Below are 288,358 nucleotides of genomic sequence, written 5' to 3' on the forward strand. Positions count from 1 at the left end.
TCTCTCTCTCTCTCCCTCCCTCTGTGTGTGTCTGCACACGCGTGCCCACACGCGTGTGTACCATTCTTGAATTATTTCCATCCTTAAGCCAATGTTATCTTGGAGTCTGTTTTCCCTTTGTTGCCCTCTGGGTGAGGTTGTTCTATGTGGTGGTCTCTTATTTATGCTTGGTGATTGTTGTTCTTCTGCCCATACTGGGTCGGCAAGGATCTTTTATAGGGCTGGGTTTCTTCTAACATATTCTTTGAGTTTTTCCTTGTCTGGGAAGACTCTTACTTCTCCATCTATCTTGATCGATAATTTGGCTGGGTAGAGTATTCTTGGGTTTGCATTGTTTTCCTTCAATTATTGGAATATGTAACTCCATTCTCTCCTCTTCTTCATAGTTTCTGCTGATAGGTCTTAACACATTCTTATTTGGGAACCTTTATATGTTATTGTTTGTTTTACTCTAGCTGCTCTCATGATTTTCTCCTTTTCCTCAAAGTTCAAGAGTTTAACTAGTATGTGCCTTGGTGACTTCTTCTTGGGATTCCGTCTAGATGGTATTCTTTCAGTCTCCTGAATGATTGCCTTGTTTTCTTTCATTATGCTGGGGAAGTTTTCCTCCAGGAATTCTCTCACTATTCTTGCAGATGACTTCTTTGTTATATCTTTCTCTGGTAAGCCAATAATTCTAATGTTGTTCCACTTCATAGCATCAGACATAGCTCTTAGGTTTTCTTCTGCTTCTCTGATGATCTTATTAGATTTTTGTTCACGTTTTTAAAAGTCTGCTTGGCTGTCCTCCAAGTCACTGATGCAGTTCTCTGCTTCCTCCAGTATATTCTCGAGGTCCATGTTTCTGCTACTGGTTTTTGTTATCTCCTCCCTAAGCTCCTGTATTTCCCTTTGGTGTATGGCCTTTATCTCCTTTATCATTTCATCCTTTTTTCTGTATTGTTTCCCTCATATCCTGTATGACTCCAGGAAGCATTCTGAACATTTCTTTCTGTGGCAGCTCAATGTCTGCTTCTTCTACGCATGTCATTATGTTCGGGACACCTTCTGCCATTGGCTTTTGTTTCTCCTGTTTTTTTTTTTCGTTGAGGTTGTTAGGGCTGATGGCTGTTTGCATTGTGATGTTTTAGAGGAGCCAGGTGTCATTTTCCAAGGGGTCGAAGAGCACTGGCTCTCTCTGGGAGACTTGTAGGAATGCTTCTTTGAACTGCCTATAACGAATTTCACTAAGGAATTAACCTACCACTTTATTCTCCTGTGGCTTCTCTCTCAGGGGAGTTCCCCAGAAGGCTGGTGAGTTTCCTGCTTTGGTGTTGCAGAGGTTGGGCAGAGGTTTCTGCAGCAGCTTGGAACATTGTCGTGTGTTGACCGAGCTGCCTTAGGCCCCCAGGCACACAGGCAGGAATTCCTTTCTTAGAAGTTGGGTGGAGTATACCCTGGCGGAGGTCAGGGCTTTCTGCACCCTCTGGCTAACTGCACAGGGTGGAGCCCACCCAGCTGGGTGTGGCACAGGTGTAAATACCCTAGGCTAAGGGGAGTGGTCTGGAAGTCAGCAGGGGAGTGTGAGAGAACAGGAAAGAGACAAAGAGAGAAAAAAAAATTAAAAAGTAAGCCCACTGAGACTGTGGAGGGAGGAGGGGATATAGAGAAGAGAGGGAAACAAAAGTAACAATGTAGCTGAGTCCCAATCCCTGCCTGTGGAGCTGCAAGGGTTTAGCCCCTGACCCTAGGCGGTGGCAAGCTGTAGCTGTGTTGAGATTCAGCCCTCTTATGGGCTCCAAATGGTCCCGCCTCCAGCAGAACCAGTGACAGGGCTAAAATCAAGCCCTAGCTGGCCTCCACTGTGGTAAGCCAAAAGGCCCCAACCCCTCAAAACCTTGTGGATCTGTGCCTACTTATCTTTATGATGCTCCTCCTGCATTCCAGGAGTGTTGAATTTCCCTCTAAGCAACTCTCCTGGACTGAATTCTGTGGAGTCCCTCTGTTATGTGTTACTCCGTTGCCATCTTCCCAGAAGTCGGGCTTGTTTTGTTAAATGAAATAATTGTTATGTTTTAAGTGTCTAATATGCTGGAATCATATTAATTGCATTACTTCATTTCATCCTCATAAAATCCTGAATGGTCCCCAGAGCCCCAGAGTCAAAGCCAGTTCCTGTTCCATCTTAGTGGTCACCTGTCGCCTCATTCTCTTCCAACATGACAGATACCACTGTGTCCTTCGCCAAGGACTTCTGGGCAGGTGGAGTGGTCGCAGCCATCTCCAAGACGGTGGTAGCGTTCATTGAACGGGTCAAGCTGCTACTGCAGGTGCAGCACGCCAGCAAGCAAATCACCGCATATAAGCAGCACAAGGGCATCTTCGACTGCGTGGTTTGCATTCCCAAGGAGCAGGGAGTCCTGTCCTTCTGGCGTGGTAACCTGGACAATGTCGTCCGATACTTCCCTACCCAGGCTCTCAACTTTGCCTTCAAAGATAAATACAAGCAGCTCTTCCTGGGTGTTGTGGACAAGAGGACCCAGTTCTGGTACCATTTTGAATGGAACCTGGCATCGGGCGATGCCGCGGGGGCCACATCTTTGTGCTTTGTGTACCTTCTTGATTTTTCCCGTACCCATCTAGCAGCTGATGTGGGCAAAGCCAGTGCCAAATGGGAGTTCAAAGGCTTCGGTGACTGCTTGGTTAAAATCACCAAGTCTGATGGGATTAGGACCTGTACTAGGGCTTCAACGTGTCTATGCAGGGGATGATCATCTGCCAGGCTGCCTACTTCGGCATCTATGACACCACAAAGGGAATGCTTCCAGATCCCAAGAACACCCACATCTTCGTCAGCTGGATGATTGCACGGTCCGTCACAGTCGTGGCTAGTTGACTTCCTACCCATTTGACACTGTTCGTCGCCGAATGATGATGCAGTTGGGGTGCAAAGGAACTGATATCATGTACACCGGCCGGCTAGACTGCTGGAGGAAGATCGGTGGGGATGAAGGGAGCAAAGCGTTCTTCAAGGGCGCCTGGTCCAATGTGCTCAGAGGCATGGGTGGTGCCTTTGTGCTGGTCTTGTACGACAAAATCAAGAATTATACATAAGTTATTTCCTAGTGGGTTTCCCCCGTGAATGGGCATGTTGTATTATAGAACATATCTGAAGCATTCTTGGCAGATGGTTGGCTGTCTAGATCAATGGCAACTACCTACTGGTTGAAAATGGGAAGCAATAACATTCATCTGACCAGTTTTCTCTTAAAGCCTTTTCCACGATGATCATGATGATGATGGGACTCAATTCTATTTTTTCATTTCAGTCACTCCTAATAAATAAATAAATTTGAAGAAATAAAAAAATATCTGAAACGCAAAAAACAAATCAAAACAAAACATGAATGGTAGCACTCAATCAGCCCCTTCTAAGTTTAGGAAGCAGAGTTTCAAAGATGTCAAAGCATTTGCTTACAGTCACACAGGGAAGCAGGATAGAGCACCGGCTTTGTATCCCTACTGCCTCTATTAGAATTCTCGTTCCATCATTTCTGAGCTCTGGAGCCTTGGGAAAGTTATTTAATGTCATTCAGCTTTATTTGCCTCATCTGTGAAGTGGAGGACTAAGTTAAATACTCCATGCATGGTGCTCAGCACAATACCTGGTACATAGTAAGTACTTTATAAATGTTAATGGGGACTAAAAGTAATTGAATATTGTATCTGATGCAGCCATTGTATATTATTTTTTATTATTATAAGTGGTATCACATTAAAATCATTTTATTGAGGGTTCTTACAACTTTTACCACAATTCATACATATATCCATTTTGTCAAACACATCTGTACATATATTGTGATCACCTTTTCAAAACATATTCTTTCTACTGAGCCCCTGGCATCAGCTCCTCATTTCCCCCTTCCCTGCTTTACCCTTCCTCCCTCGTGTACCCTTGATAAGTTATAAATTATTCTTTTTCCCCCCATGTCTTACACCAACTGCTGTCTCATTTCACCCACTTTTCTGTTGTTCGTCCCCCTGGCAGGGGGCCATATGTCAATCACTGTGATTGCTTCTCCCTTACTCCCCTCCTCCAACCCTTACCCTCCTAGTATCACTGCTCCCCTTATTGGTCCTGAGTGGTTTATCTGTTCTGGATTCCCTGTGTTGTGAGCTCTTATCTGTACCAGTATACATGTTCTGGTCTAACCAGATTTGTGAGATAGAATTGGGGTCATGATAGTGGTGGGCAAGGAAGCATTAAAGAACCAGAGGAAGGTTGTGTGTTTCATCAGTGCTATACTGCACCCTGTCTGGCTCTTCTCTTCCTTGTGGCTATTTTGACAGGGGAATGTCCAATTGACTACTGATGGGCTTTGGGTCTACTCTGCCCTCACCCTCATTCCCATTGATATGCTTTTTGTTTGTTTTGTTTTGTCTTTGATGCCTGGTACCTGATCCCATCAACAGCTCATGATCACACAGGCTGGGGTGCTCCTTCCATGTGGGCTTTGTTTCTTCTCAGCTAGATGGCCGCTTGTTATATTCAAGTCTTTAAGACCCAAGGTGCTATATCTTTTGATAGCCAGATACCATCAACTTTCTATCCACATTTGCTTATGCACCCATTTTGTCTTCAGCAATCGTGTCAGGGAAGGTGAGCATCACAGAGTGCTGTTAGTAGAACAAAGTGTTCTTGTGTTGATGGAGTTCTTGGGTGGAGGCCCAATGTGTGTCTGCTATCATAATACTTTATAAATAAACATATGTACATAGCTCTATTCCCCTGTCATTGTATTTACATATATACATGCCTGTATTTAGACCTCTATAACTGTCCTCTGCCTCTCAGTTCTTTCCTCTATTTCCTTTTACTTTCTTCTCATCCCACTTTCATGTTTGGTCTTCATTCAGGTTTTGGTAATTCCTCTTAGCTACATTGCCCTTGATTGAGCTCCCCCCTCCCCAAACATCCTATACTCTCCTCACCATCAGTTTTAGATCACTTATTCTTCCCTTGTTCTTGGGTGTGTTGGCACCCCTTCCGTTCTCCCCATATCTCCCTCTCCCATGTCCCCCCACACACACCACACCCCAGAGAAATGCATTTCAGAGGGCAGTACTGAAGCTGCAGCTCAGGAAAGGGGGCGCATCTGATCAGGAGCAAATAAAGAGGGAAGGAGAGAGTGGAACACACCCTGACCCACCAAGCCCTGAGGACAATATTCCAACGCAGAGCAGCCAAAGCACAGGGTCACAGGGCTGGGCCTACCATGAGACAGGATGATGTGTCCCCCACTGACTCATAGCGCCAAGAGGGACAGCATTGGGGACACAGTGTGGGAGATGTGCCTGATCTGACCCCTCCACACCGGGGTGAACACTAAGGGTATACAGTAGAGCAGCAAGCGGAACAAAGCAATGAAGTCCCCAAGGAATGCCAAAGGTGGACTTGGGGGCCAGGGCGTGGCACCCCAGCAGACTCTACTGGAAAACACTCATAGAGGTCAACAGACACAACCGGGACTGTTTGAGGACTTTTCCGTTTTTATAGCTGGTTTTTATTTATTTATTTATTTCTATTTTGTTGTTGATTTATTTTTTATCTTCTTTTTTGTTGTGTTTTCTCTGCTTTGTTTTGGGGCATATTGTTGTCTATGTATGTCTATCTGAATAACAACCTGGAGGAGAGAACAATGGGACCAATGGTTCTGGGGGAACACGGGAGAAGTATCACATATTTGAATTTAGATTTGATCTGATGCAAAGTCCCTGCCTTTTTTCTCTCTTCAACACTTAATTTTGGGGGACTGAAAAAGATAGATGAAATTGTTTGACCTTCAGAAAATAATCTTGCCAATTTGTCTAGATTATATTCCACTAGTGAACAGTTTAAGCTTTCTATTATTTATCATGAAAGTTTACTTCTCACTTATATTCCATGTCTTATATGGATTGGCAAGAATGGCAGGGGCTTGGGGATTGTTTATCATGCTCTCCAGGCGTCTAGGCTGATGGAGGTCTATCCTGACAAGTGGTTTCCATGATCACAAAGCCAGGAAAAAAGGGAGTTGGTGACTTGGGCCCTGGGTCTGGTTCTGACTAGTCAAGGCAAACCACACCACCGTGGCTGACTATAAGTAGGCAGGGGGAAGTGCAATTTTCTGGATTTGGAAAAGTGGAGAATTAGATGTTACTATGCAGTCTTAGTGATTACTACATCAATAGTGGGAACATTTTTAGTTTCTTATTTTTATTTATTTTTTATTTCTAAAACTGCTTTCTTTTTATAAATCATTTTATTGGGGCTCTTACAGCTCTTATAACATGTCATACAATTGTATCGAGCATATTTGTATATATGTTGCATTTTCTAAACATTCACTTTCTATTTGAGCCCTTGTCATCAGCTTCTCTTTTTTGCCCCCCATCCCCTCCCACCCTTGTGACCCCTTGATAAATTATTATTGTTTTATCTTCCTTTCTTACATGTATAGATTCTTCTGGCAAAGCCTAAAAATAGTTTCATAGAAGCACTTCTCTTTTGGAGAAGTATACCAGTGTTACCTGGATACATTTCCAAAATCATGTGCCCAGTGACATCCAATGATCCAAGGCTCAGGCCCTGGGCATGTGTTATTTAAGTGGCTCTTGTTTGGATCTTGTTTTACTCATATCTGTTTTTCAGGATCACTCTTAAGACAAAAGGGAAGAACAGAAATAGAGTGGGCATCAAGGGAGAAACCATGACCCAAGTTTAGCAGGATTTTCAGCTCCGGCATAAGTTATGCTTATAGGAGAAGTCAGGCATCTGAGCAGGATCAGCTAACTTGTGGTCAAATGATCTGGGCCCATTTCCATAAGGGAATGCAGATCCTCCTGAGAAAGACATCATCTTAAGTTAAGGGGGACTTTTTTCCCTCCCATTTTTGTTGGAAACATTTCAGTCATACAATGTTATCCACCACCTAGAGTCAGTAAGTGCTATCACTTTGCTGCATTTGATTTATTTGTTAAGTATGTTGCCATCTAATGATAGTCTTTATCCGAATCACTAATTACATTGAGGGAGAAAGTGTTGCCACATATCAATTTTCTGATTCTATGATCCCTTCTATATTTATTACCTCTCACTGTCATTGAGTCTATTCCGACTCATTGTGACCCAGGATGGAATTGTTCCTGTGACTGTACATCTTTACAGGAATAGAAAGGCTTATCTTTATCCCAAGGAGCAGTTGCCTGGTGGTTTCGAACTTTCCATGTTGCAGTTAGCAGCCCAACACGTGACCCACTATGCCACCAGGGCTCCTCATTTATTACCAAGTGAGGTAGTTATATAATTCCATGTCCAACTGAAGATGTATAAAAGTGTGGGGGTCAGTCTCAGTTTAAGTCATGAAAAAATAATAATGATTTATAAATTATCAAGGGCTCATAAGGCAGGGCCAGTTGGGGAGGGAGGGGGAAGTGAGAAGCTCATATCAAGGGCTCAAGTAGAAAGCAAATGTCTTGAGTGATGGCAACACATGTAGAAATGTGCTGACACAATGGATGGGTGTATGGATTGCGGTAAGAGTTGTATGAGCCCCCAATAAAATGATTTAAAAAAAAAAAAGAAAGTTTATGGGGTGGAGTCTAGCCTGTCAGGTCACAGTCTGATGGTATCTCCTTGTGGGTGTGGTCTTCTCATAAGGAAGGCCTTAGGAACCTCCCACCCTCCTCTGCCCTCACCTTCCTGCTAGCAAGCCATGCAGGGACCTGCCAGAGCCCCGGAGATGCGTCCACTGCCATTGAATTCATGGTCTTTACACCCACTGGCTGTGATCTTTGCATTCTACATCATTGCATGTGGCTCTGTGAGTCTGAAGAGGGACTTATGGATTATTATCGGATTTATGGATTTGAGTTGGACTGGGCTGGGATATTTTCCTGATATACAATTAATTTTTGATATAAAGATCTTTGTTATACATATTTGAATGTCTCTGGATTTGTTTCTCTAGTCAGCCTGGCCTGACACACTGAGTAATCTTCTATAAAGGAATTGTGGTAGTTATATCATCTCATGTCAACATGATAAATACGTGTAGGGATTGTGTCTGGCCTGTCAGTCAGAGCACAGTCTGATGATGCCTCCTTGTGGTCTTCTCATGAGCACTCCGGGAGCTCCTCGGTTTTTCTCCAAAGGTGGTACACACTCTCTCTCTGCCTTGGTTTCCTGTTGACAAGCCACATGGAGCCTTGCTGCGATCAGTGAGCAGCCTTTCTCTGTTTCATCTTGCTCAGAGAGTTGGAGGAGCCACGTGGAGATCCATGCCCATGTTGAGATGCTTCCACTGCCGTTGAATCCACAAGACATCTCACCCACCAGCCTGTGATCTTCCTGCATCTGGCATTGCCTATGCTGAGTGAGTCTGAAGAGGAATTGATGAACTAATATCGGACTTGTGGGTTAATATCAGACTTATGGACTTGATCTGGACTAGATTGGGATGTCTTCTTAATACACAATTACTCTTCCATATAAAGCTCTTTACATATATGAATGCCCCTGGATTAGTTTCTCTAGTCAACACGGAGTAGCACAGAAATCCTGGTGGTTCAGTGGTTAAATGATTGCTACCAGAAGGACGCAGTTTGAACCAAGCAGCTGCTATTCAGGGGGAAAAGATGAGACAGTTGTTTTCTGTAAAGTTTACAGCCTGGAAACCCTCTGGGGGATGTCCTGCTGTCTTCTAGGGCCACTGTGAGTCGGAACCACCTCCACGGCTGGGAGTTAGGTTTGGGTTGGGTTTCATCTTCTGTGAAAAGGAGGTTTCTCTTATCAGTTGGCAATGACAATTTCCCCCCGATAAACAGAAAAAATACTTAATTCTCTCCATTAGGGCAGCCTTTTCAGGAGTTTATGTTTGGCTTGCAGTTCACAAGTGACCGACATTGTAGTGGACAGATCATTTGAATATAGCTGGGGCATTTGCATATTGTTCTACAGCTCAGCCCACAGACAAAATGACAGAACTCAGTAACTGCTGAGAAATACGGCGTAAAAAGTATAATGGCTTTAGAATGGGAAGTGGCAGCAGCCTTTGGAAGTATTGGACAGGACCGGTGGTGTAGACCCTGGCAACTTGTATCAACACTGGCACCTTCTGGTAGTTCCCAGTAACTGCAGTGCCAGCAGCGAGCTGTTGTTTTGATCCCTTGCAACACCAGGGGAAATTACCAGCAAAGACGCAAAATGGTGTCAACCAAGTGGGTAACCAAGGGAATCACTCTGCAGAGGACACATGAGGCGGCCCCTGGGGCACCCACGGCTGTTCAGTAGGGAAGCTAGAGTGCTCGAAGTGCAAACTCGAAGCCAGCGACATACTGATTAGTGACTTGCTGCCGCCCTATTCTGTACCCCGGCTGGTATGACCCAGGGGGGAAAGTTCCCTGTGGAACCAAGAGCAGAAAATGGAGAAGAAAGGGTTCTTTCAGGCAAAGGAAACTCAAGGAGGAAAGTGATGAATTGTTATTGATGTTAGGTTTCTCTGAGTCATTTTTCAGCAGACTCCATACGGCAGAGTAGAACTCTCCCTTTTCACAGCTTTAAAGATTTTTCTTTTCTTTTCCCTCATAATAGTCTAATAGGTACACAATCCACACATCATACAATTCAATAGTTCAATAACATCGAGAAGATTTGTAAAACCATTATCACATTTTCTTCTTTCTTGTACTCGTTGTTATTGGCTCCCCTCCCCCCAGCTTCCCCTGCCATGCCCCCAAGACCCCATCAACGCAATTATTGTCTGTGTAGATGCACCCATCCTGTTGTGTATTGGGCAGTGATCAGCATGGTCAGCAGTTCCAAACCACCATCCGTCTGGGGGACAAAGGCTTGGGTTTCTATTCCCATAAAGCAATGGTTCTCAACCTGTGGGTCACGACCCCTTTGGGGTTGAACGACCCTTTCACAGGGGTCGCCCGTTTCATAACAGTAGCAAAATTAGTTATGAAGTAGCAATGAAAATCACGTTGTGCTTGGGGTCACCACCACATGAGGAACTACTAAAGGTGAAAGCATTCGGAAGGTTGAGAACCACTGCTTAGTCACAGTCTTAGAAACTCACCGGGGGAGTATGAGTCGGCATTGACTCAGTGGCAGCGAGTTTGGTTTTTCATAGATGACAGTCCAACAAACAAACAAAAACTCACTGCCATTGAGTTGATGCCGACTCATGGAGATGACCATCTAGGGCAGGTTAGGACTGCCCTGTGAGTTCCCAAGACTGTAACTCTTTATGGAAGAGAGAGCTCCATTTTCCTCCTGAGGCGTGGCTGGTGGCCTTGAATTGCTGACCTTGTAGTTAGCAGTCCACTGGGTAACTACGATGACACCAGGTCTCCGTGGATGACAGTGGAAGCTCAAAATCCACTCATAGGGCCACACGTGGATCCAGCCTATGGAGAGCCCTCTGACTGCAGCCAAGGGATGTGAATAGTATTTTAGAAAAATAATTAAAGTATATATATAAAGTATACATTTATATATACATTTCTGATGAAAATACATTCATTTATACACATATATATTCGCTTAATTTTTTAAAAGTCATTTTAATGGGGGCTGATACAACTCTTATCACAATCCATACATGCATCCAATGTGTCAAGCACATTTGTACATTGTTGCCATCATCATTCTCAAAACATTTGCTTTCTACTTGATCCCTTGGTATCAGTACCTCATTTTTCCCCTCCCTCTCTGTCCACTTCCCTCATGAACTCTTGATAATTTAAAAATTATTATTATTATGTCATGTCTTATACTGTTTGATGTCTCCCTTCACCCACATTTCTGTTGCCTGTCCCTCAGGAAGGAGGTTATATGTAGATCCTTGTAATCAGTTCCCCCTTTTTACCCCACATTTCCTCCACTCTCCCGGTATCACCACTCTCACCATTGGTCCTGAAGGGTTCATCTGTCCTTGATTCCCTGTGTTTCCATTTCCTATCTGTACCAGTGTACATCCTCTGGTCTAGCTGGATTTGTAATGTAGAATTGGGATCATGATAATGGGAGGGAAGAAGCATTAAAGAACTAGAGGGGAAAAAAAAGAACTAGAGGAAAGTTGTATATTTCATCGTTGTTACATCGCACCCTGACTGGTTCATCTCCTACCTTCTTAAGGGGATGTCCAATTGCCTGAGATGGGCTTTGATCAAGCCGTATGTACCAGGCCTCTTACACCCTCCTGGCCACTGATTTTGGATCACTTGTTGTTCCCTTGTCCCTGGGTTTGTTAACACCCACTTCCTCCCCTCCCCCCACCCCATCGCATTCTCCTCCATATTGTTTATCCAGCCTATCTTATCTAGATAGACCTGCAGAGATAATAATATGCACAAAAACAAGACAGAGCAAAACAAAACAACAACAAAACCAATGATAAGAGAAAAGTCTGTAAATAGTTCAAGGTCTGTTTGTTGACCTTTAGGATGTTTTCAAGTTGAGTCTGATGAGGTGCCACTCCCTGGACCCAAAGTCTATTTTTAGTAGTCCTTCGGGACTTCCTTGCTCTGCTCCCCTTGCTGTTCTGTTGCACACCCTTAGTGTTTTGTCTTGATGTGGTGGGGTCAGATCGGGCACAATTCCCATATTATATCTCCAGTGTTGTCCCCTGTAGGTTAGTGAGGGATGTCATGTCTCATAGTGGGCTGGCTGCTCTGTGCTTTGGCTGCTCTGAACAGGGATATTTCCTCAAGACTTGGTGGGTCAGGATGTGCTCCTCTCTCTCTTCCTCCGTCTTCATTTGCTCCCGTGTGCTCTGATCAAACATGACCCTCTCCCTGAGCTGCAGCTTCAGTGCTGTCCTTGAAGTAACAGCTGTCCACGTAGTTGGGATTGGGGCCAGTCCGTGAATAGTATTTTATCAGAAAGAGAACATAAAGTTGATTAAGGCAGATGTAGCTAGGGTAAAATATAGTATCTTATCTGATCTCTCTTCGACCCATTTTAAAGTTGTTTTAGTTTTTAAACCTTAGGGGAAATACACCTGGATTCAGTTTCTGTTGAATCCCCTCTGACCACAGACCAGGGATGTGAGTAGCCTGGCTCTCATGCAGACAACATTGCAAAGTTGATTATTGCAGATGCAGGTAGGTTAAATATTCACACCTTAACATGGGAACTCCTTTTTTACTTATTTTTAATTTGTTCTACTTTTTAATATTTTCTGTTTTCCTTTCAATTGAAGTTTTTATCTTGTTGGTTTTTTGTTGTTGTTGTATGTTTTCCTGCACATGAAATTCAGGGTACGTAAATCTGTAGCGATAGTAAATGGATTAATGGTTTCTTGGGAGTATGGCAGGAGAGGTTGTGGGCAAATAGGGAGCTAATGACAATGAAGACAAGAAAGAAGAAAATGTTCTCAAATCGTGGTGATGATCGTACAACTGTTGGTAATATGACTGAACTATTGAATTGTATGATATGTGAATTATATGCCAATAAAGCTGTTAAAATATTTTTCTGAGGATTTGTCATTCCCACGGGCAGGAAGTTAATTGTTGGCTCACAATACAGACTTGACTGTCCACAGTTTTGTGACTATAAGGAAAACAAGCAGAACAGTTGGTGGTATTGAAAAAAACAAAAAGCTTTTTCTCATAATAGTTCCTGTGATCCTTAATTTTAACCAGAACTGACTTCAATGGTTTATATGGAAGCCAATTACTTGAAGTTTGAAATAAAATTTCCACAAGTAGAAGGTTACAAATAGAGTTTGTTTTGCCCAAACTGATTTACAACCCAAAGCACCTAGCCAGGAGAGCAAAGAGTGAGGTATGGAAGCCAGAGCAGAAGATGATGTTGTCTAAGTCTTTAAGTGGTCCAACACAAATTTTAAACTTTATCCTAGACCCCCTGTCACTTCCTTTCTGTTTTTTTTTTTAATATGGAACGCTTCACGAATTTGCGTGTCATCCTTGCGCAGGGGCCATGCTAATCTTCTCTGTATCGTTCCAATTTTAGTATATGTGCTGCCGAAGCGAGCACTCCTTTCTGTTTTATACTGGTTTATGCTAATTACCCTAATCACTCCATTGTAACAATCTACCCTACTCTGTGCTCTTCAACCAAAATTCTTCACCCCCAAATTGCTTACATTTCTCTCCTGGAAAGACGAACATGAGCCCTGGAGCGCCAAGATGTGAATGCAACAAACTGGCGTCAAGGAGGGAATCAACAGAGAGGCTTGAGGGGTCGGCCCCAATCCCAACTACGTGGACAGCACCACTACGCCACCCCCACAGAAGAATTCACTTCAGGGACAGCACTGACGCTACAGCTCAGGGAGAGGGACGTGTCTCTCACATGTCTCAAACACAGGAATAAATGAAGGGGAAGGAAGAGAGAGTAGAGCACATCCTGACCCACCATGCCCTGAGGACGATATTCCTGCTCAGAGCAGTCGATGGACAGAGAGGACTATAGGGCCAGCCCACTACCAGACAATGCACCCCTTGATAGCACTCCAGGGAGCAACCCTGGAGACGCAGTGTGGGAACTGTGCCCAATCTGACCCCACCACACCAAGGTAAAACTCTATGGGCGTGCAACAGATCAGCAAGGGAAGCAGAGCAAGGAAGCCCCTAGGGAATACCAAAAATAGACTTTGGGGTCAGGGCATGGCACCGCATTACACCTGACTAGAAAGCACTCCTAAAGGTCAACACACAGACCTTGAACTATTTGCAGGTGCTTTTTTTGTTGTTTTGTTTTCTCTTGTTGCTTTGTTTTGCTCTGTATTGTTTTTTGTGCATATTATTATCTCTGCAGGTCTATCTAATTAAAATAGATGGGATAAACAATCTGGAAGTGAATACAACGGGACAGACAGTTCCAGGGGGAAATGGGAGAGGGGAAGGTGGGGGAAAGGAAGTGGTGTTAACAAACCCAGGGACAAGGGAACAATAAGTGATCTAAAATCAATGGCACGGAGTGGGTAGGAGGCCTAGTAGGGCTTAATCAAGGGCAGTATAACCAAGACTAATTACTGAGACCCAAATGGAGGCTGAGCATGACAGTGAGACAAGAGGAAAGTAAAAGGAAATAGAGGAAAGAGCTAGGAGGCAAAGGGCATTTATAGAGGTCTTAATATAGGCATGTACATATGTAAATATATTTATATATGACAATGGGGAACTAGATCTATGTGCATGTATTTATAGGTTTAGTCTTAAGGTAGCAGATGGACATTGGGCCTCTACTCAAGTACTCCCTTAATGCAAGAGCACTGTGTTCTATTAAATTGGCATTCCATGATGCTCACCTTCCCAACATGAACCTCAAAGACAAAGTGGGTGCATAAGCAAATGTGGCGAAGAAAGTCAATGGAGCCCGGCCATCAAAAGATATGGCATCTGGGGTCTTAAAGGCTTGAAGATAAACAATTGGCTATCAAGCTGAGAAGCAACTAAGCCTACATGGAAGAAGCACACCAGCCTGTGTGATCATGAGGTATTGATAAATCAGGTATCAGGCATCAAAGAACAAAAAAATCATATCACTGTAAATAAGGGGAGTGTGGAGTGGAGACCTAAAACCTATCTGTGGGCAACTGTACATCCCCTACAGAAGGGTCACTGGGAGGAGATGAGTCAGTCAGGGTGCAGGGTAGCAACGATGAAATGTATAACTTTTCTCTAGTTCTTTCATGCTTTCTGCCTCCCACTATCATGATCCCAATTCTACCTACAAATCTGGCTAGACCAGAGGATGTACACTGGTACAGATAAGAGCTGGAAACACAGGGAATACAGGACAGAGAAAACCTTCGGGATCAATAATGAGAGTAGCAATACCAGGAGGTAAGGGAAAGGTGGGGGGCAAAAGGGAGAACCAATCACAATGATCTACATATAACCCCCTCCCCGGGGGAAGGCAACAGAAAAGTGGGTGAAAGAAGAAACCAGACAGGGTAAGACATGAAAAAATAATAATTTATAAATTATCAAGGGTTCATGAGGGAGGGAAGGTGGGGAAAGAGGAGTAAAAATGAGGAGCTGATTTCAAGGGCTGAAGTAAAAAATGTTTTAAGAATGATGATGGCAACAAATGTACAAATGTGCTTGATACAATGAATGGATGTATGGATTGTGCTAAGAGTTGTGCAAGCCCCAATAAAATGATTTATAGACAAGAAAAAGAAAGAAAAAAAGAAGTCCCATGGAGCGAGGCCAGGTGAATAAGGTGTGTGGGGTAGGAGATGCATGCTGTTTTCCACCAAAAACTGGCAAACTGAGATGGCTGCATGAGCAGCTGCATTATCGTGGTGACAAAACCAGTCACCCATCAGCCACAAATCAGACCGTTTTTGTCACACACTGTTTCAGAACCTCTAAATAGAAAGCTTGATTAACAGTCTGACTTGGTGGAACCAACTTCAAATGAACTATCCCCCTCACATTAAAAAAAAAACACAAATGAGCACCATCTTTGATTTCACTTAGTGAGTTTTTGGGATGGAGGTGAAGATGGCATCTTTTACTGGCTTGATTGATGTTTGCTTTGGGGGTCATAAGAACAGCACCATGTCTTGTCACCAGTAATGACCTTGGGGAAATTTTTTGGGGTTGCTTCAGAGCTGTTCTTTCAAAGCACAACATGTTTCCAGTCAATGCTTGTTTTCCTGGTCAGAACCTGAGGCACAAATTTCGCAGTGACCCTTTTCATTCCCAGATCGTCTGTTAAAATTCGCTGAACTGAACTCCAAGATAGTCCAGATAACTTCCCCATCTTTTCAGTGCTCTTCTCCATCTTAGAGCACTAGTGCACGGATTTTGTTGACATTTTCATCCATTCAGGAAGTTGACATGTCCAGAATGAGGTTTGTCATCAATCAGCATTTCACCTATTTTTGAAACTTGAGTTTTCCCCTTAGAACTGTCCTTGTAAGCTGTGTTCAATATCAAAACATTTTCTGCAGGATTTTCCCCCAAGCAGGAAACAAAATTTCATAACCTCACACTGTTCTCTTAAATTGACCATCACAAAAATGAGGTTAGAGCAAAACTGCTTTTACGAAAAAATTCACTGTGACCAGAGAGAACCTTCCCATGTGATGCCACTGTGTGCACTGACTCAGAGCAAGTTGGTTGATGCTCACTTGGTGCACAAAAGGCATACTATGAAATCTCTGCTCCTCCCTGTGCAACTCCGGGTTTTATTGGGTACCCTTCATATTCTTCTCTAATACACAGAGCAATTCTTGAGTATAAACTATATACAGGTCAGAAAGCAAGTCTTGGCATGTTTTTCAAAATTTTGAAATCAAACAAAATATCTTTTCTAACTATAGTGGAATAAAACTAGAAATCCATGATAGAAAGAAAAATGGAAAATTCACAAATAAATTGAATGAAATATTAAGCAGTTCTTGGTCTAAGAAGAAATTGCAAGGGAAATTAGAAAATACTTAGGAAGAAATTAAAATTAAAACTTGTCAATGTAGTGAAGGCAGGACTCAAAGTTAAATTTACAGTTGTAAATGTCTACATTAAAATATAAGATTTTAAGCAGTAACTTAGTTTACTACTTTGATAAACTCGAGAAAGAAAACAAAGTGCAAAGCTATAAGAAGGAAGGCATCAAGGATTAAAACAGAGATAAATAAACTGAAGAATAGGAAACAATCTCAAGAACACGAAAAACTCATTGCCGTTGTGTTGATTCCAAGACAGAGCAAACATTTATGACAGTGTCGAAATGCCTTTTGGGGTCTCCAGAAAGTGCCATCATTTCCCCATGGAGCAGCTGCTGGTTTCAAACTACTGACCTTACGGTTAGCAGTCCAACATGTAACCCATTACACCATGAGAGCTCCTTCATGGAAAATAATCTAGAGAAGAAATTAAATCCAAAGTTGGTTGTTGGGAAAGACCAACAGATTTTAGAAAGCTTTATGTAGACAAAAACAGAGAGAGAGAGAGAGAGAGAGAGAGAGAGAGAGAGAGAGAGAGAGAGAGAGAGAAAGAAGAGGCAAATAAGAAATAAAAAGTGAAAATGGGCATGCACTACAGAGCTTATGAAATAAAAACATGTAAAGAGAATACTATGAACTATGGTGTATAACAAATTAGATAACAGATGAAATGGACAAATTCCTTGAAGCACACAAGCTACCTAAATTGACTCAAGAAGAAAGTGTAAATATTAACAAATATACAGCAAATGAAGAATTTGAATCAGTAAAACCTCCCAACAAAGAAAAGTCCTAAGAGTAAATTTAACCAGGGAAGTGGAAAAGGTATAAAATGAAAACTATAAAAATTACTGAGAGAAATGAAAGAAAACCTAAGTAATTGGAAAGACATCCCGTGTTCATACATTGGAAGACATAATATTGTCTAGATGTCAATACTACTCAAAGCAACGTAGATTCAACACAACCCCTATCAAAATTCCCAAAGCTCTAAATGCAGAAGTGGAATTCAACCTTCAAATTCATATGGAACTACAAGGGGCCCCAAATAGTTAAAACAATCATGGAAAAGAACAGTAAAGTAGAAGACGCTCACATCTCAATTCAAAACACACTACAAAACTACAGTAATCAAAACAATGTGATACTGGTATAAGAATAGACCTAGACTATATAGAGACATATAGGAATAGGAATGAGCCTTCAGAAATAATTTAATATACCGATAGTCAATTGATTTTCAATATAGTTCCAAATATATTCAGCAATAGAAAGAAGAATTTCCTTAACAAATTGTGCTGGGATAAATGGATCTCTACATGCAAAAGAATGAAGTTTGACTATATGAAAATTAACTAAAAATGGAACAAGAATGTAAATGTAATACATAAAACCCTTAGAACAAAACAAAGGAGCAATGCTTTGGGATCTGTTTCATGACAATGGATTCTTAGATATGACATCAAAAGAAATAATAGATAAATTATAGTTTATCAAAATTTTAAACTTTTGCACATTTGGAACATTATCAAGAAAATGAAAGGGTGAACTACAGAATGGGAAAAATATTTGGAGACCACATATCAGATATTTTAATATCTAGAGCCAATAGTTCTCTCAGGCTGCTCTAATACGCATGGCCCTTTAACATTCGGTCACAGGTGACATTGAGTCTTAGCGTTCAGTGTCCGTCCATCTCAGTCATACTACTATTCTTCAGCACAGTGTTCATCCCCTCAACTGTTCTGTCATTCGGTATTCTCAAGATCACCAGTTCTAATTTTTTACAGAGGTAGTTAACCCAGTGTCATTTGTGATAGAGGTGAAGGAGAGCTCATCTCTTTTTAAAATGTGTGTATTTCCTAAAAGGGAGGAGTGTGTCCCTTCTCTCTCCTTCTGCCTTGCAGAACTCAGCAAGAAGCTAGGTGGCAACATGGGAATATGGTTCTTAGAGTCCAAGTCCTAGCATCTCAAAGCAGCATAGAGGAGCAGATTTACTGATCAGTTTAACAAAAACAAAAACAAGCCCACTGCGACTGGGTCTATTCCAACTCTTAGTGACTGTTGATACAGGTTTATACACACTCTAAAACCATAAATCCTTATGGGAGCAGCATCCTCTTTTTGTCCTCCTGAGTGGCTGGTAGATTTGAGTCACCGATCTTGCCGTTAGCAGCCCGATGCCTAATCCCCAATGCCGCTCATCACTTTGACTACTCAATGTTCATGAACACCTTTCTATACCTATTTGAATTTCCAAACACCAATAACAAATTGCAGGTCTCCTTTAGTCAAATGGAACTATATCAAAAGCAAACAAAAAATGCCATGAGTCAATTATTTGACTCACAGAAACCCTATACTTAGTATAAATAAAAACCTTCTCACTGTTTCCTCACAACTGGATGAGACAAAGTCCCAAATGTAATTCCATTAGAATCTCTGGAGGGTGTTAATTACGCCTCATGTTCAGAGTCTCTCTTGAATATTGAGTAGCCTATGGATGAAGTTGTAAAGTTCACCTTGCTATTAATTCCTAAAATTACAGTAGGAAAGGAAGAGAGGCGCAAGAAATTAATTAACATGTAAGAAAACACAAAAACAAACATACATATACAAGCAGGAAAGAACATGTGCTCACTATTAAAATCCTTTATTTTATTTCCACTGCTGTCTGGTCATGAGGTTATAGTTGAAATTGGTAATTTCCTTCTTCCCGTACTAATTTCATGTTTCCTTTGCCCTGAGACAGCACCTATCCAGGCGGTATGATCCAAACCTTTATCCCTGAAGTATCTGAATCTTCAGTGATCCTATATGGCTTTGGTTACTGTAGTTGACCAGTAACTTTTACTACCAGCAATGGACAAGAGCCCTAGTGGTGCAGTGGGCTTGGTATTTGGCTGTTAACCACAAGGTCAGTAGTTCAAACTCACCAGCTCTTTTGCAAGGAACAGATGAGACTGTCTGTTCCACTAAAACTTTATTTTCTGAGAAACTCTAAATAGGGTCACTGTAAATCCAAATCAGCTCGATGGCAGTGGATTTGGGATCTGCAATGGGGATAATATGCGGGCTCCGTGGCATCGCCAGGCTTCACTGTCCTCACTATGTCATAGTAAACCAGCTTCCCTGCGGAGCAGTCACTCCAGCCAGCAGCATAACTCCCTTCTTTGCCCAGTGGAAGAGTGTCATAAGGAATCAAAAGTGGCTGTTTCAACTTAAAAAAATCATTTTATTGGGGGCTCATACGATTCTTATCACAATCCATACATCCATCCATTGTGTCAGCATATATACACATTTGTTGCCATCATCATTCTCAAAACATTTGCCTTCTACTTGAGCCCTTAATATCTGCTGCTCATTTCCCCCCACCCTCTTGAACCCTTCACCATTCATATATTATTATTATTATTATTTTGTCATATATTACACTGTCTGACGTCTCACCCTGCCCTCTTCTCTACTGTTTACCCCCCAGGGAGGAGGCTCTACGTAGATTCTTGTAATCAGTTCCCCCTTTCTACCCCACTGCTTCAACTTTTAAGCCAATGGAATGGCCAGACTTTCATTCAAGGGACTGAAGACCTCCGAATTGGCAAATTTGGGTTAATGAGAGAAAAATTCTGTAATAAGCATAATAATAAGAGATATCACTGTCTTCACTTGTTGATCCTCTCTCGATCTGTGTATTCTGGCTGTGGGAGAAGTAGCACCATATGGTGGTTGATGGTTCAGAGCATGTATTGCATCTTGTAATATTGTTTCTCAGCTAATTCTGCAACAGTCGTTAGTATGTCATTCCATTGTTCTGTTGGCTAGCTGCTTCTGGATGGTGGGATGTTTGCTACAATGAGCCGTTCTAAGGGAGGAGAGTGGGTGGGAGAGGGTATGGGGTGGGATTGATGAGTGGTTTGAACTGTTAAGAACTGATAGTCTGCACTGTAACCCCTCCCACTTAATTTGCAATAAAAAATTCATTAAAAAAGAAACAAACAAACACTTCGTGGTTCCTATGGTTGTAAACCTTAAGTTATATTTCCCACGTGAACTGTGTTGGCCAGAAAATATGAAAAATCACCCAAAGAAGTTGTGTTGTGTGTGAGTCAGTGAGTACGGCATTTTGTAGCGATGCTGGAAGAAAACAATGGGTAGGAAAGGCAAGCTCACACCCCAACTGGTATCTATTTCAGTGCAAACAAATAATTTTCCCTTCCATAGGAGAAGGGGTGGACTACAATCAATCTACCTACAGGTAACTGGCAATTCCCTTGTGGGATTGATGCCATATTGAAGACCGGGTCTAAATTCGGGTAATGTGGGGAGTCCCCGTGGCAATAGCCACAAGTCATTAGAAACTCCCCTGAAATCATAGGCATGGGCTGGAGGGGCCTCAGACAGCAGTAGTGGCTGTTGTGAGGTTCTGAGTTTATGCAACTTGCTTGCACCTTCTTAAGTCTAATTTGAATATAGTACTGCTATTCGATAATGGATTGCTAATACATATCCCTGACCTTCTTGGCAGGTGGGTCAGATAACACTCATTCATAATGGCAAGTTCAGACCACATATTCATTTAGGACCCCATGATTAGACATTCAATTTCTATCAGGGCTCAGTAGGAAGCTATGAGCTGCATCTTCAAAGGAGAGTAATTATCAGCAGAGAAGGGCATGGATCTGTTCCCAAATTCTACCTGCTTGATCTGTAATGCTCCTGTTGAGACTTGCAAGGAACCATTAAGCATTCTTCCAAGGAGTCTGGCACTCAGAGCAGCACTGGAGAGCCTGAAACAGCAAGGGGCCTCTCACCATTGACTGGGCCTCCAAGGGAGTCCTCTCTTGCTGTACACCTCCCTAAAAAGCAGCAGCCAAGCGAGTTACTTGGTAACTTGTAGTCTAAATGTAGTCTGTGTTACCTACGAAATTTAAAGAAGCACAGGACTGGCACACAGTTGATCCTGAACATGTAGAGCAATGAGACCCTAATGATACTTAGTAATATAGTGACCAGATAGGACTTTGTTGGTTTGTTTGTTGCCATCATTCCTCATCAAAATGGCACATTTTTTGTTAGGTAGGCACTTTTTTTTGAATGGTATATGTATGTAGGACCAGGCAAAGAGGTATATAGTAGATATATTTTTTTAATATATCATTCTTAGTCTTAGGGAACTTCCTTCTCTAGGTTAAGTGGTTCTGATGATCAGAAATCAGTCACCAGATAGAGAAAAGAGAACATATTCAAAAAATGGAATGAGCAGAAGCAAAGATCTATAAGTATGGTGAGTGTGTTAGTCTGGGTTGATTAGAGAAACAAATTCATAGACACTCATATGTGTATAAGAAAGAGCTTTGTATATAAAGAGTAAACATCCCAGCCCAGCCCAGATCAAGTTTGTAAGTCTGATATTAGTCCATATGTCCGATACCAGTCTAGGAATTCCTCTTCAGACCCATATAGCACATGCAATGATGCCTAATGTAGAAAGATGACAGGCCAGTGTAAAGTCTGTGGATCCAGTGGTGGTAGAAGCATCTCAGCGCTGGCGTGGGTCCCCACGTGGCTCCTCCAGCTCCAGGGCTCTGGCTCTATCAGTGTAGCTCCATGTAGCTTGTCAACAGGAATGGCTCACAAGGAGACAAACAGAGAGTGTGGGTCTGGCCTCCAGTGAGCTATTTATCTCCGTAGCACCTCCAAATGAGGTCATCAAGCTGCAATCTAATTGACAGGCTAGACTCCACCCCTTCACAAGTTGACAGGAGCTTTTGTAACTGCCACGGTGAGTTTTGGGAACTCCAGTTAGTTCAGTAAAGCCGGAAGTAGAGCTGAGAATGAGGAAAATGGAGAGCGGAGTAGAGGAAACTTGGGAAGATTGGATAGAGCGGTACTGTGTGAAGCTCCATGTATTACACTGAGGAATGTGAACCTAAGCTGATGGCTGAGGGAGACTAGTGATTATTTTTTGCAGGGTTAGTTGGTGATCTACTGGGTGTCATATTCTAGGACAAGGAGGAGGCAGAATTGGAGATGGGCAATACTGGATGGAGCAGGGTTATTTGAGAGTTTGTGGTTGTTGTTTAGATGCCTTTGAATCGGTTCCAACTCATAGCAACCCTATGGCTAGCAGAAAGAAACACTGCTCAGTCCTTTGTCGTCCTCACAATCATTATGTTTGACTGCACTGTTGCAGCCACTGTGTCCATCCATATTGTTGAGGGTCTTCCCCTGATTTACCGACCCTCTACTTTACCAAGCACTATGGCTTTCTCCAGGGATGGAGGATTTGTCCCAAGAATGTGAGATGAAGCTTTGCCATTCTCGCTTTTGGGAAACATTATTCCAAGACAGACTTATTGGTCTTCTGGAAGTCCATGATTTGAAGGGTGTTTGAATTAGTCTGGGTACTTTAGAGAAACAAATCCACAGAAACTCACGAATAAGAGAGAGTTTTATATAAAGGTTAAGTGTGCGTCAAGAAAACATCCCAACCCAGTGCTGCCCAAGCCCACAAGTCCAACATTAACCCATATGTCCAACACCAATCCACAAAGTCCTCCTCCATCTCACAAAACACATGCAATGATGCCGACTGCAGGAGGAAAGCCAGTCAGTGAATATGTAAGCATCTCAGCGCTGGCAGGGGTCTCCACCCAGCTGCTCCAGCACTCAGGGCTGCATCGGGGTAGGTCCAGGTGCTTCTCCTTGGGGATTTCTTGCAGGAAGTGAGCCTTGCCAATTAAAACAGGGAACTGCCTAAGCAGCTTCATCCTGGTCCGACCATCAGAAAGCAAGAGACCTGAGAACTTGAAAGGTGAGGCTCATCTAGCCATTTATCCCTCCACCCTTCAATAAACCCCCCATGTGTTTATCAGCCAGGTTGGCACAATAAACTAATACCTCAGAGTTTAAGTGTCATTGTCTAGGAGGATCCCATCAGTCTCTTTCAGACCAGTAAGGAGAACCTGTACTAGCCTGCAGAACTGAATACTGAAATACTTGGCAGGGCAGAAAAGATGCATGCAAGTGGAACATACATCAGTGACCTCTGAGTCATTACAGACAATGTGACACCAAGAGACTGGTGAACTTAGGGCAGTGTGGCAACCTCTAGGCCTTCCTTGAGGCGGTTGACTCAGGGATTGGAGCTCCTTTTGTGGGAGCGTTCTGCCACCTAGTGTCTATATGCACCTACTTCTTTTGTGCTGATTCAGACGATTAGAGGAAGGCCGAGGGATGTTGGGCCATGTTGTCATTTGTCTGTTCATTCACTTATTCATTCCTCGGAGACATTCTAGCTGAGGACCCTCTCTATGAGGATAAGTCAAAAAGTGTTGTTCCAAAAGTTATAGAATCATTAATCAAACAAAAATATTTTTTAAATGGGAAGCCATTGGTTTTGGACAGGTCCTCCATCTAAAGCTGTCTACTTCTGAAGGTGATATTGCCACCGCTAACTCTTCTCCGAAGAATTCTGAGCTCCTCATTTTGCACCAGGTAAAAAGACAGTTTTTGCATCATTGAGCAGCACAAATCATTACCCTTTTCAATGGTCTTTGAGTTTGGGGAACAAGCAGAAGTCGGGTCAAGTTCAGGCTGTAGCAAATAAGGTTTCCCAACAACATTTCTAACAAGACAACTCTTGCTCCCTTTTAAGAATGAGTAGATGGTCAGTGTAAGACATGAAATAATAATGATAACTTATAAACCATCAAGGATTCATGAGGGAGGGGAAAATGAGAAACTGATACCAAAGGCTCAAGTAGAAAGAAAATGTTTTGAGAATGATGATGGCAACAAATGTACAAATGTGCTTGACACAATGGATGGATGGATGGATGGATTGTGATAACAGTTGTATGTGCCCCCAGTAACATGACTGAAGAAAGAAAAAAAAAGAATGAGCAGATGCATTATCGCAATAGGAAAAAAGTTATTTGGTGCAATTTTTCTGTCCCTTTTTATGACCAGTACAGTTTTCTTTTTTCATAGAATTTCTTCCAAATAAGCCCTAATGATCTTCTTTCAAGAAAAGCTATAATGGACAGTGTAAGGTACATAATAATAACAATATGTCATTGATAAGGGACTCAAGAGGGTGGAAGGGTGGGGAAGGGAAGGGAAAAAAAGGAGCATATACCAAGGGTTCAAGTAGAAAATATTTTGGAAATTATGATGGCAACATATGTACAAATATGCTTGATACAATCGATGTATTTTAATGTTATAAGAACCCCCAATAAAATGACTTGAAAAAAGCTATAAAGACAACTCTTTTGGAATTCCAAAAGACAGTCTTTCATACCCTTCTGAGCTGACCTCTCTGCCTTACATTTAACTGGTCCAACAAATCCCTTTGGAAGCTACTGTTTTAGATTGGACTTTCCTCTTCTTCCAGGGCACCCTAATGAGACAGGTTTATTTTTGAAAGAGCTTGCCTGCAGCTACCCGCCCTCTGGTCAGGCTGATGTGCTTTGTTTGGAGTAAATCCACGCATGTGCAACCTGGAGCCCTAGTAGTAGCTACTTTTCTGGGCATTTGGTGTTACAGGTGGGTTTCATTCTACTTATTTTAAACGCACAAACAATGCATACTGTGTGCTTTATACAATCACTATTTACTTAGATTTGCCCATATTTAGTGTTTTTATTGTTCTTCATTTATCCTAGAAAGAGAAACAGAAGCATGTCCACATGATTGTTCCAAGTAGCTTTATAGGTAATAGCCAAAAAGTAGAAACAACCCACCTGTGAATAAATGAACTGTGGTCTGTCCACACAATGAAGTAGTGCTCAGCAATGACAAAGAAATGAAGTGTTGCTACATTCCAGGACATAAATGAACCTCAAAATAACGATTCTGTGGAAGTAGCCAGGCAATCAAGAGGCCATGTTGCTTCATTTTATTTCTATAGAGCTTTTAAAATGCAGATTGTTGAACTATATAGTACTCATTTTGGTGTTTTGGCTGCCCAGAATGTGCACACCTTTCATTTAAGGGGAATCCCAAATTAAAAGGCAATACAACGGAAGCTGAAATAGGCAGGCATTTTCTTTCCCCATCTCTTGCATTTGTAAGATGGGCACATCTTTGGGATGCTTGTCAGATATTCCTACATGAAATTTTGAGCCTTAATGGGGTCCAGTTTGAGATTATTGGTCGTTGCTGTACTAGAACCCAGGATTAACACTAGTGTAGGTCTTTCTAAGTGTATGAAGGTCCCAAGGTTGGGAAGGTCAGCAGTTGGTTAGAGTTGACCAGCCTTTAACATCCATGCAATTGTACAGTTATAATATAAAAAGATCACAGTGAAGTCATGGATGGTAGGAGAGAGAGTGAAATAAAGGAGTCAGACACATTTTACAGTAGCATGCTCACCTCTGGAATGGTCATGGTCTCAGCAGCCAGGTCCTGGCAGAGAGCGGGAGGAAGAGGAGGGAGGAGAGAGTTTCACCTTTTTACTCCTGGCCAAGGCCTATATATACTTAGGGGCATGATTATAGGTGATCACATGCATCACAAGGAGGGGATGTACTATAGGCATAGGCATCACCGGAAGAGGATGAGCTAGGGGTGTACATGTAATAGGAAGGGGTGGGACTGGGGTACACATGTGACAAAATTGATGGAACCTAACCTTGGTCATCCTTGAGTGGGCTCGACCTTGCTTCTAGGCTCTCCTTCAAGGAAGCAATCCACTACCCTTATCAGAAGGGAGTGGGCCCTTCTTAGAGTGGGACAGACCATACAGTCTGATTGCTCTAGATGGCTGATAACCTTTAGGAAGGATAACCTCTAAGCAGCTTTCAATGACCTTCAAGTACACAGTCATTTACCACGTGTAGCAAGCAGTGTTTTGGGTTTGGCATGTTTGGAGGAGACAACCTGGGGAGAAATCTTTTTGTATCCCACAAGCAGTAAGACAGTAAGGGTGGCAAGTGACGGGGTGAGGGTCAGTATCCAAACAGATTATTCCTATGTCAGTGCATCTTTCCTCCCTGAAATCCCAAACTGAACAACCCACTGCCATCAGGTTGCTTCTGACTCAACAACCCAACTAAGTTCATTCCTGTCTCTTCTCCTGCAGACATTCTCTAAATACTGCCAACTGTTTCTTGACCTTCTGTCCCAGACACGACTCTTATGACTATTACTCACCATTACCCAGTTTTCCCTTCCTTCCTAGGTAGCTGGTAGTCTTCATTTCCAAGCTCTCTTAGGCAGGGGCATGTGCTAAGTCCAACTGAGGCAGTGAAAAGACATTGTGTATTTCACTGATGTTTCCTTTCCTGAAACTTGAGGGCGAAACGATCCTATCCAAGACAGCATTTCATAAACTCTCTTTGTTCAAATTAACCACAACCTGTGTCCGGGCCTTGACAAATGTGAGCAGTGGTGTTAGAAAGGGGGTATAGATAACATCAGCCCCAGGAACACAGGACGAGAATCTAGTTATCAGACTTTGAGGTTAAAGGCAATGATAGTAATCACAGGAGCATTCAAGAAGCACGTAGAATATTATAGCAAGCCGTTAATGAAAATCTCCCCTGGTACACATGGAACGAGGTACTCAAAGAAGGCAAAGACTTTGGGACAATGATGGCCTGAAATAAAAAGATGTATGATGATGATGATGATGATGATGATGATAACATCAATGATGATGATAAAAAAAGAAAAACCAAACTCACTGCCACTGACTTGATTTCCACTCAGAGCAACCCTGTGGGACAGAGTCGAACTACCCCTGTGGGTTTCTGAGACTGAATCTTCAAAAGAGTAGAAAGACTTATCTTTTCTTCAGGAGTGGCTGTTGGCTTTAAGATGCTGACCTTTCAGTTAGCAACCCAACTCGTGTCCACTATGTCACCAGACGTCCTGCATGATGACGCTCATATAGCATTTGCAGGTGCCAAGTACTATTGTAAGCATTTATAGTAACTTATTTTATGAAAGGACAACAAAGAAATCAAAGGCCAGCAAGCACCTTAAACAGAAGTCATTAGGTGGGTTGGCTCAGCTCAGTTGGGAGAGCACACATTTCTCTAGTCGTCTGTTAGGTTGACTGAGGGCGGCTTCTTTCGCCTAGCTCTGCTCACATGTCTGGTTGCTCTCAGCGGGGACAATGCAAAAGGCCGTGGATACAGGGAGGGAATGATGATGACTAGCTCGTAACTGTCTTAGGTTCTAAGAAGTAGATCATTGAAATGGGATTCTGGGATTGCAAGGATCACCTGTTAGTGTTTGACCTCCCATGGACCTCCTTACAGATAGACTAGGGTCACTAGAAATCTTTAGCATGGTGTGGCACCATGACTATTTAAATGATCACCTGTGATTGTTTGGGAGGAAGTCGAAGGGAAGTCTTTGGGACATTAAGTTACCATTGTCCTCACTCACCATTGCTGGCACGGTGAGTTCAAGATCGGTAAGCTGAGACGGCAGCTTCTGACCGTTCTCGAGAGCTCACGGAAGTACAATGATGAGCCTAGAATTTAAACTCTCTGCTCAAGGAATAGACGCAAAGCCAGACAACTTTTATGGTTTCACACTTGGGGTCCAGGTCCTAAGGCAGACATGTCTAAGAATAAAGTCCCCAAACTGAATTATGTGATATAATTTAAATATAAGTTGAATATACTCATTGCCATTGAGCTCATTCCAACTCATAGCAGCCCTATAAAACAGGGTAGAACTTTCCCTATGAGTTTCCAATACTGTAATCCTTTATAGGAGTAGAAAACCTGATCTTTCTCCCAGGGTGGTTTTGAACTGCTGACCTTGCAGTTTTGTTAGTTCATAGAGTGTGAGATCCTGAATCTCCCTGAACTTCTCTTGTCAGTGGAAATGACAGTTACTCACCTCTCTGAGGAGTCATCTTCCCGCTTACAGATGCTGTAATGATACCACCTGACACGGCTTGTTTACAAGGGGAGGCCTATGTCCATCATGACTTATGCTGCACTCTTTGTTGCCTGGAGATCGCATACCACCAATTAAACGTAATGTCCCCAGAGGGAGAGTTTCAAGGTCTGTATTAAAAGAATGATAACCAGTAGGAAATCACATGTGGCAATGAGTTCTAAGTAGTTAGAATAAGATGAATGGAATATAATACTGGATTACGGAAGATATTGAAGCAGGTATACTTACCTGAGATTCTGGATTAGGTATGTGTTCCTAGTCAGCTCTAAGTGGTTCTGAGTGTTTTCTTGACTGCCAAACTAACATCTTAATTCAAGGGTAGCCTACTATCAATGAGGTTGAATGCCATCACATGTAGATGAAAAACTCCAAATGTTTAATGGGATAAGAATGTTCAAGTGAATTAATTTTGTTCAAGCCATTGTCCCTCCCCTTTCCAAATCCACAAATATGCTTGATACAACTGATATATGAATTGTTATAAGAGCTGTAAGAGCTCCTAATGATTGATTGATTGATCTGTTTATTTATTAAATCATTTTACTGTGGGGCTCTTAGAATTCTTATAACATTGCATACATCGGTTGTATGAAGCATATTTGTACATATGTTGCTGTCATCATTCCCGAAGCATTTTCTCTTTGAGCCCTTGGTATAGGCTCTTTCCCCACCTGCCTCGTGAATTCTTGATCAATTATATATTTTTATTGTTATTTTATATCTTACACTGTCTATTGTCTCCTCTCAACCACATTTCTCTTGTTTGTCCCCTTTGGAGGGGGGTTATACATCTCATCTTGTGATGAGTTCCCCGTTTCTCAACCTTCCCCCTCCCTGACCATCCATATACATGCCTATAGCTATACCTCTATAAATAGCTGTGCCTCCTATTTCTTTCCTCGATTTCCTCTCACCTTCTTCCTGTCCCAATGTCACTCTCACCCTCCATTCAGTTCTCAGTATTTCCTCTAGGACACATTGCTCTTGATCAAGCCCCATGTGGCATTACACACCCTCCTCACCATTAATTTTAGATCTCTTGTTGCTCCCCATCTCTGAGTTTGTTGGCTCCCCACTCCCTTCCCCGGCCCCTCCTCTTCCATGTCCCCACCCCCAGAACTGCAGGTCCCGTAGTTTTCTCCTTAGGATTGTTTGTCCTGCCTACCTGACTTAATTAAAGTTTATTGTACTAACCTGGCTGATAAACACAGGTGGGGTTAATTGAAGGGCGGAAGGATAAATGGCTCAGGGAGCCTCGCCTTTCTAGTTCTTGGGTCTCTTGCTTTGTGATGGTCAGACCAGGATGCAGCTGCCTTAGCCAGTTTCCTGCTTCAGTTTGCAAGGCTCACTTCCTGCAAGACATTCCTGAGGAGAAGCCACCTGGACCTACCCCGATGCAGCCCTGGGTGTTGGAGAAACTGTGTGAAGACCCCTGCCAATGCTGAGATGTTTACACATTCACTTATTTGGCTTTCCTCCTGCAGTCGGCATCATAGTGTGTGTTTTGTGAGATGAGGAAGGACTTTGTGGATTCCTGTTGGACATATGGGTTAATGTTGGACTTGTGGGCTTGGGCAGCACTGGGTTGGGCTGTTTTCTTCACATGCACTTAACCTTTATATAAAGCTCTCTCTTATACATGAGTTTTTGTAGATTTATATCCCAAAAGTACCCAGTTAACACATTATCTTATATAGATAGACATACAGTGAAAGAAAAAAAACCCAACATAATAAAACAGACAAAGCAAAACAGAACAAAAAGAAAGAAAATGATTAACCGGTATTAAAGAAAGAAAAGAAAGTGATGGTAGCAGCAATTGCACAATTATGCTTGGTCTAATTGAATTATGGATTGTTAGAATATCTGTAAGAGCTCCCAATAAAAATGATAAGAAAAAAAACAAAAGAATGCATTGCTTTTTTATTGTACAGTTACTGGATTAGTTTACTTTATTTAAATCTTTCTTTTTTGCATTACTGGTGGTCAGAAAATATGGCATGTAAATATTCTACTGTAGATCATGGTAATGACCTTGTTTTGTTGTGTATTGAACCCAAACTCAGCAAAGACAGAGGAAGAGTGAAAACAGGAGTTTCTCTGGTAGTAGTTTATGACTCGGGGAAAACACAGTACGGAGCAAGTTGTTGGACTGATCTAGCACAAGACTCAGCAAACTGTGGCCCTCAAGCCATATTTCGCTCTTTCAGTGCGTACTTGAAGCTTTGAGGTAAAATTGAAAATGAAAATAAAACTATGAGAGTTTCATTTATAAGAACTTAAAAGGATTTTCTTTAGATAATGATGATCTCCTTTGTTTGTAAATATGTATTTATGACTCTTGACTAATTCTTAAATTGTCAGGATTGGCTCTTCCATCTCCAAAGTTTGCCTGCCCCTGACCAGTGTAAAGACATTACATAATGCTTATGTCAGAAGCACAAACATATGAAGAAAGTGTATTTTAAATGATTTACAATAGATCCAAGAAAGTAAGTTCATCTTAATTGGGAGATGGATTCTAAAATCTGAGCCAAATGGGTAGTGTGGCATTTAGTGTGGCAGAGTTGGTCTAAAAAGAACAAAATTGAAGTTCAACTATGAGGTACTTCACTAAGTATTCTCACATTATCTACACAAGAAATTAAATGTAAGGAATACAGAACATTATCACTTACCTTCCAACAGCAAAAACAGTGAACCTACAGTAATTCTATGATTTGCATAATAATTTCCCAAGACTCTTTTGTTGACAGTGTCATGTGACACAACTGGAGAAGCCCATTTTGGAAGTCAAGTTCATGTGGACACTGGAAGACAGACAACATTTTAAAGAGAGTATCTTCCATGAAAACAGCAAACATCGATGTGACAAAACAATGGGTGTAATAATTGAGGAATGGAAAAACTGATCTGCTCTGTAAATTTTCCCCTAATTCACAATAAAAAGTAAACTAACAAACAAAGCCAGTAAGAGATTATAATGCATAAAGCCTAAGGTCTGATTCTGCATTTCCTTAATCATAACCCAAAGTGGTCATGATAAACTAGGGTCGAATTATTACAAAAGAATGCTTACATTAGTTACATTGTGATTCCAAAATCCTTCAGGACACACAGTTTAAGTGCCTGCCAAGTTTAAAATAATGATTTCTCTTGTATATGGGCCAACATCTCCAGGCTGAAGGATTTTGACATTGTTTTTAAAGATCACATTTTGAAAAATGAGTTTCCTAGCTTTCATAATCTGAAATGTTGCCAATGTTAATTCGACTCTTTACCAGTTCCTAAAAACCATATCTACAAAGTTGATGTAGATACATTAAAATAATGAATAATTTTAGCACCTCACCTCCAGATCCTGGCTACAGGGAAGCAGTGGGCATCTGGTGCTTTTTAGGTGTGCATTTTAGATCGATCTATTTGGTGAAACACAATAATGTTGCTCAAGTAAAGTAGATTAAAGATTAAAGGACTCAGAAATCCCAGAGTCCACATATAGAGAGAACTCCAATAAGTCAGACGCAAAAGAACAAATATTGTATGATCCCACTTACATGAAATATCTAAATAAACAAATGCATAGAGAACAAAAGTTGTTAGAGAGTGCCGAAGTCGTGGGGAAGGTGAAATGGGGGGCTAATGCGTAAGGGACGCGGAATTTGGTTGAGACAATGAGAAACTTTTGAACCCTGTTGGAGGGGATGAAATAAATAGTTGTGCTGGTGAATATAATTAATATCACTGAATCATACAGTACTTAAGATGACTGAAATGGCAAACATTTCAGCCTATATATGAGAATTAGTATTTTAAAAATGCTCCTGGCATTTCTGTTCATATGTGCCTGAGTTTATTCCAGACAAAACATGCTTAAACATGTCTCTACTCACAAACATAACACGATTTAAAGATGATGGGCTCACATGAATTTGTACTGTATGTACCCGTTTAAATAAAATGTAAAAATAGATTAAAAATTGTTTTAAAACATGTCTCTACAGTCCCTAGATGGCTGCAGAAGTTTTCTCAGTCGCACACTTAGTCTTGCTACAATGCCTTTTAAAAAAACGAAGAAGAGTTTTTGTGCGTGTGTAAACACAACTTTCAGGTCAGGGCTCACACAAATGTTTCACAAAACTCAAGTGTACTCGCAAGCGATTGAAGCTTTGCAGCAGAATGTATGAGCATGCTGACTCACATCAAAGAGTCGTTTTCAGGTGGGGCAGGCATTTTAAGGAAGGTCAGGAAGACCTCAAAGATGAGCCAAGAGAGGACAAGCTGTCAACCCCGGAGAGACAAAGAGGTTCTGTCTGACGTCCCACAGTCTGTAGAGCTACCATCGGTCTGCTGGCCACGGACACCGGCACCTCCCATGGTTCTGCAGTTCAATTTTAAGTGAACATTTTGGCCTCAGCCAAAAGAGTTACATGAAGATTGGCTAGCTTACAAAACAGACCTTTCTATCAGTTTTTTAAGCAAGATTGAAGCTAAGGAAGGGAATTCTATAGAATGAATCTCGATTTTTGCAATAGGATCCAGAGAACCAGGTCCATTCAGAACAATGGCTTTGAAGGGTCTGCTGGGCTAGTTCAACTCAAGACATAGTGTGTTAGTCTGGGAACTTTAGAAAAACAAATCCACCGAATTTCACGCATAAGAGAGGGTTTTATATAAAGGTTAAGTGCGCATCAAGAAAACATCCCAACCCAGTGCTCCCCAAGCCCACAAGTCCAACATTAGCCCATATCTCCAACACCAATCCACAAAGTTCTCCTCCATCTTACAAAACACACACAATGACTCCGACTGCAGGAGGAAAGCTGAATCAGTGAACCTGTATGTAAGTGTCTCAGCACTGGCAGGGGTGTCCACACGGCTGCTCCAGCACCCAGGGCTGCATCGGGGTAGGTCCATGAGGATTCTGCTCAGGGATGTCTTGCAGGAAGTGAGCCTTGCCAGCTAAAGCAGGGAGCTGGCTAAGGCAGCTGCAGCCTGGTGTGACCATCACAAAGCAAGAGACCCAAGAACTAGAAAGACGAGGCTCCCTGAGCCATTTATCCCTCCGCCCTTCAATTAACCCCACCTGTGTTTATCGGCCAGGTTGGCACAATAAACTCACTACCTCACAGAGAGACCAGCTCACAAATTTTGGTGACTGTTTCAGGAGACTCCCAAGGGGTGATCTTAATAAATTTTCTTAAAGAACCCAGGACAATCTTTGAGGGCTTACTGGGCAGTTTTTTAAAAATGAAAACTGCATCGTGAGAAAAAGGTAGAAAAGTTGCTCCAAGGAATTGTTTTCCATCACAGCAACGCACCTGCTCATTCTTCAAGGAAAAGTTTACTGAATCCACTCGACAGTTCTAATCTTGCCTCTTCAGATTTCTTTTTGTCCCTAAAACTGAAATAACTTTGAAAGGGAATAGGATTTGAATCCCTTAAGGATGCCCATCCTGCCGTTGTGATGTTGTGTCAATTGAAGAACATGGAATTCTTCAGGGAAGCTTAGCGAGATGGAAACACTGCCTTCAGAGTGTGCAGGCAGGGATGTGGGACATGTTGAAAAACAACAGCATCCTCTTTTGTTATTTTTGACAGTTTTCCCGTGACTTTGTAGCTGTCTTAAAAACCTACTTTCCTGCTCAACACCCACATCCTCAAGTCATTTCTGATTGGTACCAACCCTATGGGACAACGCAGAACTGGTTCAGAGAGCCTCCTGTTTCTTCTGCTGAGTGGCGCATTGGTTTGAATGTCAGGTAAGCAGCCCAACTTGTCACCCAGATGCCACCAGCACGCCTTACCCGCACATTCCACAACACAATGATTCTTTAAAGATATAAACAAATGTGATGGGTGGGGAGCTCAGCATACCTGACAGGCTAAGTTCAAAATGAGCCACACTGAGACACAGAATCAATATTCCATTGTATGTGTGTGCTACATCTTGTTTATTCATTCATCTGTTGATGGACACTTGGATTATTCCCATATTTTGACTACTCTATTCTGTACTGCCATAAGCTTTGGTGTAAAAGTCTGTTTTCAGAAGTATCTGAATTCTTGCTTTCAGTTCTTTTGGACATATACTTTGGAGTAGAATTGCTGAGTCACATATAATATTAGGTTCAACTTTATGAGGAATTGCCTAACTGTTTTCCATGGCGACTATCCTGTTTTACATTCCCATGAACAATGGAGGAGGGGTCCAATTTCTCCACATACTCCCCGACAGCTGTTGTTTTCCTCTTTTTAAAAAATCATAGTTACTTTAGTGGATGTTTTGATATTTAATTGCTTGAGTTTTGGCTGCATTGGGATCATGCCTCGTCCCCTTTTGTTCTGTAATGTAGTGTGTTACATTGATCAACTTCTAAATGCTGATCCACCTTTGTTTGATAAGCTTTTGTATCTAGGTTGCTAGCTGTTTGTTCAGAATTTTTGCTTCTATGTTCATAAATGATTCTGGTTGGTAATGTGCTTGCCTGACTCGTGTATCAAAGTAATGCTAACCTCATAAAATGAGGCAGGAACGGTTCCCTCTTCAATTTGCTTGGAAAGTTTTTAAAAGATTGATGGTCTCTTCTAAAAATATTCATTAGGGTTCACTAGTGAAGTCATGTGCTTCAGGACTTTTCTTTATTGGGAAGTATTTTGATTTCTGACTCAATCGCTTCACTGGTTATGAATTTGTTGACATTTCTATTTCTAATTTAAATAAATGTAGGAAGTCTATGTGTTGTAGGCATTTGTTCATTTTATCTAGGCTACTTAATTTGTTGACAGTTACTCATAGTAGCTCTCTTATTTTGGCCCTCTTTTTATTTTTGTAGGGTCAGTTGTATGTCTCCAATTTCATTCTAGTTTTCCCTCTGGTCTGTTTGAAATGAACTTGTCTGTCACTAAAGACTCCAAGTCCACTTCAGTTTTACTTTGCATCCTTTTGTAGCTGCGTAAAGCAATATTTAGGGGTAAAGAACTTGGAGGGTTTTTGTCCCTATGGAGCAATTTTAATTAAAAAATATATTTGTCCTAATTTTTATTTATTTTAAATTTTATTATTATTTTTAATCGTTTCATTGGAGGCTCTTATAGCTCTTATAATATCCCATACACCAATTGTTTCAAGCATATTTGTACATATGTTGCCATCATCATTTTCTATTAGAGCCCTTCGTATCAGCTATTTTCCAACCCTTTCCCCCTTCCCACCCTCGTGACCCCTTGATAACTTATAAATTACTGTTGTTTTCATGTCTTTCACTGACTGCTGTCTCCTTTCACCCATGTTTCTGTTGTTCATTCCCCCCTGAGGGGTGGGCAAATTTTGCATCGATCATTTCTATTGGTTCTCCCTTCTTCCCCACCTCTCCTCCCACCTTCTCCCAACCTTCCTGGTATTGCTACTCCCAATTCTGCTCCTGAGGGGTTTATCTGACCTGGTTTCCGTGTATCATGAGCTGTTATCTTTACCAGTGTACATGCTCCAGTCTAGCCAGAACTGAAAGGCAGTATTGGGTCATTATAGTGGGGGGTGAGGAAACCTCAAAGAACCAGAGGAATATTGCGTGTTTCTTCAATGCTATATTGTGCCCTGGCTGACTCATCCCTTCCTTGTGACCCTTCTGTGAGTGGATGTCCTACTGTCTACAGATGGGTTTTGGGTCTCTGCTCTGACCCCCCTCATTTTCAATATGTTTTCTTTGTTTGTTTGAAGTCTTCTGGTGCCTGTTACCTGATTCCATGGACACCTCATGATTGCACAGACTGTTGTACTTCTTCCATGTGGGCTTTTTGCTTCTCTGCTAGATGACTACTTATTTAACTTCAAGACTTTAAGACACCTGAGCTATATCTTTTGATAACCGGGCACCATCAGCTTTCTTCACCACATTTGCTTATGCACCCGTTGTCTTCAGCGATCATGCAGGAAGGGTGAGCATCACAGAATGCTAGCTTGTTAGAACAGAGTGTTCTTGCATTGAGGGAGGGCTTGAGCAGAGACCCAAAATCTGTCCACTTCCTCAATGTATTGCCATATAAATAAATATATGCACCTAGGCCAATGCCTCTATTTTTATGAATTAATATATTTATATAAGTTCACACCTATGTTTTTTTAATCATTTTATTGGGGGCTCATATAACTCTTATCACAATCCATATATACATCCATTGTGTGTCAAGCACATTTGTACACGTGTTGCCCTCATCATCCTCAAAACATTTGCTTTCTACTTGAGCCCTTGGTATCAGCTCCTCACACACCTCTGTTTATATTCATATCCATAGCTTTGCTTTCTAGATCTTTCTTCTGTTTCCTTTTACCTTCCTCCTTTCCCACCATCATACTTGCCCTTCTTCTGCCACTTAGTAATTCCTCTCAGCTAGATTGCTGTTGCTCCAACACCCCCAGGATCTCTATGTCCTCCTCATTGTTGCTTTTGATTTTTAGTCATTCCACTGTCTATGGTATTGTTTGCTCACTGCTCCCTTCCCCTGCCTCCTCCTCCTCCCCAGGTCCTGCTAGATGGCTGCTCCTGTTGCTGTCTGTGTGCCCTTTGGGTGCCATGTTCCCAGGAAACCGAGGGGCCCTGAGCTCTTTCTCTGTGTGACTGGTAAGAATGGATTCTGGGATCACCTGTGGCCAATGATGGTGGTGGGTCAGGCCGCTGTGTAGGTGAAGTGCTGTGGTGACTCAGGGGCAAGAGGCGGTGTGGGGCCTCAGAGGGTGTGCTGAGGCCCACGACTGTAGGTGTCCCACTGGACTGGGTTGGGGCGGGTCTAGACTGGACTGTCTGGCCACAATTTGCAGTCTTTTAAAGACTCTCAATGGAGCCCCAAACTGGTAGAGCCAGTTAGGGTTTGGACTGTGGCTTTCAGCCCCTAGCTTTTCCTGTTTTATGTCAAAATCCTAGGCTGTGCTCCAGGGATCAGCTGTCTGCCTGTCTTGTTATGCTAATATCATGCTAATAGACCAAGCCCAGGTTCCTGGTGGCTTGCATTAAAAGTTACTATGCAAAGGAATACAGCCTGTAATTGTGTTTTTTGGGGGGTTTTTTTTGGATTTGTGTTTTCTTTTTATAATGGGTTTGTAGCTGACTATGCTGTGCTGTCCCCCAGGGAAGGGGGACAAGATTAGCCGAGTGATTTGGGGGCTGACTGGATCTGGACTCTCCCCTGGCTGCACTCCTATGTCACTTCTGGATCTCCTACACAGCTATGACATGGGTAAATATCCCAGGGGCTCCTCAATTGCTGTAAATTAGTGACTATCGATTGATATCCAGCTGGTAGGCAGGAACTGGGGAGAGGGGGGAAGGGGGTTGCTGGGGAAGGAGAATACAAGAGTGGGATGGATGACAGAGAAGGGAACTATGGTGTGAGCTCTTGCGGCTAGTTCTCAGGCTCTCCATGAGCCTGGGATTATGACCACCTTTAGACAGCAGCCTGGGGGAAATTACTGCACACTGAGCGTCTCATATCTTGGGTGTAGGAAGGGGTAGTGGATGCTGTCCCACTGGATCTGGTGAGGGATTAGCAGAGCCTGAGCACAGATTCAGTGAATTTAGAGCATTTCGGTAAGTTCTCCAATAGCCCCAAGGGCAAAAATCACAGGGGGAGTTCTGAACCAGATCCTAGTGCACTGAATCTACTTTTAGCACCCAGCCTCCCAATATTGGTCTCCTGACCTCCTAATCTTGTGATCTAACAACAGGAATGCCGGGTGGGTGATTCTTCCTGGACACCATCTTGAATCCTCCCTTTTCTAATTTTTAATATTGGCATCTTTTATTTTTTTGTCAATTAACTAGAGGATTGTTGAGCAAAACAACAGACAGATGCTTAACTAAAAAAATAGATAAATAAAACCACAAAAAAAGCCCCACCATTGAAGCTTGGCATGTTAATTTTGTGGTATTTAATGCATATTATATGGTAATATACAATACATTCAAATAGACAAACCCAAAGCTTGAAAGAAAATCCTAGAACAAAAAATCATATCATTGTGTACCCACCTCCCCGGTATGATCACTGAAGACACATGGGTGCATAAGCAAATGTGGTGAAGAAAGCTGATGGTGCCTGCTATCAAAAGATAATAGCGTCTAGGGTCTTAAAGGCTTGAAGGTAAGCAAGCAGCCATCTGGCTCAGAAGCAACAAAGCCCACATGAAAGAAGTACACCAGCCTGTGTCATCACGAGGTGTTGAAGGGATCAGGTATCAGGCATCATCAGAACAAAAAATCCTATCATTGTGAATGAGTGTGGAGTGGAGACCCAAAGCCCATTTGTAGGCAACTGGACATCCCCTTACGGAAGGGTTGTGGGGAGGAGACCAGCCAGTCAGCATGCAGTGTAGCAATGATGAAACATACAAGTTTCCTCTAGTTCCTAAATGCTTCCCCCCCCCCCGCCCCGCACACACACACTATCATGATCCCAAATCTACCTTACAAATCTGTCTAGAGAAGAGGATGTACCTGGTGCAGATAGGAAATGGAAACACAGGGAATCCAGGACGGATGATCCCTCAGGACCAGTGGGGAGAGTGGCGATACAGGAGGGTGGAGTGAGGGTGGGGTGGAAAGAGGGAACCGATTACAAGTATCTACATGTGACCTCCTCCCTGGGGGATGGACAACTGAAAAGTGGGTGAAGGGAGACTTTGGACAGTGTAAGATATGACAAAATAATAATAATTTATAAAATATCAAGGGTTCATGAGTGAGGGTGGAGCAGGGAGGGAATTGGAAAAATGAGGAGCTGATACCAGGGGCTTAGGTGGAGAGCAAGTGATTTGAGAATGATGAGGGCAATGAATGTACAAATGTGCTTTACACAATTGATGTATGTATGGATTGTGATAAGAGTTGTATAAGTCCCCAATAAAATGATTTTTTTTTAAAAGAAAGAAAATCCTGGGAAAAGATACTTTGAGCAAAAATATCTTTGTATAAAAACTATGACATTTTCCTGAGAATCTAGAAAGGCATGCACCTGGCCGGGTCCAGGTTATGGTCACTGAAGCCTTAGCAGCCTATGAGCGCTCACTTAGGATGGATCTTCCAGCCCCACAAGCTTCATTTGTTAGCAGGAAATGAAATCCCAGGCAGTCTTGTGAACCGCCTGGCTGAGTACTGAAAGCTTGCCCCACCTGCACTTGGGCGATCAGAAGAAGACTCTGAAGTATACAGACCGCCCACTTGGATTCCTTCATTAGTGACATGAAGAACATGCTCTCAAATAAATCCTTATGTGGTTGGCCTTTGAGGTTATGTAATCTAAACACTCGTGCATGGTATATATGGGCCCAAATGTTTATTCCCAGTGTGTCTTGAAACAAACAAAAATGTTGGAATGAAAAATTCATCTACTCTGGAATAATTATACTGGCAACAGTAACATTGTTGGCTTTTTTAGACATCTTTGAGCAAATTTATTAACTAATTTCACAGGGCGCATGATTCTTATATTGGCTTAATCTGATAGATGGTATTCTTTAGTTTGAGACCTATAAGGAAAAATAACGCAGAATCACACTCTCCTAGAAATTTAGAAAAGTTAATGTCTATCAAATCATAGTCTATATTATAGTAAACCATGAAAAGGTGTAACTAAGAAAAGTCATGATAAACTTTGATGGTGGCTGCATGTAAAAATCACGGTTTCCAAACTCAATTATATACTCTGCACTGCTGAGAAATCTTCATGTGTTTACACGGTTCATTCTGATTCTGATTCTTTTAATTCAGAGAAAATAGCAGGCATTAGACAAAAGTCCCCACCCTTTCTGTCACCTCAAAATTTAACTATTAAAAAATAAATAAACCAAACCCACCCCCATCAAGTCCATTCTGAGTCACAGCAACCCTCTGGGACAGCCGTGTTTCCGCAGTGCCAGTGTCAGTACGCACAGTAGCTCCCATGACCCTAGGACCAAGTCCACATGCCGTACAGGACTACGGTGTTCTACATGATCTGGCCTTTCACACCACTCCACGCATACCCCCTACCAATCCCTACACTTAAACTGGTGTTTTTTTTTTCCTTTTAAGATCACTGCCACATTTTCATTTCCTTGAACTTGCAACAACTTCAACCAATGAATCCCTTAACTCCTGCAGGTCCATTTTTTCCTCCCTCAGGGAAGTGTGCCCTCATCAGTTAAGTTCCCTGCCCTAATAATGAATACTTACCAAGCACTTGCTTAAGAACTATCTAGTTTAATTTACATGACACCTTTATGAGATAGGTATTATTACCCCATTTGATAGCATAAGAGAACCAAGGCACATAGGTTTTCTTATCTTGTCCAGGATCACCAGTGTAAAGAAAGTTTTGCCTGAATCCTTACTCTCCTTTCTTGTTTTATACTCCATTGGCCATTCCAACCACAGAGCGAGGACACCTTACGGAAGCTGATCTAGACTGAGTTAATAAAGGGATTGGACATCTGAGAAGGTAAGTATGTCTCATGGGTCACGATAATTGCCTTTGCCCCTTTGCACACAGATGAAAGTAGCAGCAATGTCAGAGTTGCAACTGAAACATGGTGCTGGACTCTGGCCCTCACTGCCATTGACAGCTGTGCCTTTGGTTGACTGTTTCATTAGTGTGTTCCGCCTGTACAATCTTGGTGCTAAGAAGAACTAAAAATAATAAGAGAGAACCACTGTGAGATTGCATTTGAAGGAATAGATATATTTTTCCCAGAGAATATTTTAATCTATCCCTTCTTCCATTCTTGCTGGCAGCAAGTTCTCCTTGGACATCCCTACCTTTGCCCAGGAATTTTCCTGTTGGTTTCAGGTAGTTGAAATTACTGCCCCTCTATCTGGTACAGCTACACAAAGGAGAAACATACATACATGCCCAGAACATGAAAACCTTCTTAACACATTATTTCCATGAATGTGACAGCTAATCCAGAAACCATGATCTTAGTGTGAGTGTTGTAAGTCATGAAAGAGACAAGGCCATGGACACAAGAAACATCAGGAAAGAAGGCTGCTTCTCACTTGACTACGTGGCTCCCTTTGCTACGGGAAGAAAGTGAAGAACGTATTGTAACATCCAATCTCACACAATCCTGGGAAAAAATGTTCTGCTCTGAACACATGTGGATGGCATGATTTTGTGGATATTATGTAGTCAATAAAATCTCTTAAGAACCTCTAAATGAAGGCTTCCCACACCCCATGTATCTGCCCAGAGCTGAAAAAGTCCGAGGTTGTGGAGTGAAAGTGGGGAACTGTATTCTGTCCCCGTGACATGTTTCCCCTCACAGTTCCCATCTCTCCATCTGGGATCGCGCTCTGCCACTTTGCTCTTCCCTGGTCCCTAGCATTTAAGCACATATCCCTAATAGATCTTTGTAAAATTGCTTTGACTTATCCTGACTGCAGGAACCAAGAACCCACTGGGGCCCTACTGTCCTCCAAGCAGTTTCGTCCCAAAGAACGGATCATAGCAGATGTGTAGACTTACTAGCAATGGTACAGCCTCTGTAGTTTCTTTGTGCTCGGCACAAGTGAAATATTCTATTTACTGAAGTGTTCCACATTTAAGACAACTAGAGTTAGGATCTATCAATTCATTTTATTCACCAGATATTTACTGAACAAATACTATATGCCGGGTGCATTGTTAGTTACAGAGATAAATGAGAAAACATAATAAATTCGTTGCAGTCAAGGACCTCATAGGATATACGTTAAAAATTAAACAACCAACAATGCACCCACTTAATTATTTGAGAAATAAGAGGCTGTTTAGCACCATGGAAAGAATGAAATTCTCCAATGACTAATTACATCATCTTAGATTTATGGAGGTCACATATAATATGTTGTACCTGAAATCACTAACATTAGAGATGTTTCTCTTTTTCTAATTAAATACTTTTATTGGGGGCCCTTACATCTCTTATCACAATCCATACACCCATCCATTGTGTCAAGCACATTTGTACATATGCTGCCATCATCATTTTCAGGACATTTTCTTTCTGCTTGAGCCCTTGGTCTCAGCTCCTCCATTTGCCCTCTCCCTCCCCTGTCCACCCTCCCTCACAAACCCTTGAAAAGTAATCTATTATTATTTTCATATCTTACATCATCCTCTGTTGTCCTTCACCTCCTTTTCTGTTGTTCACTCCCCTAGGAGGGGGTTATATGTTGATCCTTGTAACCAATTCCCCCTTTCTCTGCCCACCGTTCCTTATCCTCTGGTATCTCTATTCTCATTGTTGGCCCTGAGGGGTTTGTCCATCTTGGATTCCATGTTTGGGGCTCTTATCTATAGCAGAGTGCATATGTTAAGTGCATATGGTCTAATCTGATTGCAATGTAGAATTGAGATCATGATATTGGAGGGGGTGGCAAAGAAGGAAGCATTAAGGAACTAGAGGAAAGTTGTGTGTTTCATCGGTGTCATACTGCACCCTGACTGGCTCATCTCTTCCTTGTGACCCTTCTGTGAGAGGAGTTCAATGGTCTACAAATGGGTTTTGGGGTCTCCACTCCATGCCCCTGCCCCCTTCACATTGGATATGATTTTGTTCTGGGTCTTTGATGCCTGATACCTGATCCCATTGATACCTTGTGATCGTACATGCTGATGGGCTTCTTCCATGTGGGCTTTGTTGCTTCTCAGCTAGATGGCCGCTTGTTTATCTTCAAGCCTTTAAGACCCCAGATGCTGTATCTTTTGATAGCGAGGCAACATCAGCTTTCTTCACCACATTTGCTTATGCACCCGTTTTGTCTTCAGTGAGAATGTGGGGAAGGTGAGCATCATAGAATGCCAGATTGTTAGAACAAAGTGTTCTTGTGTTGAGGGAGTACTTGAGTGGAGGCCCAATGTCCATCTGCAATCATAATTCTTTTTTTAAAACATTTTATTAGGGCCTCATACAAGTCTTATCACAATCCATGCATATACGCAATCATAATTTTTAACATATAAATATAAGTACATAGATCACCTCATTATATAAAAATATATTTACATATATTTAATATATGTAATATTATATAGATATATGCCTGAATTTAGACCTCTATAAATATTCTTTGCCTCCTGGTTCTTTCCTCTATTTCTTTTTACTTTCCTCTTGTCCCATCATCATGTTTGGCCTTCATTTGGGTTTAGTAATTCCTTGCTCCTACATTGCCCTTGAATAAGCCCCACTAGGCATCCTACGACCTTCTCACCACTGATTTTAGTTCACTTGTTCCCTTGTCCCTGGGTTGGTTCCCCACCCCCTTCCTTTCTCCCACTTCCCTTTCTTCCATAACCTCCCCCCCCCCCATCATCAGTCCCGTTCTATCATCTCCAAATTGGTTATCTGTTCTATCTTATCTAGATAGACATGCAGAAACATTAATAAGCGCAAAACCCAGGCAAAGTCAAACAACAAAAAAAGTTAAAACCAGCAAAACAATAACAACAACCAAACAAACAAACATACCCCCAAACAAAATAACAACCAAAAAGAAAGCCACTGACAAAATTGAAAAAGCCTATAAATAGTTCAAGGTCTGTTTGTTGGTCTTTATGAGTGTTTTCCAGTCAAGTCTGATGAGGTGCCACACCCTGTCTCCAAAATCTATTTTTGGTATTCCCTGGGAATTTCATCACTTTGCTGCCCTTGCTGCTCTGTTGCATGCCCTTAGTGTTTCACCCCAGTGATAGGGTCGGATTGGGCACAGTTCCCACACTGTGTCTGCAGTGTTGTGCCCAGTGGTGCTATGGTTCAGTGAAGGACGCCATGTCTCGTGGTGGGGCCGGAGCTATGGTCCTGTCTGTGCATTGTCTGCTCCGACAGGAATATCGCGCTAGGGGCTTGGTGGGCCAAGATATGTCCCCTCCCTTTCCATCCATCTTCGTTTCTCCTCTGTGCTCTAATTAGGCGTGTCCCTCTCCCCAATAAAGCAGTTTCTTAAAGGAGATGTCAATTTCTCCCAAACACTAAAACATAAAACTACTGTCTCGGTAACTTAACATTGCTTCTCCTCACACAGATGGATGGTCCTGCAAATACTTATTTTTTAGCTTTCATCACAGTAGGCAAAAATGATCTGGGTGCTGCAGGCTGTATTTGAAGGAGAGATTTTATTCATGACAGTGAGCCTACTGTCTTTTTGACACACCAGAGTCTTATCAAATGTCAAAATAAAACATTCATTACGTTTTTATAGTTACCTGAATCCATCTCCCTATGCACAGCCCATACAGACAATAAAATCAGACATAATAGAATTATTTTTCTTATGTATATCAACCATTCCTAGAAAGAAAAATAAATGGATGGAAATAAAATAAAGTACATATAAAATTAAATCGTGTGTAACATGTACAGTGATAAAGCTTGCTTCTTCACGACAGAAACTAGATGATTGAGTAGACAGTGGCTAGCAATTGAGGAATTTTCTCCTTGAATGTTGCTGGATGTGCAAAAAAGAATTGAGTCAGAGCCAGGTGCAGAAAGTCAGGATAGGAACTGGTCTGGATCAGCCAGAGATCTTAGACTTCATTTGGGTTTTCTAAAATACCTTTGTCTGCAGAAGAGAAAATAATGCCATCTTCCCATCCTAACTCACACCGTTGAATGTCAATTTAAGCTAATTATGAAAAATACCTGAATGGATTCAAAAGAAGCTATGTAATTATGAAGGAAATTAAGTTTTTTTATTGCACTGAATAATGAAGTTGATCATTCAAAGAAAGGTGTTAGACTGACAAGAACACAAAATATACTTCCCTTCTCAAAAGTATTTAAATACAAAGTTGACTTAGGGTATTAGCTGGGGGCTTGTGGTAGCCGACCCTAAGATTCTCATGACTCGAGAATCTTTAGCCCTCGAGCTAATGAAAGCCCTTTGGGTCATTTAGTCAATGACTCCTTCAATTGCCTGTGGGCAGAATAGGAATTAGATATGGCTCAATTTGTTTGCAATTAAGGACAATCTCTTCCCTTTTCCCACCTAAGATTATGTAAGAACTGTATACAGCTCCTTCCTTAGAGGCACTTACTTAGGTTATGATGGTTTGGAAGACACATTTTGCAGCTAAAGAGATCAAACACTCTGTCCAAATAGAATATTTTGAGACCTTTGAGAAATCATGCGTTAGATCACCTAATACCAGTTTCAGGACACGCTCTAGTTGGTATGTTATTATTTCAGTCTTCTGTGAATGATGATGACATCATCAGACTCTCCTGTGATGATGAAATGAGTAGGTAGCTGCAAACATAAATGCTTCTTCAGCCAGTTGCTTCTCTTTATCATTACCAAGGAACAGGATCTTATCTACACAGAAGACGCACAACAGCCTGTGTGATCCAAGGATCGTAAATAAAAGCCAAATCCATAAGAGGGAATGGTGCCAGAACTTAAGTTATGAACATCCAGTTGACTGAAGGACGAGGATGACAGTGGAAGCCCGAGACCCCTGTGCCAGGTACCCCGATGGATTAAGCCTTTGGTAACTCCCCTCTGACCATAGTTGAGAGATGTCATTAGCCTGGCTATCCACACAGAGAAAGGACATCATAAAGTTGATTATGGCAGATGTGCGTAGGTTCAAATGTAACACCTTATCATTGGATTTCCATTTTAATTCATTTTAAAGTTGTTTCCGTTTTTAATGTTGTGTGCTTTCTTTTGGAACTTTTATGTTTCGTCTAGTCATTATAGTTGGTTTTCTTTTTTTTTTTTTTGGCTCAGTCTCCGTAGAGACTGTCAAAATTGCCAATGCCGACTATATTTCACGTCGTCACGGCAGGGTATTGGGAAAAGTTTTCAATTAGCAATAATCGTGCCTCGGATAAACCTCTGCACAAAGCTATAGCTGGTTTTCTGTTTGCTGATTTTTTTGTTCACTTCCTGTTTGTATTGTGTATGATTTTCTATATCTGAAACCCAGGATAGGTTGATGGATAGAGAGAGTAACGGGATTGATAATGGCCTCGGGGCACAGCAGGGGAGAATGGGGGAGGGAATGGGGATCTAAGGACAAGGAGCACAAGAAGAAAATGTTCTGAGGGATCGCAAGGATCAACAGGTAGCAATCCCTCCCACCACTACCACCACCCAGGGGCAAACCACAGAAACCTGGGTGAAGGGAGACAGCGGATGGTGTAAGATGTGAAAATAATCATTTATAATTTGAGGGAAAAAAGAAGAGCTGATACCAAGGGCTCAAGTAGAAAGAAAATGCTCTGGAAATGATGATGGCAACAAAGTCCAAATGTGCTCGATGTTTTGTGATAAGAGCTGTATGAACCCCCAATAAAATTATTTTAAAAAAAAGAAAAGAAATGGATGATGGCAACATATGCACACATATGATTGATACAATGGATGTATGGATTGTTATAAGAACTGTAAGAGCCCCCAATAAAATGATTAAAAAAGAAAGTGTTCTGAAATGGATTGTGATGATGGTTGCACAATCTTCTGAATACAGTTGACTGATTAAATTATATGATATATGAAGTATATCCCAATAAAAACATAATGTATAAAAGGGGATGAGCATTAAAAAAAAGTTTTTAATTTTTTGTTTTGTTTTAAACCTCATTTTCAGGTAAGGTAGCATACATAAAATAGAACATATGTACCTACATATACAGTTTATATTTATGTACACACATCCATAAACCAGTACACACATCCACAAACCCCTTTGAGTAAATAAATACTCTCCCCGACAGAAAAACCAGTGTTCAGATTTCTATGACCCTAACTAGGTTCTTCTCGTTATAGAACTTGATGTACACGCAGACTGCACGGCATGGCCTCTATGCTGTATGTCAGTGTGTCCTCCATTTGCTCACGCATGTTATGGAGTGTGCCTCACATCTTACACATATGTATCTTAAAATATATCATAGCTCTAAGCATAAAACCTAAAGCCTGACAGCTTTTTAGAGGAAAGCTTGGGAGAATGACTATGTAATTTGGAGGAAATAAATTCCTCATGTAAACAGTCACACGAAGTAATAGCGCTGGCCACGCTGCTGCTCCTGCTGCCGCGGTCGCCGCCTCTGGAGGGCTCCGTCTGGGTCTGCGCAGCAGCAGTTCCGTTCGTGGCCGCGCGGTGGCCCCTGACCAGAGCCCCGCCCAAGCCACAGAAAGTTCACCAGTTGTTGGCAGCCTTTTCCTGTGTCAACAATGGGCGATCCTGCATCCAGAGTCGCCAGGCTTCTGGAAGCCTTGCCAGGCTGGAAAGAGCACGTACCAGTAGCGGCTAAACAGCCTGAACCGTCCCCAGAGGGAACACAGATGGATCTATTTGGTGGTAAAACAAACCTCAGCAATTGCTTCTTGGATGGCCATTCAAAGCTTTTAGGATCTCAGATGCCTCTAACCAGTGTAGGATGTAGAATGCCATCTTTATGAGCTGCGTGAAGGGTGTTCAGAAACTCCACGGAGAATATGTATTATGACTAAACACCATGCCAAAATGAACTTGGACAAACTCGTTACGTAACACGTCTGGACAGGATTCCGTTCAGGCACCAGGGAGAAGGCACTGGTTTGACAAGAGCCCCTGTCCGAGCAACATGAATTCTAACACAATTGAAGCAAGTGTGACCATCAAGCAAGAGTGACGCGTGAGTGGGAGAATGACAAAAATCACAAACTGCAGGGACAAAATGAAGCTGGTTTGTTCTCTAATAAAACAGGACCTTCAAGGACCATCAGGAATCACATCTCACAGACCACAGACCTCATTGGTTCAGCTGCCACAATCCTGCCTGAAACACTGACGCTGAGCATCATCTCTCTCCATGGTGTCAAAACCTTGGCAGTCAGGTTGGCTGCTGACAAGCATAGCATTTCCCATGGAAGTGTTAAGCAAGCAGCATCTGATCTTAAATCATTTATTCAATCAATGCTAACGAGAGCTGAAACGTGCCTTTTTGGGTATGATCCCGAAGACAAAGCATACTCGGTGCCATGGCGACCAGGAGGTGCCAGTGGTCCAGTTAAAGCAACAGTTTTTAATTAAAAAAATAATAAATAAATTTAAAAAGCAACAGTTTTTGGGGGTGCTCAAGGCAGTTTTCTCCTTGACTTTCTGCTTATTCCTATGAGAGCATTTTGAGAAAGTTGACTAAAGCATTTGCCCACCCCCCCACCCCGAAAAAAAAATACCCAAGAACTTTCACCAGGGAGTCTTGTTCCACCAGGACAATGTCCCTGCTCAGTTTGCTCCTCAGACAAGGACCGTTTGCAAGAGTTTCTATGGAAAATTATTAGGCATCCACTTGTTTTTGTTGACTAATCTTAAAGACATCTTTAAAAGGCACCTATTTTTCTTCATTTGATACTGTATAAAAGACTTCGCTGACATGGTGGAATTCCCAGGACCCCTCTAGCTCTTTAGAGAGGACTAGACTGAATGTTGGCATCAATGCTTTCAAGGTGCCATGCCCTTGTTGGAGCTTCTGTTGAGAGAGAACGTTTATAGATTTTTTTATTTTAAAAAGTAATAACTATAAAAATGATAAATGACATTTTATTAGCATTTAAAACTTCTCACCCAAAGGCACCATTAAAAAAAGAATCAGTAAGTCGTAGATTGGGAAAACACCTATGCAAAACTTTATCTGATCATGTATTGATACTTTGACTATATTAACAATTATAACACGAACGAACAACCACACAAAAACCCTGTGGATTTTAGGAATACACCAAGGTTGAACAGATATGTCACAAAAGAAAATCTCTCAATGGTTAATAAGCTCAGTATACCAGTTTTTAAATGCTTAGTATTTGTAGAGTATGGTTTTATCCGTCATCTTGGTTTGAACCAGTAGCTATAAGTTAAAAGTGCCTATCTTATGAACAACCTCTAGCTGGGTCTTGCTTTTTGATATGACCCATCAACCTCTATCTTATCATTGGAGTTTTAAGTCAATGTACATCGAATGCCGTCAAATTATTGAATTGTCTGGGCTTTGTTTGCTTTTCCTCTCCTCTCTTTTTGTGCCTTTATTTTCCATTGCTATCTTATTTTGGGTTAGTCTTTCGTAGTCTATTATATCTCATTTAAAATGTTTTTTTGAGTTCTATATTTTTGCCTGTTTGCTTACTTTGTTTTTTGGTTAGTTGCTCTTGGCATTACAATAAATATCCTTCACAAAAAAATAAAAACAATAAATATCCTTCACTTATCACTTACCATCTAGAATTTGTATATTTTACGTCTATATATTTGGCAAAACTCAGATGTGTTTTTATTTTTCTTAAATACTGATTAATGCTTTAAATGTTTAAGAAAAATAAGCTTTATTTACCCATATATCTTAGTTACCTAGTGGTGCTATAACAGTAGTACTGTAAGGTCTCTCTCTCTTGGCTAGATTCCAACCTCAGTCCTTGGCTCCACACAAGAAAGAATTCACGCCGAAGCCTGGCTCGTGATCCAAGTGTATTTAATGAGAGTTAAAAAGAAGCTTCAGGTTTTACGCGGCACCCATAGGATTCCTTTGACCTTGCAGCCTGGCAGAGACTGCTCAGGGTCACGCAAAGATCTCTCTCCCGTTTCCCTCCGAAATCAGACAACCAGACAAGACAAGACAAGCCCCTCTCCCTCTCGGTTCCTGCCTTTTCAAGGATTCCCCGGGGAGGCGTGGCGAACGACCCCAGGTTGATCCCATTGGCTGAATTGCAATCACCTGGCCCAGGTGGGCTGATCCAGGTTTAACGCCCATCCATGCCCACCGCCGGGAAAATCCATCTTTGTCCTATGCTGGCTCTCCTGGGCATGCATCAAAGGACATCCCAATCCCTAGGCTAAGCTGCCTAACAGTACCACGGTAGGCTGCTTTAGCAAACACATTTGTTCTCCTATAGCTTAGGAGGCTAGAAGTCCAAATACAGGGTACCAACTTCGGAGAAATGTGGGATACAAAGATTCCTCCCCAGGTTGTCTCCCCCAAATATATGCCAAACCTAAGATGCTGCTTGCTACACCTGGTAAACGACTGTACACTTGGAGGCCAATGAAAGCAGGGCAGAGGTTATTCTCCCTAAGGGTTATCAACCATCTAGAGCAGGGGTCCTCAAACTGTGGCCAGCGGGCCACATGCTGCCCGCTGAGGACACTTATCTGGCCCGCCGGGTGGGGTGTTTCTGCCCCCTTCAAAATAAGATATGTACAGTGTGCATAGGAATTTGTTCATAGTTTTTGTTTTAACTATAGTCCAGCCCTCGAAAAGGTCTGAGGGACAGTGAACTGGCCCCATTTAAAAAGTTTGAGGACACCTGATCTAGAGCAATCAGCCTATATAGTCTGTCCCTCCCTGTGTAGGATCCACTCCCTTCTGATAAGGGAGTGGATTATTCCCTTGAAGGACAGCCCAAGGGCAAGGTGGAGGCCACTCAAAGGTGACCAAGGTTAGGCTGCCATCCTGAGTCTAGGGTCCGTCCATCTCGTCACATGTGTACCTCTAGGCCCTCCCTTTGCATTATGTGTACACTCCTAGCTCATCCCCTTCCTGTCACGTGTATGCCTATTGTAGAGTATGTGGTTACCTGTAATCACGCCCCTAAGTATAGAGAGCCCTTGGTTAGGAATAAAGAAGAGTTCTCTCATTCCATCAGACCAGGGCTATGACCTCACAACAAAAATAATCTAATCCTCATTAACATACATTAACCCTGTCTTAACACAGAGGTCAGGATTTATAACACATCACAAATGGAAGATAGTTACATCAGATGGCATAGGGAGAATGATTATGTCATTGCATAACTGCTAGACGACTTAGAACCACACCCTCTTCATTAACTCAGTTCAATCATGACACCAGATAACTGTTTGCATGGCTTTCCCACAATTTCTGAAGGTTTCAATTTCCATCTTTATTTACATGTCTTACTCATTGGGCTGATAACCACAGGTCAGCGGTTCAAAACCACCAGCCACTCTGTGGGATAAATATGAGGCTTTCTACTCCTGTAAAGATTTACAGACTTGGAAACTCCAGGGGAAGTTCTTCTCTGTCTGAGGGTCAAGTTGGAATTGACTTGGTGGCAGTGAGTTTATACTTTAAAACTTAACAGTTCTCTGTAGCAAAATCTAAGATATTTCTGAGCTCTTTTAAGAGAGCTTATGGTTTTATCACAGGTTTGATCTTTGAAATTTTTTGTTAATCAGATTCTTTGAGAGGTTGGAAGCAAGAAAGTTTTATCTTCAACACTAAAAAAATCCTGTCTAGTTAATATTTACCAATTTTTCGTTAAGGTTTCTCTCCTCTCTCACGATTTACTATAAATAAGGAACCAGGCAGGACTTCAACACCCTTCCCAAGACTCTCCTTAACGGAATCATCAGTTCGTCATGTCCTATTTCTGTGTTCCTCATTGCTGCGGTGACATACTGCCACATAGGATGAGGACCTCTTTCCCTCCCGCTTACCAGAACGTTTCTCACTTTTCCTTACACCCTCATCCACAGCCCCTTGGAAAATCATCAGGCCTCTGCTACTGGGCTCTGGAAGGCCCCTTTTACCAGGTTCCAAAAGCACTTCTACCGTTTACATGCTTGTTATGTTAGCACCCCATTTCTGATACCAAATCCCGCTCCAGTGACTATGGCAGCATAAGATTATACCCTCAAAGTTAACGGCATAAAACAGCCACATCGGACTCTCATGGGCTCTTTCCACTTGGCTGTGACCCAGTGGGGACTGAGGGGTGCAGCGCCGTGCTTTCGGAGGCCTCAGCTTGAAGGGCGGAAGCCGAATCCTCTGAATCATCCTTCTTAGGTCCAGCAATTGATTCCAGGTGTGAAGTGAAGATTCGGATCCCCTACATATTTATTTTTTTATATCATCTCTCGGCCTACTTAGGACTGCTTCAGGGTGGTGGTTGCTTTCTGAGGGCAATATGGCAGTGGGGGTGGGGTGGGCAGAGAGGGATAAGAGGAGCCAGAGGCGTTTGTGTGTGCTCTCCGAGAACTGCGTCCTGTCCGCCACCTTCCGGGAGCCTTTCCCAGGGCACAGCAGCTGGGAGCAGATGTAGATGCTATCTATTTGGGTTTTCTTTTCCAGGAACAGAGCTGTTTGAGGAAGAAACGCACCAGGGCGATCGTTAATGCTGGGCTACACCGAAGGCAGAGCTCTCAAAGGAGTGCAGAGTTTGAGCTGCAGGATCCCTTGGGCTCCTTTGGCTCTTTTGTGCAGCCTGGCTGCAGTAATGTGCTGGTGCATTTTTAACAACCGACTCTTGAAAGAAAGAGCAAGAAGTGCGGGGAGGAAGAGAGGGAGACAGACACACAGAGAGGAAGAGCAAGCCCTGGTTTCTAGTATTTGCCAATTCCTCTGGTGTGATGTGTCAATGAAAGGGAAGAATTGGGAACAATCAGGTCTCTCAAATCAATATGAGCCAGAACCATCACATTACTGCCTGGGCTCCATCTCTTTCCTGACTCAGCCGAACTCCTTAGTAGCCTTCCAAAAAACTTTGGGATTTAGACAACCTAGTAACCTAGTTTCTGTTACTTATAACCAAAGTACATTTAACTAGAACATCTACTGTGTTAGTCTGGGTACTTTAGAGAAACACATCTACAGAAACTCACATATGTAAGAGAGAGTTTTATATAAAGTTTAAGTGCATATCAAGAAAACATCCCAACCCAGTGCTGCCCAAACCCACAAGTCCAACATTAACCCATATGTCTGACACCAATCCACAAAGTCCTCCTCCATCTCACAAAACACACACTATGACGCCAACTGCAGGAAGAAAGCCGAATCAGTGAAGGTGTAAGCATCTCAGTGATGACAGGGGTCTCCACACGTGGCTGCTCCAGCACCTAGGAGTGCATTGGGGTAGATCCATGTGGCTTCTCCTCAAGGATGTCTTGCAGGAAGTGAGCCTTGCCAGCTGAAGCAGGGACCTGGCTAAGGCAGCTGCACCTTGTTCCGACCATCAGAAAGCAAGAGACCTGAGAACTAGAAAGGTGAGGCTCATCTAGCCACTTATTCCTCTGCCCTTCAATTAACCCCATGTGTTTATCGGCCAGGTTGGCACAATAAACTGACTGCCTCACAATATAATTAAAAGTGTAGAGGAGCTGATATCAGGGGCTTACGTGGAGAGAAAATGTTTTGAGAATGATGAGGGTAACAAATGTACAAATGTGCTTTATAAAATTGATGTATGCATGGATTGTAATAAGAGTTGTATGAGCCCCCAATAAATTTTTTTTTAAGTGTGTTCTAACTTTGGTGGATTTTTCAGTCACATCATATATATATGCAAAATTAATACCTGTTTCATCAAGTGAAATACCTATTTTACCAGCTTCAGAATAACATGTTTTGTCACTACAGTTGTTTAGAATAATAGGATTATTATTGGGGACTCCTGCCCACTTGTGTCCATATTGGAAACAACTTTTAGCTGTGAATGTTCCCAGAGAACTACTTGGTTACATGTTCAGCTGCTAACCTAAAGATCAGCAGTTCAAAACCACCAACTGCACCACGGGAGATCGATGAGGCTTTCTGCTCCTGTAAAGAGTTACAGACTTGGAAACCCACAGGGGCAGTTCTACCCTGTCCTATAGGGTTGCTATGAGTCAGAGTTGATTGGATGACAGTGTGTGAGTGATTGACCAGGTGCGTTGAATAGTGCAAAACAATGAACAGTCTCAGCTGCTGACCCAAACGCTGGAGTTTTGAGTCCACTCAGAGGTGCCTCAGAAGAAACACCTGGTGAACTAGTTTAGAATAATCAGCTTTTGAAAATTCTATCGAGTTCAAGTTGACCCTGGCACAGGGGGCTCCATGATTGGACACCTACTCAATGGCAATTGGTTACCAGGTGAATTAGAGAGGCTCTTGATGACTGCCCGGGGCTTGTTTCTAGGTTCTAGATGGAATGATGTTAGGCATACTGGGCCCCTAACATTTCCTTTATTTTTTATTTATTTATAACATTTCTTTTAAAATGCAGTTCCGGGAAGCTTTACCCTTGGGTTTGGACATGACTGAGAGTATGAGGCAGGCAATTCTTTGTCGGGAAGACTGTCCTGTGTGTTGTGGGAGGTTAGCAGTGTCCCTGGCCTCTATCTGGCCAGTGCTGACTCAGATTGACCCCCTGTGGGCTTCCGAGACTGCAACTGTTTATGGGAGTAGAAAGCCCACTCTTTCTCCTGAGCAGCCGGTAGTTTCAAACTGCTGACTTTGCCGTTAGCAGCCAATGCATAACCACTGCACCACATAGATTCCCCCAAGAAGACGATGGGTCCTGGGATGGGGAGAACTGCCAATATTGGCTGAATGGGAGAGGGCTCATCTAGAAGCCAAAACCTTGACATGGGGCTTCGCTCTCCACACAGGACCCACCAGGTGATTTCATCCGGCCTGAGAGGCTGAGCACTGTTTGGGAGAATTCCCAGAAATGTCTGTTTGCATTGTTCTGTGCTGTCGGCAGGTGTTGCTTTGAAACCTCGCCCATCTCAGCTCCTCTTCTCTCCACCCCCCCCCACTTCTCTCCTTCCAAAGCTCAGCTGGGTCAGCACCTCTGCAGCTATTTCCACCTGCCCAGATAGCTTTCCATCTGCCACTCTTTGAACCTGTACCTGATCAGGTATCATTTTCCTGCCTCTCCAGTTTGACTATACAGTGGATTTGGACCTACTCCCGCCTTTTAAAACTTCCTCTGACTTAAAGATTTATATATAATTATATTATATAAACATCTTATATATATAAATATATATATATCTTTGAACCCTATGAATCAGAGGTCCCATTGACAGCAGTTAACAGCAGACTACTGAAAGGAGAATCCTTTCAGAGAATTATTTGGTCCTAAATGAGCAGACCCACCCCAGGGGCAGCTGTGAGAACTCTATCATATATCCACAACTGCCTGGCACTGTCCATTCCCACACCGTCTTCACCCTTCTTCCTGTTTGCCCCCATTGTTGCAACCACTACGTCAATCCATCTCGTTGAGGGCCTTTTAAAAAATGTTATTGTGGACTGGGTGAAGGCTTACAGAGAATTAAGTTAGCATTCAGCCATCATACACATTTTGTCTCCTTCATTGCAATCCCATCAGACCTCTTTAAAAAATGTTAATGCCTCTCTTGTGCTTGTCAAAAGAATTGAGAACTTTTGATGACAGTTCTACTAGTGTCCTCAGTTTGAAGAAGGAGAGGTTTTAAGGGAAGGAGGGAGCCTTGAACAAACTCACTACCATGGAGCAGATTCCAGCACATAGTTGAGCCTATCAGGGAAGGGTAGACAGAGCGGCTCCTGCAGGTTTCTGGGACTTTAACTCTTTTGGGGAGTAGAAAGCCTCATCTTTCTCCCATGGAATCGCTGGCGGTTTCAAACTGCCAACCATGCAAACTGCCAACCTTGCAGTTAACAGCCCAGTGTGTAACCCGCTCCTCCACCAGAGCTAGAACGTCGAGTTGAGGAAAGAACACGGCTTTAGAATCAGGCAGCTTTGGGTGTGAAGTCAAGCTCCGCACCTTTTTAGATCTTTGACTAATTCACCCATAGTTGGCCCTATTTTCTTCAATCCTTACAATGTATGCATTTAAAAAAGTGTGCATATTAGTAAAGCCTTCTTTTTCCCCGCCTTGTTTCCCAAATATAAAATCAGACAGACACGTTGTCAGTCTTATATTAATTATTCTGGGAATTTCTGTAGCCCTGGAATGGAACCCGTCAGCAGTAAATCTGATAACAAGTTACGAACAGCGCATGGCCTCGTTCTTACTATGTTTTTGAGTATGCTACCACACCTGTGCTATTCATTTACACGGGGAGCATCTAAGAAACAGGGAACTTTAACGTGAAGTATTGCCCAGCTGTGGCCCCCTCATTAGTAAGTCTCCTGACACCTTTGGAAAAGAGCAAATGTGATTCATTTCAGTGATTGCAAGAGAACAGACCCTTCGGGACTTGAACAAAGTCAAGTTTGCCCTTGCAGCTGCAAGTGGTGCCAGCTGAGACCTGGGCCTTCCTTTCTCCCACCTCCGGGGCCCCTAGTGATTCTGGCCACAGTCTGGGAGCTGCAGCTCCACACGCCTCCACGCCCACAACTATTGAAAGATAAGAATAATAACAGCTTTTATTTTTGTTCCACATGATGCATTTTAGCTTTTTTGATGTATTTGGGCCAGGTTTACTGATTACAAAGTATGGGATGGTACAAACCTGGGAACTCACTGAGCTTTGAAAATACTCATGATTTTAAGATTCTTCTTTTTTTAATTAAAAAAAATTTTTTTAAGGTTATTCTCTTTGTTTGCATTTTCCTGGAGATAACCTTGATGTGAAACATGGATGCTCAGGTTGGACTGTGTCGGGATGTTGGTTCTTCCCAGCGCCGCTCGCTCAGCCGTCCTCGGTCTCCTTCTGTGCATCTGTAAAGGTGAAAGCAGCCATCCTCTCTGGAAGGAGAGCCAGGCCCTGTGGCACATCACGCGCGTCTCACTCCCCCAGCCTGGCCACCTTTCTTTGCAAATTTTCTGGTGATTTGACTCTGCAGCCCCACTTGGCCAGACTGGCCAGAAAGCCAGTCTTTCCCCAGGGTTCTGTTGGACAGAGATGCCCCAGAAATCAGAGCTGATCACCTTCCGCTACGGTGTCCTGGTTATGCGTTGGACTGCTTGCCACATGGTCAGCAGTTCAAAACCAGCAGCTCCGATGGGGAAGCATGGAACTTTCTACTCCTGTCTGCAGTTATAGTCTTAGAAACCCACGGGGGTGGCTGTGAGTCAGCACTGATTCGAGGGCAGTGAGTCTGGTGTGGGTTGTTAGGGTTGTCCCGAGGAGGCCTGGTGGCACAATGGTTAAGTGCTCTGCCCCTAACCAAAATGTTGGCGGTCCGACCCCACTCAGCAGCCCCGCGGGACAAAGATCAGCTGCCATAAAGGTCACAGCCTAGGAGACCCTCCAGCTGTGGTTCTCCACCTTCCTCGGGCCGCGACTCTTTCATACAGTGCCTCATGTGGTGCTGACCCCCAACCATCAAATTATTTTCGTTGCTACTTCATCACTGTCATTTTGCTACTGCTATGAATCGGGCAACCCCTGTAAAAGGGTCATTCGACCCCCAAAGGGGTCGCAACCCACAGGTTGAGAAGCGCTGCACTACAGGGTCAGTTCTCCTCGGTCACCTGGCATTGCTATGAGCCCAAATCAACTCGGTGGCACCTGATGACAACAGGAATATTCTCAGGTAGCTAGTTCATTTCTGGCTTGAAGCACTGTTCCCTCCCCCCCACCATCTACCAGTTTGCTGTCCTGTGGTAGTTGGCATGTTGGTATGATGTTGGACTTAATGTCAGGGGTATTTTAAATACCAGGGTAAAGGGTACCTCCCAGACTAAGACTAGAAAGTTAGGCCCGCCAACCTACTTCCAAAAGTTAACCAATGAAACCCTTATGGTTCATTAGAGAATGTTGTTCAACACAGCGCTGGGGGGTGAATCCCGTAGGTTGGAAGGTGACCTCAAACATGCTAATGGTGGTGGAGAGGGTGCAGGATCTGGCAGCCTTTGGATCTCTCATACACAAGGCCTCCAGGAGTCAGAACTAACACGCTGGCAGCTAACATGGGACCATGGGGTTGCTTCCTTCCAGCCTGGTGTCTCAGTTACAGTTCAAGTCTTTTCTTTTTAGTGCTTCCAACAGCACGGAATTACCTCAACACACCACTTTATAAAGCAACGTTGAGGCATGGGTTGTTGAGCAAGCTTCGTAAACTCTAGCACACTGTCAGAAGGTGTTTTCAGGGGCACTGAGACTCTAACCGTCTAAATTGGACAATTCTGAACATCTTTGGGAGAAAATGCACACTCCATGACCAGAAGGTTCTGAGAAAATAATTTATTTATTCAAATGTAAATCACGGAATTAATTTTTTAAACACTTAAAGAGTAACCATTCAAATTTGAGATTCAACAGAAAAAAAAATCAAAGAAGTCCCTCAAAAGTAAACATAAGCCCTTTTCTCTAAACTTTCAAGATAAATATTTCTTTGGTGAAGTCCTGAAACTGTAAGTCTCCCTGCTCCGGGGCAGCTGAGTCAGAATCAACTCGGTGGCAGTGAACTTGGTTTGAGTTTCCTTCCGACCAGACCCAGGACAACTTGAAGTAAGATTCCTACCTGCTGTGCAGCCTCCTTTTTCTTTCTAGAAAACATGTTTCTTTAGGATTTGGGTGTTTTGTTTTGTTGGGTTGTGGCTTTGTTTTGTTTGTTGGCATGGATTGATGAAGAGGTGGCAGCAATGAAATAGTGGAGAAAAATGGAGGTTTCATTGATCAGAGAAGCCCATAGCCTATACACCGACTCTCCTTTATCAAGCATTTTGGGTGACACTTTGAATTTATGGCCATGAAAATAGCTCCGACCGCCAGACTGCTTTGTTCTCTCGTGCCATTTGCCTGGCAGGAATGATCGATGGCTGTGGTTGTTATGGTGATACGTCAGCTTGGCTGGGCCACGGTTTCTCAGTGGTTTGGCAGTCTTTATGGTGTCATTTGACAGTCATGAAATGATGTGATCTGGCAGTGACACAATGATGTAGTCGTCCTTGGCTTTGGAAACTAACCATATCGATCAGAGACGAGTGGGTGTGCATCCAGCCAGTGCAATAAAAAGAATAAAACGGATTTAAACTAGGACTGAAGCAAAATGAAAATATGTGTATATGTAAATGTTTCCCTCTGACTCCCTTTACCATGAATTAAAGAACACCTGGGATTTTCTAGCTTCTTGTAGAGAAAGGAATGGAGTAAGCCTCTTTCATGAATGGATATCCCCTTGTGCTTTGTTTATAAAGCCAGAGAACTTTGTCTCGAGACTCAGCTGGCTGCTATGCTGCGCTAGTGCGAATGGGCAGGAGAAAAGGAGCGGCTATTGGATAGGAGAGCTTTGGCTCCAGCCCCATTATTGGACGTCAGCCCCCCCCCCCACCCGCCCACGTTGGTGATGGTAAGCTGTGGGGCCTTGAGGGTTAGAAAGGCGACAGGCTACGCTGACGGCTGCTTGTCCTTGGATGAAGAAGACCAGCTCTGGGAACCACGACTCGTAGGCCTTTCAATCCAGTGCAGGTCTTTTGTCTTCCTCTCGCCAAGGATTTGAAGACACAAATTTCGGAGCAGGATGCACCAATGTGACTGGGACAGGAAGCAACTTCCATTTCAGTCCCTGCTCCTCGGGCAGTCACTGGGTAGAAGAGGCTGAAAATCGCCCGCATTCCCATTCGATGCCTGGATCCACGTTGTGTTTAAATGCTAATCGTACGCACTGTGCCCCCCTTGAGGAAATACTGGCCACTGTGTGCAGCCTCCTCTCTTTCTACTCCGTCTGCTGCTTCACAGAAAGCTCATTCACTGTGAGGGGCTTGTTTCTGCTTCCTGCTGAGCCAGCCCTCCAGGGTGGCTTTCATTCAGATCCATGTGACTGTTCATTTACCTTAATTAATATCCACTGCGAATCTCTACCCATCTTTTACACCCAAGCCAAACAATATCCTAATGAGAGAAGGGCACAAGACCACACAAACCTGAACACAAGCTGCTTAGTGAAATCTTTTGAGGCTGGTCCATGTAGATCCTCCCCTTGGTCCTTCTGAAGAGTTCTCGGACTGCAATTCTATCTTGCTTTAGCGTCATCAGGAAAAGGGAGACATTGAAGTAGAGGGAATGCCCCTCGGCCCACAACTGGATCTTGTTGCCAAGGCCATTCTTACTGCTCTCTTCTCCCATACGTCATCTGGCACGCGTGGAGTGTTTCTGGCTTCCCCGCCCCCACCCTGGTGCCACACATTCTTTTTGGTTCAGCTGATGACAGTTCTCCTAAACCCCAAATAGATAAGAAATCATTGAGCATGTACATCTGATTGCCACAGATTCAAGGTTCCCTTGAGTCAGTACTGACTCCAGGGCAGTGGGTTGGGTCCTGGGTACCACGTAGCCATTCTCTCAGAGTACCAGCGTCAGGTTTCCCAGGAGACATGGTCTGCCTGTGTGGTGCTTGGTATCCGTTAGTATTTTTAAAGTTGAACTTAAGTGTTATGTTTCTGAGGAAGGAGCCAGGGTAGTAATACTCTCTCAAATTTAGAATCCTACTGGCCTAATAAGAAATCAATCATTATTCCGAACCAAATTATACTCTTTGGTCTGCCAAGAGATCTTGACAGTTTTAATATCTGAGGGTAAGCCTATGTGATAGTCCCAGCAGTATTCTGGTGATAAGATTTTAGTGGGTTTGTTGAGAAGGAAATACTTGTTAAGGTGGCTTTCGTCGTGCCACTCTGCCTCGATGTTATTTTTCTTGTCCTGGAGGATACCCCTCAAGCACTCTTGTGTAATGTTCAGAACTTGACTGGGGGTCCCTCCGAAAATGGCCGCATGGTAGTAAAAGTCCCCCTGGCCAAATGGAATGTACGCTGCTGACTCCTCGCGTCTCTCGTAGGTAAACTCGTTAGGGTTGGCCTTATACCACCAGGCCTGCAGCTGAGCCACCGACCGGCCCAGGGTCTCCACCCCAAAGGTGTCTTGGAAAACCTGGTCCACATCCATGCAGAAGAGGAAGTCGACTTCCTGCTGGATGTGGCCCATGATGTGTTCCCCGATGGTCTTCATGCGCATCATGCTGATGTCCTGCCATCTCCTCTCAGGCTTGACCTCAAACACTTTGAATGACCGAAGAGGACCCAGCTCCACCAAGGGCACCCTGGTGATATCATCCACCATGACATAAAAAATGGCTTTGTGGCCCACCATGAAGTATTTGTCAGCAGACACTATGAACTCCTCTAAGTAATGATCCAGATATCTGCAACAGAGAAGAAAAGGTTCTTGTGAAACTCCTATGTGTCTGCAGGATGCACATGCTGTTAGGATCGCGTTGTCTTATACTTGGCAGTTAGTTGGGGAGTGACGCCCCCCCCCCCTCCATCCTAGATGTGTATCTTGTTAATCTAACACTCTTGACTGGTCTCCACTGATCTTGGAGAAGTGGGATAACTTATCTGACTCTCAGTTTGGAAGATAAATAGGGCACACATAGCCAGCTCCCTCCAGTCCTCTCGTTCCCGGAAGCTGATCCATCGGACAGAGCAAGGGTTCTTAACAGCGATGAGCCTGGCAGCCTGCTTAGGTACAGGTGCTATTCCCAGATCTAGAGACCAGGTGTTTCCCAGTGTTACAGGCACCAAAGTCTTTCTAATTCAGATGCAAATAGTATTCTCCAATACGCGCTTTAACAGGAATGAGGATCATAACTGGCCTTTGTGTTATGGAGTGCAAGTTCATGATCTTTCCTTAAAGGCTCCAGCCTACACCCAACTTGCTACTGTTCTGCTAGACCTCAGAATGATGTGATCTTCTGAGCCTTTGGGGAAGGTATTAGGCCCAACCATCAGCACTCTTACCCTTCTTGGTGCCCTAGAAAGTAGATTCTGGGACACAGCTCTTCCTCTATATTACATTTAAAAAATTATTTACTGGAGGTTCATACAACTCTTATCACAATCCACACATAATCCATTTTATCAAGCACATTTGTATATTTGTTGCTCTCATCATTCTCAAAACATTTGCTTTCTACTTGAGCCCTTGGTATCAGATCTTCATTTTTCCTCTTCCCTCCCCACTCTCCCCTCCCTCATGAACCCTTGATAATTTGTAAATTACTATTATTTTGTCATATCTTACATTGTCCGACATCTCCCTTCACCCACTTTTCTGTTGTCCATCCCCCAGGGAGGGTGTTATATGTAGATCCCTGTAATCGGTTCCCCCTTTCTACCCCACCTTCCCTCCACCCTTCTGGTATTGCGACTCTCAGCACTGGTTCTGAAGGGATCATCTGTCCTGGATTCCCTTTGTTTCCAGTTGCTATCTGTACCAGTGTACATCCTCTGGTCTAGCCGGATTTGTAAGGTAGAACTGGGATCATGATAGTGGAGAGTGGGGAAGCATTAAAGAACTAGAGGAAAGTTGTATGTTTCATTGTTGCTACACTGCACCCTGACTGGCTTGTCTCCTCCCAGTACCCCTTCTGAAAGGGATCTACCATTGCCTACAGATGGGCTTTGGGTACCCAATCTACACGCCCCCCCATTCACTATGATAAGATTTTTGGTTCTGATGATACCTTATACCTGATCCCTTCGACACCTCGTGATCATACAGGCTGGTGTGCTTCTTCCATGTGGGCTTATTGCTTCTGAGCTAGATGGCTGCTTGTTTATCTTCAAGCCTTTAAGATCCCAGATGCTATATCTTTTGATAGCCGGGCACCATCATCTTTCTTCACCACACTTGCTTATGCACCCGCTTTGTCTTCAGTGATTGTATCGGGAAGGTGAGCATTATGGAATGCCAGTTTAATAGAACAAAGTATTCTTGCATTGAGGGAGTACTTGAGTGGAGGCCCAATGTCCATCTGCTACCTTAATACTAAACCTATACATATATCCATATGGATCTATTTCCCATCCTCATATATAAATATATTTACATATGTACATGTCTGTATTTAGACCTCTCTAAGTACCCTTTGCCTTCTAGCCCTTTCCTCTACTTCCTTTTACTTTCCTCTTGTCCCACTATCATGTCAGCCTTCATTTGGGTTTCAGTAATTCCTATCGGTTACATTGCCCTTGATCAATCCCTATCAGGCCTCTTACACCCTTCTTGCCATTGATTTTGGATCACTTGTTTTTCCCTTGTTCCTGGGTTTGTTAACACCATTTCCTTCCCCCGACCTCCCCATCTCCCATGTCCCCCTGGAATCGGTCCCATTGTTTGCTCTTCCATATTGTTTATCCCATATTACATATTTTACCCTGTTGGCCTTCTCCTGATAGGTACCCCAACACAGCAACCCATTATCTATACATCATCCTTACACGATCCATCCAAAGAGCAAACAACCTCAGCTCTAACTTAATTTTAGCCATGAATTAAAAGAAAAAAATACCGCCCACCCCCCCAAAAAATACATTATGTGGGTATCCTTTATAACTCCAAGCTGCAATCTATCTTGTGAAGCCAAGCTATGGGGCACCAAGGAAAAGAAGGAAGGAGACTGCAGGGTGGTTTACTGCAACTTATCCAAACTCAAAATTCATGCTCAGGGGATGATGACTGACTTTAATTTGCTGGTCCGACTCCTGGCCAATTATCATGTTTTATGAGCAATTATGACTTCCCGCTTTTTGTTGCTGCATAAATTGCCTCTGTACAACCAGAATGAAATGTGTTTACAAAGCTGGCTGCTGGGGACCTACGGGTTTCCGGGAAGAATTTGTTAGGCAGAGAAACTGTGCGGGAGCAATCTGGAGGGAGGGGTACACAATGCTGGGGCTGCTGGCCAGGAAATTCTTAAGTACTCTGGAACTTTATGAAAACTCTATTTTGCCCTGAAGCTGAAAAAGAAAGCAAGGCGGGATGAAAAAAAACAAAAACTCTTGTGAGACAGTCACATTGCTCAGAGATGACAGCACTGCCCTTGGCACCACGCATTGTTCTTTGAAAACAAACCCCACATTACCGCACACCCCCTGAAAGTCCAAACCCATTAGTCGTGCAGATTTATTGCCCATGAACACAAACCACACCACTCTCTTGCTTCATCGGCCGAGAGCACAGCACTTTCACCAGGATAATGGGGTTTCAAGTTCAGTCTCACGGGCTTGCAGTCAGAGGGTAAGCGCCATTGTGGGGGTGGCGACAGTGCTCTGTGGAAACCCTCAGTTCAAATCAATTGACACTGTGGCCAACTTGCCCTCTTTTGTGCCGAAGGATTAGAAGAGGTCGGCACCACTCCCAGCTTGAATTGTAGCCGATTCTTCTAGTCCAGATGTCAAAGCTCCACAATCCGCTGTCTCTTGCAGAGGTGCCACTTAGGCCCCTGAGAGCAGTATATTCAGCACTTGATGAGGAGATGTCAACGTCTACACAGCCCACAACGACAATATTCTGAACGTCGGCCGCGGCTGCCCAGCACTGTTTGGGGTTGTTGTCTTTGGAGACCTGTCCCAATCATCACAAGGTGCCCTCTTGGGCTCTCCACCTCAGGCTGAGCTCCAGCGTCTGACAAGGGGCCTTCAGCTTTCTTCACACAACACCAGGGAATCAGCTTTCCCCGCGGCTCTCTCAGAACAGGTGTGAATGGGAAGACTCAGATGGCGGAGCAAACAACTGAACTTTTGCTTGTGATTTGAAGAGTGAAAAAGTTAAATGGGACATTCTCTGAACAGATAAGTAAAAAGAAATAACAAATATTACAGCGACTGCTGCCGTGTCAGAAAGAGCACATATTTATTTGGAGACGTGCTCGGAAGAAGGAAATCTAAGGGGAAGCAAGAGCCGCTTCAGCCATTGGAAGAGAGTTCGGACCAGCCACGTTTTAGATGTGTGATTGACTCAGGAGGGAACACACTGTGATCCCGGTTCTCCAGTAAGCATAGCCCTCGCTGTGCAGTTGATTCCAACTCAGGGTCACTTGCTGTGCAGCCCTCTGCCCTTAGCCCCGAACCTTGAAGGCCTAAGAGCAAGAGTAACATGCATGTAGGCTCTCTAGAAGCTGGCATTCTGGAAATCTCCCAGGAAACAGTCTGGAAATTTCCCCAGGAAGATCAGTGAGGATGTTGTGGGGGGCAGGAGATATAGCAGACTTTTTTTTTTTTTTTGGTCTTGGCATCCCAAGACCTTCACTCATCTATTGTTTAGTCCTCAGTCTTTTGAGACCCGAGCAACAAGAACACAGTAATGATACCTTTTAAACACTCTCTAATTTCATAACTCAGATAATTAAGGAACAGCCTTGGTGAGTTCACATGCGGCCCCAGCAACATTTTGACAATGGATCACACACACAAAAACGAAAGTCTCGTGTTATCAGCAATACCTACCTTCCAATCGCAAAAACCGTCAAGCCCACGGTGATTTTCTGTTTGTCATAATACTTGTTTAAGATGGCTCTGTTGAAAGTGCCTTCCCACACCACGGGGGCCTTCCATTCAGTCATTGTCACCACTTCCGGGCGTTTGCTGAGGACAAAACAGAGTCCAAGGATCAGGACAGCTTGACCAGGGTGAGGCACCCCTGGGGCCAACCCTGATCTGCCATTACTGTCTGTGGGTCCTAAGCTTTAAGCTACCAACGCTGCCTCGATGGTAAGCTGTGTGCAGATCGGCGTCTTCTGGGTGAGGGACAAGAGACTCTGTCCCTGATATCTCTGAGGGTCGTCTTGGGGACCTCTTAGAGACAGCCTTACCCTCAGTCCCCCTGCTGCTGCCTGGCTTGTTCTGCTAATTCCCTTTCTTGTTTCTCCAGACCAGGGGTCCTCAAACTTTTAAAACAGGGGGCCAGTTCACTGTCCCTCAGACCCTTTGGAGGGACAGACTATATTAAAAAAAAAACTATGAACAAATTCCTATGCACACTGCACATTTCTTATTTTGAAGTAAAAAAAACAAACGGGGCAAAACCATCCGGTGGGCGGGATAAATGTCCTCGGTGGGCTGCCTGTAGCCAGCGGGTCGTAGTTTGAGGATGCCTGCTCCAGCCCCTTCCTGAGCTACCAGTGGCCTTCGTGGGCATCATTTATCCCAGTGGGTAGCACCTCCAACTCAAAAGCCCTGAGAATGACTGGAGTGAAGAAGAAAAGGCTGTCTCATTTTGTCTTTTGCTAGAAAAGACTGCTGCGTAAGCAGGGAAGGAAGAGCTTCCACCTAGGGGCCCCGGGCATGATCAGAGGGCCCCAGGAGACAGAGGCCTCGCGTGACCGAAACCAGAACACGGGCCTCTGGGCTCCAGCAAAGACTCCTCCCCAGCAATCAAGGCCTCTTCACTAGCAACACCGGGGGGGGGGGGCGGCACGAGCTCTGCGCCCAGAGAGCTTGGCAGAGACTTGGAGAAGCCAACACAAACACAGGAAGGCCCCCAACAACAATGACAAAAGCACACAACCATAAAGATACGGCACAGGCACAGGGATGGAGGCCAGCATGCCATGCAGACAACTCAGCCCTCAGGAAGTGGTCACATTTCCCCTGCTGTGAAGTCCCTCGATGGAGAGCTCCAGCACAGGCCAGGCACCCTCCTTCGCGGCTGCTTGCACGTCATCGGCCACAGCCTCTTCCCTGCAGCCCAACCAGGGCAAGTGACTCAGGCAGAGTCCTGCGGCCAGAGGAGCCACAGGGCCTGGTGAGACTGGGGCAGTCGAGATGGGCAGCCAGACTGGGTCCTGGAGAACAGGACGGCACAGTCCGCACCACCTTCAGGCAGAACACAGGCTGGAAGGCTGTATGTTCGCAAAATTGCCACCCCTCCATCTGCTGAGTCTTTCCACCTGGGGCTCGGCAGTGCACGCCATCTCCAGCCTTGGCCCCGCCTCAGCGGTGGAAAAGGGAGACCAGCTGTCTCTCAAGGAAGCTATCCGTCTGTCCCCACGTGCTCACTCTGGACCCGCCTCTGCCCTGATCGCATCCCGTGCCCTGCTCCTGGCCCGTGTTCTGGGTGGGGGCCCTCTCAGCTGCGCAGAGTGCTGCTGGCAGCACCTGTCCACGAAAGCTCACTGCCATTGAGTCAATGTGCAGTGAGCCGCTAACCACAAGTCAACAGTTGGTAACCAGCAGCTGCTTCTCAGGAGAAAGACAGGCTTTGTATCCCTGTAAAGAGTTTCCGTCTCAGACCCACAGGGGAGTCGGCACCCTGTCCTAGAGGGTCACTAGGAGGCAGCATAAATTCTGAGCACCCCGTTTGCGGAAGGCTAGGGAAGGATGACCGTGAACACCCTAAATCCACCCCCCCCCCCGGATTGAAAGCATCCACAGAATTGTTTCTGATTATTAACCAGGGGCATAGCAGTCTTGCTCTCAGGAAAAACGAATTACCTCCATTACCTTAGTGACTTACCTAGATGTGTGTCCTTGAGAGAAATCACCACACTGGGGTCACATAGTCTGAAGTTGTACCCTGACTACATTCTTTGGAAGACCGTGGGCTAATCTTATAAGCTCCTCTGTCTAACACAACATACATGTCCCTACCACAGCCCCGACCCTGCTTCTAGAGTCCCACCTGCAACTATGATGTATTGATCTGCTGCCAATCATGCTGTGAGGCAGTTCCCTTTGCCCTCCCGTGTCCTTTTCAAAGCTCTGTCGCTAAGCCAACCATTGGGCTCCGTTGGGACCCCGTGCTAATAGTTTCCCTCATGTGGATGATGTGTCTTTGTCTCAACTCTGTCCTATTTAAGCCTCAATGCTTTCCTCAAGTCACATTCGAGATTGGGGGTCTAAAGCATGCCCCAGATGCACCTGCAGCACAGAGAACAAAGGAGCACTCCGTTGCCTTTGATGGCAAAAGGAGCTCCCCGGGGACTCTGGCCTCAGCCCGGCAGGAGCCTTCACCTGCACTCTCCCGTGTAGTCCTGGCCCGGCCCTGCTCCATCGAGCTCCGTTCTACAGATGGGAAAAGCCGAGGCTCACAGAGGCTCTTTAATTTGACCCAGGGCCCACGGCTGGCTTCTAAGGATGGACACTAAGAAATGCTGAGCCCTCCTGGCTCACTCCTCCGAGGTGGGTGCGATTTGGACCTCCATTCAACTGATGAGAACACCGCCATGCAGAGAGGTCCTGTAACTTGTCCAGGGTCTCCCAGCCAGTCCAGGGCAAAGCTGGGATTTGAGGCCAGAGTTCTGGAATGCCTGCCCTGGGCCACACTACATTGCTTCTTGGATGGGTGTACTTATAAGAATTTACTCTTGCAGATGAAGTGCTGGTCAACCCACATTTGTCCTAATCTAAAGGTGACACGATTTCCCCTAAGCGACCGCAGCATCTTCATCAGTGCCAGTAATAAGTGATGGGTTTTGTTAAGAAGCGTCTGTGGTGCTTTGAGTCAGTGGAACCTTTCGCTTTGTTGAATGGCAGGCTTTCAAACGAAATAAACACACACACACACACAGAGCTAATGTTCCCATTAACTGCTGTTTCTGAAATTAAATGGATACTCTTCCTCTTGTTGTCATCTGTCACCATCTCATTCTGTCATCTACTCCTGCATTTGAGCTGGTCAAGGATCTTTGAGCAGTTCTGGTCCAGCTTCCTGGCTGAATCTGTCAGCTGTGTTTGAACAAGACATTTACATTAAAGAGAGAGCGGATACGGGGAGAGATAAAAAGAAAGAAATTAAAGGAGTGGGAAGAAAAGGAAGGAAAGGGGCAGGTACATTTATTTAACATGTACAGAGCTGCCCTGGTGACCCAGTGGTTACACACTGGGCAGCTAACGCCAAGATCAGCAGTTCAAAACCACGGGCCACTCGCAGGATTAAGACCGGCCTTTCTAGCCTCATAAAAAGTTGCAGCTTCAAACTCACAGGATGAGTCAGAACTGTCCTACAGGGTCACGATGAGTCAGCAATCACTTGATGGCTGTGTGTGTGTGTGTGCGTGTGTGTGCGCATGCGTGCGCACCAGGGAAGGAGCCTTGCCAGCCTGGCGGTTAACTTCTCAGCTGTTGACAAAAGGGTTGGGGGCTCAAGTGAGCCCACCATTCCCCAGCAGGAAGAGGTGGTCGCCTGCTTCCACCTTGGAAGCCCTGTGGGGTAGGTCCGTCCGCCTGGTCCTACTTGTTGGAATCAGCTCAGAAGCAACACATTTAGCTTTTGCACAGGGGCTGAGTCTTAACTTTTCTCCTCTCATTGGATCCTCACAGCCACCCTGTGAAGCTGTCATCGTCCCTGTTCTATAAACAGAGAACCCGAGGGTGGAGCAGGAGCCAGGTCTTTAGAGGAGTGGCCAGGCCGGGCCTTCATTCTCTGAGTGGGCACATCAGACATCTCTGCTTGGTGTCAGGAAAAAGGCCAAGTGCCACGATGGGAAAAATGAGACACCACCCTGTCCCTTGAGATTCTCCCAGACCTGACAGGTGGTTGGCCTCCTGCGTCTCTGTCAACTGTAAGACCACATTTTCACCCCTTCTAGGAAGCTGGAATCTGAAAGCTAGTGGCCATCTGGGATACCTGAGTGGGAAGGACTCCTTTTAGCGAGGAGCAAAAGGAACAAGAGCAATTAAAAATGAATTCCTAATTAAAAATGGAAATGCTCTATCTCCCAGCTGTTAATTGTTAAATTCCCCCGACACCTCCAACACGTCAGTGGCCCTGACTAAGGAGCCAGACAACAGCCTGAAATGCAGGCACGGAGGGAGATGAGATGGGGACCACGCAGATGGCGATGACAAGTCCACGCACGATGAACAGAGGGCCAGTCTTGCCCGGGTCGGAGCTAGCCTTCCCCGATGACACATAACAATGTCACCAAGTCGTAGATGTGAGGTAGCCAAGAGAACCAGACCCACCGCCATGGAGCCAATTCCAACTCAAAGCGATTCTGTCAGAGAAAACAGAAGTGCCCCAGTGGGATGCTGAGGCCGGGACTCTTTAGAGCAGCGGTTCTCAACCTGTGGGTCTCAATCCCTTTGGGGGCCGAACGACCCTTTCACAGGGGTCGCCTGATTCACAACAGTGGCAAAATGACAGTGATGAAGTAGCAACGAAAACAATGTTATGGTTGGGAGACACCACATGAGGAACTATGAAAGGGTGGCACAGCATTAGGAAGGTTGAGCACCCCTGCTTTAGAGGGATAGAAAGCCTCGGGTGTTTCCTGAATAGCTGCTGCTGGTTTCGAACTGCTGACAGAGGGGTCAGCTGCCCAACATATAACCCTCTATACCACCAGGGCTCCTAAGGTCACCAAGAAGGGTCTGTAAAAGGAGGGGAAGTATGGGAAAGCCCCAGAGATGCCCAAATGCCTTCAGGACACCTTGGGGTGAAATGAATTACTTTATGTGAGTGGCCTTTTGCCTTGATTCTTGGGAAAACCCGCTTGAGAAATGTCCCCACCTACACGCTAAGAAGTTCCTTTTATGCACCTCGCAGGGATTGGTCAACGGATGATGAAGATGGGAGGCGTTGTGTCCTATTATGAGAATGACGTGTCTCTCAATATTATGAGATCGAGAGAGGATTGGACTCCTGGTTAGAGTCGTGTCTGGAATGAACGAGAAGTTTATGTATTTAAGCAGAAAACCCCGCAGAAGTTTAGTTTTGTTTCAGTGACCGAGAGAAGCAGGAAGAGAAGCAGCAGCGAAGCGGCAGAGAACCTTCTAAAAGAACTGGAATGTTCGGGCTCAAGCTCCGAAGACAGTGAGCGCAAGGGAGGGGCCCCGTAGCAGGGCGCCTAGCCTGGGGGGCCAAGAGGAGCAGAGAGGACGGCTCTGCACTGAGGAAGAGAGACTTGGCCTGCCTGCTTCCTGATTTCGATCCTGACTTGGTGTCAGTTGATTCTGAGCCCGTTAGGATGGCCTGTTCTGTGAGGCCTGTGTGGCCACTGCAGGAGATGACCAAACCCGGAGGGGCAGGGGAGAAGCCATGGGAAGCATGGCGGGTGTCAGAATGGGTAGAGAGGTTGGCGAGGTGAAAGCATGTCTGACCTCTGCCTCATAGGGATCACCTTTGGGCTGACCTTGACTGATAGGATCTTCTCTGAAGTTAGGTAAGTTCTAGTTCTACGAGGACCACTCCTGCTCTTTCATAACCCCCAACTGTGGTGCATCAGTCCATGCAGCTTCATTACCGGGACCCATGGGCTGTGCACTGAAGGGTGCATGCACACACACAGGGCCTCCCTAACCACACCTGTCCCTAACTAGATTCTTGTGTAGCTTTAAATGCTAGGTATTTATTTACGGTTACATTGTGGTACCCGGGGTGAGGAGAGGAGGTGTGCAAATATCGTGAGTCATGCGATAGGTGAAAGAGGCAGGATCCAGAGGAGAGAAGATGGTGGCGACGTGAATCAGGGCAGGGGCGGCAGAGAGGAAAAGTGGGAGGATGTGAGAAATGATTCGGTGGAAGAATGGCTAGAACCTGTTGATAAGCTGGGGTGGATGACTCTGAACAACCTGGAGCCTGGTTTGGGCCATTTACTGAGATGAGAAATGAGGTGGTCAGAACAGGGTGGAGTTGAGAAATCCATTTGGGTCACATGAGACATTCAGATGTCAAGCAGGCAGTTAGAGCACAGGCCTCCAAAGAATGTTGTGGTGAAGCTCTAAACGTAGGCATCTCAGCCATGGAAATGGGTGGGAGTGCACCTTGCCAGATAGTCTCCATGACAAACAAGGATGTGGGACATAACCCCTAGAAACACTGTTATCTGTTGGTGGGGAAGAGGGAGATGACCCTAGAAAGGCGACTTGCGAGGGGAGGCATAAAAGGGAAGTTAAGAGAATGTCGTTGCATGCGTGACGAGAGATCCTGCAAGGCAGTTGTGGAGAGATAGCCACTTCGTATTGTGTAATATGCTTTGGCATTCTACAGAAATGAAATGCAGCATGACATCACTTCTATAAAAACATATCTACTTGTTCATTCATCGATGTAGCAAATACACCAAGGTGCTCTGAGAAGGCTTAAACCTAGTGCCTCTTCAAACCAATGTTCTTTAAACATCTGCTCGCCATTTGTTAGCCCGAGAAACGGAGTCTTGTACAACACAGAGCGAAAAGAGCAATGCCTGCTGGTCAGGAGCTGTCTCTCCCCTCCACTGCTAGGGATTCAGGCTTGGTCCCTGTCTCCCAGGTCCTGCTCAGCAAAGGACAGTCCCCATCAAACTGACACTGCCCCCCAGAAGAGAACTTGCTCACTGTCTCTGGTCTACCTAGCCTGTTCCTTGGGGCATCTCACACCTCCATCTAAGGGGTTCAGCAAACTAAAAGTGTTCCCATCTCTTTACACTTATAGTGACGGTTTCATATCTCACAGAGGCTGCTCCTGCTGTCCTGTTAGTTGCATGATTCTGTACACGTGGCAGATCAAAACTGCCATCCTGACCCCCACCCCCAGACAATACTAGAACTTGCCGAAAACATATTCAGTCTTTCCAGACCCTAATCTCACCCATAACGGAATGGACCCTAGTTCCTCTACGGCTGCTCCTACTCAGTTTCCCTTTCAAACGTGTCTGCCTCCACCAGCACGATCAATACTTGTGTCAGACAATTCATGTCAGATCTTTTCTAGCCGGCAGATCCCACTGTTTCCTGGACCCTGGTGCCTTCCCAACTCATGTGCCCAGCCCATACCTTCCACTAAGCTCAGGGGAGCCCTGTGACTTTCCACCCAGATGCCCCACATCACCTCCACGTGAGCACATTGGACTGGAGCACAGCCCCTCTCCCACTCCTAGACCTGCGTCCCTTCCTCATTTCCCTTTCCTGGTCAATGGCGCGACCAACCATCATTCTTTCAGGAATTACAGCACCTGCCGACTCACCCCCCGAACCATATCCTTCTCTACGCTGGGGTGATTGAATGTCACCAGTGTTAGCAAGTACTGGTTTTATGTCAACTGGCCCTATAAGATCTTGAGCTTCTTGTGCATAACCATATTGATCAGTTTGTTCTATCTTTTGTGCCTAATCCAATGCCTAGCACAGCATCATTTTACATCAGAACCTAACACGTGTATATACATACATATATATACACATCAAAAACACAATTTTCAGTAAACAACACTTTGATTCTTCATGTGATACTCTCTGATTTTCTGTGTTGCTGTTGTTTTTAAGTTACCTTTAGCACATTAAGCTCACCTTTGAACTAACTTGTGGGTAGTGATCAGTAGTTTGGAAAACACTGTGCCGGCGCATAATAGGACTTTGATAAACAGCTATCACATGCATGTTTAACTAACAAATGTATGGCCTGAGTGATTTTTACCACCGTTCCTATTTTATAGAACTTCCCTGGCTTGACCCCAGTTCTGTGGCTTTCCACAATTCCCTGCGACTTCTCAGGGTCTTCCCTACCCCAGTATTTTGTGATTCATCTGCTGCCATTGGCTAATCAGGGTCCGAATCATTACGTTGCTGAAGCATTTGGGTCAAAAGAAGCAGACTCTCAGATTCTCATCCAAACTAAATGTCTAATATGTACTGAAGCTCTTTCAAATCAAGAAGGTTTTCCATGGCTCTAACATCTTCACAGCCCCCACTTGCTGAGCAATGGTTGTAGTGTTTATGGGACAGCTTCTTGTTTCTTACTATGGTTTAAACCAGTCTGACAGCCGAAGCTCTTCGCCTTCCTTCCCCTTTCCACCGTCTGTGTCTTCCTCTTCTTGTTGGTGACTGTGGCTCCTACGTATGAAGAGAAAGCAAGCACAGTGAGGCAGGGCGGATGGCCTGGGATGTCTACGCAGTCAGGGGACAGTTAGTTAAAATATGCTCATGGACAGAGAACCCGTACAAGCAAACTGGCTGGAGAAAGAAACTTTTCTTTATCAAAATTTTTGTTCTGTGAACAAGCAGCCATCTAGCTCAGAAGCAATAAAGCCCACATGGAAGAAGCACACCAGCCGGTGCGATCACGAGGTGCCAAAGGGACCAGGTATAAGGCATCATGCAAAAAAAGATATATATGTGTGTGTGTGTGTGTGTGTATACACAGTGTGTGTGTGTGTGTGTGTATATACACCATAGTGAATGAAGGGGGAAGTGTAGAGTGGAGACCCAAGGCCCATTTGTCGGCCACTGGAGATCCCCTCATAGAGGGGTTTAGGAGAGGAGATGGGTTAGTCAGGGTGCGATGTAGTATGGATGAAGAACACAGCTTTCCCCCAGATCCTGGATGCTTCCTCCCCCAAACTACCATGATCCAAATTCTACCTTGCAGGACTGGATAGGGCAGAGGTTGTACATGGTGCATATGGGAGCTGGAGGCACAGGGAATCCAGGGTGGACGATACCTTCAGGACCAGGGGTGTGAGGGGTGATGCTGGGAGAGTGGAGGGTGAGTGGGTTGGAAAGGGGGAACTGATTACAAGGATCCACATGTGACCTCCTCCCTGGGAGATGAATGGCAGAGACGGGGTGGGGGGGAAGGGAGACTCCGGATAGGGAAAGATATGACAAAATAACAATCTATAAATTATCAAGGGCTCATGAGGGGGGAGTGGGGAGGGAGGGGAAAAAAGAGGACCTGATTGATGCAGAGGGCTTAAGTGGAAAGCAAATGCTTTGAGAGTGATTAGGGCAAAGAATGTACGGATGTGCTTTATACAATTGATGTATGTATATGCGTGGATTGTGATAAGAGTTGTATGAGCCCCTAATAAAATATAAAAAAAAGAAAAAAACAACAACAAAAAAAACCCTTTTTGTTCTGACAAAAAGATCCCATACTCCCTTTTCTCATTACCCTTCCAAGTCCCAAGGACCCTTCGTTCTTCTAGAGCAGTGGTTTTCAACCTTCCTAATGCTGTCAACCTTTCATACAGTTTCTCATGTTGTGGTGACCCCCCAACCATAAAATCATTTTCATTACTACTTCATCACTGTCATTTTGCTACTGTGATGAACTGGGCGACCCCTGTGAAAGGGTCCTGGGACCTGCAAAGGGGTCGAGACCCACAGGTTGAGAACCACTGTTCTAGAGGGTGAGGGAAGGTTGATAAAATCATACTCATGAGAACGTTTCTGTTTGTTTGTTTAACTGTCTTTCTTGCCGTGTGAACTTCAGCCTGAACTTCAACCCCATGCTAACTGGGTCAGGGTCGGGAAACTTCAAATGTGCTAGTCAGGTTCCCCCTGTGATTTCCATGAGCAAGAAAGATGAGTGATTGAGCGTGTCAGGCCCGGGGCACCCTTCTACTTGGACTCTTCAGAAACATTAGGTGGGGGGACAAGCGGAAGCTATCCAATTGCCTTACCTATTGTTAAACCAGCTGGGAAACCACCAGCCTGGGTGAGTGCTGCCATCCCCAACGTCAATGTTCCTAAGAAAGAAAAACAAGATCACAGACATTTTCAGAAAATGTCACCTTCCCAAAATGGGGTGGGGATGTTCAAACTTTTTATGGCCCCAAACCACTGCCTTAGAGTCGAAGCCGACTCAAAGTGACCCTCTGGGAGATGGTGGGGTGGGTTTCTGAGACTGTAACTTTTTACAGGGTGGAAAGCCCCATCTCTCTCCCGAGGAGAGGCTGGTGGTTTCGAACTGCTGACCTTGTGGTTAGCAGCCCCATGCACAACCACTGCGCCACCAGGGCTCCCTTTTTTTTTTTAATAGCAGAAGACTTCTGTTATGGAAGAAAGAAAGTCCATGAAATAGACAGAAGCAAAGCTGTTGTCACTGAAGTGAAAGAGAAGAAACTTGAAGCTCCTGATGGTCCCCATATGCGAAGAGCTAGTTCTCAGCTCCTCCTGGGAACCCTGCCGGAAGGAACGTTGAAAAACAGAAGGATGAAGGGGATGGAAACCTTGAGGACATCGCCCGAGTCCCGGCTCTCTCATTTACTAGTTGTGTGACTGTGGTGGGTCACTGTCCCTCTCTGAGTCTCAATTTTCTCAATTGAAATGTGTAGTTCATAACAATAGACGTAACATGTAGAGAGCATTATAAGCTCTTATAACACAGGAGCATTATAAGCTGGAAATGACTATAAAAACTTGTTTTAATAATCAACCAATGTATATATATTTTTTAATGGCTGCTTTTGCTGACATGGGAAAATTCACATTGCCTAAAGTTCAGCAGAGACCTAATCTGAAAGCCCGAGGGTCCCTGAACCAGAAGCTCAGGAAAGTCAGAAGTCACCCTGGCCCTCCACGTGTGGACCGTTCCATCCTCTCCCTGTGAGAACCACTACAAGCCAAGGCCCTTCCAGAGAAGAGTAACACATGAAGGCAGATGGGGAATGCAGCTCTTCCGTTGGCCAAATTAGGTGTTGGGATGATTTAGGAACAGATACCATAACTTGAAGATTCTTACTATCAAGTCCCTCTGCTTCCAAGATATGATTGAGATGGCTTGTGCTTTAAAGTAATGTGTGGGTGTAATAAACAGGGAAACCCCACAAGAATACAAAGCAAAGGGAGCAACAAGAAAGACATCTATTTAGACACTCAGGTAGATGCTGTCCTATAGCCTGGGTCATCCCAGCCGCTGTATGAGAATAAAGCTTCGACTTTCATTTCTTTCACAGCTGGTGGATTTGAGCAAGTTTCCAAGGCCCCAAGGCACGCGACCATAAAAGGCAGAATTCAACACCAGGGATGAATGCTATCAGAAACGGAAGCAGGGGAAAATAAAGGCAGGTAAGGACAACACTTTGTTCTGAGCTTTCTGGAAATGAAGGCCCAAATCAGAAAATCATGTCTTCACTGTCTTAAAAAAAATAAATTATTTTTGTTATTAAAAATTTTCAAAGGATGCACACTAGTTCATCAAGAGACTCCAAACTTTTTCCTGATCCTTCACTAAAAAAGAAACCACTCATAGTGACCCTACAGGGTTGGGTAGCACTGCCCTGTGTGTTTCTGAGGCTGTAACTCTTTACAGAAGTAGAAAACCTCGTCTTTCTCCCTGGGAGCAGCCGGTGGCTTCCAACTGCTGACCTCCTGGGTAGTAGCCCAAGGCATAATGATGATGTCATCAGGGCTCCTCCTGATCCTTAATGCCAGAGAAATGCCTGGCATGGTCTTTACACAACATATCATGGGCAGATCAAGGTTATTTCAAACCAGTGAAATGGGAATGTCTTCCCAATGTTATCACTTTAAAGACACCTTGAATGTGAAACCAGGACCCCAAAACATGTACGGTGAACAGAGGGAAGTCTGCAGGGACGGGAGGACTAGGGTCTGGAGCTCTGAGAATCCTATCCACCTATCCGTGTCTCCCTGTGTTTGACCTGGGCTTGATCACTGGCAGTTGTATGACGAATGGACTGCAGAGGCATGAGAAGGCAAACAGCACTACACTCACAAGTGTACATAGAAACAGCAGCAGCGGAAAGTTCCACATATGTACTTACACGTGCTGCAAAAGCATCCATGTGTATGGTACAGTATACAGGTGCACAACTATGAAAATGTCTTAACCAGAAACCTTGAAGGAGTGAGTCTCTGGGCTTTGGGAAGCCGGACTGAATCACCATGGCCTCGGGGAACATCAAGGTCAGTTGGTGCAACAGCTCACAAAGACATTATTCTACATCTTACTCTGCTGCTGGGTAGCAATGACTGGGGCCATTTTAGATGTATCTATTGGTCTCTCCATGCCTGGAGTAGAAGAGAGTGGAGACCATCAAAGGCACAAGGAGACAGTAAGTCCAAAGCACTAATGGGCCCCACAAAGCACAGCCTCCACTAGCCAGAGACTAGAGAAATTCGAAGGTGCCAAGACACCACTACTGATAGTTCTGAATGGGACAAAAAGGTCCTGGCCAGACTAGGGAAAAATGTTGAACAAAATTCAAAATTATAACAAGGACCAGCCTCATTGTTCTGAGAGGCCGATAGGACCCTGTGCTTCCCATGTGGAACCTACCACAACCATCATCCCCACCACCCCTCCCTGGGGCCCCAACTTTCAACAGAAAAACAGGCCTATACAGAAAAATAGGCCTGTACCTTGATTAAAAAAAATACAAACCACCACTCATGAGAATGTATCCTCAGACCAATGAGCCACCCAAGACCAAAAGGGCAACATAAATAAAGCCCAGAGGCAGGGCGGGGCCGGGAAGGACGTGTGGCAATAAGGGAGTCAGGGAGGCAGTGGGGCGAGTGCTGCGACATTGAGGGGGTGGCAGTGAGTGACATGAAACGATCGCACAGTGTTGGATGGAAAATGCCACCCAACCCTCCCCCCCCCCCACACACACACACAGATAGCAGTACAGATCAGAAAAGCAAACCCATTGCCTTAGAGTTGACTCCAACTTCTGGCAACTCCAGAGCATCGCTCCCTCCAGTGTCCAAGGCTGCCTCCTCGATGGGAGCAGACCACCCGGCTTCCTCCCAGGGAGCAGCTGGTGTGTGCAAGGCACCTTCTGGTCAGGAGCCAAGCTCGCGACCCTCTGTGCCACCAGGGCTCCTCAGACCACAGTAGAGCGAGAACTAGGGGTACTTACTTGGCGTGATACAGCCACAGTAAAGAGCCTTCAGGGCTAGAAGCAAACAAGAAAAAAAATCATATTACTTTTAATTCTGGGGGGGAAAAGCTATTCTGAAACCAGTATAATTGAAGCACAGGCTGAGTTTCGAGCTTGGGTCTGGGGTCTCAGCCACTCCCAGGCTCCAGCCTTCCTTCGAGACATTATCAAAGACAACAGGGAGAGTGGAAAGGTGCTCTGGGAGCAGTCACCTTAAGATTCACCAGCACAATGGTTGGGAAGGTGGTCTCCGAACAACGTCATATCATGATTAGAAAAATGACTGCTAACTCCTGCCCTAAGGTGGCTTCTTTGAGGAGAAGTGACTATCCAGGTGGGTCCGCTCTTGCTACCTAATCAGGATGCGGACACCAATTGCCCAGGCTGGGAAAACCACCTCGCTCCAGAACATGTAGTGGTAGTGACCATGCGCTCTAGGGCCCCCTCCAGCTCAGCTGTCCGCAGCCCCAGCAGGCATCTCCTCAACCACTGAAGTCTGTGTGCAGGAACCGACAAGGCTGGGCTCGTGAACACACAGACTCCTCAAAGCGACCGCCCCCACTTAGTCATTCGACACATAGTTGCTGAGCAGGCATGCGATGACATGTGCTATGTTGGCAGAGGGTCAGTCCCCATCCTACGCTCTAAAGCAGTGGTTCTCAGCCTGTGGGTCGCGACCCCTTTGGGGGTTGAACGACCCTTCCGCAGGGGTCGCCTAAGACCATCAGAAAACACATATTTCTGATGATATTAGGAACGGAGACACTGCTCCTCTATCCGTCTCCAGGAGGAGGGTCCGCCCACCGGCTGATACGCCCACGTACGAGTACCCAGTATGAAGAATGTTACCCATGCGATACCATGCTTCAAGACAACATTTCATTTATTGGTAATTAAAATAAATATTTCACAGTATATAATTACATATTGTTTTTGTGATCAATCACTATGCTTTAATTATATTCAATTTGTAACACTGAAAATACATGCTGCCTATCAGAGATTTACATGACGATGCATAACAGTAGCGCAATGACAGTGATGAAGTGACAATGAAAATCATGCTATGGTTGGGGGTCAGCACAACATGAGGGACTGCATGAAAGGGTCGCGGTATTAGGAAGGTTGAGAACCGCTGCTCCAAAGGGATGCCGGCTCTACTCAGATAATCACATTGCTCGTGAGCACATAAAACTCCAAGACATGCTACAAAGAGAAGGCCTCAGTAACTAACTGTGAGCACTTGATGGGAAACCCGGAAGGCTTCCTAGAGGAGGGGGTCATGCTTTAGGTGAGATCTAGGGGAGAAAGGAGGTCCCCCAGGGAAGGGTGGGAAGGGAAAACGTTCTTGGAAGAGCACACACTATGCAATATAAAAGAGAAGAATCCTGAGGGAAGGCTTGTTGGGGGATTTCACCCCAATGGGTTTTAAGCAGTGGAAGGGAGATGTGTTTGCACCTAAACAAGGTTCCTGGAGAACAGACTGCCAGAGTAGATGTAGGGGCGTGGCTGGCACAAAAAGCCTCATCGCAGCCATCTAGTCCATTCTGACTCTTAGTGACCCTACAGGACATGGTAGAACTGATCCTGGGGGCTCCCGAGACTGTAACTCTTTATGGGAGTAGAAAGCTTCATTTTTCTCCTGGGATAAAGCCTAGTCAAAGTCAAAGAATATGGATGGGTGCATTCAACTCTGCCCCGATATTGAAAAAAGCCACCAAAGTCAGCAGCCTTAGGGCTGCGCGTTAGAAGAGTCCAGTGTTTGGAGCTGAGGCGGGGCCACCTCTTCTGTATGCACACATCACACTGTCCCATTTAGATCATAAACCCATGAAGGTAGGGCTTCTACTGGGTTCCCATGATACACCGCTGCAGCACTCAGCGCAGGGCAAGTAGCCCAGGAAGGAGTCCTGGGAAATGAAGCAGAAGATCTTCAAGTCGCTGTTGAGGCATCGCTGTAGTCTCTATGTCTGCAGCTCCGAAGTTGATAGGTGCCATTGGGTCAGTTCTGACCCATAGCGATCTTATACACGACAGGCCAAAACACTGCCTGGTGCCCAGCCATCCTCAGCTTGAGCACCCGTGGGGACAGCCACAGTGTCAGCCCGTGTCCTTGAGGGCCTTCCTCACCGCCCCGCTCCTTGACCAAGCATGCTGTCCTTCTCCAGGGACGGGTCTCTCCTGACAACATGTCCGAAGTGCATGAGATGAAGCCTATCCATCTGGCTAGACTTCCTCCAAGACAGGGACTGTGGTTTAGGTGTTTTCTAGCAGACGTGGCACTTTTAAGATGCCCCCTACCCCACCCCACAGTTCACACGGCTCCATCAAGCCCTCTGTACGCTCCCATTAAACCCTCTGTGCGCTCCTCCGCATCCCTTGTCTAGCTCTCCCATGGGGATGAAGCAGTGACGGCGCCATGGCGTGGGTCAGGTGCACTTTTGCCCTCAACATGACACCCTGGTACTTTAATATCTTAACCAGGTCCTGCATGGCAGATTTTTCCGATGCACACGATCTCCTGACGGCTGTTTCCGTGGGCACTGACTGTGAATCCAAGGGAAACAAAATCCTTGACAGCCTCCATCTGTGACCTCATTGCTCACGGTGCTGTTTGGTGGTCCAGTTGTAAGGGTTTTGTTTCCTTTATCTTGAGCTTCAATCCATACTGATGAGGTAGTGTCATCTACATACGACAGACTGTTGAAGACCTTTCTTCTAATCCTGTACCCTTAGGAATCATCTATGTCCCTGCCCCCCCCCTAAAAAAAACCCCAAACCTCACTGCCACCGAGTAGATTCCATCTAAGGACCCCCAGTTGCATCAATTCCAGACCCCTCATCAACTTGGCCACACTCTCTCTAGCTTGTAGAAAGTTTTTCTTAAAATGAGTTGTTCCTAATGAAACAAAATGGCAATAGTAGAAATAGGTAGACCAGTGCAGCATCCTGGGGATGACCAGCTCCAGGATTCCTCCTCGTCCTCCTTCTCCTCCTGCTGCTGCTGCAGCCTAAATGGTTAGGTCCTCTCCCAATGTCACATTGGACCCTAGAATGTCTGAATTGAAAGATGCGTTCCAGTGGAAAGGCAGGCCATAGAGACGCATCATGGCATAAATGCCAAGGCAAGTCAGTTCACCCTCTTGTGATGATTAGGGAGCATGTCAACTAGACACTCTGGACACGGGTAAGGCAGAGCTCAAACGATCCACCTCCTTGGTGCCATAAGCCCTTTGGCACAAGTTAGAGAGACTGAACAGAGTCAGCTCCTCTTTCTGGCCCTTTGCCTTCTGCCAGAGCTGGATCTTGTGTCTAGTGCCTCAATCTCTTGTTGCCCAGCCTGCCGATCCCAGGAGCTGTCACCAGACTACTGATCGTGGATTCATTTGGCTGACGTTGGAACGTTGCATTCACCAGCCTGTGTTCCCTGCCGGCTTGGCTTTTTCATTCTGCTTGCGGTTCATCAGGAGAAGTCTGACTGGAACTTGACTGCCTGAACCTATTTCTACAATTGTATAAGCCATGTCTCGACATGCACCTCTTTATTCAACACAGACACGTGTCATTAATTTTGCTCCTCTGGAGGACCCAACCTAACACCCTCCTTCGTTGTATAGTGAACGTAAAAGCCGAGCTTCCTTCCGCATGCCTCTTAGTCCTCATGCCTCTGGCCTCCTCATGCCTTCTGAGTCCACGCATTTCTAGAGCTGCTTCCTTAAGCTCCTGTATCCAGGAGAATCACCAGTGAGGTTGCAGTTCAGAAACATTTCATTCATTTTGCTTCTGAGAGTTTAATCCGCCCAAAATTCTTTAGCCAGGCAAAAAAGAATCACCCGTGACTCAGTGTTTTCTGTAGCAAAAGCCAACTATTTTAGTTGCTCTTTTAAACTATGCAAAAATTTTGGGGATTGCAAAAGTTTGGGTGGATTTCTTGTGGATTCTTATCAGAATTTCCTTAAGCCAGTTTCCAGACCTGATCTTACAGTTATATTCAAATGCATGTTGGGCTTCATTTGACTTCATTGTCCCTGAACCACTCGCCTCAAACTACCAAAGTACTGTCTGAAAGTGTAAAGATCAAAAGTGCCCGGTGTGTGTAGACAGAGCCGTCTGGAAGCAGAGCCTGCACCCCGTCTCAAAACCTGGACACGAGTCTAGAATGTGCCCCTGTGGGGGTTTAAGAGTGGCTTTCTAAAGGCAGTTCCTCTGACCTTGATGCCGACCTCACCATTGACCCTAAGGGCAACATTTTTTTTCGCTGAGCCCTGGCAGGCACGTGGACATCACAATCTAGTCCAGAGGACCTTTCGATGCCAGATGTGATAGCTTCATGCACAGCCTTCCCATTGAGTCTTCACCTGGGACCCGCAGGGACAGGCAGGATCCGGGAAGCAAACTTCATAGCAGACCACCTGAAAACACCACCAACAAACCATCCCTCCACTGCCCTGTGACCGTCCTGCAATTACCTGCAGAGCAGGTGTGCTGCAGCTATGCGCCCTTACCCAAGCAGGTGATCGCTCTTGATAAGTCTTTGCTATTAGATCTCCTGAGAAGCTGTGACCCTCCTGCTTAGCTTTCAGCCAATAAGGATTCCGGAGCTTTTAGCTCCTGCTCCGACTGTCTGCAAGTGTTCTTTCCCTCACTGTCCAGCGGAGTGGCCGTGCTCACTCGGTGACTTTGCATGTGTTTCCAGGCCAGACGGTCTCTAGCCCTTAATAAACCTCAGTTGCGTCTACTTGAAGCTGCTCTCCTGATATTGCTCTAGGACAGTATGAAAGCCGAGCTATTGGGAACGTCATGGGAAAGATGATGCGATTCGCTAGTGTTCCTGGGAGAACTCGTGACTAAAGACAGCCAGCTCCCGAGTATACAGGAAGGGTGGAATCCCTTATTTCGAATGTCACTTAACCCTCATTTTCATTCAGCACGGTGACTCAGCTGATGCGAGTAGATCTGAGTTGTGACTTTTGTCCACATAAGTTCATCATGTTTCACAATTACCTGTTGATATACTCCCAGAACACAACGATTGCAGTCGAAATAAACAGCATTGACAGGACCACTTTCCCTTTGACATTCATTATTTTCTCCTGGAAAGGAAGAAGAGAGGGACAAAGGAGATTAAGTGAGTGGAATCCAGACTGAGGTAGGGGTTCTCATAGCGAGAGCCATCCCCATATCCTCTCTAAAAAGATGTGTCGATGTTTTTATATATTTAAAATCATACTTTAATTGTAAATAAAATACTTGGGCATGTGTTAGCAAAGCTTCAAAATATATGAAACAAAGGACTGAATTATATTAATTGATAAAACATGAGATTATTCCTGAGCTTTTCAGTTGCATTTTTACTCCCCCCCCCCACACCAGTTATTTACTTATTTATTTATAAATCATTTTATTGGGGGGCTCATAATATTCTTATCACAATCCATCCATCTATCCATTGTATGAAGAACATATGTACATTTGTCGCCACCGTCATTCTCAAAACATTTGCCTTCTAGACATTGATGAATATTTAACTAGAGCGTGAGAGTTTTCTACCTTAAAGAGTGCAGACACTCACTGGCAAATTAGGTCAATTCAACCACAGTAAAAACTGGAACCTGCGTGAGATAGAAATCTGTCAGAGACGAAAATCTACAATATTTTCCACTAAGAGTATGTGATGGAAAAAGTGATAAGAATGCGCCCAGCCAGAGGAAGGAGGCTTTTTGAGACCCAGCAAACCATGGCAGTCCTGGGGAGTCTGACTCTCCCAGGTCCTACTGTGCTGGAGAGGGTTTGCTGTGTTGGAAAGGCTGCTAAGGCCACTTGAGGCTCAGAGAGACTGCATTTGGATAGACTACAGGCAGTGTCTACCTCTGTACGTATCCCATTGGACTGTGGTGTCTGCTGTGGACAGAGGTCAATAGAGCCGCATGGCTTTGCCAGGAATTTACCTTTTTCCCATCCAAGCTACAATGGGTTCCCATGGGCTCCAGCTGCCTCACAACTCAGACTGCCGTATCTCTCTCTCTGCATGTGACTTCAAAGAACCACTCCATTCTTTTGGCCTGATGCCCTTGATATACTTAACTGTGTGCCCCAAACTCTTGAGAAAGCATCCCTGGGCCATTTACCACCGAGGCCCCCCTAACTTTCCAGCTTCACCCACAAGCAAACACCTGGTGCTCACAGCACCCTACCTGGACCTCTTGATTGCTGTACGGTTAAAGCAGGAGGGCCTCTACAAAGGGGGCATCAAAAAGTTCTTGGAAAAAATGAAATGAAAGGATAGAGGACTTTTCCATGGACTCTGAAGCTCCCTTGCCTGTTGAGCATGTCAGGGCAGGAAGTTGTTTCCTTTCAGTGGCCAGGCAAGGCCTCTCTGAAAGGGCGTCTTTACAGGTGAGTCCTAAGGGATGGACATGGGACAAAAAAGGATGAGACTGTTTCACAGACCAGCGCTTCTCAACCTGTGGGTTGTGACCCACGTGGGGGTCAGACGACCCTTTCACAGGGGTCGCCTAAGACCACAGGAAAACACACATTTCCGATGGTCTTAGGAACTGAGACACCACTCCTCTATCCGTCTCCAGGCAGGTCCACCCACATACGAGTACTCGGCCTGAAGACTCTTACCCATGCTACACCATGCTTCAAGACAAAATTTCATTTATTTGTCATTAGAAATAAATATTTCACAATATTTATTGGGTTTTTCTAAATCATTTTATTCGGGGCTCCTACAACTCGTCACAATCCATATATCCATCCATTGTGTCAGGCACATTTGTTGCCATCATCATTCTCTAAACATTTGCTTGCTACTTGAGCCCTTGGTATCAGCTCATTTTTCTCCTCCCTACCCCCCCCCCCACCGTAGCCATGAACCCTTGATAATTTTTAAATTATTATTATTTTGTCATGTCTTATACTGAGTCTCCCTTCACCCACTTTTCTGTTGTTGGACCCCCCGGGGAGGGGGTTATATGTAGATCCTGGTAATTGGTTCCCCCTTTCTATCCCACCCTCCCTCCACCCTCCTGGTATCGCTACTCCACCCTCCTGGTACTGCCACTCCACCCTTCTGGTATCGCCAACATATTATTTTTGTGATTAATCACTATGCTTTATATTCCATTTGTAACAATGGAAATACATCCTGCATATCAGATATTTACATTATGATTCATAACCGTAGCAAAATTACAGTTATAAATTAGCAATGAAAATAATTGTGATTAATCACTATGCTTTATATTCCATTTGTAACAATGGAAATACATTCTGCATATCAGATATTTACATTATGATTCATAACCGTAGCAAAATTAGTTATCAATTAGCAATGAAAATAATTTTATGGTTGGAGATCACCACCACATGAGAAACTGAATTAAAGGGTCACGACATTAAGAAGGTTAAGAACCACTGGATTAGCCTCCCGTGCTTTGGACATGTTGTCAGGAGAGGCCGGTCCCTGGAGAAGGACATCGTGCTTGGTAAAGCAGAGGGGCAGAGAAAAAGAGGAGGGCGATCGGTGAAACGGATTGGCACAGTAGCTGCAACCACGGACTCAAGCATGGGAACCACTGCGAGGAAGGCGCGGGGCCGGGCAGTGCTTTGTCGTGTTGTGCATCGGGGTTTCTATGAGTCGCAATCGGCTTGACGGCACTCAGCCACAGCAGCAGCAGCTGCCATCCGCCACAGGGAAAAACCCAACCCAACCCACCCTTTTTATGTTAGAAAACAACACACACAATGCTGAACAATGCGGAGCTTCTCCAAGCTCAACTGTTGCTGTGCCTAATAGAAAGGGGCCATGGTGGTGGTAGACAGTAAGAGGGAGTGCTGGGTGTGGAAATGAAGAGAGGGAGTCACAGAGTGTGACGGGACCCAATGTGATGCCCAGAGATCTCTCTGGCATCTGGAGCATGGGAAGAAGGTGAATGGCAAAACCAGGAGAAGGTGAGTCGGCAGATGGAATGGCGTGTGTTAGAAAGGTGTCAGAGGAGATAAGAGAGAAGCTGATTGCTGGAGGGGGACTAAGCAAGCATCTGTTTGAGTAGATAGTAGGAACATTTCCTAAGATGGGTCACATGCGACAGAGGGGGGACAGACTTGGGGGATTAGAATCATGAGTTCCATCTGGGCCATGCCAATGTTGAGATGTGTGTGAACACCTGCCTGGAGAATGTCCCAGTAGACAAGTGCCCTTTCAAGCCTGGAATTCAACAGAGGGATGTGGACCAGACAAGCAAGTTGAAGAGTTGCCCACCTGAAAGGTGTTCATGCTAAGAGAGTGGATGTGACTCCTCGGGAAGACAATGAGAAAGAAACAAGAAAGAAAGGGGGCCCTGCGCTGAACACGCCACCACTCAGAAGGAGGATAGAAGAGGAAATGAGGAGAGGCACTGTAGGGAGGAGACTCGGAAGCAAAGACCTGGGACCTGGAGCCAAACATTCCAAAGAAAGGATGTCTTTGAATAGGTCCTGAGAAATCTCATTTAAGCTCTTGGAAAATCCTGCCTGACCAGAGTGTCTTTGAGGACACGTACACGGGGGCCCTGGACCACAGTGGACTTTTTCTCTTTTTTTGCCTTTGTGAAGCCCTATCCCACCCCCAACTTGCCACTGACCACCAGCTGAGTCCCATTTTCCTCTCAGGTTCCCCATCATTCTATTCACATGGCTTTAGGAAGTGCCTCTCATGATAACATCTGCATACAGCTCCATCCCTTTTACCTGTGAGCTTCCTAAATGCAGCAGTTGTGTCTTATTCGACCTTGAATCCCAAGGGTCCACACAGAGGTGGAGACCCTCAATAAATGTTCAGTGAATGGATACAAAAAAATGGGAGTAACACTGAAATGTGCCCCTTAAGGTGACTGGCTGTTTTCCGATTCTTTTAAACCAGGTTTCTTAGAAGGGAGACACAGACAGTGTAAGACACAAAATAACAACAACAATCTGTAATTGATCAGGATTCACAAGGGAGGGGGTAAAAAGAGGAGCTGATACCAAGGGCGCAAGTAGAAAGAAAATGTTTTGGAAATGTTGACGGCAACCTAAGTACAAGTGTGCTTAATACAATTGAACGATGGATTGTTATAAGATTTGTAAGAGCCCCAATAAAATAATTTTTAGAAAATAAAAATAATATCAACGGATGAACTACTTTCATTTAACTTGATTCTCGTCTCAAGTTTCATAGTTTTACAATCTTCTGTAAAGCATTCTAGAACTACCAGGAAAATGCCTTTAAAGAATGTATAAGGTTCTCAATTTGGTGATTACAAATATTTAAATAAAAACAATTCCCATACTAAGGGGGCGAGGGGAAGAGGTTTCTTAGATTCCTGTCTTGAACCTCATGTGCTGTATCACCTTTCTTATTAAATCCAGTAAAGGGTTAACTCAGTAGATCTAAGCTATTCAAAGAAAGAGTAAGCTGTTGGCCAGCACCAGAGAGATAAGGTCTCAGCCCTTGGGAAATACTGCCTGATCAGAATGCCTTTGTGTACCTGGGGCCTGGAGACAGATTACATTGTTTTTCTTTGTACAATGGGGGCTGGATTCTGAGTAGCTAAATTCAGTCCTCTGGGCTCTGGCAACTGGAAGCTTGTACCCAGTTCCTCCTATACTCTGCCCCAGATGCCTTTAAAATTGCCTTTACCGATTTTAATCTTCATCCAGGCCTGGCATAGTGGATTACATGATGGGCTAGAAGTCAGCAGGTCAAACCCACCAAGTGTCCCAGGAGAAAATTGAGACTGTCTGCTCCTATGGAAGATTTACAGCCTCAGAAACCCAACGTGGTAATCTACTCTGTCCTGCAGGGTCCCCGATGACTGAGAAATGAGGTGGAGTTTTTTGAGTTTCACTATAATAAGCCTCAATAACCTGCCTCTTTCGGTTGGAATGTGATCGGTGGTATTCCAGAGGCCTGGAGAAGATGGACCTGCTGGACCACAGGCAGACCGATCGGGCATCTTCCCTGTAAGCAAGCACTGCATGAGCTGGCACCTATGGCCCAGACAAACACAAAGCATTTGGAAGGCTACATTTAACTCAGCCCACTACTGAAAAAGGCCGAGCAAAATGTATGTCAATAGCCCTTGTGGAGTACTAGGAAGTTGTGGGTCTGGGGCAAACCCTGAAGCTGAGGTCTGGCCTCTCTCCACACTGATGTCTGCTCCCAAGGAAGTGTCGGCTCCTGACAGACTGTGGATCAAAGTGGGGGTTGGAGCCCCAACTCTGACGCCCGCAAAAGTGGGAGACTCTGAGCATGTGGCAGTTCCCCGGAGCTGCATCCACAATGGCAAAAATCTGTCAAGCTTGGAAGAACCAAAAACTTACTTCTTTTTTTAATTCTAAAGTTCCCAACTGCCCGTGAGGCAATTCATAGCCCTTATTCCATGTACTGGGACTGCTTCTACATTTCCTTAGGGAAACAGTGTGGTGTTTGATCATGTGGTGTTGCCACACAGAAGCTTATATAAACTATACGGTATACGAAGGGGGCTCAAAAAAAAATTGTGGAACAATCCCATGCTTTCCCGCCTCTCACAAACCTTTATTCTTTTTTGAAAACTTCTGACATTTCAACAAAATTTCCCCAAATTCTGAATTCCAACTTATCAGACCCCAAGTTTCAGCAAGGAACTGTGAGCCACTGCTAGATTACACCGAATCAATTTCCATGTCTTTCATTTGGGGATAAAAACAGTAGTAATTACAAGAGCTATGTCCATAAAATACTTAGCACTGTGCCTGGCACACCATACCAAAAACCAGACACACTGCTATTGAGTTGATTTCCACTCCTAGTGACTCCAAAGGACAGGGTAGAACTGCCTCTGGGGGCTTCCCAGATTGTACCTCTTTACAGGAGCAGAAAATCTCATCTTTCACCTGCGGAGCAGCTGGGGAGTTCAAACTGCTAACCTTGTGATTAGTAGGCTAACGTGCAATCCCCTACATCACCAGGGCTCTTGATTGACATGATAAAAATGCTCAAAAAATGCTCAGCCCTTAGCACTGGCATCCCTGAAACAGACTCCTGAGCGTATACAGTGAGATCACCTAATGCCTGGTTCTTGCAAATACGCATTTGTATTTGAGGGGAAACTAGGGCTGTCCATCAACAGCTGACTGGATAAACAAACGATGGTACAAACAATCATGAAATGCTCAACAACCTTAAAAGGCAACGATTTATCTGTGAAATACCTCATAACGTGGACGAACCTGAGGGCAATATGCTGAATGAAATTAGTCACATATTAGGGCAAGTATTGCAGGAGACTTAATAATGATACAAAGTCAAGAAAAAAGACAGTAATTATACACTGCCCCCCCTCCATTATTTCACGGTTGCCAGGAGTGACAGAGGAAGGGAGGGTGGGGAAGCCCTAGGAGAGAGGGTAGACAAGTGTCAACTTGGATGAAGGGCAAGAACAAGAAGAGAGAAGTTGGCAAACAAACGATGGAGGGAGGGGAAGACCCTGGGAAGGTTGGCAAGAGTAAAAGAAACAGAGGCCACTGTGAGCAGGTCTCCTACCAAGAGGTGAGTTACCAGCAGATGCTTAGATAGACATGCAGGCTGAGCAGGTGTAGGCGGATATGCCCAAACACACAGAGTTGACATTTGTATATGCGTATTTACCTTTGCTACAAACATACCCATGAATAAGAGAGAGCACACAAGAGGCAAAGTTAGGAAAATGTCTTGGACATAACCGAACACCTCGAGGGAGTGAGTCATTGGGCCTGGGAGAGCAGGGCCATAGAATTAGGAGACACAATGGTCTATTGACATAACATTGCCCCTGGTGACATCGTGGTTACAAGTTGGGCTGCTAACCACGAGGCCAGCAGTTCAAAACCACCAGCCAGTTCTAACTTGTCCTGTGGGGTCACTATGAATCAGAACCGACTCTATGACAGTGAGTTTGGGTTTTTGTCTCTGTTTTGAGTCACAATGTTTTACATCCTTCTCAGATGAGTAGTGACAGGGGCCTTAAATACTCATAAGCAGTTGTCTAAGTTGCAACTATTAGTCTGTCCTCTTCCTAAGGAAAGACAGGGATGAACAGGGAAAGACACGAGGAGGAAACAATTGGTCCAAAGGACCCATAGACGACACAAACATCACCGTCCACAACTCTGAGAGCAGAAGAGCTAGTTGATGCCTGGCCGCCACTACTGACTACTCTGAAAGCCATCCCACTAGACGATCCTGGGTATGGGGGGGGGGGGGCGTGACACAGGCCTCAGAATCATGAAACACATCAGGCTTTCTGGTTGAACAGAGACGAAAGGCCCTCCATCTCCCTTCAGGTCCGGAACGAACTCAGGGTCAGCCACGGTCCCATTTTCAGCCCAGCAATAGGCAAGTCTGCAAGGTCAGTCACAACCCTAGGGAGGCGCCACTCCTTAGCACGTGTGGCCACGTGGGATGCAAAGAGGAAAGGCAGGGACCTGAACTTCCATGTGGGGCTTGTCATCCATGACCTGGTGGCGGGCAGTGAGAAGGAAACCAAACGGATTTCCTCAGTAAATCCCCGCTTCTTTCACAATATGAAGAAGAAAAACCAAAACAGCAGGATTTTGGAATAAGAACACGCTATGCCCTAAAGTACAAATTAGGGACACTACAGGTTTATGTATCTGTTTTACACTCCCAGCCTGCTCAAAAGCTCCTTGGAGGTGGGCTGGACCTTGATGTCTTTCTGCAAGTCTGGGCCCTGCACGTGCTGAGGAGGTAGCTGAGGCCCAAGCGTGCTGCCTATGATAAGACACAGGAAGCAGAGAAATGCACCCCCGCTATGGCCGAGAGCGCTGATGCTTGTATGGGGGAGTCAGACCCGCTCCCCAAACGTGCCGGAGTGCGTGCAGTTGTTTTCTTTCTTCTACTACGGAAATCACCATGGGAGGCGACTCTCAAAGCCCACGTCTGCCTGCACATCACAGTTTGCCCGAAAGGAGCTTGCCTCCTTTCGCTGCAGCCAATGGTCACCCTTGTTTGGAGGCTTATCATTCGAAGCCACTCAAATAAGTCAACTCTGTATTCTTCAGCAAAGCTTTGGAAAGGGCCGTACACAGCCTTCCCAGAAGCACGCTCTCAGTCTCCCAGGAAGGAAGGAAGGAAGGAAGGAAAATAGGAAGGAAGGAAGGAAAATAGGAAGGAAGGAAGGAAAATAGGAAGGAAGGAAGGAAGGAAAATAGGAAGGAAGGAAGGAAGGAAGGAAGGAAGGAAAATAGGAAGGAAGGAAGGAAGGAAGGAAGGGTTGGCAGGGTGGCCTGTAAGCCTTTTAAGATATAATTATTTTTCTCTCTAGACAAAAAGGCGGCATTTGGCAGTCAACATCGTCTAAAAGTCCTTTTTAGTCTTTGTCTTAGAATTGAAAAAAGAAAAAAGGGCATTCTGGAGATAAATGATTGACTATCTTATCTGAGTAGGTAAGAAACACACGTGTTTGCGTTTTCACTGCCTTTTAAAGGGACAGAGCACAGAGTGAGGCTCTACAGGGGAGCATGTGGCGTGGGACACCTTGATGCCACCCTCTGAGAACAGGGTGAGCTCAGTCAGCCCCAGACGCCCAGCCAGGGATGGTCCCAGACCTCTAGCTGTAATCACATTCTCCTGATTTTTCTCTCTGAATGTAGCCAGCCACTTGGCATATGCTGTGGGGCCACACAGTCACCCCCAAACTCAGCTCTAGCAGAGTTCCCGATAAAGCCCCTCCCCCGGGCCTCCAGGACAGCTCTCAGGGGGGGGTGTCACAGGCAGAGGCCCACTTTGTAAGGCTGGCCATTTGTCCCCTGCGCTCTACTCCCATATCCGGTCCCTTTTTGTATGCCCCTGGGGTCTCAGGGAGGCTTTTTCATGTGGTCCATAAATGAATCGCTCCCCCACCTTCTCTCCCACATAGCAACACACACACATACACGCACGCACACACACACACACGCACACACACGCACGCACACGCACACGCACACACAGACCCACGCACGCACGTACACACACACACGCACGCACACACGCACACACAGACACACACGCACGCACACACACACGCACGCACGCACACACACACACACAGACACTCCTAAATTCAGGTATTCTTTCCAAACAGAATTCCTTTCTGAAAGGAATGCAAGTGGGCCCTGTTTTCCCCATCACATTTCAGGGGAAAGGTGACATTCTGCAGAATAACAGTGCACTTGGAGGCCCTGGAAAATCCATTATCTCGCTGAGAGCAGGGTGGGGCAGGGGGAAGGCCAGGGCAGAGGCAACCGAGCCTTCCCCAGCAGCTTCCAGCTTCCCCGAGGCTGAAGACGTCCTCTCTGCCTGTGATGAGTGGCCTCTTCCTGGAACCCACTCCTCCATCAGAGACGCCCCTCTCTGCTCAGTTCTAACCACTCTGGGACTGTGGCCATGGGGCCAGACTGTGCGGGCCTTGGGATCTGTTCACCAGGGTGAACCATAAGCGTCTGGGGAGGGCCAAATGCCTCAGGCGAGCACTGAGGGCGCCAGAAAAGGACACCTGCTCTGTCACAAGTCACAAGATTCAATCAACAACCCCCATAGAGCCAGCAAGCAAGGCCATCATGGAGCTGACAGTCCAACGGGGAACCCAGACCCTCAACAGAGCGAACGTGATCGTGCCAGGGAGTTATGGGTGCAGCAAAGGATAACGAAGGGGGCCAGGGAGCCAGGGAGCGAGGCAGGAACTGATTGAGGGCTGATGACCTTGTATGAAACTCCAATATACAGCCTTCTAAATGCCCCAGGTCGAAATCGGCATCTAAAGACGCGTCCATCAGCATAACGGAATGAGCCCTTGGGCAAGTTCCTGTAACTCTCTGAGCCTCAGTTTCCACTGATCACGTGGAGAATCAGACACCTTCCTCCTAAGGTTCCTGCAAAGACATGAGGAGACCCCACGTGAAGCACTCAGCCCTGCCTGGCAGTCGGGAAACGCTCCACCAATAGCAGCGAAGCCCATGTTGGTGCTTTTGAATGGAAGGGTTCCGAAGCAGGTGGCGCACAGCTCGCTCTCTGAAAGTGCAGCTGAGGGGCCCTGGGAGACTAGATCCACCTGGGCAGCACCTGCGCACAGCAGTTAGGGGCTGGGGCCACAAGTCACCGCCCCCCCCCCCCGGCTGTTACCATAGAGTCACCTCAACTCTACACAGCAGTGAGGAGAGCCTGGCTGCGCAGCCCCAGTCAGTCTGGCACCGACGTGGGGTGGGAGAGGATCGATTTGCCAGTCAGCTCCCGCTCCAGCACCAAGCCAGCTTTGCAAACAGGAGTAGCGGGATTCCCCGGGGGGCCTTGGTCTCCTCCATCAGTGAAAAAGGAGGCTCTTGGACTTCACTCTCTCCCACAAGTTTTTCTGACTGACTCAGGGCAAAAGTGAAAAATAAAGCAAGGGACTGGGAAGCTCATGTCCCCGGAGGGCCGGCTGTTCTTGCAGTCACGTAGAGCTTGTTGCAATTGGTCATGTGAATTCCTAGAAGTGATGCTCAATTGACAGGGCTCCCTACCCAGCATGCATGGAGAACGACGGGCAGGAACTCCAAGGAGCTACTGCCGATCAGGAGTGCCAGGGCCTCTCCTGGCACAGATGCCTTGCAAGGTTGAGTCTTCTCTGGATCTGAGGTTGTGTTGGGAAGCTCCCAATGCTTCCTAGAGAAAGGGACACTGCCCTGGCCCATGAGATCACCCTCTCGTTCTGGTGCATTCCTGGGATGGCAAGCAGAGCCCCAGGGGCTGGCCCCACTATCTGCAGGTCCGCCTGGGTAGGCCCTGCTGACACAACTCATCTTTGACTGTCAGGAGAGGAAGCTGAACAGAGATAACTCCAGTTCCTGCTCAGAGATCACCATGATGCAGGCCTCATAGCCACCTCATGTCCCTAAGCCAAGACTCAAGGGCAGGCCTGTAGTCTACCCCATCACCACCTCCTACGCCCAGCAAGGATCCAAAGGCTGAGTCCTCCAGAGGGCTGGCCCATGGGCAAGAAGTGCCACCTGAGAAAGAAACCACTAAAAGATGTGGGTGTGGTGTGGCCAGTAACAAGAACCTCTCCCAAAGTCTCGGTCAACGAAAGCACCCATTCAGGAGACAGGCTAGAAGCTACAATGACTTCCTTTTATGTTTCTCCCCACTGAAGAGGAGGCGACAGCATCAATGCCAGATTGAGGCAATCAAAGAGCACTCAGCCAAACCACATGCCAGCTTCGCAGAGCAGCCAAGTCATCTTCTTGAGGATCTCTACATTAAAAAAAAGCATTTTATTGGGGGCTCGTACAACTCTTATCACCATTCATACATCCATCCATTGTGTCAAGCACTTTTGTGCATTTGTTTCCCTCATCATTCTCAAAACATATGCTTTCTACTTGAGCTCTTGGTATCAGCTCATTTTTTCCCTTCCCTGCCCACTCCCCCTCTCTCACGAACCCTTAATAATTTATAAATTATTATTTTGTCATATCTTACACCATCCAATGTCTCCCTTCACCCACTTCTCTACTGTCTGTTCCCCAGGAGGAGGTTATATGTAGATCCTTGTAATCAGTTCCCCCTTTCTCCCTCACCTTCCCTCCAGCATCCCATTATCACTATTCTCACTACTGGTCCTGAGGTATTCATATGTCCTGGATTCCCTATGTTTCCAGTTCCTCTCTGTACCAGTGTATATCCTCCGGTCCAGCCGGATTTGTAAGGTAGAATTGGGAGCATGATAGTGCGGGAGAGGAAGCATTCAAGAACTAGAGGAAAATTGTATGTTTCATCATTGCTACAATGCACCCTGACCCCCACACCATTGCTGAAGGCAAAGTGAGTGCATAAGCAAATGTGGTGAAGAAAGCTGATGGTGCCCGGCTAGCAAAAGATATAGCATCTGGGGTCCTATAGGCTGGAAGATAAACAAGTGGCCATCTGAGAAACAACAAAGCCCACAAGGAAGAAGCACACCAGCCTGTGAGATCACAAGGTGTCGAAGGGATCAGGTATCAGGTATCAAAGACCAAAACAAAACAAAAAAATCATTGCATTGTGAAATAGGGGGAGTATGGAGTGGGGACCCAGGGCCCATCTGTGGGAATTGGACACCCCCTTGCAGAGGCTCTCCACATTTTTGTATTAGAATGTTGTCGCATGAAATCGGCGAATTGTGGGGTAGCGTCGGTTTTTATTCTGTTGGTGTGATGCCATTTTTACCTTCATGCTGGATAACGTATTTGCAATTTTTTTCTTTGAAGACATCCCTGACACAAAAGAATACATATTGTATGATTCTGCCTATGGAAAGTATCTGAAATTGGCAATGCATAGAGACCGAAGTTCCTGTGGTGGTTGCCAGGGACTGGAGGGAGGGCAAGAGGAATGGAGAGCCCCTGCTGGAAGGGTGCTGGGTTTCTGTTTGGGGGATGAAACGCCTTTGGAAAGAGAAGGTGGAGATGGGGATACAACATGGGGACTGTAATGAATGCCACTGCGTTGTAACCCTAACAAAAGGGGGGACGTGTACTAACTGGGGCGGAGGGTCAAGCAACGGGTAATAAGGGAGAGCTTGGCCAGTGATGAAAGCAGGTGGTGATACTGAGAGGTTTGCAAGAATTAAAGACAGCAAGGGAAAAATACATATATGATATGGATTGTTGTAAGAGCCCTAATAAAATGACCTTTTTTTTAAAAGAAAAGAATTAAAGGCAGCAGAGGTCATTACTATTATAGAGACAGTCCTGAGATAGTGAGGATCCCTAAGCAGATGGATAGACATGTAGGCTGAACAGATGTGGAGAGTGAGTGCACCCCACGGATATATATAGAGGCTCGACACAGATATGTGCTTAACTACATCCACCAATGTGGTAGAGCATCCAGGGGGGCAAAGTTGTGAAAACCTGTTACACGTCACCAGACACCTGGAGGGAATGAATCTCTGGACCTGCAGAGATCAGAACCTTGGCCTCAGGGCACACCAAGGTCAAGTGACCTTGTTCACAAAGATGACGTTTGATATCCAACTTGGGCGAGTAGTAACTGTAATCTTAAAAGCTTTTGAGCAGTCCTCTGAGGGGCCATTATTGGTCTCTCTGTACCCTAAGGAAAGAGGAGGGATGAAAACGGAAAGCTAGATAGGAACACTTAGTCCAAGGCACTAATGGGCCACACAGACATCGGTCTCTCTCCAAAACCCTGACGTCCGAATGACCGCTGCCAACTGCTCTGATCAACAAGGTCCTGGACAGAGTGGGGGGACAGTGGGGACAGAACTCAAAATTGTGAAAGAGACCCGGCTGACAGGTCAGATGGACTGATGGACCCTCCAAGACCATCGCCCTTGGTCACCCTTTAGATCTGGTACGGAACTCACCCCTGAGTCAATCCTTTGAGGATGACAGAAGGAGAAATGGAAATAACTTTTATTACATTGCATATCGTCTAGCACCAGAACACACACTAAAGAAAGTCTTGATAATTGAAGAAGCTTTCAGTCTGGCAACGCCCCGATCTTTCTCAACAAAGCCAAACCCAAACCCTGGGCGGAACAAAATCCCAACAGCCCTTCCGTTAAGCCTCAAAACAACCCCGACAAAGTCCCCTCTATAATCCTCTCCACTCTGTAGAGGTTGGCAGGAGGTGAGTAACCCACTGAAGATGAGGGCACGGAGTGAGGGAAGTGGGATTCCGAGTCAGGGACTCTGTCCCGCAGTGCCAACTTACAGCCATTATGTTGTACCGATAAGCATGAAGGTTTCTCCTGGGGCTGGTCCCTTGCCTTTCTTTGGGATATCCTCTCATGTTGCCTCACACGATGACACCACAGAAACTGACCCAAGCCACCACCCACTGGCCAAACTCCCCTGAGAGCTAGCTTTTCCTTGGAGGCAGAGCCACCCAGGAGCAGTGAGCCAACTTGCTGGCCAGGTAGGGTGGGGATTCCTCACTCTCCCCTTGCCATTCAGCTCGCCCCAGGTGGGTGCAGCATCCCTGTCTTCTTACCTGTGGAGCAGGGGAAACTGAGTCTTAGCAAAGTCAAGTCACTTGCCTGAGGTCACTTGGATCACTTAGAAGTGGCGGTGCCAGATTTCGAACGCAGGTCACCTGAGTCCCGGGCCAGCTCTGGACCTGAGGATGGGGCTGGGGCTGGGGAAGGAGAATTCCTTATTTCCTCCATCCTCCCTAACTGTACAGCTGCCAAGAAGAAGTGCCCCCTCTCAGAATTCCTGGTGGTGGGAAATGCATGAAGGCTGTTTCCACTGATGGTTTTCATGACAGGGGTCAGAGTGAACCCAGGCAGAGGCAAATAAGAGGCAAGCCTTAGATGAAACCCACCGTTGTGAATCCAGCCACCCCACCGGGAACAGCCCATTCTTGCAGTGCCTTTTCATGAATCCCTTTCAGAAATGGTCGTGCCTCTACCCAACTCCTCTTCTTGCCTGGCTGACCCACAAGTTACTGTGTCCCTCGCTGTGCGAGGGTCTGCTTCCACCCCCACCCCATCCCTGGCCGCTGTCCCTGCCCCCACTCCAGAGAGAGACAAGTGAGCAGAAGGGCGCTGAGCTACTTGGAAAGACTCAATCTTTGCATCCGCCCACAAAACTCCAGGCTTGCCCCCAGCTCTGCCTTATCACTTTGAATCCCAAGCCACTGGCGGGGACCTGCAGCCCTGTGAATTCCTGCCAAGGGGAATGGAACTGACAGGGGGGTGTCCCTGAGCCAGCTCCTGCCTCCAGGTCCAATTCCAGGGGAGTGAAAACTGGGTCCTTTTCCAGAACTACAGGAGGAACCAGCCGGGGGGCGAGGGGGAGGGGAACCAAGGGTCCTCCCTCCCTGTAGACCCACATCGCAGTCTGCTCTCAACCCCACTCCCCACCCCCGCCCCCCAAGGACCTTGGCAGAGTAGAATGAAATCACCTCAACATTTCACCTACCTCATCGTCTGCTGCTTTCTCCCCGGTATAAAAGGCAAAACAACAAAGTTCTCTTGAGTTCCTGTTGCGTAGAAGGAGGCAGGGCGAGGAGGAAGGGAAGGTGCTTCGTTCCAATTCCTGTCAAGAGAATAAACAGCTGTTTCAGGAAGAAGAGGGTAGACGGATCCCTGTGCGGCTAGCGGCTTGGTTCACTGCAGGTCCCTGGACATGGGCTGTGTATCAGGTCTGCTGCCTCAGCTACATGCCAGGGCAGAAGCATTCCTCCCTGAGCCATGAAGGCTCAGTCTGCCGCGCCAAGCAAAACCGCAGCCCCAACTAGGCTTGGCACTGGGGGCGGCAAGGCCACCACCCTTGAGACAGGCACATGGGCTGCCCACGTCACCCACTCCTTGGCACAATGAGAACCACTCTGAATCCAAACCCCAAGTGACAGCCAAAGCAGAGAAAAAGGAAGAAACAAATTTAAGGAGAGGGGTGGGGGAAGGAGAAAGCCCCCAAGACACTTGCTTACATCTTATCTAAATGTTCTTCAAAGTTAAGTCTTTTCTCGGTATCCTTAGGCTGCACTCTGTTGCTTTGTTTTGTTTGGCTATTGTGTTTTTTTTATAGCATGTAATGGAATGCCCTGAGTGGAAAACCAGGCTGGAAGAACTTTGAAAAGTCCTGAAAGCCCAACCCTTCTCCTTGGCGCAGCCAGGCTGAACCCTTCCCACCCCCAACTCCTGCTCCCAGAATAGGTTTCTCCTGCTGGAAGCCACCTTCGAGTAGGAGATTTCCAAATATCAAAACAACTCGAATGTTTTTAGAAAAGAACTCATCCTCAGATCCCCAGTACATAAAAGAGAAGACAGAGAAGGACTTTGGCTGAAGGACAGGGTCTGAGGTAGTTAGTTCATTGTGCCAACCTGGCCCATAAACACATGTGGGGTTCATTGAAGGGCAGAGGGATAAATGGCTCAGTGAGCCTCGCCTTTCTAGTTCTTGGGTCTCTTGCTTTGTGGTGGTCGCACCAGGGTGCAGCTGCCTTAGCAGTTCCCTGCTTCAGCTGGCAAGGCTGACTTCCTGCAAGACACCCCCAAGGAGAAGCCACATGGACCTACCCTCATGCAGCCCTGGGTGCTGGAGCACCAGTGTGGAGACCCCTGCCAGCACTGAGATGCTTACACCCTCACTGATTTGGCTTTCCTCCTGCAGTTGGATCATTACATCATTGCATCTGCTCTGTGAGATGGAGGAGGACTTTGTGGATTGGTGTTGGACATAAGGGTTAATGGGTTAATGTTGGACTTGTGGGTTTGGGCAGCACTAGGTTGGGATGTTTTTCTTGATGCGCACTTAACCTTCATATAAAACTCTCTCTTATACATGAATTTCTGTGGATTTGTTTCTCTAAAGTTCCCAGACGGACACAGGGCCTAATCCTGCCTCCTCTCTCTGTAACCAGATAATCTCAATTTCTTCCACTGGGGTCATGAGCCAGTTGATCTTCTAAGATCTAAAAATTCCTTCTAGAAGTTACTTCAATCCTTCGACTGGTATCAAGCTGAGCAGATGGATGTCGTACACACTGCTACCGCACTCCAGCTCAAGAGCGAAAATAAAGTGTGCACACATGCCCAAGCGACGTGAATGTGAGTGTTCATGGTACGCCTGAAGCCACAATCCCTGACTGACGACGGGTTCCGGTCTATCAGTTCTGACATAAGCCAAATACCATTTTCCCGCCCCTCCTTTTCATTATTATTGCCTTTGATGATCAATATCTTTATAACTCTCTTCTTTAGCGCTTCAAGTTGGAAACATTGTGTCTAACATCACACACATATTTTAACCTTGTTCGGTCGCACATCTGAATGATTTAGAATCAGGAATGAGGTCCATAAGGGTTGTAACCTTTCACCATCTTAATACAGTCTGTTTGCTGAGCAAATAATCTGGGAAACCGGAGTCTATGCTGAAGAACCCAGCATCACAATTGGAGGAAGTCTGATTGAACAAGCTGTGATGTGCACATGACACAACTTGCCTAGCGGAAAGCTCAAAGGTCTTACTTAAAGCACTTGCTGAGGAAAACGGAATTCTGCAGCCTTTAGAATGGATTGAAACTCAAGGTGAAGAAAACAAAAATCCTCACCATTGGGCCCCAAGAGACAACATTGTGCTAAACAGAGAAAGGCTGGAGTTGCCAGGGATTTCATTTTACATGAATCCACCATCAATGCTCACAGAAGCGCAAGTCAAAAAAATCAACCGGCAACCCATCTGCATTGGGCAGACCTGCTGCCCAGACCTCTCTTTGTAAGTATTGAAGAGCAAGGCTGTTACTTTGAGGGCACAGGTGCACCTGCCCCACGCCATGGTATTTTCAGTCACTTCTGCGGCAAGTTGGACAATGAAGAAGGACGACTGCGGAAGAATCGATGCATTTGAGTTGTGGTGTCGGCAAAGAATATTGAAAATGCCTCAAACTGTCAGAAACACACACAAATCTGTCTTAGAAGTACAGCCAGTAGGCTCCTTCAAAGTAAAAGTGACAAGTGCTTTGCACATGTTATCCGGAGAGACCTGCAGGTAGGACTTATTACCGAAGAAAAGATGAGAGCAAAACATACAAAAACTAGAAGACAGAGGGTTTTGAGTGCAGGGTCTCAAATACATCATCAGTTGGGAACTTTTTTGGTAGCCAAGGCCTGGAGCTCTAGTAGTACAACTGGTAAGCGCCTGTCTGCCAACCAAAAGCTCGGTAGTTCGAATCCATCCAATCCAAGCTCTGAGAGAGAAAGACCTGGCGACCTCACCCTGTCGTGATCACAGCCTAAAAAGCCCTGTGGGGCAGTTCTACTTTCTCATATGGGTCCCCGGGAGTTACAATGGACCCAACAGCAGCTTAAAGAGCACAATCACAACAGATACGTCGGGATCAAGTATCATTGTGAATTCCATTTTCAGCAAGGACAATGGGTGCACGACAGCTAGTCACATGAACAAGGATGTATAGAGCCAATGAAGCCAGCCACAAAAGAATATGTACTGAATGGTCCATTATTTAAAGTTCGATGTCCAGGCAAGACTAAACTCAGGGTGGTGGGTGGTTCTGCTGGGGCAGCAATGCCACGGACGGTCCAGAGGGGAGCTTCTGGGGGTGGTGCTGGTGATGTCCTGTTTCTTGATCTGGGTCAGCAGTTCTCAACCTGTGGGTCGAGACCCCTTTGGGGGTCAAACGACCCTTTCACAGGGTCGCCCAAGACCATCAGAAAACACACATTTTCGATGGTCTTAGCAACTGAGACATAACTCCTCTATCCGTCTCTGGGCGGGTCCGCCCACATGCAGATACGCCCACATGCGAGTACCCGTATTGAACACTGTTACCCATGCTACATCATGCGTCAAGACAAAATTTCATTTATTTATTTAGAAATAAACATTTTACGATATTGAGTTACTTATTGTTTTTGTGATTCATCACTATGCTTTAATTAGGTTCAATTTGTAGCAATGAAAATACATCCTGCCTATCAGATATTTACATGATTCATAACAGTAGCAAAATTACAGTTATGAAGAAGCAACGAGAATAATGTTATGGTTGGGGTCGCCACCACATGAGGAGCTATATTCGAGGGTCGCGGCGTGAGGAAGGTGGAGAACCGCTGCTCTGGTGGTGGTCACACAGGTCAATGCATTTTGTGAAGTCACTGCAAATGGCCCTTTGCAGAGAGCCCTCGCATTCTGTCTTCCCCTGCTGCCACTGGGAGACTCCGGACCATGGAAGGGCTCTGCCTTTTCCCTTTCTCTCCAGTTCCAAGCCCCACTGGGCACCTCAGTAAGGACCAAGGGGGAACACGCTGGCATCTGAACCGAGGGTCAGTGGTAAAGGGTGCATTAAGATAAAGGGGGCCTCTCACTGGTTGTGGGCGACGCTGCCCTCGCTCTTCACAGTTTGTGTAAGACCTCCCCTCTTGGTCACAGCGGGGTCTCATGATCACCCATGGAGCGGTCAGGGGAGGGCCCTTCTCTGCCATTTCCACAGACGAGCATAGAAAGAGCCTCAGAGCCTCGGTGATTTGTTACTGGGTCATCCCTTTGGCAATGCTGCTGTTCCTACCAAGCTGCTCTAGAGAACGCCCGCCGGGCCAGGCAGGAGCAGGAATGGATTACTCAGTGAGCAATGCTAGCGCAGACTTAATTTGTGCTTGCTTCTTAATCTGTAGTGAACACTTTCACATGGGCTTCCCATCAAAGACGTGATGAGCGAAACCTTCTGAAACTATTCACTACAGATTCCTTTTGGCTTAGGTAAAAGTAGAGAGAGACCCTGCTCTGCTACTTCTGTGGGTGTGTGTACTACGTTTTCTCAGCGAAGGAGTCTACAGACACAAAATATTTGCTTGCTTGGATAAACTCCTAAGAAAGCGATGTTTTTCTTTTTGGTTTCTTTGGGGTTTTGTGTTTTGTTGTTTTTGTCATACTATGATTGCCAATGTAAACCAGAGTTATTTACAACCAGGGAGAAGCAGATGGATTCTTGGCTCCCAGTCGTTCTAGCCCTAATCCAACAACAACAGCTCTTGGATTCAGCCCTGCTTGATATCTACTTTCACAAAGACAAGGGTGCTGTAGCAAAGTGTGGGGAAGAAAGCAGATGGTGCCAGATATCAATTGGAACAATGCCTAGGGTCTTAAAGGCTTGTATTCAAACAAGCAGCCGTCTAAGTGAGGCAACAACTAAGTACACACAGAACACTAGCCTGTGTGATCCAAAGATGACAATAACAAAATCCAAATATGAGGAAGGGAAGAATCTGAGGGGTCACATTGTGAACACCCAATTTGGACAAGACTGTGGAGGATGTTGGGAACCCCAAATCCATCTGCAGGATATCAAGTCAGATTGAGCCTCTGGAAGATTCCCCCGTTAGCCACAGGTGAGGGATTTGAACAACTTTACTATCAGATAGAGATTAATGTAAACTTGATTATGGTGGATAAAATCATGGTATAATGATACTTGGTCAGTTGCCCTCTCTCTTGACCCAATCTGAATTTGCTCTAGGTTCAAGCATTTCTCAATTGTTCTACCACAGAAATTGCTTCTCTGTTTTTTAAAATATTGTTGGTGGTCTTGTCTTTCTTACTCTTTATTTTTATCTCATAATTATTATGGTTTTCTTCTTTCTGTTTCATTTAGCTTTTGTTTTTTATTGTTTCTGTTAGGTCTCCCCATTTAAGAACATACAAAGAGTGGATGGAGAGAGACAGTAACTGAGGCAATGATTTGTGGGGAATGGGAGGGGGTGGGAAACTGTGAAGGGAATTGGGGAGCAAACAATGAAGGCAGGAGGGGAGATGGAGCTTTAGAACAGACAGTGATGATGCATATATAACTCTTTTTAACGTGATTTGACAATGGAAATGTGTGGTAGGTGAATATTGTATCAAGAAAACTGAAAGTAGGTGAAGGGAGACATCGGACAGGGTAAGATATGACAAAATAATAATTTATAAATTATCAAGGGTTCATGAGGGAGGGGGAGGGGTAAAATGAGGACCTGATGCCAAGGGCTTAAGTGGAGAGCAAATGTTTTGAGAATGATGAGGGCAATTAATGTACAAATGTGCTTTACACAATTGATGTATGTATGGATTGTGATAAGAGTTGTATGAGCCCCTAATAAATTGATTTTTTAAAAACTACTAAAAATGAAACCAAATTTGCCCTATGGTGCCCATGAGTGAGAGAGAAAAGCTTTTGCTTACGGGGCATTGAGCTCCTGAAGGTGATGGAGCCACTTGGAGCAGAATCTCAGCAACAGTTGTGCAACCGGAAGAGTATAGTCAATGGCAAGGAATTATACATGTAGAAGTTGTTGAATTGGAGGATGTTTTGTTGTGTATATTTTTGCCAAAATTTGGGGGGAAATACATGAATAACAAGGAGTACAAGAAAGAAGAAAATGTTCTAAAATGGATTGTGGTAAAGAGTGTGCAACTTTAAAAAAAATCATTTCATTGGGGGCTCTTACGGCTCTTATACCTCAACTGTATCAAACACATTTTGTACAACGCCTCTTGATATGATTGAACTACAGGATTTCATGATCTGTGGGTGAGGTGCCAATAAAACCGTTTTAAAGAAAAAAAAACACAGAAAAACTTGAGCTTGTCCTACTTTGTTTAAGCCTAAATATGGTTAGTGGGTTTAGGGCGCCTACAAAGGCATTCCTGCTAAAGTCTGCAAGGACTAAAGCAATGTGGCTGGTTTCCTCTTCTGTGCGAGGGGGACACGCCTTCTTGCCCACCTCTCAGGGCAATTGTGATAGTAGGTTTCACGCCAGCTTGGCTGGGCCAGCATTCGCCCAGGATGTGATCTAGCACCGCGCGGAGCAGCTCCAGGGCGGGCCCTTCCTCCTGTGAAGCAGCCAAGCAGTTGTGGGAGGGTCGGGTGGAATACCAGGCTCCCTAGTCAGGTCACGGCTTGATACGATTAAGGGCAGTTTCACTTGGGGCGTGGCCTTCTCTTCCCACAGACTGGACCACGTGGAAGCCAGCTCACTTCTATCGCTGCATCTGGATCCTGCCTCTAGTTTGCCGACCTCCGGAGACGTCCCCGGCCCGTCCTAGAAACAGTAGACTGCCACCTTCCTGCTTCACCTTTCGGCTTCCTGTTCCTCAGGCCCTGCTGGTCCACAAGCTAGGGGCAGCCTCCAGTGCACAGCTGATCCACACAGTTGTGCAGGACTGGATTTACTCACTTGTACAACTGTGAGAGCCAGTTTGGGTATAAATCTCTTTCCAAATACATATACATACAAGAGTCATGTCGCTGGTTTTGTTTCTCGAGAACCCAGGTGGACCCAGCCTGGTGGTGATGAGAACAGACCCCCCCACCACCACCAGGCTGCCTGACTTTGTGTGCTGGCTCTGCCCCTGATGCTGGGAAACTTACTCAAATGAAACTAACAGAGATGGAGGCACTGGTGGCTTATGTGTGGGAGACCAGGGTTTGAGTCCTGTCAGGACATCTCATGTGTAGTGAGGCTTGGGTGTTACAGGATAGCTTCCAGATGAAGATGAATTAAGAAGATGATCAGCCAATAAGAACCCTGGACATCACGACAGTCTTAGTCATATCAGAGCATGAGAACCCTGCCTGGTCCTGCACTGTCCTCACCATTGTGACATTGGTTTATTGAGCCCACTGTGTCAATCCGTCTCTTTCCTGCTCATCCTCTGCTTTCCCAAGCATAGTGTCCTTCTCCAGGGACTAGTTCCCCTGGAGAACGGATTGAAAGTTCCTGAGATGAAATCTCACCAGTCTCACTTCTAAGGAGCCTTCTGGCTGTACTTCTTGCAAGACAGATTGCTTGTTCTTTGACTGTCCGTGGTATGTTCAATATTCTTCACCAGCCCTGCATTTCAAATGCATCGATTCTCCTCGAGTCTTTCAGATCCGTTGTCCAGCTTTCACATGCATGTGAGGTCATCGCAAGACCATGACTTGGGTCAGGCGCCCCTTAGGCCTCCAAGTGGCATCTTTGCTAACACTTAAAAAAGGTCTCGCGCGATTGATCTGACCAGTGCAATGTGTTGTTGGATTTCGTGACCGCTGCTTCCATGCGCATTAACTGTGGAGCCAAGGGAAATGAAACCAGCAACTTCAATTGTTGTTCCATTTATCCAGATGTTGTTCACTGGTCCAATGGTGAGGATTTTTCTTCTTTACATGGAATTGCAATCTACAGGCTGCAGAGTAGGATTTTGATCAGCCAGTGCTTCAAGGCCTTTGGGCTTTCCCTGAGTCAAGTGGAGTCATCTGCATATTAATCAGCCTTCCTCCAATCGTGATGCTGTGCTCTTTTTCATAGCGCCTGGTTTCTCAGCTTCTTTGTAGTCACCTCTTACTCGATTGTCTATGTACGGATACCACAGGCGCGCAATGAAATGTTCGGGAATCCTTGTTCGTCTCAATATCCTTAGTCTGTTCTGGTGCACACAACCAAATACTTTTGCCCAGTTAATAAAAGAGAAGTAAACCTATTTCTGGTATTGAGCCACGATCCGGCTGACATTAGCAATGATACCCCTCATGTCACTTCTTTTTTTGAATCCAGCCTGAATTTCTGGCAGCTCCCTGCTGATAAAGCCTGCTTTTGAATCGCTTTTGAATTTTACTTGCTCGTGATAATATATTATTTGCAACAACAACAATGACAAACTATATATATGTATATATATATGATATTGTTTGCTAATTTCTGCATCCTGGGGGGTCACCTCTCTTGGGTCTAGGCGCACAAGTCAGCACAGCAGGAGAAACGGATAGTTGGCAAGTACCACACGCATACTAGCCAGTACTGTGAGAACCAGGGCAGGCACCATTAGAAGCAGGCTTAGCACATCTTCAGTGTGCTCAAGAATTAGTGGTTGCGACGTAGCACCGATGAAGAATACAGCTTTCCTCCCGTTCCAAAATGCTTCCTCCCCCCACCCACTACCATGATCTGAATTCTACCTTGCAAGTCTGGATAGGGCAGAGGTTGTACACTGGTGCAGATAGGAGCTGGAGGCACAGGGAATCCAGGGTGGATGATACCTTCAGGACCAGGGGTGTGAGGGGTGATACTGGGAGGGTAGAAGGTGAGGGGGTTGTCAAGGGGGAACCGATTACAAGGATCCACATGTGACCTCCTCCCTGGAGGATGGACAACAGAAAGGGGGTGAAGGGAGACACCGGATAGGGCAAGATATGACAAAATAATAAATTATAAATTATCAAGGGCTCATGAGGGAGCGGGGAGGGAGGGGAAAAAAAGAGGACCTGATGCAAAGGGCTTAAGTGGAAAGCAAATGCTTTGAAAATGATTAGGGCAAAGAATGTACAGATGTGCTTTATACAATTGATGTATGTATATGTGTGGATTGTGATAAGAGTTGTATGAGCCCCTAATAAAATGTTAAAAAAGAAGAAGAATTAGCGGTCTTCATTAGTTGATGAACCCAACACTGGCATTCATGTGATTAAACAAATGTATATCAAATATAGTTTAACCGCTGCACCCTTGGAGGAAGCAGAAGGGGACATTTCTAGTCTGCTGTTTCCATAACGGTTAAGACTTGCCACAGACATGCAATGTTGGTTCTGTTGCAACGTGCTTTGTGAACGCTCTCCCAGATCTTCCTCACTGCTCAGGATGCACAGCTGTCCAGGGTGAGATGGCAGGCAAGTGCTCTGGGCCTCAGCCTTCAGGAGAAAAGGGGGAAGCTCTTTGGGGGCCCGTGGTGTGACGGTTGTCAGGATTTGAGGACTGATGAGCCTCAGGAGAGGTGAGCAGGAGGGACAACAGGTGAATTCTCTTTGTCAGATGCAGCCTGATGAGGCAGAAGGGAGCTAGACAAATTCAGCATCCCTTTCTGGTAAGCTGCTTCAGCTTTCTGAGTCCGGGGTTTTGATTTTCGTTGATAAAATGGGCTCTGAGATTCTTGGTTTGATGGGGTTATTGTGAGATGGTGAGGCCTTATCGAGAGAATGTGAGGCAGTCTGCTGAAGAAATAGGTTAATAGTAGACCCTCAGCCCTTCCTGGGCTGCCTTTAATTCTCCTTATAAAGAACAGCTTCGGCACTGGGTTCTGATATTTGTGACATGGGAGAACCTGTTTACTATACAAGTTTGTGGTGCTAGAATCAGAAGCTTCTGTTTCCACCCCCCATGCTCCACTCCCCTTAAAAAGTGCATTCATTGAGCATCTCTGGTCATTTTTCATGCAGCTTCTCATTTTGCTCTGTAAGTGCCAACAACATTGTAGCAATTAATGGAATCTCTAATTGCTACAATTAAGACATCCAGAATGCTTCTTAGAAGCCAGGAGGTTGAGATTTCTTCTCATGTATTTTGGACGTGCTATCAGGAGAGATCCCCCTGGAGAAGGACATCGTGCTTGGTAGAGGTAGAGGGACAGTGACAAAGAGGAAGGCCCTCTACAAGAGCGTTGACACCGTGGCTGCATCAATGAGCTTGAACATGACAATGCTGAGACAGGCGCAGGACTGGGCGGTGTTTTGCTTTCTTGTACATAAGGTCGCTCTGGGTTGGAACGGACTCAACGGTGGCTAATTAACAACAGTGGCACCATAGGACATTTATTGGAAAATCTAATGGATGTTGGTGGTACTTCAGGGGACAGGAAACTTGAGAGGCTGTGGGAGAGCAGGAAAGGCTTCTGTCAATTAGCAAAGCACCGGCTTGCTGACAGCCCTCAGAGGACCTGGCTGCTGCCGAGCGCTGCCGGTGAACCGCGCAGCAGAGAAGGGTTTAGCCATTACCACTCCTTACGGGGAGGATTTTATGAGTCCCACTGTAGGGTTTCTTCATACTGTACCTTGTTGTCAGAAATCTAAGTGTGGGCATTATTTTTTCAGAATACGGAATTTCAGGACACAAGCATGATGCTGAATAGTGGACTGACGGCCCTTCATGCATGTGACTTAGCGAAAGATCAGCCCCAAGTCTCCAAAGAGCATGCCGAAAACCCCACAGATGACGGTGGCCGCCCCGAAGGACAGCGGGGTATCACATATGAGCCCGGAGTTTTGGATCTGATGAGCGAGTTGGTGTTCTGAGTCTAGTTCTCGAGATGCGAGCACTCAGTCAAGCCATGCGCAGAGTGCGGCCGCAGCTGCAGAGGATGCGACAGGCCGGTATCGCGCGGACTGGCCTTTTACTTTTCTTCCCCCCAAAGATGTTTTTAAATCACTAGTCGGGTCCTACATTGCCCTCGTAGGTGCTGCTTCACTGCTCCGAGCTCAAGGTCTAAGTCCTTCCAGGAAGAAAGGCATCAGCCTTTCCAGGAAGAAGGGGAGAGTAACCGGGCCATGGTGGCTAAGTGTTCCGTTACTAGTGGGCTTCATACTCCCACAAACTACGTCTTTTAACCAAAGTAGGGACTCCAATGTCTATTATAGAGCAGAAATCTATAGTAAAGATGACTGCGCGAGTCCCCACTGTGAACACTTCCATTCGAAACATCAAGCATCAGCCATTCAGTGTTGTGATGGGCCCATCGATAATCCGGTCAAAAGATCTTCTTTTTCCACATAGTGGCATTTGGCAGAATACTGCCACAACCGCGCTTGCTAAAAGCAGGGAGAGCTTGGAGCCATTGCTGATGAAGGTCAAGGACTGAGGGCTGCAGCCTTCGGAATGGATTAAGACTCGGCGTAAAGAAGCCCAAGGTCCTCACCACTGGACCAAGAGTGGCATCCTGGTGAGTGGAGACGAGGAGACGTTGTCCAGGATTTTGCCTCGCTTTGATCCACAATCAGCGCTCATGGAAGCAGCCGTCAAGAGGACAAAAGACACGTCACCTTAGGTAAAGCCGTGCACAAGGCCGCTTTGGGTTTTGAAAAGCAAGGACATCACTTTGAGGACCGCGGGGCACCTGACCGGAGAGCCGGAATGTTCAGTGGCCTCGTCTGCATATGGAGGTCGAACACTGAAGAGGGAAGACCAAAGGCCACTCCCTGCATCTGACCCGTGGCGCCGAGACAAATACGGAAAGTGCCACGGTCTGCCGAAAGGACAATCTGCTCTGTCTTGGAAGAAGGACAGCCAGAGTGCTCCTGAGAGGCAAGGACACACTATCTTACATACTTTGGACACAGAGAGACCAGTCCCTGGAGAAGGACACCATGTTTGGTAAAGTGGGGGGGCAGCGGAAAAAGAGGACACCGTGGCTGCAGCAGTGGACTCCAGCACAGGACCCGCGGTGGGCAGGGCGCGGGCCTGGGCAGTGTTCTGTTCTGTTGGGCCCAGGGCCACTCTGGGTCGGGCCGACTCGATGGCATGTGACCACAACAGTGACAACGCTACTGATTTGCTTTGATGAGATCGGCTGTGCGACCTACGCAGACTCTGCTTTCTCTTTGTAAATACTCCACTCCACGAACAAAAGGGGGAAAGTAAATGTATACATATATACATAAAACCCAAAAGTTAAATAAAGAATGAAGGGTCGCCGCCTTAAAAACCCTCTAGATTCCTCCCACATCAGACCTAGACTTTGGTCTGAGCGGCTCTAAAAGAAGGAAAACAAACACTGACACAGACTTGGGTTCTTTTGGGACGTTCCAGCTGATTTCAAACAGACGAGCCCCCAAAATTACGCTTACTGCCACCCGCACGGCGTCATCACAGGCCGCTGCAACGAGCCCTCCCGCGCACTGGAGGCACAGCGTGAGGTGACCACGCTGAGGAAGACTATGGTAACTGGCAAGCTAGACTTGGTGCATGTAACATGCATTCTTGGTCTTGAATTTGTTGTGTTTACACACGCATGCAAGGAGTAAATACAATTTTCTTTTCAATTGAGGTGCTGGCTTTAAAGAAAAAGAATAGATTAGTTCCAGGTTTCCATCAGCTGTTAACTATTTTAAAATAGCCATCCATCAATTTGAAGGGGCAAAAAGAAAGCCCATCGCATAAATGGATGCAGCCTTCGAGTTGGCACCTTGAAGGGTCGGGGCTAGAAGAAGCACATCCTGACAGCTCTATCCAAGCACCAAAGAGCAAGTCCTCTTGAGCGCTCCCTCCATCCTGCTCAGCTCCAGGACAGGCCACACAGACGCCAGCCCCAAGCACTCCTGAGGCCTTCTGCCACCTCAAGCTTCCATCCTGAGCCTCGAACACCCTCCCTGGCAAAAGAAAGTCCTTCCCCGAGCCTAAACCCTTTGCTTTTGGCTGTAGGTTGGACTCCTTCTGCACAAAGAAGAAGCCAGCTTTATTTGATACCTTGGTAAGGGATGTGGAGTTTCCATTCAACTGGCAAATTTCTGGGTACAGGTGATAACCAAGCTCGAGCCCCAACCAAAACAATCTTTGCTTTCCATCAACACCTCCCACTTCCCCGGATTCCCTCTTACCACTTCCTCAGGCCAGTGAGCCCAGATGAGGGTAATAGAGAGAGCCCCAGGTGGGCCTTAGCACAATTAGCAATGGGCATCAGAAGGCCCCTTCCTCCTTCTCAAAGGCCTGACCCTCCCCAGGGCAGGAAAAGCCTCAGGGCAGACCTACATCATAAACAGGTGAGAAAGTCAGCTTCCTTCAAGGTCACAATCATGTCCTATTTATAGCCTGCTGCTGTCTACAATGCCTCACTTGACTTTCCAACAACCCCAGAAAGTACACACAGTGAAGATCACAGCACCAACTTTAAAGAAAGGAAATTGAAGATAAGATAGGACCCTTACAGGGTGGTACGGTTGAAGCCATCAGCCCTGGAAGGGAAGGGAAGTTTGGGGGTCTCTCCATGACTCCCACCTTCATCTCTTTCCCCACGGGGAGAAGAAAAACACACTAAGCGAGCAGATCAGTAGCCGTGTTAGAAGGCGGGCGCTGGGGACCAAATGTCACTAAAATAGAGGCACTATCAGAGCAGGGGCTTGCTGTGCCATCTCCTTCACGGCTGGATTTTCACAGAACCTAACACACTTTTGGCATAGTGGATTACATGATGGTCAGCAGTTCGAATCCACCAGCAGTTGCTTGGGAGAACTATTTACAGCTCTGAAAGCCCTCAAGGGGAATCTGTTCTGTCCTATAAGGTCTCTAGAGCCAGAGTTGACTGTAAGTGCTGAGTTTTTTGAGCACACATTAAGTGCTCAGTAGATACCAGTTGAATGAAAGTCTACAAGGCCAAACTAGGTAGGCTAGGTGTGGTGGTTACATAATCTGGTGTCAATTTGAGGATTAAGAGTGAAGAGGTGGAGTCAATGAGGCCTGTCAAGCAGGTGATAGTCAATGAGGCCTCTGTGTGGGCATGGCCTTCTCCTGAGGATTCTGGGAACTCCTGTCTTCCTCCTTGGAGGCAGGAGACACCCTCTCTCTCCCCCCTCACTCTCTGGGAGACATCTCTGAGAAGCCACATGGACCTACCCTGATGGAGCCAGAGCCCTGAGAGCTGGAGAAGCCACGTGGAGACCCCTGCCAGAGCTGAGATGCTTACAACACCACTGGATCCACAAGACTGTCCACCCACTGGTCTGTGATTTTCCTGCATTTGGTGACATTGCATGCATTTCGTGAGACTAAAGAGGACTTCTTAGATTGGTATCAGACATATAGGCTAATATCAGACATATGGGCTTGATCTAGACTGGGCTGGGATGTTATCTTAATGCACAATTGCTCTTTATATAAAGATCTTTTCTTTTTTATTAATCATTTTATTAGGGGCTCATACAACTCTTTTTACAATCCATACATACATCATTTGTGTCCAGCACATTCGTACATATGTTGCCATCATCATTCTCAAAACACCTGCTTTCCATTTGAGGCCTTGGTATCAGCTCCTCATTTTCCCCCTCCCTCCCCCCCCTGCCCCCCTCCCCCTGAACACTTGATAATTTATAAATCATTATTATTTTATCATATCTTTCACCATCCGATGTCTTCCTCACCCAGTTCTCCCCTGTCTGTCCTCCAGGGAGGAGGTTACATGTAGACCTTGTCATCTGTTTCCCCTTTCTCCCTCACCCTCCCTCCACCCTCCCGATATCGTCACTCTCACCACTGTTCCTAAGGAGTTCATCTGTCCTGGATTCCCCGTATTTCCTGTTTCTATCTGTGGCGGTGTACATCTTCTGGTCCAGCCGGATATGTAAGGTAGAATTGGGATCATGATAGTGGGGAGAAGAAGCATTTAAGAACTAGAGGAAAATTGTATGTTTCATTGTTGCTACACTGCATTCTGACTGGTTCGTCACCTCACCACAGCCCTTCTGCAAGGGGGTGTCCAATTTCCCCCAGATGGGCCCTGAGTTCCCACTCTGCACTCCCCCTCATTCACAATGCTATGATTTTTTTGTCTTTGATGCCTGATACCTGATCCCTTTGATGCCTTGTCATCTCACAGGCTGGTGTGGGCTTTGTTGTTTTTCAGTTAGATGGCCCCTTGTTTATCTTCCAGCCTATGGGACCCCAGATTCTATATATTTTGACAACTGGGCATCATCAGCTTTCTTCACCGCACTTGCCCATGCACTTGTTTTATCTTCAGCGTTCGTGTCGGGCTAGGCTGGTGTGCTTCTTCCTTGTGGGCTTTGTTGTTTCTTAGCTAGATGGCTGCCTGATTATCTTCAAGCCTTTAAGACCCCTGATGCTATATCATTTGATAGCTTGGCACCATCACCTTTGTTCACAACTTTTGCTTATGCATCCACTTTGTCCTCAGCGATCAAGTCGGGACAGGCTGGTGTGCTTCTTCCATGTGGGTTTTGTTGTCTCTCAGCTAGCTGGCTGCTTGTTTACCTTCAGGTCTTTAAGACTTCAGGTCCTATATCTTTTGGTATAAAGCTCTTTCTTATACACATATGAGTGTGCATAAATTTGTTTCTCTAGTCTACCCAGACTAACACAATAGGTGTGTGATTACAACCAAGTATAAGACAGTAAGAGTGGTGGGGCCTGTGGTAAACTGGAGAATTTCCCATCAAAAAGAACCTTTAAAAAGAACAAAAAATCATATCATTGTGAATGAGGGGGAGTTCGGAGTGGAGACCCAAAGTCCATCTGTAGGCAACTGGACATCCCCTTACAGAAGGGTCTTGGGAAGGACACGAGTCAGTCAGGGTGCAGTGTAGCAACAATGAAACATACAACTTTCCTCTGGTTCTTTAAAACCTCCTCTTCCTCCTCCCCACCCCACTATCATGACCCAAATTCTACCTTACAAATCTGGCTAGACCAGAGCATGTACACAAGTACAGATAAGAGCTGGAAACACAGGGAATCCAGGACAGATAAGCCCCTCAGGACCAATATTGAGAGTAGCCACACCAGAAGGGGAAGGTGGGGGGAGAAAGAAGGAACCAATCACAATGACCTACTTATAACCCCCTCCCAGGGGGGTGGGTAGCAGTTAAAGGGGCAAACAGAGACATCAGACAGTGCAAGACATGGAAAAATAATAATAATTTATAAATTATCAAAGGTTTGTTAGGGAGAAAGGGTGGGGGAAGGAGGGGGAAAATGAGAAGCTGATACCAAGGGCTCAAGTAGAAAGAAAATGTTTTGAAAATGGTGATGGCAACAAATGTACAAATGTGTTTGACACAATGGATGGATATAGGGATTGTGATAAGAGTTTTAAAAAAAACCCCAATAAAATTTTATATATATATATATATATATATCTTCCTCCTTTCCCCATTCAAACAGCATTACCAAATGTTGGTAAATAGACTATGTTATTGTTTGCCATCAAGTCAATACAGACTCATAGTGACCCTAAATGACAGATAAGAATTGTTCCATAAAGTTTTCTAGGCAATCATCTGGTGGCATAGTGGGTTACATGTTGGGCTGCTAACCACAGGTTCAGCAGTTCAAAACCACCAGCCAGTCCTCAGAGCAAGATGAGGCTTTCTACTTTCGTAAAGAGTTACAGTCTCAGAAAACCCCAGGGACAGCTCTGCCCTGTCCTGTAAGCCACTCCCTGTGAGTTTTGAATGACTCAGTACGTGGTAGTGAGTTTGTTTGTTTGTGAATCGTTACAGGAATGCAACACCAGCCCAGGTCTTGTCTCTCCTGGGGCAGCTACCAGCTTCGAACCGGCGATCATTCCTTAACAGCTGATCTCTTAGCCACTGTGCCACCTGAGTTCCCTGCATGGGTCATAGGTGACCCCCTTTTTAGAGAAAATAGTTTTGTACTGAAAGCCCCCAAATCAGGAGTCCCAAGCTCCTGCTCCGCTGCCGCCAGCCTTTTGTGGTGAAGGCTAGTCCGCTCCCCTTCTCTGCTCTCTCTTTTTAATCATTTTATGGGAGGCTCGTACAGCTCTTATCACAACCCACACATCATCCATCATATCCATCCATTGTGTCAAGCACATTTGTACATTTGTTGCCATCATCATTTTCAAAACATTTTCTTTCTACTTGAGCCCTTGGTATCAGCTCATTTCCTCCCACCCACCACCCACCCCCCACCCCCCCATGAACCCTTGATAATTTATCATCTCTTTTTCTTTTTTTGATATTTTATTAGGGGCTCACACAACTCTTATCACAATCTATGAATATACATACATCAATTGTATAAAGCACATCCGTACATTCTTTGCCTTAATCATTTTCAATGCATTTGCTCTCCACTTAAGCCCTTTGCATTAGGTTCTCTTTTTTTCCCCCCTCTATCATCTCTTTTTCATGTCTTACACTGACCAATGTCTCCCTTCACTCACTTTTATGTTGCCTGCCCCCTTTCTCCCCTTCTCTTGATCTCAGTTGTCTCCTCTGTGTAGTGTGGGGTCCCTACTAGCTCTACCTGGTCCCCTAAAAGAACTCTTCTGACTGGGGGAATCTCAGGAGGTTTCCTGGAGGAAATGACAAGCTGACCACGCTGGGGGAGATGGGCAACCCCATAGCAATTTGCACCTGTTTGGCAGAACAGATACCTAATTTTTTTTGTGTGTGTTTGGGCACCGGGTGTTCAAATGGCTCCTGTAGTTGGTGACTAGGCAGCCACCAGTGTGGAAGTCACACATTTACACTCCTTACTCTTTTTTAATGTTCATCTGCACAACAGCATATTATTCTAAGCACCGTAGTAATGTTCATTCTGTCCATTGATATAAAGAATTAGATGGAGCTGTTTGTAATATTTATTTATTCATTTCATGAAACTCATTATTTTTTGATGAAATAACCATTGCTTTGAGTTTATTGCACATAACGTAAAGGGAAAACATATAACGTAAAGGGAAAACGTACCAAATGACTGGAGGGTGCCACGCTGGCATTCGTTCCAGCTTTATGTTACAGCCCACCTAAATTCCCATCAACTGTGATGAGTGAATTGTGCAATTCCTGAAAGGGTTCAGAGAGCTAAAACTATTGTCAGAATAATTGCTGTAAGTCCAGCAGAAGCAGAAAGGGGTTTTTCAAAGATGCACCTAATATGTTCAGAGAGAAGACGCCTGTCTCTAACAGATGAAACACAATGACTACTGTCTAACTGGTCCACCGCTAAAGGAATGGGCTCCTACTCCAACAGTGAAAAGACGGCTTAGGGAGAAATCACACAGCTGATGATGCTCAGATAAAAGCAAAGACTACTGCAAGTGAAAATGCCAATCAAGAAGCAATATGAAAATACCTTAAATAACAGTTCTATATTTTTGTCTTACATGATTTCATATTTTTCATTCATATTTAAAAACCCTTATAACATAATCTAGTTATGTGTGCCTCTTTCACTGTTCTTATTTAAGACTCACTGTATTAAATAATAAACTTCCTTTCTGCCTATCTTTTCTTATACTTAAAGCAGGCATTAGGGCACAGACTGGTCATTAAATTATTTTAATCCCTCCACTGCCCATACCCCAGGATTCAGAAATCCTCTGAAGCCCAGGCTCAGCCTCAGGAAACGCTGTGGGGTCACCTGATGAACCTACCAGCTTTGACTCTCGGTGAGGGACAACATCATGACCCTCTGGGGAGCCCCATAGGGCCCTCCCAGGGGAGGCCCTGAACCCTCTGGTAACCGAGAAGAGGAAATAGGCTGGCAACTCTGGCATCTAAACAGCCCATTGCTGGGGAAGGGAGGGGACAAAGAGCTGATCCCAAGGGCTCAAGTAGAAAGAATCTGCTTTGAAAATGATGGTGGCAAATGCACAAATGTGATTATGTATGGGTTGTCATAGGAGATGTGAGAGCCCCCAATAAAATGAACAAGATAGGCCCGTTGGAGGGAGAGAAAACCAGGCTTCCCGAGCCCAGGGACTCAGCCTGAAGGGCCCTCCGAGAACTTTGCTTCCATCTTAATTCACTAGAGGCCACAAGATGAACCGAAGCCAGGGCTTCCCTTCCACACGGCTTAGCTGTCTTCCCCCACCCAAAGAACCTGTCGGCCAGATTGGCTTACAATGAAGGTAATAAAAATATTTTAAAATTAATCCAACCAAAGTGCTTTAAAAATCAAAACACAGGGCTCCACAGACCACACGGCCTCCAGCAAGTATCTGTCCCTCTTTGGGCCTCTCGGCTCCTATCCAAGCTTTAACGAAATCGAAGCGGAGCAGCCCGTGATTCCCCATGGCTGCTCACTCCTTTGTTTTCAGGTTGGCAAGGGCTTGGCAGGGACCCATACAGACTTAGTGGCTGGAACAAAACCAACTGTTCTCCCTTGCTCTGCACTCCTGGCTAGTGGAGGCACATCCCCGGAACTCAAACGCCACGCTTCAGAATCTACTGCCCCGCTGAAACGAATGTTCTCCCTGAATTCCCACAGCCCCCCTGTGGCCACTGGTTTTATGTGCCGGGGCTACAGGAAGCTGTTAGGGATCAATGCATGTGTCCACTTCCCCTCCACACGGACGTCCTCAAGAATAGCCAAAAATGGAAACAAAGCAAAACTCAAATCCGCTGCCATCGAGTGGAGTCTGACTCACAAGAACCGGAGAGAGCAGGGTAGAACTGCCCCTGTGCGTTTCTGAGACTGCCACTGTTGTTGGGAGTCAAAAGGCTCCTCTCTCTCCCTGGGTGTGGTTGGTGGCTTGGAACTGCTGCCTTTGCAGCGAATAGGCCCGTGTGTGAACCACTGTGCCTCCAAGGCTCCCAACAGCGAGGGTTAATTAACTTTGAGGTCCCTGGTGCACAGAGGAGGTTCTGGGGAATGGTGGATGGATGGACACACGGACAGACACCAAATGCCAGTCATCTCTACTAGTACTGCCTCTAAGAGCCAACCCCCTGGATACAATTTCAGAGTTAAAGGCAAAAAGGAGAGGAGAGGGGTTGGTTTTCCCTGTGAGAAAAGTTGAGGGAGTCTTTTGGGAATCACTATCTGATCAGGATTTTCTGGAGACGGACTGAAGAGGAGACGGGTTAAATAGGAAGAGAAATATCACCTGGCTCCGGGCTCTATTAGACACCCATGGAGCATGCGGAGCCTTCGGCATGTCCAGTGCAGATGGCCAGCTAGTACTTAGAGCTCAGATCTGGGTGTCACAGAGACGAGAGTGGGTAAGATCATCAAGAGAGAGCAGGGTGTGGAGAGAAAAGAAAAACTGTTATCGGGGACCATTTTGGAAGCGTACCACCTCTGCCTCATTGAAGTGGGCTGGGAAGGAAAGTCTGGTAAAGTCACTGAGGTGAGTAACTATCTCTTTCAAGGATTTTGGGTCTTCAGAAGAACCCAAACAAACAAAGACCATGGATGCAAATGATGGAGGTCAGTGTTTAGACAATTGGATATTCCCATCTGTAGACAAATGGCCATCCCTTCACAGAAGGGTCACAAGGAAAGAAGAGACAGTCAGGGTGCAGCACAGCACCGACGGAGCACACGTTCCTCTAGTTCTTTATTGCTTCCTCCCCACAACTATCATGACCCCATTCCACCTTACAAATCCGGCTACACCGGAGCAGATATCTGTAGATCCAGCTAGACTGGTACACACAAGAGCTCTAGACACACAGAATCCAGGACAGATAAACTCCTCAGGGACAGCAATGGGAGAATCAATAACATGAGGGTAGGGGGAAGGAGGAAAAAAGAGGAACCAATCGCAATGACCAATGTCTAATCCACCGTCCCCCAACTCCGCTCTCCAAGGGGATGGACAACAGTAATGTGGGTGAAGGGAGACAACGGGCAGTGTAAGATATGAAAATAATTTATAATTGATCGGGGATCCATGAGGGTGGAGGGTAATGGGGGAGGGAAAAAGAGGAGCTGATACCAAGGGCTCAAACAGAAAGAAAATATTTTGAAAATAATGATGGCAGCATATGTACAAATGTGCTTGATACAGTTGATGTGTGGATTGCTATAAGAGCTGCAATGGTTTGTTAAAATTATATATATATATATATATATATATATATATATATATATATATATATATATATATGAAGAGTTGGAGGGAGGGCCATCGGCTAGAAAGGCCTGGGGGGAACCCCTGGTAGCGGACTGTGAGGATAGGAAGTAGATAAAGACATGGAAGACTGCGGAGAGGAGTGGGCAGTTGTTGAAATGCTGCCCTGACGGCAGGGGGCGGGGCGGGTCTCTGGGTGCAGAGGACAGGCTCGGGGACTTTTCTCCTGCACAATGAAGAGGCGGCAATGAAGGGTGGGTTTCTGATATGGCTGGGAAGACAAGAAGTTGAGAAGTTCTGATCTCCAAAGAACTCCTGACTATGTGGAGGGTATGGGGGTGGGGGGTGACCGTGTGCGGAGTCTGCAGTGAGGAACCCCGAGAAACCAGCCTGCTGGAGAATCTGCCTTTTATCTGAAAGGTGCTGGGGCCTCTGAATGTTAGGCTATTGGCTCCAGCGAGGGAGCCCTGGTGGTGGCAGTGTGAGGATGGTGTCCCGGTGGGATGATCTCCCAAGAGCCCCTGTAGGAGGCTGCTGAAGCAAGTGGAAGGCTAACTGTCCACAGGAAAGATTTTAAATCAACGGAGTCATTCTGAAGCTGAGCAGCGTGATTTGCGAGAAACGAAGGAAACGGCCTTTGAGACCTCGGACTAAAAACTGCTCTTCCCAAACTTCACTCAAGTACGACCTTCTCAAGTACGACCTTCTCCAGCCGAACGTGACTTTCCTTGTGTGGCTTTGTCCTTTCCATTTCTGCCTTCCTCTGTCTGGATGCCGGCTCTGTGGGCAGAGTGCTATCCCCAGCGTGAACATGCCTAGCACCACCAGCCACGCACCATTGACGTGTTGGCTGTGTTGCCTTTAAAAGGCCCACAGCGTGGAGTCCGGCACCTGGCCATTTATAACTACTTTACAGTCAATTTCCCGGCTGTGAAGAGGCTGTTTCTAAACGCCTCCTCCTATAGGCAAAGGGACACATGGGTATGGACTCTTGTTTAGCCTTGAGCAAGACGCAGAGGCCTGGGGGCACAGTGAGTGAGTTATGCGTTGGTCAGCATTTCCAATCCACCAGCTGTCCTGCTTGAGAAAGAGGAACAGTTTGCTCCCATCAGTTTTTACAGCCTCGGAAACTCTAGGGTCCAGTTCTACTCTGTCCCTACGAGTCCAAACCAACCCGATGGCAGTGGGTTGGTAGGCTCGGCAAGGCTTAGCGCTTCGGTGATTCCAAAGCTGCGTGTGCAGCGCGTGAAGGTGGCTGGGATGAGGAACAGGTGAGTGGGGGCTGGCTCCATTGTTTCAAAGGGAGGGTAGATGAAGAGAGTAGCCAAGGGCGCGTCTCCTAAGTCATAACCAGGGGACTGCCTGTCGGGATAACAGTGACGGGGTGAGTCTAGCCCAGTAACACTCAAAATGTGGCCCAGGCGTGGCCAACAACATCAGCATCACCTGAGAGCTTGTTAGAAATTCAGCGTTCCAAGCAGTACCCTCCTCATCTCCTCGCCCCACCCCTGCCCGGCCTGATGAGTCAGTCTTCGGGTCCAACTCCCAGGTCTCTGGTTAGACTGAGATGGATAGATAGTGTTGCACTGACTGAAACACAGATGAATGTAGGTGTTGATAAGAGCATCATAGGACTACCTTGCAAGATCTAAACACAAGAAAGCCCATTTTGGAAAAGAAAGAAAGTATAATATTTAGGCCCAACTTACATGTTGAACCACTGCCAAGCGCCAACAGATGGTCCGAAGAGTCACCCCAGAAAGTCTGGGGGCCCCCCGAAAAGACTTGGCTGGACGCCGCAGAACTTCCAGAATGCCATCAAGGAGCCAGCTGAACAGCCTATATAAACTCGGGGAGACACGCTGACTTTTCAGGGAGCTCGGAACCAAGGAGACATCAACTCCTGCTCTCTCCAGCTCTCCCTGGAGTGAGTCCACCGATGAAGGCAATGCTTGTTGGGACTACGATGCAGAAATAATGTAGTGTGTTGCCCCTGTACCAGATAGTTGTTTGAAATGATCTTCTAGTCTGAGTTAGTAGATTGTTTGATGTGTGTCTGCAGTGAGTACACCGAAAATGTCACAGAGCGTTAAATAATTACTGATGGTGCCGCTTGTGCCAGGTGTAGCCATCTGTAGCTTGAGGAGCCGATTGGAGACAGCCCAGCAGGCCGTTGGGAATGAGGTCCTAGAGAAAGAGGCTAGGCTAGAGTCCCATTTGAGATCTGCCCTGGCCCAGCAGGGAGGTGGGGCCAGAGCAGGCAGGTCTGCTGGGTGCAAAAGAGGAACAATAACATGTCGAGTGGGGGCGGGCGTGTGAATCCTGGATAGATGCCGCTCTGAGGGCAGAACTACAGACGGAGAAGTGGAAAGCAAGGGAGTCTGACTGCCGGGAGAAGACAGCGACAAGAGGACTGTATTAGAAAGCGCAGGGTAAGCTGTGCTTGAGGTCCAGGCGAGGTTCCTGGTTTGCCTGTAGAAGACCTGGCCTCTGCTGGCCTCCTATTTCCTACTGTCCATTGTTACAGATTCCCCCAGCAGCAGAAACTGTCTCTCAAGGGGCCAACTGTCTGCCTCACCCAGGCCGCCCATGTGCCTGCTCTGGAGCGCCCCATTGGCGAGTCACTGTCATCCACAGGCGCTCGACTCTGGGGCTTCAAGGCCAGGAGTCATCTGTCGGCACAGCCACTGGCACAGCTGCACCAGAAGCCTAGTGGTGGGCTGTTCCCCAGCTCTCCTCGCCAGTCAGGTTGTCGGTGGACTGCTCTGATTGTAAAGCCTATATTCTCAGCATGGAACCGGGCTCTGTCTCCAAGGGCGGTACCAATAGCCACACGGGCTACCTGATGATTGCGGACTTACTTGGTTACTTGCCTGATCTAATTTTCTACTCTGAGAAAGAATTACAGTCTTGGAAACTCACAGAGCCAGCTCTACCCTGTCCTATGGAGTCGGCATCGACTTGATGGCAGTGAGTTTGGCTATGGTTCTGACATTCAGGGACCAGCCTCCCCCCAGTTTTTCCTAGAAGGGGGGAAACCAAGCCCCTTGGGGGAGGTTGACATACCACCCCACCGCCAAGATCACAGGGTGCTCTACCCGTTCCCATTCCAGTTGGCCTTTCTCTGGATCTTAACAGTTCTGACCCGGGTAAAATGCCAACGTCTCTGGCACTTGGCACACAGCAGGAAAGCCTTGCCCACCAGCAATTACCAAGTCAGTAATCTTTTAGAGCAGGAGTCTACAAACTTTTTAAACAGGGGGCCAGTTCACTGTCCCTCAGACCCGTTGGAGGGCCGGACTATAGTTTAAAATAAAACTATGAACAAATTCCTATGCACACTGCACATATCTTAATTTGAACTGAAACACAAACGGGGCCAAAACACCCGGCGGGCTGGATAAATGTCCTGGACAGGCCGCATGTGGCCCGCGGGCCACAGTTTGAGGACCCCTGATTTAGAGGGTATTCACACAGTGCCCAGCCTGAGCTTTGGCTTCTGAGGCACAGAAACAAATCCAACCCATTCCACAATATGCCCCTTCCAGTGGGGGGTTTAGCTGCACAACTGGCCTTGGGCGCTGCCTGGCACTCCCCAGATGCTTCCTGAAGGCAGGCACTTCTGCCTCGGTCTGCCACCTGGGCTGACACCGCCATCGCTCTGTTTTTGCTGTTTGGGTTTTGCATGTTTCCAGCAGGTCATTTCCCCCATCTTGCAGACAACGGAAAGTGGAAGTCCAAGAAGCCCCTGCAAAACCCGGCTAACCATGCACTCGGATCCCCAGCACAGTCTGCTTTCTGCCAGCTGAGGACCAGTGCACAGGCTTGCTAGTGAGCAAAGGACTTCCTTTACAGAGTTCTAAACGGGAAAGCAGGTAGCTTTACTTTCGTTGCTTACGCCAGGAGTTGAGTCACCAAATCAAGTCCCCCGCCAAAAAGAAGTTGTAATTGTATATGCATACATCAGAAAGTAAACAAGGGGATATAAATACATATTTCCTAGGAATTGTCATGAAGGCAGGTGTGTGATTTCTGACCAGGAAATGGCTTTCAAATGCTACCTGAGTTCACCTGGTGAAACCTTTCTGGCGACTTTTTGTTCCTGATCAACATTCTTTCTCTGGGGCTCGCAGTCAGCCTATTTCTCCCTCCCTTTCTTATGTCTGTTCCTTCACCTTCCCCCACCTTCTGAACTAGGTTGTGCGGTAGAGGGAATTGCTTTAGTGATTGGCTTTCTCCCTCAAGGTGAAAAAACAAGGCCTTAATCAGATAAAGAAGTTCTGTGAGGTTCTTTTTTAAGACTTCTTCCAGCTGGGGCCCTTCCAAATTCAGTGGGCTCTGTGCACTACCCAATGGTCCCCGAGGAAACCCTTCACCTCCACTGGCATCTAGGGTCCTTCCTGGGCTGCTTAGAGGTTGTGGAAACTAGACCTTCCAGACTGAGGTGTTGCTGTGTGCTTCCCCCCCCCCGCACCCCCTGTGGACTCCACCTCCCACCCACACTGCTTGGTACCTGTGGCTGACAGCTTCTCAGTTGTCCATTCCCTTATGCAGGCAACAAGGTGCCCCAGCCCCCAGCCCCTCTCACCCTTGCCCTAGGCAGCTCCACTGGGAGTGTCTGCTCCTTTCTTTTGCAACCTCTGTAAAGTTGTTCCCAGGCTGATTCACTCCTCAAAACCTTGGTTAACTCAAAGGAATGCATGTGGCCAGGGGGCATTCAGTCAGGATTTACTGGAAAAATTCTGAAGGCTATTTCATCTTGTTTTTCTTCTCCTCTTCCTTCTCCCCCCTTTCCTCCATTGGATTTTCTCTAGTCTCTTAATAAATGACTCAAGCAAGAAAGGCCTTCCAAGAGATCCCAAGGAGAAAACAATGGTACTGATGGTTGGGGAGGGGGACATGTGGGGGGGGGGAGAGAGGGTAAAACAGAGGGGGGAGACAACAAACCCAGGGACAAGGGAACAACAAGTGATCTAAAATCGATGGCCAGGAGGGCAGAGAATGCCTGGTGGGTTTGATGAAGTACAATGTAGCCAAGAAGAATTACTGAAAGCCGTATGAAGGTCCCCCATGATAATGGGACAAGAGGAAAGTAAAAGGAAATAGAGAAAAGAACTAGGAGGCAAAGGACATTTACAGAGGTCTAAATACAGGCATGTACATATGTAAACATATTTATATATAATGATGAGGACATAGATCTATGTACATATATTTATTTACATGTTAAGTATTAAGGTAGCAGACAGACATTGGACCTCTACTCAAGTACTCCCTTAATGCAAGAACACTTTGTTCTAATAACCGCACATTCCATAATGCTCATCTTTCCCACATGATTGCTGAAGACAAAGTGGGTGCATAAGCAAATGTGGTAAAGAAAGCTGATGGTGCCCAACTATCAAACGATATAGCATCTGGACTCTTAAAGGTTTGAAGATAAACAAGGGGCCACCTAGAAGGGAAGCAACAAAGCCCATATAGAAGAAGCACACCAGCCTGTATAATCAGGCACCAAAAGACCCAAAACAAACAATCATATCTGTAGACAATTGGACATCCCCTCACAGAAGGGTCACCAGAAGGTGTGAGCCAGTCATGGGGCTGTACAGCACTGACAAAACATACAACATTCCTCTAGTTCTTTAACACTTTTCACCCTGCTCCTTCACTATCATGATCCCAATTCGAACTTAACAAATCTGGCTAGACCAGAGCATGTACACCAGTGCAGATAAGAGCTTTCAACACACAGAATCCAGACAGATAAACCCCTAGGAACAATAATGGAAGTAGGGATGCCATGAGGGTAGAGGGAAGGTGGGGAGAGGAAGGGGAAGCCGATCACAATGATCAACATATAATCCCCCCACCAACCACACATACCCAGGGTGATGAACAACAGAAACATGGGTGAAGGGAGACAGCGGGTGGTGTAAGATATGAAAATATGTAAGATATAAATAATAATTTATAATTTCTCAAGGGTTCATGAGGGTGGGAGGGTGGGGGAGGGAGGGAAAAATGAGGAACTGATACCAAGGACTCAAGTAGAAAATGTTTTGAAAAGGATGATGGCAACAGATGTACAAATGTGCTGGACACAATGGATGTATGGATTATTATAAGAGCTGTAAAAGCCCCCAATAAAATGATTTTTTTAAAAGAAAAGCCTTCTAAGAATTAATCTCTAAATAAGAGGTTCCAGGAACCCTAACAGAAAGCCATAGAAAATTAATATTTCTCAGTGTCAACAGCTACCCAACCCACACCAAACCCACTGCCTTTGAATTGACTCCATCACAGTGACCGTACAGAACTGCCCTATGTGGTTTCTAAGGTCATATATCTTTATGAAGGCAGACAGCCACAACCTTCTCCCATGGCATGGCTGGTGGGTTCAAAGGGCCACACTTTCAGTTAGCCGCTGAGCTGAGCACTTTACCCACCATGTCACCAGGGCTCACTCCTTATCCATCTGAGAGATGCCAATCCTAACCACAAGGAGATACCATTTCACTCCCACTAGAAGGGCAGTGTTGTCCACAGAGTTCTGAGTCAGCACCAACTCAATGGCACCCAACAACAACAACAAGCTGGTTAAGATTGTTTTTTTAATTTAAAGGCAGAAAATAACAAATGTTAGTGACAGTGTGAGGAAATGAAACTCCTTATCCATTGCTGGTGGTGATGCAAAACTCTCCAGGTGCTTTGGAGACCAGTTTGGCAGTTCCTTAAAAGTCTAAAATTAAAACTACTATATGCTCCAGCAATATCTATTCGTAGATCTGTGCATGTGCCCCAAAGACTTGAAAGCAGACATTCAAACAGACTTGTACACAGATGTCCACTGCAGCCCTATTCAGCCCAGAGGTGGGATGTCCACCAACAGATGAATGAATAAACAGGACGTGGCACATACGTAGAATGGAAGACTTCTCATCCAGAGGCGAAATGAAGTCTTGATACTTGCTACAGTATGGATGGAGCTGACAGACATTATGCTGAGCAAAATGAGTCAGTCACTCAAGGGCAAAGATTGTATGACTTCTCTTATACGAAAAGGCAAGTGTTTGAAGATCAAAGTTTATTAATAGCTACCCAGGGCGGGAAGGGTGGAAGGGAGGAAGATAGATGATGATGGAAAATCTCATTGATTAAGGGTTGGGTTGCACACTCAGTTATTATACGTGTCAATAAGCCGTGTATTTGTAAAGCATTGGATTGGCACGAGTTGTGTGATAGATATGGTGGTAGTTACATAATTTGGAGTCAATGTGAGGATTCAGAGTGAAGGGGTGGGGTCTAGGCTGTCAATCATGTCACAGCCAATGAGGCCTCTTTGTGGGCATGGCCTTCTCCTGAGGATTCTGGGAACTCCTGTCTTCTTCCTTGGAGGCCAGAGACACACACACACACTCTCTCTCTCTCTCTATCTGCTCACTCCCTGAGAGATGCTCTACTGCCAAGACACATGGCACTACGCTGATATGCCCCGTGCCCTGGGAACTGGACCCCTGCCAGTGCTGAGATGCTTCTACTGCCAGCGGATCCACAAGACTGCATCCAACTGGCCTGTGATCTTCCTGCATTCGGTGTCATTGCATGTCATAGCACATGAGTCAGAAGAGGACTTTATAGATTGGTATCAGACATATGGTCTAAGATCGGACTTACGGACTTGATCCAGACTGGACTGATATGTTTTTTCAATATTCAATTGCTCTTGTATATAAAGTTCTTCCTATACATATATGCGCATTTACGAATTTGTTTCTCTAGTGTACCCGGACCGACAGGGATATCTTCATATTTACAGTGCCCAAAGGAAAGAAGAAGAAGGAAGTTGCTGCTGAAGTTGCTCATGGACAACCAAACACTTGACGGGTTTTGTTTCCTTGGTTTGAAGGTTTGGGGTCATGGTTTTATGGGGCGGTCCCAGCTAATTGGCCCAATAATGTGTTTAATGCAATTGTTCTACCTCCCAGGTCATGGTACAGTGCCTGGCATGTGTTGAAAGCTTGCAGAGTGTGATCTGAGGCACAACAATTGATCTCTGTTTGCCTGAAACAAAAAAGAAAGGAGGGGCTGAGAGGAGGCTGTGGCATGTGTGACTAACCGCCTCCATGAACAGACACCTCCTTTGCCAAGAGGCCAGAAGAACCGGACACAGTCCAGCTACTCCTAGTGAACACTTTGATCAAAGATCTCAAGATCAAGAGTCCTGATCAGAAGGGGGAAATGCAGAACAGAATCTCAAATTCTTGAAGTCTCTAGATGCTTTGAAGCCCTGGGCGTCTGGATGAGCCCCTCACAGGGATGCCCTGAGATCATCTGTAGCAGTTTAAACAAACTGTTAAATGGGAAATCATTAAAACTTCAACCAGACATCTCCCCGGAAGTCTTAAAATTGAGCAATCAAACTCAAACAACCGCATCGTCAACGAGAAGGTTCTTATTCATAACTCCTAGCAACTGAGCAGCAGGTGGAACCGCCCCTCGGGGTTTCCAAGGCTCTCCGTCTTGAGGAAGGCAGACGACCACGTCTCTTCTACAGAGCGGCTGCTCGGTTCAAGCCGCGGGTCTTCTGTTTAGCACCCAAGTGATTTCACCACTGCACATCAGCGTTCATCTTTTCCTGTTCTAACATATTTTTGAGCATTATGTTCTTTTAAGAATTACCTATATGGGATCAAATTGACAAAAGCGACTTGGAAGATTAGATAGGAACCTTGGGGGCAGTGGGTTTGTGTCTGTGAAGGAGGAACAACTCAGACAAGGAAGGAATCACTCAAAGAATGTAGCAACGGTCACTAACTTGCACATGTCGAAACTGCTGCAGTGGTGGGTGTTTTGTTAGATAGGCTAGCTATAGAAACAGAGTTGGAAGATCATGGAATTTTCTCACAAACTTTTGGAAGCCTTTTTGTATATCCAAAAGTCTTAAAAGCAGAGAATAAAAAAATAATAATTACAAAAAGAAAGAGAGAAAAGGAACTCTTAATCCAGCCCACCGTGGAAGTGGTGTCTTTGCTTGTTCTTTCGATGAGACAAACGTGGTTCTCGTTTTCTTGCTATCTGACTCTGGGGAAGCCACCTCACTTGGTCTGTGCCCCAGCTTCCCCTTCTGTACAACAGGGATAACAATTCCCTGGCACACGGAAGGTGGTTAGGAAAGGGCAACTGGCACATTAGCTCGGGTGCTTAAGACATACGCATTGCCTCAACATCATCACAGGGACAGGAGGCAGTTAGAGCTTGCATCTGAGGCAGGCCTGAGTAGTAATGAAATGCGTGGTCTTTGGCAAGTCATTGAAGCCCTCTGAGACTTGGTTTCCACTATAAAGTGAGAATAATGATCTTTCGTTCCCCCTTAGGCCAAGGTAAAAGTAAATGAGATGTGTACCCTGAACAGGCATGGGATGGCATGTGGGAAGGAGTACACCCAGGAGCCCATGTAGATGTAGCAGAGGATATTTCTACATAGGCATTTATTTGTATTTGCTGCAAACACCCAGGTATATAGTAGAGTATAACTCATAACTCACTGCCATTGAGTTGATTCTGGCTCATAGCAACCTTTTATGGCAGAATAGAATTGTCCCAGTGAGTTTCCAACACTGTAATTCTTTACAGGAGTAGAAAGCCCAGTCTTTCTCCTGAGGAGCAGCCAGTGGTTTTGAACTGACCTTGTAGTTAGCCCGATATGTAACTAATGTGCCACCAGGGCTCCTGCAGAGTAAGGCTCACAGGGGGTAAAATTCTGCAAACGTTTTAGCCACAACCAAATACTTGAGGGGATGAGTTTCTGGGCTTGAGAGTTTAGGAGCCTCTAGATCAGCGGTTCTCAACCTGTGGGTTGCAACCCCCTTGGGGGTCAAATGACTCTTTCACTGGGTCACCCGATTCATAACAGACAGTCGCAAAATTACAGTAATGAAGTAGCAACGAAAATAACTGTGGTTGGAGGGTCACCACCACATGAGGAACTGTATGAAAGGGTCGTGGCATTAGGGACATTGAGAACACTGGCCCAGATCAATTGGCATAACATCATCGATAAAGCCAATTTTCTACATCCTACTTTAGTATCACTTTGAAGTCTTAAAATTCTCCAAACGGTCATCTAAGATACAATTATTGATCTCTTCCCATAGAGAGCAAAGAATTGGGGAGGGGGATGATGCTAGGAAACAATTGGTCCAATTGACCATAAGAAACCCAGTCAGGGAACAGAATAACTAGGGGGTGGCCCACTGATTCTACTTACCCCTTCTAATTGACTGGTCAGATCAGGATCACAATAGAAGGTCAACAAGATCCAGAGCCATAAGAATGATCAGATTTACTGGTCTGATGGCTCTTCGCAAGCCTTCAGGCCTGGAAGTGAACCTACTTTTGAAGTTCACCTTTCGGTCAAATAGTAGACAAGACTACACTGAGAACAGTAAGCAAGAATGTGGTCCTCAGAAAAATCAACTCTATGAGATCGGAAGGGTAGCGTTTGCCTCAAAACCAAGTTTAGGAGGCAGGAAGGGGCAGGAAAGGAAGGCCCAGGAAGGAGAAAGGCAGGGAGGACGTGGGACGACGAGTGTAGGGATTGCACCTAATGTTACCAGGCACAATGTGCATCATTGGGAAACTAATTTGCTCGGTAAACTTTCACTCGAGCCACAATAAGATATGCAACACAAACCAGAGCTTACTTTGTGAACACCTAGATGGCAGAAGACTATGGATGACGAGGGAGGCCGAAAATCCATTTGCAGGGTCCCCACATGCATGGAGCCTCCAGTGAATCCCCTCTGACCCAGTCCAGGGACGTGAATAGCTTTCTTAGCAGACAAAGAGCATTATAAATTTGATTACGAAAGATGTAGTTAGGTTAACGTGTAATACCTTATCAATTGCATCTCCCCCTTTTGACCCATTTTCTACAGTTGTTTCGGTTTCCAATATTTTCTACTGTCTTTAAAAAAAAACATTTTATTAGGGGCTCATACAACTCTTATCACAGTCCATACATATACATACATCAATTGTATAAAGCACATCTGTACATTCTTTGCCCTAATCATTATTTTCCTCCTCTTTTCTTTTTTTACATTTTATTAGGGACTCATACAACTCTTATCACAATCCATACATATACATATATCAATTGTATAAAGCACCTCCACACATTCCTTGCCCCAATCATTCTCAAAGCATCCGCTCTCCACTCAAGCCCTTTGCATCAGGTCCTCTTTTTTTCCCCTCCCTCCCCGTTACCCCCTCCCTCATGTGCCCTTGGTAATTTGTACATTGTTATTTTGTCATATCTTGCCCTATCCGGAGTCTCCCTTCCCCCCCTTCCCTGCTGTCCATCTCCCAGGGAGGAGGTCACATGAGGATCCTTGTAATCAGTTCCCCCTTTCCAACCCACTCACCTTCCACTCTCCCAGCATCGCCCCTCACACCCTTGGTCCTGAAGGTATCATCCACCCTGGATTCCCTGTGCCTCCAGCCCTCATATGTACCAGTGTACAACCTCTGCCCTATCCAGCCCTGCAAGGTAGAATTTGGATCATGGTAGTTGGGGGGAGGAAGCATCCAGGATCTGGGGGAAAGCTGTATTCTTCATCGGTACTATCTCGCACCCTGACTGACCCATCTCCTCTCCTAAACCCCCCTATGAGGGGATCTCCAGTGGCCAACACTTGGGCCTTGGGTCTCCACTCTGCACTTCCCCCTTACACACACATACATATATATACATATACACACATATATCTTTTTCTTTTTTTGCATGCCTTATACCTGGTCCCTTTGGCACCTCGTGATTGCACTGGTCGGCGTGCTTCTTCCATGTGGGCTTTTTTGCTTCTGAGCTAGATGACCACTTGTTCACCTTCAAGCCTTTAAGACCCCAGACACTATCTCTTTTGATAACCGGGCACCATCAGCTTTCTTCACCACATTTGCTTATGCACCCATTTGTCTTCAGCGATCCTATCATGGAGGTGTGCAGTCAATGATATGATTTTTTTTGTTCTTTGATGCCTGATAACTGATCCCTTCGGGACCACTCGATCACACAGGCTGGTGTGTTCTTCCATGTGGACTTTGTTGCTTCTGAGCTAGATGGCCGCTTGTTTACCTTCAAGCCTTTAAGACCCCAGTCACTATCTCTTTTGATAGCCAGGCACCATCAGCTTTCTTCACCACATTTACTTGTTCACCCACTTTGGCTCCAGCCGTTGTGTCGGGAGAGTGAGCATCATAGAGTTCCAATTTAATAAAAGAAGGTATTCATGCATTGAGGGAGTGTTTGAGTAGAGGCCCAAGGTCCTTCCACCACCTTAATACTTAACCTATAAATATAGACACATCGATCTACTTCCCCATCCTCCTATATATATTTGCATGTACATGTCTTTGTCTAGACCTCCATAAATGACCTTTGACTCCTAGCTCTTTCCTCCATCTCCCTTGACTTTCCTCCTGCCCTACTACCATGCTTTGTCACCACCTGGGCTAGAGTATACCTCTTCTCTATGCAACCTTACCCTTGATCATTTTGGGTCCCATGTTGTTCCCTTGTCCCTGTGTTTGTTAACACCGCTTCCTTACCCTCCCTACCCCCCACCCCAAGTCCCCCTGGACCTGTCGGTCCCGTTGTTTTTCCTCCAGATAGTTCATCCAGCCTGTCCTATTCAGACAGACCTGTGGAGACACTAACATGCATGAAAACAAGACAGAGGAAAACAAAGCAACAGTATACAACCAGACAACAAAACAACAAAAACAAACCACTGACAAAGAACAGAACAAAACAGTTCACAAGAGAAAAGCTTGTAGTTAGTTCAGGGATCATTTGCTGGCCCTTAGGAGCGTTTTCCAGTCCAGTCTGTTGGGGCACCACGCCCTGGCCCTAAAGTCCACTTTCAGCATTCCCTGGGGACCTTGCCACTCCATTCCCTTGCTGTTCCGCTGCACTCCCCCAGTGATTTGCCTCGGTGTGGTGGGATCAGGTCAGGTGCAATTCCCATACTGTGTCTCTGGTGCTGTCCCCTGTATCGCCCTTAGTCACTGATTGGCATCATTTCTCATAGTGGGGCCAGCCATGTTGTTCTCTCTGTGGACTGGCTGCTCTACTCAGGAACATCATCCTCACGGCCTGGTGGGCCAGGCTGTGTTCCACTCTCTCCTCCTGCCTCTTCATCTGCTTCCGTGTGCTCTGATCAGATATGTCCATCTCCTGGAGCTGCAGAGTCAATGTCGTCCTTTGGAACAAATTCTTTTCGGGGGAAGGGCAGGAATTCTACTGTCTTTTAACTGCAGTTTTTCTGTGTTGTCTAGTCATTGGTTTTGTTTCCTATTGGTGTTTTGTAGGGCTTTCTGTACAGGAAATCCAGGAGAGGTAAAGCTATAGAGACAGGAACTTGATAATAATTATCTAGGGGCATACCAAGTTAGGGTAGGGGAAATGGGAACTGTAGTAAGCACCAGAGGAAAAGTCTCAGCAGTTGATCGTGGTGATGACTGCACACTCTTCCTAATGTGACCGAGCGCTTCAATGGTGTGACATGTGAAGTGTATGCCAAGAAAATGATTTCAAAATAAATAAATAAGCTTGAGGCACCAAAAATAGATACGCAGTCCCAAAGGACAGGAACCAGTTACAGTGTGAGAAACGTCCTGAGGGTCCCAGAGGCAAGTTCTCATTTGGTAAATTATCAAGAAGAAATTAGGTCTACGGATGCAAGAATCATAGGATGAATTCCAAAACTGAGAAGAAAAATAATGTTTGGAGTGGGCTTTAATCTGAGGTCGATCAAGAGACAATAATGGAGAATTGGCTACATTGGTTATTTGTTTCCCAGCAACTGATTTAGACCCTCAGAGGGTCCCCCACTCCTGGAGGAGATTGTGAGGAAGAGATGGATCCTTCTCAAACCGTTACAAAGTGAGAATCCTACAGATCTCTTGATTCATTCAAACATCTACCTGCAGAACTGTTAAGTTAGGAAATTCTGGAGTCTCTGAATCTCAACGACTCTAGAAACTCAATCATGGAGTCGACAGCATCACAGAATTTTAGAGCCACGAGAATAAAGAGCCACTAGAAGGGCTACTGGTTTATTCTCAGTGATGCCCGGGTGAGCAGCCCCACCCTCCTTCCTGCCACTGTTGCCCACACTTGGTGTGCCCACAGTGCAGTGACAAACAAGTGCAGCTTGGTGTGCCCACAGTGCAGTGACAAACAAGTGCAGCTAATAAAGAGCGTGACTTTGTGCGTGGGAAAAGAACAAATAAAGAAATGAACTTGACCTCGAGCACACCCCTTTCTCTCTCTAGTTATCTACCCTTTCCTTTAAAGCAGAGGTCTGGACCAGCCTGGTGATTTTCAAACCGTCTTTCAGAAAATGCCAGCATCCCCCAAGAGTCAGAAGGTCAGAGACCCAAGGGGAGATGGGAGGCCTGAGCAGCAGGACTCAAATTCCCACCTTACCCCCTTCGTGGATCATGCCCCCCTTCAATCTGTGTACAATTACATCTCCTGCTTCCATCGGCTATCTTGTTTGAAGTAAGGTTTTCCTGACTGAGAATAACCTTAAAAGTTCCTAAATTGGATGATCCCCAAGAGCCCTCAAGGGTAAATTTAAAATCTGGAATGGCAGCAGCCTACCTCTATTGAGTATTTTCTTAAACAACTATGTCCAGGGCTGGATGCTGTTCACCAAAATCAAGCTGTCATCATCATTTCAAATCTTTGGTTATGGCCCCAAAGCCATAGGCCCACCCACACCCGCACACCAGCAATGCAATGGAATATCATGCAACCCCCCCTTTTTTTAAAGAAGTTTGGGAAGACCAGTTCATAAAAAGTCAATCACAGTGAGGAGGGTATAGGAGGCCTGGTAGGGCATGATCAAGGATAATGTAACTGAGAGGAATTACTGAAACCCAAATGAAGACTGAGCATGATAGTGATATAAGAGAAGTCAAAGGAAATAGAGGATGCAACTAGGAAGCAAAGGGCATTTATAGAGTTCTAAATACAGGCATGTACATATGTAAATATATATGAGGATGGGGAACTAGATCTATGTGCATATATTTATAGGTTTAGTATTAAGGTGGCAGATAGATATTGGGCCTCCACTCAAGTACTCCCTCAATGCAAGAATACTTTGTTCTATTAAACTGGCATTCCATCATGTTCACCTTCCCAACACAATCACTAAAGACAAAGCAGGTACACAAAGCGGGTACATAAGCAAATGTGGTGAAGAAAGCTGATTGTGCCCAGCTGTCAAAAGATATAGCATCTGGGGTCTTAAAGGCTTGAAGATAAACAAGCGGCCATCTGGCTGAGAAGCAACAAAGCCCCCATGGAAGAAGCACACCAGCCTGTGTGATCACAAGGTACTGAAGGGATCAGTTATTAGGCATCATCAGAAAAAAAATCATATTGTGTGCTCACCTCCTTGATATGATCGCTGAAGACAAATGGGTGAATAAGCAAATGTGGTGAAGAAAGCTGATGGTACCTGGCTATCAAAAGATATAGCATCTGGGGGTCTCAAAGGCTAGAAGCAACAAAGCCCACATGGAAGAAGCACACCAGCCTGTGTCATCATGAGGTGTTGAAAGGATCAGGTATCAGACATCAAAGAACAAAAAATCATATCATTGCGAATGAGGGGGAGTGTAGAGTAGGGCCCTAAAGCCCATCTGTAGGCAACTGGACATCCCCTTGCAGAAGGTTGGCAGGGAGGAGACAAGCCAGTCAGCATGTAGCATAGCAACAATGAAACATACAACTTTCCTCTAGTTCCTACATGCTCTCCCCACCCCACCTCAATTCTACCTTACAAACCTGGCTAGACCAGAGGATGTACACTGGTACAGATAGGTACTAGAAACACAGGGAATTCAGGATGGATGATCCCTTCAGGACCAGTGGTGAGACTGGCCATACCGGGAGGGTAGGCTAGAAAGGGGGAACCAATTACAAGGATCCACATATAACCTCCTCCCTGGAGAAGGGACAACAGAAAAGTGGGTGAAGGGAGATGTTGAACAGTGTAAGATATGACAAAATAATAATTTATAAATTATCAAGGGTTTATAAGGAAGGGGGAGCGGAGAGGGAAAGGGGAAAATGGGGAGCTGATGCCAGGGGCTTAAGTGGAGAGCAAATGTTTTGAGAATGATGGTGGCAACGAATGTACAACTGTTCTTTACACAATTGAGGTATGTATGGATTGTGATAAGAGATGTATGAGCCCCTAATAAAAGGATTTTAATTAATTAAGTCAAATACAAAACTGTAGATGAAATAGGACATCTACTATCGAAACATGAAAACTCCTGGGAGGAATCAGGGGCATGGCACAATGGGCTTGTGGAGGCCTTCTGTCCTTTCTTCTTCTCAACAGTTCCAAATGCCCTGCGATAAGAATCTCTTACTGTGATAACCAGAACAACAAGTTAACTTCAGTGAACACCCCGGGTGATTCTCTGGCACTCCCCCAAAATGCAGTGCTGGTTTTCTCGTAAATGCACGCAGGCGCGCGTTCTGTGTGCAATTCACGAGGAGGAGTAGGACACCCAGGCTCAAACAGAAAGTAAATGTTTAGAAAATAATGATGGCCACTCATGTGGAACTATGCTTGACACAATTGATGTATGGATCGCTATAAGAGCTGTAAGAGCCCCGATACAATGATCTTTAATTGATGAATAAATAAAAACACCCACGCTTAAGGATATCAACTCATGTGTGCACCACGTTGGGCAGTCAACATAAACAATGGGCAACTCCATGCTCCTCTTGAGGAACCTTGTTCTCATCTAGACTCCAATTCCAAGTGAAAATGAAACCGAAAGAAATCCTCTGAGTCTCCCAAGAATCTGCCCAGCTTGGGAAATCTCAAACTGAGGAGCAGAAGAGAACTACTGAAAAGTGTGGAACAGCCAATCCTGCCGAGCCCGCCTCCCGTCCCCCCCTCCCCCCGCCCCCCTCCCACCCCTTGGGACATTAGCTCATTGCTGCTGGGAAAGGGCCTCTGTCAGGGAAGTTGTCCTTCTGCTTCTGGCTCTTGCTCTATGGCAACAAGAAATTAGAAATGTAAGGTGTCCCGACTTTCCATTCCATGATGTTCTATACCACACACACACACACACACACACACACACACACACACACACACACACACACACACTGTTCCCTCATGTCCCTGGGTTCTGCAGTTCACTGCATGATCTCACAAAACTTTAAGGAGATGGTGTGGGTGCTGTTAAGGCCCAAAGCCAAAGGACAAGCAGAGGCGAGCCAAATGCAGGGCCAAGTGTCCAGAGCCTGCAGCCAAATATGTCCAAAAGTCAAAGCAGGTCGTCTTGCTTCTGCCAACGCTCTGTCAGAAAACAGAGGCTCCAAAAGGGCAGGCTTTGATGGAAGAGCGGTTTCCCTCGTTCCGTAGACGGCACCAGCCAGGAAAACTGAAGCCACACCCTCTGGTAGGATGGAGACTAAGGATACCTCCCACCTTATCCTGTAACAGAGAGCTCCCTCCAAAATGAGGTGAACACCACAAATACAGAGGCTAGACTTGGTACATCCCAGAAGCGAGTATGGCTAGAAGGGCCATATTGAGGAATGGCCTACACCTCAGATTCCTTGGCAGAGCCTAATTCACAGCCTAGCAGCGGTCCGTCGTTTGTATTCACTGCAAATTCATTTTCTCCAATACCTTTCATCCCAGAGAGAGGCTGAACGAATACACTGAAAATGATGGTTTGAAGGACAGCCAATGGGCCTGCCTGCCACATGGGCCTGCCTTTCGTGGCTCCTGGTCCCTCAGCTCAGAACTGACTCAAAGACAAAGGGACCGGAAAGTAGCCCCCTGAAAGGATTTGGGGAGCCTGGGACCACCCCCAGAGAAACCCTCATTACATACATGACTCCCGACAGTGTTCTTCGGCGCTTCAATGGTCCTTTTGTACACACAGGAAGGAGGACACCCGTCTTGCTAGTGACTAAGAGTTCAAGGGTGTTGGGTGTACACCGTATGTAGCACAGAGTCTGATGCATAAGAAGAGCCCACAGTTTCCCTGGTTTATTTTCTGAAAGTCCCTGTTCAAGATTCATTCCTGTGACCTCCACATCCAGAAGAAAGGGCAATGGATGAAGTAACACAGAGGCCCGTGGAAACAGCCCAAAGGGCCCAGTGACCGTGTGCACAACTGTCTCCATGACCTTGAAAATAGGAACTAGACGGTGCTGAGCAGCCGCCACCCACTGCTCTCAAAGGGATCGCCGTCGAAGGTTCTGGATGGAGTGGAGGAATTGTGGAACAAAACAGAATCATTTTTTTAAAAAAAGACTAGGCTTACTGCTTGGATAGAGACTGAGAGAACCCCCAAGATTATGGTCCTAGTTGCCTTTCAGGTCTAGATAAGGAACTCACCACCATGGCCCAGTTTTCAACCAAACAATAGAGAGGTCTAGATGAGAGAGAACTAGACACGAGGACTAGTAACACTAAGGAGGAGGCGCACCCTACTTAGAATAATCAAGCACTTGAGATCAAAAGGGCAGCTTTTACCTAAGAACAAAATTCAGAAAGGTTAGGAGATGAGGACTGGAAATGGGAGGTGATACCCTATTGATGTGGTTGCAGTGCACGAAGTGAAACAAAATGTGTAGGAAGCGCTGAGGGGAAACCATCCACCCATTCCCAAGAAAGTTTTAGCAAAGTATTCCTTTGATATATATGCTTCTGTAGGATTGAGCAGGGATTTAGTGAACTCCCAAAAGAGATGTCCAAGCCCTACTCCCAGAACCGGTGAATGTGACCTTGCTTAGAAAAAAAATAAGTTACCTGCAAACGCAGTTAGGGACCTAAAGATGGATCAGATGGATTTCAAGTCTGCCCTAAACTCAGAGGTCAGTGTTCATCGATAAGAGCAAGGCAGAGGGAGTTTTGAGGCAAAGAGAAGGTGGTATGAAGCTTGCGGCAAAGATTGGAGGGCCAGAAAGCCTTCCCGCCTACGATTTCCAGCAGCCATGAGAGAGGCATGAGACAGATTCAGTCTTCAGGGGCAATTGACCCTGCCGGCACCTTAGCCATGTAGCCTCCAGAATACATTGCTCTTGTATTAAGCTATCACTTGTGGCAACGTGTTGTGGCGGTCCTACCAAACTAATACAAAGAGGTACAATGAGGTGAGGACAAGCCCCCTCAGGCCTAGATCTGTTAGGGACAGGGGGTTGTCCCTCCCATGCCCGCAAAGGCTCCCATAGAGATAGAAAAGAAACCAGACAAACAGACACCCGTGAAGACCCCAAACAGCATGCTTGTACTCAAGCCCCCAAACAAGGTGGGAGGTACACCTGGGTGGGCCAAACTAGGCCCAGGATCATGACATCACCCAGGTGGGCCTAACTCAGCCAATGGGGTCAACCAACACCATCAACTAGGCCTGCTCCCAGTCAGGCGGCGGGCTAGAATAAAGGCAGGTGCTTGTGCTGGGACACGCTCTTACCCTGCTCCTGGTCAGAGGCAAGTCGATGGGGAGGGTCTCCTTCCCCACTTGGCATGGGCTTCTGCTCCAGGCCTACTTGGGGCCCACAGTCTCTTGGTCAACATACTCTCAGCCTCGAGGGTTCTTGGGCTTCTGGCATCCCAGGATCCCCCACCAGACCCGCACGCATGGATGCTCTTTCCCACGTGGTTGTTTGGGCCCAGCTGTGAACCGCTTTGAGACTAGCACCTGAAACGGGTCCTGTCCTTCATAAAAACCCACTTGGATTACAAGCCAGCTTCGGCGTGAATTCTTTCTTCGTGCAAAGCCAAGAACCTAGGTATTCCCGACTCCAGAAACCTAACAGATCCAGACAGGAGGACGTGCAGGGAATCCCAGAGGCCCACTACCCATGATATCCCTCCCCCACCCCCACCCCCGGCCCTGCTCTAGCCCCCCCCCCCCACACACACACACAATGCTCTTGCATGGGAAGCCTCTGGATCCACAGAGCAGAGGTGCGGGCTCCATTTTACAGATGAAGAAACAGAGGCTCAAATAGGTTCACCGGCTTGCTTAAGGCCACTGGAAGCTACCCGTTTTACTGACTTCTAAAACTTCTTTGGTCTTGGGGGGAAGTGGGGAGGGTTGGGATGGGGGCAATAGTCCCAGAAAGTCAAGCTCTGCCGATAAGTCCCCTGGTTAGTTAGCTGCTCCCCTCCTGTCTTGTTCACAAGGAAAAGGAAGAGCAGTTGCGTTGAAGCACCCGCAGGGCTTCCAGGCCCTGCACTTGAGTTTCTAGAAAGGAGTGGGTAGGCCTTTGTGCCTACTGTACCCTCTGCCACAGAGCTGCGTGTCCCCTCACGGCCCTCAACCTCCTTCCCCTTCTCCTGTGATAGTTAGGGTTTCTTGTGCCAACCTGGCCAATGAACACATGTGGGATGAATTGAAGGGCGGAGGGATAAATGGCTCGGTGAGCCTCACCTTTCTGGTTCTTGGGTCTCTTGCTCTCTGATGGTCTCAACAGGGTGCAGCTGCTTTAGCTAGTTCTCTGCCTCAGCTGGCAAGGCTCACTTCCTGTGAGACATCCCCAAGGAGAAGCCACATGGACCTATCCAATGCAGTCCTGGGAACTGGAGAAGCCACGTGGAGAACCCTGCCAGCGCTGAGATGCTTACACGCTCACGGATTCGGCTTTCCTCCTGCAGTCGGCGTCATTGCAGGTGTTTTGTGAGTCTGAGGAGGACTTTGTAGATTGGTATTGGACATATGGGTTAATGTCAGACTTATGGGCTTGACTGGACTGGGTTGGGATGCTTTCTTAATGTACAGTTACCTTTTATATAAAACTCTCTCTCTGTACATATGAGGGTCTGTGGATTTGTTTAGTCTACCCAGACTAACACACTTCCCAAAGGAAGTCTTCTCTTTGTGATTCTCCTTGGCAGCGTCCTCTTTTCCTTTAAGCAGGGGGCAGGAACCTTTTTCTGCCAGGAGCCATTTGGACACTGATAGCGTAATTTGTGGTCATACTGGTCAGATAACTCATTAACCCTGTGATGACTGGAACGGCTTTTCTTTGGTTTGGTATGTGATGTGAGCTGGTGTTGATCTTATGAGTCCCTCTAATTAATACATTATGAATTAGCATCTGGCAGACAAGAGCCATGCACTGTATTTGTTTAATTAAAAAGCAGTTGCTCCTCAGGACTCTTCCAGAGACCGGCTCTAAGATCATAAGCAAATGACTTCCGGCCTCACCGCGCCTCCCAGTTCCGAAGCTCCCTCCCTCTGTCTATGGACTAGCATGAGCTGGCAACATGCATCCTGTGACTTTACCATCTCGACAACAAAAACATCTGTGACTCCACATGCAGCTCACTGGCGAAATAAAGCCTCAGCTTCCCCATACAGACGCACGTACGCACACATACGCACACACAGCCAGACACACACATCCCCAAGTCAAAACAAAGGGCTTGGGTAAACTTTACATCCTTCCCACCTCCAGCAATTGTAGTTCTGTGAGGAAGGCTCCTCCCTCTCGTTGCCCTTCACCTACGGCTCTATTTCTGTCCAAGCACACAAACAGGAAGCACGACATCCAAGGGTTGGATGAGCAACTTGTTTCTCTGAAACGGTGGGCTGGAGGGGTGGGGAGGAGTTTCTGAACTTTCTGTCTAAAGCCAGGGCACTCTGCCTCCCCAACATTTCTCAAATACTGGGAGAGTTCATGCACGGCTGGGCTGCCATGCTTCCCCCTGGTCTACTCCCCAGAGGCCCACAGCCTGCGAGTAGACGTCTCTGGGATGTTAGGTTGTGACGCTGGCTCTCATGCTCGACCAGAGACCAAAGTCCCACGTGGACACCGCGCTAGACAGCAGTCAGAACTCCTGGGTCCCAGTCCAGGGACAGTGGACCTTGGGAGAAGAGTAGACCTTGTGGGTCCTGGGTCTCCCTTTCTGAAGACAGCACGGTATGGTGGGGAACACCTGGGTAATGAAGGCAGTTCTCAGGTCTGAGCCCCAGTTTCCTCTCTTATCTGTGGCCCTGGGAAATTTCTTAACTTCCTTGTACCTCAGTTTCCTGGAACCCTTGAAAGAATAACAGTAGCTATCCCCCAGGGGGTTTCCGGGGGATTCGATGGCAGAGCTCCTGTAAAGCACCTGGGACAGTGTCTGGAACAAGCAAAGGCCCAGCCAGGGCGTGCTGCTCATGTTTTATGATGACCCCAGATTCAGAGTCGCTGCCCCTGCTCAGTGTGCCCTGCTTGTAAAAGTGGCCAGTGGAGTTGACACACGTGGGCTCCACAGATTCCTACCTGCAGACCGTGTCTAGCTCCCCTGCTGAGAAAGCCAATCTGAGTGTCAGTCAGGGTCACGCACCAACAGGAAAAGGAAATGGTGGGGGCAAAGGCCGAAAACCTAGGGAGCTGCCCCAAGGCAGCTGGATTTGGGACTGGGTACTGAGCACCAGAGAAGGCCTCCAGCTGGTCCCCCCTCCGGTTGCCTTCTTTTGGAGAGGGGGCACTGAGGCTGCCAGAAGAAGATACCGATGCTGGGTTTGCCTCTGAACCTTGTGGGTCAAAGAGGAGGCTGCTTTTGGTCAATTCAGCCCCGGTAGACTGGAGAAGGGGTGGATTGGTCTGACAGGACTCTTTGTCAATCACCTCCAAACTCAGTCACTGAGTGGATGGCAACTCAACTGCCCCTGAGACTTTCTGAGACTGGAACACTTGACAGGCATAGAAAGCCCCGTCTTTGTCTGAGGAGTGGGCGGTGGTTTCAAACTGCTGACCTTAGGGATCGAAGCCCAACATGAACCCACTACACGACCAGGGGTCCTCCTGGGTATTAAAAAAAAAAATCATCCATTGCCATCCGGACAGGACAGGACAGAAGGGCAGGCCTTTCCATTACCTTAGCCACTGCACCATCACCCACCTCGCTCCCAAATCCCAAACGCATTGCCCTCGAGTTGGTTTCAATTCCCAGGATCCCTGTAGGACAGGGTGTAACTTCCCTATAGGATTCCCAAGGCTGGACTCTTCAAAGAAGCAGATTGCAGTACCTTTCCCCTCACAGTGGCTTCAAATCATCAGCCCTCTGGTTAAGAGTCACCAGTCTTGTCCAGCAGGGTTCCTTACTGAGCCACCAAGACTCCGTGAACACAGAGAAAGGTTTTAAGTACCCTTAACATGAAGGGTGAAGAGACCCTTTCCAGCTGAAGAATTTAAGGTAACATAGACTCGAGGAAAGGTGAACCTTGAACCCTCAACGTTTCCCTTCATTCAATCAACCCAGGCTTATTGTGGGAGGGTCTACTCTCAGTGCTGGGTATTTGGCAGTAAACCAACCAGGGACTCAGTTCTCCTGGAGCTCAGGTGCAAATAGAAAGATATAAAATGAAAGGAAATAATTTCAGGGGGTGAAAATGATGTAAAGCAAATAAATAAATTGACATGTTAAAGCCTGATCGGGAGTTGAGGACATAGGATGAGGCTGTGCTCAGGGATGGCCTCTTGGACCCCCCGTGTCTGGGGTCCAAGGCTCCTCTCCCCAAGCCAGTACATAGTATGCTGGCCTTGGCTTGTATTGACCTGCAAGAGCCAACTGCTAAGTTTATAGGAAGTTGACAAGCCAGTTATTCAACACAACCTTATTAAAAGTGAAAGCATATAAACTTTAAATGAATGGTACTAACTACAGAGGTAACCATCAGTTCATCACTTCCTCATCATCTCGTTTTATGTGGAGGTGATTAATTATTGTAGCCCTTATTATTATTAATTATTGACATTGTGATTACCCATTGGGCTGTGACCCCCTAAGGTCAGCAGCTCGAAACCATGAGCTGCTCCAAGGGAGAGAGGCGAGGCTTTCTACTCAAGTAAAGAGTTACAGTTCCACCCTGTCTTATAGGGTCACTCTAAGTCGGCCATGACTGAATGGTAATGAGTTTAATTTGTTTGTTGGTTGGTTGGTAGACATGATAGAAATTTCTACGTAACAGTGTGCTGGTGCACTCTCTCCCTAACTCATCAAGTTGGTAGCTTGGCATTGGCCACACTGGGAATTGCACCATGGGAATCAGCATTTATCAGAGCCTTGGTGTTTTAAGACGCCAATAACAAAACATTCGCCTGAACCACTGCCTCCGGATCTGACCTTGGCCTTCTGTGGCTATGAAAGTCTGTGTGCCTTGCTGAGAAGGAGCCCAGTGCGCAGCAGATGTGGGGGGTGGGGTGGCCCTTCCAGGCCAGCTGGTAGGAGCTGCGCCCCTAAGGCGTCCACCAGGAGGAAGCCAGTCTGGAATGTAAGTGGTATGTCTGTTCCAGAAAAAGAATTGCTACCTCCAACGGTATTTATGAACAATTCCGTACAACGGCGATTTATTAGTTCCTTCTTTTGTTTTCGTAAATGTCCTGAGGAGGTAGACATTTGAAGAGGTCCCACAGCAGAGCTCTTGGTATAAATGCAGATGATCACTTCTGTATCCCATTCGATGTGCCTAGGTTGAAACCCATCGAGGGTAAAGCAGAGCCCGGCTGCTGGTCATGGTCACGGCCCTCCGGCCCTCGCATTAGTCAGGGGGGAGGGCGGGAAAGGGGGCAGAGTGAGCGTTGGTCTCATGGATGGTTGGTCCGTGCTGTCTGTCCCCTCTGCTGGGACATCCATTCTTCTTTACCCGCTAGGTCCTGCACGGCTCACCTTAAAGGTCATGTCCTGCAGATAATGGCTAGACGCTGATGACATGCACCCTGCGCTTCTGTGTGGTGGGGCTCTGGATGCAATCCAGTCTGACGACTGGCTGAACCATGGATGTCACATGGGCAGGAACCGTGTCCATCTTGCCAGCCGATGCATCACACAGGTGGCTAGCTCAACTGATAGCAGCTGCCTGATACGTTTTTGGAGGCGATGATGAATGAGTCAATGGAGGATCACATCGACAGGGGCTCCTGAATTGCCGAATCAATGCCTGGTTCAAAAGCACAAGTTTCTGGAAACTGTATTTTCTAGAAGGGCAGCGGCTGGGCCTCAAACTGGCGGAAAGTGGTGAGGCTGATTCAGCTTTGGCGTGGCTCCTTCGCTACCCTCTGATAGGCTTCTGGTTTGAGTTCTATTTCCTGTGGGTTTGGACTTTTCCCCCCTGCTTTTTTGTTAATGGCAGGTGTTTGCGGAAAGTTGAAAGAGAAAATGCACCAGGTGACAAGCCTGTGTCATTTTACTGTCAGACCACGTTGAACAGTGCGGTTGAGACCAGACTGCCCAACTGTCAGCTCAGCTCAGCATCCCATCCTGACGGAGAGCCAAGTCCAGGCATCTACAGAGAGGCCTTGGATGGTGCTAGAGTTCACCACTCTTACCTCCAAGCTCAGGGCGCCCTGGCGGGCATAGTGGGATACAAGTTAGGCGCCTAACCACCACTAACCAGCCACTCCAAGGAAGAAAGCTACAAGCTGGGAGACCCACCAGAGCACTTCTGCTCTGTCCTACAGGATCGCTACGGGTCAAAATCGACTCCATTGATAGTAGTGAGTTTGTTTGAGGTTTTTTGAGTTTTCACTCTGAACTAGTCCCAGTGTCTCCCAACTGAGTCCCAGGGTTGCCATGTGGGCAGTGCCAGGCAGCAACGAAGGTCAGCCCAGCTGTGCCCAGCACCCGTCACCTTTGGAACCCCACTCCATGCCCTTCCCAGCACCCCTAAGGAAGGAACACTGTGTGAGGGGCCAGAACCACGGTTCCTTCCATGCCCCTGTTCTGCCACTTCATTCTTAAGAGGCTTTGACCAAATCATTAAACCACAAGAGAGAAATGGGGATTGGAAAAAAAAAAGTCCTGCCCCGCCCACTCCCCAGGGCTCACTGTCGGGTGGATGGGTGATCTCAGTTGATCCCTGTCGAAGGCTGTAACATCCATCCCGGGCCGGACAGTGCTGAAAGGCTCAGTTCCTAACCAAATGCTCAAGCCCACTCTCACTGCCGCTGAGGATTTCCGAAACTGTGACATCTTTTTCTCCCAAGAAAATCATAATTACCGTACACAAAAATTTGGCATTTACACTGCATCTTCAAAGCCTTTCCCTTTAATGGGAAATCTCGCATCATAACATATCAAGATTAAAAGGTTTTAGAGTTTTAAAAAAATCTATCTTGTTGCCTTTATAAAACAAAACAGAAGCAAACACAAGTCAAGAAAATCCGCTCAGACTCGAGGCCCTTCTCTAGAAACCAGCATTGTTAGATACTGTTTCCATGTCGCCAAATCTCATCTAAGTTAGTGCTCCTCCTTCCTCTGGTGTGACCTCAAATTCAGTGACATCTTCCAACATCAGATCGACAAAGTCATCGAAACCAAAACCTAGAAGCCTGGAGACAATTTCCTTATCACTCCCGCACCTTGTGCATTCTTGAGCCTCCCCCACTGTCCACAAGCTCTGGAGCCAGTTCTATGTCAAAAAAAAGGAGTCAGCCTGTAACTCTCTATGGGAGTAAAAAACCTCATCTTTTCTCATGAAGCGGCTGATGGTTTTGAGCTGCTGACTTTGAGACTCACTGCCCAAGGTGTAAGCAAACGCTACGCCATCCTAATCCAAGAGCCTACTTCCATCAAGGCTTACAGCCTCTGAAACTATGGGGCAGTTCTGCTCTGTCCGATGGGGTTGTCCTGCATCAGAGTTGGCTCGACCGCTGGGCTGGAGGAGTTATGAGTATCCTTCCACTTCCCCAGGGTTGTCTTCTCCACACCCAGGGCCAGCTTCCAGGCTCCCCGCCCTGTCCCCCGCCGCCAGACACCATTCAGCATCTGCCTTAGCAACTCACACTCCCATTGGCCTCCGGCCCCTCCATCTTAGGCCACTCAGCCACTGAGTCAGGCCCTGGCCCAAGTGGCAGCTGCAGGCTCCTTTCTGCCATTGGCATCTGCCAACCACATGGCTTTGGCGAGAAGCCACCGGAAACACACCCACAGCCCCAAAGTGGGGCTTCCCCCACCCTGTCAGGGCTGCCGCCTCTCCTTCTTGACAGAAGCTGCATTTCATAATAAAAGTGAGCCTGAAGTTGCCAGGGCGCAGGGCACAGAAGGTCCCGCCGGTGGCCTGCCACTAAAGCCTACCACTTCCCGGCTGGGTCAACCCGCCCTTCGGCTGGAAAGTTAGAAGAGATGGTTTCACTTCCTTTTTGTAGAACTGAAAGGCCTTTTTAGACATAGTGCTGGGCTGTCTGTTGCGAGCACCCAGAGGCAGTCAATTCAGTCTTCCCAGTGTCAGGTTTGTTGCCGGCATTAGCACACTAAGCCGGCTATAATTTGCAATTTTCTCAAGACACCAGAGGTTTTGCTTGTAATATTGAGTACACAGACACCAATGCTATGGCAAAAAGTTCTCTCAAACTTGTGATAGGTGTAAAATACCGAAAAGAGAAAGAATGAGCGATGTCCTTCGTTGGCTGAGAGTCGAGGAGCAGCATGGGGTGCTGTTGCCATGGTCATGGTCAGTCTGTGGGTCTCGGGCCAGAGGAGGCCGAGTGGAAGCCAGCATCGGTGTTTCTGGAAAGGGTGACTCAGAGGTAAGCCTGGGAGGAGCTGCCACTGCCCACGACTCTCCGGGCCACATACGTAGTCTGCGCACTGGTTTACATAGTTGGGTTTCACATGTAACCATTGAACCAGGCCCTCCTCATCAGTGACACCATAAGGTTCTGGAGTGATCAGTAAAAGGTGTCCCTGTTACACCCTTGGTGTGTGTACATCCCGTGCTCGGACATTTCTCTCGGGAGAGTCTTGCTCTCTATAAGAACCATGTGTACAAAATGGTAACATCACTCTTCAACTTGCCAGACTCGCCCACGTGGCCTTCCTCTCTCAGGACTGAAGGTGAAGCTCTTGCCAGTGACTGGACAGGAAGGTGAGGTGGCTTGCCCCCAACCTGATAGTCGTGAAAGATTCAAACTCAAGCGGTGAGTCTCCCATAATGTCATTATTGTTAGGTGCCCCGGAGCTGACACACAGAACAAAGCGCCACCCGGACCTGTATCAGCCTCACAATTGTTCTTATGTTTGAGCCCGTGCTTGCAGCCACGGTGTCCCTCCATTTGGTCAAGGCTTTCCCTCATTTTCACTGCTCCTCTGTTTTACCAAGCATGATGTCCTTCGCCAAGGACTGGTCCCTCCTGATAACATCCTAAAGCACAGGAGACAGGCTCACCATCCTGGCCTCTAAGGAGCATTCCGGCTGTACTTCCGAGACAGACTTGTTTGTGCTCCCGGCAGTCCAAGGTACTTTCTCCGCCAGCACCTTCCTTCAAACGCACCGATTCTTCTTCGGTCTTCCTGATCACAGAGGCCAGACTGAACCACAGAAAGGCCCCTGAATAATGTCTCCCAGGCAGTCGGGGGGGGGGGGGGGAGTTCAAGGGGACCACGCCAAGAGAAGGCTTCAGAGAGAGAGGAAGGTGATTAAGCTGGGCCTTGCAAGTGGACTTGGGGGGTGAAGAGGGCGTGGAGAGGGCATTTCAAGCAAAGAAAGCAGCATGGGGAAAAAACCCACAGACCCATTAAACCAGGAGATCGGTTCAGGAATTGCAGTAGTGCCTTAGGGTGGGGAGAGGGGGTGTGACAAGAAGAGCCCAACTCCTGTCGGACCCTGGATACCATAAAAAGGAGCAAATATAAGGGTGAAAGGAGATGAAGAAGCATTGTGCTAGGGCAGCAGTTGGAGAAATGGAAGAAAGGCCTCTTTGGATTAAATGGCTTGGGCAAAAGTCAGACCAGGTGAGCAAGATGATTTGGGGGGAGGTAAGGCCTACAGTTTCCACCCATCCAATACCCAGGGCCATATGCGTAAGAATAAAAAGATCATTAAGGGGCGGAGAAGATCACGCTGTAAAATTTACAGCGGGTGAGAAGGAGGTGTATGTGTTTCTTTGAATGAACTAATGGCTATTGAATAGTTCTACTTGGTGCTATAAAACTTAAGACTTTATGATAGGAATGAATACTGGGTATTAGAAATTACAGGCAGGGTGGAACTTGGCTTTCAGCCAAGATGCGATTGGGTATGCTCAAAGGAGAACTCGAATTTGAAGGGAAGAAGTAGGTGGCTGGAGTGTAGTTACAGAGGATCTGGGGCTTAGGGGGAAAGCCTAAGCCCCACCCAGGAAGTCAGCGTTCAAGAAGTCATGCAGATCTACCCAGGACTGCATACATTTGAAGAAAAACAATACAAAGGGGAAAATGACTGTTTTGCTTTTGAATTTCAAGCTGGTAGCTGGTCTTTGGGTGCTGTGGAGTAGAGAAAGTCAACACTCATCAGGAGAGCTCATTTTAGGACCCCAGAATTCAAGCGAGCCTGCACTCAATGGGTGGAATGCTGGGGGAAAGGGAGAAAGGGGAAGGTGCGCCAATGAACAGACAGGCTGCATTTGGACACGGTCCATTGGAACGCACTGACCCAGGCCTTGGAGGATACAGATGAGAGAAAACATTATTTTCGGAGATGTGTGGGCCCCAGGGAGCCTTGGTGGTGTACTGGTTGCTTAATCAGCTGCTAGTTACAAGGTCAACAGTTCAAAATCACCAGCCATGCCAAGGGACTTTCTACTCCCATAGAGTTACAGTCACTATGGGTCGGCATCTACTTGATGGCAGTGAGGGAGGTCCAGAGCCTATAGCTAACACCCACTGACCTAGTTTGGTCCCTGGAACTAAGGACTAGACCTGACTAAATTAAAAGAAAGATGTTTCAAACTGTGAGCTGTGTAAATTGCTGCATTCTGATTACTTGTTCTGGAATGGACTTGGTTTATGAATGCAGAATCTCAAAGTTCCAACAGAAGCAGAAAACTCCTCATAGAATGGAATATGCTTGTTCCCTCCGAGTTACTGGTGTGATAAACAAAAAAAAAAACCTAATCCACTCCCATCAAGTCAATTCTGATCCACAGAGACCCATTCATAGAATTTTCCAAGACAGGAGTGGCTAGTGGATTGGAACTGCCAATGAGTTTCAGCCCAATGCCTAATCCACTGGTTTCACGATGGTGGTGTTATTCTGCGCTGCTTCCTCATAGCCACCCTGTGTACAATAGAACAAAGCACTGCTTGAACGGCCCCACCCTCACAATTGTTACTATGTTGCCCATTGCTGCAGTTACTGTATCAATCCATTTCATTGAGGATTTTCCTTTTTTCCCCTCTGATTTTCTACTTTACTAAGCATGATGTCCTTCTCCAGGGACTGAAGTCTCCTGACATGGCCAAAGTACTGAGCAGCAGTTCTCAGCCTATGGGTTGTGACCCCTTTGGGGGTTGAACAACACCTTCACAGGGGTAGCCTGCTTCTTAACAGTAGCAAAATTATGGTTATGAAGTCGCAACGAAGATAATGTTATGGATGGGGGGTCACCACCACATGAGGAAGTGTATGAAAGGGTCATGGCATTAGGAAGGTTGAGAACCACTGTGCTTAGAGACCAAGTCTTGCCATTCTCACTTCTAAGGAGCTTTCTGGCTTTACTTCTTCCAAGGATTTGTTTGTTCTGGCAGTCCCGGAACTCTCAGTATCCTTCCCAAGCACCATAATTAAAATGCATTGATTCATCTTTTGTTTTCCTTATTCCTTGTCCAACTTTCAATGCAAATGAAACCACTGGAAACACGATGCCTTGTGCTAGGCACACCTTCGTTCTCAAAATAACATCCTTGTCCTTCAACACTAAAAAGATCTTAAACAGCAAAGATGGGAAATTCAGACATTTTTGCCTATTTAAAATGAGGGGAGAATGTCGGGCAGTGTAAGATGAGATAAAATAATAATTTATAAATTATTAAGGATTCATGAGGGAGGGGGGAGCAGGAAGGAGGGGGAGAGAAAAAATGAAAATGAGCTGATTCCAGGAACCCAAGTGGAAGGCAAATTTTGAGAGTGTTGAGGGTAACGAATGTATAAGGATGTTTTACTCAATTGATGTATGTATGGATTGTGATAAGAGTTGTATGAGCCCCAATAAAATGATTTTAAAAAAATTTTTTAAGTTTACATTGTAAAAAAAATGAGGGGAGAAAAAAAGTATAGTATTGCTGGCAACTATACATCCATTGGGAACAAGAGACTGTATCCACTGATGCTCTTTCTCCTTTCCTAATAGGTCTGGGGAAGAGACTCAAATCCAAACTCATTGCCGTTGAGTTAACTCTCACTCAGGGAAGATTAGAGCTGCCCCTGTGGGTTTCTGAGTCTGTCATGGTTTATGGGAGTAGAAAGCCTCATCTTTTCCATTGTTGATTGTTTCGAACTGCTAACCTTGTGGTTAGCAGCCCAATGCGTAATCCAGCAGGCCACCAGGGCTCCATTAATTCCCACTGACTGGGTGGGAGTCTGCAAATGAGGTGCTTGTGTCCCACAAAAAGAATGGTATAGCTTGCTAGTAATGTAAAAAAGGTATGTGGTACCCTTGTGAAGACGGGACCATGCAAATGAGGTGTGTGGCACCCTAGCAAGGAGATTGATCGGTTTTGTCATCCCACTAGGTTTAAAGTGAGCCATGAGAGAGGAGAGAAGGTAGAGACCTTTGCACATCCTTTGGACCCAGAATCCCTGAACTAAGAACCTCCTAGACACAGGAGAAAGAGGAGACTGTAACACTGGAGACACATAAGATGCCAGGAAGCAGTAGTAGAGACATGGAGGTAGCAGAGGCAGCAGATCCGGGTCAGCAGGAGAATGTGTGATGGGTGCACTAACTCATGGAGCAAGACAGTGTCGAGCCTCCAGGCAGGAGGCTTGTTGGTGGAATGGGATGTTTCCCGCCACTTGATGACAGAAAAGAACTTTATAATACGTGCCTAGGCAGGACAGAAGCCAGACCACAGGACCAACAGTCAGAGAGAGACCTGCCTATGGGTCATCTGAGAAGAGGCTGCCAAGACTGAAGAACTGTATCCTCAGCCTGAATTATGAACTGTTACTTCCCTAATAAAACCCATACTGGTGAATATGGCCTCTGAATTTTGTGTGGCCATTGCCACAAATTACTGATAATTAAATTAAAGAAATAGAAAGTTCTGTAGGAGGAATGATTAGTGTCAAAATTGGTTACAAGTTTGGCAAGAGCATGTACGTCTAACCTTTGCCTCACAAGAATCAGCTTTGGGCAGTTGCTGCTGAGAATGATTCTCCTTTCTGGTTATGAAGGTAGAGGAGTTCAAATGCTGTCTCTCTGTCACTGTATACAAACCCAGTCAGTATGGTGTTTGGAAAGCCGACTTGGATTTCCATGGTAGAAGATACTGGAAGAGGTGGGACTGGAACAGAAAGACTAGAGCCACTTAGCAGGGGCCTAGGCTGGAGAGGTGTACCTATATGGAGATTCTGAAGAGGTAGATTTGAACAAGCTAGGTCATAGATTCAATGGTCCAGAGCGTAGAGTGGGTAATTCTGTATATGTGCAAAGCTTTAACTTAAACTCTAAACTCCCTGCCACCTAGTAGAGTTCAATTCATGGACACGTTATCAGAGAGAGTAAAATTGCCCCTGTGGGTTTCTGAGGCTGTAAAAATTTACCGGAGCAGAAAGCCTCTTCTTTCTCTCACAAAGTGGCTGGTGGTTTCAAACTGCTGAACTTTGCAGCCAAATTCATAACCCTCCAAGGGTTGCTATGAGTTGCCATCGACTCTACGGCTGTGCATTTGTTTGGTATAGTTTCAGCCAAAGTGGTCATAATGATCGATCTACTATTATCTGTGATGAAGAATTTTGTACATCCTGATGAGCTGTGAGCAGTAGGGAGTCAACAGAAAATTGTGCCGTTGACAAAACCTCCTCATCTTACTTCACTCACCTCCACACTCCAAGTGGACACATCACCCCCAGAAAAATTTACTTCAGAGGACAGCACTGAAGCTGCAGCTCAGGGAGAGGGACATGTGTGATCAGAGCACACAGGAGTAAATAAAGGGGGAGGAAGAGAGAGTGGAGCACACCCTGACCTGCCAGGCCTGGAGGACAATATCCCTGCTAGGAGCAGCCAACACACAGAGAAGACCATGTGGTCGGCCCCACCATGAGACATGACATCCCTCACATACCCATAGCCCTACAGGGGACAACACTGGAGACACAGTGTAGGAATTGCACCCGATCTGACCCAAGGACACCGAGGCAAACCACCAACAGAACAGCAAGGGGAGGAGAGCAAGGAAGTCCCAAAGGAGTACCAAAAATAGACTTTGGGGCCAGGGCATGGCACCCCAGCAGACTCAATCGGAAAAAATACTCTTAAAGGTCAACAAACAGACCTTGAACTATATACAGACTTTTCTTATTTTGTTTTGTTGCTTTGTTTTGTTCTGTCTTGTTTTTGTGTATATTATTATCTCTACAGGTCTATCTAGATAAGATTGGCGGGATGAACAATATGGAGGAGAAAACAATGGGAAGAAGGTTCTGGGAGTACATGAGAGAGGGGGAGGTGGGGGAAAGGAAGTGGTGTTAACAACCCCAGGGACAGAAGAAAGACCTGGTGTACACACGTAAAACCGTGACTCAGCAGCCACTTGGAGGCGTGACCAGTCGTTTCAACCAAGACCAGAGCTGTTTTTGCTGTGCCATGGAGACTGGCGGCGTATCTACAACGTGGAGCCGTTGATGGAGAAGGGGCATCTGGACCATGAGCAGTAGCAGCATGGGCCTGGTGAAGATGCAGTGCTGATCCGGGACGATGCCCGAGAAGGCAAGGACTCCAAGGACAAGCTGGTGCTGGGGTTCACCTTCCCCAAGCCAGTCCTGGCGGTGCGCATGCGCCATGGCAAGATTGTGACGGTGCTGAGGAAGCGCATCTACGGGTACTCCTTCCCTGACCATCCCCGCAAGCTCTTTGAGTTTGACACCGGGGACAACCCCCAAGGGGCCCTGTGAGCTCTGCCCCAGCCTGGAGAAACAATTAGTGTTCCCTGGACACAAGTGCGGGAGTCTGCAGCTGGTGGACCTGGCGAGCACAGAACCTGGTCCTTGACCCGCTCCGTTTACCATCCACAGGCATCAGAGTGATGTAACCTGCTTGTCCCTGACCAGCCAGGCATTGTCGTGGCCTCGGCCTCCCAGAAGAGCACTCTTATTCGTCTTTCAGACACGCGGTCCAAGAAGAATCTGGTGGAACTGCCCGAGGCACGGACCCTGCCACCCTTGACCGCACCAGCTTCAGCTAGCACTCCTTCCTCTGCGCCTCCAGTGATAGGGCTCGGCCCACATCTCTGCTCTCCAGGACACCCGCCTCGTGGGGGCAAGGTGGGGCCTATGATTGGGCAGTACGTGGACTCTCAATGGAGCCTGGCAGGCGTCACGGTGCCTGCAGAGTCTGCCTGCATCTGCGCCTTTGGACGCAACACTTCCAAGAATGTCAACTCTTGTCATTGAGATCCCGGTGCACGCTTCACTGCGCCTGCGCAACCTCAAGAACAGCCTAGACGGAGAGCAGTGGTCTCAAGCGGACGCCAATGGGAAAGCTACTAGAGGCACTGCGACAAGAGCAGGAGGCTGTGTACTAGGGACCTGGGATCTGTATCCCGGACCACACACTGTGGTCAGAACCTGGGGCCCAAAGCCCTCTCCCAGTCCAGAAATCAGGGCATCAGCATGTCCCCAACCCTGGGTCCCAAACTGGGGTATCCCTCACACCCAGTCCTGTGGGACCAGCATGTTCCCCACACCTTGAACCTGAGACCAGGCCAGAGCCACTAAAATGGGGGATTGGAGACCAGAGTCAGCCTGCAACTCAGGACGTGGAGGAACTCCCCTAATCCGTACCTGAAACCCACCTTTCCCCCCATTCTTGGCCCCCAAGCTGAGACTAAATACGAGCATATCTTGATCCCAGCCCCACGGCTTTTCCAGACCCTACCTCGGCTCTGGACCCAGGTCAAGGCATTGCCAAATCTTGAACCCAAGACCCAAGGTGTCCCCTGCTGCCCCCATCTGATGGGAGGAAGGTGTAAGAGGCCTGGTAGGGCTTAATCACGGGCAACGTAATAGAGAGGAATTACTGAAATCCAAATGAAGGCTGAGCATGATAGTGGGACAAGAGGAAAGTCAAAGGAAATAGAGGAAAGAGCTAGGAGGCACAGCGCATATATAGAGGTCTAAATAGAGGCATGTACATATGTAAATATATTTATATATGACGATGGGGAAATAGATCTATGTGCATATATTTATAGGTTTAGTATTAGGGTAACAGATGGATATTTGGCCTCCACTCAAGTACTTCCTCAATGCAAGAACACTTTGTTGTGTTAACCTGGCATTCCATGATGCTCATCTTCCCGACACCCTTGTTTAAGACAAAGTGGGTGCATACGCAAATGTGGTGAAGCTGATGATGCCCAGCTATCAAAAGATATAGCGTCTGGGATCTTAAAGGCCTGAAAGTAAACAACCGGCCAATCTATCTGAGAAGCAACAAAGCCCACATGGAAGAAGCACAACTGTGTGATCATGAGATGATGAGATCAGGCATCATATCATTGTGAATGAGGGGGGAGTGCGGAGTGGGGACTCAAAGCCTATCTGTATGCAATTGGACAACCCCTATAGAAGGGTTGCGTGGAGGAGATGAATCAGTCAGGGTACAGTGTAGCACTGATGAAACATACAAGTTTCCTGTAGTTCTTTAATGCTTCCTCCCCCCCTCCCCCCACTATCATGATCCCAATTCTGCCTTACAAATCCTGCTAGACCAGAGGATGTACGCTGGTACAGATAGGAACTGGAAACACAGGGAATCCAGGACGGATGATCCCTTCAGGACCAGTGGTGAGAAAGGCGATACCGGGAGGGTGGAGGGAAGGTGGGGTTGAAAGGGAGAACCGATCACATGGATCTCCATATAACCCCCTCCCTGGGGGACAGACAACAGAAAAGTGAGTGAAGGGAGACGTCGGACAGTATAAGACATGACAAAATAATAATCTATACATTATCAAGGGTTTGTGAGGGAGGCTGGCAGAGAAGGAGGGGGGAAATGAGAAGCTGATACCAAGGGCTCAAGTAGAAAGCAAATGTTTTGAGAATGATGATGGCAACAAATGCACAAATGTGCTTGACGCAATGGATGCATGTGTGGATTGGGATAAGAGTTGTACAAGCCTCCAATAAAATGATTTTTTTTAAGTGGACACATCCATCCTTCTCTGGAAGCAACCCTTCCCCTGTCCTCTTGTTTCTCCTGGCAGCTTACTTGATACGTTACCCTTTTCTCTCCTGAACTGGGTCTTTCCCCTGAACCTATCCTCATATTTTTTTTTACATCTTAAAACCATTTCCTTCAACCTATCTCCCTAAAATTAGTTCAATCTCTCTCCTGACATTTCAACAAACTTCTTGAAAGAATCGATTGTGATCCTTATCTCCAGTTTTTCTCTTCACCTCTCACCTATCAGCAATCTAACCTGCCTGCCCTCCACTCTGCCGAGACGCTCTTGGTACGCTTCATTGACTTCCTACACACTCAGTACAATTTCTCGTCCTTATTTTCCTGTACTGCTCTGTACCATGTGACAGAGAACTGAACTTATGTGTCATCTGCAAGCATTTCCTCCTGCCATGTTCTCCTTCTCAGCCACTGGCTCCAGTAGCTACAAAGTGACCCAGAACCGAAAGCCAATGTGAGATAACAATGCCCGTTCTGAACCTGAGTTTGCAGTGCCTTTGAGACATTTAGAAGAGATGCTCAATGGGCAGTTAAGCTTATGAATTGGGAGTCTAAAATAGCGATCTAAACTGAAGAAACGGATGATTTTTCTAGAGGTGGCATTTAAAGCCCAGGGTAGGGATGAATGGGCCTGTCTTATAGAGTTGGGTTTCAGGGTTTTCGATCCTTACTTGTAACACAGATAGTTCTTGTGAGCCCAGAGAGTTGTACTCATGTCACTGTTCCAATTAATTTGGTACCTTGCCTCCCAAGTCATGGCTCATTGGTAGTCAATTACACCACCATCTTGTTTCATATCCTGCCCCCTATTCATGTTGCCTTCTCGAAGGACTCTTTTAAAATTCAATCAGAAAAATGGAAAGTAGAAATCCCAATAAGATACCCAACGAAGTCAACTGGCATCACGTAGGTCATTAAGACAATGTCTGTTTGTGTAGAACTGTAAGCTGTGGTGGGGAATAGCTAGGCTCATGTCGTCAGCGCTGGTAAACAGCCATCTGATACACATTTATTGTTCTTTCCCTGTCCAGAGGAAGGAGAGGGGTGGAGGGAGTGGGGGGAATCCGATGCAGGAAATAATTTGTCGAAAGGGCCAATGGCCACATGAACCATAGCCTCCACTACTATGGGCCCAGAACTGGGTGGTACCATTACTGGCTGCTCTGATTGGGACCACAGAAGTCCTGAAAAGAATGGGAGAAAATTGCACAACAAAACACAAAATCATAAAAAACAAAAACAAGAAACCAACTTACTGATCCAGTGGAAGCCCTGAGACAGTGGCCCTTAGAACTGCCCCGGGGAGTCAACTCAGAAACAAACAACAGACAGATGGAGGCAGTGATCAGTAAGAGCCACGAACAAGGTGGTCCTCAGAATAGTGGGCCGTACAAGACCAAAGGGCAACATTTGCTCCCAAACAAAGCTCAGAAGGCAGGGAGGGACAAGAAAGAAGGACTGATAGAGACAGGGAACCCAGGCAGGAAGAAGGAAGTGCAACAAATACCATGAAACAAAATGTGTATAAATTGTTGAACAGAAAACTAATTTGCTCTCTAAACTTTCACGCAAACCACAATTTGAAAAAAAAATTGTTTTTCTTAAAAATAGCTAAAATCAAGAAGACAAAGAAAACCAAATCTTGTCATGCATTGCATCAATCATAACTCTTTCCATTCGCTATGGGAGAGGCCTATGACCGGAAACTTCACTCCAGTGTGAAAGCAAACATTTCCAAGAGACCTATACAAGAATAGGTCTCCAAAAACATTTTTAAACACAACAGCCTTTCAGCAGGAGAATAACAAATTATATACCCGTACAATTAATACTACTCAGCAACTAAAATGAACAAACTACTAAGAGACAAGCACAAATTAATCTTTAAAAATATTAAATTACGGTGACAGAAGCCAGACATGGATGGAGACATTTAGATTATTTCCTGAATGTGCAGTCTAAGAACATGCACTGTTAATTGATGGTGACAAAATCAGAAAATGCTTGCCAGGGGGATAGAAGAACACAAAACTCATTGGAAATTGGAACTTTCTAGAGTGATGGTTAAACTCAATGCCACTGCGTCGAAATCAACTCATAGAAACCCTATGGGGCAGAGTTGAACTGCTCCCTGGGGTTTCTGGGTCTGCATATCTTTACCGGAGCAGACAGCCTTATCTTTCACCTGAGGAGTGGAGTAACTGGTGGGTTTGAACTGCCAACCTTGCAGTAAGCAGTCTATCACTTAATCCACCATGCTACCAAGAATCCAGTGATTACACTGGTGTAGGTAAGTAACTGTCAGAACTCATTGAAATGAACACTTAAAACGTGTGTATTTGGGGGGGAGTATGTAAATTATTATACCTTCATTTAAAAATCTCACTCTAAACTCTCTGCAGCTCACTCTGATTCAATTTGATCCTATAGGACAGAGTGGAACTGTCCTGTGGGTTTTCAAGACTAAATCCTCATGGGAGAAGAAAGCCTCATCTTGCCCCCTTGAGGTGCCTGGTAGGGTTGAACCATTCACCTTAGGGTCAGCAGCCCAATGCTTAGCCTGCTAGGCCACACACGCTCCCCAGTGTAAATTTTTCAATGAAAGATAAGAGTTCTCTAAAGATAAACACTAAGTGTTTATCTCTGAAGATAAACACTTTGTCTAAAGACAAAGAAGATACAAGCAAAAAACACACCATTTCAAATATAATATATACTATAAATATATCATCTGGAATATATCCCAGAGGGTCCAGTTCTCCTTTTAGCCATTTTCTCTCACAGCCTCACCCCAGACTTTATGACATCTACCACAAGAGCAACATAATGGGAAAAGCTCAGTCTTACGAGTCCCACAAACGCCTGCTGCCATGTAGTAGCTGAACGCTTGTGAGCAAGCAGCTTAACGTCTCAAGGCCATAAAATGGGTTCGTGGTACTTCCCCTCAGCAGGAGTTACGAAAATTAGAAAAAGGCTCAACACACAGACCAGTAAATGGTTGTTATTATTATGGTGATGTCATCTCCCATAAGGGCTAGGAACCCAATGAAGTTGGAACAAAAGTCATTCAGGGAAGTCACCCCCCTCATTAACTTCATAATTGAGGTCATCGTTGAGCCCCAAATAAGATCCACCAGCATTTCTCAACAGAGAGAGTGGGTGACGGACGGTCTTGCTCTCTTTGTGGGGCTCGGCTGAGCAAGGGCAGAGCAAGCGCTCAGGCTGGTTGTAGGGCACGCCAATTATTTCTGAGTTCACATTGCAATCAGTTTGCACCCCGAGGTTCCGATAAGAGCTTGGAATTGCTCAAAGGATGGGATTCTCCTTCCTTTTAGAGGATCAGAAGCTGGGCTGGGGACCCTGTTAGGAGAACATAGATGAACTATGTGCCAAGAGCTGGAAGAATGGCTGTGCCGAGCAGCCACGACCAGGCAAAGGCCCTTCCTGGCCCTCAACCATTCTGTCAGAAGTGGCCCGGTTACTTTGGCCAGCTAAGTGCCGCTACAGACAGAGCTGCAGGCCCAGGCACCTTCTTCTGTGTCGCTCACCACCAGAGCCCCGCCCGGGGCTAGAGAGGCACCACTGGGTGGAATGAATGTAAACATTAAATAGTACCAAACCCAAACTCACTGCCATCAAGTCCAGGCTAACTCATGGAACCTTCTAGAGCAGAACTGACCTTGCACTTAGCAGTTCAATGCAGAACCACCAGTCCACCAGGGCTCAGCCCCTTTAAAAAAGTGGTCGATTCTATTGCATGGTTTCTATCTCAGATTCTTTAGTTTACAATTTAATAGTCCTTTCCGTTTGGCATGTCTGTCCCCCAGCCCCCATGTTTGACCTCTAGGGGTTCTGTTTTTATTTACCCAGCTAATTTCCGAGCAGGTTTCCCCCTAGGGGAACTTATCCCAGTCACTGTTCACCTCTTGACCTCAGTTTCTTCCTCAAAAATGACCAGATCAGGCTGGAGCTGAAGAATGAGATAAAGGCAGAAGTAAACCAGCTCTGTCTTCAGTAGGGAGGGGAAAGCCCTGTCCCTCAGGCTCTCTGACCCCACCAAGGTGGTCCTTGAGTCAGGCTCCAGAGCCTCCTAGACACCTTTCAGCTCTACCTTTCCCAGAGCACTTGAGATGAAAAGCAGTGAACTCCCACCCACACCTTGCCCGACACCCCCTCCCCACCCCCAATGTGATAGGGAAAGCAAGGCACACCCGGAAATCACTCCGATCAAGAGAACGAGTTTGTTGTATCTTAAGGCGCCTGCAACCCAGTCACCATAACCTCTACTCCCCTTCTGAAAGGCTTTCTGCATTTCCTTACCGCGAGGGAGGGAGGCTGGGGCAAGGACTCCACAGTGCTAATTCCACAGATGAGGAAACAGCAGTCCCCTGGGACTGTCTCTCCCTGCTGGGGAGCGGCACAGCCAGGGCTCCACCCCCAACTCCCGCCTACCAAGACACTGGGATTTCAGGTAAAAGCTAGGCGGAGGCCCCAAGGCCTATTCCGGAGCCCGGGAAGCAGGAAAAACAAAGCTACAAAAAACAGCCACCTATATACTGTGTGGGTTTGCCTTTGGGCTGAGGACTCTGAGGTCAATGGTTAAAAGCCACCAGCGGGTCCCAGGGAGAAAGAAGAGGCTGGCTGCTTCTGTACATATTTAACAGTTCCAGAAACGCTTCTATAGGGTCGTTTCGAGTTGGGCTCGACTGATGGCAGTGGATTGTTGGTTTGGTGATGGGTGCAAGTGGGCATCGACCTGGCGGCAGCTCCCTCTGGGGGGAAGGGGTCGCACTGACAGCCTTATCTTACTCCTCCCTTCCCCCAGTGGCGGAAAGATTTGGGGAATCCAAGTTCCACGGCTTTCGGGACTCACGTGCTGACATCCTCCCACCCTCGTCGCTTTTTGTTTTGCTTTTTTTACTATTGCCTGGACGTCTTTCAAGAGTGTTCAGCTGTTTTTCTGCCATTTTCTGTTCAGCTGTTTTTCTGCCATTTTCAAGCGCGGGCCGATGCCCGGTTGAGTGGAAACCGAGGGATCGGCTGTCTGGAAGCCCCCCTGCAGCACCCCGAAGCAGCAGAGACGCGGCTGCCAAAGTCAGAGTTTGAAACTTTGCCCGGGCCGTGGTTCTCACTTGGTGCTCAATTCTCCCATCTTTCCTACCTCTCTGGAAACACCCCTGGTACTCCTACGCTCCTCCCAGGCTCCCCCTTCTCCGGGGTACCCTATTTCCGCTCTTGTGCTACAACTCGGTCCTGCCCCCGACACCCGGCAGACTCCTCTCTCCTCGGAGAGCCTTGCTAGGTCCGTCCCAGCCTGTGCCCCGAGACGTTCCTCTTTGTGCGCCCCGCAACGCCCCATCCCCGACCCCGCGGGGTGACCTCGGCCCGCAGTCCCTGCGGCCGGGGTCTGAAAGGCTGGACAGAGGCAAGGAAAGGTACGGGGACAGAGGCTGGGTCCGATGCGGGCACGGAGCAAAAGCGGGCACAGAGGCAGGGGCAGAAGCAGGGCAGGGCCGGAGCCCCGGCGTGCTCCTCTCCCTCCGTGCACCCCAGCCCGCGCCCGGAGCCCAAGCCGCGCCGCGCCGCGCGGAGTCCGCCCCCCAGCCGGCTCGCTCGAGGCTCCGGGGCCTCCGCGGGAGGCGCCCCGCGCGACCCACCCACCTGATCCGCAGAAGCTGGGCTCCCCGGCCGGCGCGCAGCGGGGATCCGGCCGGACCGCGACTCGGTCGCCCGCCCGGGAGGCGCCCTCCGCCGCCCAGCGGTCGCCTGCGCTGCCTGCGCCCGCGCCCGGGTCGGGCGTGCCCGGGCGGGAAGTGCCGCCTGCAGTCCCGCGGGCCGGCGGCCGGGGCCTTTCGCAGGGGAGCGGGCGAGGCGCCGGGGCGCGAGGGCACCGGCGAGCGCTGGACACGGGCGGCGCGCTCCCGCGTCCGCTCCGACCCGCGGCTGCTGGCGCGCAGTCGGTCCCCGCCCCGGAGACAGACAGCTGGGAGGCCGCGGGCGCGCGCGCGCGCGCGCTTGCTTGTGTGTGTGTGTGTGTGTGTGTGTGTGTGTGTGTGTGTGTGTGTGTGTGTGTGTGTGTGTGTGGCGGGTGGGCGGGGCGGTGTAAATAGCATTTTCACTCAAGCAGAAAGAAACCCTGAAACCAGCAAAAAGGAAGAAAAGAGCTCCCAGCCGCCTCCCCGGGATGGTTTGGGGGCCTCCCTCGCCTTCTCCCGCTAGCCCCCAGCGGGGTGGGGGTGGGGGTGAGGGAGTCGGGTGGAGGGAGGCTGTCACCCGGGCCCACCGCCAACACTGGGCAAGCGGGGACCCCGGGGGTCCGTGGCACCGTTTGTTCGTGGGAGGGAAGGGCCGCACGAGAGCTGCCCAGGCTGGGTCCCCGCCGCCCAAGTCCGTCCCGGCGGGCGCTGGAGCGTCCAGCCCAGGTCTTGCCTTGTTTGTAGTGATCTCTCAGCCCAGATTTTTTTTTTCTTCCTGCTGGACTCTGGACAGAAGGCAACACCACCACAATTCTGCTTCGGAGTCCGTGCTTCGCTGAGAACAGAGGTCTGATGGAAAGTTTGGAAGGTGCGCAGAGGCAGCAGGCAGGCCCGCTGATACCACCAGGCTTGAGAGGGTCAAGATTACCCGGGTTTGACAGTGGGTAAAGTGGTGGGAGACTGGCAATGTCCACCCCACACAGGGCGTAGGACTGAGAGCGCCACGGCTATCAGCACAATGCGCCCTATGCTAGGGGACACATTGCACTCTCGTTGTCTCTTGTGAACACACTTGCAATGAGTACAACTTGCACTTTGGACACGTTACCAAAAGGGACCAGTTCCTACAGAAGGACACCATGCTTGGTAAAGCAGAAGTCGGTCAAAAAGAAAAAAAGACCTCAATGAGCTGGATTGACAACGAGGCTATCAACAATGGGCTCAAACACAGCTAGGATTGTGAGGATGGAGCAGAACCAGGCAATGTTTTGTTCTGCTGTACAGAGGGCTGCTAAGACCACTGGTTGGCACCTGGGGCATGGTAGGTGAAGCATCACTCTGCTCACCTCAGGGTCAGCTGTTCGAACCTCCTACTAGCCTCTCAGAGAGGAAAAGAGGAGGCAGTCTGTTCCCTGCCCTCCCCTCAGAAACTCTAAGGAGCAGTTCTGTTCACTAAGATCACCATGGGTGTGAAAGGACTTGGGGGCAGGGGAGAATGGTACCCCAAATAGATTATTGCCCAATTTTCATTATTGCATTTGAGAATGCATTCTTAACACTGGATTCCAAACAATGAGATATATACATTGTTTATATATTTTAATTGCATATATTCTAAACATTAGATATAATTTTAAACAATGTATCAATACACTCTTTATCATTGTATATCATTGTGTGTATATGTGTGTATATATACACACACAATGGCAGTGATTATGGCAGCAGCTGAAATGACGGTCATATCGTGATAAAAATGTTTAAATGACAGGAATATTGAACATGCAAAACCATTACTATGTTACTCATTAAACCTAATGCCAGAGGTTTGGCAACTTAGCATCAGTCCCATTAAGTTAATGCTGTCCACTTGACTTTTATGGGCTTTGTGGCTTTATTTGTATTTACTTTGGAAATTTGGCATGGTTTTAGAGTTGCCTGAGAGCACTATGCGGATAAGGAGGTTCTATGTGACTTTAGGTTTCGGCCTCTGTCAGTCAGGGCTGCTAACCACAAGGCCAGCCGTTCAAAACCATCAGCCACCCCTAGGGAGAAAGACGCGACTTTCTGCTTCCATAAAGATTGTCAGCCTCTTTCCTAGTGAGTCAGAATTGACTCAGAGGCAGTGAGTTTGAGGTCCATTCTGACTATAAATCCTTGCATGTCAGTATGATGATGTGTCTTTGTCTTGTCTCTGTTCTAAGACTTGATCAATGTTCTCCCTAAATTAGATTTGAGAGTTGGGGGTCTCTTATGTACCCTAAAACATGGGACAATTGTGATGAGGGCTCTGAAGGAGAAACAGGTACTAGAAGTTCCTCGTGGCACAAACAGTTAAGCACTCCATTAACTAAATGTGGGCATTTTGAACGCACCTAGAGGTGCCCTGATAGAAGGGCTTGCAATGGACTCCCAAAAAGGGCCCACCTTGAAGGCCGCCTGGGGCAGTTCCGCTCTGACACACATCGAGTTACTGTGAAGCGGCTTTGACTCCATGGGAACTGATCCGTGGGGTGCAAGCGTCTGAGTCTAGGGGAGCAAACACAACACAAATTCAGATGCATTTTATAGAGATCAATTCACTAAGTCTTAAATAGGACAAAGACAATGGTAAATCATAATGGAGATCATGAGCATGAGACCATAATGTGTCCGTGGGTTTCGTGGCCACAACAAGGGACATTTGTCACAAAATCATGACTGGTGGCAGATCGATTCATCTTGACGACAGAAGTAGAAAGGAACCCATACACTATAGTAGGTGAGCGGAACCAATGGTAGGATGGGCTCTTAGGCCCACAGACCACTTGCCTCAGAGTAGAAATCCTGACCTCGCAGCATGGCACTCTAATTTCCACTAAGGACCACACCCAGGCAAGTCCCTGAGGGTGAGGTTGTCCCACCCAGGGCCTGGTAGGTGAATTCATTCTCTCTACAAACACATGCTGCCTGAAGGTCACCCTTTTTTACCAGGATGGTCAGAATGAACTCGGTGGAGGCTATTTGTCAAGATTCAAAATGGAGTTGGGGCTACTAAACCACAGCCTCCTGCAAACCACGTGCTTAGAACTGAAGCAATAATACAGAGCTCGTGTATTTATGGAATGTGATAAGAGTTGTATGAGCCCCCAATAAAATGTAAACAAATAACAAAACATAAATAAAATACGGAGCTCAAGGAGGAGGATGTCCCTGGGCAGACTTGGGAAAGTGATGGATGTGTGTGCGGATGTGTATGGTGAGCCTGCACATCACAACGATGGCATCGTATTGGTGTTGGGATATCCGACCCAGGAAACCCAGGGAAAGACTCAGGTGTGGGGAAATTCAGTGTGGCGCAGAAATTAGCTGCAGGCCTGTCCGGAAAGAATAGACTGAAAGTTCAAACAGTGTCACTGAGCCCAGAGGAATTGAAAACAGATGTGCAAACAGAAACCTTTACACAAATGTTCATAGCAATACTATTCACAATAGCCCAAAAGTGGAAATTCAAATGTAGGTCTACAAGTGTCCATTCAATGGGAGATTATTCAGCCACAGAAAGGAATGAAGCAAAAAAAGTTTTAAATTTTTTTAAAGAATAAAAAAAAAGGAGTGAAGTACTGATACATGTTACTGTATGGAGAGACTAGTCCCCTGGGAAGGACATCATGCTTGGTAAAGTAGAGGGGCAGCAAAACAAAGAAAAAAGACCCTCGACAAGATGTGTTGACACAGGAGCTGCATCAGTGGGTTCAAACAGAAGAACAATTTTGAGGATGGCATGGTGCAGGACTGGGCAGTATTTCGTTCTGATGTACACAAGGGTCGCTATTGGTTGGGCCCTAACAACAACAGCTATATGGATGAACTACTTAGGTAGCTGGATAGGAGTTGGTTCCTTTAGATGCCTAGGGCCCCCTACAGGAAGTTGGAAGCCAATGAAGGATACAGGGCATGTGTCAATTCAGGCCCCGAGCCAGGGGGCAGTACATCTAGGTGGGCGGTACACCTGGGTGGGCCCCAATGTAGGCCAGGTGGGCTTCATTCAGCCAATGGGGTCAACCAGTACCGGCGGCCACGCCTCCCAGGGGCAGGGCCTAAAAAGGAAGGTACTTCAAGACCACCGCCCTCTTCTCCAGCTGCTCCTCAGAGGTCCTGCCTGGCCAGCATGCCTCGGTCCCTCTCTCCCTCCCCCTCAGGCTGCCATGTGGGTGTGCAGTGCCATGAGGGTGCCTATGTTCAGTTTACTGTGATGCCGGAAACTGCTTCTATCCGTTATAAAAACCCATGCCGGAAAGTGCTTCTATCTTATATAAACATCCACTTGGATCACAAACTAGGCTTCGGCATGAATTCTTTCTTGTGGCAAGCCAAGGACCGAGGTATTGAGTACCCGAGGAATCTAACAAACTCTGAAAACATTATCTAAGATGCAAAAGCTAAACACATGAAAGGACACATAGCAGATGATTCCATTTATGTGAAATGCCCAGAATAGGTAAATCCTGGCGATAGGAAGCAGGTTAGAGGTTGCCAGGAGCTGGGGATGGGAAATTATTGCTTCCTGGGCAGGGGACTCCTTTTGGGTTGCTGCATAATGCTCTAATAGTGGTGATATTTGCGTAACATTATGAGTGTACGAATGCTACTAAATTATGGATATTAAAATGATAAAAGCATGAATTTTAACACGTTTTTTAGAAAGTGTTGCTGGGAGATTGGCTATCCATATAAGAAATAAAATAAAATAATATTCCTCTCACATATGTAATACATGGATATGATTCTTAAAAGAAAACAGAAAGTTAAAACTTTTTTTTTAGAAAGTTAAAACTTTTGAATAGTTTAGGATCTATTAAAACACACAGCACTGATGACTGTATGAGAACTTAAATTCTGAGCACCCAGTTGGCAGAAGGCTACAGATAGCAGTGAAAAGCCAAATTCCATGTACAGAGTCCCAGTGTAGTCCAAGCCTGTTTAGAATTCCTTCTGGCCATTAACTAGGGAAGTGAACTCTTGCCCTCAGGCAGAATGCATTGGAAAGTCTCCCTTAAGAGCTTACTTGGGTGTGTCCTAGACAGAGATCAGGACACTGAAGCTCCAGAAGTCATGAGTCATACCCAGAATTCCTTGATCTGAAGTCTTAGGGCTAATGGAGTCATCTCTTCTGTCTAACGCAATGCACCAATCATGGTCCTGTTCTCCCTTCTTTTGTCCCATCTGTGACTGTGACGTGTTGATCTGCTACCAATTATTTAGCTGACAGTTTTCTTTGCCTTCCCTGTCTCTTTAAGTCTCGAAATCTCAGTGAACACTTTGAAGCCATTATGGCCTCTTGAAAATGGTCTCCGTCATTGAGATAATCTGTGTTTGTCTTATTTTTGCCCTATTTGAGACTTGATCTATGTTTTCTTTAAATGATATTTAATATTTTGGGTCTCCTTTAGACCCTAAAATACCCAAAAGAAATAGACTGGCTGGTTGGGCAGAAACGCTGAGGGGAGAGTGTGTCTCTTCCTGGTAGGGAGTTGGGATGAGCATCTATAAGGCTGATAGTGAAAATTGCCTCCTTGAGGCCTTCTTGGGGAAGTGAACTATTAACCAGGTGGGGTACAGTGAGGATCAGAGTCTTAGAATCTGGTGAGCCCTTCCCACAGAAAAATCAGATCCAGGGAATGAGAAACTTACATAGAGCCAGAAAAAAAAAACACATACAAGCCAGGAGACCCCAAGATGACTGCCTTCATCCCTCAATGTGCAAATGAAGAAGTGAGATCCCGATGGGGGACCTCATTCCTCAAAATCACACACTTGGGATTTTCAGAGCTGGTACACATTCCCAGCTCCTTTGCTTGCTCTCAGCATTGAGCAGATAGGGAAATTCCAAAGCCTTGCAAAACCATTGATGCATAAATATGTATGTATACAGAGAAATTGATATCAAGAAAATGACATTCACAGTTGTAGAAGCAGAAAACTCCAAGTCCAGAGAGGTTCCAAATTCATGGATCAGATGTTAGACTACAAGTTTCTCCTGACTTCCCATTTTGGCTGATGGACCCAAGATCAGCATGAAGACTTCAGGCTGGTGGCTGCAAAGCGGAGTGAACCTAAGGTTGGCAGATCAGCTGGCAAGCTGCTGACAACTCTAAGCTTCAGCAGGCAATATAGCAGGTCATTAGCTCAAGTTCAAAGAAACAGAGATCAATGAGCCATGTACAGAATCCAGACCCAGCAAAAAGTAAACAAGCTTTTCCACATTGTCCACTTATATTGAAAGCGGACCTTACCCTGGAGAAAACTTCCTTTCAATTGATTGTATCCATGCAGTGATCTTGGTAAAGGTTTCTATTCCTCCTGTGGCAGTTACATAATCTCCTGTCAACTTGAGTGAAGGAGTGGAGTCTAGCCTGTAAATCAGGTCGCAGCCAAAGAAGCCTCTGTGTGGGCATGGTCTCCTGAGGAGTCTGGGAACTCCTGTCTTCCTTTCTGGAGGCAGGACAGACAGTCTCTCTGCTTCACCCTCCTGCTGACAAGCCACATGGAGCTATGCTGATGACAGTCAAAGCCCTAGAGATGTTTCCACTGCCACCAGATCCACAAGACTTCCCACCCACAGGCCTGTGATCTCCTGCATTAGGCATCATTGCATGTGTTGTGTGAGTCTGAAGGGGAATTTATAGACTGGTATCGGACATATGGACTAATATTGGACTTGGCTGGGATGTTTTCTTAATATACAGTTACTCTTTGATATAAAGCGCTCTCTTATACACATATGACTGTCTCTAGTTTTGTTTCTCTAGTCAACCCAGACTAACACAGCTGCCCAATCTTTTTACAATTGATTGACTGTGATTACAGCCATGGTGTAGTACTTGGTGTTAACTACCAAGCCACTTAGAATTCTGGTCCAGTCAAGCAGACACAAAACATAATATCATGGAGAGTGTTTTAATGATTTTTATCAGGAAGTGGGCAGTGCAAACCTTCTGAGTGGATACACAAGAGAAAGATCTTGCCACCGGTTTCTATAAAAATGACAGCCAGGGCCCTCTATAAGATAGTGTTACTTTGTCACTTGGGATTGCTGTAAGTCAAAATTTGACTTGATGTCATTTAACAATAGAAGTGGTCAAGTTGCCTATGGGCCAGCTTTTAGCCAAATGGTAAACAGATCTCTCAAGTGAACACCATCACCAGGGAAATAAGCCCTCCTTCTAGAAGTCTGGTGGGGGGAGGGGAGCAATGGAATCATCTAGGGGGCTGCAAAATCAGGTGTCTACCTTCTATCACCCATAAATTGCTAGGGGACGGCACGCTGCGTAGGTTGTTTTTTTTTTCCTAATAAGGGGGCACTAGGGCAAATACATTTGGGAGCCTATGCCTAAGAATAGACACCTATATGAGATCAAAGGCCAGGATTAAAGGGGGGGAGCAATATTTTCCCAGGATCAAGCCCAGAAAGCAGGAAGGGAGAGGGAAGAAAGATGAATGAAAAGATAAACATGGATTAGAAGTGGGAAGAGTGCTGTTGCATTGTGTTGTAATCAGTGTCACAAATTATGTATGAAATGTTCGATGGAAGATCAATTTACTCTGCAAACTTTCACCCAAACTACAATAAAAAGTTGTTGTTGGTTGGGGGTGTTTAAGTTCCAGAGAGGTCAGAAAAACATCAAAACTGTATGGAAGAACTGAGCTTTAGGAGACATGAGATCAAGTAAAGAAGACTCGAGAGAGGGCATCAGGCAGGGAGAGCTGTGGATGCAAAGGCACACAAGGAGTAGCTGCAAACGGGCCTTCCAGAAGCCACTGGACATGAGCCCAGTGGATTGAAAAGACCACGCTGAGATTCTTGGAAACTGCAGGGTTGCATATAGACCCCAAATCCAGACTCCAGGAGTGGGTGAGGGGTGGGTGGGAGGAGTGGATAGAGCAAGAGTGGCAAGACTTCATCTTCTATATTTTGGGCCATGTTATCAGAAGAGCCCAGTGCCTGGAAAAGGACAGCATCCTTGGTAGAGTAGGTCAGCAGGAACGAAGTCCTTCAGGGGGGATGGACAGACACAATGGCTACAACAGCAGGCTTAAGCACAGCACAACACTGAGAAAGGCACAGAAATGGGCACAGCTGTACTGGGGGGTGGTCACTATGAGTCTCAGTCAACTGGGCAGCACCTAACAACCCCCACCTCTATTTTAACCTCTTAAGAACTGCCAGGCTGTTTGCCAACCTTACATTCCGACTGGGCCATGGCTACTTTACTCACATTCTCACCAGCAGCACATGAGCATTTGAATTTCTCCACATCCTCACCAACACGTGTTATTTATTAGTTGATATGAAGTGGTATCTTGCTGCAGGTGGGTTTTACATTTCCTAGAGGTTAGTAATGTTGATCTTTTTTTTTAATGTATATCGCTGATTTGTGTATCTTTTATTGGAGATATGGCAGCTCAAACTTTTGGCCAAATTTTTAATTATTTACTAATACGATGATGCTTCCTTTTAATTGTTTATAGGTCTTTTTAAAAATGAGCATGACATGTTCCCTTATATTCCTAGTTTGTCCAGTCCTTTTATCAAAACCAATTCAAGACAGTTGCCATCTCATCAACTCTGACTCCTGGTAACCGGGTGTGTTTCAAAGTAGAACCAGGCTACCAGGTTTTCAGTGACTATGATGGTTCAGAAGTAGTCCCTCAGAGCTATCTTCTGCAACCAGAGTGTTAAATTGCAAACTTGTTCAGAGCTTTAACTGGGAGATCACCTAGTTTACCTCTGGGATTTTATTGAATGTTCACACTTGATAGTCTTGGTAAATTCTTGGTATGCTTTTATGTCTCAGGATTATTATATATCTGAAGTTCTTTAAAAATAGGATTAGTTGGGGGCTTCTGGGAAGATGGTGACTGAGTGACACATCCCAGAGGGACTCTGCAGAAATCAGCCCAGGAGAGTTACTAAGAGGGAAATTCAACACTGCTGGTTCGCAGGAGGAGCATCATAAAGATAAGCAGGCACAGACCCCCAAGGTTTTGAGAGGCTGGGTGGGGGCTTTTGGCTTACCTCATTGGAGGCTGGTTAGGGTTTGACCTTAGCCCCACCACTGTCTCAGCCAGAGCCAGGATCATTTGGAGCCAGTTCAGGGGCTTTAGCTCAAGGGGCTTTAGCTCAACACAGCCACAGCTTGCCACTGCCTCGGGGCACAGATTAAAGCCTTGCAGTCCCACGGGCAGGGATCGGAGCTCAGCTATATTGCTACTTTTGTTTCTCTCTCTTCTCTCTATCCCCCCAGTCTTGATGGGCTTAGTTTTTAATAGTTTCCCCCTCTTTGTCTCTTCCCTGTTCTCTCACACACCAATGCTGACCTCCAGACCACTCCCCTCAGCCTAAAGAATTTACACCTGCCCCCCACCCTATTAGGTGAGCTCCATCCTGTGCAATGTAGGCTGGGGAAATTCTGGCAGACCTCCACCAGGGGATATTTATCCTAACTTTTTACAGGGGAATTCCTGCCTGTGTGGCTTGGGGAGCTCCTATTTTTCCTCTGTGGGCCCATGTGACTGAGGGAACATCCTCCCACCTACCTTAGTGCCTCACACAGCCTAAGGCAGCTTGGCCAACATTTGCCAATGTTACAAGCTGCTGCAGGAACCTCTGCCCAATCGGCACAGTGATCTGCCTGGCCAGGGAAATTTTGCCCACCATTCACGGTGTTCTACACCAAAACAGGCAACCCACCAGCCTTCTGGGGCACTCCCCTTAAGAGTGAAGCCACAGGAGAATAAAGTGGTAGGCTAATTCTATAGTGAAATTAGCTTTAGAATGTTTGAAGGTAAAATCCTACGAGTCTCCCAGAGAGAGCCAGTGTTCTTGGACTCCCTAGAAAATGGTACCTGACTCCTCTAGAATAACACAACCCAAACAGTCATCAGCCCCAAAGAATTCAGCTGAAAAACAGGAGAAACAAAAGGCATGGCAGAAGATGTCCTGAACCTAACAACGTGTACAGAGAAGCAGACATTGATCTGCCACAGAGAGAAATTTTCAGAATTCTGCTTGGAATCATACAGGATATGAGGGAAACAATACAGAAAAAGGATGGAACAATAGAGGAGATAAAGTCTATACACCAAAGGGAAATACAGAGCTTAGGGAGGAGATAACAAAAACAAGTAGCAGACTCACAGACCTTGAGAATCAACTGGAGGAAGCAGAGAACTGTACCTGTGACTTGGAGGAGAGCCAACCAGACTTTAACAAACATGAACAAAAAAAATCTAATAAGATTATCAGAGGAGCTGAAGAAAACCTAAGAGATGTGTCTGATCCTATGAAGAGGAATAACAACAGAATAATTGGATTATCGGAGGAAGACACAACAAGGAAGTCATCAGCAGCAATATTGAGAGAATTCTTGGAGAAAAAGTTCCCCAGCTTAATGAATGAAAACCAGACAACCATTCAGGATGCTGAAAGAACACCAGCTAGACTGAATCCCAAGAAGAAGTCACGAAGCACATAATAGTTCAACTATCCAACTTTGAGTAAAAGAAGAAAATCATGAGAGCAGCTAGGGAAAAAGAATCACATATAAAGGTTCCCAAATAAGAATATGCTCAGACCTATCAGCAGAAACTATGAAGAAAAGGAGACAGTGGAGTAACATATTCCAAAAATTAAAGGAAAACAATGCAAAACTAAGAGTACTCAACCCAGCCAAATTATTGATCAAGATAGATGGAGAAGTAAGAGTTTTCCCAAACAAGGAAAAACTCAAAGAATACATTAGAAGAAACCCAGCCCTACAAAAGATCCTTGTCGACCCAGTATGGGCAGAAGAACAGCACTCACCAAGCATAAATAAGAGACCGCCACATAGAACAACCTCACCCAGAGGACAACAAAGAGAAAACAGACCCCAAGATAGCATTGACTTAAGGGTTGAAGAAGTCAAGAATGATACACACACATGCACAACACAATAATAAGAAAGGAAGGTAGGTAAACACCTAACACCAAAGGTATAAGATGACACCACAGAATCTACAGATGGAGATGATAATCCTGAATATCAATGGACTGAACTCTGGCATTAAAAGACTGAGGCTAGCAGACTGGCTTAGAAAACACAACCCATCAATCTGCTGCCTACAGGAGACACATACCAATGCTACAAACAAAAATAGACTGAGAAGCAAAGGCTGGAAAAAGGCATACCAAGCAAAGAGCAATTCAAAAGAACAGAGGTTGCAATCCTAATCTCAGATAAAATTGACCTTAAAGTGCAAACCATAAAAAGAGATAAGGAGGGACACTATATAATACTCAAGGGAATGGTAGACCAAAAAAAACCCCACTAAACATTGTAAACATATGTTCCCTGAATGTGAGACCACCTAAATATGTCAACCAAACACTCCAAAAGATGAAAAAGAAATCACAGCTTCAACAATTATAGTGGGTGACTTTAATCTACTGCTCTCTGAGAAAGATAGATCACAGGGAAAGAAACCCAACAAGAAGGTTAGAGATTAAAACACTACAATTAGACAATTTGACCTGATAGATATTTACAGAGCTTTTCATCCAAATACAAATATTCACATTCTTTTCAAGCCCACATGACACATATTCGAAGATAGACCTCATGCTGGGGCACAAGGCGAATCTATATAAGTTTAAGCATATTGATATCATACAGATCTCTATCTCTGACCACTGTGCCATAAGGCTGGAAATCAACAAAAGGAAGATGAAGAAAACAAGAGCAAACAATTGGAGGATGAATAACTCTCTATTGCAAAAGGAGTGTGTACTGGCACAGAACAGAGATGAAATAAGGAAATTTCTAGAAACCAACAAGAGTGAGCACACAATGTACCAAAACTTATGGGACACAGCAAAGCAGTTATCAGAGGAAGTTTCATAGCAATACATGCACACCTGAGAAAGGAGGAGAAACTCATGATTGATATGCTGGCACAAAATTTACAACAACTAGAGTAGAGTCACCAGGACGATCCTACTATTAGCAAAATAATAAAAATCAGAGCTGAAATTCAGGAGAGGGAAAATAAGAAAATTATGGAAAAAAAGTAATACTGCTAAAAGTTAGCTCTTTGGAAGGATAAACAGAATTGACAGATCACTGGCAAACCTACCTAAAGAAAGGAGGGAACAAATTTCAATAGCAAGAATGAGGGATGAAAGAGGGGACATTACAACGGACCCTAATGAAATCAAAAGGATAATTACACAGTACTATGAAGAACTGTACTCTAATGAATTCAACAACTTGGGAGACATGGACAAATTCTTGGGGAAAAAATCCCTCCCTTGACTATCCCCAAAGGATGTCAAGAATCTCAACAGACCCACAGCAATAGAAGAAATAGACAAGGTTATCAAGGGATTATCAACAAAAAAATCCCCTGGACCAGATGGCTACATAGAGGAATTCTACCAAGCATTTAGGGAAGAACTAACACCAATCCTACACAAACTCTTTCAGAACATTGAAAAAGATGGCAAACTCCTTTTATGAAACTAGTATAACTCTGATACCAAAACCGGGCAAGGATCCAAGAAGAATCGAGAACTACAGACCAATATCCTTAATGAACATCGATGCAAAATTCCTTAACAAAATACTGGCCAATAGAGGGGAGATACCATGATCACGAAGGTGGTTTTCCCAGGGCGAGGCTTATCCATTGCACTCCGGATGTGCTGACCCCTGCGATTTCCCCAAATGTGGGAAACTCGACTGCATAATTTGTGGTAGTGGGGGACTGCGTTCGCACTCTCCCCTGAAAAAAAAAATACTGGCCAACAGAATACAAAAATAAATAAAACAAATAGTTCACCATGACCAAGTGGGATTCATACCAGGGATGCAGGGATGGTTCAACATACAAAAGGCCATTAGTATCATTTGCCACATTGACATGAAAAACTATAAGAACCACATGATAATATCGATAAATGCAGAGAAAGCATTCGACAACATCCAACACCAATTCCTGTTTAAGACACTTGAGGATATAGGAATGAAAGGAAAATTCCTCAAGACAATAAAAGTTATATATGAAAAACCAACAGCCAACGTGGTAGACAATGGAGAAAAAATGAACACAATCTCACTGAAAAAAGGGGACCAGACAAGGATGCCCCTTGTCCCCACTCTCACTTAACATCATACTGGAGGTTTTAGCTAACAGCATAAGGCAAAGAAAAGACATCAAAGGTATTTGTCTGGGGAAGGAAGGGGTGAAACTATCATTATTTGCTAATGATATAATTTTATACATGGAAAATCCCAAAAGCTCCACAAGGGGAGTACTGGAAGCAATAGAGGAGTTTGGCAGAGTGGCAGGATACAAGATCAACAAACAGAAGCTCATCAGACTGCTATACACATTGGATAAGACCTCAGAAGAGGAGAGTAAAAAGGTTGTACCATTCACAATAGCCAAATACAAATTGAAATCTATATGAGGAAAACTACAGAACACTATTACAATAAACCAAGAGTGAACTCAACAAATGGAAGAATATCCTATGCTCGTGGATTGGAAGGCTCATATAGTAGAGATGTCAGTTCTGCCCAAGGCACTATGTAAGTTTAATGAAATCCCAATACAATTACCCCCATCTTTCTTCAAGAATGTGAAAACTGATTACCAACTTCATATGGAGATGGAAGAAGCCCAGAATTAGCACAGAACTCCTCAAGAAGAAGGACACCATGGGAGAGCTTGCTTTACCTGACTTTAGCACACATAATACACCCACAGTTGTCAAAACCACATGGTATTGGTATAATGACAGATACTCAGACCAATGGAAAAGAACTGAAAACCCAGAAATAAAATCATCAGCATACAGACAACTGATCTTTGATAAGGGCCCCAAAAATATCCCATGGGAAGCAGATGCCCTCCTTAACAAGTGGTGCTAGAAAATATGGATATCTACCTGCAGAAAAATGAAGCAAGACCCTTATCTCACTCCATGCACAAGAATAAACTCAAGTGGATCATAGACCTTGAAGTAAAACCCCAAACTATTAGGGCAATCAAAGAGGGAATTGGGACCAATTTGAGGACTTTGGCACAGGGGATACATAGATTATCAGAAATAGAGAAGGACACAAACACAGAGGAGGCACAAATTGACAAAAGGGATATACTGAAGATAAAACACCTGCATACATCGAAAGAATTCACCGAGAGTAGGAGGAGAGTCCATGGGCTGGGAAAATATCTTTAGCAATGACACATCAGACAAAGACCTTATTGCTGAAATTTACAATACTTTGCAAGGTTACAGTAAGAAAAAAACTTACTGCCCACTGAGGAGGTACGCAAAAGATCTGAACAGAAGTTTCCCAAAGGCAGAAATCTGAAAGGCCAATAAATATATGAGAAAATGTTCCCTATCTTTAGCCATAAGAGAAATGCAAATTAAAATAACAATGAGATACCACCTAACACCCTCAAAGATAGCCCAATTCAAAAATCAGAAAGCAACAAGTTTTGGAGGGGCTGTAGGGACACAGGAACTCTCATCCACTGCTGGTGGAACTGTAGGTATGTACAGTCACTATGGAAATCGACATGGCGATATCTAAAACAGATGGAAATCAAGCTACCGTATGACCCAACAATCCCCCTACTGGGCATGTAATCAGAAGAGGCAAGAAACAAGCCAAGGCCAGACAGCTGTGCTCCAGTGTTCATTGTGGCACAGTTCACATGGGAAGAATTTGGAAAGAATCCAATTTTCTATCAACTGACGGGTGGATTAAAAAACTGTGGTACATACATATAACGGAGTGGTATGCATCGCTAAAAAGCAGTAATGAATGTATGAAGCACATTACCACATGGGAAGAACTAGAGGAAATCATGCTAAACGAAGTAAGCCAAGAACAGAAGGATAAGTTCAACATGAGTCCACTGAGGTAAGCTTTAAAAAAAAATGCAAAAGGGCCATATGAAAAAAGCTACCATATAGAAACATTCCTGAGGTGAGGACCAGGTAGTATGGCAGGGACCAGACCAAATCCAGGGATATATATGGTAGCCAACTAAAAAGGAGGGGGGAAACAGGAAAAAAAGAAAAGAAATAGGTAGCGGGGGCACAGGGCACTAACCCACCTAAGGCGAGTGTATTGTGTGTATCTACACAGGGAAAGAGGGACCAGATTTCAACCCAGTGCTCCAAAATGTGAATGCAACATGCCGGCATGGAGTAGGGAACCAGTGGAGAGGTCTGAGGGGTCAGACCCAATATCTCAACTACTTGGACACCTGCCCCTTCCCCCAGAAGAATTTATTTCTGAGGACAGCATTGAATCTGTAGCTCAGGGAAAGGGACATGTCTGATCAGAGAACAAAGGAGCAAATGAAGGGGGAGGAAGAGAGAGTGGAGCCCACCAAGAATTGAAGACAATATTCCCGCTCAGAGTAGTCAATCCACAGAGAGGACCCTATGGCCAGTCCCACTATGAGGCATGACATTCTTCACTGACCTATAGCCCTACAGGGGACAAGGCTGGAGAAACAGTGTGGGAATCGTGCCCAATCTCATCCCACCACACCGAGGCAAAACCCTAAGGGTGTGCAACAGAACAGCAAGGGGAACAGAGCAATGAAGACCCCAGGGAATACCAAAAATAGACTTTGGGGCCAGGGCTTGGTACCCCATCAGACTCGACCAGAAAACACTCCTAAAGGCCAACAAACAGTCCTTGAGTTAACTACAAACTTTTCTTTTTTGTTGTTGCATTTGTTTTCCCATTGGTTTGTTGCTGTTGTTTTGTTTTCTTTTTTTGCTTGGTTTTGCTCTGTCTTGTTTTTGTGCATGTTATTATCTCCACAGGTCTGTCTAAATAAGATAGGCTGAATGAACAATCTGGGGGAGAAAACAACGGGAGCAACAGTTCCGGGGGGACGTGGGATAGGAGGAAGTGGGGGGAAAGGAAGTGGTGTTAACAAACCCAGGGACAAGGGAACAACAAATGATCCAAATTGGTGGTGAGGAGGGTGTAGGAGTCCTGGTAGGGCGTGACCAAGTGCAATGTAACAGAAAGAAATTACTGAACCCCAAATGAAGGCTGAGCATGATAGTGGGACAAGAAGAAAGTAAAAGGAAATAGAGGAAAGAACTAGGAGGTAAAGGGCATTTGTAGAGGTCTAACTAAATGTATGTACATATATAAATATATTCATAAATGATGATGGGGAAATAGATCTATGTACATATATGTATAAGTTTAGTATTAAGGTAGCAGATGGACATTGGACCTTCACTCAACTACGCCATCAATGCATGAATAGTTCGTTCTATTAAATTGTCATTCCATGATGCTCACCTTCCCAATACAATCACTGAAAACAAAGCGGGTGCACAAGCAAATGTGGTGAAGAAAGCTGATGGTGCCTCACTATCAAAAGATATAGCGTCTGGGATCTTAAAGGCTTGAAGTAAACAAGCGGCCATCTAGCTCAGAAGCAACAAAGCCCACATGGAAGAAGCACACCAGCCTGTGTCATCAGAAGTTTTCGAAGGGATCAGCTTTCAGGCATCAAAGAACAAAAAAATCATATCATTGTGAATGAAGAGGAGTGCATACTGGGGACTCAAAGCTCATCTGCAGGCAATTGGACATCCCTTTACATAAGGGTCATGGGGAGGAGACGAGCCAGTCCCCGTGCAATGTAGCAACGATGAAACATACAACTTTCTTCTAGTTCCTAAATGCTTCCTCCCACACACCCCGCACCCCAAGCCACTATCATGATCCCAATTCTATCTTATAATTCTGGCTAGACCAGAAATGGAAACACAGAGATTCCAAGGATCTACATGCGTGAAGGGACACGTCAGACAGTGTAAGATATGACAAAATAATAATCTATAGACTTTGTTGTTGTTTTTTGTTTGTTTTTTAAACATTTTATTAGAAGCTCATACAACTCTTATCACAATCCATACATACATCAATTGTGTAAAGTACATCCGTACATTCATTGCCCTCATCATTTTCAAAGCATTTGCTCTCCACATAAGCCCTTGGCATCAGGTCCTCTTTTTTCCCCCCTCCCTCCTTGCTACCCTTCCCTCATGAGCCCTTGATAATTTATAATTATTATTTTGTCATATCTTGCCCTGTCCAACGTCTCCCTTCACCCCCTTTCCTGTTTTCCATCCCCCAGGGAGGAGGTCACATGTAGATCCTTGTAATCGGTTCCCTCTTTCCAACCCACTCTCCCTCTACCCTCCCAGTATTGACTTTCTCACCCCAGGTCCTGAAGGGATCATCCGCCCTGGATTCCCAGTGCCTCTAGCTCCTATCTGCACCAGTGTACACCCTTTGGTCTAGCCAGACTTGCAAGGTAGAATTCGGATCATGATAGTGGGGCATGGGGGGAGGGGCAGAGGGAGCATTTAGGAACTGGAGGAAAACTGTATTCTTCATCGGTGCTACATCGCACCCTGACTGACTCATCTCCTCCCCTAGACCCCTCAGTAAGGGGATCTCCAGTGGCCGACAAATGGGCTTTGGGTCTCCACTCTGCACTTCCCCCTTCATTCACTATGGTAAGATTTTTTTGTTCTGATGATGCCTTATACCCGATCCCTTCAACACCTCGCGATCGTACAGGCTGGTGTGCTTCTTCCATGTGGGCTTTGTTGCTTCTGAGCTAGATGGCTGCTTGTTTACCTTCAAGCCTTTAAGATCCCAGACACTATCTCTTTTGATAGCCGGGCACCATCAGCTTCCTTCTCCACATTTGCTTATGCACCTGTTTGTTCTCAGCGATTGTATCATGGAGGTATGCACCCAATGATATGATTTTTTTGTTCTTTGATGCCTAATAACTGATTCCTTCGGAACCTCGTGATCACACAGGCTGGTGTGTTCTTCCATGTGGGCTGTGTTGCTTCTGGACTAGATGGCCACTTGTTTATAATCTATAAATTATCAAGGGTTCATGAGGAAGGGGGCAGCGGGGAGGGAAGGGGGAAAATGTGGAACTGATGCCAGGGGCTTAAGTGGAGAGCAAATATTTTGAGAATGATGAGCGCAGAGAATGTGCAATTGTGCTTTACACAATTTGTGTATGTTTGGATGTGATTAAGAGTTGTATGAGCACCCAATAAAGTGATTAAAAAAATAGGATTAGTCATTATGTTTAGATGTATTTTGTCGAAAGCTTTTTAAAGAGATTTTATTTTGTCTTGCATTTCGTCCAACAAATTCTCAAATGTTTTGTGTTGGGCTGGGTTGTCTAGAGAAACAAAACCAGTGACAAATATTTGTTTAAGAGGGACATTTATATCAGGAAGGCATCCCAGCCCAGTCCATTTCAAGTCCATGAATCCAATGGTAGCCTCATGCCTCTTCAGACTCGTGTAGCTTCAGGCCAATCATATAGAAAGGTGAAGAGGGGAGCAGGGAGCAGGGAGAGCACGGGCTGGTGGGTACAGAGGCAAGTGGACCAAGGTCAGGGGGAACATGGCAGGGCGTCAACAGCTCCCAGCTTGGCTGTCAGGCTCAGTAGCTCACATGGGCCACCTCCCGGAGGCAGATACAAAATCACAGGAAGCGGAAGGGTGAAGGGTCAGAGAAAGCGAGAGGTTCTTACTGTACCTTCTATTAAGAGACTACACCCCAGAGAAGCATCACCAGGCTACTAATTGATCGACAGGATGGGCTCTACCCCTCCACCCATACAGGTACCATCAAGTTGACATAAAATCTAACCACCACATGTTTATTTGTTGATAATAAATTAAAGATGGTCATTTTAAACATTTGTCATCTATGGATAATTTTTATTGATTTTTTAGATGGCTGACTTTTTTTGTTGTTGCTGGAAGCACTTGACCAGAATATTTCAACCTAAATAAGACAATATGAGACATTTGCAGAAAGCTGACTTATTTGAGCTTGTATTGCTGACCTCCCACTGAGAAGCTATATTCCAGGGTCAAGTCTTTCATCCACATCTCTCAGCTCAAGCAACCCCGTTCCATCTTCCTTAACTGCAACACCAAGAGGTGACCCTAAGAGAAACTTTCTCAAAGCTGCCTGGATGCAGGCAATCTTCAGTTGTAAATAGCTTTCCCAAGATCAGTAGGACAAGTAATCCTTAAAAAGCATTCTTTTCATAAGCTTAAAATAATCGTATTAATCCAGGAATAAAAATAATTTTATATTTATTTATAAATAATGATGAGGGCAATGGATGTACAAATGTGCTTTACACAATTGATGTATGTATGGATTGTGATAAGAGTTGTATGAGCCCCTAATAAAACAATTAAAAAATATATAGTTTCATTCTTGTTCTATTTTCATTAATCCCATATCCCTACCCCTTACATTCTCAGCTTTGTTTAAAAGTGATTGTTGATACAACAACTTTAGAAAGCAGTTTGGTAGTTTCTTATAAAATAAATATGCTGTCCAGTAAATTCGCTACTAAGACAAATGACAACAAATAGCTAAACATGATCTGTGCTGGAGTGTTTATAATAGTCTTATTTTTAATAACCAAATTGTACCTGAGACAGGAAAAATTTATCCAACCAATTTTTAGGCACCCATCTGGTGGATCTGAATATTTTTGCTTGTTGAATAAGTGTTTATGCATGTTTAAAGATGTAGAAATTCAAAAGAAATGTTCATCTGTATCACCAACTATCCACTACGGGGAAAAGAAAAACTCTAAGCAGTATATAAAGCATTTGAATATTGAGAAAAAAAGAAACAGCAATTTTTGACCAGGTGGTCTCATATTGATGATTTTTGAAAGGAGCACAGTATTTACTGATGACATTTCTTATTTTTGAGCCAGTCTGTTGTTTAGTTTCAGTTCAGGGTTTAAAGAATATCTCAGGACTAGAATCTTCAGGGAGTCCTCCGGCCACAATTGGTTCCATAAGCCCTGTTTGTTTGTTTTTAAGAGTTTGAGGTTCTGTTCCCCATTTGTCTCCCATTCTATCCAGGGTTCATCTACTGTGGTCCTGATTAGAAGAGTCAGTAGGTGGCTGGGCACCATCTATTTTCTCTGGATCTCAGAGATGAGGAGGCCTCTGTTTGTGTGAACTGTTGTCCCTGTGGATGATTCATAGATTAGTTCTTTGAGTGGTTGGTTTCCTTCTTGCTCTTTTGCTCCAGAGACTAATAGTTGTATCTTGGATGACACTGAAGTTGACTTAACACAAAACCCAAGAATCAGGCTAATATTTTAACTATTGTTGTTGCTCACTGTCCTCAAGTCAGCTCCGACTCAGAGTGACTCTGTGTACAACACAATGAATCCCAGCCTGGTCCCACACCATGCCCACAATTGTTCTCATGTCGAGCCCATTTTTGCAGCCACTGTGTCAATTCATCTTGTCAAGAGCCTTCGTCCTTTTTTGCAGTCAGTTTATTACACGGTGGTGACTTCTGTGTTGCTGGAAGCTATGCCATTGGAGTTTCACATGCCAGCAGGACCAGCCAAGGTGAACAGTTTTCAGCAGAGCATCCAGACTGAGAACAGACTACAAGGAACGAATAGGCAGTCCACTTCTGAGGAATTTGCCCCTGGAAGCCTCCTGGATAGTAGAGTATTTTGACTAGGGAGCTGAAAATGTTGCAAAGATGGAAGGAAAAAATTACCCCACACCCCCAAGACTCTTACAACCTACTTCATTAGCATTGTCATGGAAACAGGGTCAAGACAGTGTTTTTATTTTTTAAAAGCCCCCTAAAACACAGCTTCCAGGAAAACTTTGGAATTCTTGCTTCTCAAAACTGAATGCAGATAAGAAATTTTTCAAGAGTCCAGTGCAGAAGGCAAGACAGCCTCCTCTAAGCTGCTTACTAGTCTATTGTTTGACTTCAGGTAACTTTAGGAAACCAGATTTTTCTGTCTTTTTTTGTGTGACTATAAATCATTTTATTGGGAGCTCATACAACTCTTATCACAATCTATACATCCAACCATGTATCAAGTCCATTTATATATTTGTTGCCATCATCATTTTCAAAACATTTTTTTTTCTACTTGAGCCCTTGGAATCAGTTCCTCAATTTCCCCCTCCCTCTAGGAAACCAGATTCTTCTAGGCTTAAAGTTCAAAAGGACAAGTAAGGGCAAACAGTCTAGGGAGGCCACCTCAACTCAATGATCGACTGAAATCCAGATTTCAGAGGAATTAGGACATTTTCTGTACCATGAACACATTGCTGAAGCTTGATTGCTTATGCCTGATTGGAGTTAAGCCCCCAAATGAAAGGACAATACTTTTGTTAGATTCTCCTGAGGACTAGCTTGACAGGAAGCCTGTCGGATTGCTGTATTTGGCACCCTTCTCCTTATTCCAAACCCCAAAACCCAAACCCTCTGCCATCAAAGTAATCCCGACTTATAGCTGCTGTATGTAGGGTCTGTGATGCTGTAGATTTTTATGTGACGAGATAGCTTCATGTTTCTCCCTCAGATCACTTGGTGGGCTTGAACCATCAAACTTACAGTTAGCTGTTCAATGCTTACCTAACTGTGCTACAAGGGCTCCAAATTCAGTACATTTGAATTCAGACTCTTTCATTTTACCTGTCCTTGATTACACTGGAATCCTGAATGCTGCTGTCAGTTCAACCATCGGCATAACTCACAGAATTTGAGTTGGGGCCCTCCAAATGTCCCTTGTCTTAATAACACTGAAATGAAATGCACGGCCATTAACTTTTCAGAATATATAGAATCAAATGGCACAATTGGTGCAACATGGACCAATGATAACAGCTGGCCCCATCAGCATGTCAGTATTTTTAAAAATCATTTTATTGGGGGCTCATACAGCTCTTATCACAATACACACATACATGCTTTGTGTCAAGCACATTTGTACATTTGTTGCCATCATCATTTTCAAAACATTTTCTTTCTACTTGAGTCCTTGGTATTAGCTCATTTTCCCCCTCCCTCACCTACCCTTCCTCACTCCCTACCTCACCCTTGATAATTTATAAATTATTATTTTTAATGTCTTACACTGACCAATGTCTCCCTTCACCCACTTTTCTGTTGTCTGTCCCACAGGGAGGGGGTTATATGTAGATCCTTGTGATCAGTTCCCCCTTTCTACCCCACCTTCCTCTTCCCCTTCCCTTCCTGGTATGCTCTGTTGGTCCTCAGGGGTTTATCTGTCCTGGATTCCCTGTTTTACTAACTCTTATCTGTACCAGTGTACATCCCCTAGTCTAGCCAGATTTGTAAAGCAGAATTGGGATCATGATAGTTGGGAGTGGCGGGGGGCGGGGGGGAAGAAGCATTAAATAACTAGAGGAAAGTTGTATGTTTCATTGGTGCTATACTGTACCCTGACTGCCTCATCTCTTTCTTGTGACCCTTCTGTAAGGGGATGTCCAATTGTCTACAGATGGGCTTTGGGTCTCTACTCTGCACTCCCCCTCATTCACATAGATATGATTTTTTGATCTGGGTCTTTGATGCCTGATACCTGATCCCATTGACACCTCATGATCACACAGGCTGGTGTGCTTCTTCCATGTGGACTTTGTTACTTCTCAGCTAGATGGCTGCTTGTTTGTCTTCAAGCCTTTAAGACCCCAGACACTGTATCTTTTTATAGTCGGGCACCATCTGTTTTCTTCACTACATTTGCTTATGTACCCTTTTTGTCTTCAGGGATCATGTCAGGAAGGTGAACATCATGGAATGCCAGGTTATTAGAATAAAGTGTTCTCGTGCTGAGGGAGTACTTCAGTAGAGGCCCAGTGTTCATCTACTGCCTTGATACTTACATATAAATATATGTACATAGATCTAGTTCCCTCCTCATCATTATATATAAATATATTTTATATGTACATGCCTGTATTTAGACCTCTATAAATGCACTTTGCTTCCTGGTTCGTTCCTCTATTTCCTTTTACTTTCCTCTTGTCCCACTATCCAGGTTTGGGTTAGCTCCCTACAGAACCAGGAGCTTTGATTTCCTAGATAAAAACTATCCTTGTTAAGGGAGAGAAAAAACTTTCTAAAAGAGATACGTAAGTCTTTTTTTTTTTTTTTGTACAGGAGGAGTTACTTCATCCCTGGGATCAGGGGAGATTTTCCATCTTTCTTTTTTTTCCTGAAAATTGGTTAATTTGGGCAAATCATACCATTCCCCATGGTGAAACCTTTCATAATATTTTCATAACATGCTGGGGAGAGGGTGTTCTCTGTACACCTAAAGACACCTTGCTGCTTTCCCCGGGAGAAGCCTGGCTGGGATCAGTGAGGAGGCGCGAGACCGCGGGAGAGGGCTAATGATTATAGGTGTTTGGCCTGGGTGGCGTTTGAACTTGCTCACACACCCACGATGACAGAGATTTGAAACATGCCTGTGTCCTCATGTCTCTTGGCATGATTGTGGACAGTACTGAGTAGCTGGCTAAGGACATCATGAAAGACATCGGATACTGACACCGTGGTCCTGGGTGTACTTAAAGGGGGGTATACATTTTGTGCTGACCTAGCAGAGCACCTGAAGAACATCAGCCATAATTCAGATAAACTGGTCTTTATGAAGGTGGATTTCATCAGACTAAAAAGTCACAGGGACGACCAGTCCACAGATGAGGTGCAGATAACTTCCACGCTGACTGGAAAGAATGTCCCCATCCTGGAGGATATTTCTGGGACTGGTAAGGCCATGAAAGCTTGTCTTGAGCTCCTTAAGACAGTGCCAAAAGGCAGAGTTTAGGAATCAGTCAATTATGTCCTGGGCAGAGACCTTGCAGTCTCCAGTTGTCTTCCCTAGTAGATAGCTTAGGGATCAGTCGGCTTATGCACCAGGGTAGCCACCTTTTCATCTAAAGCTTCGCACTGTGACGAGGCCAGGTTCTTTCATGAGTGTAACACACACTATGAGCCCGAGTCTTTCTTTTTAAAAAAGAAATCATTTTATTGGGGGCTCTTACAGCTCTTATAACAATCCATACATTGATTGTATCAAACATATTTGTACAAATGTTGCCATCATCATTTTCAAAGCATTTTCTTCCTAATTGAGCCCTTGGTATCAGCTCCTCTTTTGTCCCTCCCTCCCCTACTCTTCCATCCTCATGAACCCTTGCTAAATGATAAATTATTATTATTTACATATCTTATACCAGCTGCTGCCTCCCTTCACCCACATTTATGTTGTTGATACCCCAGGTGGGCAGGGGGTGTAATACGTCAATCATTTCAATCAGTTCCCATCTCTCCCCCTTTCCCCCCCACATTCCCCCTACCCTTGTGGTATTGCTATTCCCATTACTGTTCCTGAGGAGTTTATCTGTCCTGCATTCCGTGTGTCAAGAGCTCTTATCTGTTCCAGTGTACATGCTCTGGTCTAGCTGGATTTGTAAGGTAGCACTGGGGTCATGATAGTGGCGGGGAAGAAGCATTAAAGAACTAGAGGAGTGTTGTATGTTTCCTCGGTGCTGTGCTGCACCCTGGCTGATTTATTCCTTTCTTGTGACCCTTCTGTGAGGGAATGTCCAATTGTCTACAGATGGGCTTTTGGTCTCCACTCTCACCTCCATCATTTTCATTGATATCATTGTTTGTTTTGGGATCTTCTGATGCCTAACACCTGATCCCATCACACCTCGTGATCACATGGGCTGGTGGGCTTTGTTGCTTCCCTGCTAGATGGCCTCTTGTTTAACTTAAAGCCTTTAAGACCACAGATACTATATATTTTTTAATTAAAATGTATTATTAGGGACTCTTACAACTCTTGTTACAATCCATACATCGATTACATCAGGTGAATTTGTACATATGTTGTCTTCATTCTTTTCTAGACATATACTTTCTATTGAGCCCTTGGAATCAGCTCCCCATTTTCCCCTCCCTCCACCCCCACCCTCATAACCCCTTGATAGATTATAGATTGTTATTTTCATATCTCACACTGACCACTGTCTCCCTTCCCCCCATGTTTTCTGTTGTTCTTTCACTCTGCAGGGGGGTGTATGGTTATGTGTTGATCATTGCGATCAGGTCCCCCTTTCTCTCTTCCTATCCCTCCCCCCACCCTTCTGGTATTGCTATTCCCACTCCTGTTCCTGAATTCCATGTGTCGTGAGCCCCCATCCCTTATCAATACCTGTGTACATGGTCCGGTCTAGTCGGAATTGAGAGGCAGCACTGGGGCTATGATAGTTGAGAATGAGGAAGGCTCAAGGAACCAGAGGAATAATGTGTGTTTCATCAATGCCTTACTGCACCCTGGTTGACTCATTCCTTCCCTGTGGCTCCTCTGTGGGGGGATTGTTCCATTGTCCACAGAAGGGCTTTGGATCTGTGCGCCAATCCCACTCATTTTCAACATGTGTTTGTTTGTTTGTTATGTGTCTTCTGGTGCCTATTACCCGGTCCCAATGACTCCTTATGATCTCACCGGTGGTGTGCTTCTTCCATGTGGACTTGTTGCTTCTCTGCTGAATGGCTGTTTGTTTAACTTCAAGCCTTTGAGAACCCAGTTCCTATAGCTTTTAATATCCAGGCACCGTTAGCTTTCTTCACCACATTTGCTTATGTATCCATTTTGTTTTTAGTGATTGTGTTGGGAAGGTGAGCATCACAGAATGCCTAGTTATTAGAATAAAGTGCTCTTGTGGGAGGCAATACTTGAGTAGAGGCCCAACATCCATGTACTACCTTAATACTTAACATTTAAATATATGTACATAGACCTATATCCCTATCATTATATGTTAATATAGTCACATATGTACATGTCCAAACAGTCTTTTAACCAATTTATTCCAATGGGCATTCACACATCTCAATAGCAAATCAAGAAAAAATGGGTAAGTCTTACCATCAAGAGTGAGAGTTCTGTTCCATTGCAGTGGTCAAGAAGCTCTACCCCCCACCCACCCCACCCCCCAGTTCTACCTTACAAACCATGTTAGACTGGAGAACACACATCGGTACAGATAAGAGCTCTTGACACATGGACATCAGGACAGATGATCCCCTTAGGAACTGTAGTGGGAGTAGCAATATCATGAAGATAGGGTATGGTCAGGGAGGGGGAAGGGTACTATCACAAGATTGGATATATAACTGCCCCCCCAAGGGTACCAATAACAGAAATGTGGGAGAAGGGAAAATGGAAAGTGTAAGATACAAAATAATAAAAACAATATGTAATTGATCAAGGATTAACAAGGGTGAGAGGGTGGGGGAAAAGATGAGCTTGTGCCAAGGGCTCAAGGAGAAAATGTTTTGGAAATGATGATAGCAACATATGAACAAATGCGTTTGATACAATTGATGTATGGATTGTTATAAGAGCTGAAAGAACCCTCAATAAAATTAATTTTTTTAATAAAAGCTCTAGCCCTCCGGCTCTTAGCTGGATTTTCACAGTTTTTGTGAGCATAACCATAGGCATGGTTGTCCGTGTTCAGTCCAATAAGGGGGTGCAGCTTCACGTGTTTAGTCTGCTAGTCTTGGATCCTGGCCAGTTTAGACAGTCATGTTGCCATTGATTTCTTTGTTCTTGCTGGCCCTCTCATCAGCCCTTCTCTTGTCCACGGTCACTCCATTTTGTACACTCTACTCAAAGCTCCACGCAGCAGAACCCAGAAGCACAAGCCCAACATGGGGAAGGCAGTCAATTTTTGGCGAAGAGAACACTGCAAAGTGAAGGCTTGACGCCAGAGTAGGCTGGGTTTGAAATTCCAGACTTAGACGACAATGAATACTTTAGAGAACTGAATCACATACGCACGATCAATGAACAAGATAAAGAAAACTACCACATCTAAAGAAGAAATTTCCACCATCAAATTTCCAGTTGCCATTGGATTTGAGAATGCACTTGGGAAGCCAGCACGTGAGGTTTACCTCCCGAGAAGTCTTCACTGGGCAGAATATTAAGAGAAGAAGAAGGAAAAGAGAAGAAAGAAATTTTAGTGAAGCCTTCCCATAGAAAGAGCACCAACCATTCTTAAGAAGAGGAAAGTCATTTTTCTGACTTATTCAAAGTCCAGCACTCCACCTTGAACTCACGACTTCTATCTGCCTTCACACTCTTGAGGCACCTTTTGTTCGATGCAGCCATACTTTCTGACCATTCCCACACATACCCCACCGCGTAACACATATCTCTTACTTGACCTTTTTGTTTTTTTTATGCTATTCTGGTAATATTTTACCATCTTAACAGTTTGGACATCTCTGAAGTCCTGAGTCCATTTGCTGATAATGCAACTAGGTTCCATGGTTAAAATGTGGAGAAAGGGCAGCTTGATGCAGGGAAGTTTCTGCTTGTCCATTTCCGACAAGCCAGCTACTCTGCTTTTGACAAAACCCTTATGGGTCACAGTGGAAGCTGAATCCTGACGTTCTGATGGGAGCCTGTGTGCGTGAGATGCACTTCCGGGCTGTGATGACGGTGTCATGTGTGTCTGGATGTACTCAACTGTGTTCAATACTCTGCATTTTAACACAACAGCAGCAAGGCCCCACTTTCTACGTAACATCCTTTGATTCATGTGGACCAGGAGCAAATGGCATATTTTTAAAGTATTTTCTTTTAATGATAGGTGGAAAAGTACTAGGCAACTATAAATGTTTCCTCCTGACTGCTTCAGAGTACAACACACTCTGATTACATCTTGTCCTGAGATCATGAACACAGAGGTTAGGTCATTTTATTTTATTTTTAAGGTCCTGTTCCAATGGTCACACAATCCGAGACATAGATCAAGCAGCACACTTGCTGCAGCCGTGTCTGTCCAAGTGGCTGGCCATGAAAACCCCAGTACCACACGCATCTGAAGGGCACTCCCGCTGAAGGCGGCTGGTTTTGCCATTTTCATCCACCTTGTAGTGTTTTAAGATGGTCAGCTTAACTGACTCTCTCTGATGCTTATTCTTCTTGGGAGCGGTGGAAGACTTCTTCCTTTCTTAGTGCCACCACAGAGTCTCAGCACAAGAAGAAGAGTGAACGCCTTCTGAATGTTGTCATCAGACAAGGTACGTCCATCTTCCAGCTGCTTGCCATCAAAGATCAGCTGCTGCTGAGCAGGGGGCATTCCCTCCTTGTCCTGGATCTTGGCCTTCACATTCTCTGTCGTATCCCAGGATTCAACCTCGAGAACTCATAAAGGACAAGAAAAACGTGTTTCAGAACTTTTCAAAAAGAGGGGACAAAAGACTTTTTCTTGGTGGTTTAAAGATTATGAACCCCCACCCCACACTCCACCCACCCACCATCACTATCATGATCCCAATTCTACCTTACAAGTCTGGCTAGACCAGAGGATGTACACTGGTACAGTTAGGGACTGGAAACACAGGGAATCCAGGGTGGATGATCCCTTCAGGACCAGTGGTGAGAGTGGTGATACCGGGAGGGTGGAGGGAAGGTGAGGGAGAAAGGGGGAACTGATTACAAGGACCTAGATATAACCCCCTCCCTGGGGGACAGACAACAGAAAAGTGGGTGAAGGGAGACATTGGACAGTGTAAGATATGACAAAATAATAATAATTTATAAATTATCAAGGATCATGTGAGAGGGAAGAGTCGGGGGTGGTAGGGGGAAAAATGAGGAGCTGATACCAAGAGCTTAAGTAGAAAGTAAACATTTTGAGAATGATGATGGCAACAAATGTACAAATGTGCTTGACATGCAATGGATGTATGTATGGATTGTGATACGAGTTGAACGAGCCCTCAATAAAATGATTTAAAAAAAATTAGTACAACAAAGAAGAAAATGTTCTAAAATTGATTGTGGTAATGATTGTACAACTAGTCTTGCTATGATTGGGCTATTGCCTTGTATGATAAATATGGATTATGTGCAAATAAAATTTACTTTTAAAAAAAAGGTTGTGAACCCCTTCAGAACTCAGGACCATCCAAGGCCATGATAGCTGGAAAATACCAACACTCTTGAAATCCTTGGGGTCCAAGTAGAACTCCATTCACACAATGAATGCATACATTGAGCTAGCACCCTAAAATGTGTAGGCTGACACTGCTCCTCCAGCCCGCCATTTTGCAATGCCACATAGTGAAACTGCCAATACCTGCTTTGCTACACTGAGCTACTGGCCTCTGCTACACATTGCCTGCTTCTTTGGCCTTGAGTCCGTGCCTGCATGAGTTAGAAAGACCTTTCAGTATAGTAACTGTCTCACAAAATAAGCTGGACTGAGCTGTCTATGATTGTGTGGGCTAATTTGCTGTTGTATTCCTTTGCACTATATAAACCTACTCTCTCTCTCTCTCTCTCTCTCTCTCTCTCTCTCTCTCTCTCTCTCTCTCTCTCACACACACACACACACACACACACACACACACACACACACAATCAGAACTGTCCTGGTTTTGATTCTCTAGAGAACTGCGCCTAAGACAATTAGTACCAGGAGGGGTGCTGGAGAAACAAGTCATAAAGATGGAGAATGGACACTTGTTGGACCTCTTCATCATGGTATCATTTCTTCTTCGACTAGCCATAGGTCAGATATGGCCACACAGGTTACTTGATGGTTTTCTGGAAAAATAAAACACGGGAAGTTAAGGTTTTGATTATTTTCTTCGGCTGTTGTCTTTGGTTATTCCTATTTGAAATGGTGAAAGTGAATGTGATATATGTAAATTTTGAGGCCAAGGGGCAAAATGACCCCTGGCGCCTCTCTCTGCCTAGTCCAAATGACTGACAGAAGGCCTGGCCCTGGCTCTGAGGCAATGCAGCCGGAGGCCTAAGGCCACATGAGATAAATTTAGATAAAGGATAGAATTTGACTGGTTTAATAATTGAGTTTAGGATCTGGCTGTACTAGGTTTATTCTGTTTTCTTCTGCCTGGTGTTATTGATATAATGATTGATAGAAATGATTATTAGGAAGTATGAAAATAGAGTTTGTAAGCTCACTGTCTTCAACCATTAATTTGAATCTTTTTTTTTCTCATTAATTTGAATCTTTAAGTGGGTAGGGCATGCCCTGTAAGAAGGCTCTGAAAAGATAAGCCCCACTCAATGCGTTGAGTGCTCTGGACATTTGCATTTGAAGAGACTGGCCTACAGGGTGTTGACAAACCTAAGAAGAAAAAAGAATCCCTTTGGCTTTTGGAATTTTGAATTAGTAGTTTGTGCCTGAAGCAGGAAAAATTTGGAGCCATGAAGAAACTCTCCTTTCTAGGACTGAACTTGTTAAAGGCATCCTGAAATGCTTGCTAGGTGACCACCTGGATCCACTTGTTGAGTGGAAGTGGGAGAAACGCAGCAATAGAGACAGGTTGAGTCTGGCCACTGACACCCGTGGACCTGGTTTATGGGGACTCGAGGAGAAGACAAGAGCCTGTTGGCTGGTCAGAAGTTTAAAGAGTTGTGCAGAACATGACCTAGCCCAAGGGGGCTACAGTTGTTGAGAATTTGTGATGGGGCCTTTTGTTGAACCTGAGGTGGCCAGTGATTTGACTAGAACCAGACCAGATGAAGATAAGATTTTTGAGCCTGTGAATTGGTGCACATTGCTGCTGACTTTATGGACGGCCTGTCCTGATTTGCCTTTGCTAATGGATGCAGACTCACAATGAAGATTCTCCCAATCAAAGAACATGTTTGTCTTCCTCAGAGCACTGTGTTGATATAAGTGGGCAGTATAGAAATTGGATACCAAAAATGGGAAGGATAAAGGTATGAAGTGGCTGGCTTACAATCTTTCATAGATGAGGGAATATGTTGATAGAATTATATGATTATGACAAAGGTGTTCACTTGACTGCAATTGTTAGGCATAGAATAGTTGTGTTTTGCTCACTTATAGGATATTATGTTTAAATGGGACCGGTACATTTTGAATTGTATGCATTTTAGTTTCATCCTGTTAGGGACAAATATGATTTTGCTATTGTCCTTGTTTTAAAAATTATGTATGGCTAAAGAGTTGTGTAAAAGTGTCAAGTTGACAAGGGGTGGTCTGTGGTAGTAGTTACAAAATCTCCTGTCAACTTCAGGGTATTAAGGGTGAAGGGGTGGAGTCTAGCCTGTCAGCCAGGTCACAGTCTGGTGATGCCTCCTTGTGGGCATGACCTTCTCATGAGGATGCTGGGAACTTCCTCTCTGGAGGTAGGATATACATTGACTCTCTACTTTCACCTTCCTGTTGACAAGCCACGTGGAGCCATGCTGAGACCCATGGGAGCCCTGGAGATACTTCCACCACATCTGGGACCCACAAGACTTTGCACCCACTGACCTGTGATCTTCCTGCATTTTGCATCATTGCATAGGTTACTCAACCTAGACTAACACATACACCCAGAGGAATCTTATTTCAACTGGGAATTTAACCTGTTTTATGGGCTCCCTGCTAATATTGGTTCTTGGGTGAGTTCTTTAATCCAGAGAGTTGTAATTTTAATTATGGTTATACTTTTCTTGTGGAATGATAAAATAAATTACAAATTCCTTTCAGGGTGTTTGTAACTAATCTGTCAACATTTATTCCCATCACAGAAAAAAAATGCTTCTAGAAGCAATTTCTTTTGTCTCTGACAGCAAAAATTGTCAAGCCATACAGACTTGATCTGATCAATCTAGCTGATATCATTTCTCAAATGCATTATAATCTCTTAATCAATAAATCACCCCCTCCACCTCTTGTTAATGTTACCGGAATCCTTAACTATCGCATGGTAAAAATCTGGAAATAAAGAAGCAATCATCAGTCTATGAAAACCCATGTAGAAGAAGGCCCATGAGAAGGGAAAGTGAGATACATACTAAATTGATCAAAGATCGTTGAAGGTATTTATCAGAAGGCAGAATCATTGAATAAAACAATAATGTGGAGTCTTGGTTAGTCTGGGTAGACTAGAGAAACAAATTCATAGGCACTCATGTGTATAAGAAAGAGCAATGAATATAAAGAAAACATCTCAGCCCAGTCCAGAGCAAGTCCCTAGGTCTGATAATTAGCCTATATGTCTGATGCCAGTCTATAAATTCCTCGTCAGACTCACAAAGCACATGCATTGATGCCAAATGCAGGACAATCACCGGCCAGTGGATCCAGTGGCAGTGGAAGCATCTCAGTGCTGGCAGGAGTCTCCATGTGGCTCCTTCAGCTCCAGGGCTCTAGTGTAGCTCCATGTGTCTTGTCAGCAGGAATGTCTTCCAGGGAATGCCTGGGTCCCACCTCCAGGGAGCTACTTATCTCCTTAGCACCTTCCAATGAGATCATCAAGCTGTGACCTGATTGACAGGCTAAGCTCCACCCCATTCGCTCTTAAGTTTTAAATCGACTACAGATTACGTAACTACCACAAGTCTTGAGGTTGGCAAGACTCCTGGTTGGCATGGTGGTTAAAGTGCTCAGCTGCTAACCAAAAGGTCTTCTGTTCTCGAGCCCACCAGTTGGTCTGCAGGAGAAAATCGTGGCTCTCTGCTTCTGCAGTGTTTACAACCTCCGAAACCCTTTGGACTCAATTCTACTCAGTTCTTTAGAGTGGCTATGAATTGTGACCAACTCCACACCAGTAAGGTTTGATAGTTGACAAAATGACATCAGCAGACAAGTGGACAATCTCCTTATGACTTGTTTTACCCAAAAAGCAGGCCATCCTCGTGGCTAATGGCACCCAGACAGCCTTTCATCAGTAAATTGTATAAATCAATCAAGAACCTTCTTTACTTCCTTGTTTTGTTTTGCTTTGATTTTGATCCAGTGCCAGTTACTGCTGATGCTCTGCAGGGCACCTTCCCACCCGTGCCTTAGTGCCACTGAAACCCCACGCTGGGGGCTTAAGCAAATCTCATTGACTAGACTAATCTTCGTATTGGTTCAGTTTCTTTTGCCATTTTTGAATAGGGGAAGACTGCACCAAAGACTGTGCAGGACCTGACAGGAAGAAACAATGACGAGGGACTGCTTTGTGGAATTTCTTTTTTGGGGGGTGAAAAATACCGCTCTGCAGTCCCTTTTGATTCCTTGCAAAGAAAGGGACATGGGAAAGGGAAGGTGGAATGATGGACGTTGCATTTGAAGGGAAACTTCTGCCCCTGCCCTCTGAATCCCAAGTGGAAAATTAAGTCACAAAAGGAGGAAATAAAGAAAGGGAAGGAGAGAGAGGGAAAAGGCCAGCTAGCAAGAAAGGGAATGGGATGAAGGAAGGAAAGAAGGGGGAGAGCATAAAGGAAAGAATATTTCTTGATTGAGAGCCAGCATAGTGTGACAGTTCTATAACCTCCTGTCAATTTGAGTAAAGGGGTGGAGTCTAGCCTGTCAATCAGATCACAGCCAATGATGCCTCTGTATGGGCATGGTCTTCTCAGGATTCTGGGAACTCCTCTCTTCTTTCCTGGAGGTGGGACACAAACTCTCTCTGCCTATTGAAAAGCCACATGGAACTGCACTGATGGCAGCCAGAGTCCTGGAGCTGGAGAAGCCACATGGAGACCCATACTAGCACTGAGATGCTTCCATCACCACTGGAGCCACAAGACTTTCCACCCACTGGCTTGTGATCTTCCTGTATTCAACATCATTACATGTGTTGCCTGAGTCTGAAGAGGAATTTATAGACTAGTATCAGATATAGGGAATAATATCAGACTTATGGACTTGATCTGGACTGGGATGGGATGTTTCCTTAATGTACAATTGCTCTTTGATATAAAGTTCTCTCTTACACACACATGAGTGTCTCTGGATTTGTTTCTATAGTCAACCTGGACTAATACAATCAGAAAATGACTTTTCCAGATGGACTTAAATCTTAACTCAGTACAAGAATGGTTTGTTCTAATAACGTGGCACTGCATGACACTCACCTTTCCACCACAGTCACTGAAGAAAAAATGGATGCATAAGCAAATGTGGTCAAGAAAGCTGATGGTGCCCAGCTATTAACAGATATAACATCTAGGGTCTTACAGGCTTAAAATTAAGCAAGTGGTCATGTAGCAGGGAAGCAACAAAGCCCACATAGAAAAGCACAGCAGCCTGTATGATCATAAGGGAATGGGTGTCAGAAGTTCAAAAACAAGCAATCAGATTGACATGGAAGAGTTAGGACAAAGTGGAGATGGACAGTCCCTCACAGTAGGGCCACCTGAAGGGATGATATATCCAGGGTGTGGTATAGCACTGATGAAACACAAAACTATCCTCTAGTCCTTTAATAATAACATATAGTAAAATAATAGGGGCTCCAGAGGGATAGGAGGGGGAGGAAGGAAGGGGATAAAGGGGCACTGATATCAAGAAGCTCAAGAAGAAAGAAAATGTGTTGAAGCTTATGGTGGCAGCAACTGTACAATTATGCTTGATCTAATTGAATTATGGAATTTTTTAATATCTGTATGAGCTCTGATAAAATGATTTTTTTAAAAGAAAAGTAAACGACTTTACTTTTCTTTAAAAAAAATCATTTTATTGGGGGCTCGTACAACTCTTATCACAATCCAACCATCCAGCCATTGTGTCAAGTAGATTTGTACATTTGTTGCCATTAACATTTTCAAAACATTTTCTTTTTACTTGAGCTCTTGGTATCAACTTCTCATTTCCCCCATCTCTCCCCCACCCTCCCTCCCTCATGAGCCCTTGATAATTTATAAATTATTATTATTTTGAAAATGGATTTTCTTCTGACTTGTTAATACCCATAGACATGAGGCATTGGAGAAGTTGGCCACTGAGGCAGACTTGGCTCATCAACTTCTATGTAGGCCCTGTTGACTAGAGAAACAAATCCAGGGACATTCATACATGTTTAGGAAACAGCTTTATATCAAAGAGTAAATATATATTAAGAAAACATCCCAGCTCATCCCAGATCTAATCCATAAGTCTGATATTAGCCCATATGTCTGATACTAGTCCATAATTTCCTCTTCAGACTCACTCAGCACATGTAATGATGCCAAGTGCAGGAAGATCACAGGTCAGTGGGTAGAAAATCTTGTGGATGCTATGGTGGTGGAAGCATCTTAATGCTGGCAGGGGTCTCCACACTCCTCCAGTTCTCTGAGTGTGGCTCCTCAACAGGAAGATGAAGGCGCAGAGAGAGAGAGAGAGAGAGAGAGAGAGAGAGAGAGAGAGAGAGAGAGAGAGAGAGAGAGAGGAAGTTCCCAGAATCCTCATGAGAAAGCCACACCCACAAGAAGGCATCACCAGACTGTGACCTGATTGACAGGCTAGAATTGTTGCTACAACCATTATTTCTAGGAGGAGGAAATGGCCTATCCTTTTACTTGGTTATGTACTTGGAAGTCCTTTGTTAATAATACTAAATTCCAACTCTAGCAATTGCATATACCATGTTAGAAGGTGGAAACTTGGAGGAAGGCATTTTAAAATTTTTTTATTGTATGCTTTTGAGTTCATTTTAAAAGAAAAGAAAAAAACTGACAGTGCTCCCAGGACAAAGAATTCTATCAGCTTAAATAAATATTACCTCTACAACCAAAACATACAAAATTACATTCCAGCAGTTTAAAGCTGGTTCCCCTTAGCCTTACAAAAGAGCGGGGTGTGGGAGGGGTGGTCCTGGAGAAATCCATTTGACTGGAGCAAAGGGGTGTGAGGGAAGCTTTCACTGAATAGGCCCTTTAAGTTTTGGATTGTTGTTGCGTGATCACAGGCTGCCTATTTTTAAAACTAAATACACAAATAATAAATTAAAAAGCAATTTATCCTAAACTATCCCTGGCCATTGGAGTCCTGGTGGAGTAGTGGTTACGAGTTGGGCTGCTAATTGCCCAGTGTGCTGTTAGACACCACTGACCTGTAGCTTCTGTGGAGATTGCAGCCTTGGAAACCCCGTGGGGCAGGTGTCCTCTGTCCTGACGGACTTTGTTGTGTCTCAACAGCATCAAGTGTAAGCAAAGTGACGAAGAGTGATGGTGTAAGGATGTCATCTGGACGGGGAGGCAAAGTGAAGAGGTAACATTTGAACAGGGACCTGACTGAGAACAGAAAAGGCTGCAATCTTTATAGAAGCCAGTGGCTGCACCTTTACTGTGCAGCGTGGCGGTTGGGTCCAAAGTCAAGTGCTTTAACCACTGTGCCTCTAGGACTCCTTCCTCCTTAGCTGGTCTCTTTATTTTTTCCACGGGACTGATTGCGATGATAGTCTATTTATTGTCTAGCTTGCAGGGAGGGCAGAAATTTCTTATTGTTTATTCTTCTGGTTCATGACTGCGCCCTAGCTTCCTATAATCAATCAATGTGTTACAGTAATGATTGAATCAATGAGTCATTCCATCTGAACACAGACAGGCCTGCCGAGGTTTCCTGACATGGTCAAGTCCCCGCTCCTGGGTGTTTTCTTATATCCATGAATGCATAAGCCCAGGGAAGTGGGGATGTGAGGCTTGAAGTCACAACAGCCAGTCTGTGACAAGGAGCAAGTGCCAACCTGCCAAGGATGAGAGCAGAAAGACAAGGACACTTGGTTCCTGGGAAATGGTGCGGAACCAGGGACTCAACCAGCCCTGGAGCCAGCCCCACTCCACCCCTTCTGCACGACCAAGCCTTTGAGTCGGCTCTTTGGTTCTTTGCAGTAGACTTCATCCCCAAAGAGAACCTTTGTTCTGTCCACAAACGTGGTTCCTGCCTCAGGGTCTAATGCCTCTGTTCTAACAGAGGACCCATCAATGGCCTCCAGACTCTGACTGGCCTCTAGAACAGCAGCTCCTCTTTGCTGAGCACTTACTTGGTGCTGGATCCTTGTCACTGGTGCTTCACTCTCATTGTCACCTTCTGGGCTCCTTCGGTCAGGATCACAACGGAAGTCGCTTGAAGATCACACACGCTACACCTCACCCTGATGCCCTGAGGAGAGCGGGTGGTACCTTTCCACCAAGATGGAGAGAACAAGAGGTTTCTAGGAAGGCAGAAGGGGGAGGTGAGAGAATCCAGGTTGGTTGTCAGTATTTGCTGAATTCTGTATAAGGTCACTGTGAGTCGGTGCCATCTTGATGGTGGTGAGGTTTTGTTTTTTTTTTGTTTGTTTTGGCTGTTGTTGAATAGTGTAAAGAAGAGGTGCTACTTGAAAGACCAGTGGTTTGAACCACCCACAGGGGCCTTGCCTCCACTTGTCTGTCAGTGTGTCATACTGTACTAGCTCGTACAGGGTTGTTTTGATGCTGGACGCCATGGCACTGGTGCTGCGAATGCCAGCAGGGTCCCCCCCAAGGGAAGGAACAGGTTTTCTCGGAGCGTCTTAAGAACAGGCTACCAAGATGGAATTGGCTGCCCATGTGAGAGGAGGTAGTGATGGAAACCTGCGCATAGCATCAGAGCACTGTCAGATACTAAAGGCTTCATGAATAGGTGCAGCTCAGCGTCAGAGATGGTGCCAGAGGATGGGTCCCTGGGCCGGAAGGCACTCAAGGTGTGACTGAGGAGTTGCTTCCTCAAAGCAGAGTTGACCATGGGACTTGAATGGAGTAAAGCCTATGGGAGTGAAGCCTATGGGGTCTTCATTTGGGGTTGGAGCACAACCCAAAATGAAAAGAAATAGCGACCAAAATCTACTGATATTTGGAACATGGAGTGCACGGGAGTATGGATCTAGGAAAATTGGAAGTCGTCAAACGTGAAGTGGAACACAAAAAGATGGATATCCTAGCCATTCATGGGCTGAGATGAACTGATATGAGGCATTTTGAAGCAGAAAATCCTGTCGTTCACTCTTCCGGGAGTGACACACAGAGAGGAATGGTGTTGCGGTCACTGTCAACAGGGCAAGGCCTAGCTTGAAGTACAATGCTGTCAGTGATAGGATTAGATCTATCTGCCTTTAGGTAAATCTCATCAATATATTCAGATTTATGCACCTACCATGAAAGTCAGTAATGGAGAAATTGAAGCGTTCTACCAACATCTTCAGTCAGAAGTTGACCAAACATGCAATCAAGATGCATGATAATTATTAATGATTTGAATGCAAAAGTTGGAAACAAAAATTAAGGAACAATAATTGGATAAATATGATCCTGGTGCTGGAGACAAGCTGGAGATCACATGATAGAATCTTGCAAGACCAAGTACTTGTTCATAGAAAATACCTTCTTTTGCAGCAACACAAACAGCGACTATATTCCCGGACTTCTCCAGATGGAATACTCAGGAATCAAATTGACTACATATGTAGGAAGACATCATGGAGAAGCTCAATGTCAGCACCTAGAACCAGCCCAGGGCTCTCTGTGGAATAGACCACCATTTTCTCATATGTAAATTCAGATTGAGGCTGAAGAAAATTAAAACAAAGCTGCCAGAACCAAAATACAACCTTGAGTCTATCCCAGCTGAATTTTGAGAACAGCTCAAGAACAGATTTGCTGCATTGAATACTAATTAACGACAGAGACCTGATGAACTGTGGGAGGACATCAAGAACAGCGTTCATGAAGAGAGTAAATGGGGGTGGGGGATGAGGAGGGTGAGGGAATTTCAGGAGTAAATAATGAAGGTGGGAGGGGAGGGAGCATTAGAACTGCATGTGATTACACTATGGGGGGGAGAAAAATGTTCTGAAATTAACTGTGGTAAAGATTGTACAATTATTCTTGATAGGATTGAATGATTGAATTGTATGACTTATGGATCAAGGGCCAATAAAACTGTGAGGGAAAAAAAGAAAGAAGTTCATTAAAAAGACAGGAAAGAAAGAAAATATCCAAGTGGATGCCAGAAGACACTCTGAAACTTGCTCTTAATTCTAGTCGCTAAAGCAAATGGAAGAAATGATGACGTCAACGAGCTGAATAGAAAATGTCAAAGGGAAGCTCAAGAAGACAAAGTAAAACATTATAATGGCATGTGAAGAGACCTAGAGTTAGAAAACCATACTCCGCATGTCTTAAACTGAAGGAACTCAGAAAAATATTCAAGCCTTAAGCTGAAATATTGAAAGGTTCTATTGGGAAAATATTGAGTCAGGCAGGAAGCATCCAGAAAAGATGGAAAGTATAAACAGAGTCACTGCACAAAAAAGTAGACATTCCACCATTTCAGGAGGTAGCATATGAGCCAGGACCAATGAAGCTGCAGGAAGCAGTTCAAGCTACACTGAACGCATTAGCCAAAAACAAGACTCCAAGACTTGATGGAGCCCAAGGAAGTGTTGCAACAAGCCGATGAAGGCCCGGGAAGCACTCATCTGCGCCGGGAAATTTGGAAGACAGCTACTTGGCCAACTGAAATCTGTGCCCATTTCGAAGAAGAGTAACCCAACACAATGCCCAGATTATAGAAGAATATCATTGATATCACCAATAAGTAAAATTTTGCTGAAGATAATTCAAAATCAGTTGCAGAGTTTCAATGGCAAGGAACTGCCAGAAGTTCAGAAGGAGACATGGAACAAAGAATATCATGGTTGATGGCAGATGGATCTTTTTTTTTTTTTTAATCATTCTATTGGGGGCTTGTACAACTCCCATCACAATCCACGATCCACACACACATGGCAGATGGATCTTGATTGAAAGCAGAGACTGCCAGAAAGATGTTTACTTGTATTTTATTGACTATGCCAAAGCAGTTGACTGACGGTGTGGATCATGACAAACCATGGGCAGTCTTGAGAAGAATGGGAATTCCAGAACACTTCGTTGTGCTCGTGCGAAGCTTGTAGGAGTTTTGTACGTGAATCAAGAAGAAATTGTGCCAAGAGAACAAGGAAATGTGCAGGGTTTAAAATCAGGAAAGGTGTATGTCAGAATTGTATCCTTTCACCATACTTACATACTCTATACTGGCTTACGTGAAGAAGAATGTGGCATCAGGATTGGAGGAAGGCTTATTAACAAACTGTAATATGCAGAGGACACGCGCTTGCTTGCTGAAAGCGAGGAGGACCTGAGGACTTTCAGATAAAGGTCAAGGATGGCAGAGTTCAGGATGGATTACAGCTCAGTATCGAGAAAACCCAAATCCTCACAACTGGCCTAATAGGTAACCTCTTGATAAACGGAGAAGAAATTGAAGTTGTCAAGGATTTTGTCTTGCTTGGCTGCTCCATCAATGCTCATGGAAGTGGTAGTCAAGAGGTCAAATACATTACATCGGGCAATCCTCTGCACAGGCCTCTTTAGCATGTTGAAAAACAGGGAGGTTATTTGAAGATTAAGGTGCATCTGACCTAAGCCAGGGTATTTTCAGTCACTTCATATGTGTGTGAAAGTTGGGGTCTGACTACATACGACAGAAAAAGAATCAACGTGTTTGAATTGTGGGGCTGGCGAAGGGCTCTGGATGGCCAAAAAGATAAACAAATCTGTTTCAGAAGAAATACGGCCAGAGTGTTCCTTGGAGGCAAGAATGGCAAGACTTTGTCTCACAGAATTTGGACACGTTGTCAGGAGAAGCCTGTCCCTGGAGGACATCCTGCTTGGTAAAGCAGAGGGACAGTGAGAAGGAGGAAGGCCCTCAATGGATGGACTCAGTGTCTGCAACAGTGGCTCAAACATCGCAACAATTGTGAGGGTGGCCCAGGCCCAGGCGCAGGCGCAGGCAGCGTTTTGTTCTGTGGTACACAGGGTCATTCTGCGTCAGAACAGATTCCATGGCACTGAACTACAAGAGAGGCCTTGAGAGAAAGGCCTGATCATTTGCTTCTAAAATGCCATAGCTTTGAAAACCCAAAGAAGCCCACTTCTGTTCTGACACTCATGGGGTTTCCCTGAGTTGGAATTGACTCAACAAGAAGTAATTTGGCTTTTCTCTCATTTTGTGTTGAAATATTCCTTCCATGCAAATTTAAAGTGGCCAGTGTGAGGGTGGGGTTGGTAGAGGGGGACATAATTTGCTCCTGAGCTCTCGAATAAACTGTCCCCAGCCTGCCACTTTCTTTTCTAACACCGTCAACAAGAGAGCTCCCTGACACAGCTCCATTTTCCCCCCTGAGGAAACAGACTCAGGATGTCATGGATTGAATTGTGTCCCAGCCAAATATGTGTTAACTTGACTGGTCCATGATTCCCAGTGTCGTACGAGTCCCATTCATTTCGTGATCTGATGTCATTACCTTGCATTCTGCGATATGTCTTGTGAATCTTAGCCTGCCAGAATTCAAGCTGCACTCAGGAGAGGACCGGGCAAGAGGGATATCATTGCTGAAGTCGGATAATGGCAGAAAGGGATTTACTTGTGTTTGTATTGATGATACAGAGGCATTTGATGGTCTGGATCATAGCAAACCATAGAAAACGGCGCCAAGAGTGAGCGTTCCAGGATGCCTCCCTGTGCGCACGCAGCAACGGCACGCAGTTGTTTGAGCACAGTCAGGGGATAACGCGTGCTCCAAGACCAAGCAAGGAGTGTCTCAGGGTTCTGTCCTTTCTCCGTATTTATTCAATCTGGATGCTGAACAAATAATCTGAGAGGCTGGCTTATATGACGAAGATTGGAGGAAGCTCATTAACAACCTGTTGGACTCTTACTCAAGCCGGGCTTTATTGTCACTTTAAATGGACAGTGTGATGCTTCTTGCATGTGGGTGCCAATTCAGACGCGCCCCAGATCCATTGCACGTATCCCCACACCCCTGTGAAGTCGGAGGACCCAAATCCCCGTGGCATCAAGTTAGCAGATGAGCAGCTCTTTAACCTTGAAGTGATGGTAGCTGTCTCCAGTTTCCCAACTGGGCGCAAGCCACTTAGCACCCAGGATGGCAGGCAGCCACCAGAAACTGGGAGAGACAAGGAAGGAGTCTTCCTAAGAGCCTTCTGAGGGAGCATGGCCTCCTCTTGGTTTTGAACATCACCTTGATTTAGAAATTGTAGCCCCCTGACTGGGAATGTATTTCGATTGTCTTAAGCCAAGTTTGCAGTGATTTTCTATGGCAGCCATTGAAAACGAATACACTCCTCAGTCTGATTCTTGGATGATCTCTGTGGCATTCTCAGAAAGTGTTCACATGAGTTACAAGCTTACTGCAATTTCTTGAACATATATATCCCATCTCTGGGCAGCTCTGACTATTTGGATGTCCTGCCCTACATTCTTGGTGGTTATGTAAGTTGGTAAAACATTACAGAAGCCTCCTTGATTTTGGCAGTTGCTATAAAATGGTAAAGGAGCCCCGGTGGTGCTCTGGGTTAGGCACTGGGCTGCTAGCTCAAGGTTGATAGTTCAAGACTACCAACCACTCCTCGGGAAAAAGACGAGGCCGTATGATCCCACAGAGATTTACCACCTAGGACACTTTCTGTCGGGTCACTGTGAGTTGGAATCCCCTTGATGGAAGTAGGATTCCCTGCTTTTGCTTTGTCTTTTTTTTTGGGGGGGGGGTCTGGCACTGTAAGTGTTCATAGCCATTGTCCCAACCATTCTGCCGCTGGTCTACAGTTTAACACACGCACCTGGGCCTGCCCCCAGCACCCTCATGGTGCGAGTGTGTGAAAGACACAGATCTGGAAACAAGCTAAGTGTCCAGCGGCAGGGGCCAGTTAAGTAAATGCTGCCACGTCTGTCCAGTAGAATATTAGGCAACCGACAAGAGAATGAAGCTGATTTGCCTTGCTGATGTGGAAAGTTGCTCAATATATACTATTAAAAGAAAGACAAAAAGAAAAAAGCTAGCGGGAAAACTAAACCAGCTTCTCTCTCTCTCCCGCCCTTTCTTTCTTTTAGTATAATGACAGATGAACACTAGAAAAGAATTGGAGAGGAGGGTATTTTTTTAAAAACGATCATACTTCTCTATTTGTATTATAAGCATGTGCTCCTTAGGGACCGTCTAACAAGACCAGAAAGAAAGCCAAGCATACAAAGTCTCAGGTTGAAATTCTCATAAAGAAAGCATGCTGTTGTAGTGAACCATTTCCAGAGACCAAGGAGAAGAGGGAAGAATAGGGCCGGGGAGGGCAGGGGAGCGAAGAGAAGGTAGTGGAGAGCGGATATGGGAGGGGTTGCAGGAAGTGTTTAGCAAGACTGGAACTCTGGAAACAGCGCGCCTTTTCACCTCTGCTTACTGAGAAATCAAACTGCGTGTGCTCCTTGAGGGATATGTGTATGTGTTTGCTGTGTACCTGTGTGAGTGTGCAGATATAAGAGGACTTTTAAAAGAATTCGTGGGAAAGTGGGATTAAAGATACGGAAACTTCTCCATGAACTTTCTGAAGCCCCCCTCGTATGTGCCTGTGTGCTGATGACGGTTTATGCTGTGTGCACCTGTCTGTGGGGATGGTTGGTGGTGTGCTGCGTCTTCCTGCACTCAAGTGCCTGTCACATGGTAGACACTCAATACCTGACCTTTGACTAAAGCTGCCGAGAAATGTACATTGATGCACATAAGTTATGCCAATCTGTATGCCAAGCTGAAAGTGCTTGTTCAAATGTGGCAGGGACAGGGTGTGGGCTTACATTGGTGTCCGGACGTGAGTTAGGCCCTTGGTGTGGGTGTGCATTTGGAGCATGAGTGAAGGTTTCCGTGTGGGAAGGCAAGCAAGTGCGCATGCGTGCATGCCTGTGCACTTGCCTACGAGGGCTGGACAGGAGCCGGGCCTCTGGGGGGAGGGGGGGTGTGCATGGCTGTGTGTGTGTGTGTGTGTGTCCGTGTGTTGGGGCGTGAGGTTCACAGCGAGGGCCTGGGCACCCGCATGCACAGGGAGCCAGATGTTCCTGGGTTGGTTTTCCCTGCTCCTCCAGCCAGGAAATGCCTGTGGCTTATGTGATTGGTCACTTCCCTTTTCACTTCAGTGGGGCCTGCAAGGGCTGCTGGCAGCCTCTCAGCAATTCTCACACACCCGGTATATTTCAGCTTCCTTTGTGGGAGACCAAGGCGGCGAGTTTGAAGCAGTTCAACCAGAGACTGTGTAGTTGTCTTAACACAGAAAACGAATTGGTTCCAAGTCACGATGACCCCAGGTGTATGTCTAAAGAGAATTATGCTGCATCAGGTTTTTAGTGACTGTTACTTCAGAGTGAGATTGCCAGACCATTCTTCCAAGGCACCTCCGGGTAGACTTGAACCTCCAATCCTCTGGTAGCTGAGTGCTTAGAAAATGCCACAGCTCTGGCTCCAAGGAGAGAGCCCCTGTTCTGCTCCCCTCCTACTGTGCCTCCAGCCCCTTCTCCCACCTATATCGGGAGGGGACAAAGCAAGTATTTGGGAGTCAAATGACATGGGTTAGAGGCCACGCTTGGGAGAAGCTTTGGACAAGTCACAAAGACTCCCAGAATCTCCACTTCCTCATTGGTGAAGTGGGACTCCTCAGTTCTTAGAAAGCTGAATGGAGACTCTGAGTCAGTGTCCTGGGGATTCCACCAGAACCCCTTTGCCCCCACCCCCCGATGCACCTGTCTCCGACATTGGTGACTACAGGCTTTTAAGGTCACCTCCTCAGGAAATCACCCTCTCTTCCAGGCACCCAACGACTACTGATAGTAATGGAGGACAGAAAGTTCACCACGTGGCCTCGAGAGGAGACAGCTCTGGGAGACCAGGCACATTCTCCTGCTCCCTAGGATATCAGGTGTTCAGCCACCAGCTGAGAACTTAGCTTTCTTTGGCTTTCTCTCCCCACCCAAACCTGCTCCCCTCGCCCCGTCTTCTCCTGAGAGCACCCCTGCAGTGAGTCACTTTTAAGGAGTGTCCTTCCCGGGCCCTGCTGCTGGGGAGCTAGGCCTGAGGCAGTGTTACGTGTTGCGAATCCTCACACTTCTACCCTTGGATGTGATCTCATATGGAAATAGGGACTTTTTTGCTATGTTGATGAGGCAGCGTGAATGTAAAATATGCCTTAAGCCAATAGTTTCCATGATATAAAAGAGCAGATCAGAGGCGAAAGAAATGGAGGGGAAGACACAGGACTTGAGGAACAGCAGTTGAAGAGATGGGAGTCTTCCTCCAGAGCGGAGTGAGCGAGAAAGCCTTCCCCCAGAGGCACAGCCAGAGCTCTCAGTTCAGACGGCGAGCTTTAAACGGTGATGGAAAATGTTTCTGTCTTTTAAAGCCAGTCCCTTGGGGCTTTCCATGACAGCAGCGCTAGGTAACCAAGACAATATGAAGCACTTTTATCGAACATGCACCATGTCCCCAAGAGTTACCATACCAGGCAACAATGGGACAATGGAGGCTCATGGAAGACGACAAAACAATGAAGCACAAAGTGGGCAGAGGGAGTTAACAGCCTCTTAGCTGGCTGCTTTGGGGTTTCCCCGGTCTTCTACTTCTGCTCCGTCCTGTAGGGTCGTTATGGATGGACTCGATAGCAGTGGGCTTTCTAGCTTCCTGAGATCATAGGGAATCTGGACGTCCATCTGTGGCAATCAGATGCACCCCCACCCCCACCCCCCCATCTCTAGACTACAGTGCTCTCTGGGGAAATCTCCAGAGTACATTTCAGTGCTTCTCCATCCTGGAGGCCCCCTCACCCCCATGAAACCCCTTCTACCTTTGAACTGGTCAACTATTCATCTCTTTACATTCACGCAACACACATTCATGAAGCACCTACCCCCTGACATGTCCGGTGCTAAGTACTGGCTACTCTATAATGACCCAAAGCCGGCGCAGGCTCGGCCCCAGTGAAGCTTCCAGACTGGTGAGAGAGAGACGCGGTGGGACATGATCACAGAGCTAAACATCGCCACCTTGAAGGGTGTTGCGAGAGAGGCAGGTGGCCCGGAAACCTGATGGGAGGGGAGATCTTGCACTGGTTGAGAGGACAACAGGGAAGAGGTCCCTGAGGGTGGGAGCACGGAAGTGGTGAGGGAATGGGAGCCGGAGACAGAGGAAGCTGCACGTGCAGAGACCTGAGGCGGCCAGGAGGGAGCACGGGTCCTGGGAAGCACTGGAGGCAGCCGCTGGCTGCAGCATGAGGCAGGACGGGGGGCACGGGGAGTCCGGGTCAAGGGAAGGCCGCCCTCACTGTTGCCCCAGAACAACACAGAGGCAAAGCTGGGTCCATCACAGGCACCATCTTCCAACTGTCCTCCTGGCAAAGGGATTTCTGTCCACCTGGAGCTTCCTCTTCCTCTAGATTCTTCTGCCTGCTGCTGCAAGTCCCTACCGACTCTGCTCAGCACCCCGCTGACTCAGAGCACAGGCACTTTAGGATCTCAGGGAGACACACCTCGCCATGGCTGTGCCATCACCAGCTCGGCAACCTCCGGGGTCTGAAGCAAATCTACAGAACTTACAGATCAATTGCGGGGAGCCACCTAAGAAGGCTGGTCTCCTCTTGGGCATCCTGGCTGTCACCCCAACCCCAACACACACACACACACACACACACATCTATGTATATGTGTACCTAAGCGTATCCTTCAGACCTGGGTTTAAATTCACTCCAGGTGCAATCCTGCTCTGGGGCGTCTGGTTTCTCTGGGGCTGGGGAGGCAGGAAGCCCTCTGGATGTTTGAGGAGTCCAAGGAAGGTCGAGACAGCTGTGTGGAAAGTTGATCAGGAAAGTCCCTTTATCACTTGCTTGCACCTGACTTTCCCCTCAGGTCCTGCCACTGTTCAGTGCCCTTGCAGCCAAAGCCAATGGACGGGGAGGTGTTGGCAAATAACTAACATCTCAGAGAGGAGCTCTCTCTGTGTTTGCTGACTCTCTGCTTTAGAAAGCATGATCGCCTTTTCTGGATCACATGTCCAAAGTATGAAGTCCCTCCATCCTCGCTCCTACCAAACATTCTGGCTGTACTTTCTCACCATGAGAGATGGTTTGAGTTCTTCTGGAAGACCACGATACCTTCAACAATCTTTGTCAACACCAGAGTTTAAAGGCATCACTTCTTCAGCCGTCTTCTTGTCCATTGTCGAACTTTCGCACGCACATGAGGATGCCAGGGTGAGGTAGTTAGATTATTGTGCCAACTCGGCCGATAAACACATGTGGGGTTAATTGAAGGGCAGAGGGATAAATGGCTCATTGAGCCTTGCCTTTCCAGTTCTTGAGTCTCTTGCTTTCTGATAGTCGGACCAGGGTGCAGCTGCCTTAGCCAGTTCCCTGCTTCAGCTACAAGACTCACTTCCTGCAAGACATCCCTGAGGAGAAGCCACATGGACCTACCCTGATGCAGCCCTGGGTGCTGGAGCAGCCATGTGGAGACCTCTGCCAGCCCTGAGATGCTTACATGTTCACTGACTCGGCTTTCCTCCTGCAGTCTGCATCATTGCATCTGTTTTGTGAGATGGAGTAGGACATTGTGGATTGGTGTTGGATATATGGGTTAATGTTGGACTTGTGGGCTTGGGCAGCACTGGGTTAGGATGTTTTCTTGATGTGCACTTAACCTTTCTCTCTCTCTCTCTCTCTCTCTCTCTCTCTCTCTCTCTCTCTCTCTCTCTCTCTCTCTTATACATGAGTTTCTGTGGATTTGTTTCTCTAAAGTACCTAGACTAACACACAGAGCTTGGGTCAGGCACCTCTTGGTTCTTAAAGTATATGTTTGTTCTCCAACACTTTAAAGAGGTTGCGTGAAGCAATACAGATCACGGTTTCTTGACACTGCTTCCAAGAACCTGGGTTGTGGAGCCACATGACAAGAAATCCTTGGTGACAACCTCAATCTTTTCTTTGCGTATCCTAATGTTGTCTGTTGGCCCGGTGTGATCGTTTTCTCTTCTTTACATTGCACCATCATCGTACTGATCTTTGATCTGCATCAGCGTTTCAAATCTTCTTTGCTTTCAGCAGCCAAGGTTGTGTCATCTGTGTGTTGCAGATTGTTAATGAGTAGTCTCAGCAGTCCTGGATTCTCAGCTTCCTGGATTATTTGCTCAGCATGCAGATTGAATGCGTAGGATAAAGGGATGCAACCATGACGGACACATTTCCTGATTTTAAAGAGGGCACTATCTCCTTGTTCTCCTTGAACCACTTTCCTTTGGTCTTTGTACATATTCCCTGTGAGCACAAGGAAACGTTCTGGAATTCCCCATTTCACAATGTCTGCTATGATTCACAGTCAGATACCTTTGCATAGTCAATAAAACACAAGGGTTTTTTTTTTATTCACGTTTTCAGCCACGTTCCATCTGATGTCAGCAATGACATCCCTCCTTCCATATTCTCTTCTGAATCTGGCCTGAATTTCTGGCAGCTCCTGTGGATAGACTGCTGCCACCGTATTGAATGATCTCCAACAATAGTTTACTTGCATGTGGTGGTCTCTAAGTTCAGGTGGGATATAATCAAGGTTGTATTTGGGCTCTGATGAACGTGTTTTGATTTTCTTGACCTGCAACCTGAACTTGCATATGAGCACTTGATGGTCTATATGACACGAGCCGCTGGCTAATGATAGTGAGCTTCTCCATCATCTCTTCCCACAGACTTGGTTAGTTTGATTCGTGCATATTCTATCCGGTGAGGTCCATGTTTGCCACTTATGTTGTTGGAAAAAGCTGGGTTCTTTAGAAAAGCAAAATCAATGATGTTTATGTATAGAGAAAAAGAGAGAGAGGGAGATTCAAATGAAGGAAAGGGCTCTCACAGGTGAAGAAACTGGCAAGTCTGAATCCAAGAAGTTCCAAGGCCATGCATTCCTGATGGCTCCCAGGATAGGTCGGCAATATGGCAGGTTGTTGGCTTGAATCCCTAAATCCTGAGATAGACGAGCCAGATGTAGGATCCAGATTCAGCAAAAAGCAAGCAAAGTTTCCCACAGCATCTACTTATGTAAGAAGTAGGGCCATACCCGCAAAGAAATATCCTTCCAATCGTGTCAGGACTGTGGCCTCAGTAAAGGGTTACAGTCTCCCCTAATCTTCTGCCAACTGATTGGCTGCTCACAGCAGATTCCATTATGGACCCAACACATTGTGTTTGGTCATGCCACGGGGATTACCAGGCCTTAACTGCCAAGTCACTGAGATTCCTGGTCCTGCCAAATCGACACAAAAACTATTGTAAAAGGTATTTATTTGCAATAAAGAGCTCGTTAACCTTGGGAAATTTTGGGTGGGAATTAGAAGGGGGCAAATGACTACTCAGTGTTACATGAAGAATGACAGCGTTCTCAGGATCTGCACCCTCGAGGACTCACCTCCAGGTTAGGCTTTCACCCTCACCCTGGTGGGAAGTCCTAGAGTCAGCATAGGACACAGAAAGGAGCCCAGAGCTATTCAGTGGGATAAACAGTTTCTTTCTTGTTCCAGAATATCACAGGATACAGAGGGCCAAGCCCAGTGACGGTCAGCAGCCAGAGGAGTCCAGGCCCCATCGGGGTTGTTGAGGGAAGGGGAAAAGCCATTGCATTAGTTATGTATTGCTATGTAACGAGTTACTTAATTTTTTCAAAACCAAATAATTTTCTCAGTTCCTAGGGTCATAAATTCAGAGGCAGCATGGGTGGTGACCCTCGCTCAAGTTCTGTCATGAGACTGCAGTGACAATGTTATGTGGGGACCCGATCTTTCATACAGAGGCTGCCAAGGGTGCCCCAGACTTCCCTCACTGGGCTGATGTAACACCCGTCAGCATTAGCGCTCCATGGGGAACATGAGCACATGACGCTGGGAAGGAAGGGCATATTGACCTGATGGATCTGAAGTTGAAGGAGAAGTTGGGGCCCCCAGACCTGAAGGGCATAATCAAGGATATAGACAAGGACTTTGAGGGCAAGCCCAGCCTCCACATGCTCCTGCTCATTCTCCACAAGGTCAAAGCCAGGGAGCTGCAGCAGGGCAGCGGGCTAATGGTGCTAGCAAAACTCTCCAAGATGGGTGCTGTCCTTGAGGCCATCACAGGTGCCAAGAATTTCTTTGAAGCCAAAGGCCAGGCCTTGCCTTTTACCAGTAAGTTTGAATCTGCATTAACAGCCAAGCAAGAGGAGTCGAAGTGGGAGGAAGAGAAGAGGAGGGTGGGGCTGGCAGTCTTCCAGGGTACAAGACAGCTTTCAGCACATAGGCCTGCTGATCTTGACCTTGGCCCCCATCCACAGCTATGCCTTACTGATGCCCCTGGAAGAGACGGCCACCCTCCCTGACCCCAATGGGCCCTCCTTGCATGTCACACTCATGCATTATCCAATGCAAACTCTCTGGATGGTTTTCTAATGGTAGCAAAGACCTCCCTCTTCCTACTGCTGGAGCTCTCCTGCCCCCCCCCCATCCCTCCCCAAGGTCCTGGGAAGCCCACGTGTCCTGCTCACCACTTCTGCCTTCTTCTTTGCTCGGCCCTTCCGTGACAGCCAGGGCATGCCTCCTCGTGACAACCTGGACGTTTTCCTTGTCCCGTTCCCATTCCAAGTCAACGAGCGGTGCGCCGGCTCCTTTGCACGGTGCCTTCCTTCTTTTGTCGTCCTCGCAGTGGCTGGCGAGGAGTCCTGGAAGGAAGATGGTTTCACTATGGCCCATCTCCTCGGAGAATTCTCTGCACTTTCCCCCTTTTCCTTCCCGTCCAGTGTTCTCGGCTTCATGCTTAGCTGGTTATCTTGACCTCTTCTCTCCTTTGGTGCTGGTGGGCTTTAAGGGAGCGTGCGTGGACCGCTACCCACCCCACGCTGAAATGCTGAAATGATGCAACATAGAGAAAAAAAGAGGAAGTTCAGGTCCTTCCTACTAGCCTTTCTCCTGTCTCTTCAGCCTCCCCTTTGCTATTTTCCTATTTCATGCCCCCCATCTTTAAATCCTGTGCTATTTAACTATAAGCATGAAAGAGTAGAATTAACACTGAGTAGAAACGTTCATGCTCAACTCGAATTCCATGCAAATTACATCCCGATAGACCTCTAACATTCCAAAACGACAAGCCTGGGACCTTCCCAAATCTAAGAAATCATGAGCACGAGCAACATCTAGTCAGTTTCCCACATCTGCTCCGAAGTTTTAGGGGGCAATCTCCTTACCTCCACTGTGTTTGTTTGCTTGTTTTTCAAAATGGGAAGCTCTTGGCTGTGATCACAGACACTAGGGGTTTGCTACCTTTTCAAAAAATAATTCCGCGTGTAATATTTCTTCTCTTTGGTAGCTGCTGTCTTTTCCATAAAGGAAAGTCCTACCTTACTGGTCTTTTTTGTTTAATAAACTATTACATTGTGTTTAAAAAAAAAAAAAAGGCGTGTCATTGAAGGCTCCTCTGTGGGAGGATGCTTTCTCAAGCTCATGCATTTGCTTGTTGGGTCAGGACCTGAAGGGCTGCAGGACTGAGTGTCCTGGGTCCTCCCTCGTGGGCGGCTGGAGGCCTGCCTCAGTTCCTCACAACACAAGCCTCTCTGTGGTGTGGCTCGAACCACAGGGCCTGGTTTTGCTCAGAGCAAGAGAGAGAGACAGTGAGACAGAAAGGGAGAACTTGAGACAAAGAGAACAGTCTTCTTGGAAGTGGCATCTGTCACTTTTTCTATTCATTTCAAGTGAGTCACGAGGTTCTTTCTGAAGTCAAGGGTAAGGAATTGAATGAGGGTATCTTAGAAAGGGTAGCTTCGAGACTGCCTGCTACAACCAGCAAGGAGTTGCTCCTGAAATACTCCTTCGGGACAGAGCTGAGTTGGCGGTTGTGACGAGGGCAACGGGCTTAGCTGCTATGGCAGCTCCAGCTAGAGGAAGGGGTGGGCCCTGAAGAGGATGCACATGGCTGGAGAGCAATGTCTCTGAGAGGCCTTGCCTTTGTACCAAAGTCACTGCCATCTTGTCCTTGGCCAGAGTCCCCTCTTATAACTTCATTACACAGATGGAGAAACCAAGGCTGAGGCAATTACATAATCTGCCAACCTGTGAAGGGGTGGGGTCTAGCCTGTTAATCAAGCCATAGCCAATGAGGCCTCCATGTGCGCATCCCCTTCTGAGGATTCTGGGAACTCCTGTATTCTTCCCTGGAGGCGGTAGACTCACTTTGCTTGGTATTCCTGATAACAAGACACACGGAGCTACGCTAGAGCCTAGATCTGGAGGGGCCACGTGGAGATCCCTGCCAGCGCTTAGATGCTTTCACTGCCACCAGATCCACAAGACTTCCCACCCACTGACCTGTGATCTTCCTGCATTCGGCATCATTGCATGTGTTTTGTGAGTCTGAAGAGGACTTTATAGGTTGGCATCAGACATATGTGCTTATTGGACTTATGGATTTGATCTGGACTGGGCTGGGATGTTTTCTCACTATTCAATTGCTCTTTCTTTTATGCATGAGTGTCTCTGAACGTGTTTCTCTCGTCCACCCGGACGGACACAGAGGCTCAGAGAGGGCAACTGAGTGGTTCACGTTTGCTCCAACTGCTGGTGGCAGAGCCAAAACAACACTCGAGGATTCAAGACTCTTGGCTCAGGGCTCCACTTAGGTCCAGCCAGGCTTTACAGGACATCGCACGCCCCATGTACTCTATGCGGTGGCCAGGAGATGGCATGATCCACATGTAAAGTTTCACTGTTTACCGGGAAGATAATGGTGGACCCATCTACCCCACCCTGAGCCCTCATTTGTTTCCCCGCTGGTCTGAGTAACTGTTTGGTGCAACCTACCATCTTTGCATCCAGACACACAGTCACAAACGGCCATCCTATTATTTGTGGAAACACCACAAATGGAGGCCCCCATTTTTTTTCCTTCCCAGGTCACTGAAGACAGTGATTCTCAACCTGTGGGTCGCGACCCCTTTGGGGGTCAAACGACTCTTTCACAGGGGTCGCCCAATTCATAACAGTAACAGAATTACAGTGATGAAGTAGCAACAAAAAGTTTTATGGTTGGGGGGTCAACATGACATGAAGAATGTATGAAAGGGTGGCGGCATTAGGAAGGTTGAGAAAAACTGGGCTAAGCTGTGTCCATGCTTTCTCCCAGCACAGCCCCCAGAGCCAAGGCACAGGCACATTAGCAGGATGGCGTTCCCTCAGAAGACTCCAGAGAGGAGGCCTAGAAGGTACTCAGGACTTTCAATGGTCCAGAATGTGGTACCCAGAAGGTGGCAATGCAAGTTTGAGTCGGCTTGTTCCCTTAGCTCCATAGATGACACACGCCAAGAAGAGGGCGTGATCCGAGAAGGACCAGGCACAACTGGCAGTCCATCCCTAAGAACACAACTATTGGTTGAGGACAGAATTGATGGAAACTCAGAACCCTTTTTTTGGCATGAACTTTGTCCCCTCAAAATATGTGTCAGCTTAGCTGGACTATACTTCTCAGTGACTTAATATTTCTATAATGGTGGAATTCTGGAGCTATGCAATGATGTCATCACCCTCCACAAAATGATGTGATATGCTATACAAACAAAATATGTCACATGTATGAAGTCATGAGGCATCCTGATAACCAAATACTTAGACCTACATGCTCACCTTTTGCCCTAGACCATGAGCCAGTACAGCTAAAGCCACAAGTGTGCTCACCTTGGCCCCTCACTCCCACCCAAGCTATGACCACCACCTAAAGCTATATTCCCAATTCCCTTGCTTTAAAGGAAAAAAAAACCAACTAGCATTTTATGTAGTTTGGGTGAAAGTTTGCAGAGAAATTCAATGTCCTACTCAATAATGCATACACATGTTGTCCCATGACATTAGCTGCAATCCCTTCAATGTAATAGTACTCCTCCCTCTTTCTGCCTGCGTCCTCTGCTTCCATTTGTCCACCTTTCCTGCCCCTTTCTGCCTTCTGAACTTTACTCTTGGGCCAGCACTGCCCTGCTGGTCTCACAGGATGGATTGTTTTGAGGAGCACAACCCACACTGGTGTAGCTGGTCACTATATTGGCCTTTTGGGCTGATCCCCAGGGATGGGTTCCGTTTCAGGTTTAAAGGCTATGTAAGGAACATAGTTTCTGGTGCTCCACCAGATTCTATCAAACCAGTAAATCTATTCTGTATAATAATTTTGAATGTTGTTCAATTTTCTCCCACTCTGTTCAGGACCTTCTATCGGAATCCCCATCACAGTAGTCAGTAGTGGTTGCCAGGCAACACTCAGTTCTGGTCTCAGGCTAGTGATTCACGTGGTCCTTTAGTCCTTTGAACTCAGTCCTTTCTTGAATCTTCGATTTTCTTCACTCTTCTTCACTCTGTGTCGGTAGAGAACAGTAGCTGCATATGAGATGACCATTCCTTGCTTAACTAGGAGTTTCGTCATAGATATCTTCACTGCTAAGCAATCTGCTTTTTGGTTTTACTTAAAGTTGAGATTTTTAGACACATGGTGGCACATGCCTCTGTGGTTTCCTTTTCCTCTCAACATTGTTTTTCTCAGATTTATCCATACTGGGTTTTTTTCTTGGTTGCAGTTCCTTCCTTTTTACTGCTGTACCGATCGGCCCCTGTGTGCAATGGCTGGATATGGAGATTGTGATATAGCCTTCCGTTTTATACGCCCTTTCTCTCTTGGCGAGGTTTACTAGGGAGCTCTTTCTCCTTTGCTTCGTGTTAAACTGATCTTGGCATCCAGAGTTACCTGTTCACCCGTCGCTGCATGCCGTTGAGTCATCCCTCTCCACTAGCAATCCCTGCTTTGGAAAAGGCATTTTCTTCCATTGCGGGGACAATTGACCTCCCCACGACGTCTTCCCATGGGGCCTGATTCGTGTTGCAGAATGTTCCGCACCAGGATAAACCTGTAGGGCAGGAGTCATGCCTGGCCTTGTCTTGGTTACCTAGTGCTGCTATGACATGCAGATATAATTGTACACAGTGTAGGTGACTACAAGCCTGAACTCAGGGTACCAGCTCTGAGAGAAGGTCCTTGTCTCTTTGAAGCCTCCAGTCTTTGGTTCCTTGCTCACTCGCTACCATTGCAAGTTAGGTCGGGGAAAGGGTTGCATCTCAAATAATCAACTTTGTATTCAACAGTTTAAACTATTAATCAGACTCCCCAATAATTTGCCTTTCCCTGGCTCGTTGATTTCTCCCTCTTATGGATCACCGTCTTCCACTTCACCAGTTAACACCAGTCAACTATCTAGCCTATGATTTCCTCTTCCCTTCCTCTCATCCCCACCACGTAATGTGTCTTTTGATAGCACAGATGAAGCACATAACTGTCCTCTAGTTCTTTAGTAATGCCTCCCCTTACTATCATGGTCTTTGTTTTACCTCGTGTTCATTTGTATAAGCAAGTTCAGTTGATGCAGAAAGCCAAGACAGATAACCCTTCAAAAAACAGACAGCCTGAAGGTACAGGAAGAGGAGAGGGGGGAGGGAAGGGGAGGTGAAAGCAACGATGACCGTATAACCTCCCTTGAGGGGAACGCATAACAGAATTGTAGCTGAAGAGATACATTGGGTGGAATAAGATACAGCAAAATAATAATAAAAATATATAATGTAACAATAAGAATTCCTGGGGGGAAGCTCGCCCCGTGGTCCCGTGGAGCTGTGTCTTGCTTCAACAGTGTTTGAACGGAACAGATCCAGGGACTCCCTGCCGCCAACCTTCCGCCACGCAACAGGTTTCTTTCCGGAAGTAACTTGGGGACCATCTTCTCGGCCAGCCCCTCCTCTTGGGACCAGCGAACTCTTTTATTTGGCATGTAGTGACCTCCAAACCGACGCATCATCAGCTCTCAGATCCGTCAGAATTATTCCGCCAACGCGGAGGCCGGCGTCCACCGCTGTCTGGTCAACCTGCACCTGCAGGCCTCTTACACCTACCTCTCTCTGGGCTTCTTTATCGACCGCGGCGATGTGGCCTTGGAAGGCGGGGGGCACTTCTTCCGCGAGCTGGCGAAGGAGCAGCGCGAGGGGGCTGAGGGTCTCTGGAAACTGCAGAACCAGCGCGGCGGCCGCTCCCTCTTCCAGGATGTGCAGAAGCCGTCTCAAGATGAGTGGGGTCGAACCCTGGACGCCATGGAAGCTGCCCTAGCCCTGGAGAAGAACCTCAACCAGGCCCTTCTGGACCTGCATGCCGCGGGGTCCACTCACACCGACCCTCATCTCTGTGACTTTCTGGAGAACCACTTCCTGGACAAGGAGGTGAAACTCCTCAAGAAGATGGGCGCCCACCTGACCCACCTCCGCAGGCCGGCCAGCCCCCAGGCCAGGCTGGGCGAGGATCTCTTCGAGAGGCCCACTCTCAAAGAAGACTAGGAACCTGCGGCGCCGAGCCACCTGCCAGGGGCCCTCTGCCTCCCCACTGCCGGCCCGTGCCCCTCTGCCTGAACCAGTCCGTGCACCAGCCAGCCGCAGCGCCACCGCCCTGAAGCCCCTCCCCCCAGCTGGGGACCAAATGGAAACAATAAAGCTTCCTTTTGCAGCAAAAAAAGAAGAAGAAGAAGAAGAAGAATTCCTAGGCGTTAGGGTGGGGAAGGGAGGGGATAAAAAGGAGCTGATATGAAAGAGTTCACGAAGAAAGAAAATGTTTTGAAACGGATGGTGGCAGCAATTATACGATTATGCCCGTTCTAATTGAATTCTGGATTGTTATAATATCTGTAAGAGCTCCCGATGAAATGATTAATAATTTAAAAAAGAGAGAGATTGGCTTCAAACACACCCTACATCAATAACTGCCTAATGAACATAACCAACACATCGTGTTGAGAGACACAATTCAATCCAAAGCAGGTCCTCTCCGATCTCTCCCAGGACCCAGTCCAGTGCTTGGCTCACAATAAACACATAAGCTAGAATCAAGAATATTCGAGAAGAAAAGGAATCCTTGGAATCGGATCACGCCAGTCCCTTGCTCAGACACGTCCTACGGCTCCTCGTTAATGACAGGACAAATCACAATTGCATATCCTGTGCCTGGACATCAAAAGCTTTCCACTCCTTGGGCCCCAGACTATCTTTTCGGGCTCCTCACCTTTCATTCCGTGCCCCTGATTTCCCTGCCACCTTTCTTCCTGAACTTCTCTGGGTTGACGTGGAGCAGAATGCCTGGGAACCATGAGCAGTAGTGATTTGTTACAGGGATTAGCAGTGTGTGCAGTACAGCTCCAGCTTCTGCATGGAGGTCTGGGTTCGAGCTACGCAGAGCAGGCAGTGGGAAAGGAAATGGAGTTAGGGAGGACAAGAACAAGCTAGAATTCACATGCGTAAACTGGGATCCTCATTGCACAATCATGGCCTCCAAACCCCCAGTTTCCATCATGGTGCTGACTTGAAGGAGAAGCTGTAGGCTTTGGCGAATACACTGGTGGCGGGAGATGAAGAAACCGAAGGGGAAGATCCAGGGAGAACGGGAGCAGGCCCAGCTGCTGCGTTCATTCAAGAAGTGAGTCACCAGACTTATGACAGCACGTCTCGGCTCTGCGTGTCTGCTTTTGCACTGACCTCTGAGCACCAGCACTGTCAGCCAGGGCATCACATCCAGACTCCAATGGGAGCCAATCTACCCCAAAGCAAGAGCTGGGAAATGCAGTTACAGTTCCACTAAACATGACCAGCCTCACTTGTTCCCAGTCCTTTCCCTTTGCCTTGAGTGTTTGCCCTCATTCTTCTCCTGAATAACTCCTACTCATCCAACAAGGCCCTGACCAACTGGCTCATCGTTCCCCAAGGGTCGCCTGCCAGAAGTATGCAGTCCTTCCTTGTGCCTCCCCCCACCCTGTGGCAGTTACATACTCTGTTGTCAATTTGAGACTTAAGAGTGAAGGAGTTTAGCCTGTCAATCAGGTCATAGCTGGATGACCTCATTGGGAGGGGCTGGAGGCTGGACACACGCAAACTCCCTGTGAAACATTCCTGTCGACAAGACACATGGAGCTTTGCTAGAGCTCTGGAGCTGAAGGAGCCACGTGGAGACCCCTGCCAACATTGAGATGCCTCTACTGCCACTGGATCCACAAGACTTTCCACCCACTGGCCTGTGATCTTCCTGCACTTGATGTCATTGCATATGTTTCATGAGTCTGAAGAGGACTTTACAGATTGGTATCGGACGTTTGTGCTATTATTGAACTTTTGGACTTGATCTGGACCGGGCTGGGATGTTTTCTCAATATTCAATTGCTCTTATATATAAAGCTCTTTCTTATACATATATGAGTGTCTATGAATTTGTTTCTCTAGTCCATGTGGACTAACACACACGCACCACCACCACCACCACCACCACCCCAACTCCCAGGGCATTTAGTACCTCTCTTTAGATATCCAAAGCCATTTTATTTCTGTTACCTAGCATCATCCACTTCCATGGGGTTAATTCCAATTAAGTGAGAATAGGACAGGGTAGAAGTGCCCTTGTGAGTTTCCAAGACTGTAAACCTTGAAAAGTTTTGTTTTTCTCCATGAAGTGGCTGCTGGTTTTGAACTACTGGCATTTCAATTGGCAGCTCAACATGTAGCCACTACATTACTAGGGCTTCTTAAAGGTGTTGAAAAGCAAGGAAGTTACTTTGAGGACTAAGATATGCCTGACCCAAGTCATGGTATTTTCAATTGCTTCATGCGCCTGTGAAAGTTGGACATTGAATAAAGATCAAAGAATTGGTACATTTGACTTGTGGTACTGGCAAAGAATATTGGAAATATTATAGACTACGAAAAGAACAAATAAATCTGTCTTAGAAGAAGCACATCTAGAATTCTCTTTAGAGGCAAGGACAGTAATATTTTCTTATGTACTTTGGCCATGTTACTAGGAAAGACCAGTCCTTTGAGAAGGATATTGTATTACTCTCGGTACTTTAGAGAAACAAATCCACAGAAACTCATAAATAAGAGAGAATTTTATATAAAGGTTAAGTGTGCATCAAGAAAACATCCCAACCCAGTGTTGGCCAAGCCCACGAGTCCAACCTTAACCCATTAACCCATATGTCCAACACCAAGTCACAAAGTCCTCCTCCATCTCACAAAACACACGCTATGATGTCAATTGCAGGAGGAAAGCTGAGTCAGTGAATGTGTAAGCATCTCAGTGCTGGCAGGGGTCTCCACACAGCGGCTCCAGCCCCCAGGGCTGCATCGGGGTAAGTCAGTGTGGCTTCTCTTTGGGGGTATCTTGCAGGAAGTCAGCCTTGAAAGCTGAAGCAGGGACCTGGCTAACACAGCTGCACCCTGGTCTGACCTTCACAAAGCAAGAGACCCGAGAACCAGAAAGGTGAGGCTCACGGAGCCACTTATCCCTCCGCCCTTCAATTAACCCCACATGTGTTTATCAACCAGGTTGGCACAATAAACTAGCTAACTCAATCCACCCCTTGCCAACTCGGCACCTGTACATCATTCTTTAGCCTAAAAATTGCAATTAAGTAACACCTACACCTTAACCCTATAATCCTGTGAATTTGTTCCCCCACCTATGAAAGTTTGTAAGCCAACCACTTCATGCCTTTATCCCCCCAATTTTGGGTATCCAATTTATATACTGCCCACGTACATCAACCCAATGTTCTGAGAATACAATCATATTTTTCAATATGAAGAGTCTTCATTCCAGTTGTGAAGTCTGCATCCACAAGTAAAGTCAAATCTGGACAGGCCATCCATAAAGTCAGCAACAATATGCACCAGTTCACAGCCTTAAAAATCTCCATCTGGTTGAGTTCTGGTCCTCAATGTGGGCTCACTCAGACTCCACAGGGTGCCCATTGGTCACCTTGCCTTTAGACCATGGGCTCTCACCAATACTCAACAAGCCTAGCCCCCTCTTGCTAGGTCATGAACCTTATATCAGTCAACCCGCTCTCATCTTCTCCTTTTTTTCCTGTAAACCAAGTTTACAGGTGTCAGTGGCCAAACCCAACCTGTCTCTTTATTGCTGAATTTCTCCTACTTCCACTCAACAAGTAGATCCAGGTGGTCACCTAGCAAGCATTTTAGGCTGCTTTCAGTCTCCCTTTAACATTCAGTCCAAGAGAGGAGTTTTCTTCATGGTTCCAGGCTTTTTCCAGCTTCTGACAAAGACTGCTGACTCCTGAGGACTCCAAAGCACTGGGTGGGGCATATATTTTCAAAGCTTTCTTTAAAGGCATGACCTAAACCCATCTAAAGATCAAATTTTAATGGCTGAAAGCAAGTGGGTGTAAAAACTTTCTATTTTCCTACTTCCCATATTTTCCCCAGAAAACAACAGAGTAAAGTGTGGCTTTAGCTGACCTCTGGCTAGACAAAGAAACACTACCATGAGGGAGAGGTCAAACAAACATCTACTCTCCATCTGATGATTTGTTTCTCCAGTACCCCACCCCCAAGGTACCAAAATATATTAAGGTACATTAGAGAAACAAATCCACAGAAACTCATAAATAAGAGAGTTTTATATAAAGGTTAAGTGTGCACAAAGAAAACATCCTGATCCAGTGCTACCCAAGCCCACAAGTCCATCATTAACCCGTTAACTCATATGTCCAACACCAATCCACAAAGTCCTCCTCCATCTCACAAAACACACACTATGATGCCAACTGCAGGAGGAAAGCTGAGTCAGTGAATGTGTAAGCATCTCAGCGCTGGCAGGGTCTCCACACGGCTGCACCGGGATAGGTCTATGTGGCTTCTAAATTCTCTTTGGGGGTATCTTGCAGGAAGTCAGCCTAGCAAGCGGAAGCAGGGAACTGGCTAAGGCAGCTGCACCCTGGTGCGACCATTACAAAGCAAGAGACCCGAGAACTTGAAAGGTAAGGCTCACTGAACCACTTATCCCTCTGCCCTTTAATTAATCCCACATGCATTTATCAGCCAGGTTGGCACAATAAACTAGCCAACTCAGATATCATGCTTGCTATGAGTAGGTACCCCCCCTAATAATCTGAATTTTTTTCAAAGCTGTGTATTTAAATTTTTTTTTTTACAAAACAACCTTGTCACCTTCAAAGCACTCTTCAGTATACTTAACACATTTGTCAAATCTGTGATTTCCTTCTTGGAAACATTTTCAGACTCATCTGTTTGGAGGGCTGACAGCACCTCCCTCATTTTTGTCTTCACCTCTTCTGCGTTATCAAATCACTGTCCTTTCATGTCCTTCTTCATTCAAGGAAACACAAAGAAGTCTCACAACTAAGGTCAAGTGAGTAAGGTGCTTGGGTAAAAGAGGCATGCTGTTTTTTGCCCAAAACTGGCACAATGAGATGGCTGCATAAGCAGGCGCATTGTCATGGTGGCAAAACTAGTCCCTCGTCTGCCACAAATCAGGCTTTTTTGTTGCACACTATTACACAATCTTTTCTGAACCTCTAAATAGAAATCTTAATTAGCAGTCTGATCTGGTGGAACAAACTCCAAATGCACTATGAGTCAAAATTGTTGCACTTTCGGGAAGTTGATGGACGTCAGAACGAGGTTTGTCATCAATCAACATTTCACCTCTTTTGAAATGAGAAAATCACTCATACTCTTGAGTTTTTCCCATAGTGCTGTCCTGGTAAGTTGTGTTGAACATCACAACTGTTTCTGCAGCATTTCCTGAGCAGGAAACAACATTTCACAGTTTCACGCAATTCTCTCAAATCACCCATCACAAAAAAGGAGGTTGGAGTGAAACTGCTTTTATGAAAAAATTCACTGTGACCAGAGAGAACCTTTTCAGGCAATGCCACTGGGTTCACTAGCTCAGAGGGAGTTGCTGAATGCTCGCCTAGCAGGAAAAATATGCACTATGAAAGCTCCACCCAGCAGAGCATTTTTCTGGGTGTACCCCTCATACAGTAGAGGGACAGCAAAAAAGGGGGGCCTCTTCAAAATGGATTGACATGTGGCCGTATTGATGGGCTCAAACATAAGAACAATTGTGGATGGCAAGGGTCATGTGGGGCTTCTTTCTTTGTACATAGGGTTGCTATGAACCAGGCACCTAACAACAACAACAACGGGTCGGAAGGGATGAAACCAGTAAACAAAGGACACTGCTATTGGGTCCACTTTGACTTACTGCTGTTGTTGTCAGGTACAATTGGGTCGGTTCTGAACCATGGTGATCCCATGCACAACAGACTGACCACTGCCTGATCCTGTGCCATCTACACAATGGTTCTTATGCCTGAGCCACTGTGCCAATGCAGCTTGTCCGGGATCTTTCCCCTTTCCACTCTACCAAGCACGATGTCCTTCTCCAGGGACTGGTCTTTCCTGATAACAAGTCCAAAATATGTGAGATGAAATCTCACCATCCTTGCCTCTAAGGAGCATTCTGGCTGTATTTCTTCCAAGACAGATTTGTGTGTTCTTTTGTCTGGCTCATAGCAACTCTATAGAACAGAGAAGATCTGCCTCATGGGGTTTCCAAGGTTGTGAACATTTATGGAAGCTGACTGCCCTTTCTGTCTTTCAAGGATCAACTTGTAGGTTTGAACCCAAGACCTTTTGGTTCAGAGTTAAGTGCTTAACCACTGCATCACCAGGCTACACTGGGAAGACTAGATACTACTAAGCAATATCTTATTCAAATTTCACACCTACCCATCTACCCTTCGAAGCAAGATGTTTTTATTAGCTCCATTTTGCAACTCTGTAGAGAAACCACTTACTCCAAGCTAGTTTTCAGCTGGTAAGGGGCTGAGGTGAAACTCTAATGCCTAAATTCTTAACCATGAAGCAATTCTTAAGGGTTTGTTGTTGTTAACTGTTGTCATTAAAACTCTCAACTCCTGGTTACCCCACGTATGACTTCCTGGTTCTATGATATCCCTGTGATCAGTCGATGACCAACTTGCTAAGGCCTTTCTTACACGTCTGTCTTAGCTTTGCTTAAATTACAGCAACATACAAGCCTTCATTGATGGACGGTTCCTTCCGGTAATGTAGTGGTTACACATTGATGGATGGATGGAGACTGCTCATGAATTATCTTGGGCAAAAAATCCAACACAAGTCTTCCTCCTGGAAGGAGTCTATCAGAAGTATCCTCTACAAGTAGAAAAAATGAAAATACAGAGAACGTAGGGGAAACAGGACTAAAGGAGTCCTTAATATGTGAGGCTTTTCATTTTAAAACCAGACAGTCCCAGGTTGACTGGGACACGCTGGCCACCCGAAGAGAAAGTGTTCAGACAGGGTGCTCAGAAACCAGGGAGGGACTCAAGGGCCCAAGGATCCTGAACCATTCGTCTCATACCATTCCCCTAAAGCCAGAATGAGGAAGGAGTTGTGTACTTGGCTTTGGGTTACTTGGTGAGTAATTCTCAGCGTCCAGTGTTCCACAGTGACCAGCTGCACAGGAAACTTTGGTCGCGGGCGAGGTGGTGGACGGGATGGGCAGGGTTTCTGAAAAACCCACCGCCAAATCCAAGAATGGGCTCTACACTGAGATTCACGGCCCTTGGGGCGAGCCCTAAGGAGCTAGGAAGCTACTCTGGGCCCAGTCCATTGAGAAGATCAATGAAGGGTCCGCAGGCCGCAAAGGTCAAGATTTGGGGATACTGTCCAGTGCAATTCCCTGGATTTAGTTCTGGCCAGGGACTTGATGGGGGATGTCTTGCAAAAATCAGGAGCAGAACTGAAGGCAAAAGCCAGGTAGGCTTGTGGGCTTCTTTTCCCAAATGGGGAGACCACCGGGGCAGACTTGATTTGCAGTCCACTAACTCCAAGCAGGCGATTTCTCATTCTTTCTTCATCTGTAAAATAAATAGAATCTCAGTGCCCAATAAGAATCGTAAAGCCCTAGAACCATGTATACCACCACCGAAATACCAGTGCCCTGCTGCTCTGCCCTCTCCCTGCCAGCCCAGCGCTCCCAGTGAAGTTCTGATCTACCGCCTCTCCGCTATCTCAACGTTAAGCAGCGCTTGCCTTGTCTTGGTCTCCATTTTCTCGTATATAAACAAACTAAAGGCCAGGGTCCATGCTGGCTCCAACAGTTATGATGCTGAGCTGCTAAGTGAAAGGGCCGAGGCCCAAGACCACCCAGGCACACCGGAGAAGGAAAGTACAGGGACCTACTTCCAAAAGATCAGCCCCTGAAAACCCCACGGAGCCCAGTTCTCCTTTGATGTACACGAAGCCTTCATAAGTCAGGGTCCGTTGGGGAACTGGAGTCTGGATTTGGTAAAATGAGGTCACAATGACTCCCTCGTGGGACAGCTAAGAGTATGAATTAGGTAACAATTATCTGAATAGCTGGGAGCACCTTTGGGAAAACACCGTGATGAGACCAAGCAGGCTGGTTGTGATCACAGTGGGCACCACCTCGACAAGACCCAGGGACGGGCTTTTGGATGGGAGAGTGAAAGACAGGGAAGAACAGCAGAGGCCAGCCAAGAGCTGGTAAGGTGGAGAGAGCCCAGCACGAGGAGAGGAAGGGGGACAAACGGCAGGTGACTACCAGACAGCTTTTGATGGACGAGGTGTTGCCACTCTTCCGCCGAAGTTGTAGCGTCACCTCTGTGCCATCTTCACCCGAAATCACCAGTAACATCTGCTAGTCTCACAAATCCCTTTAGAGGAGTTGGGTGTGCTTGTGAGTGCGTGGGTGGAAACCCAAAGACGGCTGGGCTTCCTGTTTGAGTCAAGGCAACATGAAGCAGAGGCCACACACAAGGAAGAAAAAGCCAGGGATCTAGGAGAGCCCGGTTTGGCAGAGGTCACTGGCTAAGTTTGGAAATCCACTTCCCCCATCTTCCCCGGGCTCACAGCTCAGTTGCATTTCCCAGCCTCCCCTGCAGGGAGGTGGCCTCAGAGGAGAAGCCAGAAGAATGAGCGTGGGCGTGAGGAAACGCTCTTGCCCCTCCTCCAGCTTGTTCTCTTTCCTGCTGGGTGAGCACCACTGGGGAGCAGCCTGGGCCTCAAGTCACTCACACACTTCTGTTGGCTTACGCCATTGCCTTTTGGGTGTGAGTAACAAAAGTCCAACAAAGGTCAGCCTACACAGAACGGGAAACTCGGGAAGAACATGGGACTGCAGGGACTATGGAATGGAGTGGGGCGCGTAGGAACTGTGGAACTCATTTTAGTGGCTGGAGCTCTCCAGGACGGGGAGTACCTTCTGACAGCTGGGTCCCAGATGCTGAGTTCTCAGCAGGCGGCAGCCCTCCTGATTGAGAAGATGGCCATTAAAGAAGGGCGTCCCTGGCTTTGAAACCAGGGCCGGAGTCCTCAGTACGCACGGTCAGCATGGCTTCACTTGTGTTTTTGTTTACTAAGATTACAGTGCCTGTAGGGGTTGTGGAGACTCATGTCTGTATGGTCCGTTAGCCCATGGGACTAATTGTTTCCATGTGTCTTTCCATTTTTTATCATTCTTCTTTCTTCCATATGAGAGAGATCGATAATGACCACCTTAGGTGGCTGCTCATCAGCTGCTCAGAGTGCACCCACTACTCACCAAAGGCAGATGGGGAAGACTGTCTTTATGACCTATGCTTTGCCAGTTGACCTTGATGTGCCTCCATGAGACGAGGGTCCTGTGTCCCCCAGGCCCAGCAACTCATCCCCTCCAGGCGTTTGGTTATAACTAATATAATTTCATAAATGTGTCCCTTGCATCCTCCACCATATTTGTGGATGTATTTAAAACAGAATCTTTGTGTGGTAAAAAAAAAAAAAGGTGAAATTATTTGTGTTAGTCCGGGTAGACTAGAGAAACAAATTCATAGACACTCATATGTGTATAAGAGAGAGTTTTATACAAAAGAGCAATTGTATATAGAGAAAGCATCCCGGCTCAGTCCAGATCAAGTCCATAAGTCCAATATTAATCCATATGTCAAAACTAGTCCATGAATTCCACTTTAGACTCACACAGATATGCAATGATACTGAATGCAGGAAGCTCACAGGCCAGTGGGTGGAAAGTCTTGTGGATCCAGCTGTGGTAAAAGCATCTCAGCGCTGGTGTGGGTCTCCATGTGGCTCCTCCAGCTCTGAAGCTCTGGCTGCCATCAGCCTGTCTTGTAGGCTTGTCAGCAAGAATGTCTCTCTGGGAGCAAGTGTGTATCTTGCCTCCAGCGAGTTATTTATCTCCTCAGTGCCTCCAAACGAGGTCATCAAGCTGCAACTTGATTGGCAAGTCTTCAGTCTCTAATTGACAACAGATCATGGAACTACCACATTCTTCACTCTACTCAATAACTAAGCACCAATAAGGCTGTGCTCGCCTTGCTTGTTGAGCAATCTGCCCCTGCTTACAGTGGATTCACGAGCCCCACATCTCAGGGTGGATGGGCGGTGCCTTGGATGCCACCCCTAGTGGCATCCCAGTGACCCGTGGTGAGTTTCACTTGAGTTTTGCTGTCTTGATCTTTGGAAAAGAACGTGCTTGGGGCATTGGAGTGGGAGCATATGGCTCTGGAAGGAGCTCAGAGATGTCCCCACCCGCAGGAGGCCCTGCCAGATACGTTCGGAAGCTCATATCAGAGAAAGGACAAACGTAGCTCTTCATGTTTCTAAGGGGTGATGAGGAGAGCAGCCTATCTCTGGGGGCTCCTGTGTTTGCAAGCCTGCCAAGAAGAGCAGAAGCCATGTCTACAGGTGAGGGAGCAGCAGGTGAGCCCATTCCTTCAAAGGTCATGGTGGCTTAATGCAGAATCTCATGGCAGCCCCCTGAGATAGATTTGGGACAACATCTAAGCAGTGCCTTCAGCATTGAGCAGCATTGGAGAGGCATCTGAAGCCAGACCCTGGGGCTTCTCTGTCTGGTCTAGACACTAGAAACCCCTATCCAAGAGTTCCCCACAGTCCAAGAGTGTGACACGGGATTTCCTGTCCATGGAAGGCGGGTCCTGCTGGCTTTAATTTAGCTTGAAGACTGGAGGTGGAATATGATTTGTTGTCAGTGGGAGTAGTATATATTTGCTTCAGAACAGAAAATATGAGGACAACTGGTTCCTGGTGGCATCTGGGGAGATCAGAGGCAGGCTCTTTCCTGAAGTCCTCTTTCCTGCCACTTCTGCTCCAAGCTGTGTTGCTCCACATCTCTTGGATGCTGAGACATCTTGGGAACCTCGGCGCCCCATCCAGACATTGATAAGCGGAGGCTTCCCAGCTCAGTCCTTCCAAGCATGTGTCCTGGGTTCTGAGATGAGGCTGGCAGAGGAGGATGCATGGAAGGGCAGGTAGAAGACGAGTTGAAGGAAACAAATTGTAGCCACTCTGGAAAGGTCTCAAATGACTTCTTAAAGGCAGTTCTCAGAGGTGAGGGCATGGCTCTGTGGTGGCCATGAAAACCAGAGGTTCAAGTTTCCATCGATTCTTATTTATCTGGAAGAAGACCCATTTCTCTGAATGTTGGCAATGAGGAACAGCAAGCAAGAGATGTTAGGAGGCCAACCCAAATTCTGTTAAAAAACAAAACCTCTGCCTGGAAGACCACCTGTCTGGACCATGTTCCTTCATCCCACAGAGGGGACTTCTGCTCCAAAGCCTGGTGTGCTTTCAGGAGCCAGACAAGCCAGGACGTGAATTCCAGCTTGTGTCAGACAGGGTTCTCTAGAGAAACAAAACCAGGACACTGATTATTTTCTGTATTTATTTATGAGTAGGTTTATACAGCAAGAAGGAATATAACAGCTAATTAGTCCACAAAGCAGTACAGGCGGTTCTGTTCAACTTACTTCCATGGAACAGTTAATATATTGGAAGTCCTTCAAATCACATGGGCTGTGGGTGCAAGGTCAAGGAAGGAGACAGTGGAGTTCTCCCTCAGGCAAGGCAAGCAGAATCTGCCCACAGGCAGCAAAGAGCAGGGTGGGTCACCAACAATCAGTATTTTGGGAGCTTAGCAAAGCAGGCCCAAATTATATGAACACAAGAAATGCAAGATGACAGGATCCACCAGCCTCAAGCTCAAGTGATATACGCACCAGCAGCATGGCAAAGTAGGTCTTGAAGAAACCTCCAACTCGAACGGCAAGATCCACAAGTTGGCTTGGCCCACTGGTAGTGTAGCTCACAGCTTGAGGCAGAGAACTAGCTAAAGTAGTAGCACTCTAGTCTGATCACCAGAGAGCAAGACAGAGGGGGGCAGGACTTGCAAAGCCTGTTGGCCCTCAGCTCAAACTTCGACCTGATTCATCCTAAATGTTCCCATTGGCCAGCTTGGCATAATAAACCAAACTATGACACATCTCCATCACTTACAGGTGTTAGTAAACAGCAAAGACCAAGGGGGAAGAAAGAGGATACAAAGAATGCTAAGACAACAAGGAAAGTGGAAAGTGGGAAGGCAGGTCAGACACATTTCCTTATCTATGGAAGATAGGGGAATGATGAAAAGATGTGGGCTGGGAAGGACATGAGTTTCTGTGGATTTGTTTCTCTAAAGTACCCAGACTATCACATTATGGTATCGTGGGGGTGGGGCACTGGAGAAACCAATCATCAGATGGAGAGTAGATGTTTGTTTGACCTCGCCCTCATGGTAGTTTCTCTTTGTCTAGTCAGAGGTCAGATAAAGCCACATTGCTTACTCAGTTGTTTTCTGGGGAAAATATGAGAAGTATGAAAACAGAAAGTTTGCAAGCCCACTTACTTTGAGTCATTAAAAAGTTATCTTTAAAAAGAAAATTTTATCTTTAGATGGTTTTAGGCCATACCTGCAAAGAAAGATATGCCCCACCCAGTGCTTTGGAGTACTCAGGAACCAATGGTCTGTCAGAAGCTGAAAAAAAATCTGGAACCATGAAGAAAACTCCCCTCTAGGACTAAATGTTAAAAAGAGCCTGTGAGCAGGCTAAAATGCTTGCCGGGTGACCACCTGGATCTACTTGTTGAGTAGAAGTGGGAGAAATGCAGCAATAAAGAGATGGGTTGAGTTTGGCCACTGACACCCATGGACTTGGTTTACAGGAAAAAAAAGGAGAAGATGAGAGCGGGTTGACCGGTCTAAAGTTCCTGACCTAGCACGAGGGGGCTAGGCTTGTTGAATATTGGTGAGAGCCCATGGTCTAAAGGCAAGGCGACTAATGGGCATCCTGTGAAGGCTGAGTGAGGCAGCCCACGTTGAGTTTTGACCAGAACCCGACCAGTGGAGATTTTTGAGCCTGGGAACTGGTGCATATTGTTGCTGACTTTATGGATGGCCTGTCCAGATTTGACTTTACTTATGGATGCAGACTTCACAAGGTTCCAACTGGAATGAAGACTCTTCATGTTGAAAAATATGATTGTCTTCTCAGAGCACTGGCTTGATTTAAGTGGACAGTATATAAACTGATTGCTCAAAATTGGGGGGATAAAGGCGTGAAGTGGTTGGCTTACAAACTTTCATAGGTGGGGGAACATATTCACAGGATTATAGGATTAAGGTGTAGGTGTTACTTAATTGCAATCGTGAAGCTAAAGAATTATGTACAGGTGTCAGGTTGGCAAGGGGTGGATTTAAGTAGTTTATTGTGCCAACCTGGTCAATAAACACATGTGAGGCAAATTGAAGGGCGAAGGGATAAATGGCTCAGTGAGCCTCGTCTTTCTAGGTCTCAGGTTTCTTGCTTTGTGATGGTCGGACAAGGGTGCAGCTGCCTTAGCCAGTTCCCTGCTTCAGCTGGCAAGGCTCACTTCCTGCAAGACATCCCAAAGGAGAAGCCACATGAACCCACCCTGATGCAGCCCTGGGTGCTGGAGCAGCCGTGTGGAGACCCCTGCCAGGCTGAGATGCTTACACGTTCACTGATTCGGCTTTCCTCCTGTAGTCGGCATCATAGTGTGTGTTTTGTGAGATGGAGGAGGACTTTATGGATTGGCATTGGGCATGTGGGTTAATGTTGGACTTGTGGGCTTGGGCAGCACTGGGTTGGGATGTTTTCTTGATGCACACTTACCCTTTAACTAAAACTCTCTCTTATACATGAGTTTCTGTGGATTTGTTTCTCTAAAGTACCCAGACTAATACAGACAGGTTGTTCTCACTAGCCCATGATGGCTGAATTGACTCTTGGTTTGGGGTGAAGGGTTTTTAGGAACTCGCCAACAAGGGCACAGCCTGAACTTAGGGTGCAGGGAGTATATATATGGAAAGGGGAGGTTTGCTATAGAAAGCCAGCCACAGAAAGCCAGTCAGTATGGAAAGTCTCCCATCAATAGAATAAAAATAACCTAGCTCCTCATCCTATCATGTGCACAGATTAGCTGGGGACCCTTTGGGACTTTGGGCAAAAGTCCTCTCAGCTAACCCATTCCTCCTATCCAGACCTTTCTCTGACTCTGGCCTGAATGCTATCCCTCACCCGAATTCTTTCTTGGGAGCAGGACAAGGGCTGAGAGAGGAAAGGCTTCAAACCTTGGTCTTCTGGTAACACTGCCACTAGTTGGCCAAATCGCTCTTTGCTTCTGAGCCTCTTTTCTCACCCTTAAAATAGAGATTACACTACTTGCTTAGAAGAACATGAAAAGAATTTGTTAAAGACGTAGTGAGCATTTGCTCTAGGCGAGGCCCATCTCCTACATGGTCGAATTCGGTCCTCCTCGCTATCATTCCACCCACCAGACGAGAGGTGGGACCCAGATGCAGCAGAGCCTGGACTGAGGGCCAGGAGGCCAGGGCCAGGATGCTATAGACAGGGAGTGAGAAGAAAGGAGGCTCATTCTGGAGAGAGTTCATAAAGGAGGTGAAATGAGAGTTGAGAATTTCCAAGAAGGAGCTGATCCCAGCAGCTCTAGAGGGGGTGGGGATGGTTCCAGGAAGTGGCTGCAGATGGAGCAAAGTAGAGAAGTGGGCAGTTGACTGGAGAGTGACAGGCAGGCCCAGGTGGCGAGCTGAGGCCTCCAGTGCAGAGGGCTGGGCTGGAGAGTGCACAATTGGAGCTGTTTCTCTACCCAAAAATGAGTCGTCCTTTTCCTCCTTGTTTCCATCATCAATCCGTTAAGCTGTCTCTGGCGGCTTTAAGGGTCAAGTCCACATGGGGATGCCTTGAAGAAGAGAGCAGGGGCTCTCCTGCTGAAAAGGTGGTCATCGAAAACCCAGGCGAGTAAAATCCGACCCTGTTACACATGGAATTGGTTGCCTTGAGTCAGGGCCAACTTAATGAAAGTCGGTGGTGGTGGTGAAGATGTCTGAGAGTTTAAAAGTCAGAGGCATGGTGTGTGTAGACAGAGCCGTCTGGAAGCAGAGCCTGCACCCCGTCTCAAAACCTGGACACGAGTCTAGAATGTGCCCCCTGTGGGGGTTTAAGAGTGGCTTTCTAAAGGCAGTTGCTCTGACCTTGATGCCGACCTCACCGTTGACCCTAAGGGCAACATTCTTTTTCGCTGAGACCTGGCAGGCATGTGGACATCGCAATCTAGTCCAGAGGACCTTTCCTCTGTGGTCAGTCCGATGCCAGATGTGATAGCTTCATGCACAGCCTTCCCATTGAGTCTTCACCTGGGACCCGCGGGGACAGGCAGGATCCGGGAAGCAAACTTCATAGTAGGCCCCCTGTGACCATCCTGTCATAAACTGGAGAGCCGGCACCCCTGGCAGCCAACCATGTAATCCCACATCCGTCACCCACGGATTCCTGCCCAATCCCCGCTTTAAGATGCCCCACCTTTGACGTCGTTTAGTCCATTATGACTTTGTAACTCTGCGCTCCTGCTCCACCCGAACGTTTTCTTCCTCGGTGTCCGGTTTAGACATCTTCCTCATCCAGGTGGTCTCAGTCCCTCCTCTGTGACTTTTACTTTCAACTTCGTGATGTTGCTCAGACAACGAGGGCAAGAACCAAGCCAGGCTCCCTTGGTGCAGCCCCAACGCCCAGCCCTGTGCCTGGACCACGGGAGGCTCCGGACAAAGGTTGGAAGGAGGAAAGTGTGGGTGCTCATCCGTCTCTTGTTTTTGCCAGAAATAGACTTGTTTCACCATACAACTTCCTTCTCCTGACAAAGGGGGTGGCCAGGGGTAACTGGGGGTGTGGTAGGGGTGGGATGGGGAAGGGACATGAATGGAATCCAGTCCAAGCCTCATTCTGCACAAGCACGTATCTGGGGTCTCCTAGAAACTAGCCCCGGAGACAGAAGTCACAGCTGCCTTCTCTTCCCCATCATATTCACTGGGGTTTTGTTGTGCATTCGAGCTTAAATGTTGAGCGTCTCATTTGAAGACGGCTATAAAGACTGTGAGACGCCCAAATCCATTTGCAACGTCCCCAAGTAGAACAAGCCTCCATTGAATTCCTTCTGATCATTAATCAAAGGTGTCGCTAATCTTGCCCTCAGGCAGAGTGCATTTGGAAAGAGGATCACCCTCAACCCTTTGCCAATCAGCCCAGGGAAGGGTAGTCTCTCTTAGGGGCTTACTTGGTGTGTCCTGGATGGACATCACTGGACTGGGTGATGACCTATCTATCAGCCTAGCAGCTGTGCCCTGACTGCCTGGGGCAGAAAGCCCTCGACCAATCTTGTCAGCTCTTATGTTTAACCTAACGTCTGTGTCCCAACCGTGGTCCTGTTCCCATCTCCTGTAAGTATGATGGGTTGATCTGCCACCAATCATAAACTTGCAACTGTTTCCTTTGTTCCATGCCTTATTTAACTAGAGTACAGGCTGTGAATCCTTGGACACCATTATGACTGTGCTAATGGCCTCCCTCATTCAAATAATGTCTGTGTCTTTGTCCCTTTTAAGACTTATTACATGTTCTCCTTAAACTATATTTGACACCGGGCTCTCTTTTGTACTCTAAAGTAATTGGGGAGCAATTCTACATGGATCTCTTGTGGCTTTTAGAAGAGTACTACTGACTGCCCTTCACCTTGGGCTTAATATATATATATATATAAGTCTTGGTGATATCATGGCTCCCTCCCAATCAGAAGGCAGGCATACTTAATGACCATTTTGAAAGATTCCAGTTCTCCACGCTCAGAAACCTGTTCTTGTAAGGCAGGCCACTGCCTGTATAGGCATCCACTTGGACCCACCTATGTCACACCTGTGCAGGGTTGTCAGCCAAAACAAGAGGACACCCAATGAAATTTGAATATCAGGTAAGCAGTGAGTGATTGCTCAATGTAATCATGCTCTGTGTGATCCTGGTGATGCCCGACCCAAGTGGCTATTGAACTGACTCAGACTCAAGGCACCCCCAAGTGTACCAGAGCAGAATGGCCCTCCATGGGCTTGGTTTCCCGTGAAGTTTCTAATGACTGCTTTTTCATAAACAGAGTGCCAGGCCTTTCTTCTTAGGACTCTCTGGGTAGAATCAAACTGCCAACCTCTTGATTGGCTGCCAAGAGGATTAACCATGTGCACCACGCAGAGATGCCAATGAAGACATACTAAAAGAGCATTCATTGTTTATCTGAAACTCAACTGTTTAACTGTTTGTCCTCTATTTTTCTTTCCCAAATCTGTCAACTGCATCTCTGGGGCTTTGGGGGCAAAAGGAACCCATGCACACAGGCTGCTAGTCTTACAGCTCATCATTCTGTGAGTTAACAAGCCTCTGGCCTCAACCCCAGGCATCTTTTGTTTCCTGCCAGCATCCAAGTGAGCTTGCAGGGGGGGTGAAATCTCCTCTCTTTCCCAGATCCTGATCCATAGCCTCAGTCTCAGCTTCAAGTGTGACATGGGGTTGGCAGCCCAAAAAGTGTCTGTGGAACGAAGGCTTGTCAACCCATAGGAGTTGCTGTCAACTACATAGCATTCCTCAGGGATTTTGAGTAGGTTTCTGGTGGTTGGTTCAGCAACTTTACATTTCCCTAACTCACTGTTACCATGGTTACTATAACTACCTAGTGCTTCATTGCTTCCAAAGAGTCTTTTCATGCATTCTCTCATTCCATTTCCCAATTACCCGCTGAAATATGCATGATTGTTTTCACTTTAGGAATGACACATGGAGGGGCAGGACACACCAGCCAGTCAGTGACACAGCTCACAGTCACCCAGCCAAAGAGGACCCCTAAGACCTAGTGTGCACCCAGCACTGGGCTAGGAACACGACATGGCTTATCCAGTGCTACTTCTGCAGCTTCCTGAAGATGTGAGTGTCATTCGTTCCCAAGGGATTGTAGAGCCCGTCCAAGTTCACATGGCTGGGAAGTGGAGAGACAGAAACCGTTGATGTCAATGGGAGGAGGTGGCTGGCAAGAAGGGGCAGATCCCAGGGGATGGCAGCATTCCAGAGTGCCACGCCCCTCTGGAATGGTTCCTCAGCCAGCAGACCAAGAGCACCAGGCAGGGTTAGAACTAAGAGGGTCCCAATCCCAATCCCAGGCGTTAAGAACTAACCAGACTGGCCACACATGATGAACTTCAACCCTATGTTTCTCCCTGGCTGGGAACTGCAACACCAGGAGGGGAAACTGAGACAGCCCAGTCCGCCAGATTGGACTAGCTCAGCTATCACACTTCTTTTAGGATTTTAGCAAATGCCACGTGCTAATGGGCTATGCAGCCGCAGGATGTGGACCTTCTCAGAGAGGGACCAAACTTAAAACCCACTGCCATCAAGTCCTTCCTTAGAGGAACCCTGGTGGAGGAGCGGGTTTCACGTTGACCTCCTAACCACAAAGTCAGCAGTTTGAAACCAGCAGCCACTCCGTGGAAGAAAGATGAGACTCTCTTCTCCTGATGAGAGTTGTAGTCTCAGAAAGCCACAGGAGCAGTTCCTCTAACTGGGAGAAAGGCGCTCTCGTGCACGAGTGTTTTCTGGCACACTCACCTCAAAAAAAAAAAAGTCAGAAAATGAAATATACAGACAAATAAGTTTGAAGCATGACTTTGCCTCTCTCTCCTGGATTTGCAGTGTCTTTAGTTTATTAAAGCAGGTGCTAGGCTGCTAACTGCAAGGTCAGTGATTCAAAACCACCAGCTGCTCCTTGATAGAAAGACAGACTGTCTGCTCCAATAAGACTTCATAGTCTTGGAAAGCCTAGAGAGTAGCGGTCGGTTCTCAGCCTGTGGGTCACGACCCCTTGGGGGGGGTGGAACAGCCCTTTTACAGGGGTTGCCCGATTCCCAACAGTAGAAAAAGTAGTTCTAAAGTAGCAATGAAAATAATTTTATGGCTGGGGGGAAGGGGGGTCACCACAACTTAAGGAACTGAATTCAAGGGTCACGGCATTAGGAAGGTTGACAGCCACTGCGCGAGAGGCTCGCTGAGTCAGCACGGCTCCCTCAGTGACAAGGGGGTTGTTGTGGGGACAGCTTGTGCTCTAGCATAGTCAGAGGCGTACAATGGTCACGTGCCCAGCAGCTGACCAAAACGTTGGCGGTCCGAACCCCCCAGTTGCTCTTGCAGGAGAGTGTGACGGTCTGTTTCCGTGACGACTGCCGCTGGGGACGCCCTGTGGGGCAGTTCTCGGTCCTGTGGGGTTGCCAGGATGGCCCCATGGCAATGGGGTTAGCATGGTATGAATCCCTCCGTGCCCCCCCAACGGCCCAGTAGGTTGATGTTCTAGCCTCTTCCCACCTCCTCCCCCTCCCCCTCCCCAACACGCCCCCCCTTTGGAAGGCAGGCCTTTGAAGACAGCATGAGTTAAGCAAACATGCTGGCGTAGCGTGGGTCCTCCAATCGGAGGGGTATCCTTACCAGAGACACAGAGATAGAGAGACCCTCGGGGAAGACAGTCATGGAGGCAGAGACTCACGCGACCTCGAAGTCAAGAAACACCCACGATGGTCAGACGGCTCCAGAAGGTAAGAGAGCGACAGGGAGCAGATTCGCCCTCAGAGCCCTCAGACGGACCCAGCGCAGTGGGACCTGAATTCAGACCACCAGCCCCAGAACTGGGTGCGGTCCTGTTTCCATTCTAATAAGCCACCCAATGTGGGCTCCAACCTGAGCCCTGGAAGGCCACCACAGGCACCACCTCGCATGCCCGAGGCACTGCTAACCCAGAGCCCTGTGGGGAGGGGTGTGGGGGAGGCTCAAAGCACCAGCCTTCCTGTTAGCCATTAGATGCTTTAACCAATGTATCCCCAGGGCTTGTTTTACAAGACCCCTGGGAAAATGTAACTGCCTCGAGAAGAAAGATTCTCTGGGGTCACACTGTCCCTGAGAGCCTGAGGGACGCATTAAATGTGGCCCATGGTGCATTGGCAAGCATTGCAAGGCAAGGGAAGAAGGAAGAAGAGAGGCTCTGTTTAAATAAGTTGTAAGCCCGATGGAGAGTCGCAGTGCACACTGGGCTGGGCAGTCCTGAGGGAGGGAGACGGCGCTTTATCGGCGCATAAGCAGCTATTAATATCCACCAGGCCTGGGAAACACGGGGCGGAGAGTTGCTCAAGGGAGCCCTGATGGTGTAGTGGTTACACGTTGGGCCGTGATCGGGAGGTCAGCAGTTTGAAACCACCGGCAGGTCCTCAGGAAAAAGACAGGGCCCTGTGAACAGTTCTGGTCTGGGAAGCCCACAGGGGTCGCCATGAGTCAGCTTGGACTCTGGCAGTGGGAGTCGGTCAAGCACTCATTGAGAGCAAGGCTCTGGCATGGGCTAGGACAGGGAGAGAGTTCTGCAGCGTCTAACCTGTGAACTCGGGGAGCAGGCCATCCTCATTGTTCACCACCCAGCTTCCACATGTATAGGAGGTCATCACACCCCTCAGTCCTCAGACAGCTGTGCTGTTTGCGAACACGTTAAAGGGGCCTTGTGTAGCAGATTTGCCCAGTGCATTATGCTTTCTTTCTCTGCTTTTTTTGTAATGGATCTTTTTATTGGGGCCTGTTACAGATATTATAACAACCCATCAATCAATGTTATCAAGCGAACTTGTACAGATACTGCCATCCAAATAGTCAAAACATGTTTTTAATTTTAATAAATCATTCTATTGGGGGCTTTTACAGCTCTTATGACCATCCATACACCAATTGTATGCAGAATATTTGTACATATGTTGCTATCATCATTTCCAAAACATTTTCTTTCTACTTGAGCCCTTGGTATCAGTTCCTCTTTTTTCCCTCCCACCACACCCTCGTGAAGCTGTTTTCTTGACTGCTGCTTTCCTGGGCATTGACGGCAGATCCCCGCAAAAGGAAAGCCTTGACCAGTTCAACATGCTCTCTGTTGATCATGACATCATTGATTGGTCCAGTGTGATTTATTTTTTAATGTTCAAATTAATCCATACCGAAGGCTGTAGTTATTGATCTTCATCAGCAAGGGCTTCAAGTCCTTTTGACTTTTGGCAAGCAAGGTTCTGCCATCCGCTTATCACAGGTTGCTGATTGCCTTCCAACAAAGCTGATGCCCCTTCTTTTTCGTATAGGACAGCCTCGAGATAATCAGTTCAACTTACGGATGGATAGGTCTGGTGACAGGATACTACCCTGACTTTAACCCCTGTTGAATCTCCTCCTGCTATCCAAACAACTTCCCTGTGGTCTTTGTATGATTCTGCCTGAACACAATGAAGTGTTCTGGACGATTTGTTAGGGTTCACACAGGTGTGTGCCTTTGTACCGTCAATATAGCACAGGTAATCATCTTTCTGCTTTCATCCCAGATCCATCTGGTGTCGACAATGATATCCCCGAATCTGGCTTCAAACGTTGGCAATCCTCTGCCAATGTACTGCTAACACTGCTTTGAATTAACTTCAACAAAATGTCACTTGAACGGGATGTTGATGATGTTGGTCACCGCTCTTTGGAATAGGCATGAATCGGGGGCTCTTCCAGCTGATCAATGCGGTCTGCCAAATCTCTTGGAGCAGATGAATGAATGATGCTTTCAGCGTTGCACTGGCTTCTTGAAACATCTCAATTGGGATCCTGCCGATGCCCAGAGCCGCGTGTTCTGACAGTGCCTTCCATGCAGCTTGGACTTCCTCTCGATCACATCAATGCAGCCTCCTGAAATGATGGACAGCAACCAAATCTTTTTGGCACAGTAACTGTGGGTATTGCTTCCTTCGTCTTTCCATATTTTACCACAGAATCCTTCAATAGTCTAACTCGAGGCTTGAATTCTTTCTTCAAGTCTGTCCGTTTGAGAAATGCTTGGCGTGTTCCTCCCTTTGGGACTTCGAACGCCGTGTCTGTGCACATCACAGGAGACTAGGTTACTTAGTCTTCTCCGCCAGCCCTTTGAAACTTCTGCTCAGCTCTTCGACAGCATCATTTCTTCCATTCACTCAGCTCTGCGTTTGCAAGCTTAATACGGAGGCAGTTTGGCACAGTCTAAGGCGCGTGTGTCACACACACCTGAAACGTCACTACTTGGAATTTACTTTGTAAAAACGTTGGGAAAATGCTTTTTCAAAGTCAGTGTTGTTATCTTACCCATTTGAGCAAAAGCAGCACAGGAAGGATAAACCTGAATCCCTGGGTGGGACGCCCAGCAACCGTGCTTGCTGCTAACCAAAAAGTTGGGAGTTTGAATCCACCCAGAGGTGCCTTGGAATAAAAAAACAAGTTATTCAAACCCCATCAAGCACAGTTTGTCTCTGAAACATATGGGGGTCCTATAATCAGATTCCACTTGAGGACAACTTGTTTAAGGGTGAGCCAGAAAGTAAGGAGGTGAATGAATTCTGTCCAGAGGGAAGGTGGACACAGGAGGGAGGGCAGGAGAATAGGAAGTGGTAGAAGAATAAGGTGGGAGTGACCGTGGAAAGTGTAGATACGGCATAGCTTTGACTCTTAGCGCCGTGGTACTGGTTCACGTACACAATAGCTAAAGTAATAAATTCAGCCAGTCAGGATGTAGCGGGCACCCAGAATGGAATACAAATAGCCATCGTATTACAAATCAGTAGCGTTGTCACACTGAAGGTACCTGGGGAGAAAATAACTAACTTTAGCAACTTTGGAAAACAGTTGTTTTGACAGGATTCTACAAGGTTAAACCCCAAAGGCTAAAGACGGCAGGGCTCTAGATAGTAAACTTTTTCACAAAAGTATAAGTTGACAATTCTGAAGCTAATCTGTGTGTACATGGTTCTTGTTGTTGGGGACATCGAGTCATCTCCAACTCCTACAGGTCCCAGGTGACAGAGGGGAGCTGCCCCAGAGTTTCCTAGGAAGCGGGTGGTCACACTACTCCCGAAGAACGGCTGGGTCGGCTAGCAGCAACGTGCTGGACAATCTGGGCCCCAAAGCCTCCCACTATGATTGAATGATTCCGTTCATTCTTTTGGAGAAACAGAACGATTGTGGGTTGATACATTATTTGTTTGTTCTGTTTGTCCTTTGTTGTGAGGACGGGAATGGTGGCTTCCATGCCCTTTTCCATGCTGAAACAGAAATGGGAAGCTTGTGCAGACACACATCTTCTTAAACATTTAGCAAAAGTCATTCTAAGCTTTCTGGGTTGTTGTTTATAATGTAGCATGCACTCAGAGTCCAAAAATGGCTGAGCATAAACACATCATCCCATCAGCAAGAAATAGCACAGCTCTGTGTGAGGAGAGGGAAGAGAGGGCCAGGAAAATGTCTTAAAAGGAGCCTGGCCCAGTGAGGCCAAACATGGGTGCCCCAGGGAAATGATAGGTCAGCGGGGCCTGACCTATCAGAGGAAGAAGGAGACCGCAGCCTTTCCAGCGCCCAGCTCAGCACTTTTCCCACTGTCCTGTCAGCCTCTCTACTAAAGAGCCTTCATAGCAGAGGAGTTGGGCTTTGGACTGCTACCTGAAAGGTCAGCAACTCAAATCCACCAGTTGCTTTTTGGAGAGAAAGTTGAGACTCTACTCCCATAAAGATTTAGAGCAGTGGAAACTCATCGGGGCAGGTCGACGTGGTCCTCGAGAGTCACTGTGGGTCAGACTGGACTCCGTGGTAGTGAGTTTGTTTTTGTTTTGTGTTTGTTAAGTCAGCCAAGGAGCCCACGTGGTGCAAACAGTTAAGTGCTCTGTCACCGATCAAAAGGTTGGCACTTCTAACCGACCTCTCAGCATCATGGGCGAGAGACTTGGTGACCTGCTTCTGTAAGGATGACTATGAGACGGGAAGTCCCTCACTGACCCACAGCCCTACAGGGGACAACACTGGAGCCACAGTGTGGGAATCCGCCTGATCAGATCCCACCACATGGAGGCAAAACACTAAGGGCGTGCAACAGAACAGCAAGGGGAACAGAGCACCAAAGTCCTGAGAGAATACCAAAAATAGACTTAGGTGCCGGGGTGTGGCACCCCATCAGACTTGACCGGAAAACACTCCTAAAAGCCAACAAACAGTCCTTGAACTATTTACAGGCTTTTCTTTTTTGGTCATTGGTCTTGTTGTCATTTTCTTGTTTTCTTTTGTCACTTTGTTTTGCTCTGTCTTGGCTTTTTCTGTGCATATTATTATCTCCGCAGGTCTGTCTAAATAAGATAGGCTCGATGAACAATCTAGAGGAGAAAATAACGGGGCTGACGGTTCCGGAGGGACATGGGAGTGGGGGAGGTGGAGGAAAGGAAGTGGTGTTAACAAACCCAGGGACAAGGGAACAACAAGTGATCCAAAATCAGTGGCAGGGAGGGTGTAAGAGGCCTAGTAGGGTTTGATCGAGGGCAATGTAACCAAGAGGAACTACTGACACCCAAATGAAGGCTGAACATGATAGTGGGACAAGAGGAAAGTCAAAGGAAATAGAGGAAAGAGCTAGGAGACAAAGGGCATTTAGAGGTGTCTAAATACAGGATTGTACATATGTCAATATATTTATATGTGATGATGGGGAAAGAGATCTATGTGCATATATTTATACGTTTAATATTAAGGTAGCAGATGGACACTGGGCCTCCACTCAAGTACTCCCTCAAATGCAAGAACACTTCATTCTATTAAACTGGCATTCCATGATGCTCACCTTCCAGACATGATCGCTGAAGGCAAATGTGGGCAAGAAAATTGATGGTGCCCATGCCCGGCTATCAAAAGATATAGCGTCTGGGGTCTTAAAGGCTAAACAAGGTAAACAAGCGGCCATCTAGCTGAGAAGCATCAAAGCCCACATGGAAGAAGCACACTAGCCTGTGTGATCATGAGGTGTCGAAGGGATCAGGTCAAAGAACAAAAAATCGTATCATTGTGATTGAAGGAGAGAGCAGATTGGGGACCCAAAGCCCATGTGTAGGCAACTGTACACCCCCTTACAGAAGGGTCTGGGAGAGGAGATGAGCCAGTCAGGATGCAGTATAGCAATGATGAAACATACAACTTTCCTCTAGTTCTTAAATGCTTCTCCCCCACCGCCACACTGTCATGATCCCAATTCTACCTTACAAATCTGGCTAGACCAGCGGATGTACACTGGTACAGATAGGAACTAGAAACACAGGGATTCCAGGACAGATGAACCCTTCAGGAGAGTGTCAATACTGGGAGGTTAGAGGGAAGGGGAGATAGAAAGGGAAAACTAATTACAAGGATCTACATATGACCTCCTCCCTGGGGGACGGTCAACAGAAAAGTGGATGAAGGGAGCTGTTGGACAGTGTAATATATGACAAAAATAATAATTTATAAATTACCAAGGGTTCATGAGGGAAGGGGGAGGGTGGGGAATGAGGGGCTGATACCAAGGACTCAAGTAGGAAGCAAATGTTTTGAGAATGATGATGGCAACAAATGAACAAATGTGCTTGACACATGGATGGATGGATGGATTGTGATAAGAGTTGCACGAGTCCCCAGTAAAATGATTTTTTTTTAAAAAAGGATGACAACCAAGGAGCCCTTGCGGTCCTACTCAGTCATCTGGGGTTGCCATGAGTCAGAGTTGACTAGCTGGCCCCCAACAGCATCATGCAGTCATCCATGGTTTCACCTGGATCGGAGACCCTTTCATGACGGAGATGCTTTCAGGAGCCCAGGCTGGAACTTAGGAGGTGGTACATGAGAAGACCCTCTGCCTCCTTCTCTCTTTTTAAAAAATATAAATCATTTTATTGGGGGCTCCACACTCTCCCCACCCCCACCCCCCAATAACATTATGATTTTTTGCTCTGGGTCTTTGATGTCTGATAACTGATCTCATTAACACCTCATGATCACACAGGCTGGTGTGCTTCTTCCATGTGGGCTTTGTTGCTTCTGAGCTAGATGGCCTCTTGTTTACCTTCAAGCCTTTAAGACCCCAGATACTATATCTTTTGATAGCCGGGCACCATCAGCTTTCTTCACTACATTTGCTTATGCACCCACTTTGTCTTCAGCGATTGTGTCAGGAAGGTGAGCATCATGGAATGCCAGTTTAATAGAACAGCATATTCTTATATTGATGGCGTTCTTGAGTAGAGACCCAATGTTCATCTGCTACCTTAACACTAAACCTATAAATAGATGCACGTAGATCTATTTCCCCATCATCATATATAAATATATTTACATATGTATATGCCTGTATTTAGACCTCTATAAATGCCCTTTGCCTCTTAGTTCTCTCTTTGAATGAAACTGCTCTGGTCTGCTTCCTGGTTCTGGGAGAGGAGACTCACAAGGATGGCGTTGGGCCCGTATCTACCACCATCAACTTGGAGAAAGACCAGACGGTTGGAGCTAATATTCTGCTCGTTGCTGCGGGTTCTTGTGTATGTACAGACTCTTCCTCTAAGAGCACAGCCTGTGAGGCGAGCTTTATCGCCCCTATCACAGAATGAAAACTGAGGTTCAAGAGGGACGCTCAGGTGGCCAATGTCAGGCAGTTAGAAAGGAGCCAGCTTGGTTTTCCAGCCTTGCTGTCTTAATGCTAGGTCTGAGCTCTTTGCCTCTACCCGCACCCAGGCTCAGGCAGATCCAGCCACTCTGCACAGTCTCAGCTGCCAGCATCTGTCCCCAGATGTACACACAGATGCCGAGTGATTTAATGACAAGCCTCTCGGAAATTTGGCTTGGAGCCTCCATTGTCTCAGCATTTTGTAATCTGGCCCCGAGCAGGAGGCTGGGGGTGGAGGCCACTTTTCGTGGGAACTCAAGCAAGTAGGGAGTGTGAAGCATCAAACTGGGAGCCAGGCCAGGAAATCAAGAGGAAAGCTGGGGCCTTGGCCAAGACCTCAGGCCTCTGGAGTATCCAGCTGCATGGAGCCACGTGGGATGGGCCAGATGTGGACCTGTGTAGGTCACAGAGCTGCTGGCAGCATGCCTATAGGAGAGACATGATAACCCAGAGGGCAGAGTGCTGCCATCCAGAGGTTTATGGGTCCTCTGGTCACCCAGGCAAGGAGCCAAGTCCATGTGGAGGGAGTAGGGAGGCTTCCTGGAGGAGTGGACACTAGAGAGAGCAGAAATCAGCGCAGTCCAGAACCGAGAATGGTCTTTCTGGTAGAGAGAACAAGAAGGACCTGTTGGCAGGGAAACCTGTGCCCATTTGGGGAAGTCCCAAACAGCTCAGTCTGTGCAGCTCATCAGCTATCGAGTCCAGGGCAGAGTGAAATGAGGTTGGGGCCATGAGAGATCCAGAGCGTAGAAGATCCTAACAAGTTGGTTCCAACTCCTAGCAATTCTATGTACAACCGAGCTCAGCACTACCTAATTCCGTACAATCTCCCAGTGCTTACGATAGTTGTGCCCGTTGCTGCAGCCACTGTGTCACTCGTTCTTGTCAAGGGTTATTTTTGGGTTTCTTTTGCTGCTTTCTACTTTACCAAGCACGATGTCCCTTTCGGGGGCCTGATCTCGCCTGACAATATGTCTGAAGTAGTGAGATGAAGTCTCACCATCCTAGCTTCTGGAGCATCCGGCTTTAGTTCTTCCAAGACATGTCATTGGAGGTGCTGACAAATCCAAGATCAAGTGGCTGGCTGCAGAGGCATATGAATCCAGGCTTAGCAAGCAAGATGGCAGACTGCTGACTTACACAGTATAGAGCCTAAGGACTTTTGGGAAGGGCAGGCAATATGGGAGGCCGCAGGTTCAAGTCCAAAGAAGTAGAGGCCAGAGGATGAGCCAGAGTGTTCACTCATACATGATCCATGAGTGTCCAACATACATTGGAGCCAAGCCACCCCCATGAGGAAACATGCTTTCAGCTAATTGGCTGCTCATACATATCTCATCATGGAAGTGATGATACCAGATCTTGTCATAAAGGATGACTGAGCCGAGTCAACACAAGCTTTAACCATCACATGGAGAATTTGGACTTACTCCCTAGACCTCGGGGATCGAACAGAGGCTTTTAAGGAGGGAAATGAAATGATCAGGTTAGTATTTGAATGGCAGATGGTTAGGGACGTAGACTCAGCGGGGCAGAACTGAAAACAGGGAGACCAGTTAGAAGTCTGAGGCCAGAATCCAGAGGGGAGCTAAGGAAATGGAAAGTGAACAGATAGAGATCTCTTAGAAATGTAAAATCAATGGTCTTTGGTGATCAATTGGGTGTGAAAATTGAGGACATGGGGCAATCGAGGATAATATCCAAGTGTACAGGCCAACAGAGACATGGTGGTGACCATTCCTGAGCTCAGGTCTGGGAGGAGGAAGAAACAGTCTAACCTCCATTAAGAAATACCCAGGAGACAAAGGGCAGGAAATGTGGGTCTGGAATTCAGGTGAGAGCCCGGTCTAGAAATCAACATTTGAACAAGGTCAGCCGTCAAGTGCCATTGAAACCAAAGGAAAGGATGAGCATACTCCAGGAGAGTGTTGGAGCTAGACGAAAGGATACCAAGAAAAGGGGAGCCCTGGGAAATACCAACAGAAGAGCAAGAGATGTCAGCACATTGGACCGAGAGGCAAGAGGCCAGAGAGAGAGAGGAGAAAAGCAAGAAGAATCCGTGACACTCTCTTCCACTGGGAAGTTAAGGTAGGAAAAAGGGTCGAAAGATTTCAAAATAGAACGAGTTCAACAAAGAAGAACAAGCTCAACCAAAGAAACACGCAGCATCCCAGCCAGCAGCAAGCACCAGAGAGCTGAGTGAAGAAGCACGGCGGGGATCCCAAGCCCAGTTGTGCAGTTACTCTAGTCTCTGAGACCTCCGCCATGGTGCCTTTTCCAAATTCCTCACTCAGACGGTCTTGAACGTAGTAAAAGTCTCTAATTTGGGGGCAGTCTGTTACATAGCAATGTGCAAGCAGAACGGCTAGCTCCCTTTTCAAAAATGTAGCTGGAAATCCTAGCTACAACCATTATTTCTCCAGCGCCTTGCACTAACCAGATTGTGACTAAACTGGAGACAGAAACCAAGACACGGATAGAGGGAGATAGAAAATGCCTTCAGGGCTGAACATGATAGTGGGACAAGAGGAGAGTTAAAGGAGATAGAGGAAAGAACTAGGGGTCAAAGAGCATTTATAGAGATCTAAACACAAGTATGTACATACATAAATATATTTATTTATGATGATGGGGAAATAGATCTATGTACATATATTTATATTTATAGGTTTAGTATTAAGGAAGCAGGTGGACATTGGGCCTCTACTCAAGTACTCCCTCAACACAAGAACACTTTGTTCTAATAATCTGGCATTCCATGATGCTCACCTTCCCAACACGATCGCTGAAGACAAAGCAGGTGCATAAGCAAATGTGGTGAAGAAAGCTAATGGTGCCTGGTTATCAAAAGATATAGCATCTGGGGTTTTAAAGGCTTGAAGGTAAACAAGTGGCCATCTAGCTGAGAAGCAACAAAGCCCACATGGAGGAAGCACTCCAGCCTGTGTGATCATGAGGTGTCAATGGGATCAGGTATCAGACATCAAAGCCCTAGGGGAAAAAAATCATGTCAATGTGAATGGGGGTGGAGGTGGGGGTGGGGAGTGGAGGCCCAAAGCCAATCTGTAGGCAATTGGACATCCCCTTACAGAAGTGTCACGGGGAGAAAATGGGCCAGTCAGGGTGCAGTATAGCACTAATGAAACATACAGCTTTCCTCTGGTTCTTTAATGCTTCCTCCCCCAAGCACTATCATGATCCCAATTCTACCTTACAAATCTGGCTAGACCAGAGCATGTACATGGGTACAGATAAGAGCTGGAAACACAGGGAATACAGGACAGATAAACCCCTCAGGACCAATATTGAGAGTAGCCCTACCAAGAGGCTAAGGAGAAGGTGGGGGGGAGGGGAAGGGGGCACCAATCACAATGACCTACTTATAACCCCCTCCCAGGGGGATGGGCAACAGTTAAAGGGGCAAAGGGAGACATCAGACAGTGCAAGACATGGAAAAATAATAATGATTTATAAATTATCAAGGGTTAATGAGGGAGGGAGGGAGGGGAAAAATGAGGAGCTGATACCAAGGGTTCAAGTAGAAAGAAAATGTTTTGAAAATGAGGATGGCAACAAATATACAAATGTGCTCGACACAATGGATGCATATATGGAGTGTGATAAGAGTTGTATGAGCCCCCAATAAAATGATTTTTTTTTAAAAGAAGAAAGAAAATGCTTTCAGAGGTCAAAAGAAAAGACAGCAGAGTCTTCACCCCACCCCACCCCCCCCAACCCAAAGCTAAGAGCTTAAGAACAGAAAGGAATGCATCAATGGGAGTGACGGGAAAGCAGAGAGAATAGGAGTAATAAAGTTCAAGTGCTAGAACAAGACCTGCCTATGGACTAGAGAGAAGTTTTCATACGCGTCTGAGGCAATGAAAATGCCACGCTTTGGGTCAGGGCCACCTTAGTCCTCAAAGGGACAGCCTTGTTCTTCAACGCTTTAAAGAGAGATCGTGTACAGCAGATTTGCCCGATGAAAATCTTTTGACTTCCCGACTGCTGCTTCCACGAGGACTGATTGTGAATCCAAGCAAAATGAAAGTCTTGACCACCTCCATTTAGCATGGCCGTCCAGTCATGAGGATTTGGGCTTTCTTATTAGTCATTAGAGAGATGCAAACTAAACTAACAGTGCACTACTGCTGCGACCCTGAAACAATGGCCCGCGTTTGCTGCTTGGTTTCCTCTTAAAGCAGAGAGTAACACATGCTGGCAAGGACGTGGAAAGTGGAATTGTTACCCAGCGGCCTGTGGGAATGTAACACAGCTCAACTCTGGATTCCTCAAACATTAGGAATGGAGTCTGTAATCCAGCCACTTTCTGGTCCAGCAACCTCATACCTTGGTCTATACTGTAGCGATCTAACAGAGGACATTCAGAGACATGTACACATGCAATATTACAACCCCAGCATTTTCCACCAGAGCCAGAAGGTGGAAATAGGCCAGGTGCAGCACCGTCAAAGGACGAATGGATAAACAAAATGTGGCATATGCCTACAATGGAATGCAGCCCTAGAGAGAGAGCAGTTCTCGCAAAAACCCTGAACATGGTTGAACCTGGAGAACATTGTGCTGAGTTAAATAACATAATCGTTAAAGGGCAAATATTGTATGGTCTCGCCTTCATAAAATGACAATAACTAAAACAAACAAACTCACTACCATCGAGTTGATTACAACTCATAGTGACCCTGCAGGGCAAGAAATAACTCTCAAAAAAAAAAAAAAAGTACTCTCTGTGGGTTTCTGAGACTACAACTCTTTATGGGAGAAGACGGCCTCGTCTTTCTATCTTGGAGAAGCCGGTGGTTTTGAATGGCTGACCTTGTAGTTATCATCCCAGTGCATAGCCATTACACCACGGGGGATTCTCATGTATTAGTGGCTATCCGGGGATGAGGATTCATCCTCCAGATAGCAGTCAATATTTATATTGGTCATGGAAAAGGAAGCGCCAAATATGGAAGGCGTATGAGCACACAACTTGATCAAGGTAGCTGATGCTACTAAGTTATACACAAGGTAAAAGATGTTTTGGTAAAGGTTATGTATAATTTTAATTGCAACAGAAAACTCACATATGCATATGTGAGGATACGTTTAAAAGAACATGTCTACAAAATTATAGTACTCTATTAAACAAAAATATAAAAAAGGTGAAGCTATTATTTCTTACCGTCTCTTCCAGCTAGGTCTCTGCACCTCTGAAGGTGGTGTTTCTGATTCTTTAGCCCTTCCTCCAAAGCATTCTCTGCTTGAGGCGTGTACTTATGTAAATGCATAAATCCATAAAATAGAGGAATTGGCCTATGTACATATATTTATAAGGCAATACGCTGAAGTTGTGGATGGACCTTGGCCTCAGCTTATATCCTCCCTCAATACAAGAACACTTTGTTCTAACAAGCTGGCATTTTGTGATGCTTACACCCTCCACCCACCCACTCCCTCCCCTGCCCCCACCTGACACAATTGCTGAAGACAAATTGGGTGCATTAGTAAATGTGGTGAAGAAAGCTGATGGTGCCCAGTTGTCAAAAGATATAACATCTGGGGTCTTAAAGGCTTGAAGTTAAACAAGTGGATATCTAGCAATGAAGCAACAAGCCCACATGGAAGAAGCACACCAGCCTGTGCGATCATGAGGTGTCATTGGGACCAGGTGACAGGCATCAGAAGATTTATAACAAACAAACAAACAAAACTATATTGAGAACGAGGGGCTCAGAGCAGAGACCCAAAACCCATCTGTAGACAGTGGAACATCCCCCAACAGAGGGGCCGCAGGGAAGGGATGAGTCAACCAGGGTGCAGTAGAGCGCTGATGGATAACACAATATTCCTCTGGTTCCTTGAGGCTTCATCGCTCCCCACTGTCATGACCCCAGTGCTGCCTCTCACTCTGGGCTGGACCTGAGCATGCCCACAGCTGTAGATAAGAGATAAAGCTCACGACACACGGAATCCAGGAACAGGAATGGGAATAGTGATATCAAAAGGGTATGGGGAAGATGGGGAGAGGAGGGAAGGAAGGGGGAACTGATCGCAATGATTGACACGTGTTAGTCTGGGTACTTTAGAGAAACAAAATCCACAGCAAACTCATGTATAAGAGAGAGTTTTATATAAAGGTTAAGTTTACATCAAGAAACATCCCAACCCAGTGCTGCCCAAGCCCACAAGTCCAACATTAACCCATTAAGCCATATGTCCAACACCAATCCACAAAGTCTTCCTCCATCTCACAAAGCAGACCCAATGACGCCAACTGCAGGAGAAAAACTGAATCAGTGAATGTGTAAGCATCTCAGCGCGGGCAGGGGTCTCCACACAGCTACTCCAGCACCCAGGGCTGCATTGGGGTAGGTCCTGGTGGCTGCTCCTCGGGGATGTCTTGCAGGAAGTGAGCCTTGCCAGCTAAATCAGGGAACTGGCTAAGGCAGCTGCACCCTGGTCTGACCACCAGAAAGCAAGAGACCCAAGAACTAGAAAGTCGAGGCTCGCCAAGCCATTTATCCCTCCGCCCTTCAATTAACCCCACATGTGTTTATCGGCCAGGTTGGCACAATAAACTAACTACCTCAGCACATAACCCCACACACCCCTCAGGGGAAGAACAACAGAAACCATGGGGGAAGGGAGACAGCGGTTGGTGTGGGATACGAAAATAATAATTTACAGCCTATCACGGGGCCATGAGGGTGGGTGGGGAGGGAGGGAAAAGAGAGGAGCTGATACCAAGTGCTCAACAGAAAGTAACTGTCTAGAAAAGAATGGTGGCGAAATATGTACAAATATGCCTGATACAATTGGTGTATGGATTGTAGTAAGAGTTGAAAGAGCCCCCAATAAAATGATTTTAAAAAATAGCAACTCTCTGCTCTTTGATTTTTTTAATATCACTTCAAAATGATTGTGTTGGCATCCTCCAGGGACCCAAATCGGGTTCCTTTTCAATGTGTGTTGAGTTTTGGAGACAAAGAAGTCTGAAGGGATGCGATCGGGACTGCAGGGTGGATGGGGCGAGGCTGCCGATGACATTCCCAGAGGACGAGCAGGTGCAGATTGTGATGGAAAAGCATTCCTGGGAGCAGTGTGGTTTTCTGACTTCCTAAAACGTCTTCTCAATACGTCTCTGTGGCTGTCCTGTGTCCTTTGAGAAAATAGATAGAGATTAACCCTTTGAGGCCCCCAAATGCACTGAGCTGCTCACTGAAAAGCCAGCAGTTTGAAACCACCCGCTGGCTCTGTGGGAGAAGCGCCAAGGAGCCTTTCTCCTCCCGTAAAGAGCTGCAGTCTTGGAGACGCATAGGGCAGTTCTACTCTGTCCTGTAGGGGCGCTGTGAATCCGAGCTGTCCATAGCAGGGAGTCAGCCTTGGCTTTAACTGACCCTGCGATCCCCTCAAAAGCCACTGTTTGATTGGACCGTTGTTTTTTTTTTTTTTTTAAGGCATTCTAACAAGGCAAAGTCAAATGTATTACCGAGAGAACTTGTCTGCAGCCCTTGACTGATTGCAAAGACATGTTTCAGCATGTTGTGTTCGGATTAAGCTGTGTGTGCATGAACTAGATCCTTACTGGCAAGTGTGTGTGTGTGTGTGTGTGTGTGTAACAAATATGGTAACAGAAACTGATGGCTCTCAGACATAACCAACCATCTCATGGGGTTGATGTTCTTGGTGTGAAGACTTATGGTCATTGCCTTGCGAGACAGCTCGGTCATTTGGTATAATATTGCTTGTAAGGTTTATGTTCTACATTATTTTGATGAGTCACATATAGGGCTTTCAAATGCTCAAAAGGGAACAACGACAACAAAACAGGTTTCTGGACCCATTGAGACTGGAAGAATTCCCCAAGACAATTTCCCCAGAGATGCTCTTGTTAAACTTGGAACTGAAACGGTTCTTTCATAGGCATCTCTTAGCTCATAAAGAATATCACCCTTCGGTACAATGAGTGTATTAAGCTGGGTTGGTCAGAGAAACAAATTCAGGGACACTCATATATGTGTAAGAGGTAGTTTTACCTCAAGAAGTAATTGCATATGAGGAAAACATCCCAGCCCAGTCCAACTCAAGTCCGCAAGTCCAATATTAGTCCATATGTCCAATTCCAGTTCCTAAATTCCTCCTCAGACTCACGAAGCCACATGCAATGATGCAAGAAGATCTCAGGCCGGTGGGTGCAAAGTCCTGTGGATCCAATGGCAGTGGACACATCTCCAGGGCCCGTGCAGGCCTCCATGTGGCTCACCAGCAGGAAGGTGAAGGCAGAGAGAGAAAGGGAGGTTCCCAGGACCCTCTTTAGGAGAAGGTCACGCCCACAAGGAGGTGCCATCAGGCTGTGACCTGATTGACAGGCTAGCCTCCTCCCCTACACTCCTATCTTCAAGTGGACATGAGATTATGTAACTAGGACAATGAGCTTTTAAAAAGTCGTCTCTATGGTCAACAATTACTCTAAAGCATAGATGAGGTGGTTGCTAGGTGCCATTGAGTTGGTTCCGACCCACAGCAAGGCTATACACTCCGGAATGAAACCCTGCCTGTGCCATGCTTATCCCTGTCCCTGTGCTTGAGCCCATTGTCACAGCCACTGTGGCAACTTATCTTGTCACGGGCTTTACTCTCTGCCACTGAGCACGATGATTGTTTCTCCAGGGACCGGTCTCTCCTGAAAACATGTTCAATGCATGTAAAACTAAATCTCACCATCCATGCCTCTAAAGAGCACTCTGACTATACTTCTTCCGAGACACATGCGTTGGAAACCACTACCTGAAACCCGTAGGAGAAAGACAGGGCATGGCACTTCCACCAGCATGGCATCCCACATAGCATTGCTTCAGATCAAGGAACTCACTTCACAGCAAATGCAGTGCGGCAATGGGCCCATGCCCATGGGATCCACTGGTCGTATCATGTTCCTCATCCTGAAGCTGCTGGCTTGATAGAATGATGGAATGGGCTCCTAAAGACACAATTACGGTGCCAACTAGGTGGCAACAACTTGCGGGGCTGGGGCAATGTTCTCCAGGAAGCTGTATATGCTCTAAACCAGTGGCCAACATGTGGTGCTATGTCTCCAATAGACAGAATTCATGGGTCCAGGAACCAAGGGGCGGAAGCTGGAGTGGCACCACTCACTATTACTCCTAGTGATCCACTTGCAGCATTTTTGCTTCCTGTCCCAGCAACCCTGTGTTCCTCAGGCCTGGAGGTCCTGGTCCCGAAGGAAGGAACTCTCCCACCTGGAAACACAGCACGGATCCCACTGAACTGTCAGCTGAGAATGCCCCCTGACCACTTTGGGCTTCTCATGCCTTTGAATCAACAGGTCAGGAAGAGTGTCACCGTACTGAGTGGGGTGATTGATCCTGATTACCAAGGAGAAATTGGACTGGTGTTACATAATGGAGGTAAAGAGGAATACGTCTGGAATCCAGGAGATCCCATAGGCCGACTCTTAGTGCTGCCATGCCCTGTGATGAAAGTAAATGGTAAATTAGAGCAACCCAATCCTGACAGGACTTATAATGACCCAGACCCCTCAGGAATGAAGGTCTGGGTCACCCCGCCAGGCAAAAAACCACAGCCAGCTGAGGTGCTTGCTGAGGGCAAAGGTAATACAGAATGGGTAGTAGAAGAAGGTAGTTCTACCTATCTATTACGACCACATGATCAATTGTAAAAGCAAAGTTTGTAATTGTCGGTGTATTTTCTCTCTATGTGCTTATTGCATATCTTTCCTTTGTTCAGGTATGATATAGCAGATACAATTGGACTCAGTGTGTTTTCATTTATATGTGTGACAGATAATTAATGGTAAGTATAAGTGTGATTTCATCAATGTCCAGAAATTATAGAAGTATATATGGCTAAAGAATTGTGTACAGGTGCCAGGTTGGCAAGGGGTGGATTGAGATAGTTTATTGTGCCAGCCTGGCCAATAAACTATGTGGGATTAATAGAAGGGCAGAGAGATAAATGGCTCAGTGAGCCTTGCCTTTCTTGTCTCTCGCTCTTTAACCATCGGATCAGTGTGCCTTGCTTGTTCTGTGCCTCAATCTGAAAGCTACACTACCTGTGGGACACCTAACCTATGGACTGTGTCATTGTAATTTAAGGCCCCTTTAAGACCTGCCTCACCAGAGAATTGAAATGTACATCTCTGGAGTTGGGGACTGAATGTTGGTGACCTGGCTGACAGTTGGTGACCTGCCTTGCTATTTGCTGCCTGTGCTGGGATAGCCTAAATCTCTCCACAGAGGACTACCTGGCGGCCCTCAAGACTTGAAGGACTGCCAGTGTCTCACAACTCTCTAACAGGAGTGAGTTGCACTGAGCCATTTGTACTGCTTTATAATTTAACAGTTCATTTCTTGTGTTATATATCTATCTATCTTTATATATATCTATCTTTGTATACATAAAGATAGATATTTATATATAATTATATATTTAAATTATAAATATAATTAAATATATAATTATATTTCTAAAATATATAATTGTATATAATTAAATATATAAATTATCATTATTTATATATAAATTATCAGTAATCTGGTTTTCTCTCTCTAGAGAACCCTGTCTGATACACCATATGAGAAAGATAGGGCTTTTTACTCCCATAAAGAATTATAGCCTCAGAAACTTACAGGAGCATTCTACCCAGTCCTACAGGGTTGCTAGAAGTCAGCATCGACTTCATGGCAGTGAGTTTGGTTTGGGTTGGAGTTAAGCTAAACTATTGTTTGGCTTTAGGAAGACTTCAGGAAACATCTGGGGCTCGAGCTGTAAAAGACTATTCAAGGCAAGAATTTCAGAGGTTCATTCAACCTCCATGACTCCAGAAAGCCTGGGTTCTATGGTAATTTGACATTCTGATATACACTACCCCGTTTGATCAGGATTCCTCTACAGACTCTGACCAAAATGTTTGTAAGGGTAGCCAAGCACCACCCGATTCTTCTGGTCCTGTGGGAAAGTTGGTCCTAAATGCAATTAGTCACACTTTTCTCTTTCCATTCTTGACTCTCCTCCTTCCTCTGTCGCTCCAGGTGACACATGGGTTTCTTTATTTTAGGACTTTTTAGGGCTTTTAAGCCGAAAACTGCATATATATATATCAAAAGGAGCTGGTGTGGAACGCTTCCAGGACTCCTTTGACCACACGGCTCTCATTTCATAATGCTTCTTGTAGGACGGTGTGGCAGTTACATCACCTCCTGTCAACTCGATGGAAGGGGTGGAGTCAAGCCTGCCAATCAGGTCATAGTCAATAAGGCCTCTGTGTGGGCATGCCCTTTTCCTGGGGATTCTGGGAACTCCTGTCTTCCTCCCTGGAGGTGGGAAACACAGTCTCTCTGCTTTGTCTTCCTGCTGATAAGACACACAAAGCTATGCTGGTGCAGTCAGAGCTCTGGAGACTGGAGGAGCCATGTGGAGACCCACGCCAGCGCTGAGATGCTTCCACCGTCACTGGATCCACAAGACTTTCCACCCACTGGCCTGCAAGCTTCCTGCATTTGGCATCATTGCATGTGCTGTGTGAGTCTGTAGTAGAATTTATGGACTAGTATCGGACATGTGGGCTAATATCAAACTTAAGGACTTGATCTGGACTGGACCGGGATATTTTCTTAATCTACAATTACTCTTTGACATAAAGTTCTCTCTTACACATCTATGTGTGTCTCTGGATTTGTTTCTCTAGTCAACCTGGACTAACACAGATGGTGTTTCTCAAACCCCATTTTGGGAACCTCTGCTGCATGGCAGGAGTTTCTGTGGGTTTCAGGTAGGAGGTTGTCGTCATTACACCTAAGAAAGGGAGCTTGTGTCTAGAATGACTCAGAGGCAGGAGCACAGGTCAGGCCACCAATGAGGGGGAGGCTAATGCCAGGTTCTGAGTGACAGGGGATGGGGCTGACCAAGTGTCCATGGGAGGAAGAGTGGATTCCCAAGATATTTAGGAGCCAAACTTTGTGAGAGATGAGGGAGTAAGCCAACTTCTAGAAAGGAGGACTTAGGGAGCTGGAGGGGCCACTCCCAACACAAGAATCATGCTTGGGGAAAGCCCCAGGAAGTGCCCTTCGGTGGGGGAGGGGGCCGTTCCAAGTTCTTGGGCAGAGAAGAGAGCAGAGCATCCAGCTAAGAGCTAAACTTCCCTGAGGCTGCCTGGGAAAGGCCACCCTTTATCTTGGGGGTGGGAAGTCAGACCCGGAGCTGTGACATGGCAGTGAAAGATCTGACAGTGACCCTGCCCAGGGCCTGCTCCCGGAAGGACTGGACCTAAAGCAGACAGCCTCTTCCGAGTGTCAATGACTCAAAACCCGGACTGGCTTTCCATAAAAGGGTATTCTCGGCTCACGTCATGGACAGATCTGGTGTCGGGCATCGTGCATTCAGGACTCAGGCAATGCCATCAGGTGGCTGTCCCTGCCTGCTTCTCCTGGGTTGGCTCCATTCTCTAGTTCCCTAGACACCTTCTCTACTCCAAGTGCGAATAAAGAGGAATTTTCTCTAAAGCTGCTAAATCCCCCAGGATGGGCCTCCACTGATGATGATGATGAGTCTCCTCATCTTTCATTTATCATTCACTGGAGCCCAACCTTAAGCATCAAGCTTCCAATCATTGTTTTCAAACTCTACCAGCAGCAATACGCTCCCATCATTCCAGCATCAAAGTTCTAGAAATGAACATTTTGGGCCATGCTCTGCCTGGCTTAGGTCATGTAGTCATCCCTGACTTTATTACCATGGGCAGACTTGTGGACACCATCACCGTGGTTTAGCCTAATTGGTTTAGCCTACCGCTATCACAGAAGGTGGAACTTGCCGTGTATAAAGCACATGGGGTGGGACAATAGGATCCCTCAAAGCACAACTGGGAACAAAAATTGCCACAAGAAGAGAGAGTGGGCTCTTTGAGGAAGACGCGGCCGTCGTCCCGCCGTGCTCCGTCCCCGGCTCCCATTCCTGACTCACCGATGTTCGCTCTCGCTGAGGAACAAGTCGGTCAGGAAGCGCCCTGCCGCCGTGGCATTTAAGGACACCGGAAAGACAGCTGGGGAACCAGAGGTGGCCATTCACCGAATTAGAATTACGCTGACCAGCGGCAAAGTGAAATCCTTGGAGAAAGTGTGTGCTGACTTGATCAGAGGGGCTAAGGAGAAAAACCTGAAAGTGAAGGGACCAGTTAGGATGCCTACCAAGACTCTGAGAATTACGACCAGGAAAACTCCCTGTGGGGAAGGCTCTAAGACCTGGGATCGATTCCAGATGAGGATCCACAAGCGTCTCATTGACTTGCACAGTCCGTCTGAGATAGTGAAGCAGATCACTTCCATCAGTATTGAGCCTGGAGTAGAGGTTGAAGTCACCATTGCAGATGCTTAAATCAACTATTTTAATAAATTGATTTATCTGTTGGTAAAAAAAAAGAGAGAGTGGACGCTGCAGTCTGAAAAAGTAACAAACACCTGGAATTGCCACTGAGTCTTAACTTTGGGAACATCCCTCCCCTCCCCCCAAGCAGAGTAGGCATTCAATGTATGTTTGGGAACTGGATGCATGGAAATCTCTGGGGAGAATAAGTTAATCCTCTGTGCCATATCCCCTTCGCCCTTCCACGAACCTAACTGGATGCTATCTGTCTTGTCACTACAGTATCTCTAGCTTCAGTGCAGAGCCTGACAGAGTCAAGGGTCAGAGAACACGTGAGAGAATAAACATATAAGCTTATCTACTCTACGGTCAGACTTTCTCCCTTTGGCCACGAATCCTCTGTGGCTCCATTTCCCCATCTTAGCGGGAGAAGGGGCCCACTGAGCAGTGGACAGCACAGCAGCGTTCAGTGGCTCTGTGGACATGAACGCTGGCTGAATGTGGGCATCTCCAGTCCTTGCAGGAGCCTCTGGGGCTGGTCCCCAGCCTTGCAGTCCAGTCCTGGGCCTGGTACCCAAGTGGTTAATGACCTTCCTACAAGGCAGGAAGCCTCAGCCTCGCCCCTCCCCCTTCTGTGCTTGCCAGATCCAGAATTCAATTTTTCGAGGGCTGCAGGACTAATCCATTTAGCAGAAGCTCCTAGTCATGGGAAAGGGAAATGAGTTAGAGAGGGCCCCTGGGAGACCAAGGTTTGAAATATGTTCAACTTCTGGATGGAAAATTACTGGGAGGCAAATCTTGGCCCTGTATAAAGAAGGGTGTTATCGGGAGTTGAACGAGGATAGAAGTGTAAGGCTTCTTTAGAGGTAACGAGTCTTCCGTCACTGGAAGCATTCAAGGAGAGACAAGTTATCCACTTACAGAGGCTGTTGTGCAAGGAATTAGGATGACTGCTTCCTTCCAATCCTGGATTTTAGGATTCAGAACCAGGGCATCTGCTGGGTCCTGGGACTGGTCTAAGAGGATGCACACACTCTAGTCCTTTAATCCTCTTAAGACCCAAGGAGGAGACTAGCTTAGTCCCCCTGTGCAAACCTGGAAGGCAGGGCTCAGTAGAAAATAGTTGTGTGACCCACATCATTCCACTGATGATACTGAGAACGATAGGCACCATTGATTACAACTTAGCTCTATTAATCAGTGAATCCTAACAACCATTCTACGAGGCAGGCACGACCCTCCCGTTTTACAGATGGGCAAACCCAGGCTTGGCCAGATGAAAGAACTCGCCCACGGTCTGAAGTCAGTAAACAGCAGCGTCTAGAAGCCAAGCCTGGGCTGAGGTCTGTCTGATTCCAAAATCTAGGCGTTTAATCAGAGCCACAGATGCAAATCCAGCCAAGGCCTGTTGGCTCTCTCCACTGAGGCTGTCTTCTGACACAAGGCCCTTGCCACTGGCTTCCTCTTCTGGGAGAAGAACAAGAAGGGCAAGGGGTAGTGGGATGAGCTACATCTCTTTCTTTCCCCCACCCCCACCCCCATAGCACCACAGAAGCAGCAGCAGCTGCAAGGTCGGGGGCTGTGGGTGAGAGGATTGGCTTTGCCTGGCAGAGTTGGTCCCAGGATCTGTCCTCAAAGAGAGAAGCTCACGGTGCTGGAAGATACAGGGGCAGCCGTGTGGGCTGGGGACTGGCCCCAGCAAAGCCACTTCCTCTGCCAGGACAACAGGCGGAAGGAGAGTCCCAACAGTCCCGGAACACCCACTGGCACATTCCATCCACTCACTCGTTAGCTCCTGACACTGACCGCAAAGGCCTAGGGCACCTCACCCGCAGCCTGCAGGGCACAGGTCCTGCTGCTTCTCAGCGCCCGTCTAGCCCGGAGCTTACTCCTAGTGTCCCCGGGGACCTCTTTCTGCAGCCCTGATCTCATCCAGTAATTGAGATGTCCCTGTGGCTGACTGTGGCACAACACCCAGGACCTGCCCCAGTGCCACCTTCTGGCAGGTTCTAGAAGGACAAGAGCCCTGTCCTGTCTGGCCCAGACCTGGGACTCTGCCTGCAGCCCAGCTGTAGGCTGGTTGGGTAGTTTGTCCTTGGCCCTGCTGCAGAAAGGATCTCCAACAGCTTCCAAGGATACCAGACTCTCAACCAGAGTCTAGAGACAAGACTGGGGACAAAGGGAAAGAAGCCAGGATTAAAGTATTCCGGACGATGAAGCGTCACAGTGGGCCAGCATCGCCCCAAAGGCAGTGGTTTGGTTTGGGGTTTATTGTGGCAATCGGACCACAGGCTGGCTTTGAAGATGCCTTTTTTTTTTTTTGAAGCGGATTTTTAGCATCTACTCAAGGCACAAAGGAATGAGGGCAGCGCACCCCCAGCCCGAGCCAGGGGTTGCTCATCTTTGTTCTCAGCCCGTTGCTTTTATAAGCTCTGTCTCCACGTGGGCACCGGCAGGACTGCACGCACACGGAAGACCCACCTTCAGCACATCTTTCTAGAACTCCTGTTGGCCTCCACAGGGGCAGGTCAGCCCTGCTAATGCAATTTGTGTGCACGTCGCCACGCAGGAGACCCCGTGCACCGAAGAAGGCATATTTCTGAAGAAATAAAGTACATACATTTGGAGAGCGAGGATTCCGTTATTTCTTGACCTGAAGGATTCTATTTATGTCTTTAGAACTTTGGCATTTTGACTTGGGTGAAAGTTTACTGAAGGAACTCGTTTCCCAGCCAACAATGGATGCGTATTTCAGGTGCTGGCACTGGTTGGGAGCCCCTTGATTGAAGGGCCCTCGTGCCCCTGCCTCCCTGGGCTCCCTGTGTCTGTTCAAAAGAACGCGCTCTGAAAGAACAACAAGAGGGGTCTGGTTTGGGAGGAGGAGAGCATCCAGGATATTTTTGTGACCCGAGACTTGAGCCTTTGGAATGCGTGACCCGGGTTCCTCTGCTACGGAAGGGCTGGTTTTCTTCATCGAAATACTCCAGCGACAGAAACCAACAACTGTGCCTCTCAGCTCCCGAGCTTCGCTTGTCCGCGGCTGTCGAGTCAGGCCTGACTCACGGCGACCACCGTTCAACAGAACAAAACGCTGCCCACCCTCCACCCTTCTCATGACCCAGCCCAGCTTCCTGAGAGAAAGGAAGGGCTGGCACTCTAGCTCAGAATGCCAGCGGGCAAACACCCTATGGAGCCTCTTCTTCGATCCCCAAACTCTATCACTCTAAAGAGGAGGACCTGGTACCAAGTTGGGGAGACGCTGGGCAAGGCATCCCGGGGTGGAAGAAGTAGAGTCATGTCCTCAGTGAGTACTCCCAGGAGGCTGTCCAGGGGCCCTCACGCCCATGCCCAAATGGGATAGCTGATGGGGCCAAGCCCATGCTGGCTCTGCGGCCCCTCGCTGTGGGCCTGGTCCGCCCCTGGGGATGCTTAGCTCACCAGAAAAGATGGTTCCTCTCAGGAAAGTCGGGTTTTGAGGAAGGGCTGGGAGTACTGGGAGCTGATGCGCATGGCAGTCTTGGGCCCGGATCTTCCTAAGCAACGAGCTTGCTGGAAAGGTTGAGTCCTGCTCACTTGCTGTCACCACCAGTGACTCCAGGACGCCTCAGTGGAATACATACTTCTGTGACCTTGCCGGGCCCGACCTTGAAGGTCCAGCCCTATACTGAGTTGGTGCCCAGGATCCCGGGCTCTTTCCCAGCTGTGCAGAGGCCCCTCTGGGCCTGGCTGGCTGGACTGAATGACAGACGAAGTGCAGCTCAGACCCATTTTTCAAGGAGGGATCTGAGACTCTCTTGACACCCAAGGTCACCAAATCAGAGCCGCTAGGGATGCAAATGACAAAAGCCCAAAGTAGGCCTCCGACAAAAGAAGAAATGGAAGGAGCCGGGAAGAGGAAGTGTTGGCTTTGACTTGGGTTTAGGTACACTGGAAGCTAGAGGTTCGGCCAATGCCAAGATTTAATCTTGCCCCCGTCACCCTCAGCCCCATCCCTTTCCCTTCTTCCAGATCTGATCTGCGGAGAAATAAGGCTACAAGTTCGGGCTCAGTCCTTTGTTCTGGGCATCACAGCCAGCGGAAAGTTCCTTCCTATCAGTTCTAACCATAGTCCTGCTGAGCTCGTCTCCTTGGATGGTTTAGGCCACATACGCATCTCTGAGCCAATCACTGGGGGCAGGAGGAAAGACTTACACTGGTTGGCCAGGGCTGGGTCATCCTGCTACCTCTAATGAAGGGTGAGTTTTAGGAGTTACCTCAGGAAAGCAGTGAGCTGTGGGTAGAAAAGAGGACGTTAGTCAAAGATAGCTATGTCCAACCTAGCCAAAAAGCCTAATACCACTGGCCTGTATCAAGGCTAGCCTTCTCTGCTGCACTTTCTCCTTTCTCAATTCCTCTCCATCTCCTTCATAGTTGAGTTTCCTCCTGACTTTGCTCAGCAGCTATTGAGAGACTGGAGCCCCCTCCAGAGCCAGGTGCGTTCATGGAGCTGACCCACCTATGGATCCTGGTTTCGTGCTGAGGAATTTGGGACCGTTCGCTTCATCTCTCTGGATCTCAGTGCCTTCTGCAGTGACACGGGGACAATGATGTCCAACCTCCTGGGTGCTGGCTGGTGAGCTTCATGAGATAAGGCCTATGGAGCAGAGAGCCCGGTGCATAGCACACACACACACACACACACACACTACACAGTAGCTCTGAGGAGTACGGTGTGAGCAAAGGTTATTAAATATACCACGGCCTGCCAGAAGAACAAACGAATCTGCCTTGGAAAAAATGCCGCCAGAACACTCCGAAGACGAGGCTCTGTCTCAGGTCCTTTGGAAATGTTATCAGGAAGGAGCAGTCTCTGGAGGAGGAAGGACACCCTGCTTGATAGAGGGTCCATGAGCAAGAGGAGACCATCGATGAGATGGATTGACACCGGGGATGTACCAATGGACTCAAATACAGCCACCGTAGATTGCGAGGATGGCACAGAACCAAGTAGTGTTTTGTCTTGTACTTGTACAGAGAGCTGCCGTGAGTCGGCACAGACTCATGACTTGTAGCTGGAGCTTCCCCACATGTAACCTCCCCGAACCTCCCCCGGCACCTCACAACAGCAGCATGATCACCGTGTTGTGCTTGTGGTGCCAACGGGTAAGCACTGGACTGCTTACTTGCTTACCTCACATGTGCGGAGTAGAATTGCTCCATAGGGATTCAAGATCGGGAACCTTTGGGAAGTAAATTGCTGGGCCTTTCTTGCTGGGTGGCTCTGGGTGGGTTTGTGTTACTCTGGGTAGACTAGAGAAGCAAATTCATAGACACTCATGTGTATATAAGAAAGAAGTTTATGTACAAGAGCAATTAATTTTGAGAAAATGTCCCAGCCCAGTCCAGATCAAGTCCATAAGTCCGATATTAGCCCATATGTCCAATCCCAATCTATAAAGTCCTCTTCAGACTCACGAAGCACATGAAGTGATAATGAATGCAGGAGGATCACAGGCCAGTGGGTGAGAAGTCTTGTGGATCCACTGGCATTGTAAGCATCTCAGCGCTGGCAGGGGTCTCTAGGTGGCTTCTCCGGCTCCAGAGGTCTGGTTGCATCAGGGTAGGTCCATGTGGCTTCTCCAGCTCCCAGGGCATAGCACCATGGGTCTTGTCAGTAGAGTGTCTCTCAGGGAGTGAGTGGAGAGAGAGATCCTGTCTCCCACCTCCAATAAGGAATTACAGGAATTCCCAGAATTCTTAGGAGAAAGCCATGCCCACTCAGAGGCCTCATTGGTTATATCTTGATTGACAGGTGATATACAGTTTATTGTGCCAACCTGGTCCATAAACACATGTGGGGTTAATTGAAGGCAAAGAGATAAATGACTCAGTGAGCCTCATCTTTCTAGTTCTCCAGTCTCTTGCTTTGTGATGGTCAGACCAGGGTGCAGCTGCCTTAGCCAGTTCCTTGCTTCAGCTGGCAAGGCTCACTTCTTGTAAGACATCCCCAAGGAGAAGCCACGTGGACCTACTCCGATGCAGTCCTGGTGCTGGAGCAGCCGTGTGGAGATCCCTGCCAGTGCTGAGATGTTCCCACATTCACTGACTCAGCTTTCCTCCTGCAGTCAGCGTCATTGCTTGTCTTTTGTGAGGTGGAAGAGGACTTTGAGGATTGGTGTCAGACATGTGGGTTAATGTTGGACTTGTGGGCTTGGGCAACACTGGGTTTGGGATGTTTTATTGCTGTGCACTTACCCTTTATATAAGACTCTTTCATACATATGAGTTTCTGTGGATTTGTTTCTCTCATGTATCCAGACTAACATAACAAGCCAGACTCCACCCCTTCACTGGTAATCCTCTCAAATTGACACCAGATTATGTAACTACCACGGGGTTTAAGATGTCAACCTTTCAGCTAGGAGTGGAGCCTGTAGCTGTGGCTGCTGGCCCGGGGTTAGTCACCTTACCTGCTCTTAATTCCTCCTCTTTTCCTTACGTGCCAGAAGGAAAGTCAGCGTGCTTCTGGCCGAGCTGCCCGGGTCATGCGGGCCCACGGGGCGTCCTTGGGGACTGAGCTCCACCCTTGGGAGGAGCTGAGGGTCATTAGAGGAGAGGTTACTCTTTGAAGGGCCTGCCAGGAAGACTTGCTTCAGGAAGGTTCCAAGGTAAAAGCCCACCAGGGGGATTGGTGGTGCCTGATCTGGGCCCACCTCGACCCTCCTGGCTGTGAGACACCAACCTGAGAGGCTAGCACTTCTGAAAACCATGCAGTGGTCGAAGCACGGGGCTCCGTGATTTCAAAGCAGAACTCGGTCCATTCACTGTATGGTTGTCTGGATGGAGACAATGCTCCAACCCGGTCAGTGGTCTTTGTCCCCCCTACTCCCGTATCTCAGCACCACAGCCTTGTCCAGGCTGTACACAGAGACCCCATCACCCCGGGCGCTGGGTGTGGTGGCCACTTCCGTACTCACTCAGCTGTCTGTGTTACTTAGTGTTGCCACAATGAAAACTACCACAAGTGGGGGGCCTTGAAGAACAGGAATTAATTTTTCTCAAAATTCTGGAAGCCAAACGTGCAACTCGGGGTCTGGGCCACGTTGATTCCTTCTCTCCCTCTCTTCCAGCCTCTGGTGTCACAACCTTGGTGTCTCTTTGCTTATAGGTGGCGCTTCCCCTGCATGGCTGTGTTTATGTCTATGCTGCTGTTTTTCTAGGACACGTCTCAGAAGTGACAGGTTTAGGACCCATCCTAGCCTGGCACTGCTTCATCAACATAACAAAAATGCTGATCCCAAACAGCATCACAGGGACAAGAACTAAGACTTCAACATAACTTCTCCCCAAACTCACTGCCCTTCTCACTCACAGCAACCCTATAGGGCAAGGTTGAACTGTCCCTGTGGGGTTCTGAGACTGTGAATCTTTCTAGGAATGGAAAGCCTCAGTTTTCTCCCATGGAATGGCTGTTGGTTTTGAACCACTGACCCTGCAGTTCACAGCCCAATGTGTAACCCACTGTGCCACCAGAGTGCCTAACAATGTCCAGAGGGACCCCATTCAACCCTAGCCAGCCTCTGACCTGGTAAGTGCTGAGGGCTTCACCATCACCTGTGAACATCACCACAGTCCTGGAAGGATGGCCACAGGTCCGGAGCACGTGGTCACTGGTCCAAGTGGCTGGACCAGCTATGAGCCCAGGCAATTCTAACTTCAGAACGGTCTTTCCTCGCTTCCTGACCCCCAGAGTCACCCCTGTCTGGAAACCCCACCATCGGAATCCCCTGGCAACAAGGACAGGGCACCTCACTGCGGCCACTAGGGTATAGATGACTTTACAACTTTCCCTCCCAGCACGTCCATCTCCCAACCTGTGCCAGAAGCGGGGCCTAGGTAGTCTCGCAGACCTTTCTGCAGGGGTGGGGGTAGGAGGACTGATGTTCAGGACTTTAGCTGGGCCTGAGCTGAGCTCACTTCTGGCCAGGAAGCTGGGGGAGAGATGAGAACTGTCACCAGGGGTCTTCCCCATCGCCTGTGCCTCTCAACTGCTGTGCTAAGAGCAATTTACAAGCGCCGTCCTTTGGACCCCTCACAGTGACACGGTCAGGTGGGCACCTTTGCCGTTATCCCCATTTTACAGGGGCGGAAATGGAGACTTAGAGAAGGTCCTTAGAGGACCCAGGCAATGCGCACGCGATGTGGTGTAGCCGGACTTGAATTCAGGCAGCTTTCTCCAAAGCAAGTGCTTTTCACCATAACCTTGCCCGTGCCCTCCTCCCCGCCACCACCCTCCTTGCCCCTGCCCGTTTCCCTCTACCCTCCACCCCTACCCTAATAGCGTTCCTTGATGTTAACCTAGAGCCAGGTCTCCTTCCTGGACACTCGGGGAGGGCTATGCCTTCCTGCTGCCACCAGGGGGAGGGCCAGCTCCTTGCAGAAACCTGGGAGCCCAAGGAAAGAGCCAGGAATCTGAGGCCAAGCCTGCCCGCAAGGTGATGTGGGCCAGGGGGCTAGCTGAAGGTGGGGTGGGGTAAAGCACAAACAAGAATAATTGTAATGTTGTGGCCTACAATATAAATAGGAAATAATAAATTATAAACATTTGCTGGTTACAAGAATCAGTCTGGTAGTCCACGCAGCTCTGCTGGGCGGGGTGGCCGGCTGGCCTTTCTCCAGGTTCCCGGGTCCATGCCCCGCGCCCACCTCTCCTCCTCCTACCTGTTCCCTCAGTGGTCCGGGGGCCGCTCCAGAGACCACCTCGTCTTCCTCGGCCAAAGCCACCTGGGTCCATGCCTCCATCACCACGGAAGCCACCCCTGAACTTTCCACCCAGACCACCATGGAGCACGAGGCTACCTCTCCCGCCCCGCATGCCGCCAGGACCCCCTCTGCCACGGGCACCGCCTGGGGGCGGGAGGAAGCGTGCAACGCAGGCCAAGGTCTGGTTCCCACAACCCAGGCAGGGGCACTGCCCGTCCCAGCTTGGTGGCAGACATTTCCTCCCTCATAGGGGTTCCCTCCGGAGCCACGGGGTCCTCACGGCGGGGAAAGGCCCCTCAGTCTCCTCCACGCCTCCCTGTGACCCGCCGGCCCACCAGGACCTACTCTGAGGGCGGTGGCATACCTCTGCCCTCTCGGGGTGGCATTCTACCCCACATGCTGTTCCTGGGCGGCTTCTTGAAGGTTGCTCCCTTGGAAATCTTTTCCATCAAACCCCTCCCCTCCCAGGCACCTTGACCGTAGGCGGGTCTTCGATCTTCGTGGAACACCGCGGCATTGTCTTTGGGCTTGGGGTCTCCTCATCCAGGCGGAGCCGGATGGTGGGCTGCCAATTCTCTGGTTCATCTTAAGCGCCCACCCCGCTGAAAGCACTCTGTCCGATCGTTGCAAGCCCCATTGTCCTTTGATGTCTGCATGTAAATCGCACTCCTGTCAGGGTCTTCACCTGGATGGACATCTGGTCCTTCATCCACGGCACCCCCAGGCTTATTGAAGCCCCCTCGCTCTGCAGCACTGCCCCTTCCATCGCGTCCTCCTCTCTCCCCCCACCAGCTCTGCGCATGCCTCCACCATCAAATCCCGTTCTTCCCCTGCCCGGGTTATCAGGGTCACCCATGCTCGTGTTCTCTCCTGGGCCGGAAGATCCCCAAGACTCCTGCCCATAAAGGCCCATGCTACTGTCAGAGTGGACTCTGCTGTTTATGGTACTGGCGGCTTGCTCTGTTGGCCTGACTATAAGAGCCAGTGCCAGTGGGGATGGGAGGTGGCTGGTGGGCAGCTGCTGTCCATAGCTGCCCAGCTGCCAGGAGCTGCCCAGCTGTCGGTAGGTGTTCTGCTGAGAGTAACCGCTCTGATCCTCTGATCGGAGCCAGGGGCCTGGGAAGAAGAGGCACTGGGAGGAGGATGGGCGGAGGCACGGGTAGCTCGCGGGCTCCTGGGGGTAACTGTAGTGCCTCTGTCCATAGCCCACACTGGACTGGTTCTAGCCTCCTGTGCTGGGTTGAGGTTGCCTGGTCTCAGTGGACTTGCTGCCGTCCTGTGGTCCTGCAGGTGCAGTGGCGCCTGGCGGCTGTCCATATGCTGGGGAGGCAGGCTGAGGCCCGTATGCACATGGAGCAGCATAAGAGGCCTGGGTGGTGGTCACCGTGGCTATGGTGGCATCAGAGGCAGCAGTGCCTTGGCCCTGGACAGGCCGGCTGTAGGTCTGTGGGGCAGCTGGAGCACCATAACCAGTAAGAGGTTGCCTAGGCCGTCTGCCCATAGGTTGCAGTGGTCGGAGCCTGGGTATAGCTGGCATCAGTGCCATAGGTCCACAGGTTCCATAACTTTGTTGCCCACGGCCTGCTGGGTGCTTTGTGCATATCCTTGAGTGGCCTGCTGGGCTGCGGCTTGGCTGTAGGTGCTGTAATCTGTGGATGCCAACTTCTATCCATCCTCTCACTTGCTCAATGCCTATCTCCCTCTGGTTTTCCCTTTAGGCCCCCGAAAGTCGTTGTAAAGGTTCTTATTCAGGGATCCAAGCCGGGACCTGGAACTCTAAGTCTCTAACAGGCTTGGAAAGGAAAGGGGGTGGGGGGCAGGCAGATGCCCTCTGATACTGGCTCTGTACTTGTCTCTAAGGGGCTGCCAGCTCTGTTGACAGTTTGGTTCTCCGAGGTGAGCTGGGCAAGACTCACCAGTGCCCCAAACCTTTACCACAGACACGACTTTTGTTATGCCCATGCGTCATTCCCTCACTCATTCGACAAGCGTTTTCTGCCCCATCAGCTCATGAAGGACTCGGAAGCTTTACTCCATCTGTTGCAGTTACATAATCTATTGTCAACTTGAGACTATTCAGAGCCAACGGGTGGAGTTTAGCCTGTCAATCAGGTCGCAGCTTGATGACCTCATTTGCAGTTACTATGGAGATAAATAGCTCGCTGGAGACAGAACACAGATACTCCCCCCAAGACATTCCTGCTGATAAGACACATGGGGCTATGCTAGAGTGCTGAGATTCTTCTGCTTCCACTGCCACCGGATCCACAAGACTTCCCACCCACTGACCTGTGATCCTCTTACATTTGGCATCATTGCATGTGTTTCGCGAGTCTGAAGAGGAATTTACAGATTGGTATTGGACATATGGGCTAATATCAGACTTACGGTCTAGATCTGGACTGGGCTGGGTTGTTTCCTCCATATTCAATTGGTCTTGTATATAAAGCTTCTTCTTAAACACATATGAGTATCTATGAATTTTTTCCTCTAGTCCCCCCAGACTGACACACCATCCAGCTTGTGAAGGGTGACCTGGCTTTGAGGAGGTAGCTCTTCCCCGTCTCTGGCTCTATGCCAATGTTTCCCTGCTGCTTATATGGTTCTCATTAGAAGTAGAACTCCAGGTATTTCTTCCTAGTCTCTCTCAGTCTGGACGCTCCACTGAAACCCTGCCTGCATTGGATGACCCTGGCGGTATTTGAGTACAAGTCTCCACCCCCGACCCCATTAGCCCAAGACAGAGTGTCGCCATGAAGCCATTCGTCAGTCGGGTCGGCACGAGCAAAGAAACAGTGACCGTTCAGTTACATGGCAAATGTTTGAGCGTCCTGAGACCGAAAAGAGAACGGACCAGATTATGTCTAGGAACTCCTAAAACTTAGAAGGACACTGAACCATGTGTTCACAGACAGTCCCAAGCCGAGGCGGCTCAGTGCCGAGATGCAGGCATGGGTGGAGTGGGAGGAGGCTGTCGACACCCCTCTCACTCTGCAGTGGGGGCCATGGTCCAGTTCGCGGCAAAACAAATGTGGGACACTAGCCTCGCTTGTTACATTTTTTTCCCCTTAAAGTGAAAATCCCCTTCAGCTTTCTTTGCACCAGCAAAAACCCACATGGCTGAGGAGGCCTTTCCTTAAAGAGAGGCTATGTGAACAAGCTTCTGAAGCTGGACGGGCGGCAGCCTGGTCTCAATGTGGCAGGGCTCTGACAGGTGCCAGGATGTGGAGATGGACCAGGTCCTGGTCCTGAGTGGCCCAGGAAAGCCAGAGATCACAGCCCATGTGGCCAATGGGAGGGAAGAGAGTGTGGGGGTAAAGGGAGGGTGGGAGACAAAATGACGGGAGGAGAGAGAGCCGGCTTAACCCCCATTTACACACACACACACACACACACACACACACTTGGAGGGGCAGGTGTGATAAGATGCAGCATCCTGAAGGAGATGAGCATTCCTGTCCAGGGTACCTCAACAAGATACAATCAGAGTGGGTTGTTGTGGGATGGTTTCCATGGCAACCCCTGCTTCCCTCCCCAAAAGACTGCAAAGCAGGCTTCCAAGGGCACCTTCAACTCCTTGGCCAGGCTCTGCAGTTCACCTCTACTCTATCAACCTTTTCCATTCCCACCCCAGACCCCAGAGAACCCCACGACGGCATATCCTGTCACACAGGAGGCCCAACCCCACCCCACAGCCCTGCCTGCCTCTGTTCCATGTTGCACCCTCTACCACTTGGGGAGGCAGTTTGGGGGAGAGGAAGGAGAAGGGTAGGCATTACAGAGAGAGGCAGAAACATGTCCAGGTCTGACTCTGAATCTGAATCTTTTCCACAGATGTTGAAGCCGTATGGGGAAGTGGTCACCAGGACAAGGTCTTTGATTCGTCTTGCCTGACTTCCAGACCCCCAAGGCCAGAGCGACCCCTCAGCCCTCGTGTTCATTCATTCCTACCTGCCTCCTGGCCCAGGCATGGTCTCAGAGACAGACGAGTAAAGGCGGGGAGACAGACTGAACACAAAGAGCATGATGCCCCCTGAGAGCTGATAGGTTCGTGGGCTCTCCCCACTCTGGCTTCAGGAGGGAGGAAGGAGTGGGCTACGGTTCTCAGGGAAGAGACCTGGGACCTCGAAACCAGACCTGGGGGAGGCACCAAATGAGGTCACATGTGCTTCTTCGACGATGAGGAAAGGGAAGCCAGAGAGAGAAGGAGGGCATGTCCTTGGCCGTTTATCTGTGAGGCTGAGACTAGAAAGGATGCTAAAGCCAAGACCATCCCCACTTATTCCCCCAGTATCCACTTGTGCCGGCGTGCAAACACGTAAGTCCACACACCCACACGTTCCCCCAGGCGACTGGCTCATCCTTTCCCCTCAGTTGGCACCTGGAGCCACCTGCCCTTCCCCTGCCCTGCCCTCCCCTCCTCAGTGCTGGCCAGAGACTGGGGAACATGTGCTTCCACCCAGTGGTCTTCCCTGTCTCATCCCACCCAAGGCCAGGGGCTGGGGTGCAGCAGAACCCCTCCAGAGATAGCTTCCGTTCCTTGACTTTCTCTGGGGCATGGCCATGGGGGGGGGGCACCCTAATGCCAGCAGGCACAGCGCAGAGGGGCCTACACTGCCACGAAATGTGCTAAGCACTGTGGGTGCCTCGACTCCCCTTCTTTACTGCACCCAGCAATGCAGGGGAGGGTTCACATCCCCACTTGGCAGGCTTGCTGGCATCTTACCCCCTCCTGACTCTATTTCTGCTTCCTGCTCCGCTCTGGTGGGAAGATGCTCTTTGATCAGCCTAGTGACCCAGTCTTGGTTGGCATCATAACAACAAGCTCTCCCACTCACTGCTGACAGCTCGTCGCACCTCCTGAGACCCAAGCAGGATGAGAAAGGTGCCCAGCAGGGCTCACCAGGGTCTAAGTGAGGAGAAGAAGGCACTCACCCAGAAGGATGGCCCCATGTGGGCAGCCAATGCCCTACCAGAGGGAGGAGGGCCTCCTTGGAGGGGTGATGTTGGCCCTCTGTTCAGGGTGTCCTGGAATGCAGAAGCATTCTTCACTGTGGGGGCTCAGGGGAGCCCTGTCGGCGGGAGACCGGAGCATGTGGTAGTCAGCCTCCAAGATCCTGCATCCTGGTAGTCGTTCCTAGGAGACCTGGTGGTGTCATGGTTCTGCGATGGGCTGCGGTCCTCATGGTCGGCAGTTCAAAACCACCACCAGCTCCTCGGGAGAAAGATTGGACTTTCCACTCCCGTAAGCAGTTCCAGCCCAGGAAGCCCTCCCCCCCACCCCCCCGGGCTTGATCTCGGAGGTGAGATGGTGAAAGACATTTGTGCTTCTACTCTTGGGTCTCTCCGTCTAGGGAAGCTGGCTGCTGTGTGGTGAGGGCTCTCGAGCAGTCCTGTGGAGAGTCTGTCTGCACTCAAGGAAGAGATCCTGAACTGGTTTCACCAGTGCCTCTTCTTCCTGGCTGGTCCTGGGATTTCTCTCTCTGGTCCTGCTTCTGAGATGGCTCCTCCTCGGACTCAGGGGCATGGCAGCGAAAGCTGAGCAATCCCCCCTATCAGCATGGTGCACACCTATTTGCATAGCTGGGAGTGGCTGGGCCTTGGATAGAAGAGCCTATGAAGACATCTCACTCACACCATCAGCCACTGAAAGGGGGTTGTGGCGCTGCCTGTCGCCCCCTTTAGTTCTCTGAGGTGCTTTGTCTATGAGGAGGCTGCACTGTTGGTTGCGTGCATATCAATTACTGTTGCACCTGCATGGTCAACTGAAACGGTTTCCCTTTTCGTTTTCAGTGTGAATGTGTTGTTTCTCCTCAGCCCTGCTTTCTCCCTTGAAGGTTGCCTGGGCCGATATTCATGCAGCGAAAGCAACTTCTTTGGGGTTAGTAGTTGCATATTATAAGTGCTTCCATTTTTCATGTCTTCTTTCCCACATTTCTGCGTCCTTAGAGTTGACGTGTCTCTCTCATGCGCAGCATATGGTTGTGTTTTCTTTTCTTTTCCAATTTGCCGATGCTTGTCTGTTGATTGGAGTAATTTGCTTACACTTAATGCAATAGGCGATGTATGTGGATCTGGCTCTCATTCTCACATCTGACTGCTACTTGTCTCACTGATTGTCTCCTGGATTTTTCTCTTATTATTATTTATCTATTTTGGCCTCTACTTGCCAATCTCAAATTATATACCCAGCAAAAATACCCTTGAAACCAAAGGTGAAACAAAACAAAAAACATTTTGTGACAGACAAATCATACTGATGTCATTCATGACCAGCACACCCCCACCCAAGGGCAGGCCAAGGGGTGCTTTTGGGGCAGGTGAAAATGGATCCCAGAAGAGAAATCAGGGAGACAGGAAGAAACGAAGAGCATTAGAAAGAGAAAAGATGTGGCTGATCTGCACACATTGTCTGCTCGAAGCAACAAGAATAATTATGTCTTGTGGCGTCTGAAATAGATAAAGAATTAAAATACCAGTGGTACTGGTGACAATTGCATATAAGTCAGGAGGGGGTAAATGGGATTTTAAGTGGCCTAAGGTTCTAGCATTTTCCTGAAAGTGGTACAAGTCCTCATTTACTGTGGACTTTCATAAATCAGCCATACACGTTGTAATCTCTAGAGTAAGTACTAACGGCTGGAAAGCTGAAAACTCATAAAGAGATGACATGGAATAATAAAAATACCACATCAATCCAGAAGAAGGTGAGAAAGGAGAGAGAAATAAACATGATTTTAACTGAAGAAAGAAAGAAAATGAAAGCCAAAACAAACTTTAAAGCTGAGTGGTGGGTGCATGGTTCTCACTTAACTTGATTCGTTTACACGTGTCACGTTGCGTGGACTTAGAGTATATGCACTCTTTGGTCTTTATCCATGAAAAGCCAAACTCACTGCCTTCGAGTGGGCTCCGATGCATAGTGACCTTCTAACAGAGTCGTTCTCAACCTTCCTAACGCCTTGACCCTTTAATACAGTTCTTCATGTGGTGGTGACCCCCCCCCAACCATAACATTATTTTTGTTGCTACTTCATCACTGTAATTTTGCTACTGTTATGAATCAGATGACCCCTGTGAAAGGGTCATTTGACATCCAAAGGGGTCACGACCCACAGGTTGAGAACTGCTGCTCGAGCACATAGTAGAGTCGCCCCTGTGGGGTTCCAAGACTTCAACTCATTATGAGTAGAAAGCTTCATCTCTACTCCAGAGATAATAAAAACACATTGAGGTCAACAAATGTACACATGTGCTTGACATAATGTGGATTGTGACAAGAGTTGTGCGAGCCCTAAATAAAATGATTTAATAATTTTAAAAGATAGGAATGTTCCATTTTTCAGTGATATGATCCTAAGTGATAATTAAGCTCTCAATCAGGAATATGAATAAATCTTTTTTTGAAATGAATATAAAAGCAGCAAATGGCAGAACGCTATGATCTCATTTGCATATTCTGACTTTATATACGTCTGAAGGAGTCCTGGTGGTGTAGTAGTTACAAGTTGGACTGTGGTGTGCATGATCAGCAGTTCGAAACCACCAGCAGCTCCTTGGGAGAAAGACTGGGCTGTCTACTTCCATAGAAAACCCACAGGGGGTCACTATGGGTTAGCATTGACTTGATGGCTACTAGGTGGTTTTGTTTTATTTAAAGGAGCCTTGGTGGTGCAGTGGTTATGTGTTGGGTTGCAATCTATAGAGCCAGGAGTTTGAAACCACCGGCTACTCTGCATGCGAGGAGCCGAGGCTTTCTACTTCTGTAAGCAGTTACAGTCTTGGAAAGTCACAAAGGTAGTTCTCCTCTGCCCTACAGGGTCGCTAAGAGCCAGCGTCACTCGTTGGCAGTGAATTATGGAGTCTACCTTTTTCTCTAGTAAGCCTGTATTGCTTCAATAAAGTCACAAACAGCTTGCAGATATATTTTCATTTCTGAAACATAATTTTTAAAATGCAGCGAGGTGTGCTTCCGGGCTGGGAAAGGCGAGCTGAGCAGTGGTTTCCCTGTCCTCAGCGCTGCCGTGACCCACCTGGCCCACACAGTGGCGCTGCGGGCCAGGTCCAGCAGCTCCCGCTCCGGGGACTTTCCAAGGGGGGGTGGGTGTAGGAGGAGGTTGCTGTCGCAGTGGGGAGGGGGCGGCTCGTCTTCATGAACAGATTTATTTCTTCAGCCTCCCGCCGACAGCCTTACCAGGTGGCATCCGGAGCACTAAGCACGCAACAAGTTGGTCGCCCACGTGGGTGGCTCTGAAGGATTTCAGCGCCGGCTGCCAGGCTGTCCAACCCCCTAGGTATCCCTACCCCCATGAAACGCCCTCATGTCTCCCAGGACAAGATGGGGTGCCCAGACAGGCCTTCGGGCGCACAGGGCTTGTGAAACCCGGCCTGTCTGCAGAGGTAGTGAGTTCTGGGTCTCTGCGGGAGCACAAGCCACGGCGCCCCACCTCGTCTGTGCAAGGGAGACACGGGGTGCTGGCAGGAAGTGTGCCTTGCCTTGGATGACATGATCTGGATCCTTGTGGCCTGAAATTGGGTGCTGTATTGGCTTCTCTACATTTGGAGCTGAGCAAGTGACTCCCTGGCTAAGGACCACCTCCCAGGTTTACCCCTACCCCCCACCCCCCATCCCACACACACACATGCATGACTCCCCATTGCTCTTGGAAGAACGTCCCAAATGGGACTCCTGAAGTTTTTCGTGCCCTTCCCTGGACTCCCTCTCCATCCCAGGCATCCTCTCCTGTCTTCCGACTCCTCCTGCCCGCACTGGCCTCTGAGCCTTCCACATACTGTTCCCACTCATGACAACACCTTTCCACGCTGCCTTCCTTGACTGGCTTAGCCTCCATACCTCGACTCACGGCCACTGAGCCCATACTAAGGGAGCCGACCCTGCGGGAGGGCGGGGCAGAGGAGGGACACAGCCTGACCTCACGCTGGCTGCGGGTGGAACTGACCCCAAGGGGCCGGGACTGAAGTGTAAGACCCATCAGAGGCGAGTGCGAGCGAGCTCTTAGGGCCTTGGAGCAGGTGGTTGGAGTGAAGGCAATGCGAAGGGGTGGGAGCTGGGTCATCCTGCTGGGCTTGATGTGGGGCGATAGAAAGGAATGAAGGGTCACAGTCAGGGGTGGTTCGGAAGGTTGGGGGGCACGGCGAGGAGAGAAGGCGGAGGGTGAGCAGCGTGTCCCGCCCGGAGCCTGTCCGCGGGCGAATTGATTTATCCACCAGCCGACTCTGAGCCCCGATGGAAGAGAGGTCTTCGGGCCCAGCCCCCGGACGCCCACACGGGAGGCTCGGGACACCTGGATGGCCAGAATGAAAATGGAGGGGCAGGCAGTTAGCAGGCCAGGGAGGTGACCTGCCAGCCATTGAGGGCAAAGTTTCAAGAAAGAAGGTGTGGGGCAGTGTGCCAACTTGCCATCGGGCCGCAGGGGGAGCCGGGAGTGGAGCGGTCCATGTCTTGGTACATGCGGTGCCATCTGGCTGAGACTAACGAAGCGGGGCTCGGACACGGGGAGGCTTCCTGGAGGGAGGGATGCTGCAGCAGAGACCCGAGGGATGCATGAACATCAGTCAGGAGAGAGAGGAGGTTCAGACCCCAGCGACCAAGGCAGGCAGAAATGGCAGGCGGGGCCAGCTCCTTCGGAGAACCGAGAGTGGATGAGGAGTTGGGAGGGCGCGGGCAGCGGAGGGGGCCCTCAGCACTGCAGCTAGCGGCGTCCTGGATTGGAACCCAGGCTTCATTGATGGATGGGGAAGAAGGGGTGGGTGGAGCGGCTTGAGGGATGGTGGAAACAGTGCGGAGATGGGCAACCAGGAAGAGAAGGAATTTGGAGAAAGGGGATAAATTCAGATGACTGTTGTGTGCTTGGGGAGCACTGGGGGGCGTGGCTCCCATCGGCTGGACATGTGGGTCCAGGGAGACACCTGGACACATCTGGGAGAGCTGAGGGAAGAACCCACCCTTTACTCTGTTTTTCTTTTTTTCCTTGACACGTGGAGTCAGACGCTGTGTGCTGGGGAGGAGCCCCTGACACAATGCTCTCCAGGCCGCAGCCCAGCAGTTTCCCAGGGCAGGCTGTGGTCCCCATCCCGGTATCTCTCACCTCCACCCCACCCATAGCCTACAGGGCGTCAGGCCCATGCCCGTGGGCACCCCGAGAGAAAGAGGTCCTCACCAGTCATGGGCACCTCCCGACTATTCCTTCGTAGAGCAGAGACTGACGAAGTTCCTGCATGGTGTCAATGGTGAAGCCATTGGTTCTAAACCACCCAAAGTACCTCAGAAGAAAGGCCTGGCGATCGACTCCTACCGACTCCTACCCCCCGGCACACAGGGCTGCCATGAGTTGGAATCCACTCAAAAAACCACCTTTAAAAAAAAAACTATTCCCCACAGTTCTGACCCTCACCTTACCCTTTCCTCCGGTTCTTGGAGCAAAACCTCCTGTCCGGTGCCCCAGGCATGCTCTTGATCCCGGATCAAGATGCCCAAGATCCCGGTCTCCAGAGTCCTTGCCATGGCAACCCTCTCCCTCACTGCTCTCAGAGGGTCTCTCCTGGCCAATCGACCTACGAAGTCACTTCCCAGTATTTTACTATCCCCCTCCCCACCCATGTTTGCCATGAATGTCTCCGTCACTGAAGACTCCAAGGCCACTCGGTTTTACGTTTCCTCCTTTGCTAGCTACTCAGACCAGCAGTGCCACCGAGGGATAAGGGGTCTGGAGGCTTGGGAGGCTGTGCGCCTTCCCTTGCCTGGGTGTGTTCACTTTGGTCTTATGAGAAGCATATTCTGTACGGTTACACAGCCCATCCCAACCAATGAAATCACGCATAATGCCCCGTTAACCACCCCCGCCTCCCCACCCCCCAGCATAAATGTGGGTCTCCCTTTTTCCTCTCCCTCGTACCCTTCCCTCTATCACTTTCCATCCCTCCCCTCTTCCTTCCCCCACCCCATCCCTGGGCCCCTCAAAGTCTTATCTTTTGGTGAAGAAACAACTCTTGGTTTATCTTGTGTTTACTCGGAAGAGTGTTGCCGTTATACGCTTGTTCTGGTGAGGCTGACTCACTTGGCTAAGCATGGCGTTCCCCAGGCTTGCCCATGTCGTCCATCATTTCAAAGAGTGGCCGTTGTTTTGATCAGTGCGTACTATTCCATTGCCGCGAGAACCGGAGTCTGGCGCGGCGCCCATCCTTTTGCTGTTATGGAAATTGTTACACTAAACATTGGTGTGCATATGCCTGCCTGTGTTGTGTTCTCTCTTTCGAGCAGAGACCCAGTAGACAATTGCAGGTCATTGTATTTTCATTTTTTCAGAATATGCCATGCTGGTTTCCCTGGTGGCTGCACAATCGACTGTTCCAGCAGCGTTGTGTGAGTGCCCCGTGGCTCTGCACCCTCTCCCGCATTGAAAGTGTCGGGGTGAGGCAATAGCTCATTGCTCTCTCAGTTTCTATTTCTCTTATTGCTAATGAACTAAGACATTTCTTCATATTGTTGGTCACCTGGATGTTGGCTTTGGCAAATTGTCTATTCCTGTCTTTGGTCCATTTTTCATTGGGTTATTTGTATTTTTCTTGTTAGGATGTTGTAGTTTTCTATAGATTTTGGAGATTAGCCCTTTATCTGATGTATCCTTACTAAATATGTTTTTCCCATCTCTGGGGTCTCTTTGAACTCTTTTGATGAAGTCTTGATGTGTATCAATGTCGTATGTTTACCAAGTCCCAGTCCTTTGTCTTCTATAATGTGGATATTTTTCATCATGTTTGGTAGTCTGTTTATGCCTTGTATTAGGGCCCTTACGTGTGTGTGTGTGTGTGTGTGTGTATGTCTATCTCTCGCTCTCTCTCTCCTTTTTTTTTTATGTTCTCTAGGTGGGTTTTTGTACATGGTGTGAGGTATGGGTCCTGTTTCACTCTTTTGCAGGTGAAGAGCCAGTTTTTCCGGCATCATTTATTGAAAAGGCTATGCCTTCTCCCATTTGATGTATTTTAGTCCTTTGTCAAAAAGTAGGTGTCTGTAGGTTCTTAGTTAGATTTCTGGGTCCTCAATTTTAATCCATTGGTTTTCATATCTCCCGTTGTACTAAACTGTTTTGACTACTATGGCTATATAATAGGCCTGACAGTCTGGGAGTGAAAAGCCTTCTACTTTGGTTTTATTTTTTGATAGTATTTTATTTATCCTGGGTTTCCATATAAAGTTGGTGATTAGTTTTCCATTTCGGTGAAGAATTGGGGTGGGATTCGGATCAGAATGGCATTAAATTTGTAAAGTGTTTTTGGTAATGTTGACATTTTCACTGTGTTTAGTCTACCTCTCCGATACATTGAAAACAATTACCTAGTATTCCCTAGCCCCTTCCTCAGCCCTTGAACGCTGGTAGCACTGTCAGGTAAGTGTTAGATACTAACTGCAAGGTTGATAGTTGTGGTAGTCTCGGTTGACTACAGAAACACATTCAGTAACACTGATATATGTATAGGAAAGAGCTTTGTGTCAAAGAAAGTGTCCCAGCCCAGTCCAACTCAAGTCCATAAATCTGATAGTAGTCCCTAAGTCCCTCTTCAGACTCACACAACCACATGCAATCATGCAGAATGTAGGAAGACCACAAGCCGATGGTCACAGAGTTGTGTGGAGCCAAGGTCAGCAGAAAAAGGACAGGGCTCTGGCAGCTCTCGGGGTTGCCAGCAAGCAGGAAGGTGAAGGGGGAGAGAGAGATAAGGTCCCCAGGGTCCAGTCCACAACCCCAAGGAAGTACCATCAGGAGTGACCTGATTGACAGGTTGGAGTCTCTAAACATTCATGCATATTCAAGTTGACATAGAGTTACCCAACTCCCATAGTGGTTCAAACCACAGGCTACTCCACGGTAGACGGAAGATGAGGTTGTCTGTTCATGGAGTACGTGTATTTACTGTTGGGTCACTATGAGTTGGAATCGACTTGATGGCAGTGGGTTTTGAGTTTGGTTTTATTTTACTCTGTCTTCTCTTCTTACTAGTGTGTATCACTATGTGACATATTTGTTTATGTGTTCACTGCCTGTTTCTTATGCAGTCAAACTCATTACTCCCACTGAGTTGGTTCTAACTCAGAGTGACCCTATGGTCAGAGTAGTACTGTCCCTCTGGGTTTCCAAGACTGTATATCTTTATGGGAGCAAAGAGCTTCATGTTCTTCCCCAGAGGCAGCAAGTGGGTTTGAACTGCAGACTTGTGGTTAGCAGGCCAACTCATAACCCACTACTCTTCCACTAGCATGTAAGTCTGAGAGGGCAGGAACATTATCTCTGTGTTCCCTGTTGTGTTCTCGGTGCCTAGGACAGAATCTGACACAGTCACACACACACACACACACACACACACACACACACACACCCCCATTGCCATCAAGTTGATTCCAACTCCCAGGGATGTACATAGGGTTTGGGAGACTGTAAATCATTATGGAAGCAGGCAGGCTCATCTTTCTCCCAAGGAGTGACTGGTGGGTTTGAACCTCCAACTTTGCAGGTAATAAACCTTTGATGAATATTTTCTAAATAAATGAGTGAACCATTTTGAGATATCATCCTCCCCCATGAGGATAATGATTACCTGAAAAACAGAAGACAACACGCTTTGGCAAGGCTGTGGAGAGACCGGACCCCTCCTCTCTTACTGGGGGACTGTAAAATGGCACAGCCGCAGTAGAAAATAGTGTGGCAGTGCCTCATAAATGTAAACATAAAACTACCACATGATGTAGCAATTCCAAAGATTTGGAAACAGGGGATCAACAGATCCTTGTATACTAATGCTCATTACAGCATTCGTTACAACCGCTGAAAGGCTGAAGGAGCCCCAAGCATCCCTCAGTGGATGGATGGGTAGATGTGACATGGTATGTACGTAGCCTGGAATGTTATTCAGCCATAAAGACACATGAAGTCCTGATCCGGGCTATGACACCAATCCTCTCTGAAAACATGTCACCGAGAGAAATAAGTCTGACACAAAAGGACAGATATTCTAGGATCCAATTTATAGGAAACCCTAGAAGAGGCAAATGCATGGAGATGAAAGTCTGTCCATGGTTCTCAGGGGTGCGAGGGAGGGAGGGAGGGAGAGGCTGTGGCTGAAGGGAAAACTGGGTTTCCATTCCGTGACAAAGGATTTTGAAATGCACAGTGGTGAAGGTTGCCCAACATGGTATGTGTGCTGACAATGATCCTGAACTGAACGTGTCAAACGGTTGAAACGGCTAGTGTCTTGTTATGTATTAAACCATAATAAAATAGAGTGGATGTCTTTTCCACCAGTACGCACTGGAAAAGCAGGAACGTGATCCTTATTTCCCACTAGAACCCTATTACTCAAGTCGTCATCAATCCTTTGTTGAACGTATGTATCCATTGGATGGATGATGGATGGCCACGGTGTCACCTGTCCCTAAAGGTCCCCAGTGAGGGCAGAAGCAGGAGGAGGAAAGATGTTCAGTCTGGAGCTGTGTGAACCTGAGTCAACCAGGAGCGTCCAGAGCCAAGGGCTCCTCCCTGTGGGGCTTCCCAGGTCCCAGAGGATTCGAGTTTGCCTGTATCATTGGCAGTGGCAGGAAGCCATCACAGCAATCCCGATGTCAAGTTGTGGGGCCCTTTGACATGGTGGTTCTGCTTCTGAGTCTTTCCTGCAAACGTAGTAGCGCCAGTGCACCGAGGGATGGCGCATGGCGCGTGCCTGGGATTCACAACAGCATCTTCATCAGTGGAGTACCACCTTCTGGAACGGTGGTAAAGCCAGCCCACCACGCAGTCCCTGGCAGGCGACACAAAGATCACGGAGGCGGGATCGATGTGCTGCGATGGGAAGATGCAGGGTTGAGTTGCTAAGTGACAAAAGCACGTCACAGGACAAGCCTATAGAAGAAGCCAGGTGGCAAGGAAGAAGCCTTTGCGCGCGCATGCGTGAGTGCGTTCTTGCGTGCGTGCGCATCAGAGAGGGACTTAACTCACGCTCCACTCCTCTCCTAACGCACACTCAACGGGCAGGCTGTGGGAATCGGAAGGAAACCTCCACTTACTAGTCTATAGCCTTTCTAAACGGACATTTCCTTTAACAGTAAGTGTGTATTCCTTAGGTAACTGGACCCATCCAGTCAAAGAAATGCGCCCTACGTATGGACACTTGAGCTGCGCTCACCTTTCCCCAGCGTCCTGAGGGCTGGCGAGGGCTTGATTGGCCAACTGGCTGCGGTGGACAGTGGGTTGATGGGTAACTGGGGAATTGGTCCTTCAGGGTGGTAAGCAGTGTGGGGTCACCCAGTAAGCATAGGTAGGCACAGGCTTCCATGTGCTTACTCACTGTTCTGGAGTGAACCATTTCTCTTTTTCCTTTTTCACCACATCAAAACTTCAGCTCCTAGATAGGGCTGCCCTCGCTGTGTCTCTCCCCACCCCAAATCCCTTCCTACAGAATCAAAGCCTCTTTTCAAATAGATAATCCCCAACAGGGGCAGAGTACGCAGTAAGCAAGGTGAACACGGGAGTACTTGTTCTCCCTAATCTGTAGGGAGCCATTTTACAACCCATGTAAGCACAACTCCGCTGTGCTTTTCTTGCTCACGGGTTTATCTCCCTCTGGCGACAGGTGTGGGTTGTGACTGAGTCAACCCCAAACCCCTCGCTCTGGCATTCCCTGCTGCCCAGCTTTCCAGGCACCATCTCCTGGGATTCCCAAACACAGCAGGCGTCAGCAACCTACTGCCCGTGGGTCCAGTCCAACTTCTCTCAAGTGTGTATAGCCTGTGAGCTGAGAATGGTCTTTGCCTTTTTAAGTGTTGGTGGACATTTTTCAAAGATTATTTCATGGCACATGAAATTCAAATTTCCATGTCAACACAGGCAATTGTATTGGAGCCCAGCCAGGCCCGTTCATTTTACAGCTGTTTGGGCCACAGTGGCAGAGCTGAGCTGTGGCAGAGTATAAAGCCCATCAAGCCTAATGCACTGACTGGCCCTTTAGAGGAAAAGTTTGCCAACCCGGATGTATAGAGTATTTTCTGTCTCAAGCAAACCAACCAGATATGGCCTCAGACACACCCCTTACATCCCACACCCGGTCTTTCTTTGTCTAGCTGCTAGACCCTAGCAGGTTCATCCACTCCACATGCCCTACATGCACCCCCGTTTGTCTGCCTGATCAGAAAACTCGGGGTGGTATTATAGGTATCAGACTAGAACTCAGCTCCAGAGGATATTCAATGGCTGATTTTTTAGAACTAGATCACTCGACCTTTCTCCTGGGGAGCATGTGGGTGGACATAAGCCCCCAACCTTTCAGTGAGCATCTGAGCACACTTAACATCCACTCCATGGGCTCATGGGCAGATCTGCCATCTTTAAGGGCCATTTCCAACTCTCCCTTTAGCATGATGCACACTCACTTCTGGCCAGCCTGTTGGTTGTAACCTCACCTCCTGTGGCATTGAGATTTTATGTCAACTTGAACCTGTGTTAAGCGTATGGGTGGAGTCCAGACTATCAGTCAGATCACAACCTCGTGATGCCTCTTTGAGGGTGTGGTCTTTTTAAAGGAGAGACAGTGAGAACTTCTCTCTCTCTTGCCCTTTGAGGTAGTTAGTTTATTGTGCCAACCTGGCCGATAAACACATGTGGGGCTAATTGAAGGACGGAGGGATAAATGGCTCAGTGAGCCTCGCCTTTCGAGTTCTCGTGTCTCTTGCTTTGTGATGGTCGGACCAGGGTGCAGCTGCCTTAGCAGTTCCCTGCTTCAGGTTGCAAGACTGGCTTCCTACAAGACATCCCCAAGGAGAAGCCACATGGACGTACCCCGATGCAGCCCTGGGTGCTGGAGCAGCCGTGTGGAGACCCCTGCCAGCGCTGAGATGCTTACTGATCATGCTTCCCCCTGTGGCGGCATCATTGTGTGTGTTTTGTGAGATGGAGGAGGATTTTGTGGATTGGTGTCGGACATATGGGACAATGGGTTAATGTTGGACGTGTGGGCTTGGGCAGCACTGGGTTGGGATGTTTTCTTGTGTGTTTTATATAAAACTCTCTGATACATGAGTTTCTGTGGATTTGTTTCTCTACAGTACCCAGACTAACACACCCTTCATCTTCCTCCTGGGTGAAACTCTGTATCTGCCTCCAGGGCGGCCTGGTGTGGGCTGCTGGCCTGGAGAGCTGTCTGCCCTCTGCCATGTGCCCACAGACCTTGCAGCCACAGGATTCTGTATCCGGTGGCTCCCTGCTTCCTACTTTTCTGTGTCATCAGTCTGCAGCTACGTGAGTCTGATGAGCGCCTTCGCTTGCCTCCGACACATGGACTTGAGTTGAGTTGGATACCTTCTTGATATAAAACTACTTCTTCATATAAAGTGCTTTCTATATTTGTGTGAATGTCACTGGTTTTATATCTCTGGACAATCCAGTCAACCCCGGCTGATTGTAGAAATCCTCCCAGCCAAGCCCTCCAATGGATTCGGTTCCCTGTGTCCAGAAGCTGGCATAGGTCCTGGTTGAAGTTTGCTGAATTGCATGAGCTGCCATCATTACCACGTGGGCAAAACATCCCCAAGCTCCGTGGGCTCTTCCCCGACCTGGCCTGCAAACAGCGCACCGGCTGGCATGCAGAGGGCTGAGCTCACATGGGGTTTTCTTATGAGCTCAAGGGCTTCTTCCCCACCCCCACCCCCAGGGTAGGACCACTTGGTATGACCACAGAGAACATAGCTGGGGCCAGGATGCAGCCAGGATGCAGCAGCAACAGGGAACACTGCCATGATCCAATAGCAGGTAGAGCACAACAGGGAGCCATTGAGGAAGGACCTTTGATGGGGATCAGAGGGCGGAGGGAGTGCCCCATCCCAGGAGAGTTGGGAGCAATGCCATCACGGGGGTCAATGTTGCCCTGTCTGAGGGTAAATGGGTGATGGCTCCAATTGCTTTCAACTTGGTGCTTTCGGAAATTTCTTGGGGTGATAACCAGGTCCTTGGATCCAGCTCCATGCCGTAGGGAGAAGCCAGAGTTGGCCCTGCTGCTGCTGCTGAAGTCCCCCTTCCATCACACCGGCTGTGCCCCCATCCCAGCCCCGACTGCCTCCCAATGCCAAGATGTCTGTCTCAGGACTTCGCAGATTATGAGGTGGGCCCTGGGGCCCCTCAGGCAGGACACCTCCAGTCGAGACCCCTAGTTCATCATGGAATCCTTGACATGGGGAAGCTATGGTGACCTCAAATCACCATGTTATCCCCTCAGCCTGGAAACCCCTTCACTCCAGTTATTTATTTATAGCTCGCCTTCTCCCCAGACAACTTTGAAGCTGGTTAGTGACAATCCAGCCATACATTTGTGTGGCACAAGGAGGCCACATCACTTGTGGGTAAGGGCTCGGCCCCTGGAATCAGCTGTGTGATGTGGGCAGCGGTGTGATCACAACTTCCCAAATTACACCGGGGTGAACTCAAGCCTCTAATCTCCTGGGCGTCAGGCCCCAGCAGCGGGCTGCCCAGGGTGCAGAACCAGAGCCTTCCTCCCTTCAGGAGCTTAGGAAGCAACTTCCATTCTCAAAGCCCTGCGAGGGACTCCCAAGACCCTCCCAAAGGCCCCTACTAATGGGACTTGCTGTCATCAGCTAGAAACCGGCTTTCTCATGTCTCCCCTCCCCAACCTCTGGTGGAACCCCTCAGTGCTAGAGTTGGGGAAACAGACTCTACTCAGGTGGTGAGGTAGTTGCATACCATATATACTCGTGTATAAGCCAAGTTTTTCAGCACATTTTTAATGCAGTTTTTGTGGTAAAATTAGGTGCCTTGGCTGATATTCAGGTTGGCTATACTCGAGTATATATGGTAATTGGTGTCAACTTGAGACTATTAAGAGTGAAGGGGTCCAGTCTACCCTGTCAGGTCATAGCTTGATGATCTCATTTGGAGGCACAGTGGAGATAAATAGCTCACTAGAGGCAGATACACTCTCTGCTTTGTCTTCCTGCTAATACGACACATGGAGCCATGCTGATTGCAGCCAGAGCCATGGAGTGGGAGGAATCACATGGAGACCCACGCCAATACTGAGATGCTTCCACTGCCACTGAATCCACAAGACTTTCCACCCACTGGCCTGTGATCTTCCTGCATTTGGTGTTATATGTTGTGTGAGTCTGAAGAGGAATTTATAGACTTGCATTGGACATAGGGGCTAATATTGGACTTACAGACTTGATCTGGACTGGGCTGGGATGTGTTCTTAATATACAATTGCTCTTTTATGTAAAGCTCTCTCTTGTGCACGTATGAGTGTCTGTGAACTTGTTTCTCTAGTCAGTGCAGACTGACACAGGCAGATGAGCGTTCAGACCCCAACACTGCCCCTTTCAGATACTCAGTACAGCCTCACGGTCTCCCCACTCGTGGAACGGGCTCAGAAAGCTTGGTGATGAAGAATGCCAGGTGCCCAGTTAGGGGCTGCTGGTCTCCCTCCACCTGCTGTGGCCCTGAATCCAGCTCTTGCTGACAAGAGAGGACCCAGTGCAGCCAGATAAGCATCGGGAAGCAGGGAGAGAGAAGGGCAGGAGCATTTGATGTGGGCATCCTGGAACATCCAGAAACGCCCCCCTGATGTGTGCACATTCACCCATTCACCAAGGCTCACTCTCACTGTCATCAAGTCGATGCCGACTCAGAGCCACCCCGCAGGACCCTATGGGAGTGACCCTGTAGTTTCCGAGGCGGTAATTCTTTACAGGGGTAGAAGTTCATGTCTTTCTCCCAAGGAGAGGCTGACAGTGTCGAACTGCGGGCCTTGGGGAATCACCGCAGCCCAGTGTGTAAGCACTATGACGCCAGGGCTCCTCATCCATCACGGGAGAAGGGGAAAATAGCAACCACAGTTAATGTTTCATTGACCCAACTCGTGCTCACTGAGACGAGCCCGCTGCACCGAGCACGGTTCTCAGTGCCGAGGGATTCAGTGGTGAGTAGGTGAAAGAGGTACGTCCCGGCAGGTGGTTTCCCAAGAACCAGGGAGGAAGCTGAATTGAGGTGGGGTGACCAGCAGTGATGGGGACAGAGGGCAGGATAGCTGAGAGACGGTGGCCTGGGAAGCCTCTCGGAGAGGCAGCATTGCGCAGAGGCCTGAAGGCAGAGAGCGACGAGGACCTGGGGGCTCTCACTCCAAGCAAAGGGAGCTGCTGGGCCCTGGGGTAAGGGTGCTGGGCAGTCTAAGGAGCAGCAAGGAAGCCAGGGAGGGTGAAAGAGTCGCAAGAACCCAGAGAGCAGCCGGGCGTCATGCTGTGTAGGGTGACCCTGGCCTCCATTTGGCCTTGGGTGGCAGGACTCTGAGAAATGAGAACCCCTAGCCGTCAGAAGTCTCTATGCCTTGCTGTGTGTGACAGTGCGGCCTCCCTCCTCCTCACATCTGCCTGGCAGACTCTTCCTCATGCCCCCCAGCCCAGCTCTGACGGCCCTCATTCACAAAGGTGTTTTGCTGAGCTGGCCACTCCCTCAACCTCCCCCCTTCAGCCCTCCCATGTTCTCCCTGCCTGCGTTGTGTTTCCATTCTTCCTTTCCGGATCTGCTGCTGCCCTGAGGCCCAGCCGGGACAGGGCTGGGCAGAGTCTTCTCCAGGCCAGACTGATGGCCTGGTTCACAAGCCCAGTCTCCAGCGTGGAAGGCAGTGGACAAGCTGACCACCTGCTGTCTCTCTTCATCCCACTGCCTAGCTCCCCTCCCCCCTCCCCGTCCAGGTGAATCAGTGGCTGCTTAGCTCCCGTTCTTTACAGGGAGCGACAGGTCACACCTGGAGCAGAGGGTTCAGCTGCAGTCACTCCTGGGTGTATAGGGGGCTGGCGCCCTGAACTGTTATGAGCTGCAGCCTCAGACCTTGGACCCCCACCCCCTGCTCCCTCCAATCCCCATGCCACTGAACTTGACTCCTGCAGCCAGCAGCAGCCTCCTTGACATCTCCACGGTCTGAGATCCTTAAATCTAGCCCAACAGAGGGAGCTCAGAGCCCCATCTTCAGTTCCCACCCCTTCGGTCTCCCCCAGCTCCACAAATAGCTCCTAACCCAACCTGTTGCCCAAGCCCAGAGTCTCAGGTGTCGAGCTGGACACCTCTCTTTCCTCCCTTGACCTTCAGTCACCCAGCTGCATGAAAGGACCTCACACTACCCCACCCCCTGCCATCTCCCAGTCTGTCTCTGACACCAACACTAGGTCTGGAGCTTTGGCCTCAAAGACTGCACGCCACCTCCCATTCCCCACTGACCTCCCAGCACTACCGGGCCCTCCTCAGGCCTATCTCCACTCACATCACTCCCCCACTTCAATCTGCAATGGCTCCCACAAGACCCTGGCTCTGCGGCCTCTCTCTCCCTCCTTGGATCCCCTCTCCCAAAGTCCACCTGTCCCAGCCACACAGCCATCATCTGATCCTCCTGCTCACAAGTCCACTGCAGGGCCCGTGTGGGAGCTCTGCCACCCTGGATGCTGGCCCGAGCACTGCATGGCTGGTCCCTGCTGCCAGTCAGGGCACTGCCCAAATGCCCCTGTTAGAGAGGCCAACCCTGCCCACTTTAGGGAGACCTGCCCAGTCAGCTTTGCCATACCACCACCCTGCTCTAACTCTCTCAGCAGTGCCCTCTCCATCCTCCTGAGCAAGCGTGCGTGCACGTATGTGTGAGACACCCCCACCACGGGAATGTAAGTGCCACAAGAGCGATCCCAGCCCCTGTACGGTGTCAGGCAGGACATCAGTGCTTTGTAACTGTTCACCGAGTTGGTAAACGACCAGATGGGGCGGGAAGACCTTGTAGAGCCACATTGGGGGAGTACAGATGTGGATTCTTCTCGACCTAGCGATTTCACATCTAAGGTTTGATCCTAAGGAAGGCGTTAGACAGATGGCCCAGAGGGGATTCACCATGTCCGTGGCAGTGTTGTTTGTCCTTGGAAACAACTGATGTCCAGCACTGGTGTCCAGCAATGGGGGAAGGGCTCAAATCAGGTAGGGTAGCCCCAGGGTGTGGAAGGCTCGCAGCCACCAAACAAGACTGTTTGCACTGATGTGTCGCTGAAGGGAGGCGACAGAGCTCAGTGCCTGGCATCCCACACCAACTTACCGTAAGCAAATCCCTGGTTTTGTGGGGGTCTGGCAGCATATACGCATATCTCAGTCATGAAAAGAGGGACGGCGGGAACTGCCAACTCTGTACCTTGACTGATAGAGAAAGGCTCAGAGAGGAAAGAGTTTTCTCCTGGATCACACAGCAGCAGGGCCCTGGAGACCAGGTCACTCTTCAAACCCAGACCTGCCTCCGGAGCTTACTGGGGCATCCTGGGCCCCACCCTGACATTCCCAAGTAAAATCCCTTTTCCAAGATCCTCAGTTTCTTCATCTGTAAAATGGGTTCATAGTCTCCCTTACTAGGTTTTTTCTGTTGATAGAGACTGGACTAGGATGAGGACTACCGTGTGTGTGTGTGTGTGTGTGTGTGTGTGTGTGTGTGTGTAGGTTGGGGATGTTTGGGACGGTCTCTTTTCGCCACCGAGTCGATGCCAACTCACATCTACCCAGTAGGACAGGGTAGGACTATCCCTGTGGGTTTGCGACACTGCAGATCTTGATGGCAGCATGAAACCTCACTGTTCTCCCATGGAGCGGCTGGTGGTTGCAAACTGCTGACTCTGTGGCTAGCA

The 288,358-nt window shown here is 46.8% G+C and overlaps 2 protein-coding genes, 1 long non-coding RNA gene, 3 other non-coding genes and 5 pseudogenes across 9 annotated transcripts; 5 read left to right on the forward strand and 6 right to left on the reverse strand.

The window, feature by feature from the left end:
• Positions 1-2,198: 2,198 nt before the first annotated feature.
• Positions 2,199-3,093, forward strand: LOC142457956 (ADP/ATP translocase 2 pseudogene; annotated as a pseudogene).
• A 9,830-nt stretch (positions 3,094-12,923) lies between these two features.
• LOC142460374 (U6 spliceosomal RNA) lies at positions 12,924-13,030 on the reverse strand. Its single transcript, XR_012786586.1, has one exon. It is a non-coding gene; the product is annotated as a U6 spliceosomal RNA (small nuclear RNA).
• Positions 13,031-46,126: 33,096 nt separating this feature from the next.
• LOC142460352 (U4 spliceosomal RNA) lies at positions 46,127-46,246 on the reverse strand (annotated as a pseudogene).
• Positions 46,247-56,022: 9,776 nt separating this feature from the next.
• Positions 56,023-56,150, reverse strand: LOC142460604 (small nucleolar RNA SNORA54). Its single transcript, XR_012786780.1, has one exon. It is a non-coding gene; the product is annotated as a small nucleolar RNA SNORA54 (small nucleolar RNA).
• A 2,122-nt stretch (positions 56,151-58,272) lies between these two features.
• GGTA1 (glycoprotein alpha-galactosyltransferase 1 (inactive)) lies at positions 58,273-161,437 on the reverse strand. Of its 4 annotated transcripts, none has more exons than XM_075560431.1 (9): positions 161,142-161,437; positions 98,381-98,497; positions 97,495-97,592; positions 83,432-83,520; positions 78,407-78,442; positions 75,200-75,265; positions 73,536-73,628; positions 65,325-65,462; positions 58,273-61,237 (listed from the first exon to the last, which is right to left on the reverse strand). In XM_075560431.1, the coding sequence occupies exons 4-9, from the start codon at positions 83,509-83,511 to the stop codon at positions 60,544-60,546; spliced, it is 1,107 nt and encodes a 368-aa protein (XP_075416546.1). In that variant the 5' UTR covers positions 83,512-83,520; positions 97,495-97,592; positions 98,381-98,497; positions 161,142-161,437; the 3' UTR covers positions 58,273-60,543. The 4 variants fall into 4 exon arrangements, with proteins under 4 accessions (XP_075416546.1, XP_075416547.1, XP_075416548.1 ...); XM_075560432.1 differs by lacking the exon at positions 161,142-161,437 and adding an exon at positions 159,801-159,900; XM_075560433.1 differs by lacking the exon at positions 97,495-97,592.
• Positions 150,958-153,688, forward strand: LOC142458520 (WD repeat domain phosphoinositide-interacting protein 4 pseudogene; annotated as a pseudogene).
• A 12,381-nt stretch (positions 161,438-173,818) lies between the features above and the next one.
• On the forward strand, positions 173,819-173,983 carry LOC142460270 (U1 spliceosomal RNA). The gene has a single exon (XR_012786514.1). It is a non-coding gene; the product is annotated as a U1 spliceosomal RNA (small nuclear RNA).
• Positions 173,984-176,080: 2,097 nt separating this feature from the next.
• Positions 176,081-188,015, forward strand: LOC142458521 (phosphoribosyltransferase domain-containing protein 1 pseudogene; annotated as a pseudogene).
• A 22,707-nt stretch (positions 188,016-210,722) lies between these two features.
• LOC142458522 (ferritin light chain-like) lies at positions 210,723-217,194 on the forward strand. Its single transcript, XM_075559526.1, has 3 exons — positions 210,723-211,043; positions 211,306-211,463; positions 216,669-217,194. The coding sequence occupies exons 1-3, from the start codon at positions 210,723-210,725 to the stop codon at positions 217,192-217,194; spliced, it is 1,005 nt and encodes a 334-aa protein (XP_075415641.1).
• Positions 217,195-249,641: 32,447 nt separating this feature from the next.
• LOC142457957 (uncharacterized) lies at positions 249,642-258,838 on the reverse strand. Its single transcript, XR_012786398.1, has 3 exons — positions 258,685-258,838; positions 256,501-256,938; positions 249,642-250,657 (listed from the first exon to the last, which is right to left on the reverse strand). It is a non-coding gene; the product is annotated as an uncharacterized LOC142457957 (long non-coding RNA).
• Positions 258,839-265,236: 6,398 nt separating this feature from the next.
• On the reverse strand, positions 265,237-276,166 carry LOC142458523 (RNA-binding protein EWS-like; annotated as a pseudogene).
• Between the last annotated feature and the right edge of the window lie 12,192 nt (positions 276,167-288,358).

This window comes from Tenrec ecaudatus, chromosome 10, assembly GCF_050624435.1.
Source record: "Tenrec ecaudatus isolate mTenEca1 chromosome 10, mTenEca1.hap1, whole genome shotgun sequence".
Taxonomy (NCBI): Eukaryota; Metazoa; Chordata; class Mammalia; order Afrosoricida; family Tenrecidae; genus Tenrec; species Tenrec ecaudatus.

Excerpts from the sequence above, each read along its gene's own strand:
- GGTA1 (XM_075560433.1), bottom strand. The coding sequence starts at position 83,511 with ATGAATGTCAAAGGGAAAGTGGTCCTGTCAATGCTGTTTATTTCGACT. Across the intron at positions 75,266-78,406 it reads CTGTGGCTGTATCACGCCAA|GAACATTGACGTTGGGGATG; the intron begins GTAAGTACCCCT and ends TTTCTTTCTTAG. Across the intron at positions 73,629-75,199 it reads CCCAGCTGGTTTAACAATAG|GAGCCACAGTCACCAACAAG; the intron begins GTAAGGCAATTG and ends CTTCATACGTAG.
- LOC142458522 (XM_075559526.1), top strand. The coding sequence starts at position 210,723 with ATGGATCTGAAGTTGAAGGAGAAGTTGGGGCCCCCAGACCTGAAGGGC. Across the intron at positions 211,044-211,305 it reads GGGAGGAAGAGAAGAGGAGG|GTCCTGGGAAGCCCACGTGT; the intron begins GTGGGGCTGGCA and ends TCCCTCCCCAAG. Across the intron at positions 211,464-216,668 it reads TGCGCCGGCTCCTTTGCACG|CTCTCAGATCCGTCAGAATT; the intron begins GTGCCTTCCTTC and ends ACGCATCATCAG.